Genomic DNA, 288,358 nt, shown 5'->3' with positions numbered 1-288,358 from the left:
TCAGGTTTCTAAACAAAATCAGAATTTTCATTGGATTACATTCGCTACTAACTGTTTTTTTTTTTGCTCTTTAATTAATAATACAATATGAAGAAACCTAGTTTGTCAATGAAAACTATTAATCCAGTACAAATGAAAAATATGCACTACCGTAGAATTTTTTCTAATATTAGTAATCGGCATATAGAGCAGGAAGCCAAATCGTCCAACATTCCCAATTCTTCTTCCCCTCGGGCCCTTTCTCATCACTTTACGTTAAATTATATTCTAACAACAAAACATTTCCCCTCACCAGGTAAGCGATAAGGTATGAGAGAATAGTAAGCAAAAGCAATAAAACAATACAACACGCATAGGACACGCTATCGAGGCGTTGTGCCTCTTGATCAATTGTAGGAATAACGGTACAGCAAACAATTATGTTATACAACGTAAAGATGCTGGAACAGCACGTGATATATATATTTTTCATATATAGACTAATACTGAATACAAGGAGGTGTGGCAATAATGTTCCCCGACTAGTGCTGTTGCGGTCATTAGGAGAACATTAAGAGAACAGTGTACCTACTGTATTAACAAATACTGTACAAAACAATTGACAGGAATTGCAATGGATGGAAGAAGGTCACTTTATGTACAAGTAATAGAATCGCATTATTTCTGTATGCAAATTAAACGAAACGAATCAGAGTACTTTTCCATTAGCAAAATGTTATTTATTCGAAGTATACTACATTAGGAGAACAGTGTACCTAATGTAAGGTTCGATGAGTTTAAAAATAAACGGAAGCGGTATGTTGTAGTTCAAACTTTCTCCAACAAATGATGGTACAGAGATTGTTCAGAAGGCTAACAAGTTGCAAGTACTAACCAGTTTCGTTAGTAACGTTAACGTTCTGTGTCACGACTTTGTAATGAAGCAAGAATGAATATCAAATTTTTATTTGATAATTTTGCAACGGAAACGTATGAAATGTGAAAAACTGTTTATGGTGTTGAAACGTTAAATCGTATCAGTGTATTTGAATGGTAGAAGCGGTTCAAAGACGGACATGAAGATGTTCGCGATGACCCAAGAAGTGTATGTCGGTCAACCTCTCGCAATGAGGACAGAGATTGTCGTTTGACACTCAGACTGATCCAACTGATCAGCTATCAGTCTGATATGAATAAGATGATTCGTTCCTCAAATTCTATCTGAAGGTTAAGAAAAAGGAAGCACTGTGCAAAATTTATGCTGCACAGCCTCACAGATGACCAGGAATAGCAAAATCATGCAAATACTCTAACCAGATTTGCCAAGACAATGCTAATTTTTCTCGACTGTACTGTCACTGGATACGAGTGTTGGGTGTTTCAGTACGACAAAGAAACGAAGAGTCTGAGCATGCAGTGGGCTTCAAAATCATCACCAAAGCTCAAATCTTTCGTTTACAGAAGTCGAGTATCAAGACAATGATGACTGCGTTTTTCAACAAACAGGGCGTGATTCACAAGGAATTTGTACCCGAATTGGGGGGGGGGGAAGAGAATGTCAATGCTGAGATTCAATGAGTTCTATGCACGGGTGAAGTCGCAATTTTTTCTAGAAAAAGGTAGCTGGGTCTTGTTGCATGAAAATGCCCCCAATATTCTGCACTTGTTGTTGTGAAGACATTTCTGACTAAACATGGCATTGAACGGATCAACCATCCACCCTACTCTCCCGATCTACACCATAGTGGAATAGTGTTTTGTGGAAGGCGCCAAAGGTGGTTTCCCACATCTGCGCCATGGTACTTTGTGAAGTACAGAATTTCTGTAAAAGCCAGAAAAAATGTAATGTCTGGTTTATGTCATGTAGTGCTATGTTCTGTTGTTATGTCACTGGCTTCTTGGCCGAGGGACCCCGCATTGCCCACCACTCGGAGGAGCCAGGCTGCCCATAATACTCTGGCTGAACTCTGCCAGGGTCGCCTGATCTACACCAGCGGACTTCCTCTTTCCCAAGATGAAAACTGCCCTCAAACGAAAGAAACTTCAGGATATTGAGGACATAAAGAAACAAGTAACCGCCGAACTGAACATCATCTCTTTGGACACCTTCGCTCACTCTTTTCAGAAACGTTTATAACGGTGTAATAAGTGCATTCAAAGTATTGAATAAAAATGAAACCGGTTTTGAGCTCTTTCACTTTGTGTTCCTTTTATTGCACAGTCGAAAGTTTATTACCACAACTCGTACATTAACTTTTTCCCCTTTTTAATATCATATTCGATATTAAAATTGAATGTCATATTGGCCATGTCATATTCGATTTCCGCCTCCTCTCCTCATCTCTAACCATATCTGTCCATTTCATCCACTTCACAAAATTTAATTCTTCTAATATTATTCTTCGGTGGTGCCAATGTTTCAGCATCCATTTTAACTCCGAACACCACTGTGATGAACTGGAATGCTGACTTCGCGCGAGACCAACACGCGAGAAAAAAAAGAAGCCGAATTAACCGCTGTATTGAAGGAGTGAAACAAAATACCGCTTTCTGTTACCAAAAAGTGATTTCGAGTCTATCTGAGATGATACAATGTGTAATCGTTGAAAAGTGCAGGTGCCCGATTACTATTGGCAATATAGTATATGCGTTACGGGAAAAGTGTGGAATCCAGGTATTGTATACAATTTCTAGGCAGAGAATGAAAAATGACTCCCGTAGATATGTATATTGGAAAACTACAATTCCTCTGTGATACTGTTATGTACGTGAATCACGGTTCCTACCTTTTATGCTGGAACATACACGGGGTATACTATCCCCACCAGTATGCTCTTGCATAAAAGTTAGGAAGTGTGATTTTATTACATAACAGTATCATTAGGGTGGCTAAAGAAAATGAAAGCGCCCTCGAAACTCTTCTAATCAAATCAGATTACTGCCAATTCCTGAAATCACTTCAGAGTCGAGATGAGAAGAAGAAACGAAAACCAAGCAACAAACGGCCACAGGAAGTAATCGGAGCCAACCACGTAGTGAACCACACTAACAAGTTGACTCAGTTTCACTAAAAGAAACGATGATGCTGTACCACACAACAACAGACATGACCAAGCTACTGAACCGAGGATCATCGACAAGGGATGCGACCGAGGATCGTCGACCAGAGATGTCATATTTCTCGCAGAGAAATATGACAACTCTGTCGCCTTGCCCAGGACCAAGGTTTTTGTCTCCCGGTTTGGACCCTCAACAAACCCCGAATCCATAAAGAGAATGTTTCTTGTGGAACACAATATCCCCACTAAAGTAAAACAGCTTAAAACTAGGCAAACAGACTATGCCGCATTTCTAGTAAGGTGTTCACCCTCTGCCTACGAAAAAGTTCTGGATCCCGACTTCTGGCGCCAGACATACTTATCAGACCTTTCTCTGAATAAAAAAGGCCATCCCCCAGCAATCCCTACTAACTTGTCTTCTACAATAGCAATCTCCTGTTCCAAAAAAACCTCCATCCACGCCCCACATTCAGGGTCTTCTCGCAAAATGTGCGGAGTATTGTCAACAAATTGGCCCCTCTGCAATCTCTCCTCCTGCTCGACGAATATGATTTCATCTGTATCCAGGAAACTTGGCTCAACCATGGAAGACAACTTACCCACATGGCCATTCCTCATCGATACGAAAATATTTGCAACGGGAGACTATAGACGTGGAGGTGGCGTCTCCAACATATACAAAGACATGCACCACCTTGTGTGGGCACAAATTAGCGACTCCCCTGCATTTGAAGCCATTTCTGCAATTTTTAAAGTAAAAAAAAGTGAGGATTAAAGTTGTGGCTGTATATTTACTTCCTGACCATAATCCCATACAAGGGATGAGCTAACTACCTGGATTATAACCCGCCTCAAGCTTCACACGCTCACCTTAGTTTTAGGAGATTTCAACATGCCCTCCCCAAGACATGAAGCTGCTATGAAGGACGTCGCACGCTCTTTCTCATCTCTTGGCCATAGACTAATCCATACGCAACCTACAAGACGACATCAAAACCTCGAACTCTTATTCCATAACCTCGACCATCTCACTCTCAACAACGTCGATTTTTAAGTTTGCATCAGATCACCTCCCAATTGCGTTTGATTGTGAAAGCCTATGCTCTCCCCGACAACTTAAACAATATGACCATAAAGAATCCCAACTCAAGATCATCTCATTAAAATATATGCAACCTCAAATCATCCTACAAAGACTAAGAGCTACAGGCTGGAAAAAAAATTGCTGCTAGCCATCCTGATCAAACGCTTCCCAATTTAGCTAACTTGTTAAAAGATATCGCCCATGAAGGGGCTTCCAAATCCGTCCGCCTGTCTTCCAGGACCAATAACTGGTTTAAGAGCGAAGAAAAACTCGCCTTCATCATGAAACAGAAACTATATAGGAAAGGCAAAGGACACCGGATCGAGCCCACTACCAGCTCTATAAAAAACATTGGGCACGCTTCCTACGCATTCGGAGGATGGCACAGAACGACTGGATTGCACACAGAATGAAACTTGGGAAAAGAATCTACACCAACAAGAACCAACAGTCCCCCATGACCACTGACATCTTCCTCGCGTGTGCCAACTCGCTCGGAACTAAGCCCCTGCCTGCCCCAAACCCCTTTATTCGGGTTAATCCACCAGCTAACCAAACATCACTGGATAAAATAGCCTCACAAAGGAACGCCTTACTGAAGTCATCAACAGTCTTTCCAACAAGTCTACCACTGGCCCGGATAGATTCCCTGTTTTCATGATTAAACTATGCAGTGTATATATATCATAGACATCCTGCTTGATGCATTCAACTCCATCCTCGAAACAGGAGTTTACCCTACCATCTGAACACATTATGTTTCTCCCATCCCAAAAAAGTCTAACCTAAAATCGCCTAATGACTACAGACCAATTTCCTCATGATGCACCTTTCTCAAAATCTTGGAAAAAGGCATACTTCGGGCTCTCACCCATCACATGTTCGGCCACAAACCTCCATAGTGTGCTACCTGGACTATCCATGATCACCAACCTCATGGACACACTGTTCAGAACTGAAGGTACCTTAAGCAACAAAGAACTGGATATTGAGTTCCCGAACATTAAGGCGGCTTTTGACAATCTGTCCACCCATGCATTATGTGCCATACTGGGCAACTACTTCAAAAATCTCTGGCCACATTCTAATTCTCCTTAGGAAACTTCTTCAGCCCAGGACCCTATGCATCAGAAATCAGAACCATAATCACCGCATTCTCTACTCTAGAGGGCTCTCCCAAGGGGGCGTTTTCTCTGCCACCCTCTTCGCCGCATCTTTAGAACCTTTCGTAGAAAATCATGCTAATTTTACCACTTACGCAAATGATATTAAGTTCTTCATCATCACAAAATGCCCCCAGTCTATTACTGTGAGCTCAAATCGACAGCTACATGAACTGGAAAATTACCTTCATGCTATTGGGCTCTCCATTAACAAAGAGAAAACTTCACAACTCTCTATCACCAAGAAGAAAAATATCAACGATGTGAACATCGTTATAGCGAACTCAGTTAAAAAAGTCACCCAGCATAAGGATTTGGGTGTCACCTGGGACAAAGACCTCACCTTAATGCCACTCGAAGGAAAACATATTCGGCTTTATGGGCAGTAAAACAGGAGATCTCCAATTTCCATAACCCGAACCTTATCATTAAATACATTCTTCGATGCATAATCCCAATTCCTCTATGCTTCGACTATATGGTCCTCAGAACCCTCATCATACCAAGCCAGGTTCCTTTCCCTGGAATACTGGATTTTGAAATGGCTAAATAGGGTTGCTGGGCTAACACCTACAATCTAAAAATCTGTTCTGGTCACCAATCGTAATACGCTTCCTCGGGGGTATCACATCTCTAGGAAACTTCTTATCCTCCTCAGCTTCTATCCGGAAAACTGAACTCGCCTGATATATGGGTTATCATCGACAGACCGTCAGACAGGAGATGTCAGACCAACACATCCCCATACAGATCGAAACTGCGTAGCCTGTCTTCCCTGGGCAACATGTTTCCACATAACTTCTTCCAAATATTGAATAGATTAGCCATAGACGTTGAGAAACTCTGCATGGACAGAACCTAGAGCTGGTCCATTCTTTCAGACACGTATGCTCTCGTCATGCTCTAGGGGGGAATCTCTGTGATGCCGCATTATCCACGTTCTGTTGTATTCGTATGTAATTTTATATGTTGTATCTTTATGTTTATGTACCTTAAACAGAGGCTGTTTAAGACTGTGTATTGTATCTGGGATGTATATTTGTCTATTTGTCTGTCACAATGTATATTTGTCTGTCATTTGTATTTAATCTCTATGTAACTCGTGTCCTCTAGCTGCATAGCTGTAAACGGACATTTCTTCGGAAATAAATTGATATTAATGATAATAATATTATTATTCCAAGATATGCATCTGTGAGGCGGAAAGAATTTCATATTTTCTCTAGGTATTGCAAGAATGACTAGGAAATCTAGTAATGAAAACCAGTTTATTTCATACTTCGTCAGTGTTATACACTTTGCGGGTAACATATACAATCATGAGTCAAAACAATATCACTACCTACCTAAAAGCGTATTGCACCGCCTTTCGCCGTGCTAACGGCATGTACCCGGCCCAGCATGGACTCCATGAGACCGTGGACGTTGTCCTCAAGTATCCTGAACCAGTTGGATAGAAGGGCGTCCAAGAGTTCGACAAAGGAAGAAAGAGCTGGCGGGGACCGGCGAATGCTGCGTTCCCCCGCATCTCAAATATGTTCGATGGGCTTGACGTCGGGGAATATCAATGTATTGCCGCTAGGAAAATATGCAAAAATGCTTGTACGTGTTCCTTAAACCGTTCCTACACAATGCGGGCCTCGTAACACAGGTCTTCTTGAAAGTCTAGTGCCATCAGGATACACAGTAACCATGTAGGGCAAAACCTGGTCTGAAACAATGCCGAGGTAGGATCTGGTGGTGAGGGTTTCTTTCATGGGGGATAAGCGAATCCAGGGGATGTCCACGAAAACATCCCTCAAACTATTACACTACTGCCGGCGGCCTGTTTTCATCCAATCGTGCAGTCGCCCGCTGTCAAATACCCAGCTTTATGCTGATTCGTTGAATACATAGAATCGGCATGGAGCTGGAACCTTGATTCATCAGCCCAGACGACATTTTTCAAGTCGTCCAATGTCCAGCATCTGTGTTCCCGTGCCCCCTGCAGGCAGAGGTGTCGATGACGGTCGGCCAACATTGTAACATGAAAAAGTCGCCAACTCCGTAGGCCTTTCCACAGGTGCGTTCATTGGAAGGTGTGCTCGGAAACGTTTCTCTGTGCGCCCTGGTTGTAGTCTGCAGTTAATTGAGTGAGCGTGAGCCGCTGTTGGCCCGGTCAGCACGTGCCAACTGCCGTTTATTTCGACTATCAACCAGTGATCGTATTCTGGCTGAAATTTTTGAATTTCATGTTAAAATTGGAGTACAAAATAACTTTTCTGTTTATACTCCGGGACGATTACACAGTCAGAGGAGTTCACAACGTAGAGAGGATACAAGAAACAGCACCATATTTAGTGACCGGGGTTCACGGGCTTGAACCCCGGTCACTCAAGACACGCGTACTTCGGACTCATGCCTGACTACTCGGCTACGGTATTAACGTTTGGATTTTACGATTTCTAAATTAAAATTTTGCTTAATAAACTACTTCTTTCTGAATGAGAAGTTGTTCACCGTCCTTTGTTTTGTTTAAAATCATCATCTGTGTACTTCTTAAACGAGTGCAAATCATTTTCTTTGAAAGGGGAAGGGAAATAAATAATGGACATGTGTTGTGTGATATGTACGGTAGCCGTACACATTAGTTAAGGTCTGCCTTGTTACACCGTAATGATATACAGTAGTCTGTAAAATGGCCAGAAAAGAGTAAACGCAAAAAATAAAAGATTAAAAATAATATTTTAACTAAATTAAAATTAAATAAATAATAATGATGAAATAAATAAATAATAACGGTCATAGCGTGTGGTGACACCACAAACTGCCAAAAGCATGTGTACTAAAGAGCGTACATCACATGGAACTGCTGCTTGTATTTTTGTTCCCTTTCAAATAAAATTTGTTAAAGTTCGTTTCAGTACACTGATGAAGTTTTTATATTAAACTGAAAACGTGAATAATTTTGCCATTGAGAAAAAAAGTAGTTGATTAAAATTTTAATGTAGAAATCATAAAAGCTATCTAAACGGTAATACTTATTCAAATTTTATCAAAAAACAAAAAAAAAAAAAAAGCCAAAAATACCAGAGCCTAAACCTAAAAATAAGCAATACAGACCCCGGTGGGTTTTCATTAAAACACCGTGTGTGTGTGTGTGTGTGTGTGTGTGTGTGTGTTGTGCGCACAGAGAAGCGCAAGTCATATCAGTGTTTCTTGTATTCTGTCTATCTTGTAAACTCCTCTGACCGTTTGGTCGTCCCGGAGTATAAACAGAAAAATTTATTTATTTATTAACAGTACTGTTCTATCTTCTAGACCCACAAAGCCCATTTACGCAGTTTGAGAATGCATCTCTTAAAAAAAGAAAAGAAAAAAAAAGTAACAATTCAATTTAAAAGGCTAATTTCAGCAATTAAGAAAAGTAATATACAAATCGGTAAATAATTACTACTTAATTACACCATTACTGCACGGCAAGGCTTCACATTGCAACGAGAAAACTGGATTTGCTAATAAATGCATTGCGTTAGCAAATGATGGAAGAAAGCAAGCTTATACAGCATTAGCAAAAAAAAAAAAAAAACACCGCCCATTTCACCCATTAATTACCTCCAATACTTCGTCTAGTTCTTCCTTGAATTTATTTAAGCGATCAATTTCTACAGCAACAGATGGAACTTTGTTCCAGAAATCAACCACCTGCAGACTAAACACAAAACTTCCGACATCTATTCCGCAACCTTCCTTCCACAATTTGAATTTGTGCCCTCATATGTGCGTAGTCTGAGCAAAACAGGAAGGACCCCATCAGTATTCAGCTTGCTCAACCTATTCAAAGCCTTATAAACCTCAATCAGATCACCTCGCAGGTGCCTAGTCTCCAGAAGCTGCAATTTGCAGAACTGAAGCCTTTCTTGGTAAGAGCAGCCCCTTTGTTCACCTCATCAATCTCGTTGCCCTTCCCTGCACTCCCTCCATCCAGCAGCTTTACATCCTTTCGAAAATGAGGACTCCACATGTATGCAGTACTTTAGATGTCACCGGAGCATTGCCTTAGGGTGCTTACACGTAGAACGCAGGTAGCCGCTTACCGGAAACTTCTCACTGGCTATGAACACATAGAAAGCAATTGGCCAGTGCAACTTTTCGGTATGCGATGGGGTAAAGTTTTGCACTTGTCAACTGCTTTCCATTGTGTTCACAGCCAGTGAGAAGCTTCACCTGCATGTCGCTGCTGTTTCCTAGTAAGCGGCTGCGTTCTACGTGTAAGCGCCCTAGGGTGCTCCAGAAGTTGCACTGGTCAACTGCTTTCTACGTATAAGCACCCTTGTATAAAGGGATAATCACCTCCCTATTCCTGCTAGCAAAATTCTTGTACATCAATGACAAAACGCCATGAGCTCTCTTGGCAACCTGTCTGCTTTGCTTGGAGAACTTCATATCCGACCCCCAAGTCATTTCCATTTTCCACTACCCTGAGTTAGTGTCATACTATTGGTATGTTTCTCTGAGATTACTGCTACCCATATGCAGTACTTTGCATTTATCAATGTTAAACTTCAAATGCCATTTCTTAGCCCATCTGCCTAACTTCTCTAGATTCTGTTGCAGTAGTATACTGTCATTAACCACCCTGCCAACCTTGGTATTATATGCAATCTTGGACCTTAAGCCTGATATACCCTCGTCCATATAATTAATAAATACAGAAAACAACAATGGGCTCAGTACCGAACCCTGTGGGACTCAACTAATAACATTAGTCTTCGAACAACAGTGTACAATGATAACCATTCTGTCTTCTTCCATTCGATCATCCCTTTAGCATTAGCAGCAACTTGCCCTTAATGCCACACTTCTCCAATTTGTACAGCAGTCTTTTATGTGCAACAGTATCAAAAGCTTTTTTGAAATTCAAGTATATGATATCAAAATTATTTTTGCATCCAGTTCCATTATGACTACATCGTACTAGTCAATCAAATTGGTCAGACAAGATTTCCCCTGTGTCTGTAGTATAATTGCAGCCTTCTCTAGATGATCCTGCAATACTTCTTTTACCAGTGACTCCATTATTTTCCCAGGAACAGAAGTTAAACTAACAGGTGTGTGATTATTTGTGTCAACCTTTGATCCCCCTTTTTGAATGGAGATACATTCGCACATCTACAGTCCGCGGGGACCTCCCGCGAACCCAAGAATGCTCTCATAATTATGGCTAAGGGTTTGCTTACTTCTTTTGCTGCCTCCCTTAATATAATTGGATAGATCCTATCCACACCAGGTGTCTTTCTTATGTTTAACTTCAACAATTTCTCTTCCACTTTCATCAAAGTTATTACAAAAGCATTGCTCTCCCTGTTATGGTTACAAATACTCGTTCAGTTTGTGAGCGGCCTGCGCAGGTTCATCAACCGTCGAACCATGGATATTGAGTGGACCAATTTGATTCATTCATTCCTTCCTAAGTAAAGAAGTCTTTGCTGTTTTTCTTTGCATCCTTCTCCAAAGATTTCTCGTAATCTGCCTTCGCTTGCCTAACCTCCCTTGTGACTTGGTTATAGACTACTTTATACCTACCATAGGCTTCTGTGTCGCCAAATAATTTATATGCATCCCAAGCAATTTTCTTCTCTGCCACGAGTATCATCAGTTCATCTGATATCCATTTAAGACTGTATCATTGTATATTATGGAGGTGCTCCAACAAAAGTGGCCCCGAGTGCCAAGCGAGTGATCTAGCGATTTCCAAAGCGATTTTCAAAGCGAATTTTCTATAAAGAAGTAGTTAAAATTTCTAGTCTTTTACTTTCAAAGTTATTTATTTTCTGGCTCTTTATAAATAAAGAAGGAAGCCTCCTACAAGAAAGGAAAATCACCTTTCTTTTGTATATATTTAACTAACTCTTGTAACACACTAACCACTAACTTTTTATCGCTTGGTCACTGGTGGCACCGCTCCTGCCTCCACGTGGCGGGGCCGGTAACCTGGGAGAAGGAAGCGCCTCTCCCGGGGCGAAAAGGAGCAACAATGGATTGCGACGAATTTCCACCAATAGAGCCAACAGACTCTCAACAAATTGACACCCGTAGAAGGGAACATGATCTTAGTCTCTCGAAAAGAATGAGAACAGATTCTAGCAAACCAGAACCACCAGCTTTTTTGATAATGCATTCATTATCGAATCAACCAGTAAGCAATTTGTCTCCCTTTGTCATTCAAAGGTGTCTTGAAAATTCAGCAGGAACACCAAAAATGGTAAAACGACTTCAGTCAGGAGATCTATTAATTGAAACCACGCAGGCAAGACACTCTGAACTGTTATTGAAACTGTCAACTATAAGCGGAATCCCAATTAAAGTCACGCCGCATAATACACTGAACTCCTCTAAAGGAGTAATAAGTGAGTGGGATCTACTAAACGTCACCGAAGAGGAAATAGTTACGGAATTACAAGAACAAAAAGTAACACAAGCAAGGCGAATCATGATCCGGAAAGACGATAAACTAGTTCCAACACGAAATATCATATTGACCTTCAGTACACCAAATTTACCAAACTCAGTAAAAGCAGGCTACCTCCACTGCCGAGTCCGGGCATACATTCCAAATCCCTTAAGGTGTTTTAAATGCCAAAAATTCGGTCATTCTCAAACAACATGCAGAGGAGAAAATACATGTCCTAATTGTGGTTCGAAAAATCATTCTCAAACAGATTGTACTGCAAAATCTCCAGAGTGCCCAAATTGTAAGAATGATCACCCAGCTTATTCAAAATCATGTGATCTGTGGAAAATGGAAAAAAATATACAGAAGTTTAAGATTGAACACAAAGTATCATATCAAGAAGACAAGTCAAGGTAACTATGCCAAAACGCAGCTATGCTACTGCTACCCAAAACTGTCAAGCTGTTGCTACCCAAACAGAAGTGTCAATCCCACCTAACACATCCATTGCAGAATGGGCACGATCTGTACTTTTGACAGATCAGCCCGCTAACAAACCTGTTTCAATAGACGAAGTAAACAATACCCCACTCTCAGTTCCATCTAAAATTACATCAATCGATAAATTACAAAGGAAACCACAAAGGCAACATGCCTCCGAATTGAAACAACCAAATTCAAGCAGTATGGACAGCGAAGCTGTAAAAGCACAAGAAGAAACAGTCCTTGATCTTCATGCAGAAGATGACATGGAGACTGGATGTTCATCTACTGGTATCGATGATGTAGAAGGGAGTACAGAATATGGACGCCCTTATTTTCCAAGAAAGGATAAGATAAAACATGATCGTCAAAAGCAAACTGCACCCTCTTACAAGAAACAGACAGAATCATCTTCCCTCTCTAAAACCAAATAATGATGCACATCGTACAATGGAATTGCAGAGGTTTACGCTGTAATACCGATGATATATACGATTTGATCTCACAATATAATCCGGTAGCCTTTTGCTTGCAAGAGACTTACTTAAATCCACAGGTAACTTATTCGATTAAACATTTTACAGCCCATAGAAAAGATAGAATTAGTTCAAGCCATGCACATGGTGGAGTTGCAATTCTAGTGAATTGTAAATTTCCAGCAAGAAACATTCCTCTTCAGACCCACTTAGAAGCCGTTGCAGTTCGTGTAGCAATGGGAAAAACAATAACTCTCGTCTCATTGTATCTTCCACCTAACAATATCTACACGTTGAAAGAATTAGAAGATCTTATAAAACAGATACCATCTCCTTTTTGTCTTCTTGGTGACCTAAATGCACATCATCCGCTATGGGGATCTGCTTACATGGATAATAGAGGGCACTTGCTAGAAAAACTCATAGACCAACTGAACCTAACTTTGCTGAACACTGGTCATAACACCTACACTCATCTCTCCACGGGATGTATGTCGGCAATTGACTTATCTATTTGTTCCCCTGAGTTACTTCCTACTATAGATTGGACGGTTTTAAATGATCTGCACAACAGTGATCATTTCCCAATAATATGCAGAATTCAAACAATGCAAACACCTTGCCCCGATCATCGGGTATTATGGAAATTTTCTAAAGCAGATTGGGAAAAGTTTTCTGTCTCCATCTCCTTTGATAGCCAATTGATACAACTAGGGTCCATTGATGATGCCACCGAGCACATTACCAAACAAATACTAGCAGCAGCTTCCAAAGCAATACCAAAATTTTCTACTTTCAAACACAGAAACCTTAAACACTGGTGGAATGACGCTTGTACCATAGCGAAAAAAGAAAAAAATAAAGCCTGGAATCAGTTCCGTAAGTTTCCGACCACCGAAAACCTAATCCAGTTTAAAAGGCTTAAGGCAAAAGCACGACAAATTAGAAGACAAGCCAAAAAAGAATCATGGATACAGTTTGCCTCTTCTATCACAAAAGACACTAGCAGTAAAACTATTTGGAAAAAAATTCGACAACTAAATGGCAAATTTTTCCCGATTTCTGCTCCAATTCTAATCAAGAACGGACAAGAAATATCCTCACCACAAGAAATAGCTAATGCACTTGCAGAGACTTTCTCCGAAACTTCTGCCGCCACTACAGCTTATGATACTTCCTTTCTACAAACTAAAGCCATAGCTGAAAAATATAAGATAAATTTCCAAACTACTCAGTCTCTAGCCTACAATCAACCTTTTGGTCTTTTTGAACTCCAAACAGCAATAAACAGATCACCAAATAGCGCTGCTGGAGCTGATGGAATCTATTATGTAATGCTAAAACATCTAAACAATATAGATTTGAATTTGCTAATAACTTTCTTTAATCGGATCTTCCTCGAAGGTACATATCCCTCTACCTGGCATCACTCCGTTATTCTAGCCTTTCCCAAACCAGGAAAGGATCAATCACTCACACAAAATTATCGACCAATCTCCCTCACCAGTTGTCTTGGCAAAACTCTAGAAAAGATGGTACACAGGCGACTTACCTGGATTCTTGAAACTCAAAAGTTGCTAAACAACAATCAATTTGGATTCCGACAAAACAGATCCACTTTAGATCTCATGGTGAAAGCAGAAACTAACATCCGTAATGCTTATGTAAAAAACGAACACCTTGTAATGGTAAGTTTGGACATTGAAAAGGCTTTTGACACAACCTGGAGGTATGGCATATTGCGAGAACTTTATTCCCTAGGACTGCGGGGACATTTACCGAAATTCATTAAAAACTTTCTCCAAAAGAGAACTTTTCAGGTTCGCTATCAATCAGTACTTTCTCGTATCTATACCCAAGAAGAAGGTGTCCCACAAGGGTCAATACTTAGCGCTACTCTTTTTTCACTTAGGCTAAACACTATAACCCACAATATTCCCAGTACTGTCGAATTATACATGTATGCTGATGATCTCACTCTATCTTGCAGTTCAAAAAATATTCCTACTATTGAAAGACAGCTGCAACTCTCCATAAATAAGCTGGAAATATGGACACAGCAGAATGGATATCGTATGTCAGAACAAAAAACAGTTGCAATCCACTTCTGCAAAAAACGCAAGCTGCATCCGGAACCGGAACTTCGGCTAAAGAACCACCTGATACCACTCACCAGTAATTTTCGTTTCCTAGGTTTAATGTTGGACACCAAACTTAACTTTGTTTCTCACATAACATATCTCCGAACAGTATGCTTAAAGAAACTAAATATTCTTCGGTCCATTTCTGCCATGAAATGGGGTGCTGATAGATACTCTCTCCTACATCTGTATCGTGCTCTTATCAGGTCCCGATTAGATTATGGAGCTGTTGTCTATGACTCTGCTAGGAAAAGTGCACTAACCAGACTGAACACCATCCAACACAGTGCCCTTCGTACATCGCTAGGAGCCTTTAGAACATCCCCTGTCCAGAGTCTGTATGTAGAGGCGTATGAACCTCCACTTCACCTTAGAAGGAAAATGCTGCTCCTTAATTATGCAGCCAAAATTCAAAGCCTTCCAGCCCATCCTCTTCGATCATTGATTCTCAACCCTGATTGGATCACGTTCTACAACAGCAAAGTTACAGAAAATAGACCCACTGGTATTCGATTAAAAGAATTGATACATGCCTGGGACATAAACTTTGACAATATGCTGCAAGAGAAAGATGTACCTGATCCACCCTGGTCTGTAACTCTCCCTCACTGTGATAAGTATTTTCAGCAATGGGGAAAAAAATCCCTGCCATATGAAAGTATTAAACAGCTACATAAAGACCATGCCCTCAACAATGCTCAACGCTGTATAATATATACAGACGGTTCGAAAACAGACTCTTCTGTTGGTGCTGTAGCTGTCTTTTCCACTTTTACGCTTTCAACATCATTACCAGTTGAGTGTAGCAGTTACACTGCAGAATTATACGCAATAAAATTAGCCCTAGAAAATATAAACACTTCCCACAATACTAGCAGTATAATATACACAGATTCCATGAGTGCAGTATCCGCTTTGGACAATAAACTTTCAATATCGCATCCCGTCATAAAACAAATTTTTTCCTGCTTAAACCAGCTACGAAGTAAGAATCATGCAGTGCTATTTTGCTGGATCCCAGGGCACTCTGGTATCATAGGTAACGAGAGAGCAGATCAGGCAGCCAAACAACCAAACAGTGCAATACCATCACATTACCATGTACCATACGTAGATTATTTGAAGCACATTAAAAAAATCAATACAATCCAGTGGTCTGAAATCTGGAGGTCACAAACGAACAACAAATTGCTTGAAATCAAAGAGAAATCAGCACTATGGAAATCTAGCTTAAGAAAAAACAGACAAGAAGAGGTTGTGCTAGCAAGATTACGCATAGGGCATACACATCCAACCCATATATATCTACTCAAGCAGGAGGTCCCACCTCAATGCACTCATTGTGCTTTACCACTTACCGTCAAGCATATACTCTTAGATTGTAAACAGTATTCCTATTTCCGAAAAAATAGTTTCCCTTCACTGTCACAACTGAAAGAGCCTCTATCACTTGCCCATATTATTGGAAACAATGCGAATTTAAAAGAACTATTTACCTTCCTTAAGCAGATACAAATATATGATTTTCTATGATTACAAACTGGAACCAAATTTTATATAAAAACAGGTCATAAGAACAGGCACATTTTGGCCCTAGTTGCCCTTGTGCCCAAAAATACCAATACCAATACCAATCCAACAAAAGTTATCTTTATATAGCATTACTTTTATATAAAAAAAAAAAAAAAAAAGGGCACTTCTCCGAGGTGGAAATACCTACATATCGCTATTTATTGAAAGTGTACGCCATACTTCCCTTTAGAGAAGTGCAATTCGAAGACGACTCGTGGTTGAGACCGCCACAGTATGAGATTGATCCATTTGGTAACAAACCCAATTTGCTCAATGGGGCGTACAAAGTGTGGTCTTGTCCTTTCTATAACGTTCTATATCTTTCATAGAATGAAACTTTTTTTTTAACGCTAAATTTTACTTACGCAATTAAATGTCTGCAGGGTAGCACAGTGGTATCGTCACCGTCCCCCTCCACACCGGGTGGAAAAGGCCCGGGTTAGAATCCCGTCGATGACGCGAGGAACTTTAATGGGCTTTTTTCACTCCGTGGCTGAGTTAGTCGGTCTCAGGCGTAGATAGCAAGGTCCCCCCCCCCCCCCCCAGAAACTGGAGTTTTTCGTCCAGCAAAGCAGGCAAATCGACCAGAGAACACACGCAATTTGCAGACATATTACATATACGGGCATATGAAAGAAATTCTGGGTGGCCCTAATATAATAATTTGAATTTTTGAATTTTACGCAATTAAATAAAAAGTTTGATTTATTAGTGCAATTTTTTGTTTATTAAACCAATACATAAAAAAAAATGCTGCAATGAGCGCCAAAATTAAAGTGCGTACATAACGTCAATTAAATTAATATTAAAATTTAATTAATATAATTATATTTATATTAACTAAATTAAAGAATGTCGAAGAAGGCACTGTCGTGAAAGAACGCTACAAGAAAACCCATATAAATTCTAGAACGCCTTGTCTGTATTCATGTTTTAAATAGATTTTAAATAAATTTTCTTTTTATACTCCAGGACGACCGCACACAAAGTCATATGTTAACAAGATAGAGAGAATATAAGAACAGCACCGCATTTATGATCTTTATTGTAAGGTTCCTAGGTACACGCAGGTACCCTACTTTTACAAACCCTTCACGGCACTAAGCCATTTAGCACTCACGCAGGAATGTAACCTAGGTTTTTTTCATATGACACGGAAGAACAGCATTCGTAACAACTGTGCTAGCAGCGACAGTTAAAACGATTGCAGGTGCTCTTCAGTTACAGCACTTGGAATTTGGCATAAGCAAACAGAACTATTCAAGGGAAACTATGATATCAATTAGATTAGACGCACTTTATATCATTAAACAAAGTAGTAAAATCGTAGGTTTGTTTCTGCTTCTTTACAGCGTGGAGTCCATGAGGTCAAATGGATGTGAAAAGCAACCTGCTAGCGTGCAGCAGTTGCAACGAACTTCCTCATTCCGCTTTGACAAAACCCACATGCGTACACTGCGATCAAGCAAGATGAGCTTTCTCTAGTGAGGCGCATGCACAAAAGATTATTATTATCGTTGTGTTTTTTTTTTTTTTTTCCCCATTCCGATAACGTCAGCACTTGCGTTATCGGAACACAATTCTTGTTATTTACCTAACGCCTTTTCTTTCTCTTATTACCTTCCATAGAATTAGGGCAGCGGAATTCAACAAGGCATTTGAAGACCACCTCTGTTGAAGAATTCCCTTTGATTTCACACGACGGTGTATTTTCGTGACAGCCAATAAATAATGTTTTTCTTTTCTGTCAGAATATTACCTACTATAGATCTTAACAGACCTTGGTAATTGTCGGTACACCACTGGATTCACCACAGTACCATTTATATTATAATTATAACATTCTTTTTCTGGATTTACAATCATAATACGCAAAGAATGTAAAATTGTTTGCTTTCTTTGTTCATTAAAGATGGCATTTAATTTTTCGTCACTGATTACTTAATTTGTTTTACTGGCTGAAAAAAGATGTTTCCTCCCTCCCCTTCTGGGAACGATAACAGAGACGGCATTTTGAATGCCAAACGAAGTCTTAAATTTTGGTTGACGGCAAAGTTAAGATCCTTACTTATTCCTTTATGAAATTATTAAAAAATAAAACAATGTTTTAATAAAACAAACAAATAAAATATATTTGTTTAAATAAAACAAATATTTTTCTATCAAGTACATTGTTTCCTGATATTATTAAAAGTATTTTTGTTATATATAATTATGATTTCCTGTTATTAAATTTCCTATCAAACAAAGTTTTTATATCTCGGTTAGATTTTTATATTTGAAAAAAGTAGCCATTAATTATTAAGTAACCCGACTCATATTTTTTTCGTTCTTAATCAAATATTATTTGTTTTTATGTAATCAGAAACTATCACCGTTTTCAATTAAACTAACTGAAGACACAAAAGATGAACTTAACTTCACAAAGAACCAGTTCTTTCATTTTTAATTCGATTTCTAAATACCATAAACGGAAGGGTAATAATCTGATTAAAACATTTTCAGATACTACTATTATAATAGTGTCAAATAATTTTCTAAAATAACTACTGTATTTCCCACTAGATTTTTTAAATAAGATGTATTGCTTAATGAAATAAGATAAGTGTAAACCCAGTAAATATCTTTAATTATGACTACTTTGGAGCTTTCGAGACAATCGTGTCTCTTCTTCAACAGGGTTTGAACTTAACTGGATACAATTATTACTGGATACAGTATACAGCTTTTGTATACCCTTCATATTATATATAATTGCAATTCTTGCATTTTGTACACCCTTCTAGCCGGTCGGCTGTGTATAAGGGGTGAAAGCAAACACTTGCTATTTTTAATAAACGGATTTAATAATAATAATTATGCGTGCAGTGAGGCGTGTGAAGGCACGTTTATTCAGTCATTAAACTGGCGTTCATTGTTGCTGCAGGGACATGCCCAGTTCTTCTCCAGCGCTTGTCGAGGTATAAAACGGTTGTCTCCAAGATGGGGTGCAGTCTCATGCCCTTGCAGCGGTTCATGGCTCTCGAATTGCTCAATATATTGAGCGACTCCAACCATAGGCGGTGGCGGAAGTGCCTGGAGTGGTCTATTATTCCGTAGTCTGGTTTGGGATTGAGGTCGTGGTGGGTAGCCCAGAAGTTCTGTGCGATTACGGACTGGTCGGTCTGAGCAAAGCGGATTGCTCTGTCGTTCCACAAGGCGGTTTTGAAAATATCTCGAAGTCTCTCCTACGTAGCAACTGCCACAGTCTCTACAGGTTATGCGATATATTACACTGCTGCGTAAGAGAGGGGTGACAGGAGTCTTTACACTGGAGAACGTAGGCTTTCACAGAGTAACTGTACGCATTTTATGCGGTATTCCCTGAGGATTTTAGAGATCCGGCCTGACAAGCCTGGATAGTACGGAACGTAGGGAGTAGGTATATTGTCCTGAGTTGGTGGTCTCGGGTGGACTGTGAGCTCTTGTGCTTGCAATAGGCACTTGTCTAGTACGTGCATTGGGTAGCCACAAATGATTAAGTCTGTAATCACACAAGAAATCTCGCTATGCCTAGCTACATCTGTGCTGGAATGACTCCAAGCTCTGGAGAATAGAGTGCGGGCAGTGCTGTTTAGATGACCGGGGGCATGGCTGGATCAGTAGTTTGTGAATTGCCTGCACCACATAGGCTTACCGTATACTGAGGTTTCCAGGTGTGGGCCCACACGTTTTATAGGACATTCAGGAACGGGAGTGATCCGTTAACCTCTAACTCTAGAGTGAACTGGATGAACCCAGACAGGGAATTGAGATATTCGAGTAGTGTTGTTTCAGAGCCACGTGGGATTGAAAATGTCATCAACATATCCGCACCATGTTGTAATAGGTACAGGTGGGTTCAGGAATATCTGTTCTTCTAATTCTTCCATGGCAATGTTGGCTACTACGGAACTAACAGGGGCGCCCATAGCAGTGTCATGTACTTGTTGGTATACGGAATCCTCGAAAGTGAAGCTGCTTGACAAGTACAGGTTGATGGTGGTACACACGTCGTCACTAGACAGTGATGTTCTGTTTGGAAGGTTTAAGTCATTATCAAGAAGCCTATTGGTGCAGTTTAAGGCCTGCTGGACAGGGATTGACGTCCTTCAGGTTGTCACAGGCATTCTTTCAGATATGCCAGACAAGATGCACTTGCTACCTGGGAGTCTAAAACACTGATGGAACTGATATTCGGGTCACACTCAAGTTAAATGTAACCAATTTCGGCGAAGTTCGGACGGTCTGTGACAGTCAAATCCTCTGCTGGCACCTTCACGATGGTGGGACTGTTAGTAATCCTGGGTATAACCTCCATGCACAAGTACATGGTGGGTGACCACACAGGTGTGAACCAACGTAAGCAATGGTCGAGGTGTGGCGCCCACACCACATGGAGGAATGCCGCCCCTCTATGTTACCAGGCAGTACTAGGTGGTAGATGACTCTCATCAACCGGTGCAATACCACCACTTTGCTTATTGGAGGCTTGAAGTGGTGGAACTCATGTTTAGTCTCTAGAGCTAAGTTGTTTGGAAATTTTTACCATCTTTTTGATTAATTAACATATTAAATTGTGTTTTAGAAATAGTTTAAATAGTCTTAGTCACGTTCGTTAGCTTATTTTGCAAATTAGCTAGAGATTTTGTAAGTTATGATTTACAATTCGTTCCGATATTGTATCGGTATTTTGGCGCGAATATCGTAGCAGTAACGAGTAATGCAGAGGAATAGTGAAAAATAAGTAGCTCGAAGGTTCTAATCAATTGTTAGATGTATATCTTTTTTTGTGTTTAGCTAAGGAATTTTTACTTTTTAGCAAGAATATACGGAGCAATATGGCCTTAGTTGCTAATGCTCCTAAAACCAAATAACAACAGCAAGAATATATCTAATTTAAGATTGCGATAATAATGGTATAGCATAACATATCTTGAACTGGATAGAATAAGGTATAACGTAAAACTTCATAGCGTAATACATATCGCCGCATTTAGGAATATACGTATTAGTTTAATGTAGTATTGTCAATTAAGTTCATTAATCACATTAATTTTCATTCTTAATCAATTAAATTGTATTTAAACAGAAATCATACCCCACACTAAAGCAACAAAGAAACGATCACAAAGCAGTGAAGTACTGTGGCTCGGGGAAAAAACTTGTGCAACTTGTGAAATGTTTGCAGTCCTTCTGGAACAGGAAATGATCCAGCCAAAGAGTGTATGTGTGCGTGCGTGCTAGGTGCAGAGTATGAAGAAACTAGGCAGCAACTCGGCGTTATGATGGGGTTTATATGAATTTGAAGAGTAAGGTCGATAGTCTCGAAGGAATTAAAGTGGGGGCGAATCAAGCTCTCAGCTGCCTAACTCACATCAGAGCTCACTCTTGTGCATTAGGCAACAAAGAGTAGCTAGTTATTGTTCGTGACTATTGTCAGGAAAAAAATACTGTGCAAAAAGGATAGACAGAATAGGACCAGGATATGTCTGCCAAGAGAAAAAATAGATGACGTTGTAGAACAGATCTCATCATTTTAGGGTACAAAAGGTGATATCGTTGTGCATGTTGTCACTAACAATATTAAGAGTAGATTATTAGCAGTAGCATTAGTACACTGAGTGGATAGAAATAATGGGATATGAATTCTGTCCTTTCAGTGCGTGTACACACACACACACTTCCCTACCATTACTATCCGTTAACAGTTGGTCACGTCCTACTCAAGCGCCATTAATCTACAACTATAAATATGCTTGTAGGGCTTCGAGGAGACGATTGTGAATGTAAGATGCCACGATCGACAAGAGTTAAAAGACTTCCAGTAGACTAATAATAGTGGACCACACAAGTCGCTTCGCTCATGACTAGTGGTGTGATCTGCTTCTGCAGATCACACCAGTCTGGTTCTGAAATCTTCGCGAAACAATCAAAAAACCTCCGAAACTGACGAACGTTATGGGAAAAGGCGTGCCAAGAATTGTCCAGGAATAAAGGTCGACGTTGTCGCAATACGCAGACGTTCTCTGAGAGATGATTTGACCACTTGTCAGCACCAGCCCAGTGCGCTGCATGATACTTGTTACCATGACCGTAAAACCATCCACAAGGATGGTTTTACGCTAATCATCACCCAGACTAATATTAAACGTTGTAGCTTGGGGTAAGGGCCGCCGCTTTTGGTCTACAGACAAATGGAAAGCTGTGCTTTGGAGTGACGAGTCACGGCTTTGAAGGCCGAATAATGGCTGAAAATATTTATAAAAAAAAAAAAAAAAAAACACACTAGAGGCTGTAGTAATGGCTAAAGATTTCAGCACGTTATTAGTTTTCGAGTAAATAAAGGCTATTTATAGTTATGCAGGTGTCAAAATATTAAGGGTAGGACAGTACGTGTATAATGCGCTATCATGACATATGCGAACGCGCCTAGAAACTCATTCTTTTTTATCATCAGAATGCCTCCTTCATATTATAATGAACGTATGAAGTCCTCAGTAGTCGAGTGGCCAACGGCGAAGGCACAAAAATGTACGCGCATTGAGCGACCGTGGTTCTAGCTCGCGTGACTACTAAATGAGGTATAATACTTGTATTCTCTCTATCTTGTGAGTTAGTAGGCGCTCAGGAAACTAAGTGTTGGCAAGATTCTGCCAACCTTATTCTAGACAAACTGTTTCCACCTGATGACATCTCTGAGGATCATCCAGAACACTCAGCAATTAGAGCTGCCAACAGCAATTACATAGCAAAAGAGCAAGCCAACCCATTCACACTAGAAGAACTGGGAGCAGTCCTTAAAAACATTAATGCCAAAAAGTGTCCAGGCCTTGACCTAATAGAATACATCTTCATCATCCGCTTTCACACACTGCGGCCGCACCATCTACTCCTTCTCTTCAATAAATGCTTGGAAGAAGGATGCTTCCCAAAAGAATGGAAATTTGCCCTCATTCGCCTCATCAAGAAGCCTCACAAACCACCAACAGACCCCCGCAGCTTCCGGCCTATTGCCCTGCTGGCTAACCTTGGTAAGGTCCTTGAGCGACTCATGGCTCTCAGGGTTGTCTCCATGCTACAAATGCACGATTTGGTCTCACCATGCCAGTATGGCTTCACCCGTGGAAGGTCGTGTGAAGAAGCTCTGTTCGATTTGGTTTTACATATTGAAAGTTCTGAAGAAAAATTCGAATTGGCCATCTTCATAGACTTCGAGGGAGCCTTCGATACCGTCTGGTGGGATAGTGCCTTGGCACGCCTTCGAACTGCCGCTTGCCCCCAGCAATTATACAGCCTCTTCCAGAACTATTTTTCCGACCGAGCAGTTATTCTCAAGTCAAAATTCCAGCAAGTCACAAGATCAGTAAATCGAGGTTGTCCCCAAGGGTCAGTCCTGGGACCCCTCATTTGGAACATAGTCCTCCAAGACTGGCTCTCCCGCACCTTCAGGAATACAAAAATTGTGGCCTTTGCCGATGATCTCACAGTTGTGGTGTCAGGGCATTCACGGAAGGCCATTGAAGAAAATGCAAACCAGGTCCTCGACGATCTCTCAACTTGGGCCGCACTTAATAAGTTGCATATCAACCCAACAAAAACTAAAATGATGCTATTCAAGAATAGACTGGATCTCAGGCGCCCACCGCAGGTAAAGATATGTAATGCTCAACTGCCAATCGTCACCGAAACCAAAGTACTTGGAGTGATTATTGACCACAAACTCAGCTTTCTTCCACATCTTGTTAATTTAAGGAACAAAGTTAAGAGATTCTCAGGAACCATCATACGCATCTCTAAGAATGATTGGGGACTCTCCAAAAGGTCCCTGCGGTTGTATTACAACGCAGTATTTTTACCAATTGTGACCTATGCAGCTGGAGCCTGGTTCCATCGGGTAACTCTTGTAAAGATGCGAGACAAGCTTGGAACCATCCAGAGGTCAATGTTAATGGCAATCTGCCGAGTGTGTAGAACGGTCTCCACTCCTGCCATTCAGGTCATTGCGGGAGCACTTCCGCTCGATCTACATGTCACCTTCCGAGGGCTGTGCTTCCGCATTACGAAAAATATCCCAACAAGGATCCTTGACATTGAGGTTAATCTGGATGCTGACCCCAAGGCTGAGATGACACGTTGCTACAACGAGCTCTTCAACATTTGGCAAACTCGATGGCATAATTCAACAAAGGGCATTGTCACAAAAAGATTCCTACCTGATGTAACCTACACTGCTACTAAATCTGTACAGTCTTGGTTCACCCCTTCACTAGAAACATCATACCTAATTACCGGACACGGATCCATGAATGAAAAATTACACCATCTGGGTCTCCACCCAACAGATCTCTGCCATTGTGGAGCCAAAGAGAACTGGTGGCATGTACTATTCGAGTGCATTGCGTATGCTGATCTGAGACACAACCTTGTCAGCTGTACACAGATCTCTGGCGAGCATCTAGAGCTCTTCCTACAGAACCCTAACAACCTCCCTGCACTGCAAACCTACTCAGCTGAAGTCTTTAGGCGCAGAAGAAGGATTAACAGACCACCAGTGGCAAACATCGATGACCCAGCAGTGGACTGAAACCGACCATGTATTTCCCCCCTTCCCCCCAGCCTGCTGCATGGGCTGTGGAGCTTGTTTCTGCGGCCTGTGTTCAGGAAGGAAAATATCTCTCTCTCTCTCTTTCTCTTCCCCCCCCCTTTTTTTTTTTTTTTTTTTTTATAAATATATATGTATATATGTTTTTTTTTTTTTTTTCCCTCGCATTCTACAATCAGTCCATGGCTGTTTTTTTTTTTTTTTTTTTTTTAAATTAATTTTATTTCTTTAATTATTATTATTATTATTTTATTTATTTAATTTATTTCTTTTATTCTTATTATTTTTTATTTATTTATTATTTATTTTTTTTTTCTCTCTTCGCGTTCTAAATCAGTCACATGGTTGGGTTTTTTTTTTTTTTTTTTTTTTTTTTTTTTTGCGTTCTTCAGGGTTGCTGTCACTTTTTTTTTGCGTTTTACAGTGATATTATTATTTTATTATTATTATTATTGTTATTTTTTTTTTTTTTTCTTTTGCACCACGGGAAAATCTAAATAAATATATATGTTTTTTTTTTTTTTTTTTTTTCTCTCCTCTGGAGTGGGCCCCTAGAGGAATCTGGCCCACCTTTTGGCAACATCAGGTGGATCAGAGTCTCATATTGAGACAGTACGTGATTAGCTGAGACTGGCCCACCTTCCCGTGGTGTGGACGAGTACCCAGAATCATCTGTCCAGGTGACTGATGCTTCTGGGTAGCCAAGTGGCCAGAACAGAACAACAGAACACACACATAATACACACAAACCGACGTCACACACATATCTGGCCCATTTGTAGTGATACTGTTCTTCACAGAGATACGAGGCGGAGTTGAACTAACGTTCTAGGAGCCGCCCATTACAAAAACACATGTCCACATGTCCATATCTTGTGAGTTAACACGGTGAGTACCTGTGCGCTGCAGGTCCTGGTGGGAACTCTCCCTCTGGACCTGGAGGTGGCGAGATGTGGGTTGATGTACTACCTGGCAAAGGGAACACCGACCACGTTTGACACTTTTACACTGGACCCTACAAACAACCACCGAATGGAAAAACAGAAAATCATGGAACACCTGAAAGAAACTTGGCAGAGGAGATGGCAAGAGACGACCAAGGGTGAAGTCACACGGAAATTTATACCCTACGTAGACAAGACCTATACAAAAGCCCCCAAATGGTTCTACCCAGGACTGAACACCACCTTCCTCCTGACGGGCCATGGGCCCTTTAACGCAAAACTGAATGCATTCGGACTGACCGAGGACCCAACTTGCACCTGTGGCAATATGGAGATGTGGCAACATATCATGCACAAATGTGAATGCTATGAGGAACAAAGATCAGTACTCATCACCAGTATAAAATTTGTACCAAAAGACAATGAGCATCACCTCCTGGATTCGGAAGACGAGTACACCGCGTTCAGCCGCTACGCCCAGGACATCTTTAACAGAAGGAGAACAGAAATCGCTATCCGCAACAATATGGAAACATCTGAATAGAAGAACTCCATTGAAACTAACCAAGGAGGAGACTACAGCATGAACATACCGCATGACTACAACCGATCAGAAGAAATTACCAACAAAGATAACTCTCCATTCATGACCTGGTGCAAATGGCCAGGATTGATGCTCTCAACGAATATGACTACCTGAATTGACATCAAAGCAGTACTACAAACTGACCAGAGTCATCACTCCTCTTCCTGATCCCATAAGATGAACACGAGACAATTGAGACTGAACCAAGACTGTGACCTACCTGAAGTGACACTGAACTGAACATCCAAAAACCATGACTGTGACCGCAGCTACGCTGTTGCCTCGCCTTTTGGCGATCTGGGTTGGACACCTAGTCTGGCCCATTTTCTCTCCATATCCTGGCGGTGGGAGGGGCCGGGACCGTCCCCTCCCCCATCTCCCCCGTTTACTTCTCCTGGTGCGGCATGGGCATGCCACACTGATATCTGGGGTCGTCTACCCTATTGGCCTCATACTTCTGTCTTTCCCCTCCAGTCTTCAGTCTTTCCCCCACTCTCTCTCTCTCTCTATACATCACAGTGTACGCCCCACACGACAAAAACTTAAAACTTCCAAATTATAACAGCCAAATCGTGCATCAATTCCAAAACTTAACCTCATTAGCGAACCACCCCTTAAAATCGGGTTATTATTATTATTTTTATTTATTTTATTTTATTTTATTTATTATTACTATTTTTTTTTTTTTTTAGGCCCTAGCCACTGAAATCTCAGGAAATTAGGTGGCAGGGCCTGCCAGAGTAAATAATTATGCTGGGTGTACCTGGTCTGCCTCCACGGGGCTGAGTGTGGGCAACGTTGGGCCCCAGCAGGGGTCTAGCGGCTAAATGGCCAGAGGAACAACGATACACAACACAATACTTCAAAATCCCATACACTTTTAAATCTCTGGCCTTAACAGTGATCTGTTACACCCACAAAGAAAACCACGCGGAGATGGGGGAAACCCCTGGTGCCGTTTGACACGAACACACTTTACACTTTATCTTGTGAATTCCTCTGACCTCCGTGATCATTCCGGAGTACAAACAGAAAAGTTAGTTAATAACTTGATTGTTTTATTTGTTTCAAAACCTGATAGACAAGTGTTAAGAAAAGTATCCAAGAAATAATAATAAGAATATGCAACAAACCGGATTGACTAATAGGTCTTCCTTTGTAACATGGCAAGGGCGGGACCTCTGTTTACAAAGTTAAAGAAAAGAGTTACATTTTGAATACAAAACTCCTCCCATTTTTGTGTTTATGCATATACTTAAGTAGTTTTGAACTTGAAAACTTGATGTTCTGGAAAAGCAACTTCAATTAACACTACAACCCGTCAAACACGCAAAGGTTTGTATGGCAACGCTATTGTAATCAGTCACCAATGCAACAACTTGTCAAGCGAAGAGGAATTTTAACAGGCTCTTCTGTATATAGGTGGCCTAAGTCGTAACGAAACGAATTGATGTTAGTCTTGTCAGAGATGATGTAGAATGATAATTTTCAACTGTTCTCACTTTGTGCCCACGATTACAAAAATAAGTCTCAGCAGCCAAAATGTGCTACCTGAAAGGCAGCACGGCTGACTGACTATGCACATAGTATCAGGCATGATAAATGCCCGTTATAAAAAAAAAAAAAAAAAAAAAAATGGTAAAACTTATTCTATCTATGACCAACTACGGGCTAGATTGAAAACAAAGGACTAGAGCTCTAAATCTCGTTCAATTGAATGCTCAAAGAGCAAGAGCTGCTGTAGATCAGATCAAACTCAAATTAGAAGAAAATAATATAGATATCTTGGTATTCCAAGAGCCCTACAAACATATGGGTAGGGTACAGGGATACCCAAGAGGCTATTAAATAATAGAATACACCTCAGGTGTCCTTCTACAGCAATAATAGTAAAAATACTGACCTTACAGTCACAAAGGTGGGTCACCTCTGCTCTCCAGTGGCAGTGTGTGCCCATATCACCAGTGCTGTAGGACAGTTTTAGATTTTTTTCACTAAATTCCAGACCAGGTGAAGATATAAATCCAACTATTGAATAGCTACAAGCAATCATAGACTTGCTACCTACTGCAAATATCATAGTGTGTGTGCTGATGTCAACTGCCGGTCAGCCTTATGGCATAGCCGTACGGAAGACAGTGCAGGCACACACAACGGCCAGATAAGTTCACACTATATAGCTACCTCAACCTTTCAAGTGCTAAACCAACCAAATAACCTCCCAACTTTTAGCAGTACCATGTGGGAGAGTGACATTGATGTTATTCTTGCCACCAATTCAATAGCTTATAAAATTACAGACTGGTATGTTCAGCCAGCCTAGACCACATCTGATCATAGAGCCATTACCTTCAAACTAAACAGGCAATTACAAACAACCCACCACTTCTTGTTGGATAACAAAAAGGTATAATCTTCCTTTCCTTGGTCGGACTACTGTTTCAAAACTTCTGATGTCAACGTTTGCTCAGATCGTGTCAGTGAAATTATTCTTGTAGGAATAAAATCCTTGATTCCACACTCCACTTTAAAATCTCGTCCTTTATCTAAACTTGGTTTTCCAACAATTGTGCTCAGACTGGTCAAGAGAAGAACGTTGCATATCGTAATTGGCTAGTTTCTAATTCTTCAGTGTCACTTTCTCCCTGCACCAAAGCTCGCAACAATTGTAAAGCAGTTATTAATCAGTCCAAACTAGAGTTTGAACAGGCTAAGAGCAGAAAACTTGCTTCTTACCCTAATGGTAGCCGAGCATTCTGGTCTCTTGCCAAAGCTATTGGCTGCAACTTTTGCCCATCTCTGCTCCCACCTCTGTACAAACCAGATGGTTCTGTTGTCCCTTCAGCCAAGGATAAAGCTGATCTGCTAGCATCCCATTTTTCTCCCAATTCATGTATTAATGATCTTGGTAAAACCCCTCCCACCATTCCCAACTCGCTCCATTCAATGCCTCCTGTGGTCTTCCGTCAAAAGGATGTCAGACGGATTTTTACGAATCTTGATGCTAAGAAAGCTCTAGGACCCGATGGTATTTCTCCACTTGTTCTCAAAACCTGTGCTCATGAACTTACTCCTGTTCTTTGCCGCCTTTTTTCACTTTCTTATTCCAAAGGGATTTTTCCTTCTTCTTGGAAATTTGCTCATATCCAGCCAGTTCCTAAAAAGGGTGACAAGTCCCTCCCATCCAATTATCGTCCCATTGCAATTACTTCTACTCCTTCTAAAGGAACGGAGAAATCAATTAACCGCCGATTTTAAACTACGTAGAAATCTTGCGTCTGATCAACGATCGCCAGCTTGGATTCCGTCAGTGTCGATCCACTGGTGATATTCTGGCTTATGTTACTCATTTATGGACTAATTCAGTGGAAAGGTTCGGTGAAACACAAGTAGTTGCTCTTGACATCTCAAAGGCTTTCGATCGTGTTTGGCATAAAGGTCTTCTAAACGAGCTTCCATCTTATGGTTTGCCAACTGTTTTTTTTTTAATTGGTTATTCAGTTTTCTCTCTTGTCGTTCACTCCGCCAGGCAAATGTCCCAACAAAACCTGTATAAGGCAATAAACAGTTATCTTACAGAAAGAAGTGTCTCTGTACGCACAAGGTTCCGGAAATTGGCAAGCCCTATGAATAAAAACTGCCCACAGGGTTCAGTCCTTGGCCCTTTCTTCCAGAACATTGTTCAGGACGAATTTCTGGCCTTGGATCTGGGCCTCGTGGAAAGCCTGGCCCCTGCAGATGGTATGATTTTCCTTGTAAAGGGAAAAACGAGAGTTTCTGTAGAGCAAAGATCGAATGCCACCCTCTTGCAGCTGCAGGAGTGGGCACAAATGCACATGCTCAAAATATCACCGGAAAAAAAAAAAAAAAAAAAATCAAACAAATACTTCTAAAAGGCAATTTGGACATAAGGAGTCCACAAATCATAATTAACACAACTACTATAAAAATGGTAACAGAACTAAAATATCCTGGAGTGGTCTTTGATTCAAAATTAACTTTTTACCCCCATTTGACCTACTTGGTGAAGAACGTGAGAAATTAATTATTGCCAGGATCAGTCGAGCAGACTGGGGGCTCAAAAGAAAGACCCTGGCAATCATATACAGTACCATGCAATGTTCCTACCTGTTATCACCTTTGGAATCGGGGGCGCCTCCGTAGCCAGGTGGGAAGGAGCAGCAGTGCATAGCACATGCTCCTTGATTAGACCGGGGTTCGAGCCCGTCACCACCAAATACGGAGGATGCGGAAAGGTCAGGGAATGACCACCGCATATCGCAGAGCAATATGGCCTTAGTTGCTAATGCTCCTAAAAACCAAATAACAAACTAAGGAATCGATGCGTGTTTCACCCGCTCGGCCATAGTAAGGAATAGGAATAAATTAGAATCGATACAAAGGACAATACTTCTCACTATTACCAGAGCATTTCGCACAGTAAGCACACCTGCGCTACAGTAGCTGCTGGCCGGAACTCTCTCACTTTATCTGGAAGTAGCCAAAAGAGGCTTGTATTATAGACATAAAGAGGGCATCCTACAGAATTTCTGGGGATACCCCTTGATACAGCCAAAATCTTCAATGCTGAAAGAAAAAGAATAGCAACAAAGCTTCATGAGTTATGGCAAACAAAGTGGGAGCAGGAAACTAGAGGTCTAGTTACCAAAAGGTTTCTGCCACGGGTAGCAATGGTTAGTCCAAAGCCAATTAAGTGGTATCACCCTGGACTTATTACATTTATATTGACAGGTCACGGCTCCCTAAAGGCGAAACTAACCTCTTTAGGGCTGACTGATGGCTCAAACTGCACCTATGGCGAGAGTGAAGACTGGGCACACATTCTATATGAGTGTATAATTTATGACATCCCCAGAACACAGCTAATAACACAGATTGCCCCCCTTCCCAGGGAAAAAGAACTCTGTTCGTCATAGAAGAGGAAAATTATAAAGCCTTTACAACCTTCACACAGAAAGTATTCGAAATGCACTGGACTATCTAAAGAACGGAAATTCAGCTGCCCAGCAATTAAACAACAATCAATAGTTAAAATTGCCCACATCTCCCACCACGCCCAGACAATGACTTAAATACTGTCAGGATAGCAGTATTCTGGGCCCCGACAGAAATCTGATATGACAAAACCGGATGATCTGGGTATCCCCAGGACTACTCTGCCATGTGCAGGAACCTGGGGCTCCACACCAATTAAGTAACCATGTAGGGGGAGGGGGAAATGTACAGCCAGCTAGGGAAGCAGATTAGCTGAAAAATATCAGTAAGCTAGTAGCAAGGGGATGCAATGAAGATTGAATGAATGAGAATGAAAGACAGAATGAATGAGTGAATTAGGAATTATGGTAAAAGGGAATAAATATCAGTTTTGGTAAAAGAAAGAGAGAGCGAATGAGTGGAAGAGCAAATGTACGGTAATTTGCCGAAAGAATACAAAGTCAATACAGTCAGTTCTGCTATAACGCGGTACATGTTTTTTTTTGGTAGTTGTTGGCACATCGACTTCTGTGGCCATAATGCACCTCCCAAGGGTTTTTTTTTTTTGCAGTACTTTGATCCAAGCCCGAGGCGGGATTCGAACCGGCGACCTTTGGGTTGCCAGGCAGGCACTTTACCCACCTGGCTAGCTGACTAGCCCGGTCAGCTCGGTACATGTATTCCTAAAAAATCTCCGCGTTATGGTAATTCGCGCATTAAAAACAACAGGGCTTATGGGAAAGATAGGAATAGCGGTAGAGCACTCAAAAAAAAAAAAAAAGTTAAAAACCCAATAATATTGCTAAAAGAGGTTTAAACATCTTAAATTTCTAATAAATAAATATTACAGTAAATATAGCACTTTACCTTGACAAGATATGAAGTTTGATTGATATTTCTGTTCACTGATTTTTTTATTGTAAAATTTAAAACAGTAAAAAAGATAAGCAGTCAATAATGACGAACACGACATGCACAAAAGAGAAGATTCTGAAAATTTATTTGTTTTTTATATGATTGAAGAGGAAGGAGAAACACATCTCATCATTACGTAAAAACCCACAGAATTCCAGCTATCAGTATTATTGCAAATGCTATAAGATAGTTTGCTACCCGTTTATAATTAAGACTGCACTAACAGAAAAGCCCAATAAACCGGGAACTGCAAACTCTTTTTATTGTTTTTATGGTAATGACCTCCAGAAATGTGCTCCTCCGCTTGCGCTATCCCGCCTCACGAAATTTCCGTTCGAACCGAAAATCTTGTGAATACTGTACAGCGTATGATATGTTTGATAAGTGTCTCCGACCAATATAATTACAGAAAATGGGAAATATAGTTCTCACACATTTGACGTTTGTCATTTTTTAAGCTTCGTAAACTTGAATGTATTGCTGCGCAGGTCGCTACGTTTAGCTTGGTGCTGGGTTTTACGTTCACCTGGTGTTACTCGCAGATGAGATCGCGAATGAGCCAAAACGAAAATCGCATTATACTCGCATTGTTCCCTAATATATCAATCGCATTGAAGAAAATTTCCGTTGCTAAAATGCGCGTTATAACAAAACTGACTGTAATAGCTTACATACTTTATACAGTATATACTAATAAACATTTACTAACTATACAAACACTATCACTGCATTCTCTCTTGGCCTGCAAAAAATTTGCGCAGCCTGCACTACAACTGAAGAACATTCAGGGGCCACCCCTGAATTACTAGAACATTCAGGGGCCACCTTCTCTATCGTTCCCTTTCTTCTTCTATCCCCCAGCCTTCCTTCTCCCCACCAAAATCTGTCTACCTTCACAGCACATAGCCCCACATGTCAAAACGGTAACTAAACCAAAATTGCTTGCCCGACCCTTTTGGGCCAAAAATAAAACGCATCCAGCGTACAATTCCTTCTCGTTCTTAAAGCAAATCTCTATGACCAAACAAAATCATCAACAGCGATTAAAGCAATTTCCTTTTTCTTTTAAGGTTCTAGCCACTGAAATCTGAGGAAAGTAGGTGGCAGGACCTGCCAGAGTACTGATTCCTTACTGGTAACGCCTGGCTAGCGACCTCGTGGAGCAGTATGGGCAACTTCGAGTCCCATCAGGGGCCCAATGGCCAATAAGCCAGATGAACAATGGGCACAACAGACCACACTATCCGTGATCCACAAACTTTAAATCTCTGACTTGACAGGGTACTGTCACTCGATACAGAGTACACCGCGGATATTGGAGAAATCTCAGGAGCCGCTAAATGCAAGATCGAGGTGTCGATCTTGCATTTAGCTAGTGTAGTCGCGTCATTCAGTGCACCGTGAATCGTGTAAAGTTCAGTTATTCGAATTGATATTTTTGGATTAAATTTAATTGCCCTAGATTCCCCAGGTGTTGGTGAGTTGATTGATGTATTTTTTGTCGTGATTCATAAGGATTTTGAAAAGATATGTTTTTACCTAAAATTCTGGACTGCTGAGTGCAAGCATTTCGCTGGCCACAGCATGCCTGCTATATATAGCCCTGGCCGGTGTGTAGTGCTGCGGTTTTATTTTGTCTATTTTTTGCTGTCTATCATGCTTGATTATTAGTTATAAACTATTGGAAATGAACTGAGTACTCGTTGTGTCTACATTATATATCTTGCTTTAAACCCAATGTCACTCCACTACAAGTAACAGCAAGTGGCAGTGACATCGACGGAAAATAACTTTAACAATAGTAGCCATTTCGTCTCCCCTAGTCGGAGGAATAAAGGCCTTTGTTTGAACTACTTCATCATATGAAATGAGATCTGATTGGCTACCCGTTGGGTGAAGTACGAACTTGCCTATCCAGACAAAATTAAATTAAATTAAATTTAAATTTTCTGTTTATACTCCGGTACGACAACCCAGTCAGCAGAGTTTACAATAAATCGTCAATACAAATATTTATCATATTTAGTAGTCACGGGCTTGAACCCCGGGCCACTCAAGGAACGCGTGCTATGCACTCTCGCTCCTGACCACTGGGCTACGTGACAACTGATTTCAATTAATTCAGTAATTACTATAAAAAATGAGTTATTGATGATGGCGTCACCAATAATATAAAATATAGAGTGATTACTTAATATTACTTTACTTGCCCCCAGGGGCTCATATCCGGTCAGTATGGGCTTGGCACACCCAGGATTCCGAGCTGGATATCGTCATTCTTCTCTTTCTTGGTGATTCCCTTCTACTCACTCACTCTCTCTCTCTCTCTCTCTCTGAGGTAATTCAGAATTTTTTTTTTTTTTTTTTTTTGGCTAGTGCAGCATAAGCCTCAGGCTTCCTTGCACCATATGGCTGATAATAATAATAAAAAAACTTTAGCGAATTTTATTAATGTGTGATATTCACATGGGGGCATAACTGTACCTTACATCTACACGTCACGTGACCCACTAGCATTTATTTCCTGCCCGGCCTACAGGGCCCCCTGCTGACAGTTCAGTGAAACTTGATTTTTAGGAGATTCAGTTTTTCTGAGTAGACGATTTCAGGAGACAGTCTAGAAATTCAGTAGACGATTTAGCTACCTTTCATCCCAACTAGACATACATGCTAATATGAGTTTTCGCGATAAATCGAGCTCCTCATCTGAGAAGCCCTACGATTCTGAGCTCCTACCCTCCCAAAATCTGGGAAAAAGACCAAGAAAAGGTCTCGGGCTTGTCCCCTATCCTCCTCTAACAATCCATCACCAAGTGATGATAACAGCAGAATCCTTTCAGCTGACCCAAATCTTCTTACACCAGCTAAACTTGACTTCAGCATCTCCACCCCAGTGGCAGCATCCATCCTGGAGTCTTTTGCAATGGCTCCTCCAGCTCTTCCTGTCCCAGCTTCTACACCTCTCAATCCAACTTTGCAGCTCCCATCTTCTAAACAACTAGGCTCAACCCCATCTGCTCCCAGTAGCCGTTCTCCTGTAACCTCACCTTCAGTCAAAACCAGGCTGCATTCTTTGGCCAAGTGTTCATACCCTGGATCAGCTCCCTCCCCATTGGTTCTAACCATCCCTTCTGCTTCAACAAGACTTACCATTCCTGATTCTTATCATCTTCTGTATCCGATGCCTCAAATGCAACCTCACCACATCAAGCTGTCACCATTTACCATAAGAGCCTCGCTGCATTCCTGAACCAGGAGTCCAACAGATTCACCAGATCAGCTGCAAACCATATCCAGGAGTTGTGGGACAGTTTGAAGACAATTACCACTGCTCTCATAATTGATAATGAAAGGCTGAAGACCGTCAATGAGGAGCTCAAATCTCGTACTAGCATCCTAGAAAAGGCCTCCAAATAGCCACCTGCTACAAGAGACCTCTAAAGCAGAGTATCAGCAAGCTGAGAGATCTCACAAATCAGTTCCGAGATCATATGCCAATGTCCTCAGTGGGGATGGTCCTCCCCTTCCTAACACCTCTCCATCTTCCCGTCCCCTGCCAGCTGAGCCTAGCCTCCAAGAAGGAACAGAACATCCTTTTATTGAGAGCAACGGATGAGTCCGATCTGAAAACCGGTCTTAAAAGTGATTTCAAGATGGTTAGAGTCAAATCATTAAGAGCAATCTGCAATAAGGGAGTTTTACTTGAAACGGCCTCCAAGGACAATCTGGAATCTATATCAATTGCCCCAACTCTCCAAAATGCAGGAGTAACAGCAAACCCACCAAAGCAGACTAACCCCTCTATCCTAATATACGATGTCCAAAAAAAAAAAACTACTAACGAGGATTACCTGGATGACATGTTCCACAAGAACAGGGATGGATTCTATTTTGGGACATGAATTCTATTTTGAAGAAGTTAAAAAGCAAATTACCATTAGATTTGCTACTGAATCAAACTCCATCCCTGCTTCGCATCAGGTAATCACACTCACCCCAAATCTCTTCAAGACGGTCATGTCTTTGGAACGGATCTATCTGGAGTGCAATGCACACCAGTTCAGACCATTTACAGTGTTGATCAAGTGCTTCCTCTGCCTAGGGTTGGACACACTGCTCAGTATCGCTCCCACAAATCTCCTACCTGTCGATACTGCGATCGCAGTGGCCATATTCATGCTGAATGCCCCAATAAGGATGATGCACCTAGTTGTGCTAACTGCAAAAGGAGGAAAAGGGAACACAGCCATTCTGTGAAGGACAGTGCATGTCTAGAATATCAACGAGCTTTAGACCAGGCAAGACTAAGGACCGCTGATGAATAAACATCAAAAAGCCTCCTTCCAGTTTCCAAATCCCACAGATGGAACCTCCAACAACCCTCAGCCTTCAACTTCCCTTGGGCCCTGCAGGCATTGCTATACCTCTACTAGTCATAACAATCATGCAGATCAATGGACACCGGTCTATGGCAGTAGCAGATGAAATTAGACGTGCAGCAGAGAAAAACTCCATAGACATCATCACTATACAGGAACGGTACGTTTCAAGACCTCAGACGGGAAACACTTCAAAGATTATGGGCGTCTTTATTCACCATCAGATCATCCAACCCACCATGGATGACCCAAAAACCTGCATTGTAGTAATGAATAAAGAGCTCGACATCCTAGTGATCTATGGCCTGTGCACGAAGTATGCAATTTGTAATCGGGTAACGTATGCCTCACTTTCATTTTATCTCTTCTCTTTTTACTGCCCGCCATCTCATGACATTGAGGCATCACTCAACTACTTAGATCTTGCACTGGACTCCTTAGAGTCCAATGCGGTTATTATCACCTCAGATGTAAATGCCAAATCTACCCTCTGGCAGTCGCCAGTTCCGGACTCCAGAGGACTTCTGCTTGAGGACCTGATCTCCATTCGGAACCTAACCATTCACAACGAACAAAGTCAATACACCACCTACTGCAGCGCTACAGGGAAATCCAACATCTACATCACAACCACCACCAATGACCTAAGAAACCTGATTTGCAGCTGGACCATTATTCCGGATTGAACACTAAGCGATCATAGAGTGATACGTTTCCAAACCAGCATGAACACACCTAACCGAGCGCTTCATATTTCCCCTACTGGGTTTCTCAGGTTCTCAACTAAGGCCGGTGACCGGGCAGTTTTTAACTCTTCCATACAGAGAGAGTTTTGAGATCTATCCTCGTTATCCGATAAGGGTGCAGCTGACCTGACGGACCTATACCAGAGCTCACTCCAATTAGCTGCATATCGCTCGGCGAAGAAAAAGACCATAAAGCCTAAAACTTGTGCCTGGTGGAACGCCGAGTTAACTGTACTAAGGATTACCTAAAGTTCTGTGAAATCGTGGAGACTTGAGTCTGCTATATCCACTGGAACTCCAGCTCCCTGTGCTGGCATTTCTGCTCTCGGCAGCTCCTTGTGCTGGAATTTCTCTTCTCGGCAGCTTCTAGGGCTGCTGGCTTTCCAACAGACTGTGAACAGATGCAGATCTTTCCAATGAAGTTTGGACTTTGTCTGAAATTTAATTATATGTATATTTTATTTTTTATGTATTTGATTATTTTTCAATTTGTTCATATCAATCTTTTTTGGTCATGGCAGGTTTTTTTCCTCCCTGTACTTGGGCAAACAGGAGAGGGAGTATATAAGAGTACTGCTAAATTATGTGTAACTGACAGAGGGGTTGCCATTGGTTGGCTGGGACCGCTTTAAGTAATAAATATCAATGTACTAAGGAAAAAGGCACACAGAGTGCGCAAGGAGTACCAGCGTCACAGAAATTGGCTGCCCCAAGACGTTGAACAACTGTATGCCATCTACTTCGCTAAAAAGAACCTTTACCAAAGCGGTTGCCAACAGGAAAAGACAAACCTGGATGGACTTCAAGGATTCAGGAAATTCTAACTTATTTGGACTCCTTTATAAAATCTCCAGGGGGGAAGACATACACCCCCGGATGCCTTTGGCAGAGTACAGCTTCGCGAACAGGAAACCATAACTTGGCACCACGATTCGATCAGTTCCATAATTGATGAACTTTTCCCCAGAGACGATCCAATGGAAGAAAAACCTGAACATGCAAATATCAGAAGAAGAAATTCACTCTACATATCAACCTCACCTGATGAACCTTTTACTTCCCAAGAACTGGAGACAGCAATGAACAGAATCAACCTGAATACATGCCCTGGCATTGATCTTATTGAGCATGCATTCGTACAAAGGGTGTTCAATCTGAAACGAAAGCACCTACTTCTCCTTTTTAACCTTTTTAAGATGTAAGGTACTCAGCTGAGAGTTGTTAGGCGGATTTGAACTTATGTTCTGGGCGCCGCCTTTTTTTTTTTTTTATTAAAAATAAAAAAAACAATAAATAAATACCTTACTTTTCGGAAACCCCTCGTGTGTGTGTATATATATATATATATATATACACACACACACACACACACACAAATATACAGTGGCAGACAAAAAAAACTGCATCACTTGTGAATTTTGCAAATAATGTGTTTTGCTCTGCATTGTGGGTTGCAGAAATGTTCGAAATGTATTTGTTAGATGGGATATATATATATATATATATATATATATATATATATATATATCTAAATGAAATCCAATAAAAAAAGACTGCCTAATATACCTAATTTCCATAAATATCTTCCCAAAGGGTAAAATGAGTAATTAATGGAAATATGAGAAATTATGCCAACCAAACATATATTTTATTGCATTTACGTATACAAACTGAAATGACAAGTTAACGTAATTAGTATTATTTACTGTAAATCAGAAAAATAAGTCCTCAATATTTGTTGTTCCTCCTCGAGCTGCAATTATAGCCTTGCAACGATCTGGCATACAGTTAATCAACTTCTGGATATACGGTTGCCCAATTTCGTGGTACCACACCCTTACAATGATCTCCTGCAGTGAATCTTACTTGTTGGCTTCTTCTGAGCAATTTTAGACGACATTATATACCAGCCAGCAATTTTCAATAGGGTTCAAATCTGTACTGTTGCCGGGCCAGTCCAGCACTGTAATGCCAGTATTTCTTAGGTATGACTGCACATTAAAGGAGAAAAACGAGGAGAAACATTTGTGTAAGTATGTTTTAAGCCTTGTGAGACAAGAAGACAAACTCATCATTAAATCTAAATAGCATAAAACTTACCAATTTTGCTGTGTGGCAAGGTGCTGAGTCCTGTTGATAAAATGCAGTTTTGGACGTATGTGTGGTGATCCCTAATAACAGGTTTCAGGCACTCCTGAAACCTGTTATTAGCAGTGTAGGTTTCTGCATTCACCGTTCAGTTAATGAACTTAATTCGACTCACCCTTTTGCTTGTTATGCATCCCCAGACCATCTAACCGGCGGTGTTATGCAGTCAGGATGGTATGCCTCCGATTTTCGTCTTTTGACATATCGATTCCCATCCGAGCCATGCAGATTGAATTTATGAGAGAGAGTGCAGATGTTATACAACGTGACCATCTGAATCGATTGGGTTGGTGCACTGTTGTATTGTATTTTACTGTTATTATCATTCGCCAGCATTTTCTGATTATTTGTTTCTGCCTCTAATTTGTTTATAATTACTAACTGCTGAGTTAAGTGATATTTAACAAGTTTTGGAATTACTTTTGGTAACCTTGATGTTTTGTAAGTTAACAATGCTATCGACGTCATCTTGAATTGCGGATAGTTCATGTTAGGCTCACCTTCTAGTCTAACATTCGCTTTTGACTAGAAAGTGAGCACTCTACTAGAAGATAAGTCTAATAGGAAGAATAATTGGAGTTGGTCTGCTTTGGGATAGTCTGCAGTGATAATAGTGCTATCCTTTCATTTCGGATTGATAAATATTTATTATAGTTCGCGGTTTTCCTAACCGTTTAAATGGATAGAAGAAAAGTGCAGAAAGGAGGGGGAAGGAAGAGGAGGTGGCTGCTTTCCCCCTTTCTTCTAGAGTTCCCCGGCTGAATACTGATAGCAGTAAAAGAAGTTCTGATAGTAAGCTATTGAAGGGAAAAAGTGTTAAGACTGGTGCGGCTGTTGCAGTGTGTAAAAATCTTCCACCGCCCGTTTCTGTAGTTAGCACTAGTAGTATGACAGATGTTAGCGAGCTCAGGAGTGATAATTTTCCCTCTAATCAGAGTCCGTCTGACGTGGCGGATCAGGGTATCGAGGAGATCAGGAAAGGAATACAAGAATTACAGATCTTTTCTGAACCCAGGTGTAGTGAGATTCCAGACATACACCCAGAATTTTTGTGTGTAAAAGAAGAGTTTTTTGGAGATGTTGGCAGGAGAAACATTGACACAAACGTCAGGAAAAATTGACATTATTGTGGCAAACATTCACGAACAGCGTTCTCGGAATGTGGACGTTAACTCTATTTATGAATTAGCGTCTAAACTGAGGAAGTTAGTTGTTGATTACACAACTAATGAAGCCAACAACAAAGTGACCAAGGCTGTGTCAAATTTCGTTCTGGACAAATGGGTGGATATGGAGACCACCAATGGCACTGTTGATAGACAACGAAAAGTTAAAGGAAAAGATTGATGAGCTACAAGTTAGGGCAGGTTTGTTTGAGCTTAAATCTGATGTCATCCAGGAGACGTTTGTCGATGATAAGCGAAATCTTTGTTATGGAAGACAGGTTAGAGCAATGTGAAACCAAAGGTTGTGAAGTATAAAATTAATAATACTTTGATATTGAGGGCTGAGGAAGGCTCATCATATGGTACTAGTCAGAAAGTTAAGGAAGTTGTGGTGGAGTCCCTGACACAGAATTTTAGGGAAGTTAAGGTTAGGAACCTACGTACTGTTAAGAATAAAGGGGTTTTGTTAGAGACAGAGAAATTGGAGGATTTAAATAGAATAGCCAATATGGAGCAATTTCAAGATAAAGGTATTAAAGCAGATAAAGTAAAGCTGACAAACCCAACTATATTAATTTTTGATGTACCCAAATAAATCAGTAAAGAGAAAATGCTCCAGAATCTGTATTATAAGAATTTAGTTGACTATGGTGTTAGTGAAATAAGGAATAATCTTTAGGTTTAGCACTGGGTTAAAATTGGGTCATTGAGTTAATATCAAATTCATATTAGTTTACCACCAAAAATGTATAAGTATATATCTTGCAATGATAGAATCTATCTTGGTTATAATTCTCATAAGTTACGGAAGTTCATAGTTGTTACAAAGTGCTTTAACTGTTTAGGTATGGACACTTCTGCATTTTGTTCTCATAAACCTGTGACTTGTGGGCATTGTACCCAATCAGGGCAAGAATTGCTAGAGTAAGGATCAGCCAACAAATTGCATTAATTGTAAAAGATGTGGAAGGAGAAGTGATCATTCTATTAGAGATCTCAAATGTCCTGAGTTTCTCAGAGCTATGGTGGTTGCAAGTACGCGTATCTGTAATGAATAATTTGAATTCAGTAAATGTTAGCTGTGATATTCCAGGGGTATATTTGAAATGTATACAAATAAATGGACAGAAAGCTCTAATTGTTAAGGATCAGGCCAGGGTAGTCATGATTGAAAACAGTTTAGATATATTGTGTTTGCAGGAGTCCTATGTGGGAGTATTTGCTGGCTCATATAGGGTGATAGGTTTTCCAATAACTGCCAATGTGATTCATACCAAGAGGGTCAAGCCAAAAACTACAATAGTGATATTAAATAAAAATTTAAATGTGACAATGATTTCTAATCTCTGTACTGAGTTTATTTCATGTATTCATATTAATACAGCGGTTGTCTTTTTATATAGTCTCACCTTATTGTCCTCCAGGTGTGAACATCGATTGTTCCATCCAACTATTGGAACGTGTTATGGATTTTATTTCTGGAGGGAATGTCCTTCTAGCTATGGATGTTATTGCTAAATCCCATATGTGATATAGTAACATTGCTGATACTAGGGGAGTTCAAATGGAGGAATTTATTCTAAGTCAGAATTTGAATATATTAAATTTAACTGACAAACCACTGGGATCTCTAATATTGATATAACTTTGGCTTCTTACCAATTAAGTAGGAGATTATTTCATTGGGATGTAATTACTGTACTAATTTTACAAGTAGTGATCACAGGCCAATTGTGTTTTATATTAATTTGATGAATGGACAGTTGGTTGAGACACATTTGCAGGAATGCTCAAGGTTTAATTTCAAGAAAATTAATTCGGATAGATTTGATAGTATAACTAGGAGTGATATTACAAATGAAGTTATACTTAGTTTCTATAAATGGAATGCATTTGAGTTAATTTTTTTCAATCAGTTACGCATAATGCCTTGCGCTTTGCTGCAAGAAGGAGACGAGATAGGGCATACAATTTACCATGGTGGTCTGATGAGTTATCTATATTAAGATCAGAGATGTTTAATCTGAGGAAAAGGTATCAGAGATTGAGAAGTCGGGGTATGGATGAGGCCCTGGTTAGTAGGGAACTTTTTAGAATTAAAAGGAAACAGTATCATAAGGCACTATTCTCATAAACTCAAGGCATGGCAAGATTTAGTGTTTGGGAATAATGACCCATGGGGTTTATTTAAAATATGCAGAAACAAGTTAAATATTAATAATCTGATAAGTACTGTCATAACTGATGATATGGAATCCTGTGATTGGTATACAACTATCAAGTATATAATTATACAATATTGGTGTATATACACCATAGTTTACCCATAAATTTGAGCTATATACGCAGTGTAAAGGCATCATTTTAATGAGATACAATTAATTACCTGCTCGAGGTCATAAACCAGCAAAATCCTTGTAATAAGTATCAATTTATGAATATTGGCGCATGAAATGTAAAAACAATGTTGAGAAAAGGGAAACTCGAAAATATGACGAGAGAAACGAAGAAAAATAGACTGAATATATTAGGTATAGCAGACTAGATGGAAAGATGAGGGAGATTTTATCAGCGAAGATAAAAGTATAATATACAAAGGAGGGAATGACGGCCAGCGAGGAGTAGCTATACTTATAGATAAAAACGCCCAAAAAAGCCTCAAGAAAGTGATGCAAGACAGCGACAGGATTATAGCTGTAAGATTAAAAGCCGAGCCAATAGATTTATTGATTATGCAAGTATATTTACGAACAAGCAGCCATACTGAGGATGAAATAGATGAGGTATGTGAACAGATGGAGGAAATAATGGAAGAAGAACTGGAGAGTGACAGATGCACGATTACTGTGATGGAAGATTGAAATTGCTGTCTTCGGTTAAGGAAGAGAAGGAGCTGAGGTTGGGGACTATGGACTTGGAACAAGGAATGAGAGGGGCAAGAAGCTTTTAGAATTTTGCAAAAGAAGAGAGATATTCGCATCAAACACATAGTTTAGACAGGAGAAAAGAAGGTACACTTCGAGAAGATGGGGATGTTGACAGGGCGACTATATTTAGTCAACGAAAGGTACAGGAATGTTTTGAAGAATTCGCATAACTATCCGGGTGCAGATTCCGACTCTGACCGTAATCTGGTAGCGATAAAAATGAAGATTACACTCAAGAGAATAAGGGCACAATAAAAAGAAGGAAATGGAATTTGAATATACTGAAGACTGCACTGGCTGGAGATTTCAGAGAGGCAATTGACAGGGAAATTGTGGAGGCGAGGAAATAGAAGAAGTGGAGAAGAGATGGAAAAGGTTTAAAAATATTGTAGTAGGAGTACCAGAAAGCAAATTAGGTAAGTACAGTAGATCAGAAAAGGATAAGGAAACCATGGATCACAGAAGAAATGATAGATAAAATGGAGAGGAGGAGAAATTGGAAGAACCAAGTTCAGAAGAGGAAAGGATTTAATATAGAAGTTCAAATAATGAACTTAGAAGGGCAACAGATGAAGCAAGAGAAAAATGGTGGGAAGAGCAGTGCATAGAACTAGAGGAAATGGCAAGAAGAGAAAGAAGTGATCTAATGTATGAAAAAGTCAAGAGCTTAACGAACAAGAAGAATAAGACTAGTGAAAAGAAAAAAGACAAGAAAGGAAAAATTCTATATGACAAAGAACACAAAGAGAGGGTGAAAGGAATATATAAAAGAACTCTTGATAAATAAACCACAAGTCTGGCCTGTGAGAGCAGAATATGAAGAAGAGACCTTAGGACCGAAATTATTAAGAGAAGAATTTGAAAAGGCAGTGGCCTCCTAAAAAAGAGTGAAGGCAGCTGGACTGGATGATATACCAGCAGAAATTATAAAAGGACTTGGAGAAGAGGCAAAGAAAGAATTTTTCATGATTTGTGGGGAAATCTATGAATGTGGAAGCTGGCCCAACGACTTTCTAAAATCCATAATTATCCCATTAGAAAAGAAGAAGATGGCAACAAATTGTAAAGACTATAGGACAATCAGTTTAATTTGTCATTCCTCAAAAATATTACTAAAAATTCTCTCAGAGGGCATTAAAGCAAAAACGAAGAAGTGAGAATTTATAGAAGATCAATTCGGGTTCAGAAAAGGATGTAGGACCAGAGAGGCAATAGGAATATTAAGAACACCAGCGGAAAGAAGCATGGAAATAGGAAAATATCTGCCAATCTGTTTTGTTGATCTCGAGAAAGCTTTTGACAGAGTGAATTGGGTTAAGCTAATGGAAGTACTAGGAAAAGTTGGACTAGATTAAAAGAGATATACAGAACTAATTTGGGAACTTTACATGGGACAGATAGCTGTGGTTCGGATTGATTGAGAGGATTCAGAAGTAGCAGACACTGGTAGGGGCGTAAGGCAAGGATGTTCCATGTCCCCCTTACTATTTAATATATATGCAGAAACACTGATGTAAGAGTACAAAGAAGAGCAGAAAGGAGGTGTAAAAGTAGGAGGGTAGAAGACAAAGACAATAAGATTTGCAGACGACCAGACTTTTATTGCTAATAATGAGGAAGAATTACCGAGCTCCTTGGATATCTTGAACAGCAAAGTAAAGGAGTATAGAGCGAACATTAACAGCAAGAAAACCAAGATAATGTTAATTTCAAAGTGGCCAGGAAAAAGAATCAATGTAACATTGGATGGAATAAGATTAGAACAGGTGGACAGATACAGATACTTGGGAAGCATAATGACAGAAAATGGGAAAAGCCTGGAGGAAATAAAAACAAGAATTGCAATGAGCAAAGAGGCATTTAGTAACAGAAAACTATTGCGAAGAAATTACAAGAAGGAATTAAGAAGGCAAATGGTGAAAACATTAATATGGACTGTTGTACTTAATGGCTCAGAGACATAGACACTGGGAAGAGAGATCAGACGGCTAGAAGCTTTCGAGATGTGGGTGTGTAGGAGAATGAAAAGGGCGAAACGGGTGGACAGAGTGAGTAATGAGGAAGTTTCGAGGAAAGTAGAAGAGAGAACAGTAGTAAAAGAACTAAGAAGACAAAATAACTTTATAGGACACGTTTTGAGAAGAGAAAGCATGCTGAGGAAAGTGACAGAGGGGAATATGTGTGGGTGAGCTGTTGGGAGAAGGAGAATTGGAATGATTGATTGGATGAGAAGAGGAAATTATGCAGGAATTAAAAGGAAAGAACAAGATAGAGAAAATTGGCGTAAATGAAGCCCTGAATCTGTCTGTGGGCAGAGAATTTGATGAAGAAGAAGAATATATTATGTCGGCGTCAAAAAGGTTTTGAAAGCACCGGGCTAGAGAGCTATTATATTTCTACGATAATAAAAGTACGGAAACTACGACAATGTCTGATATGACAATCAGGGAATTACAAAAGAAAGATTTACACTGACGTGGTGAATGAGAACTTATGTTGGTCTGTTCGTTTACTGTTATAAACTGTAATGCGCACTGCAAACTCGTGTCTATTGGAAACAGATGATAAACGAGAAATATTATTTTACCATGTTAAATGGTAAAAAAAAAAATATTTCTTTAAACACTTGTAATAAATCACAATACTTCTATTAAAATTTAAAAAGACCACTTATGAGCGTGTTTTCAATGTAAATACGTCAAAATAAGTAAAATAACATGTAAATAAGTAACCTAAATAAGTTAAAAAAGCTTGCCTGGGATTTGTTACAGAACCTGTCAAATTACGTACTCCAGACAGTTGTCTAGCTTGTTTAGGCATAAATTCGACCTGTGTATCTCTAGTCTTATTTGTCGCAGTAGTCTCCTTTTTAGCTAGAAGTTTTCGGCTCCAATAGGTAGGAGTGTAGAGGGTATAATCATTCTCACTCTCACTGTAGACGAATTGTTGAATAATGCAACTGTCATTTCAATTTGAATTTTAAAGCAGTTGTTCGAAGTTCAGGATAGCATAAATTTGTTTGCTTGTGCGTATCTTAGGTGCTTAGAGTTTAATAAGCTATCTCTTGAATCTACATGGATATTGTAGTCTGCTAGTTATGGTGAAATATGCTGGGGTAGTAAGTTACGTTAGATGGCCAGGTATGTATTAAGGGCAAGAGCAAACTGAGGTGTCTGTAGTTCCGCGTATTCTTTGGTAGGTTTGCTGAACGAAAAACCATGCACAGCGTTCAAACTCATGCCTTTTCCATCCGGTGTGGGAGGATGGTGATTATAATCACCGTGCTACCGCGAGGGCAAGAAAGCAAGTAATCGTCAAGTCATTTGCACTCACTGCTGTGTAGGATTCCTAGTTTAATGATCATTCTGTTTATGGATGGATAGTATCTCAGTTGTTGAGACATTAGAGAGGGATAATTTTGCTGCATTCGAAAGCAAGAATGGACGATGTTCCGACAGACAGTAACTTAATGTTAAACAAAGAATTCGGTTGGCACGCTTATTACGAAATTTGCAAGGTTTAGAGACTAATAGCTAACCTTTACCTTTTCGGTTGCAGTGACGTGGAGAGATTAAGGTATGACACGCTTTCTTATTTGTTCATTAAAGTGGCAACCTATATGCTTTTTTATGCAAAGACTTACTAATTTTCTTTTTGAAATGGATAAATGTAGTAATTCATCTACAGCATTTCCTTATTTTATATATATAGTATGCATATGTATTGTCTTATACTACTAATGCCATTTCAAAAATTGAATACTGCGCGATCGAAGCACATGTATATTATCTTTGTAGAAAAACTTAATTCCTAAATTTAATATTCTTATGTGTATATGTTACTAGCTCGTAACAAAGATATAATTGATACTACCGTGTCAGACTGTGATAAGTTTGTTTGTTTGTTTGGGGATTTATTAGGCGCATCGGCATCTGTGGCCATAGTGCGCCACTGTAATAAGTAATGACATGAATCTATAAGTCGGAATGGATTAATGAAATTTTATGTTTACATAAAAACTAAAAAAATATATAGATATAAAAATATATAAAACTAATTATCGTCTTTACACATTGATAAGTACTTCGACGAGGAACGACCCCTTTCAGTGCATAAATAAAAGATAATTAGGGAATCACTATCTGTTTCTGTGAATGTCATAACAGTCCTTGTACCAGCTTTGAGAACTAACAATGAAAACGTCAAAAAATGGCTTATAATGGAGTACCATTACATGTAATAAAGTTATAAAAAAAATTAACGCATTTTAATGAATATTAGGGAGGGATAATTTTGCTGAAATCTGGCAAGAAGACGTGATGATCCAACAGACAGTAACTTAATTTTAAACAAAGAAACTATATTTACAAAAGAACTCAGTATTACAGGCTCGTATTACCATAACAAGCTAGCTGTTATGGTAATAGATTTCTGCCTAAGTAAATGCTGCCCTCAGTCCAAGTGATCGACGGTGACCTCGAAGAAGTGGAAGACAATAACAAACAAAAATACAGAGAAGAAATCCTCACTACATTAAAAATTCAGAAAGTCACGTCCCAGCTAACTGTGCTTTTACCTGCCTAATAGCGATCCCCGTGAACACCCCAGACGTATTTACGAGACACCAATCGCTGTCTGTACTTGTGACCCGGGTCGACCAAGTTGGGTCACCACCAGGATTTAGAGCGCGTGTCCAGCTCTGTCCTTAGGTTCCCGATCCGGACTTCTACATCACGCAGCTCCAGCCGTGGACTGACGCTGTATACTAAGAGTATACAGCGTCATTGGTCTGTGACGCTGTATACTAAGAGTATACAGCGTCACAGTCATTCTATAAGAACTTATAGTAATGCCTGTAATAATATCTCAATGCCAGTTGTGTTTACTTATTAGTTTAATACTTAAATAAAATATAAATGCTGAAGGCATAATATATTATGAATTTAAAACACATTATAAAATATCGGTGTAACTTCACTGCAGTCAACTCGTAATGAAAAACTACATAAGTAGTGTAAAGGCATCGATTTAATTGTATCTCATATTGTGACTACCTTCGCAACGAGTTACCATGTATTGCACTACCTCGAATAAGTAATGCTTTACTCATAGAGAAGACTATTGTTACTTATTCTCAGTGGGCACCACTACCCCGACGGCACCGTTACAAGGCTTATTAGCCTATCCTCGGTGGTTGAGCAGCTACCCATGTGTTGCAATCATGCCAACTAAGTTGAAGTTATTTCCGCAATGAGAGATGCCAAAAAGGATAGGCCAATATGCCTTGAAACAGTGCCGTCTGGCTGGTGGTGCTCACTGAGAATAAGTAACAATAGTCTTCTCTATTAGTCAAGTGCTACTTATTCGAGGTAGTGCAATACATGGTAACTCGTTGTGAAGGTAGTCACAATATGAGATATAATCAAATCGATGCCTTTACACTACAATTGTAGTTTTTCATTATGAGTTCACTATGGTGTATTTACACCGGTATTTTATAGTATTATTAGTTTAATGTAATTATTTAATTATATATGTATTTGCTATGTGGGGGTTTCACGGTACTGAATTGGTCAAGTAATACTTCCTCCGATGTCTCTATCTCATACAGTACCTCTTTATGTAGCAAATGATTGGTCCTCTGCCCCTAACAACACATCTGGAACAAATTCCTCAGCCTGGAATAAGATGCCGATTAATAATAATAAACCTGCTCTTGAGGTCTCTAGTCGAAATGCTAAGGAATTATGACTACTTAGAATTTATCAAAAAAGAAACAAAAAAACTCCAGATTCCTTATTAAATGGTGAGAGACCCTCTCATCTAAATCGACCGAACCAGACTAAACACCAGTTACCAGCTCCACAAGGAGAAATAATGCATCATAACACCAGAAGACCAACTAAAGCGGCTGTCAGACGTTCAGAACTGAACTATAAAAAATCCAAACAACCCAAATCAAGCTATCTGCAGCAAAACACAACTGCAGTGAATATACAACAGCATTACTTCCAACTAACAACGAACAGTAATGGAACAAATACATTTGGTGGTCACCACATGTAGTTTGAAAGTAGTTTCAAGAAGACGGTTGAACCAAGAGCATGGGAGATGAAATCAGCACCTATCAGCAGTAAAGTGCCTCCCAAGCAAGGCAAGACCTGCCTTAGAAAAGAAACCTTCTTCACCCAAGCAGATCAGAATCGTGATGCAGTTATTGGTTCTAACCCTAACACACTACTTATTAAAATCGTGCAGCGTAGAGGAAGGAGGTCAAAGCCCTTCACAGCATTTTTATAAGTCGACTATGCCTAGAAACAACGGTGTAACAAATTGAAATCCTTCTGAAGCAGCTCGACATACCCAGAACCCCATCAAGGTCCACACCAGGCATCTACCCTATGCCTCATTCCGGATTAAGATCAAAGGTCCCAATATAGAACGGTATCTAAATACAGCTATCTGGCCATCAGGTTTCTTGGTGATGCCATCGTTTGGTGATCATAATGAGCAACCAGCAGTACAAGCGATTTCGAGACCAGAGATGGGCAGTGTACCTCTCTCTGCACAGCTAGGCAGCGAACCAGACTGTCCCTTCCAACTTACAAGCATGCAGATCAACGCAGAACATTCTAGATGCGTTGCTAATGAGATCAGGCTCATTGCAACGGAAAACGTATTTGATATTATATGCATCTAGGAACCTTATATCTCTTAGCACTTTTATGGACAATCTTCCAAAGTTATGGGATATCTCATGACCTCAAGAATCATCGAGTCCTCTGAAATAGATCCTAAATCTGCCATCATCATATTCAACAACAAGCTGGATATGACTGTTATCTCGGGCTTGTGTAATCAAAGTTCTACCTGTATTTTATTCTCTACATCAACTTTCTCATTCTATTTTTTTTATTTTTTTAAACCATGCAGTAAGTTGCATCAATCAGGTTCAATAGACATCGGATCTTTCTATAAATCCGCGGCTTTGCCTTGCCGCCAGCCACGAAAGTGCGATCGTTTTAAGATAGCAGTGCACGCCTACCTGTTAGAGAGAAAAGACAGCAGAGAAGTGACAGATACTTGCGCTTCCAGGAATACCAAATGGTTTTAGTTTCGCTTTTCTGGATTTGAGACCAAGTTTCTACGGCACTCAGCGTTGATTAACGCTGTGTTGTGCTGTCTTCTTGTTAGGACTTCATCATAAAGAAGTTTTTGAAAGGATATTAATAAAAGTATCCAAACTTACGCTTCTTAACTGTTATTTGTAACTACTGATCACAACCTTGATACTTAAAAGTTCTTTTTCATACATGTAGATAATGTATATTTCATATCTTTCAGAGTGCTTTGAACCCTTTTAAATGTTTTAGTTTATGTGGTATTCTATCGTTCCTTGCATTTGTCTTTCTCGTCCAGAGTCAACGCGTGTAGACATGCTACCTGCAACATCCCAGTCTATCGTTCTGACTTCTCGCTACGGCTCCATTATCGACAATGCATATCTAATCGATGGGCATGACACTGACATATTTTTGCCACTTCAGCATTTTAAGGAATATGCAATGGAAAGTGTTTTTCAACATCAGGTGACCGATGAGTCATCTATGATGGTGTTTCTCATTCTACTTACTGTCACTATATTGTCCACCATCAGCAGATATTAATTTATCACAAAGGACAGCTGTTTGTTACTTTAAATCGCACATATTTAATAATTACAACTGATTCTAACTCAAATCTTTATGGTTCAGCAGTATCTTGGATAACAAAGGTAGGATTTTCGAGGAATTTTTATTCACCTACAATTTAAATCTGCACAACTTACCCAACCAATCGTATACCTTCTCAAACGTCCATGGAGAACATCAAACATTGATTTAATCATTTCAACGCCTGCCATTTCCTCGAGGATTTATGATTGGACCATACATACTAACTACACAAACCGTGACCACCAAGCAACCACTTTTAAGGTATATCTCCCCCTCAAATACTACAGGTCCGCCTCTTTCTCCTCCTCCAAAAGATCTTAGAAGATCTTCTATCAAAACCATCAACTGGCCTTTATTTATGTCTTCAATTGACCAGGATTTTAACGTTGCCACTTGCCACTCGTTGAAGCAGTTCAATGTTCAGAATATGCATTCTACGTACAGGCTGCCTTAGTTCGTGCTACAGAACGCTCTGCTAAGAAGAAAATTAGTAAGCATACTACAGTTCCATAGTTTCCACTCTGCGCAGAAAAGTACATAAAGCACGCAGAGACTTTCAACAGAGAAGGCTCTGGTTTGAACCAGAAGTCACCAGAATAAAAAAAATATATAAAGACAAACGGAAAGAATATGCAAATACAATTGCAAAACAAAAACTTGCCTCTTGGCAATACTTAGTTCACTCCACAGGAGATTCTAATCCCTGGGGTCTATTATATAAAATTTGCAAAAACAAGTCTCACTCTCATGAAGTGTACAACACTAGTGAACAACGATACAAAAACCACAATCGGAATGACTCAGTTAATGCCATCCTGGATCGCTTGCTTTCCCTAGACGATCTTACTACAGAAACTCCAGATTTTTGATTTGATTTTATTGGCGCAAAAACGAGAAACTCCAGAACAATTATCTATTAGGAATAGCAACGCAACCTACCCCTCCTCATATGAAATGGATCACTTCACTCTTCCCGAGCTAAAGCTGGCTCTAAGCAAAATAAATATCCATAAATGTCAAAGTTTAGGACATTTAGGACTTGTGCAAAATGCTGTAATTCTCAAATTTGCTGAAATTTTTCCAGCAATACTTCTATGTACTGTACAACAAATGTTTTACTGAGGGGATTTTTCCTAATCTCCAGAAGGTAGCTTTGATCAAAATTATTTACAACCCTGACATAAATAAATCTGATCCCAAAGCATGCAGCCCCATCTCTCTTTTGACAAACCTTGGCAAACTATTTGAAAGATAGTCTGCACCCAGAGCAACAGATTTAACTGAAGGTCAAAACTTAATGTCTCCACCCCATGTGGCTTCAAGAAGGGAAAATCCTGTGAAGACGCCTTGGTCTCTTTAGTTAACCACACATCAGTTTCAAGGGCTAAATATTAACTGGCCATATTCATTGACTTCGAGGGAACTTTCGATTTCCTCTGGTGGGAGAGCGCTCTCAATTGTTTTACCAAAGCTATTTGGTTTTTTTTTTCAGGAGCATTAGCAACTAAGGCCATATTGCTCCGGGGATATGCGGTGGTTATTCGCTGACCTTTCCGCATCCTCTGTATTTGGTGGTAACGGGCTCGAACCCCGGTCTGATCGAGAAGTGTGTGTGCTACGCACTGCTGCTCCTGCCCACCTGGCTACAGAGGCGCCCTTACCAAAGGCCAAGTGCTCTCAGAAACTATTACAAGTTATTAGAAGCTACTTCAAAAATAGACTCATCCAACTAATCTCGAAAGAGCAGTCTCCCTCAAGAACCATCTCAAGAGGATGTCACCAGTTCTGGGACTCCTCTTCTGGAACATAGTTTTGGACAGCTGGCTCATGCAAAAACCTGACAATATCTCTGCCTTCTCCTGCGCCGATGATTTGGTTCTTCTAATTGCTGGTCGATCGCGTCTTCAACAAGAACAATCAGCCAATACAACTCTTTCTGAGCTAATCAAGTGGACTAGTATAAATAAATTACGAATATCTGCCATAAAAACGAAACTGATGGTTTTTAAGGGCAAGTTAGATTACAGAAGACCTCCTAATATAAAGACAGACGGTAAACAAATCCCTTTTACACCTGAATTAAAACATCTTGGCGTAAATTTAGATGACAGGTTAACCATCTCCTCTCATATTAATCACCGCGCCTCAAAGATTAAGAAGTTCACTGCAGAAATTATCCGCATTTCCAAATTGGACAGGGGACTAAATAGGAAGACTCTCTTACTATATTATACAGCAGTATTCGTACCAATAAAAACATATGCTTCGGGAGTTTGGTTCCATAGAGCCGTTAAACTTCGTTCCAAGCTCATCTCCATTCAACGGATTATGCTGCCTGCTCTGCAGGATAGTGTTCTCTACTGCTCTGCAGGTCCTTGCTGGAGTCTTACCACTAGCCCTGCATAACATCTTAAAAGGACTATGTTATCGTCCAAAGCATGAAGTTCCTGGCGAGATTCTCGGCATCTCATGCAACCTAACTGCTAACATCAAAGACGAGAAACGGAGAATTTGGAATGAACTTATCAATGTGCGGCAATCACGATGGGATTCCAGTACTACTGGTCAAGTCAAGTCCCGCTCTTTTGTTCCTGCAGTTACCTTCTCTCTCAACAAGAACGTTCGCCAATGGTTTTCTCCCAGCTTAACAACATCATATATACTTACTGGGCACGGCTCCATCAACTCCAAACTATTTAAATTTGGCTTGTCTGACACCAATCTCTGCTTGTGTGGTGCTGAAGAAACCTGGACGCACATTCTGTACCACGATGACAGATCTACACTATAAACTGCTGTCAGCAACTTTTCTGAAGGAAATGAAGTGGCACTGATTAAAAATTCTCAATCGTTCTCACCTCTACAACAATTCTGCTCTGCTGTTTTCACTAAAAGAAAGTACCTCTTCTCGAGTCTATCATCATCTCAATAACAAGGAACCAACCCAACACCTGCAATGTCTACCGATATCTCTAAAAACTGAAAAGACTGCTGTCTCGTGGTTCCTTGTGCCACAATTTATACTACTGATTAGTTGCGTGATGTGATTTGCTGTGTGGACACGTTACATGTTCATTTCACTTATGACATTGTAATTAACATCACTCTGACTATGTATATCATTGTATATAATATGTATGTATGTATGTATATAGCGGTTTTGCCAGTTTCTGGCAAAGGGCCGCCTGTTGTTTTGTTAATAAAGTAATAATATACTGTAGCTGAAACACTGAATATTATGTTTGTTACTGTGTGGGAATGTGTAGGCAACATGGCAAATGCACAAGGTAGAAATGTTCTCAGTTCTCGCATATGAAACTCGAGCACGTTTATTTTTTTATCAGTTTATTAAACATATAAATCATGAATTATTGCCATTTTCTTATTATATTAATTAATCAAAAACTAGAAATTCTTTCAACTGTTATTAAAATAAAGGATAAAACAAGTGAACAAACAAACAAAAAAATAAATAAATAAAAAATACGTTTTGTTCGACTGTATCTTACGATCCGAGGCTCGTCACTATTTAACTAAATCACAAAAGATCCGCAAATTCCAAATTCCAGAGTAATCATCATTATTATTATTATTTATTATTATTTTTTCATGTTTCTGTGTCAAGTTTCTTTTAAACCTCCTAACCCTCAACCAATCCATGCTGCTGGAACAGCGTATGTTTCAAAGGTTTTCCAAAGCAAAGTAACCATCTAACTTTCTTGTGGTGGTTTCTGCAATAAGCAGTTTCATCTGATTTTCCAGCCTCTAAACCAATTCGTATTACTAGTGCAGCACAGGCTTCGACAACTATCCAAAAGAAAGAAAAGAAAATAATAAAATAAATAAAACTGATCTTTATTTATTTTATTTTCTTCTAGTTTGTGGCAATTTCTTCTAGTCTGCCACACATTCAACCAATACATGCTACTAGAAAAACATGGGTTTTGAACAGATACCCCTTCTCAAAAAAAAAAAAAAAAAAAAAAAAATAGTATGATAACTATCTTTTCTTTCAATCTCATCAAGATGGAAGGAATTTTTATAGGTGGGTGTATAATTCCCCTCGGGTTTCTTTGTTGACAAATCAAGCAAGGCAAACCAACACCAAAACATATGCCATTTATAGCCATTATATACAGACGCCTCACCGCCTTAGTTGCTTAGGCGCGAATATAAATACCGTACTTTCAATTATAGGCCTCCCTTCATTGTTTGGAAAGCTGAATCGCCTTCTCCCATTTTGATGCTCTTTCCCTTATTCCAGTCATGGTACTAGTCTGCTACTAACTTTAACTGCTTTCAATGAAAGGTGTATATGTGAACCCCTGGCGCTCGTCGCCGTGATGGAATATTGTGCTGTAAATCTACTTCACAATAAAGATTTATTTATTTATTTATTTATAATGCGGGTGAAAAACGAACATTAGAAGACTGTCATTAACCAGGTAGTATGCATTAATTCTCCCTACTTTTGGTCTCCAGAGACCAAAATATCCTATAATTAAAAATACACAAGTATTTTTAGTTATAGGATATTTTATCCTATAACTAAAAATACGTGTTTCCTAATAATACAACCTACAGAGGTGAAAGTAAAGTGTAAACAAGTTTTTTTGTTTCCCAACCTTTATTTAATCTGTCCGTAGTATTTTTTTTTATAAAAAAAAAAATCAACCCAAAAAAAAAAAAAAAAGAATATGCATTAAAAAAAAAAAAAAAAGTGGATAGCGCTCTATCAAAAATATCAAGAACACATACCATAATAACTAAATTACCCAATCCAGTATGGCATGTTAAAAATTTTAATTTTCGATCTTGCTTTATCATACATCGAACTCACAAAAATTCGCAGAACATCGTGTATTCACTCAATTGCCGCACCCTCCAAATTATCACATAAGAGAACGCTGCCAAAAACAGAATTGATGTACATCCTTTTAATGCAGTAGCTGAAATAAAAACAAATTTTTACGTTACCTGCGCTCAATTTCGATCATGGAGAGATTTTCTGCTGTCATTTCGGTGCTGAGGTTTGGACGTATTATGTTCAACTTAGAGACAAAGACCGTTATTTTTATATGTATAGCAGATTTATTTTTTCAGGTGATGCTTTACAATTTAAAACAAGATATTTGCAACTTAGAAGTCTTTTTTGGATCTATAAAACTATGTACTTTGTGTTGAGGCAGATCCATTGCCAGTGATGTCCATCATTCTGACAACTCGATGTGCCGTACTCTTAATTTATCAAAAGTTTTATTTTGTTTCCATTGTAGTGGTGGTGTTTCTAAGGTGTGCATTGAACTCCATTTTTTATTATCTAAGTGAGTAATGCAAACAACTACTTGGAAATACAACTGTTTCTTATCCGACAGACTTGATATACAGTTATCTAATAGAGCAGAAGTAGAATTACATCTGATTCCTTGGATCTGCATCTTGGTACGGTTAAATTTAACTATTAGGCATATAAAGATTTCATTTGAATTTATAAGTGAAAGATTATGTAATTTACAGATTAATTACAGGAAGAAAAGCTGGCTTTAGTTTTATGGAAATTATTAGAGATATTAACATGTAGAATCTGCTAACTACATTCAGGGAATTAACGTTATATAAATATACCTAATTCATTTATGTTTCAAGAATTTGCTATTAATTCTTGAAACGCCAATGACATTAAATTTATTTATATACAATGTAGTGTATATCGTGTTAATTCTGTACACAATGGTCTTTGGTTTCTTTATTAGACACGTAATACTCTAGAGAAACGTGGTTGCGTTCAGAAGGGATATAAGAATGTAATTTGACTACAGTTGTAATTTTATGACATCTTGGTTCTGTCGTCAGTAATACAATACAGCTGGAATGGTTTGAGTTTATTACACAGTTAAAAACATTGTTTGGAAATAGACAGAGTGGTCCTTAAGCTACATAAATCAATTATCCCTATTTTTAAGATATGGAAACAGTAATATTTCCTTATCGTAAAAATACATTCTCCTATTGCAACCAGTTCAACCAAATATTATGAAGTATTTTTGTTTTGGAAACATTTAGAATTCCACTGGAGTGAATTGACAATATATTCAAACGTATACACCTAACGTCGAGAAAACTCCGAAACTCTGGTAGGTGAGCTCTACCAGGGTTTTGGAGGGAATGGTAGTTGGATGTCACGTGGGGAAAATCTCTGTTCTCACGAATTAAATATATCCAAGACAACAACTGGAGCCGTGGCGAAGAAATGGAAGTCCAGAAGTGACAATAAAAACAAGAAACGACAAAGACATACGTAAATGTTCACTGACAGAAACCGATGCGCCTTCGGACAACTGATGACGTCAACGCTCGCCATCACACCGCCCTAGAGCACAGTAACTCTAACTTCATCAGCCGTGGTCCCTTTTGATTCCTGGTGTTGCTCGAGGATTCCCAAATTAAAATATTTTATTTGATTGTGTGGTCGACAAAGAAAAATATTTATAATCCACGTTACAAAGTACTCATTCCATGCGATACATATAATCGCTTACATCATGATTTCCAGAAATTCTATATAGAGACATCTCTAAAAATTTACCGCTTAGAAATTGTGTGGGGGAAGACCTAATGTCTTCCCCCCCTCTATGTAACTCATTAATGTCGAACATAATGAGCGGAAAGTCCACATTCTTCTGGAAACGCGCCGACTTATATGCAGACCAAAGTTCGCATGTCGCTGGCTTAGAAAATCTGAGTTTGGAAGTGCTAGGGCGGAGCGAACCGGTAAGCGTTTCACGAGACGTACAAGCTCAATACCATGAATTTTCATGGAACAGATGCAGTCCACAGGACTTTTATAACCCATAGCCGTTGCCGTAAAGGGATTTTACCATACCTTTTGATTACTGGTATTAATCAAGATCATTTATTTATTCAAGAGCAAATGCACACTGTCTGTTAGCATTATGCAAAGCACACCGAACCAGAACACACCCTTACATTACTAATGTACATGTTTAGGTATTGAGGTTGCTTGTGTTGTCCCAACTGCGAACATGGGAGGAGTCATAGTCTGGGGATGCTTTTCGTGGTATGGACTAGGTCCACTGGTCACTGTGCAGAACCATGAATGTCGAGATCTGCATTTATGTTTTTTAAAAGTTCTGTGTGACCTACACTGTTGCAATTTTAGCGAACTGGAACGTACACCTTCCGACACGACGATGTTCCAATATCAAAAGCAATGACTGTGAAGGCGTGATTTCAGAAAATAACATGGGAACGCTGCATTGGCTACAATGAGAGCTCTATCTCAATCTATGTGAACATTTTTGGAATGAACTAGAAAGCAGAATTAAAGGGGAACCTATTACAGCATTATCAGACTGATTACGATGGTTTGCACACGGATCCACTGGATACATGAAAAACTTATTCATAATTATCTATAAATCTAGTACCATGTTATCAAACTATGTATACAATAAAATACTGTATTTCAGGTATTTTCTGCTATACTTTCATCACCACAAGTACAGAACATTGGAGTAACATTTAAACAGGAGTAGCAAGACTTTCCGGACACCCTGTATATAGGAGAAGAGTAATAAAAACCATACAGTTCTATTACGTGTTCAATAAAGTTATAATCTTACTAATTAATTGATAAGAAGATAACTATATTTACCTTTCACTTCTTTTAATCACAGAAAAAGATGAAAAATTCAATTAAAGATTTCCGAAAATTTTACTTCGGTACTATAATTATAAGTTTAGTATTGTTTTTAGGAAAAATCCCATATGACAGCAGTACTTTAAATTTTACTTTGTCGTATCCCCTGTTAGATAAACTTGTTTCCCAATCGTTTAGGTTTGCTGTGCCTAATTGTAACCATTAATGAGAAAGAAGGCAGGTGACTAGAGGCATATTAGCAGCCTTCTGGACCTCAAATACGTGCATAGTGCAGGTTGGATTCCAGACGGCAATTTCGGTATTTCCGTAAGTAGATGGCAATTAAAATATTTTGTCTGGTCCAGACATCATTAAATGTTTTCTAGTCAAAATATCAAAATTAAAATTCGTTAGCTAGTCCAATAGAAGTTGAGCCAAAAGACAAAACACACGCACAAAAAAAAAAAAAATAAAATAATAATAATAATAATAATAAACTTGAAAAAATTAAGTTAGATTTAAAAATATAATTTTTATATGCATCATGACTGCAATAACAAAAGATAGAATTCTCGTGGTGAAACTTTATTGCAAATATACCAGTGTGACGATTATATGAAAATAATGGCTTAAAGAATCTGACTTTTCATCCCCCACCCCAAAATATGCTCGCTATCTATCAAACAATTAAGCATTTTTAGGAGAACAGGAACTGTTGTTAATTTCCACAGCAGCGGGAGGCCATGTGTTCAGTTCGAACAGAAAATAATGCTACGCGTTAATATTATGCAAGCTCTGGATCGAACCCTTCTACCTCACAAAAAAAAAAGGGAAAAAAAAGATTTTGGCTGAGCTAAAATATCAATAAGAATTGCAAAATATTCAGAATGCAAGATTTACATTTCGAATTTGCATCATGCATTTAATGATGACGAATTAGACTAATGAGATTATTGTCCAAATTGAAAAGGAATTTAAAAAATGTTCAAAAGCTCTTTTTCGTGCAGGATCCTAATGCTGCACATATTTCCTTGATGTTAGGAAATTCCCAAATGAAAGATTATCAAGAAAAAAAAAAAAAAATCGAGTGTCCTGGCCTTAAAAATGTGCCAAAATATGCACTGCTGTTAAAGGACAGGACACTATTTTTGAACGATCACAGAGAATGGTATATTTTAAAATAAATTAACATCTTTTCTAAATGACCATAAAAATTCAGCGTTTGTTAAACAATAAACATTTTAGTTTTTATTATGAATGTTTCTATATTGAATGGAAAAGTGTCTATACTTTTCCATTCAATGACAGGTTATAATCGTTTATTCAATAAAGGCAGGTCCTTATAGGCCCCATAAAAGGGATTCATAAGCCATACGATATATAATTAATGAATATAATTAATATATAATTTAATGAATAAATTAAATGTAGCCATTTAAAATTAAATTATGATATTTCAAGTCTAAAGACTATATTAAAAGACAAAATAGATAAAGTATATCTAATAATAAGCAAAACTGATTTTAAAATGAGGTTAACGCTTTTTTTTTAAACGGCACTGACATAAAACGATAGTAGTACTATCCAAAACAGAAACACAGGATTTGCAACTCTTCCATGAAAAGAAGATGCTCGAAAATAATAGTTTATTGCTGATTCAAGACCTTTATCACTAAAATAACACAGAGATTTCATATTTCTAACAAGCAATAGAGCAAATAAAGAAAACATATGCTTAGGTATGTTTAACACAAATCTCCTCACGGTTGAACATGTATTACTAAGAAAACGACCACAGTTCAACTGAAGAACTGTCGCCTGCAGATACAATGTTTTTTCGAATAGCTTCATAGGAAGAAATAAGAATTACTGCATATAAGTTCCTCAACCCTCCCTTTTAAAATGCGAAACACGCAATGAAAAAAAAAAAAAAAAAAAGGTGGTTTCTTAGTGGAAAATGCTGTATAAAAATTGTTGCAATTACAACCAAGTTCAACGATCTGTAATCCACTTCCATCTATACAGTATGGAAAATGTAGATATATATCAAATCAAATAATAATAATTAAAAAAAACCAGAAATACTATTTTTAATATTTAAATTCGTACAATTTCTGTCTTATTTTATGTTTGTTATTTGGTTTTTAGGAGCATTAGCAACTAAGACCATATTGCTCCGGGATATGCGGTGGTCATTCCCTGACCTTTCCGCATCCTCCGTATTTGGTGGTGACGGGCTCGAACCCAAGGTCTAATCAAGAAGCGTGTGCTACGCACTGCTGCTCCTTCCCACCTGGCCTCGGAGGCGACGTCTTATTTTGTACGGTACATTGTAAATTAAATTGCTTTAATTATTCACTTTTAATATGCTGAATAACCTCTTACTTTTATCCTTAAATTCGTGTTAATATTCATTGCAACCTTCACTCAAAATACATACGACTTTATCAACAAATTGATAACTATCCATCACAGAGTGGAGATTTCTATATGAGCTATCTTGCTATAATTTTTCCCCCCCGTGTAAACCATCGGTTACTAGCCATGATGGGTGTTATTGTGTTGCAATAAAGATTCTAATAATAAAAATAATAATCCAAAACATCAACTCGGGATGCAGAGTTAACAGACGCAGTACACTAACAGGTACGACCAGGTCGCCAGCAAAATAAATCAGATGATTGTGAAGAAATACCAGTTGATCACAGAAAGTGCATCGTATTACAAGTATGAACCTCAGGTCGTACTAGCGATCAGCACCCATAAGTTGTACTGGGAACGCGCCATAATAACGGAAGAGATAATTCTGCACAACACACACCGGATATAACCCACAGCAGGAAGAAGGACATGACTACCTACCTGATCGACATAGTGGTGCCCAACACCAGCAACCTCCAGAAAGCCTACGAGGAAAAGATCAGTAAGTACACAGACTTAAGACAAAAAGCCAAAGGAATGCGGCATATGAAGTAACCAATGACCATCCCGATCAGCGTGTCAACCACAGGCATGGCGCCAAAGAGCCTCCATGAGCTAGCAGCAACAGCCCTCCCAGAGAGAATTTATATGGAACTCCAGAAAGCCGCGATCCTGAACGCTTGTAGGATAGTAAGCGAGTTCCTCGACCAATAATAGTAACTTTTTCTTACATCTTGCGACCTACACTTCGCGGGATGGAAAATACTGACCATACGGGCAGCCTGCGGGTAGCATGTGGATAAAGTCACTGATCTCACTCGCCAAGCCAGTGTCGAAAAGGCCAGATTTCTCTCCCGTATAAAATAAATAATCCTTATTACTAGTAATGAACATTTCAATAGTTACAATATAAGACTAGTTTCTCTCATCACCGAGAGTGGCCAGGAGCATTAAAATATTTATTAAATTATATTGGTATATCTTCATTGTACACTAAATAAAAATACATTCTATACAGCAGTGGTGGGAAAACTCCGGCCCACAGTAGTTTTCAAAAATATTTAGTAAACGGCCCGCCGAAAAATACATATTATGAAATATGTTTATTGTAATTTTTATTATATTTGCTGTTATTAAATTGTTTTTAACATTTTCAGTGCGCGACGTCTAATGAATCAATTTAATTTGTGCATTATGCATTGTGCAGTCGTGAATTTATCACGACTCAGACGGTCTTCGTATCCGAGTGGTCAGGAGCTGGAGTGCAGTAGTACCCGATCTTTGAGTAGACCGCGATTTAAGCCCCTAACTGCTAAATATAGTGAATCTGTTAAGCCGCATTGGACCAGCGTGGCAGATTATGGTCCATTTCCCTCAACATGAATAGTTGAGGGGGCCTCCATCCTGCAGTGGATTAATAATGGCCGCAGTTTCCCTTTATCACGACTCGAGTAAGCAGCAGGTTTGCCAAAGGGTAAGCAAGCATAGCTTCTTGTAACACATGGTGAGCAAGCATGCAGTCCATAGTGGCACTTGCATGCAGTCATTAGTGGTTCTCGGACTCTTGGCTATGCAGAATGTGATTTGCAATGCAAGTGTATTGTGTGTTTCAACGGCAAATACATTGGTGTTTAAAGAAAGTGCATCACCTAGGAATTTCACATTTCTGACCCTTTTTTTTTTGCGATGGTATGTTACATTAATGACTAGCGTCACAAATAGAAATATAAACAATAGATATTTATTAATAGTTAAGGCAAAGCTAGGTAATATTTGACAGGTGCTCTAAAAATATTCCAAAATGAGCATTTGCGACCTTTATACAAGGTGTCTCAAAAATACACGGCATAACTTCAGGAATGAGTTCCTCATATGTAGACAATAAAAATATTTAATATCAACATAGTTCCGGAAATGCTTGGTTTCCGAATTATTAACCGGAATGTCTTATCTCCCGCAGGTGATTTCCTTCGTCACAAGGTACTGACAGAACCTGGTGGTTTTCCATTCCGGCCATGTACTCAAATCAAGAGCAAGCGGATATGCACTTTATGTACGGTTTGGCGGACGGCAATGCTCTGGAGGCTCGTCGTTTGTACCACGAAAGGTTCCCATAACGAAGGTGTTCAGACAGGAAAAAGTTTGAAGGTATCCGACACCGCCTTTGTGAATATGGGACCTTTACACCTCGTGCTGCCAACAGAGGACGACCAAGATCTACGACTCCTGAAGTAGAGGGGTGGACCAACTGCCTGGCCTCCACCTCAACTGATTTAACCCCACTAAATTTCTTTTTGTGGGACCATTTAAAGTCATTGGTGTATTCGACTCCGGTAGCTGATGTGGAAACTCTCCGCAATCGAATTGTGGAAGGTTGTGAGACAATACGAAACATGCCAGGAATTTGGCATCGTCTTCGGGAGTCCATGAGACGTCGATGTGAGGCCTGTATTCAGGCAGAAGGTGGACATTTTGAACAATTACTACAAGGTGATGTGAACAGTTAAGTGTAATAGACAGACCTTCAAAACTCTGAAACCAAGCATTTCCAGAACTATGTTGATATAAAATATTTTTATTGTCTACATATGAGCAACTCATTCCAGAAGTTATGCCGTGTTTTTTTGAGACACCCTGTATAACAGTGTTGGTAAACACGACAGTTATGGCTGAAATGTTATCAGAAGCCCTCAATTTGCTTCAGTTTATCAAGTGAAATGGAAAACAAAATGAAAAGTCCACCAGGTGCAAACTAATATTTAGTTGAACCGCCTCTGGCCCGGATGACAGCAGCACACCGTCGAGGCATTGACAAGATCAATTTCTGAAGATAATCAACTGATAGTTCGCAGTTCCAAATACGAATTATGGCTTCCTAAAGTTCACGAAGGGTCTTTGGTTTCTCTCTGGTAATTGCAGATTCCATACGATGCCAACAGTTCTCTATAGGATTCAGGTCCGGGCTGTTTCCTGGCCAGCTATGAGTTGTAATGGACCGTTCTTCCAACCATTTTTTCACCTTTAACAAATGTAAACACATTACTGTAGAACCTCTAAGGCAGAAATGAAGCTAAAGTAACTACAGAAGTGCCTCCTTACACTTTTCGCCCGATGATAAGGAGCAGAGTCGTCCTGAAAGATGCAGTTACTTGGCAGATTGAAATGGTCTCTAATGGTTGGAAGCAATTTGCCTTCTAATATAGCTAGGTATCCATTGGCATTTACGGAACCTTTTAAAAACTGCAGGTGACCTACTCCGCGATACGAAATGAATCCCCATATCATTTAGCTGGTAGGGAATTTCAATGCAGAAACCATACAGTCTGGATAGTAATTCTTCACAACGTCTACGGTGATTCGTTTGTCTCCCGTCAGAGATATGCACGTTGAATTTCTTCTCATTCGAGAAAATAACTCACTTCCACTGGCTTGGGGGTCCATTTGACATGCTCCTTACAACAAATTAATCGGGCCTTTTTAATTTTTTTGTGTGAGGAGGGGCTTCTTCTTAGGACGACAGGCTTCAAGTTCATTTTTGAAGAGGCGTCTTCTGACTGTTACTGCATTTCCTACTTCTGTATGATCTTCCGATTCTCTTTTCAGCTCAGACGAAGCTTTACGGTTTTTAAGGCATAGGCGCTTCAAAACGCGGTCCTGTTTTGGCGTAGAGACTCGTTTGCGTCCGGTTCCTTTTTTCCTATCAGCAGAACCAGTATTCTTCAGTTTGGAAAGAAATCTACTCACTTCCTTTTTTCCTATCAGCAGAACCAGTATTCTTCAGTTTGGAAAGAAATCTACTCACTTCCTTTTTTCCTATCAGCAGAATCGGTATTCTTCAGTTTGGAAAGAAATCTACTCACTGTCTACTGATTACAAGACATTCTATAAGCAATATGAAGGGAAGAACATCCTTCCGCACATAAATCAACATTAGCACTCCTTCTTCGTGGCATCAACTGCACGTAACTTGCCATCCTGACACAAGCAAGGAATGACTTCAACTCTTGCCGAGCGTGCTTATATAGCTGAAAGTAATAGCTGATGCAATATTACGTCATAAACTACGCGTGTCAATCTTATCTGATGCAATCTGTAAGAAATATTGCCATATACTTACGTTATTCGGACGACAATTACAATTTTAAAGGGTGATGCACTTTCTTTGAACACCAGTGTATACTTGAAGGATAAATGTAAATACAGTTTGTTATTTTATTAATTATTTATTTATTTATTTTTTTAGGAGCATTAGCAACTAAGACCATATTGCTCCGGGATATGCGGTGGTCATTCCCTGACCTTTCCGCATCCTCCGTATTTGGTGGTGACTTGCTCGAACCCCCGTTTAATCAAGAAGCGTGTGCTACGCACTGCTGCTCCTTCCCACCTGGCTACGGAGGCGCCATAAATACAGTAATTTCGACGGAGGTATTTATGTAGGTATTTATTGAAACCTATCGCAATGCACAATTGAAAATCTAAGATTATTAAAGTTTTATAAAATCTCTGAAATTAGAATAATTTTCGATTTAATTTTGTTATAATTGTATACTATAATTGAATTTTTGTAATTTTATTTTTAAAATCGCATTTTATCTTATTAATAAAATTAATTATATTTACGAGTATGTATAAATATTACAATATATAACATAAAACCGTTTTTGACAATTTTTTCAATATATACCATTTTAACAATCCTAAAAATCGTAGAAGGCTATAAAAAAAAAAAAAAAAGTGCCCCGCGTGTACATTATAGACATTTTATTTGGCCCTTCATTTAAAAAGGCTGCCCACCCCTGATATCCAGTATACACAATAATCCCTTCCGGGCAAACAACAGTCAGGGGATTCACAGAAATGCTAACGATTAATTATATACAATACCCACGCACAACAAAGAACCAACTAAATACAATAAATTTTCAGAATATTAAAATTTTTCATAATAAGGAAGCCAAGGGTCTCATTGAATAATAGAAGCAGGGGTATCAGGCTGCTTTAGTGAAGATATAGGGAGATTTATTGTCCGCAGCACTCCATAGCGATATAACGTGTCCTCGTTGAATCTGTGGAGATCTGCATCCAGTGTTTGCATCAGAGGAAGCACTTCGGTAGGGAGGAATTGTCTGGTCAAATGTACCCTACGCACAGAATACGTGAGGTTGGATCGCAGCCCAGGCTGAGGAATCATCTAGCCAACTATTATCCATATAGATATAGATAATTTTCCGAGGAGTAGTTCTACTGTGCAAATAAACATTTCTGCGATCATATCAAGAAGTGTTTTTGGTCCGAGAGAATGGGCCATGGGTGTCGTTGATGGGGTGGGGTGGAAAACGAGGGCCAGATTTCTTCCCTCACAGAAATGATTTATTAATATATTGTGTTGTATGTAACTCTATTGTACGTTGAACTTTCTGCAATTCATTTTATGCTGCCACGTAAGTACAATGTACGCCGCTTATTGCAAACACGGATACTGTTATCAAATCCCCAATCGGACGTATAAGAATACATAAGGGGAAAAAAAAACGTTTATTGTAATCGGGAATCAATTTATTATTTTATTTTTTTTCTTTTTTGCTTTTTCGCATGTGCAGCAGAAGTAATTAAGTAACGTCCCATATGTTTTTGAAGGTAATTCTACCCAACTAGAAGATAATTCTGATGCCCGTTACTGTCACTTTTTATAGATTTTATGGGAGCTTTTGACACCATCTGGTGGCCGGTGGATGCTGCGGCGAGCAAGAATATCTGGCTGCTCTTTTAACGTCTTCAAATATCTTGCAGACTACTATACTCCAGCAGAAAGGTTGCGTCAAAACATAGTATCACCAGCTCCCTTGTGTGGTCCTATCTTTTCCACTCTCCCCCCAGTGGGGCGGTCTTTCCGTCCCCCTCCACGCCTCTCTTCGCCTGATGGGGCATGAGCCTACCCCACTGATTATCTGTGGTCGCCTTCTCTATCGTCCCCATATTTCTGTCTTTTTCTCCCCAACCTTCCGCCTCCTCCCCCACTCTACCTAATACGCTAACGTATACCCCACATAAGTTGCAAAATTTAATAACGACTAAATTTAATTGCGTTCACACTAACCTCGTTTGGCTTTTCGACTCAATGTTCTTAACTCCCACCGAGCGAGAATTTTTTTTTTTTTTTTTTTAGATCCTAGTCACTCAAATCTCAGGAAATTAGGTGGCAGGACCTGCCAGAGTAAATATCTAAATACTGGTGTACCTGGTCTGCCTCCACGAGGCATAGCGTGGACAACGTTGGCCCCAGAAAGGGTCTAGCGGCTAAATAGTCAGCAGAACAACGATACACAACACTACACTTACAAAATCCATACACTTTTAAATCTCTGGCCTTTACAGTGAACTATTACACCCAAAATGAGAGCAACGCGGAGATGGGGAAACCCCTGGTGCCGTTATACACGAACACACTATAACCCGCTAACTTACAAGAGGCTGCCCTTAGCGCTCTGTTCTGGGGACAGCTGTTTGGAATATGATTCTGGATGATTGGCTCTTTCGGGACTTCCCCCATACTACACAACTCTCGCATGCAGACCTGATTATCGTTGTATAGGATCCTGCTCATGCAGCTACAGACTAGAGCCAACACCATCCTGAATGTCCTGTCAGTTTGGGCTGAAGAGAATAAACTGCAAATCTCTACAGATAAAAGTAAAACCGTACTTCTCAAAAGACGTCGTCTTGACATCGACAGACCACCAGCTATTCATTATAAAGGGCAGGCACTCAAGAATCAAAGTTTATTTATATATTTAGGTATTATCCTAAATGATCGTAGAACTTTCATGCCACATCTGTAGTCTATGAAACAGAAGGCCAAAAATTACATCAGTATGCTTGCTGGCTTCACCCACAAAGGCTGGGGTCTTAAGGGATGTGCCCTACACCTTTATTCAGCTGCTTTTGTCCTGATCGTACCACACAGTGCTACAGTATGGTTCCATCGTTTGTCCATTATCAGCACTAGGAACCTAATCCTGCATATACAATCGTTGATGTTTTTAAAAGTGACTCGGGCATGCTGAATGACGTCAACAGCAGCACTACAAGTATTGACAGACTGTATCTCCCTTGACCTCCAAGCAGCCTTCACCAGGCTTTCTTATGCTATCAGAAAGAAGAGAGAAGCCGAATCCCTCTGGATAAAAACTCTTATCGATGCAAATCCAAAACAAGAACTCCGGCGTATTTGGCAGGAACTTAGTCTCCCTCTGGCAAATCCGTTGGTCTGATTCCACCAAAGGCAGTAATTACCAAGCTATTTCTACCTAGCGTCTCTCACCTCAACAAACAGCGATTCGAGTGGTCCTTCCCTAATGTACATACATCTTTCTTCTGACAGAAGATGGGTCATTTAAAGGGCAACTTTATGCTTATAAATGATGCCCGTTGTGAATACAGAGAACTGGCACCAAGTAATGCACTCGTGTAACACCTACCTGGACCTATGTAATCAACTCTTTCTTGATCTAAATTTAACTACACTCAGTCTGGAAGCAAACTGTTAGAATCAGAAGAAGCGTTTATAGCTTTTAGCATGTATGCCTACTGCAGTCTTTCAGAGTCGCTGATATCATCTCTCCAAGTCTGATTCTGCAAATGGACATCCAGACCAGACGTTTCTGAAACCACTCTGCCTCGCCTCGCACCTACTCTTCACTCAGTACCAGCCACCACTAGAACTGAATGAACACTCAATTAGACATCCTCCTTGTGGGTATGGCGGCACTGATCCGAAAGCACCATCATACTCGCTTCTTCCAGCTGACCAGAGAATAACACTGGTGGTATTTGACAAATCTCCATCATCAGTGAACCAACTCTTCCATAGTAAAGTTCAACCGATACCTCAACCTCCCAGATGACTCCTCGCAGCAGGTAGAACTTTACGCACGCTTATTAACTTTCTCTTTCCTTCAACACCCCATGCCCTTCTCTAGGGACATCCCTATCTTTCACTAAGCATTTTTCTTTCTGTTTTCGCCTTGGGGTGCCTTCCACTGTGCTGCCTCCATATTTTCTGTAAAATGCTCCTTTCACAGCTGGCTATCTTCACTCTCGTTATTGCAAGGGTGGAGGCAGCCCGACAGGCGTGTTTTTTTCAGGAGCGTTCGAATCTCATTGATGGCGCGAGGACCTGTTATGGGTTTTTTTCACTCCGTGGCTGAGTTAGTCAATCTCAGGCGTAAATAGCAAGATTTTTTCCCCACTCCAGAGCTAAGCCACAGCTAACGCATTGGCTGGTGCAGGATAAGCCATAGGCTTCCTTGCACCATGTGGCCATTACTAATATTAATACTAAAAAAAGCAAGCAAATCGACCAGAGAACACACGCAATTTACAGACACAATACACATGGGTAGTTGAAGTGACTTTCTAGGTGACCCTAATATAATAGCTTTTTTTTTTTTTTTTTTACTCACATAACTCACACCGATTGGTTTTGCAACGTTGTGCAGCATCAGAGTACTTAAAGCGGATTTGTAGGAAACCACAGTTAACGCTTAACCAGGGCCGGCCCGCTGACGATTTGAGAGCACATGGTATTGCGGGATGTCGAAGGTTTGAGAGAGTGCATATGCTTCATGGAAGGGGGGGAACGAAAGATTTCGGGAAAGATGTGGAGGCCCTTTCTTTCTCTATAGTGCATTTAACAGTCGAAAATGCATCGGCTACGTAGCATGCGTCCGATGCAAAGGCCCTCCGCCTTTCAAAGATTTTAGCGAAAATGGATAGAGAACCCGGGAATACCAGACTAACCAAAAATTCTCTCACACCCCTCAGAGATGGACTGTGTTTGCGAAACAATGGCAGCTCCCTTAAAAGGGGCGCTTTTATTGCCTTCTTCCAGGCTCTACCCTGGAAAACAGTATCAGTGTAGAGCCCAGTTAATATATGTCTTGAGAAAAACATATGTCCACCCTTCCATTTGTATCTCAACCTATTTGTAGCCACGAGAATTTTATTTTTCATGTATTCTTACTGCGGACTATAGTTTATTGCTTCCATTTGGTTCCTTCCTACATTTCCGTTTCCATTTTTGCTGAAATAGCGATCACTTCTTTCTTCCGTGCTTTCGTTCCAGAAGCTTCTAACTATAAGTGTGTTGGTTGTCAGCAAGAAGGAAGCGCTCTTTTTTGGTTAGTGTTTAGGAGTCTGCAGTGAAAACGTCGCATTCTTTCACCGCCAAGATTGTCAATATTAACACCTGATAAAGACTTAAATATTTTGAAATTTATAAATAACAATAAATTACAAGATAGGCTTACAAGACTGTAAAATTTATGGGTTGCATTGAGAGTTATGCTGACAATTCCACTAACTGTAGCAAGTGGGGAAAGGAGTTTTAGCAAATTAAAGAATATTTGCTATTATCAATGTCGCAGGCAAGATTAAATTCATTCATTAGCAATAAAATCAATTCAAAATGATGTGACTGCAAATTTGGATTTTACCGATGTCATTAAAAATTTTCTGATATAAAATGAAGGAAAGGAATGCATTAAAGAAATTTCGTTTGGCACTCGATAAAAATATGACATTTGGTGTTTATACAAAATAACAAAAAAATTCTAAAATTTTTGTTTTGTATTTTTAAATAGCTTTGATGTAACTTGTAATGTAAAATCTATATTTATTCTGTAAGCATCTACTGTTAAGTATTGTCAAGTGTCAGCCTGTCTCCAAATCCTTCCACTTCCAGATGGAATACCCATTTGAAATTTGATATAAATATAGGTGATAGGATTGTAGCCAATGGGCATTCCATTTCTTTCACATAAGCGGCTGAAATTTCATTATACAAACTATTATTATTATTCAGATCACAGAAATGTATACTAATAGTAGATAGGTACTCAAAACAGCATCCATGTGAAGATATAAAATTAACAAATGTTACGAAGAAAAATTATTTATCAACAGGTAAACTGAAACAAAACAGATAACATGTTAATACAAGAGGAAGTATCTTATACAACAAATGTAAATGTCTTTTCAAATAAGATAATACAAATGATAAACAATTCGAGGTTTAACACAGAGAGAAAAGTAAATCACTCAGCTTGCAACATAAATTCTAGGATTAGCAGGATTAAGCTTAAGAAACCTTGGATGAATAACGAAATAGAAGAATTAATGGTACAAAGGGATAAATACTTCAGGCAGTATAGAAATTGTCCATCAAAGATAGAACATTATCAAAATTATAAAACACTCAGAATGATTAGAAAACAAACAAAAAAAAACACTTATTACAATCAACTTTTTATTGATGAAAAAGGATAAATGTTCCATTTATCCTTTTATGAAAAAGGATAAATGGAACATTATAAATAACCTGTTAAGTACAAGGAAGAAATTATTAAGGGGAAATCAAATTAAAACACTATCAGAACAGATTTCTGGTACAAACAAACAATATGAGGCTGCAAATAGGTTTGTCAAAGCTGTATTAGATCTCAAAAGATATTCTATTCATTATTGCCAAAATTCCTTTAATCAACAAGATAGTCTTCCTCAGATAGTGAACTCTTGTGTAGTCTAAATTCCACAATATACTGAGATTCTTAAGATTATAGAACAGTTAAAGAACAAGTAATCTTATGGACTGGACTTATTAGGGTAACCGAAGTAAAGAGAGCGGTGGTCATTCCCTGACCTTTCCACATCCTCCGTATTTGGAGGTGACGGGCTCGAACCCCGGTCTAATCAAGAAGCGTGTGCTACGCACTGCTGCTCCTGCCCACCTGGCTACAGAGACGGCTGAATAAATTAGCACTCAGCTTTGAAAAGAAAAAAAAAATTTGGTAATTAGACCTCCTCATCAAACCTTGGACATGCATCCCTCTATTAAATTACATAAACATGAATGCCTACATGATCAGAATTTTCAGAATTGCAAATGTCTAACTGTGGAAGTAGTTTCAAATCATTGTTACCTTGGGTTATGTGGATTGACTACAGTCTAAGTTGGGAAATGCATATAACAAATTTGTACAAAAAAAAATGATATTTTGCGTACTTTTTTTTACTACATTAAGAATAAGTTAAATCTTAGAACAAAAGTTACCTTATATTATGCATTAATGGACTCCCAACTCAATTATTTAGTAAATGTATGGGCACGAGCAAATATAACTGAAATAAGGGTAATAAACAACTTAATTAACAGGATTTTGAGACTTTTAATGGGGAGAAACTTTTGGAATGACCTGAATAAGAGAAGGCAAATTTTTGTTGAAATATAAAATACTTTATCCAGTTCAAAAACTGAAGTTAAATTTAATCTTGAAAAATCTTAACATTATTTTTGAAGAGCCGAATCCGCAAAGAAATGTCACATAATTTAAGGAACCCAAAAGAAATTGTTTTGCCTCACCCTAGGGTACTAAATAGATTTGGAGATAGGCATACAATGAATATAATAAACAACTTGTTGGCTAGTATAGATTTCAGGCTCAGGAGAAGTTATTCTAACTCCAAATTAAAAATTTTAATAAGAAAATTTTTGATATTCAATGATAGAGTAGATTAGAATTGCTATGCAGATAAATTGCTATCTCTGTTTGCAGAATGGAATGTATTGTGTTGTGATTTCATTATCCTTTCTGTTAGATAACAAATTTGTATGCATAAATTTGCAAATGAAGAATTACAACTTGTTGTCAAGAAATTTACTTTTTTTAACAAGTTCATTGTAAACAAATTCTCTTCATAAAAATAAATTGTATTGTTATTATTATATAAATTAAAGGCAAGCGTAACTGCAACCCGCTGCTAGTATTTTGATAAATGTCCTTGTAAAAAAATTGACTCTTTTGTAAAATTTTTATTGTTAATATTTTAACATGACAATTAAAACATTATAAATATTCTGGTTGTCTTTTTTAGTGTTTACATTTGTCTTTTTAGCTTTTCTCTAGCAAAATTAAAATATTAACTCAATAAAAACACCTTAATTTTTTTCTATCTGGAAGTTGGTGCAGGAATGCCTGCCTGCCTGCCTGGAGTGCCAATATACCTCGGGCCGGCCCCGCGCCTAATAAACATACTGTGTCCACTGTTTAAATAAAACTGGCCAGAAACAACTAAACACACACACAATTATAAAATTATGCACATTTCTGGCAGTTCTACAAAGATCTGTATCACATCACAATGTACCACGGCGGAGTTAATGTCCTCGAGCCGCCCGCCATACATAAGATACTATCTATGTCTACATGTTTAAGTAAATATAATCTTCGCAAAATAAAGTCCGTTTACCAACTAAAGCCTGCAATGCGGTGAACAATTTACCCTCATGAAACTAGCAGAATCCCCTAAACCTAAACTTAATCCACAAATTTTGTATCCTAAAATCCTCCCTCTTATTTCTGGATAAAATGCAAACAAGCACATTTTGTCCTATCTCGGAACAATTTTTTTTCTTTTTAACATGACCTTCTTATTTTATTTTTCCATAAGTAATTATTCATCAGTTCGTTGGTGCTTTAAATCATTTGTTTCCGCATGTATTACCATGCAACCATTAGTCCCATTACAAGCTGATAAATTGTTCGTTGCATCGTCAATTTTTGCTCCAGGTAGACAATCTAATTTTCCCGCATCGGGTAGAAAAAGCCCGGGTTGGAACTTCGTCAATGACGCGAGGAATTTTTATTGGCTTTTTTCACTCGGTGGCTACCTTAGTCTATCTTAGGTGGGAAGGGAAGGTAGGGGGAGAGCAAGGTGTGGAGAGCTTGTGTTATCGTAAATAACTGAGTCGGTAATAACTTATCCCACAGGTGGATTCAGTTCTGTTTAAATGTGTGGGATATTTTTTCAAAGACTGATGAGGAATATATCACTCACATACATCCCAAAGATTTGGGAAGTTTATCATGTTTATTAACATTTTAGTGGTCATCACTATGCACCTTACTGTGATGAGCTTTGGCAACCTCCTGTTTTACTGTTAGGCTATGTCGGTAGTTCTGGTTTTCTGCAACATACACGATTGCAGGATTCGCCATGCTTCTAGTTTGCCTGTTTTACCGAACAAAAAAATCCGAGTTTCCCAAGGAAAACTTTTTTACTTTTTCTCAAGTAAAACGCCTCGAGTAATACTACAACTAACTGTGTGCCACCTAATAGTGGGACGAACAATTCCAAGGCAATTTCCCCCTCCCCGAAAGCCTTCGGAGCACGAAAGCATGTTTTAGAGTTGATGTATGTGAATCAACATTGTCCGTAATGAATACACACGAAGATATCGTTCTAATGAACGTATCTGAAAGGTCATTTAAGCTCACTAAAATGCAATAGACTTACAACAATTGTGCACATCTTTTTATTGCCCTTAAAGCAGTTTTTCCTTAGGATGAATTTGATGAAACTCGCACATAATGAGTTTAACGGTAAATGTGCAATTAATCATTAATTCCTTTTGAGTATCGTAATCCTCTCAAGTTTACTGAGATGCTCCATAGAATTTGCACTACGTAATGTTATTTTAACCACCAATCCGTTTTTGTCTGAAGAGCTCGAAGTCTAACTAATGCATCTTCTGTTCCACCTCCTTTGGTGAACCCATACTTGTCTCCAGAAGCAAGTCCTTTGCGGCATACGTTGCAATTAATCTACTGGCAACAACCTTCTCTAGCGCCTTTCCCAGAACTGGGAGAAGGGCTATAGGCCTATATGATGATGGATCCTCAAGCAAGATTTTGAGCAAAGCTCTTTTCCACACTCTAGGGAATTCACCACTTCGTAGGCATGAATTTAACAAAATTAATATTGAAGCTGGTACAATTTTCCAGACACTTTTAATAACATCTACTTCAATTCTATCATACCCGGGGGACTTACCTGAGCGCAAGGTTTTTATTGCGCATTCGACCTCTTCCAGGGAGAATGGAGGTCCTTCAATCAATCCTGTGTAATTAAAATTTAAATGTACAATGTCAATTTATTCCGGTGACATATTAGTATCAGAGTCTTGATGTATAATTACATCTAATATTCTATCTATAGTAGAAGACAAAGATAGAGTACTTTGGTCTTCCGCAGTTGTGACAGAAGAGAAAATCTCCACTGGTGGAATCTTTTTGGTCACAAGCATGTAAATAAGTCCTCAGGGGTTAATATTTCCCTGGGTGCTAATTAAACTCTCACAAGAAGCCCTTTTTTTGTTTGCGAATCTCATTATGATAATTTCGTCTTGCTTGTTTGTATCTACTTTGTAAAACCGTCAATTCAAGTACAGTAAGCGATGGATTTCTCTTCGTCCTCTGGAATTCACGTCTAGTCCATCTGGTAAGCTGTTTAAATCAGTTAATGTAGAAGACCACCAAGGAACGTGATATGGTTTGCGCTTTCTAAATTTCATTGACACTTCACAAGCCTATATAATAGTGTTCTGTATACGTTCAACGAAAGGGATTCCATAATACTATCTGTTCAGGAGTAAACGTTTTTTTAATACCTTGTCAAAGACCTGCCACTTTGCAGACCTAGTGTGAAAACGAGGCACATCAAAAGGATCCGATCTAGAACGAGAAACGAAATCTGTCATATTAAACTTGATAACGTTATGGTCACTTGTTACCCAATCAGTTTTATCCTGCCAATCAGAGATCCTTTGGGCCAAAGATAGTGTTGCCAAGGAGACATCTATAAATGATTGTCCACGTGTGGTAACAGAAGTTGGTGGATGTAGATGCGTGTTAAGAATTTTTAGACGATGTGACGTGATTACTTCCTCCAAAAATTTAATTTGTTTGCTGAGCATTCCACAATGTCGATTGGGCATTGACATCCTGGTTGATCCTGTAAAGCTCTCACGGCGGTATCAATATAGTTCACAAATGGTTGAATAGAATCATTATGTTGGGCACATTGACAGTAAATCGAGATAAGATAAAACTTCCCGAACCAGGCTTCAATGCAGAGCAAAGACTTGAATCCGAGTAACAGTTAAATTAGTGTCAGCGATGACAACAGCTTCCCAAATTCTCCTTCTTGCATTGCCGCCAGTACCCGTAATATCCGGGTCAGATTATAAGACTATATCGCATAAGTAAACCTGTTACTAATTCCTTATAGGAGGAAGGTTCCTGTGAGGCCATGATATGAATAGTGATCAAGAACAGTTGTGGTGAGGTCATTCATAACTGCAATCGCACGGTAACAGTTAAGTTGGAAAAAATTTAATTGTTTTAAATTTATACTGCTTGTGTTGGAACTGATTGGAGGCGTATTATTCATAACTCGTTTTAGATCTGATAATTTCCAGCGCCTTTAAACATTCTTGGCATTTAGCACCTTTATATGAATCAGCATAGTTCTTTTTACTCCGCTTACAGTTCGGACATTGAGGGTTTGTCTTTATTCTGGCATTCTGCAATATTATGACCTGAATAACCGCAGTGACCACACGCTTGAGCTTCTTGGGTACACACCAAGGCATTAAAAGCAATGCGGTACTATAGTATAGTCCTTGACCGCGTGCGATGTCTACCCTATGAAAACTGAGTTGAAAGCAAAGCTTTTCTAATATCACTGGAGACCTCGAATATCCAATTTACTGTTGATCGATTTGGTTTAGGACGTGTAGAAAACCTAGGTTTTACTTGCGCCTTTACCTTCTCTGAGGTAAATCGATAATCCTTTAGATTTTTGTGAAATAAATCATCTAACATATCTTTAATTTTAAACTCCTTGTGTGTGTCATACATAACAATTGTGGGACCTAGTTTCTACGATTTGAGACCACAATCTTGCAATTTTGAACACTATGTTATCAAGATCCTGGGAAGTTGCAGTCTCAATAAGTATCCCATTAGATATTAGATCGAATCTTTCTTATGTATTTGATTTTTACATCCTTGATGTCCGACGCCAATTTGGTTTTAACCTCCTGCCTAACCTCTTCGCTGGTAGAAAAGGCACTGCCTCCTGAGCCTTAATAAGTATAATGTGTTGCTCTGGCACAGGCTTCACTGATCCAGTCCTTGGAGTAGCAACGTGTGAGGGAGTGTAGATTTTTGCCGCTTGTGCGTATGATAAATTAGGAGCAGTCAAGGTAGTTGGCAAAGACACTGAAGGTCCACCTAGAGTTCCTTGTATCTTGCTAAGTTAGTATTCTCTTTCCTCAAGTTTAGCCTTTAGCCGCTCATTCTCCATGATAACTTTGGTCAATAATTGTTCCATTGCTGTCCAAGGTGTTTGAATGTCCGTAGTAACCGTCCTGGTCAATCTACTACCGTCAGAAGTAACTTCAAACAAATGTGAATGTAATGCACAAACCTGGTCTGTATATGATCAAAGGTATTGCGATGTCTGGGATTGGTCTAATATATCTACAGAGTCTCTGGCTGTTGTAGTATCCAGGGTTTCCTGATACATAGCTGAAATCATGTTCGATACCACTGGAATATCTTTGGGGTACAATTTGGGCAACTCCACCCTAGAAACACCCAGTTCTCAGGAACTATCTGTGTCCTCAACTCTATCTTCAATAACTTGTGAAGGTAATGGTGGAAAATTGTCCACCAAGTTGTCTAAATCATCTGAATCCATTTTATTCTTATTGTTCATCTAATTTTAATAAGATTTTTACTATTTTCTCTGGATTTTTATTTCTAAGCTGAAATAAAAAAATTACCTAAATCCTAGGCGGCGCTGTGTTCCAAACTGGGGATATTCAATTTTCCCTCCAACTCTTTTGGAGTGAAGAAGCTATGGCAGCCATAATACGCAGCCTAATAAGCATAATTAAAAATAATATTTACAACGTTCACTGATATCTTCTCAATGATTAAACCTAGTTTGGAACCCAGTATAAACAAGAAAGACAAAATTATTCTCTCTGTAGTCTTCTACATTTCTTTTTCTACTGAACAGTCATGGGTTTGTAACAATTCTAAGTTTGAAATAATATTAATCATATGCTGTCGGCCATTATAAACAGTCTATAGGAAATAATGATAACGTACCTAGTTTGGAACCCAGTATAAACAAGAAAGACAAAATTATTCTCTCTGTAGTCTTCTACATTTCTTTTTCTACTGAACAGTCATGGGTTTGTAACAATTCTAAGTTTGAAATAATATTAATCATATGCTGTCGGCCATTATAAACAGTCTATAGGAAATAATGATAACGTATATATCCAGTGAAATATCTAACTTTAATTATAAATACTTTGGAGCTTTCAAGGCTGAACGTGCCTCTTTATCAACAAACAGAATGGAAACTTTAGAGATAAAAATTATATTAACGGACACAGAGTTGTGCGTGCAGTGAGGCGTGCGAGGGCACGAGGTAGGCCATTCAACCATTAAACTGGTGCTCATTGTTGTTGCATGGACGTAGGGTAAACACACCATAACTAACTATGGAAAATAGGATGCTCAACCCCCCCCCCCTCTCCCAGACTTCGTATAGCTCAAATCAATGGCCAAAAATCCATCTCAGTGGCAACACAGCTTCATCCCCTAATGGACGAGTTGAATCTAAACATTCTTCTCCTTCAGGAACCATACTGCGTCCGTGGAAGGGTCTCTGGTTATCCCCGGCTTTCAGGAAAATCCAGACGACAAATCAATTGTGCCTCGCTGCTATCATCGTCCGCAATCCAGTCTTAGTAGTAACACAGATAGAATCACTCTGCACTCCCCATCTAGCGGGGGCTACAATAGAAGGCAGCTTCGGCCGTATTGCGGTCCTAACAGCATACTTCCAATTTGGTACAGATATCCTCCCGCACATAGCTCGACTAGAACAAGCTCTTGACCTCCTGGAGAACACTGATGTCATCATAGCCGCAGATTCGAATGCTCGGTCAACACAATGGTTCAACACCTCTACCGATGCAAGAGGAGATATGTTAGATGAATTCATTGCCTCACGCAGCCTTGAAATCATCAACAGACCAGGACAACCAACCACCTACTCTTCGGGAACTGGAGAGTAACCTGGATATCACACTAACTACTTCTTCTCTTCGCAATAGACTCCTCCATTGGCAGGTGCATGACACAGCCACTACTAGCGACCATCGCCTCATCACTTACAGTGTCACCGATTCTGCCCTCCCTCGTCAAGTGCCTATCCAGGATATTGTAAGATTCTCTACTAAAACAGCGAACTGGGACCAGTTCGACAATGTAATTCAAGATGCTTTTCATGACCCAGCTAGCAACTTCTACCAATCAATGAACAGTGCGCAGAAAACAGACTTTGTGCAGAGTCTGCTCCTCAAAGCTTCAGAGGCTTCCATGAAAAAAATGTTCCAGGAAACCAAGATCTGTTCCATGGTGGTCGCAGGAACTCACTAACCTGCGCAATTCTCTGAAGCGCGCTCGGAAAGAATACCAACGCAAGAGAAGGACTGAACCTGCTCACATTGTAGAACAGTATAGAGACCGATTCAAAGCAGTCCGCCGTGAATATACTAACAAAATTTACCATGCCAAGCAAAGCTCCTGGCGTTCCCTTGTCGAGACTGAGGGGAACCGGAATCCGTGGGGTTTAGTCCACAAACTCGTGAGGAATAAGCTGGGATCCACGGATGTCATACACTCTGTCCGCTCTGATGACTCGTCTGAGACTACACACTGGGAAGATACAATCAACCGGATTCTGGATGAACTAATATATCAGGACAACACCAACTCTGACACTGACATCCACAGGAAGATAGCAGTACAAAATTCCAGCTTCCAGCCAGACAATATGGAGGAACCATTCACAGAGGAAGAAGTCGATGCAGCAATTAAAAAAAATCAAAAAAGGTAAAGCTCCTCGTCTGGATTTTATTGAAGGCGAGACTGTGCAACGTCTCTGGGCCATAGCTCCAATGATACTTCTTCAGCTCTTCAACACCTGTCTGAATGAGGGTAACTTTCCATCATGTTGGAAGCACGCTAACCTGAGGCTCTTACCTAAGGATCCCACAGGTACCTCCAAGGCATATCGCCCGATTGCACTGCTTCCCATTCTCGGCAAGGTTTTTGAGAGACTGCTGCTCTCCCGCTTCCAACCCCGATATGAAGCCAGTGGTTTGGCATCCTCGCTTCAATTTGGATTCAAACAAGGGTGCTCCACAATTGATGCTCTATCTAAAACCCTCAAAGTTGCAGAACAGTCGGATGCAACTTATGTACTGGCAATCTTCATTGATTTCAAAGGAGCTTTTGACACAGTGTGGTGGCCGGGCGTTCTTCAGAGGGCCAGAGTCTCTAACTGTACTTGGAATTTCTACCACTGCCTCAAAAGCTACTTCTCTAACCGCAAGGTCAGCATCAAAACAAAATATCACTGCATCACCCGACATCTAACCCGAGGCTGTCCCCAGGGCTCCATTCTGGGGCCAGCTGTCTGGAATATGATACTCGACGACTGGCTCCTGAGGGACTACCCACACACTACTCGGCTTTCTTATGCCGACGACATGGTTATTATCATTGAGGGCCCCACCCGCGCCACCATAGAAACCCAGGCTACGGTTGTTCTCGCTGCTCTGTCCGTATGGGCCACGGAAAATAAACTCTCAGTCTCCACTGAGAAGAGCAAAACCCTCCTATTAAAAGGCAAACTGGACTTCTCCAGACCTCCTACCATACGTTTTAATGGCCGCCCACTGAAAAACTACCGATCGGTGAAGTACCTGGGAGTAATTTTGAACGACAGGAGAACTTTCATTCCTCATATCCAAGCTATCAAAGAAAAGATAAAAAATTACATCACTATGTTAGCACGCTTTACCCGCAAGGACTGGAGTCTTAAAGGACCAACTCAACGCCTTTTATACTCAGCAGTATTTATACCAATTGTCACATATGGAGCTGCAGTATGGTACCACCGAATGACCTAAGTGCATGTTCAACGTAAAATTCAGCAAATTCAACGACTTATGCTACTACAAATAACCCGCACATGTAGAACGAAATCAACTGCTGCCCTACAGCTACTAACAGGCCACCTCCCTTTGGACCTCCACGTCGCTTTTATCGGACTTTCTCATGCCATCAAGAAGAATAAGGAAGCTGAATTCCTCACTATTCAAACCAGTACCGATACCGACATCAAAAAGGAACATAAACGTGTGTGGCTACAATTCATAAACTTATGGCAAACCCGCTGGAATAACTCCACAACTGGTGCAACTACTAAACTTTTCCTTCCTGAGGTAACCTACATCAACAAGCAACGTTCCACTTGGTTCTTCCCTAACGTCTATGCTTCCTTCCTATTAACTGGCCACGGGTCCTTCAAGAGACGCCTTCTAGAGTTCGGCCTAGTCGAGGATGCCCTCTGTACCTGCGGAGAACCTGAAGACTGGGATCACGTGATGCACTCATGCAACGTATACTTAGATCTAAGAAACCAACTACTCCAACACCTCCACACTACATCACTTCGGCCAGAAACCAAGTTATTGGAATCTAATGATGCCTTCCGTGCACTGACCAGTTATGCCAACGAGGTCTTTCGTCGTCGCTGGCATCACCTGCAACTCCCGAACACTACTCCTGGATAACCTCCTCTAGACAGCAACTGATACCCAGCACCGGAAACTTCCAGACATGAAACTGCAAATGGCGGACAGCCCTGTCGACGCCGCTCCGTGATTCTCCATTGTGACGATCCTGGACTCTTTAATTTGAACTTGACCTATTCTCTTCTTCCTGCCCACAGTCTTTCTCCAGGACTCCGACAACTGCACCTAGCACTCCTCCTGCTCCGTTTCGCCTGGGAGGATGCCCACGCTCTGTCATCCTCGCTATCTTGTCTGTCTTCCACTTTCCTGTCTCTTCTCCGCTCTTTCCTTGGCCCTCCCCACTCACGCTCCTGCAAGAGTGTGGACGGCCCGTCAGATGTCTTTTACTCCCTGGTCCGGCTCCTCGTGCCAGTGGACGGATGCTGGGAGGCTCCTTCCTGGTGATCGCGCCTCCCAGTAACGAAGAGGCCAGTCAAACAACACACTACTCACACATAACCCACACTGACTGGCTTTGTTATGTTAGAGTATTTAACGCGGATTTGTGGGAAACCACGGGAACCGCATAACAAAAAACACTATGTCCACACCATAGACAACTCTTAAACAAAAAACTACGTTAGCAGTGTAAAGGGCATCATTTTATCTGTATCTCATATTGTGCTCTTCCTTCACAGCACTACTAACGCAGTTTTTTTTGTTTAATAGTTGGCTGTGGCGTGTTTATACCATTATTATATAGATTATTATACTCTTAAAGATATGATACCTTGTTGCATTTAATCTTACTTAAAAATGCATTAACACACCCTGGCTTTATACAGAGTACTGTATTATACAAAGAGTAAACACATGGAGTTGGGGGGGGGGAACACCTGGTGCCGCCAGACATAAAAAAAAAAAAAAGTCACTGTGTCCAAAACCAGCCGATTTTGTGCCGTGTCTTCTCCAAGCTTCCCGCCCTCGTTTGCCCCAGAACTGTTTAAGTAAACAATCGATCGTTTGGACAGCCTTCGCCGGTCAGAGATCCTTTAAAACGAAACTCCAGAGCTTAGGACCAACCGATGATCCATAGTGGACATAGTGTTTTTGTCAAGCGGTTCCTGTGGTTCCCCACAAACTCGCGTTGAGTACTCTGATGTATACAACGTTGCAAGGCCAGTCAGTGTGTTTTATGTGTGAGTAGTGTGTTGTTTGTCTGACCTCTAAGTTACTGGGAGGCACGATCACCATGGAAGGAGCCTTTCGGCATCCGTCCACCGACAGGAGGATCCGGGCCAGGAAGGTAGAAGGAACGCCTGACGGGCTCACTCCCCCCTTGCAAAGCTAGAGAGACGAGAGGCCAAGTTAGAGGAACGGAGTGAGTTGGACAGGAAAGGTAAGAAAAGAGGAAAGAAGCAAGGGTAGACAGAGCGGAAAGCAACACCCCAGCAGAGGGCCAATCGGCCATATGATCCCACGCCTGTCAGTTGACCAGCGTCAGCAGAGCCCCTTCGATGAGGATTCATCGAGGGTGGTTAAAATCCCGCCTGGGGAGAGTATCCCAGGCCAGCAAAAGAGCCCAAAAGCATCTAATCCCACGCCGATGGAGAGGCGGCGTCAGCAAAGGAGAAGAGGTGAAGGCAGGAATCCCATTGGTTTATTCGCTGCAGAGAGAAGTGTCGGCGTCGGCAAGAATCTCTGGTGGAAGGGCGTCTCCGTAGCCAGGTGGGAAGGAGCAGCAGTGCGTAGCACACGCTTCTTGATTAGACCGGGGTTCGAGCCCGTCACCACCAAATACGGAGGATGCGGAAAGGTCAGGGAATGACCACCGCATATCCCGGAGCAATATGGCCTTAGTTGCTAATGCTCCTAAAAAAAAAAAAAAAAAAAAAAAAAAAAAACACCTCTGGAGGAAGCTGTGTCAAGGAAAGTTGAGTCACCCGGCGAAGTCTTCTAGGAGCAGCAGAGAACGTGTTGGAACATTGCAGGGGAAGATGAAGTTATTGTGGATGGACAGGAATAAAAAAAAAAAAATAATAATAATAATAATTAAAAAAAAAATTAGGCAGCTCTCGAGTGGCCACATAATAGAAACATGGTGGCGTGATTGCAATGGTGCATCCTGTGAAGTAGAGAATCATTACTTGGTTTGGTATATCCTTATGGCTGACAAGTTATTTAATTTCTGGTGTGATTGGCAGTGGGGAAGCTAGTCGACAGAATGAGCTGCGGTAGTCATAGGTGTACCAGTTGGTGGTTGTGAGTGACAGCGGCGTCTGTTGAAGATCGCGGTGGCATAGGTCGAGAATGCTTTGTAGGCTTCTTCTGATTCCAATACCCTAGCCTCTGGATGGATTGTCGGTGCATTGGGTTGTCTGCGTGAATAGCACAGTGGTATCGTCACCGTCCTCCCCACACCGGGTGGAAAAGGCCCGGGTTCGAATCCCGTAGATGACACGAGGAACTTTAGTGGGCTTTTTTTCTCTCCGTGGCTGAGTTAGTTGGTCTCAGGCGTAGATAGCAAGGTTTTTTCCTCAGAAACTGGGGTTTTTTTCGTCCAGCAAAACAGGCAAATCGACCAGAGAACACACGCAATTTACAGACACGAATACGGGTTAATGTAATCATTTACGGGTAAACCTAATACAGTAATTTGCTTTTTTTTTTTTTGTCGGTGCACTGGGGGCCAGAAGAAGCTGGTTGCGGTGGTCAAGATAGATCGGACAGGAGTGCATCACGTGGTTCCCGTCCTCTGATTCTTCACAGATGGAAAAAGCATCCTCAGCGAGACCAAAGTCGAGAAGACGCCTTTTAAATGATCCATGACCAGTCAAAAGAAAGGACGTGTAGACGTTAGGGTAGAACCAGTTGCAACGTCGTTTGTTGAGGAAGGTGACATGCGGAATAAAGAGTTAAGTAATTTCACCTGTTGATGAGCTATTCCATCGTGTCTGCCATAGGGAAACCAGTTCAGTCCACACACGGGTCATCTCATGTTTGGTGTTAGTTTCTGTACGCGTTTTAATGGTAAGTATTTCAACCTCTTTATTCTTCTTGATGGCATGACAGAGGCCAAAGTATATGACATGGAGATCTAGGGGCAAGCATCCAGTAAGAACCTGTAGTGCAGCGGTTGACGTGGTCCGACATGCACGAGTCATTTGCAGCATCATAAGCCGCTGTACCTGAAGGATCAGACGTTGCATTCTTACTATCGTCATCCTGTTATACCAAACTGCGGCGCCATATGTGCCAATGGGAATAAATACAGCTGTGTAAACAAGACGTAAAACCCGGCCTTTGAGGCCCCAGTCTTTGCGGGTGAAGCGTGGCAATATGGGCTTTAATTTTCTCTTTGATGGAACATAGGTGGGGAATGAAAGTTCCTCGGTCATACAGTGTAATACCCAGATATTTGACAGCTCTTGGTTTTTGAGTGATTGCCCTTTATAACGGATGGCGGAGGCCTCCTCACAATCAACCTTCCTTTCAGTAGAAGGGTTCTGCTCTTTTCAGTAGAGACTGAAAGTTTGTTGTTCTCAGCCCATTCGGAAAGGGCAGACAGTACTGCACTGGCCCTAGTTTCTATTGTAGCTCTCGTAGGTCCTTCAACGACGATGACAAGGCCGTCGGCATAAGAAGTTTGTGTGACGTTGGAATATATGCTCAGAAGCCAGTCATCCAGGATCATATTCCACACTGCTGGACCGAGGATGGAGCCTTGGGGACAGCCTCTGGTAAGTTGCCGGGTGATGGAATGGAACTGTGTTTTGATGGTGAGACGTCGGTTAAAGAAGTAGCTCTTGGGGCAGTTGAACAGATTCTGAGAGCAATCAGTGGCCCTGATCCTCTGTAGGATCGCCGGCCACCAAACGGTGTCAAAGGCGCCTTTAAAATCTATAAAAATTGCAAAGACACAGGTGGCCTCAGAATCTTTTGCAAGTTTCAGAATCGTGGTCAGAGCATCAATTGTAGATCAACTCGGCCTGAACCCTAACTGGAGGGGAGCTGCAAGACCTTTAGCTTCGTATGCAGGCTGGAGGCGAAATAGCAGGTGTCTCTCAAACACTTTACCCAGTATCGGTAAAAGTGCTATAGGACGATACGCTGATGTCCTGCCAGTGGGATCCTTTGGTAGAAGTCTCAGGTTTGCAAGCTTCCAGTGTGATGGAAATATGCCATCTTTCAGGCAGGTGTTGAAAAGCTGGATGAGGATAGCAGGAGCGACAGTCCAAAGACGTTTGACAGATTCCCTCTCGATGAGGTCCGGACCTGGAGCCTTGCGATTCTTGATCTTGTTGATGGCCATGGCCACTTCCTCTTCAGTAAAAGGATCTTCAATAGCGGTAGGTTTGAAGTTTTGGTTGTCAATAGTGACTTGATTATGGAAGTTTGTGTTTAGGGTAGCATCATCTTGGTAAATCAAGTCATCTAGAATTTTGTTCATTGTGTCCAGTCAATTTGTTGTCTCAGGAGAGACAACAAATGCTTGAGATCATTCCGTAAGTTAGTAATATCCTGCGACCACCAGGGGACGGACCTTGGACTTTTTGAACATTGTTTCATCGATGCTTGTGAGGCTTTCAGGAGCAATGATTGAACAAAATCTGTTTTTTGGGTACTATTCATGGAGTGATACCTATTGAGGGCACAGTGTCTGCAGGTGGCTTCCCAAATGATCTCATCAAAAATATCCCAGTTAGCCGATCTTATAGAGAACCTGGAAGTATCATGCATGTAGATTTGGCGAGGGGTTACTTGATCAGTAATACAGTATGTGATAAGGCGGTGATCACTGGTGGTCGCATATTCATGCACCTGCCATTGTTGGAGACAATTGCTGAGGGAAGGAGTTATAAGGGTAACATCCAAGTTGGATTTCCCGGTTCCTGAGCAGTAGATGGTAGGTTGACCCGGTAGATTAGCGATCTCCAATCCGCGGGCAGCAATAAATTCATCAAGTAAATCACCTCTAGCTTCAGTGGTGGCATTGTACCAACTAGTAGAGTGTGTATTGGAGTCGGGTGCGATGATAACATGTGACTCATCAAGCAGGTCAAGGGCCCGTTCCAGGGTGGCAATATGCGGGTGGATGTCAGTGCCGAAATGAAAGTAGGATGTAAGGACTGAGATGCGGCCAAAGCAGCCTTCCCTAGTAGCAGCAGCCAAGTAGGAGGTGCATAAGGAATCGAGTCTGGTCACAACTAGGTCCGGGTTGCGGATTATGATGGCTGCAAGGCATAGCTGGTTTGTAGCCTGTACCTTCCGGTATGTAAGAGGATATCCAGAGACTCTACCGCAAACGCAGCAGGGTTCCTGGAGGAAGAGAAGGTCGAGATCACGATCCACCGTGCACTTACGGAGCACCTGAAGATTGGACACATCTTTTTTATGACTGCTCACTACATGATCACTTTGGGAGCATGCTTATCGCCAATTGTGCCCACTCCCGAGAAATAACGAACACTTATTTATAACTGAGGAAATTTACTACAAGCCATTTGCCGAATTTTCGGAAATATTATTCGAAAATAGAACAAGGCTGAGGCAGGCCCCACACGGAAATTCTGCAGCAATTAATCAACCATCCAGCCAAACAGATTAAAGCAGCACAAGGAGCTACCCAGTGGATATGGACAAACAGTATATCTGGATCTCCAGATAGAAATAGAAGGAAAGCGGAAACAACCAGTGCCTCCGTAGCCAGGTGGGCAGGAGCAGAAGTACGCAGCACACGCTTCTTGATTAGACCGGGGTTCGAGCCCGTGACCACCAAATACGGAGGATGCGGAAAGGTCAGGGAATGACTACCGCATATCCCCAGAGCAATATGGCCTTAGTTGCTAATGCTGCTAAAAACCAAATAACAACAACAGAAGAAACAACCCAGAGAAACTCCCCTGATTACCACCACCAGAGTGTTGTACTGTTAGCACACCAGCTCTACAAGTTCTGGTTGATGTCCTCCCGCTGGACCCTATGGGCCAGTGCAACTAATATGAGACGTGCCCTGTTGGGTCGTGGGGAGCACTACTGAGGTCCCACGATATAAGGCCTGCCTTACCCTGAACTGACCTAACATGAAAGTGACACTAGCCTTCTGAAAGCTGAGGGCCGCACCAAATTAAGAGACATCCTGGGCATTGCTTGGAGTTGCAGGGAACCATAAAGAACTAAATGAAACGCTTAGGATGGATTGAAGATATGAGAGAATGAATGACTGCATGAGAGAGAGCAAGCATAACGATGAGATGTTGGTAATTAATTGTGTCTGTGAAAGGTGTGAGCTGATGTTATACAAAAAAAAAAAAAAAAACAATGCGCATATTGTTTTACACCAGGAGCCGTGTTGAGAGAATGATAGAGTGAGAGAATGAAAATTACCGTTGCTGTGTGGGCCCTGGGTATGTGTGGAGAAAAAAAAAAAAAAAAAAAAAACCTTAAAATGTGCTTCGTGTAGGCATGAGTGAATGATGAGTATGTATGTGACTCTGTGGCACAGGAAGTGAAATTTGACATGTGAGTGGGAATGATGTGTACATGTGTGTGCGTGCATTATGAGTGTGGTCTGTGTGTGCTAACATCTGCATGGGAATGGTACTTCTGTGTACTGTGTGAGGGTAATTGTGTGGTTACCTCAACTTGTTCTGCAGCAGGGGATGCCTTATATCTGGGACCCTCTTGCTGCCTTCGGCTGTAACCAACTGTTGACGCCAAGCCGCCTTACCCTACCCAAATACTTCGCTTGGTGGCTGCTCCCACAACATATACTTTAATCTTCCCTTATCAGCCTTTCCGCAGGGTGTTCCACTATCCCCTATACTTCATCTTCTAGTAGAAGTCTGTCTATTATCTATCTTTGCTTTCCTGGGATTTCAGTGGCTAGGACCTAAGAGTGTCACCCCTGCGCTTCCTTTAAATAAAAATATTACTTTTTTTTTTTTTTTTGGGTCCTCCGAGGCAATGTCAAGGATCGCCCGACTAGAGCTTTCACTCCATGCTGACCTGGCCCACCTCGCGCAGCGATGGAAGGTAACTATGGAGCTGTGGCTGTTGTGTTCCACGGGCCCCTACTCAATGAATAACATAACGTAACACTAACCCCACACAAACGCTCACTAACTCTGCACTATCTGGCCTTTAACAGAGTTTGTATTGCTTCTCAATATTATGAAACAATATACAATGTATATTGTTTATGTTTTGGACATTGTCCAAAACATGAAACAATATACAATGTCCAAAACCAGCCGGTCTGACCGTCGGTAAATTTGGCACTATTAAGCACATTTTTCGAATTTACTCATGAACTGGAGTTTTTATTCAATCGAAAGAACAACCCTTTTCCGTTATAAAGATGGACACACACGGACACAATTTAAAAAAAAAAAAAAAAAAAAAAAAAAATCGGAGAAGAATGTTAAAATTTCGTACAGCAGTAAAGAAACATTACAAAATATAAACAAACACTTATAACGAATTACATGTATTTCTACTTAGAGTTTCCTGTGCCATACAGACTCCGGCTAATCCGTCCGCGGATAATCGAGGGGATAAGTCTACTGCATTTTAATTGCTTGACCGCAGGCAGAGCTAGCACCTTTTAATCATCACATTGCAGTAATCAGCAATCTTCATACGTGGTATAAAAGTGTTATATATCGTATGAAGTGTTGATTACACCACTTAATATTTAAAAGAATAAAAGATTTACTTCAGTCTGGTCCGTAGAATTAACTTCAGGATGACGCGCTTCAAATATAAGCGGATAAAATAATTTTAATGAATTCTTGCACTCACATGAATGAGTCGACACACCCTGGGATCGAAGGCCAAGGGACCCAAAACATCCCCACGAAACTGAGTGAGAGAAGACGGTCAAAATTAATTAAAATGAACTAAAACGAAAGAATTGATCGCGGCGATGATAATTTATTTCATCGCCGGGATCAGTTCTTTCGTTTTAGTTATTTCATGGCAATGAAATAAAGGTACGTTCGTGTCAGACGGCACCTCCTGGGATTTCTCCCATATCCGCGTGTGTTCGCTGTATACTGTCAAGCCAGAGACCTGAAAGTGTACGGGCCATGTCTGTGCAGTGTGATGTGTTGTGCACATTGTTTGTCCGGCTTATTGGCCGCCAGGCCCCTAGTGGAGCCCGACGTTGCCCATACCTCGCCACGTGGAGTTTAGCCGGGTATGTGTAGTATCACAACAAGTTGCTCTGGCAGGTCTTGCCACCTAGTTTCCTGGGATTTCAGTGGCTAGGACCTAAAAAAAAAAAAAAATTCACGCGTTTGACATTAATGCTTAATTGAATTGCTGTTAGGAAATCGCTGGTTGGGGTTTAACGCTAGAGAGATGTGTTAAAAATCCTAATAAGTCGGGCAAAATTTTGATGTTATTAAATTTAGATATTTGAGGCTATACGCTGGATAAAGGATAGTGTTAGTTGTCTTAGAGATTTACACGAAACCGGTAGAATTTAGACACTGATTAGAATTTGGCGGCTAAGTGGGGGTGTACGCGATTGGTTTAGTGAGAGGGGGGTGAGACAATACTGGGGGAAAAACAGAAAAGAATAGGGACGATAGAGTAGGCATCCCCCAAAGAGGTCAATAGAGACGAGTTCCACCAGGCGAAGTATGGGGGAGACAGGGAGGGGAGGAGAGGAGAGGAGAGGAGAGGGAGACCTGTCTCCTCCCTCCCTGCTTTGGGATGGGGTTTTAAAAGGGAACCGGGTTAGAGTACCCAGTTCAGATCGCAAATGGAGTGTCGGCAGCAAAGCCGCAGTATGTCTTTGTCGGTGATGGTTGTCATGTCCATGTAGTGTCGAATCCAGTAAGAATGTCAAGCAGCCCATCCAGCTCTGGGGGTGGGATATGTTAGCTGGCAGGGGGAACCCACCAGGCAAAGGAATGGGAGAGAGACATTTACTTTATTTATAATCTGCATTCTCACTCTACTTGCATTTTTTTTATTACTTTTGCTTATTTTATAATTTTTCCCCCAAGTTTTATATATATATATATATATATATTTCCCCCCCCCCACTCATACTCATTCATCTTTTTCTCACACACCGGGGGAGGGATGCATTGATGTGTAATGTAAATTTAAATACTAATTAAATCTAGGGTTAGTGTGTACTTAACTGTAGCATTTATGGTTTGTGTTCTTTTTCTTACACACACTTTCATTCATTCTTCTAGCTTTCATTTCATTTATTCTTGCTTTCTGCACTGCACAATCTCTGGGCACCTCAACTTACTGTTATTCTTCAGTTGTGGTGCAGGCCTAGTTTTTTGTGCCGCAAGTTTTTTGCAGGCCAGGGGAGAATACAGTGATAGTGTTTATGCGGTTAGTAAATATAAAGTAGTGCAAATTATTTTTAACTTTGTATTCTTTCGGCCAATTACATTTGCTCTTCCACTCATTCCCATTCACTCTCTCATGCTAGGTCACTCTTTCTTTCACCAAAACTGCCATTTATTCCCTTTTACCATAAATCCTGGTTCATTCAGTGCCCAACCCATTCATTCTATATTGCATCGCCTTGCTACCAGCTTACTGATATTTTTCAGCTAATCTGCTTCCCTGGCTGCCTGTACATCTCCCTCCCCTACATAGTTACTTATTTGGTGTGGGACCCCAGGTTCCTACACACAGCAGGGTAGTCCTGGGGAGTTTTGCCATGTCAGGTTTCTGTCAGGGCACAGAATACCGCTATCCCTACAGTTTTTAAGATATCGTCTGGGCGTGGTGGGAAACTTGGGAAATTTTAACTATTGATTATTGTTTAATTGCTGGGGGGCTGAATTGCCATTCTTTGGATTGTTCTGCGCATTTCGAATACTTTCTGTGTGAAAGGTGTGAAGGCTTTATAATTTTCCTCTTCTATGATGAACAGATGTTCTTCTCCACAGGGAAGGGGGCCAATCTGTGCTATTGGCTCTGTTCTCGGGATGTCATATATTATACATTCATATATGAATGTGTGCCCAGTCTTCACTCTCGCCACAGGTGCTGTTTGGGTCATCAGTCAGCCCTAAGGAGGTTAGTTTCGCCTTTAGGGAGCCGTGACCTGTCAATATAAATGTTGTAAAAAGTACAGGGGCATACCACTTAGGGGGCTTTGGGCTAACCATTGACACCCGTGGCAGAAACCGTTTAGTAACCAGACGTCTGGTTTCCTGCTCCCACTTTGTTTGGCATAGCTGTTGGTTGTATCAAGGGCTATCCCCAGAAATGGGGATAGGCAATGAAATAAATTGAGATTAAAACAATTTTAAAAACTTTCCTTCCTTAAGTCATTTCCTTTCTTAAAATTGTTTTAATCTCAATGTAGTTCATCGCCGTGATCAATCATTTCGTTTTGGTTCATTTTAATTAATTTTGTCGGTGTATTCTCTCACTCAGTTTCGTGGTTTGATGTATTTTGGGATTCCTTGGCCTTCGATGCCGGGGTGTGTCGAATCATTCATGGTGCTGTGAGTGCAAGAATTCTTAAAATTTATTTTATCCGTTTATATTCGAAGAGCGTCATCCTGAGGTTATTCTAAGGACCAGATTGAGGTAATCTCTTTTTATTCTTTTAAATATTGTTACACAGTAGAACGCATTGAGTCTTGTAGCTCTGTTTTATATTAACCACATTTAATGTATATACCCTTATTTCACCATATATGTTCTTTGAAATAATGTGGATGAAACAACTATCTCCTTACTTTTGACATCTTTTGTTTCCATACAGCATAATTTAAGTGAACTATAAGAAATGGCCAAGTCTTAAAATAAACAAAACATATGCAGGAACTTTTTTTGTGTGAAAGTTCATAATAAAAGTATCATGACTAATATTTAAAAATTGAGATGCTAGAGTAGAATCAGCTAATTAATAAAATCAAGATGTAGGAATTCAATCGAGTAATCTGCAGGATTTGCAGGGCTTTAATATTTTGTTGACTATCTTGCTCAAAATCCCTTACCAGCCTCGTGAAATTTTGCACAGATAATTTCAAATGAATAATTGGAGTACAAATAAATGTATCAGTATAGGGCTGTTCTCTGAGGAACAATGTATTAATAAAGAAAAAGAATCAAGGACTACTTTTTATAACGTTTAACTCAGAAATTCAACTTCGAGTTCTTCATTAATGAAGATATTTCATTAATTAATAAGAAATTATTATGAAACGCAGGGCATCTTTCGTAAGAAATTACTATGGAACGCAGAACAGGTCAAAAGATAATTTAACATTTTATTTCGATAAGAGCAAAAATAATTTATCAGAAATAAATAGCAATCTAGTATAATACACAGTCTAATCTCTTTCGCAGCCTGAGACTTAAGCCCTTAATGCATTAGAGTCTTAACTTATATCATACACCATCAGGCATCTCTCATATTGTGGAAATATACTTCACAACTGTTTTGTCATCATTACATCACTCGGGTACCTACCCACCCACCGAAGAAGGGCCAAATAGCCCTGAAACGGTGCCGCTAGGGGGAGCTTGATGATGTCCGGAGTTTCCAAGAATAGGTAACAACAGCCTTCTCCACTGGGGAAGAGTTGCCTATTCGAGGAGTTTGAGTTTTTTGAGCGGTGTGAGTTGGAGTTATTGTCCCTTTCATTCTTCTACACCGTTTCTTTTCCTCTTCCACTCCTACTATAACTTTCCCTCTACTTTTTGCTTTTCTAAGTCTAATAGGGACAAGTGGATATTCGAGTAGATATTCACATACATACATAAATAGCCCTGAAACGGTGCCGTCTGGGGGGGGGCCTGATGGCCACTGAGTTTCCTCGAATAGGTAACAACAATCTTCTCTACTGGGGAGGCGTTGCCTATTCGAGGAATATATGATCTTTGAGTGTGAGTTGAAGGAGCAACTGTCCCTTTCTTCATTCTACGGCATTTCCTTCCTCTACCTCTCCTACCACCACCTTCCTACATCTTTATCCCTTTTCTAAGTCTAATAGGGATAGTATGAGGATAACCGAGAACTTTATCCCATACCATATTTCCAAACGGTGCCGTCTGGGTGGTGGTATCCACTGAGAATAAGTAACAACAGTCTTCTTCTTCGGGTGAAGCGTTACTTATTCGAAGTAGTGTAATGTCATGGCAACTCGTCGTGAAAGTATTCACAATATGAGATGCAACTTAAACGATGCCGCTATTTCAAATTTGCTAATTATAATTAGCTGTGTATAAACGATGCAACTGCATTAAAATAAACAGTCTAATCTCTTTCGCAGCTTGAGGCTTAAGCCTTTAATGCATTAGAGAGACAATCTAGTATAATTAAGATATAAAATCAGCAGGCGAAAAGGAAATGAAGTGACTGTTTAAAGGGGTACTGAATTATGATTTATAGTTAATTAATGCCTTCATTTTTTGTTTTCCGGATTTAAAGGATTCTTAGTATTACTATTTTTTTTTTTCATCTCATCAATAACTATGTATTTAAAGAAAATATTTGTTTATGTTATTTTAAAATTACTGCTCGAAATATACGATTTATAAGAAATCATTCGGTTTATTTCTTACTTGTGTGAAAGATAAGGCTCACTGCACTGTAAATTAACATACATGAGCCTGAAAGTTTGATTTACGGATGGGTTTGCAGTTGAATTTAATCTCATGGGCAATAAGAGTTGGTGAATATTTTACAGACCACATTATAAGTGAAATTAGTTAAATCTGTGAAAATATAAGTATTAATAAGATTGGTAAATTATCGGATAAACCTACGTATATATGACTAACCTCTTAGCAAACACCAGCTCTATCCTCTCTGCGTTTGAATCTCATGCAGAGCTTGCAGTCATATGTGCAAACCTCGAAGCAGCTTTCGACTCAATAAACGTTCCTGCAATGCTCAAACTAATTTCAGACCATTATCAAATCAAGGGAGACACTCTACAGTTCTTCACTTCACTCCTTCAAAATAGAATAATCTAGCTGACGGTCCACTGCCAAACATACGAGCGATGTATCTCTTTAGGCGTGCCACAGGGTGGTGTCTTATCCGGGCTCTTGTTTACAGAGCTTATCTTACCGCTTATTGAGTTCAGGCATGATACTTTATGTTATGCTGATGATATGAAACTCATCGAACTGATTTCTCCACATGATGATCTTCTCGTAATAACAGCATCAATTAACAATGTACTCCTGGAATTTGCAAACTACCTCAACCAGTTCGGCCTAAAAATAAATCCAGAAATGCCTGAATTTATGATATTCTCATTAAAGAAAACGCCTTCTTATATTAAGCCAACGCTATGTAATTCTCCTACCCCCATCGTCAATAAGCATAGTGTGTTAGTTGTCTGATGGCACCAGGGGTTTCCTTCATCTCCGCTGTCAATAAGCATACTGATCTCGGGGTGTTTTTGATCCTAAGCTCTGCTTTAGTAGCCATGGAAAAGCTGCTCACCCAGGCAGCTCGACTCCGACGGCCAAACAGCATTTACATTATATTAATGAAATCATGAGAAGAAGATATATAAAAACCACAGTATACTCTCCGCTTTTATATGCTGCAGAGGTATGGGTATCTGCTGCCCCTAGCACAATTCAACCACTTTTTTATACTTAGTTTTGGCTCTTAAAATGGGCCATAAACAAACTTCCTCCACATTCAAGGACAACTGAAATGGTCAGTTTGATAAAAATTCACAGGCTCCCCACGACTGTAAAAATGATCACTGCAAAGATTTCGGAACCATCATTTTGGGACTTGTGCTCTCGGAGTCCCTCAGAGTGACTCCTACACTGTGCCCACATCTATCGATAGGTTTCTTCCATTTCAGCTAATTTCAGGTGCCCAGTCATTGGATGCTGACCTTAATAAGTTTTCTTGTGACAGGGAATACAGACGCCACATCTTTAAATTGTACTTTCCTGTTCTTTCTCCTCGAAGCTCGCCTTAATGCCGCAAGCCAGCATACCATATGACATGAAGCTGGCTTACTAACTTTTCAAGGCGCCTCCGTAGCCAGGTGGGAAGGAGCAGCAGTGCGTAGCACACGCTTCTTGATTAGACCGGGGTTCAAGCCCGTCACCACCAAATACAGAGGATGCGGAAAGGTCAGGGAATGACCACCGCATATCCCCGGAGCAATATGACCTTAGTTGCTAATGCTCCTAAAAACCAAATAACAACAACAACTAACTTTTCAGTTTTCCACCTATATATTCTTTGTATATTGTGGTGTATATAACTGTATCATACTTTGAGTTTTGAGCTGTATTTCCTTTATTCGTCCACATATGTATTTTCTTATGTTTAATTTATTAATGTTCTTTCGCTTACATATTGTATTATTACTATTAATCCGTGGCCGTGAAGGGCAATATTGCAATGAATCCATTTGTATTATTATTATTGCAATAAAGATTTCTAACTATATGGGAGATGCATTAAGCATGAAGGTCAAAATTGATAATATAGCAGCTCCAGTATTATAGATCTCCAGCTCTATTAAGTATGGGTTTTTATTCATGATTTTGTAAACTGAATTTTGGTGAATGATGAAGTGGATCTGTTGGTACTTTTACCGATAACTTTGACATTAATTTTTTTAGTGATCTTTGTAGTAGGAATATGCGAAATTATTGCATTGCATTAAATGGTAATAGATATAAGCAGACTTTTCATGGCATTACAAGAAAACAAACTAGCTTAGGTTCACAAAACAACTGTTGCTTGGCTCATAACCAACAAATATAAACTTCTGTCATTTTATCAGTGGCATTCTTGGATAATAATATCATAATTGCTAAAGGGAAGACTTTAAATAACTTAATTTTAGAAAATGAAAATTAATTACATTGCAATTGGTAATTTAAACTCGAAGGTTATTATTATTATCAGTTTATTTCTCTGTTGAAGAGACATCCCTGGGACAGCCATTGGCTAGAAGGGTGAGAGTTATATTCTAAGGTGTGAAGAGGACCCCATGAGCAAAAGGTTACAAAGTTCTTGGGACGTTCACCCTGAAAGGTTGAATACAGAATTTTGGAATACATGAGTAATTATGATTTTATAATACAATATTTACATTTTTGGCATCTTTGAACATCATATTTAAAATTTGACATCATCTTAGATTGGCATCTAGAATACAGAGAATATATAGTTTTTTCAGCAGAGTGGCTGTGCACTAGTTACAGGAGACGATAGGAGTCGGCAAAGACTTGCAATCTGTAGGCTTTTTCGTTACAGAGCTTTTCCGGTTCAGTTTAGTTGATTGAAGAATTTTATTGTGTTGGAAAAAAGCGACTTAGGCTGTCCAGGTTTTTTAAGTTGCTTTGAAGATTATGTCTTGTTTCAGCAATTCTGGTGGCTTCTCGAGGAGAGTGAAACAAGCCGTCAATACTGGGAGCGTCTAATCTTCCTGTTAGCAGTTGGGCTAATGTGAAAATGTTTCTTGTGTTGATTGTCTGTTTCCAGGGAAGAATGCTGAGATTGGAAAGTAGGATGGCTCTAGAGATAGTAAATGGGTGGTTTGAGATCCTGTTCAGCCATCTCAAGAGCCAGTATTCAATACTAAGGAACGCTTTCAGGTTGCTCGGTGGGGCAGAGGACCAAATCTGTGACGCATACAGTGGGATGGGAAGAATACATTTCAAGATATACTTTTTAACAAGATCTGGGTTTCTAATGCCAATTAACTCCTGTTTGGCAGCCCAGAGCGCTGCATATGTTTTAGCTTTGATGTAATCAAAGTGCTCGGAGAATGTTAGTCCCTCATCCCATTTTAGGCCAAGGTCTACGTGCGATTTAACCTTTGGAACTTCGCATCCGCTTACCAGCATAGAGATATTGTTCCTGCTCTTTTTCTTTGTAATTGTCATCTGGGCGAATTTGCTTGGGTTTAAATGTAATCGAATACAATCGAGGTAATACTCCAGTTCATTTATTGTGTTATTGGCTCGTTGATTTGTTTGCTTAACTTGTGGTAGATCTTTAGATTTGACGAAGAATTTCAGGTCATCAGCATATGTAATAAAGTCTGACGTAGCACAGTGGTCAGGAGTGAGAGTGCATAGCACGCGTTCCTTGAGTGGACCGGGGTTCAAGCCCGTGACTACTAAATACGATAAATATGTATTGACGATTTATTGTAAACGCTATTGACTTGGTTGTCGTGCCGGAGTATAAACAGAATTATTTTATTTTATTTATTTATTTATTTTTTGTCTTTACGGGATGCAAAAAATGGTTCCAGAGCTGCAGCAAATAACAGTGAGGAGAGAACACCTCCCTGTGGCACTCCCTGCGAAATGGAGTAATGGACAATAAAATCGTCATTACGGATTATGAGGCGTCTTTCCTTCAGAATGCTACATAAAATCTTCAGGAAATTGCCTTGTATTTTGAAGCAGAAAGATAAAATTTGTTCCAGAGCCGTTATCGAGATATTGTCAAAAGCTGCGGATATGTCTAGGAAGATAATATCGAGCTGTTCCTTATTGTTGAGAGCTTTCTGCATCCCGAAAAGGGTCTCAAGGGGATTTGTGATGGTTGATCTTCCAGATGAGACGGAGTGTAGGTGCAGAGGACGATGCCCGAAGCAGTGTTGGGCGAGGGCTGAGAGAAGGGTCTTCTCAAAAATTTAAGATGGTGCAACTTATGGCTATGGGTCTATAGTCTTTGGCGTTTTTTGGTTTCTTTATTTCGAGTTACGCATGAAATAAGGTATTATCACAGGATACTAAGCAGTTAGTGCAAGGCTGAAAGCTAAAAAGCTGAACGCCAAAATGCGGAACACAAATGTTATTAAAAATATTCCTTGAATGAATGATACATCAAAGAAATATGTCTGAACTGTCCGTCAATAAAGTCACATTATCTTAATTAAATACAATTAAATAATACAAGCATTTTTTATAAATGGTATATATTTATGTCCCATTATTACATCTCGATTTTTATAATGGGCATATAATCAATAAGATAATATACATGAAAAGATAGGTCATTCAACGAAATACGTTGCAATGGTCTATTAAGGGATCCTTCCAATAATGATGAATGCTATTTATTAGCCCATAATTTTATTACTATTTTTAATAACTGCGATGGATACAAATCTTTCAACTTCCAGGTGACTGTGAATAATCTCAATTTGTCTTTATAATTTAAGTATTAATACTGAGACATTATAAATTAGCAACATTAACTCAAAAGTCAACGTAACTTAATATCCTGAGTCCCATACTTGTCTATCCAAAACAATTAAGATATTCAGAAATAATCATAGTGTCATCGAAAATAAGCATAGACGCAGAAGAATCCTTTTTGCGAGATACAGGATAAGACTGAGTTTTAGAAGGATTGAAATCAACTAAGTTGTCTTTGCCCCACTGGAGATCAGCATTTAAGGAATTGGCATGGGATATTCTAGAAGTTGAAGCTGAGGGAAAGGTTTCTCAAACTGGAAGGTGGAATGCAATGTGCTTTCATCAGCGCAAAACTATGGATAGGATGTCCGCTGAATAGAAGGTCATTAATATACAAGAGAGAAAAAGAGTGGGAGAAAAGATTGAACCTTGAGGAACATCAGCATTAGTAGAGAAGTTAGAAGACAGATATTGATAAATACATTGATAAACAAAGAAATTACTACGTTCAGATCAATAGCAAGGATTCAGTTGATAAAAAAAAAAAAAAAATACGGTTCATATACCCCCATTCTGAAGCTCGTAAATTTTAGAAACTAGATGTAAGTTTTATAGAAGAATTATTACAGCCACTGGTCAAACGCAAGACTGCAGGAGCACATGCATTTCAGTGGACCGTGGTTAAAAGCGTCATAATCGCTAAATACGGTTAACGATTGAATTCATTATTGAAATCAAACTGGAAACTCCTATGATCTAGTATAAACAGAACATTTATTTTATTTTAATCTAAGCAACGCTGAATAGTAGGCGGCATAATTTGAGCTAAAATAACTGTTAACAACTGTAATCCAACCTTCCACCCACAGAATAAGAAATCACGGGGTACAGGTTGTCGCGTACTTTTCCTCCGGAGTGTCGCACGCAACTTCAAGGCAAGCCCACTTTATATTTGTAGCCATGGAATAGTACTCGTAAACTTAAAGCCAGCGAAAAGATTCATTCCGGCCCCACAACACTTGTTGCTGAATTTTTTCAAATAAACCAAGAAACCTATAAATTTTTCGCCAGCTCATAAACGCCTCAGTTAGCCTTGGATGAGAGAGAGAGAGTTTTAGCGTTCCGTGGTCTTATTGGCTGTTGATGATTCATGCCGAATGTCAGATAGTCGAATCAGTACGAACTGTCGCAACGCGTGACAAGCCTCTGAGAGCACTGAATTACCTACCCCTCCCAGTATCCACACCTCTGAACAATACTGCTGAGTTATTGCTCCGCCTGTAATGATCCAGCCCACTATAAGTAAGACTGCTGACTACTGTTAAGGGTTTTTCATCTGAAATGCCATGGCTACAAAGCCGGTACCAGACGTAACAGGGAAAATACCGGACCTACGTCATAGTTCTAATTATATTGAAATAAGGGGGGGGGGATGCAGACATGGCAAAGGAATAGGAAGTCGTAACAAAACGCAGAAGGCACCGAGGTCCACTTAAACACTAAGTCAATCGTGATAAAATTGAAAACGCTTTCAGCTTATGCAAAATTGCAGACAAACAGATATGAAAAAGGTAAATTTTGCTCAATGGAGCGATACATCGAAAAAAAAAATCAATAAATTGAGAAAAATCGACAAATTTTAGTATAAAAGATTAGTTTTCTTGAAACTTTTTGCACTAAAATTTTTAGTTCAAGATTTTCGTCGCCAAATAGCGATGATATAATTTTTACACATTATCTCACAATCACAGCAGTCTATACAAGAAATTGTGAAGATGTCCAACAAAAATTCAGTTTAGAGATTTATCCCATCGTATTTGGACTGTTATGTGATAAAGGCGATTCGTTACTCACTGCTCGTATGGGATTAGTATGATAGCTGTATATTGAGTGGAATAAATGGTTGGTATGTGTTTTCCTAGCAGAACCCCTTAAAATTGAACTACATTGGGGGCAACCCATGTGGAACTCCCCTGCACTGCTAACGTCATTACCTCTCATTTGTGACATGGCGTGGGATATGCTGACACTGGCTACAGCTGGTCTGGCTGGTGTGGGATTATTCATAGGGAACCACTATTCCCAGTGCGATTTCCGCCCAACATAGGGCACCCTAGCCCTATGCTTTATTCCCAACTTATACTCCCTTCCCCCATCTACTATCCCTTTTTTTTTTCACCTGGTGGACCCTACGACCACAAATCTTTTACTTTTCTTCTTGTCCCCCCCCTCCTGTGTGGATGATGGGCTTCTTCCTTCTTGCTCTGATGCCTTCAGTGACACCCCTTTCACGTCTTCCCCTTGTAGAGGTTGGATTTTTTTTTTTTTTTTTTTTTACACTGGCGGGTCTGCCCTGGCAAGCTCAGCGCAGTCCAGTTCGCCCGAGCCATTCTTCTACTGTACCCGGCTTTCTCCCCGAGGGGGTGGACGGAAACGTGGGGGCCCACTAGGGACCCTGGCGGCTAAATGCTGGAGAAACAACAGACCAACATAACATCACACTAAACTACGGAAGCTAACACAAATAAATTGGCATTTACAGAGTTGGTACTATGTCACAAAGCATGCTTCGCGGTTTGTAGGGGGGAACCACAGTGCCGCTAGACAAGAAACACTATACTCGTATGGGAGTCTGGGCTCAAATCTCATCGGTGACCCTTTTTAATGGAGTCTATAAACGTCTAGTTTACCGATCATAGAGAGAGAGAGAGAGAGAGAGAGAATGATTTTCCTCTGCCAATTATTCTGGACTTTTCAGTAAACACAACTCGAAAATCGACGGCAAATCCACGCAATCTACAAATTGTCATCCTGAACGCGTATTTCGGCAGAGAGTTCGATTAGGGAAACGAATGCAGATTAAAGATATAAATGAAAGTTCCTTTTATACTCCGGAACGACCAGATAAGGGCAGAGGAGTTCGCAATAAAGAGAGAATACAAGAACATTCTATCATACTTAGTACTCACACAGCTTGAACTAAGATCACTTAATACGCATGCACTTTTGTGTCCTCGCACTTCACTCGGTTCTGAGAAGATACAATTGGAAGCCGAGATCTCGATTTAAAAAAATAATAATTATTATTATTACTACTTGATGAGATCTCAACCACCTGGCGGATACTGGCACCAAGTGCACAGGGCGGTTGTTATGGCTGGTATTACTGTCGGTTAAGGAACTCTCGGACTATCCTACAGGTGTTCAGTATCGCACCCTTTTGGAGTTCCTTGTATGCATTCTATGGGAGACCTATTGCTGCTAGGCTGTTATGTAGAGTCTTTGGCACCATACCGGAGATTGACACGATGATCCGAATGATCGTTACTTGTTACATATGCCACATCTCTTTGATCTCATGTCTTAGGTCCGTGTACCTTCTGATCTCTTTCTCGCGGGTTTTCTGGAGGTTGCCAGTGTTGGGCACCGCTATGTCAGTCAGATAGGCAGCTTCTGAAGTATTATCCTGGCTACCTAGTCGCGTCGAGCGTACTCCGTCTGAGTGATCACCTTGCAGTGATCACTCCGACGGAGATATAATTGGAAGAAGATATGATTGGAAGCCGGGATCTCGATTAAAAAAAATAAATAATAATTATTATTTATTATTTTTTTTTTTTTTTGCAGGGCAGGTGGCATCGTTGCCATATGTCATTTGACACTCCAGGCTGCTTTGAGATGTATTTTCTATAGTTTCTGGTGTTGATTAACTGGTCTTGGATGGCGAGCACGAATGCTGCAGTCTTCGGGGAGGAGTGTCATGAGCCATGCATTGTAAGCCATTTTATCTGTGGTCTTGATGGTCATTGTAGTATCTTATTTGCCCATTTTAATAGCTTCGTTTGTTCCTTCTGGGCGGGAGGAGACTCTTCGCTTAGGATGAGTAGGGTATGCTGCTTGTCTATCTTTCTTAAAGCCTAGTAGAGTGCTGCTGTATTTTTCTGGAAATAATCCTTCAGGTTAGCTATCGCTGTCTTCTGTTGCTTGAAGGAGGAAGAGGCCTCTATTAGGTCTCTTCCTCCTCCTTTCTGAGCTATTATCATTAGTCTCTCCACGGCTAACTTCGAGTGGTGTTGGCAGGTCTTGGTCATCATTGTCCTTGTCTTTCTTATATCCTCCAGTTCGGTGTTAGTCCAATTTATGATCCCGAAGGAGTATGAAGCACTGGGACTGAATAGGTGTTTTATGGTTTTAACTGGGTTACCTCCGTTCAGCTTTGCTTTGAGCAGGGTTCTGGGTCTCACAGTATTTTTCGCTCAGGCAAGCCTAGATCTCCTTGTGCTCTAATTGTTGAGTCTGCATCATCCACTGGTATTTGTAGGTCTCTCCCCTGTCATGGCATTCATCTCTTTAACAGTCTGCAGCTGGTAGTTTCGGCCAACTAAGTTTCCCCTGATGTAATCCGTGGGTCTTGCATTTGTCTAGACCAAATTCCACCCTGATATTGCTGAAGTCTTCGGTGATATGGAGTAGTTGCTGGAGTCGCTACTCGGTTGCCGCCTTGAGTTTGATGTCATCCATGTATATCAGGTGGGAGAGGGTGTACAGGCTTTTCGTTCCTTCTTTGGGCATAGTGGCTGGCGGGTTGAGTGCTAGACAGAACCACAGTGGGCTCAGGGCATCTCCCTGAAAGATCCCTCTCCTGATCGGGATCGGTCTGGTTGTGATATTCTCGATCTTGGTAGTACTCCATTTCGCCATGTTGCTTCTAGGAAGTTTGTCACTGTAGGGTTGACTTTGTAGATCTTCTGTGTCTCTATTAGCCAGCTATGAGGCACGAAGTCAAAGGACTTGCAATAATCGAAGTAGGCCATGTACAGGTTGTGACGCTTCGTGTAGGCTTGTTCTATAGCTGTGACAACAATGGTTAACTGCTCCTTGCATGCTTTGCTCATCCGCTTGCATCCTTTGTACCGTTTGGCAATTATCTTCTGGCTCTCCAAGTGGTCTAATACATCATCTTGATTATGCAGCTGGCCAGGAACTTGTACATCGTTAGGAGAGAGGTGATTGGCCTATATTTCGCCGAGTTTCATGTATCTTGGTCTTCAGCCTTCAGATATGTGTTTCATTGAGTAAAAAAACTCTGGGACTGTCTCTCGGGTGAATTGCTCTGCCAGGCGCTTGTATGTACAGGTGAGCTTCTTGTACCAGTAGTCGGGGACGTTATCTATTCCTAGAGTTCGCCAGTTGTGGGACCACCTGATTCACTGTTGTACTACCTCTTCCCGAATCTCCCATCTCTTGTACGTCCTTGGTTTTCTTCCGTTCCAGTTCTATCCAGGGGGCTCGGCTGTTAAGTCTTACTTTACTACTCCATATGTTGCCCAGACCTCCTCGATCATCTTCTGCTCAGGTGGTCCGTTTCCGTCTTTCTCGATATTCCTGTAGAAGGATGTTTGGTTTTCATCGAGGATTCTGTTTATTTCTTCTGGGAGCTTTTTGTATCGGTGGTCTTTTGCTATATCACATGGTAGTATCAGGCGATGTGCTAACGCTGGGCCTGTACTTAATTCTTGTCTATTTAAATCTGGCTTATGTTCACCTTGTCATAGCGTGGTTTTTTTCCAATTGAGTGCTAGTATCAATCCTATTTTATATTTTTCACAATATAAGGACCACCGCTATTCAAAGTCATTTGCACTAGCGGTTCGATCTACTGATCGGAAGTGGGGCTGATTTTTCGATCGACTCGCCGCTGCAGCGATTTGCCTAGTGTTCGAAATGCTGCGATTCCCTGACCATTATTGGCCCTGTGGTCCTCCGAAGAGATGGGGCAGAATGGTGTTTATTTAATGTTATTTTGTATTGTAGTTAGTCTGTCTCAGTTAATAGTGATAATTCACGCTACTCGGACCTGGTGCTACAGGAGAGCGCGGCTAAATTTGTCGAATTCAATTTCTTTATTCTGAAATTTCTGGAGCGTTGCTTCTACAATACCTTCAGTCTTGTTACCTTCCCCCCCCCCCCTTACCATCGTTTGATTTTACGTTTAGTTTTAATCTATTTTTCACTCTATTAGATTGCCATACGCTGGCTTAAGTTTTATTTCTTGTCTTATACAAGAAGCAACATGCAGAGGATTATGCTATGCTATTATGCTGCCTCTGATGCTTGCTTTACCTATTTTATTTTTACTTAATTTTTGTTTAGAGAATAAATGGGGCATTAAAAAATATGGTTGTTCACATTGTTGATAATTTTTCCTCCCCTCCAAAAAAAAAAAAAAAATTCTCTGCTGTCTTAACATTTAGTAATTCAGAACTTTTAGTATTTTATGTTTGTAAATCTAGTCTCTTTTCGCCTCTTATTTCGAGGGTTTAATGTCACACAACGTTAACTAAAAAATCATTTTTGTAATTAACCAATAAAAAGGCATTTTAAATTTTCTTGGTTTACCCAAAATGTACTTACAGCCTAAGCTAACTTGTAAACTACCAGAGAGATACAGTTCTATAACATATGCATATTTGTATAAAGTAAAACTAAAGTTATTGCAAAAGAAAATGCAATTTTGTAGTTAACGTTGTCTGACTAAACCCTTCGATTTTTGAACCTTTCTTTAACCTCATATTTCACAATAAATTTGTAAAACCCAATGATTTAACATTTTCTTTTGGATTCCAGTTTATTTCTTCACTTCCGGGATACGACGTGGACGCCCTTAACCGGTCTGTACTTTATGCAAGATTTTCCCCCAAAATTTTCAATTATTAGTTTAATTAAATAAAAATGAAGTAATAACGTTCATATCATTTCAGATTTATTGTTTTCATAAGTTCTGTATATCTTAATTGCAAGCAATAGTCTAACAAACAATTACCTCTTCTTTTTCTGACAATTCAAATAAACTACGCAGTTACTAACAGTCGTCTCCACAATCTTTACAGTATGTCTCCGAAATCATTTTATTACGGTAACGTTTGATATGCTTAATTATCAGAGCTTCCAATCCACACAAGTTGTTTTAATTAAATAAATATATAACGTATAGTTTTGTTGCTTAATGTTCTTTCCTAATGCATTTGATTTCTTCAGTTCTTTTAAAAAAGTGCACTGGTTGTTTTAACTAGCCTTTATTCAAATTTATTTTCTTCACTTGAAATTGAAAATTTCATAATTACCGCATAACTGATTAAAAATGGCACTACGTATCTTTACAATTAGTGTTTTTCTCATAATTTGCACAATTTATTTAATTTAAAAATTGTGCACCGTTTTATATAACAAATTTTTATAATCACTTCATTTTTACTTCCTCTAGACTTGACAACGATATACAGAAAGATTTTGAAACCTCGTAAACTGGCTTCTAAATAGCAGGCTTTTGGTTAAATCTTAACCCTTCTAAATCTATAATAAGCATTTATTCATTCAAACAGCGACCAACATTGCTTCTACCATAAAGTTTGTTACCAGCCACAAAGACCTCAGAATTTATTTCAATTGGAAGCTGAGATTTGATGCTCACGCAGAATACCTCCATAAGCGATTTCTTATCTTACGCTGGAAAGCGAAACACTTACTGCATATCAACGATGCTGCAACCACTAACAGATATCTATAAACCACCGGTTATCCGGTTATTTTTCATGCTGCTGAAATTTGGGCATCTGCTTTCCCCCCTCTACAAAATCCGGTGTTCGTATGTGAATACTGGGATATGGTCCACTAATAAGCATCGCTGACCTCCTCAACTGAAAACAACTGACATGGCTGAACAGCTAAATTAAATGTACCCGGGCTCCCAAAGTTAATTGGTATCAGACGTTTAATTACTACTGTAAAAATTTTCAGAGCAATGATAAATGCCCCGAACATCTGGGATTTCGGTCAGTGGCACAACAACTCCGCCATTCTTGACGTCAAACCCCACACTAATCCTCAAATACAATCGTCTGAAACTTTGTAAAACGTTTCGTATCTGCCCAGGTACTTCCAAAAGTACAGGCACTCCTGTGTCTCGAGATTAACCTGAAGAAGATGGCTGCCGGTAAGAAATGCCGTCACATTCTCCTAGAGTGGATCGCATCTATTCAACTGGAATGTGCCAGATTACGAAATAATGAAACCAGCCAGCCACAACGCCTTTTTGCGCCGGGCTATGACTTTTAGCTGCAGCAAAAATTGTTTTTTAATCTTTTTAGTTTGTTAGATCAAAATCCTTGGTTTGATTCTGACTAACCTTCCCTGCCATTGTTTTCAGTTGTAATGTGCAACGATGTTCATACTTAATACAGTATTTAATTTAATACTATTGAATTGTAATTAAAAAAGTAAGAGATTACCTCAATCTTTTTCGTGGAATGCTTTCAGTCAATTCTCTCCAAATGTAACGAATAAAATAAGATGGGAAAAAAAAAAAAAAAAAAACGAATTAATGAATTCCCTCACTCAGAGATACGACCAAATTCAACGTGCAACGGAATCGAAAGCCGAGAGCTCCAACCCGACCCCGAAACACATCAAACCACCGCCGCAAGACAATGAGTGTGAGAAGACATTGTGTCAGAATAAATAATTAAAACCGCTTCCGATAATAAATAATTAAAATCACGATTAAAATTTGGATGAGCACTCAAATTAAACGAAATGCACAGCTGTTTCCCTTCCTTAAGCAGACCACGCTTTTCGGCTGATCGCCGTGTTCAGAGAATGGGAATATCGCGAAGTGTTTGTGTGGGTATTTGGCTCTTAAAATAGAGAGATTATTTGTATTGACGCATGCGTAATAAAGACGAGAAATCCGAAATTAGGTAAGGACTCGCATATTGACAGAATTTTCGTGTACTTGCCTTTCAGCGATCAATAATTTTATGTAATTGTGTTTTATGTTTAAAATTTCCGCTTCAATGGATAGCAATACGTGACCATCATTGACCGCATTAAAGGCCAACTCCGAGGCGTTTGCGCACGATGTGCGGACGGAAGTAGCATGTTGCTTGACACGTAAATCTAAAGTACACCAGTGGACCCCTGGTACGATGAATCACACTGACTACACGAAATCTTGTATACAAGATCATTTACCTGTGCCGAGCAAGAAGGAAGAACTGTTTGATTTTTTAATATATTATGGAGCTTCTGCATGAGCCTGGCTATAATTTTGAATTCAGTATTTCTAAAGATTTTATTGAGCTCCCTGTACCATTGTTGGACGTACGGTATGGAAATAGTGTTTTTTATTGGTTTTATTAATGGGTATCGTATTCACTGTTTTATTTTTAACCTGTAATCTGATTTGATTTATAATGGAGTGACGACAGCCTCTATTTAAAAACCTGTCGGTTAGTGTAACAATTTCTAAGTGTAAGGAGGATTCAAAAGTGGAATATTTGTAAGCGTTGAAAAACTGTTTAAATATAATGGATCTCTTATACGTGAATGGATGATAACTCCGGTAAACGCAGGTACATCCCCGAATTGGTGAGTTTTCGGTAAATGCTAAATTGGATTTTTTGCATGTCACGTGTGAGAGCGAAATTTAAGAAATTCAGGGCTTTTGTTTCCATCTGTTCTTCCTTCAATGTAAAATGTAGTCTCCTGTGAATATTGTTGAATACCAGTAGAATGTCCTGAGTGGTGTTATGATCTGTTATTACAAGTATATTGTCAATATATCTCCCATAGTAAGTAATGCGGGAGAGAAACGGTGTTAAATGAATGTCCTGGACATTGGCAAGATTGATTTCTGCTATAAGACCGCTCAGGTTCAACCCTTCGGTAAACTGAAAACCTGTTTGTATATAGCGTCTTTAAACGCGAAATAGTTAGCTTCAAGAAGAAGCTTGATTAATTTAAAAATTTCTTTTTTTGGGTAATTTAGTGCGATTTATCGCGATAGTATCGTTATTTAACAGTTCCCAAACTACATCGAGAGCGTAGTCCACATTTACATTGGTGTGCAAGAAGGTAACATCTAACGAAAATAATTTATCATGAACGCCAAGCTTAATATCTTTAATACTATTAAATAAAGTGTCATAATTTTTTATGCCAAACTTTGTCAACTGTCTAAATGGTTTTATGATGATGTACAAGTGTGCAGCTAAGTGTGAAAACATTGAATTTCTATATGATACAATAGGGCATATGGGAAAACCGAATTTGAGAAAGTTTAACCTGTCCAGAAAGTACAGGAATATTATATGTCCTCACTTTCAGCTCTTTTAATTGGACCATGGAAATAAAATCACTCTTACGGTAAGCAGTTAGGGTTTTTTTTATATTGGTTTACTAAATTTGTGAATACAGATCAGTCTATGTCCCTGTAAGTGGAACTGTTCGATATAATAGAGTCCAATTTTCTAAAATAGTCCGTTTTATTCATAAAAACTACAGTGTCCCCTTTATCTGTTCTTTGGATAACAATATCTTTGTTCCCTCTAAGACTACGCAGTGCTATAATTTTAGCATTGCATAGTTTTCCTGGCTATAATTTTGAATAAAAATTATAGCCAGGCCCATGCATAATATATTTAAAAAAAAAAAAAAAAAAAACAGTTCTTCCTATTACTGAACACATACTGAACATAAGTTCAGTATGTGTTCGGCACAGGTAAATGATCTTGTATACAAGAATTCGTGTAGTCAGTGTGATTCATCGTACTAGGGGTCCACTCGGTGTACTTTAGATTTACGTGTCAAGCAACATACTGTTTCCGTCCGCACATCGCGCACAAACGCGTCGAAGTTGGCCTTTCATGCGGTCAATGATTGTCACGTATTCCTATTCAATGAAGCGGAAATTAACATACAACACAATTACATAAAATTATTGATCGCTAAAACGCTTGAAATGAAACCACACGAAATTTCTATCAATGTGCGACGTTCTTACCTAATTTCGGATTTCTGGTAAATTTTACGCATGCGTCAATACAAATAATTTCTATTTTAAGAACCAAATATACACAAGCACTTCGCGATATTCCCATTCTGTGAATACTGTGATCAGCCGAAAAGCGTGATCTACTTAAAAATATTTAATTAAGAAAGGTCTAATTAAGAAAGGGAAACAGCGGTGCATTTCGTTTAATTTGAGTGTTCATCCAAATTTTAATCTTTTTAATCGTGATTTTAATTCTTTATTCTGACACAATGTCTTTTCTCACACTCATGGTCTTGCGGCGGTGGTTTGATGTGTTTCGGGGTCGGGTTGGGGCTCTCTGCTTTCGATTCCGTTGAGCGTCGAATTTGGTCGTATCTCTATGAGTGAGGGAATTCATTAATTCGGTTTTTTTTTTTTTTTTTTAAATCTTATTTTATTCGTTACATTTGGAGAGAATTGACTGGAAGCATTCCACGAAAGAGATTGAGGTAATCTCTTACTTTTTTTAATACATTGAAAAATCGTGGAAGTTAGAGCCTTGCAGCTCTGAATTTTTTACTATTGATTTGTAAATACTAGTTCCCTGCATTGTAACATGTATTAAGCCATCCTTGCTTTCAGGCCATGTAGGAGTAAAACCTAGTGTTTAAATAAATGGATAATAATAACTTGTTCTCGTTATGGTTTCCTATTTATTTTTTTTCTGCATTTTCAATTGTGTAATTAATAATTTATGTAATTTTCACAATTTTATTTAAGTCACATTTATCATTTTCTACCTAAATATAAAACCGCTGGCCAATTTGCTGTGATGAGTATTATTGTTTCTGGTACTGTGACTCTACTAACTCTTACCATAGGTGGCGCCTCCGTAGCCAGGTGAGCAGGAGCTGCAGTGCGTAGCACACGCTTCTTGATTAGACCGGGGTTCGAGCCCGTGACCACCAAATACGGAGGATACGGAACGGTCAGGGAATGACCATCGCATATCCCCGGAGCAATATGGACTTAGTTGCTAATGCTCCTAAAAACCAAATAATAACAACCATAGGTGTTTCCATTATTTTGTCCACCCTCTGTAAATAGTATGCTTTTTGAGATTAAAGGGTTTTCTGAGTGTCCCGTTTAGCCACTGAAGGATCCAGAATTCGATACTGAGAAAACGTTCGAGACGAATAGAAGATGCAGAAGACAAAACTAACGTGCAAAAGGGGAGGTACATCTCAGGGCATACTGGGTTTGGATAATAAACATCAGCAAGTTATTGCTCTGCTTTCCAGAGGGGTGCAAGGGTCTTCTTCTTGGTGTTTGCGAAGTGCCGCAAGAAAGCGAGTTGTTCATCCCGGGTGACTCCTAAATCCGTGCAGTGCATGACTGTGTTGACAGAAAGACTGTCTAGTAGGATTGTGATATTTTTATTTTTGTTTGAAAAAGTGATCTGGTGGAATTTTCCAAGATTTAACTCTAAGCGAATAACATAAAAATGTTATTGACGTCTAGCCTGTGTCAGCGTGCGAAGTGTGTACAGCGTATAGGCCCTCTTGTGGGGCGGGACTTCTTGAGATCATGCATACAAGCAATATATTTAAAAATAATTAAGTTAATATCAGTAAAAGACTGTAAATATGATTATATTATTATATACATACTATGCGTTGTAAATTAATAAAATGTACAATATATCCATATAAGTTAAACATATTCCCTCAATAAATTATTAAAACTACTCTATTCTATATAAAGGCTATCGTTAGTTATATTTGTTCTCGTTATATTTTCACAAATTAACTCTCTTCAAGTTTTTACACTAAGCATTAAAATTATTAATAAATTTGAAACATTGTATAATTAGGTTATAATATAATGGGGTAAGAATAAGGCCCTTTGCCAGTGACAATGAGGATCCTATCGGTCATTAACATATGATCAATTCCCCTCCACTTCGATCTGTTTTTAATACAGGGAGGAAAATAACTTTATGAAATTTTTAATGGTATCATATAAAAAGTTGTGAATTTGATAAACAGTTAATGTTCTAAATACTGAACTTTAAACAACTTTTATGTGATTATTATTGCAAACGATATTAATGTTCGTATTGTTAAACATTTAAGTAATAATGATCCAAGCGGTTTGTTCTGTCCCCTCTTAAAGCGAATAATTTATGAGATCTCAATGGTCTAATTCAGAGGCTCTCAAACTTTCTCGGTTCACGGCACCCTCAGTGTCCCAGTAATTTTTTAACGTCGCCCCTAGGCCAAAAGAAATACCTAACACAGTACAGTAGTTTTCGATCTTTTAATAGTGTTTGTGTATGTAATATTAAAAAATATACAGTAAACCCCAGCATTCGCGGTCGCTGATTTAATATAAAATGAACCCTAAAAAGCGGCCATAAAAAAAACATGGGCGTGGCTAAAATTATCTTTCCCGGTCAAAACAGCGCTCAGTGGGTGGGGGGAGGGGTGACAAAATCGCGAGCGTGGATGTTTCTCGCTAATCCTTGTTCAGTATGTGTTATGCGCTTGTCATGGAAGGTTTCGTCGTGTGCTTTTAGATTTATATGCTTACAAAAGTGATAAATCTACCGTTTTGCAGTGTAAAACAGACTTTTTCGAGTGTATTAACGGAAGAAAGTGACTATTGCGGACAAGTTCTTTCTAACCCGTACAAAAATATGGCTACGAATAACAAGGGAAATGTGAAAATATCAAAGAAGGTGATGACATTAGCGAATAAAACTGAGCTATTAGACAAAATTTCTAATGGTGAAAGTGTCTCCTCAGTGGTAACTCGTGATGTCAAATTAGAAAAAATGGAGAAAGCTTTAAATCTGTGGATAGAACACCGAACTCAAAATAAAATTCCGTTAAGTTCACTCATCATTCGTGAAAAGGCAAAAATCCTTTATCAACACTTTAGCGAAACTGGTGATAGCACTGGCGGGATAAGTTTTTTTTGCTAGCAAAGGCGCTGGTTTGAAAGATTTGTTTGAAATTTCTAATAAATATTACATTTAATATTAAATTGTTTCTTATTTTCATTTCGATGCCATATGCTTGCATTTCACTATGTACTGTCTATGTACATAGTCATATTATGAAGGTACATATAATACATATATAGACAATTTTAGACTAATTTTTCTTATATATTTCATGCTTTGGAACGGATCCTCTTTATTACTATGGGAGCCATAACTCAGTATTTGTGTTTTCGGTATTCGCGGCATTTCTCAGGAACGTAACCTGATACTGTATATGTTATATGATAGTTGTAATAATATAATTATAAACAAAATTACAATTCACAATACAAATTATATAAACTTATATAATAATTTTATTCTTTATATGGAGGTACTAAATACATCAATTATAGATCACCACAAAATTAAAAAAAAAAAAAAAGATACGGTACAATGGATAACCGTACACCTTTTTATAATGAAATAAATATATAAATTTAAAATAATAATAATAAGTTTAAGTTGTTGTTTTTGGGAGCATTAGCAACTAAGGCCATATTGCTCCGGGAATATGCGGTGGTCATTCCCTGACCTTTCCGCATCCTACATATTTGGTGGTGACGGGCTCGAACCCCAGTCTAATCAAGAAGCGTGTGCTACGCACTGTTGCTCCTTCCCACCTGGCTACGGAGGCGCCATAAGTTTAAGTAACTTAAACCCAAATTACATGGCACCCCTGGAATGTTGTTGCGACACCCCGGTTGAAAACCACTGGTCTAGCTGGACAATCGGAAGTTGATATGGTTTAATAGATCTGAGGGCATCTATTTTGCTGTTATCTTTTCCTGATAATGACACGGTCTTGGAATATTTTTGCTTTTATACGTTAAACTCCACTGATTTATCAGAACGGCCATCGTCACAATCAACATAGTAGTATAAAAGTCCATTATTAAGCAGGTTTCCTCCTTCCCCCCACTAAGCCCCACAATAATGCCAGGTAGGGACGAAGTTATAACTGTATCTTTATGGACAAATTCTATCGCTTGCAACACTTGAATTCGTATTTTCTCTAACTTCTGTCAATCTCCATTGAAGTCTGCCTTTCACTACAATATTGCCTACCTTTATATCTGCCTTTCAGCAGACAAAATACCTGTAAGTACTTGTAATGCGTCATTGGAGGTGGTTTTACAAACTGTTGTCAGTGACAATAATACAAATCTTTTTGCTGTGATAACATATCTCTTTATCAAAAGTATGCGTGGCTCTCCAGAAGCATATGCTAGCAGAGGTATGAATACACAGGAGTAGAGTAACAAAAGAGCATTCCCCTCAAACCCCAATCAGATCTTGTCACTCTTTGTCTTGGCAAGCAGTCCAGTGGTCAGGAGCGAGAGTGCATAGCACGCGTTCCTTGAGTGGACCGGGGTTCAAGCCCGTGACTACTAAATACGATAAATATTTGTATTGACGATTTATTGTAAACTCTACTGACTTGGTTGTCGTGCCGGAGTATAAACAGAAAATTTATTTATTTATTTATTTATTTATTAATTCTAAGTACCTACCGATAACTTATCATTAATGTACACACCCAAGTACTCAATCCTAGAGGCATAAGATATGGAAGCGGCATTACACCGTATAGTTAGATGGCGATTAACACTTGAAGGTACCTTTTAACAGAAGCGTTTTTATTTTTGGGCGATTGATATTATGAGCATGTTTACTTCATAGCATTCGCCAATTTGAGCCATTAATCCATAAGCCTTCTCTCCAGTTCGTTCGGCTTTTAATTGTAGACAGCATATATGATCAAAAAGAGATACATATTACAACTCTATACACCACCACCTTTAAAATTCAGCTTTGATAAATCAACGACCAGTCGCTGTTCATCGTGATTACATTCGCAACGAAAGGACACTTGTAGGAAGAAGGAATGTTTTGTAGAGACGGGATACATTTAAACAAAGGTGGTGCAAACGTTTTTGCCAGTATTACTGAGGATACCCTTAAAGGTTCAGGGAAACTGCTAGTTTGGGGGAACAAGGATAATATAGATACGCGTTTTTGTATGATAACATTGGTCAAATTAACTCTTACACATACCTCACGGGAGTATTTGTTTGCTACCGCAACAGAACATAGTAGCAAGATGTTCTTTGGGCAAAAACATTTCAAATGAGCAGGTAGCAAATGCCAGGGAAGCGAGCATAAATAACTTTAAGGGGGTGTGTCAGGATAGTTAGCTATACAAGAACACTAAGTCTTAATTGTTTATGCAGTAATGTCAGACGTGACGTCAATAAAATGAGTGAATTCGAAATGCTGGTTAGGACAAGTAACGCTGACATAATAGGGCTTAAAGAAACATGGTGCCACCTGGAGATAGAGGATGATGAGTTTCAGTACGGTATGTATAATATATTTAGGAAGGACAGGGAAGATAGAAGGGGCGATGGGGTCATGCTTCTTATCAAAAGTAGCCTGAGCGCGACGAAAGCTTTCCCGGATTCAGACGTTTCGCATGTTAGTATAGAATCTGTATGTTGTGAAATAGTTGGAAGCAAACGTATAATGAGAGTGGGAACAGGCCAGGTTATTGTGAAGATTATGATGAGAGCCTCTGCATGCAAATGGAATGGGCAAGTAAGAGTGAATTTCTTATTATGGGTGATTTCAATTTGCCTCTAACTGAATGGAGCAAATGGGAATCCTCCACATGACGGAGAAAATATTTAAATCAACTAGATGACTGTCATTTGTATTGAACCATGTCTGGGAAAGTACTAGGGAAAAGAATAATCTAGACCTCATCATCACTCATGAAACGGATGACATAATAGGGCTCACAGGTAGGAACCAGTAGCAGGAAGTGATCACGAGTTCAACGGTGGACGACGAAGAGAGAGGTAGCAAGGAATGGAATATAATTTCAGGAAAGGAAATTAAGGTTCTACATGCCTCTAACTGGATGGATATTTTACAGAGAGCGAATACAATTGAATTATGGTATACCTTCAATACCATATGAATAATGAAGTTGCCAAATTACTTGAGCAGAAAAAGACGGCATAGAAAAGTTACAGAGAAATAAAGTACTGAAGCCTATGACAGCTACAAATTGATTTGTAATAATGCCACAAAAGATTAGGCTGGCAAATGCAGATTATGAGAAATCGCTAGCAAAGAGGGGGGGGGGATAAGAAATTTTTTCATATATAAAGGCAAATAAGAGAATGACAAACCACATCGGACCCTCATGTAATGGACGTGGGATAGTACTAGATACCCCAGCTGAAGTTGCAGATGAACTCAACAGTTACTTTGCATCGATACTTACAGAAGAAAAACCCTTCAGGTCAATGAGAAATTCTGGGAGTGTAGTTGGGGAAAAAAAAAAAAAATTTGTAATTAATGACGTTGAAATTTAACACGTTTATTAATGAAAAAACTTTCGAACCTACAGGCCACTAAGGTTCCTGGGGTCGATAGCATTTACCCTATAATCTTAAGGGAGGCGGCAAGTCAGTGCATTGAACCATGGAGGCTAATTATGAGAGCATCACTGGACTTGGCAGTGATTCCGTTGGATTTGAAAAGTGCCAATGTATCTCCAATACATAAGGGCGGTTCTAAGAGTGAAGTGGGAAATTACTGGCCTGTTAGACTAATTTAAGCAGTAGGGAAAAAAATCACAGAGACGATGATAATTCAGGATCACTTAGATAGAAATGGAATTCTGAAGGATACTCAGCATGGTTTTGTAAAGGGAAAATCATGTTTAACTAATCTGGTTGGCTGTTTTGACAGCGTCATTCACGAGCTGGACTTATGGAATAATTTCTACGTTGTTTATTTGGATTTCAGCAAAGCATTCGAGTCAGTCCCACATGAGCGGTTACTTTATAAGCTGGAACAGGTTGGAAACAGGGAAAATTCTTAGATGGATAGCAGGGTGGCTTCAAAGTAGGAGGCAGAGGGTTGTGATAAATGGTTATTCCTCAGATTGGGTTGATTTAAGAGGTGGGGGCCCCAAGGATCTGTATCAGGACCATCGTTGTTTTTGATTTTCATAAATGACATCGATGAAGGATAGAGGGCGTGATGTCTAAGTTTGCTGATGATGTAAAGATTGGTAGAGTAGTTAATGACTGTCGCCAAGCATAGCTTCTTCAGAATGACCTAGAGAGACTTCAGAGATAGTCAGAAAAAAAAATGGCAACTATGCTTTAATCCAGCAAAGTAAGGTATTGCACCTGGGGAATAGTAACCCCAAACTTACACAGTTGGCGGAGTTGAACTAAAGACAGTAGTGGAGGAAAGGACCTTTGGTATTACGATACGGTCAGATATGAAGTTCTTCGAGCATTGTTGACTGGTTGCAAGGAGGGCCCACGGTGTCCTATCAATGATTTATCGAACAATCGCTAGTAGAGATAAGGACGTCATAATCCCATTATATAAGGCTATTGTTAGACCACACTTGGAATACTGTGTTCAAGTATGGAGACCGCACCTAACGACAGACATTGTTCTTCTTGAAAGGTTCCAAAGACGGGTAACTCGCCTGATGAAATCGGCAAAAGGGCGTCCATATGAGGAAAGACTTCGAATATGTGGGGTGCAGAGCTTGGAAACTAGGCACCTTAGAGAAGACTTGACTGTGGTGTTTAAGGCTCTGAGAGGCACAAGCAAAAGGAATAACGACGAAATTTTCATGGTTATAAATGATTCTAGAACTAGGGGCCGTAAATTCAAGTTACGGGGGTGGAGTTGTTTAGATGGATTACGTGGTTTCATTTTAGCCAGCGAGTAATAAATTACTGGAATAAGTTACCTACAGTGGTGGTAGAGGCTGACATTCTGGGGAAATTCAAAGGTCAGCTAGATAATTACCTAAGGGAGGAGGAAAATGCATAGGTTGTCCATTTCCTTTTCTCTTATTAATTATTATTAACTTGTTTTTATTCTTATTATTTTATTTTATGTATTTCTTGTTAATGTATTTTATTATTATTATTTTATTTTATTGCTTTAGGCTGGTGCGTCATAAGCTATAGGTTTCCTTGCACCGTGTGGCCCTTACTAATACTGATAATCCATTTAATCGATGCAAAGTAGCAAACTAGCATTCATAAAAATATAAAAAAAGAAAACAATTGTATTGACGTTTCAAAACAATGCAAGTAATTTTTTTTTTTTTTTTTTTTTAAGATTTTACACTTTCAGCCTAGACTTCGGCCTGATTTTTTCTATCAGGTCTCTAAGAAATCATTCAATTACGCTTGAAGCTGATGTGTTTTGATATCTGAATCCATAAGTTTTTGCAAAACTAGCAGTTCTTTGTGAGACAAAACATAACATTCAAACGTAAGACTCCTTAAAGGAAATCCAAATATCTTTGTTTAACAGAAATAAAGTCGGAGAAATTATGTTACCACCACAACTAATTTCCTACTTTGTATTACAAATATAGTAAAAACTCGTAAGCCTTCCAGATGCTTACAGGTAAGTTTAAATAAACTCAATTGCTAATTTATTTAGCAAATGGAAGGAGCAACGTTTTCCTGCAAGTTTTTCCCACTTTTTTTCTGACAGCGCAACATGCAAGTCATCCCCGAGAACGCTGGTAAAATACAGCCTAAGATGTACCACTGATTGGTGCTCTAATGACACGGATGCCAGCCATCCCCCAATGAACACTGATGGCACCCACAGGGCTTGCACTACTACTACCACCTATGTTTTGGAATGTAGTCCACTATTTGTTATTTTTTTGGTTTTTTGAAGCATTAGCAACTAAGGCCATATTGCTCCGGGATATGCGGTGGTCATTCCCGGACCTTTCCGCATCCTCCGTATTTGGTGGTGACGAGCTCGAACCCCGGTCTAATCAAGAAGCGTGTGCTACGCACTGCTGCTCCTTTCCACCTGGCTACGGAGGCGGTATGTATGACGGTACGTGAAGGAAAGTTCAACTCCGTCTTTGTACCCTGTAATGAATACACAGCTCTGTAAAAGGCCGGAAATGTGTGCAGTGTGTGTGTGTGTTGTTTTGTTGGAATACAAAACTGCAGAAACATAGCACACTAGACTCATTTCCAGACATTTTACAGAATTCTGTATCTATATATATATATATAATCTTTATTGTATACAAACATGGTATATACAATAGACCCTTCACAGCAGCAATGCCAGGGGTTTTACATTGGATGGTGGACAATAATAGCCTTGGGGAGACGGGGCCCACATCGAAGTTCGGGCTCATTCCCCAGAGCCAACAATAAAATAGAATCAGTGTCAGATTATTTACAGGACATTTTATGGTTTTGACAGTATTTACAATGAAATAAAGATATTCATATTTACATTATGTTATATTAATATTTATATTCATAACGATATTCTTCACTTTATTTACAACACATTCATAAAGACATCGTGCTTTCAACATTATTTACAATATATTGGACATTATTATGCTGCTCTTATTAATGTGCACTTTGCCTGGCCAAGGTCAGGCTCTTAAGGATCTGTCTTCGGTACCCCCGATCCTTCACAAACCTACAGAGGTCGCCGTCAATTGAAACGATTGTGGGGAGCATCTCCTTGGGGAGAAAGCGGTCACTGAGCGATAGTCTGTTATAGTGAGCTGTGAGCATGGGAGCTGACCTCAGTCCGGGTAGAGGGATCCTCCAGCCACACAGTTCCCAGATGCTTGGCTCCGAGACCATTCCGGTTGTCATCTTGACAGTGAGAACAAGGCGTTTTTCAAATACAAGATCTGGAAGTCGGGCAAAATGAAGTGACGTCGCCATCGCAGTTGTCCTTTGCTGGGGTGGACGACGATGTTTTTGCGTGATCCAACGCAAGTATCATCACAGAACTTCGTAAAAGAGCATTAGTTCAACGCAGCAGTGTACCGCGGCGGAGTTAAACTAAAGTTCAAGAGCCGCCCTACATAAAACACAACACACACATTCACGGGGTAAGATGCTGATGCCCTGTAATAACCAACCAAGCACACTAAACCAAAACATAAAAATATTGTTCTTTCACCACATAAATTAAATAAACAAATTTCAGTCAATTGTTACAGTAAAGTAAAGTGTGTTTAGGGTCAAGCGGCACCAGGGGTTTCCCCCATCTCCGCGTAGGTTACATTGTATGTGAACCAGTTGACTGGAAAAGCCAGAGATTTAAAAGTGTATGGACTTTGTATATGTGTGATGCCTTGTACCGTTGTTCATCTGGTCATTTAGCCGCCAGACCTCTACTGAGGCCCGACGTTGCCCCACTTTCGCCCCGTGGAGGCAGACCAGGTATCCACTTGAATATAGTTCACTCTGGCAGGTCCTGCCACCCAATTTCCTGAGATTTCAGTGGCTAGGACCTAAAAAAAAAAAAAATAAAATAAAAAAATAAAATAAAATAAAATAAAAAAAAATGTGATCACGTTGAGGAGGAAGTGCTAGGAGGTCAAAAGAAATGGTGGGCGAAATTGATTTTCACTTGTGGAATTTAGATTGTGTGGGGCGTTCACCAGCGTGCAGGTAGAGTGGGGAGGGAGACTGAAGACTGGGGGGGAGATAGATAGAAGTATGGAGCCGATAGGGAAGACAACTCCAGTTTACAGTGGGGCATGCCCATGCCCCACCAGAAGGAAAAGAAGGGGTGGTGAGAAGGGGAGGTGACAGCAGGGCTGTCCCCTCATCCCCCGCCAGGGAAGGGTAGAAAGTAGGCCAGGCAAGGGAGCTGGCCTATTCGCCAACAGGGCATACATGTGGGGTGGCTTCAGTCGGGCGCCAAGGCTGCCCCATTTGGTATTCCCAGGAGTGGAGTGAAGATATCTCTGTCCAGGTCTGTATGACATTTGTGCAGATCACGCTTGGTCTTTTATTAAGTAGTTACTCGTGGGATCCAGGTCCATCCACTGGTGGATATTCAGTAGGATAGGCTTCAGTCACAGTCAGGGTGGACTCCCGAAGGTCCGATTGTAGTCGATGCGTTTGGTTAACAGTTCTCAAATGGAATCTGTGTCCTCCATCGGTCGGTATTTGGGAGAGTGCAGTTCAGGCACAGTCCAGTTTTATCTTGGTTCATCATTTGTTGTGATTGTTGTTGTATTTATCCTAGTTGTCCTAGATTTTCCGGCAAAGGAAGAGTCTGGCGTCTTACAAAGAGGCACTGAGCAAAGTTGGTTAGGGCATTGTAGGTTCCCTCGTCCTCCAGTAGGTAGTGCTCCTGATTTTTAGGGTTGAACTGGACTCGTGTGATGAGGTGTACACGCAGATCTTCGTACAGTTCACACTCGTGTAGCAGGTGGTCCCAGGTCTCGAGGGAACCACATGCGCAGGCTGGGTTATCTGTCAGTCCAAAGAGGTTTAGCTTGTGGCGGATAGCTCCATGTCCTGTGAGAAGGTAGGTGACGTGGAGACCAGGGCAGAGCCATGTCGGATATTTTAGGTACACCTTTTGCAAGTTCGGAAAGAACCTTCGCGTGATGTCTCCTTTGTCAGAAATCGTCCAGCGTTGTTGCCATATCGATGTCAAGTACGTTTGCAGCCTGTATTTCTCAACTTTAAAGTTATTAGCCGGGTCCGTAGTGTGATCCTGGAAGGTTGTGACTTTGCCACGTCTGAGTTGCTGAAGCATGCCATTGCGAATCACCTCAAGATCAAGAGGGAGAGCGCCCGTGATCACTTGTAGTGCATGAGTAGAGACTGTCTTGCATGCTCGGGTGAGGGTCAATAGGATGGGTCTATGTATGATATCCAGTCGTCTGCGGTTTACCGCTGTTGAGGCTTTGTGGAACCAGACACCGGAGGCGTATGCGATTGCCGGGATAATGGCTGCTTTATAAAGGATCGTAAGTGTGCGCCTTTTCAGGCCCCATTCGCAACGTGTGACTCTGGCAAGCATGCCAGCGTATTTTTTCATCTTAGCCTGTATATATTTTAGGTGTGGGGTGAAAGACCGATTACGGTCCAGGATAACTCCCAGGTACTTTAGTTCTGTGACTAGCTTAATTGTCCTATTGTTGATTCTTATTTGCGGCGGTCTAGTTGGGGTTAAGTAGCCCTTAAGTAAGATGGATTTAGTCTTGGTGGCCGAAATGGCTCACCATTTCGGCCACCGAAATGGCTTTGTTACAGTAGCGCGTAAAAGTAATTAAAACAAATTACTAGTTGGACCATGATATGCCCGTGATAACTGTCTGAGATGGTGTCCTCCACAAATCGCCAATGACCAATTGCTACGCATCAGCATCATTGTGCCCGGCTACTGGTCAATGACCGAATGCTTCGCACTTCTTGGCAGACGAGTTGAACAACCGTCATTTTCAAAGAAATTAAAAATTCTTTCAAAAAAGCACATACAAAATGTTAAACGGAAAAAAATGGTTTTCAGTGTTATAAATTCCTTGAATAAACAAATTTTCATGAAACGCACTTGTATCCAGATACTTTTGAAAGCATAGTGTACGTAATCTTGGCATTTACGAACATTATAGCAAGGAAGTCTGGCGAATGCATTTTAAGAAAGTAGCTAGCATATGCAGTAATTGCGTACATCTCAAAATCTATCACGAGATGTCAGTTCCTATGGCTAAAATATTCGTCCTTGCACATTATATAACTTTCCTAGCACTTAAAGACGTCTTACAAATTTAACAGTTTTACTGACTAAGGTCAACGCCTGAACTTTAAATATACCCAATTTAGACGTTACTTCAATTAACAATGCAGCCATGAAAAGGATCACGTAAATCGATTCGATTTCGACGAAGAAATTTCCGTGAGTTTAATCTTCTTAATTCACTTTCTCAATCTACATTACGGAACCTCATTGGTATCCTAAATGGTGTTCTTTAAATAGGTTTCAGATATGTTAAACGTACGACTCTCATAATACGACAAATAAAATAGAAATTTATCCTACGTGAGGAAAGAAGTAACACAGTTCTTGGAAAGTTAAATAAATAGAATAAAATTACCAATAAAGACCGAAGTTTTTTAAAAAAAAAATGAAAAAAAATGTAAACGTTTGACACCAGTAGTAACACACAATATGTAATTACTATACTTCTTCTCCCTAACTCTGCAAAATTTAACAGAAAAAATAAAACAATGAAAACTGGACAATTCCACCAATGACAATATGGAGAGTAGAAATTAGCTGAAAAATCATCTAAGATTGAGAACAAACAGGATGCAAGAAAAATTTGTCAAAAACTATCACAAACCGGAATAAACAAATTTCAATTAGTAAAATTACGACTTACAGCAAAATAAAGATAATGGATTATAATCATAACAGCTAAAATGTATATAAAATATTGAACTGGCTATGCACAAAGTAGGTAAAATAAAAGTGCGCATAAATAAAAGTATAAAACATAAATGATACATTTCAACGGTTACGTACAGTCTTTATCGGTCAAAAAAAAAAAAATATCTTAAGCCTCCTGATATCCCAAAACTAAAAATAAAAACCCCATAAAGGAGAAGTATGTAATTCCCTAAAAAGGTACAACGGAAAATGGCGTTTTGCAATGCGCTCATATGGACATCCTAGAATCGCGATTGTATCCATACTTTTTCTGTCAAAATTCCGCACTATAACGATTTCAAAGACTATATTCATTTCAGCCATCTCCCCATTTTGTTAAATGAATACTACGGATGTGGATAGACAATGGTCATATTGTTTCTCCCTAGAATTTCCCATGATTTCGAAGCGTTCAAGGATGATGAACTAAAATCAGAAGACATCTCACGAAGTCTTTGAAAGTGCACAGAAATATTGGAAAATCGCGTACTGACAATTTCTCAATGAAATTGTACTGATAACGCTGAATTACAATTTAAAATTCGGAGTGGCTCGTACAATGTATTTTCTCCTGAAATTAATTCCTCCAATTAAACTCTTACTACTATATTTAAAGTTTCAAGTGTCATGCCATTTATTTTTCTACGTATTCACGCCTTCTCCCACTTTGTATGCATTTTCTCCACCGCTAAAACGCGCCTGCTTTCCCCCCTCCCCTCGTAAAAGTTGCTCTCAATTTCTAAGATGTCATCCTTCGCACTAGGTAAGGCAAAACAAGTGAGAGTCTGAAGATTTAAGGTCGGGACATAACTAGATATGTGGCAAAATAGTCCACCCGAATTCCACACTGGTCTGCCTTATCAGAATGCTGATATTGGTAACCTCCATCATTGTTGTGCTGAAGGAGAAATTTTCCCTTCTTCTCTAGCCTCACCCTTGGAATTCATGTATTCAGATTCTTCGATGTCTCCATATAGCGAACAGACCTGATCGTGCTTCACCGTTCCAGGAAATTCATAAGGAAATCCACAATGATTTTTCCAGCGGATAGCTGACCATTGAATTTCTTCTTCATTGGTGAATTCTTGTTTTGCTGCTCCACAAACTGCTGCTTTCACTCCGGTTCAGAGTGGTGTACCTGAGTCTCATTTTCGGTGACGATGCTGTCAAGAAAACCATACTGCTTCAGAAGATCGGCACAAGCCCCCTGTACTCTCTGCTCTTACGATCTGGTGTTAGCAGTCCTGGAATAAACTTGGTACAAAGTTTACTGTATCTAAGATTATCCAGAATTGTTTTTAATGCATTAAATTCCCATTCTCGCACATATTTTCCGAGGCCTTATTCAGTAGGTCTTGAGGAATCGGTTATCCACTCCCATTTCATTTTCCGCCATTGCAACGGTGCTAGGATTACCTGGCCTTGGCACGTCCTTCAAACCACTACCATCGTCACTGACAGGCCTATCACACTGCCTAACTGTGCTTAACTACCTAAATGGGCAATATGTTCTGTGCATTCAGGAACTGAATAATGCAGAACAACACTGCTTCATACGCCCATGAATAACATGCTGGCGTTTCATGCAGTATGAAACAAGGATATTAGCTGTAATGTTTAAATTTTCAGGTGGCACCATTACATTTTGTATGCAACTTCACCCAACTGGAGAAAACTGAGTCATTAGTTTCCGACCGGCCCTTGTATTGCACCACCTAGAATAAGTAACGCTTCACCAATGGAGAAGACTAATGTTACTTATTCTCGGTGCAGTGGAACTAACCCGTTCACTAGTGAATCTTACGCGTAGGCTCATGCTTTTTGCATAAAAACCTTAGTTTATACTATTGCACACCACCAGGCATCTCTCATATTGTAGAGTTAAACTTCATAACTGGATTGTCACGTTTGCAACATCATATTGTGGTGTTGGATCCACCCAACGAGGAGAGGCCAACAAGTCTTAAAACGGTGCTGTCTGGGGGAAGTCTGATGCTGCCCGAGTTACCGAGAATAGGTAACAACAGTCTTCCCTAATGGGGAAGCGTTGCCTATTCGAGGGATTTATGAGTCTACCTCTTTCGACGGCATTTTTTTTCTTTTCCTACTATCACTTTCTTCTACCCTTTTGCTTTCCTAAGTCTAATAGGGACAGATATGTGAATAATACAGTTTTTATCTCATACCCCTTTTGGAAACGGTGCTGTCTGGATGGTGGTATCCGCCGAAAATAAGTAACATTAGTCTTCTCCATTGGTGAAGCGTTACTTATTCGAGGTAGTGCGATGCCATGGCAGTCGTTGTGAAGGTATTAACAATATGAGAAACAATTAAAACGATGCCAATTATCTACTTCGGTAGTTCACTACGAACAAAACATGGCGAGAGGGCACTAACCATTTCAATAGTGAATCTTATGCGTAGTCTCATGCTTTATGCAAAATACTATTTTTTTTTTTTTTTATGCAAGAAATAGTCCTAGTGAAATCGTTTCTGACATCACCAAATTTAGGGAGAGAATTAAAATGTGAATGCAAAAAAATATTTTTTTAAGCTCATATACTTGCAGGTATTATTTAACCAGCTCCGCAGTTTTCTGATATTTGATTTACTAATATATTTTGGGAGAGTGCCCTGAAAGCTTACTTTTAAACTTATACTGCTTCATATATATACATACATACACACACACACACACACACACACACACACACACACACACACACACACACACACACACAGTGTCTCAAAAATATTGGTACAAACGTTTAGGGGTGGTAGGTAACATCTAAAGGAATGTGAATCGCATAAGAACCCATAACCGCAATCGTCACCGTAACGTTGGTACACGGCGCTGTTCATCAGTTCGTGGGAGAGAAAATTTCTGGTTTACTCATTCAAGCAGTAGTCGCTGCACGAAGAGCATGCATCGATATACAAACTGTGAGCTGGCAAACATGCACCTAGTATGTGGATTAGCAGAGGGCAATGGACAAGCAGCTCGACGAATTTATGGAGAACGCGTCCCAGACAGACATGTACCGGACCACCGTTTGTTTATGCGTGTGCATCAAAATGTGGGCGATTATGGGTCATTTAGAGGTAACAGGAGTAGTGCGGGCAGACCACGTTCAACGCGAACTCTCGCCATCGAAGAAAGTGTACTGAATGCCATCCAGAATAATCCTACTACCAGCACACGTGCCGATGCCTCTGCCTTAGAAGTGTCTCGTTGCAGTGTACAGCGTGTCTGGCACGACGATTCCTTACACCCCTTTCATCTCCAAAGGGGTTCAGTTCCTGCTCCCCCAAGATCATCCTGAACGTGGGACTTTTGCGCAGTGGTTTCTCCAAGAAAGTGTTGAAGACTTGAATTTTCCAGCCTATGTTTTGGTCACAGATGAGGCTTATTTCACTCGGGAAGGCTTATTCAATCAGTACAATGCTCGTGTGTGGGCTCACGACAACCCACACGGTGTGCGCCCCCATGCTGCACAACATCGCTTCGCAATAAACGTGTGGGCAGGCATGGTCGGTGACCGCTTAGTCGGCCCATACCTGTTACCATCCCGCATGAACTCCGCTAAATATCGAATCTTTCTTGAACAAATTCTACCAGGGTTACTTGACGATGTTCCAGCAAATGTGAGACGCAACATTTGGTTTCAACATGACGGGGCGCCTGCCCATTATGGAAGGCGTGTTCGTGACCATTTGAACAGGCGTTTTGGGCGTCGATGGATTGGACGTGGTGGATCTGTTGCCTGGCCCCCACGCTCACCTGATTTATCGAGCCTTGATTTCTTTCTGTGGGGGGGGCCCTTAAATCTATCGTGTATGAATCGCCTGTGGAGACAGAAATAGATCTCGTGGCGATACTCCTCTGCGCTGCTGCTACTGTCAAAGAAACCCTAGGTGTGTTCGACCGTGTCCGCCAATCCATGCTGCATCGGTGTCACGCATGCATCGCGTCTCATGGTGGAACCTTCGAGCATCTGTTGTCACATCGTGAAATGCATTCATCTCGTACTCAATTGTTAATATTATGTCAAATAAATGTTTGCCACTAATTACTGTCTTGTGTCATATCTGCTTCTTGTGCCTCTGATACTACTTTCCCGTGACGTTTCCGGTTATGGGTTCCTATGCGATTCACATTCCTTTAGACGTTACCTATCTCCCCTAAACGTTTGTACCAATATTTTTGTGTGTGTGTGTGTGTGAAGCAGTATAAGTTTAAAAGTAAATTATCCAATTTAGATATGTGCGTATATATTATTAGCTTGTAAAAACTTAAATTGCTGACACATGGTCGTTGACTGATAATCTGACTGAGTGTATAAGGCCCAGTCGGATCAGTAAAAGCGGTAAAATATATATTGCGAACATGGGTAAAATTAACACACATCTATTAAAATATGATTTATTGATAAAATAGACTCGCATATAGGAGGGTCATCTGCCCTCAGCAGAAACGAATGTGTCAGATTTATTTTTTTATTATTCAATTTTTGAGACACATGACTGTGTCCTATGTGGAGTCGGGCAAGAACAACTTCCTCGCTACGATTCCTGCGCAGACGGACTGCCATGTCTCTATTACAGGCTTTATTTGGTATAATTTATTTGTTCTCTCTATGCCATAGTTCTTGCCATTGGGAATATATCTTGTATATTATTTGCCTGTAGTCTGTACAGAGGACTGACAGGCAAAGATTATCAGTGGGAGCTGCTGATTTGGCTGCAGTGTCAGCCAAATCATTATACGTCATCGACGTATAAGATCTGGACAGGAGATGTTCGAAATCCTCCAGTAGCGATACCGATGGCCTGATGGTGGACAGTGTCCAGCCATCGAAGGACACTGTCTCTGGCTGAGGAGTAATACCTTGGACCCGTAATCTAGTCCAGATCGTACAAGTGCACGATAAATAAGTAGTAATGTACACCTGTCTGCTCCCCAACGCCTAGAGGAGAAAGAGCGAAGAATATTTAGTCCCCTCGTGCACTTTGTACGAAGTTGAAGGTCAACTTTTTATCAAAAAAGTCCCAAGAATTTTGTGTCTGCACTACTGGAATAGCATTTTGTCCGAGCCTTAATTCAGGTTCAGGATGTGAATTACGCTTACGACAAAAGTGTACGCAAACGGTCTTCTGTGGCGAGAACCTGAAGCCATTAGCAAGTACCCACGAATTAAGGCGATTGATGGCTTGTTGCAGTTGTCTTTCAATAACCCTCATGTTACATGACTGATAAATTATGCTAAAGTCATCAACGTAGCGGGCACTGTTTACAGTTGGAGGAGCTGTTCTGTGATAGATTTTACTTTGATGGCGAAAGCGTGACACTTAATACTGATCCTCGTGGTACTCTCTCCTCTTGGCAGAAGACGAGAGAGTGAGGATCCCACACGAGCTTGGAAAGATCGATTGGCTAAAAAGTTTTTAATAAAAATAGGGAGATGCCCTCTAAAAGCAAGGCTATGCGAATCTTTTAAGATGCCAAATCTCCAAGTTGTGTCATATGCTTTCTCCATGTCAAAGAACATTGACACGAAATGTTCGCGTTTTAGGAAAGCATCCCGGATGGATGTTTCAGTCTAATTAAGTGACCAAGAGTTGATCTGTTTTTTCGGAAGCCGCACTGGATGCTGGAGAGAAGATCATTCGATTCTAAGTACCACATTAACCGAAAATTAACCATTCTCTCCAGGATTTTGCACAGACAGCTGGTCAGAGCTATAGGACGGTAAAAAAGGCAAGCACAAATGCCACGTGCCAGGAATCCGGAAATTGCTGTTTTATATAGATTCTGTTATACAGAACAAGCAGGCGATCCATAGATGTTGGTGAGGGATGTTTAAGCATTTCATAATGGATGCCATCTGGTCCAACAGCACTTGCCTTGGAAAGATAGAGCTCTTTTTAGTTCCTGCAGAGTGAAAGGCATGTTGTAGGGACAAAGGCCTTTCTTTCGGTGTGAAATTTAGTGCCTGTTTCTCTTTTATGTTTCAGGACCAGGAACTTTGGGGAATAGGATGATATCCCAGAGATGTTTGAAAATGTTTCCCCAAGAGCATTGGCTATTGCAGTGGACTCTGCAATAGTGCATTCATTATAGTCTAGGATCGATGAGGGGTGGGATGTATATTTTCTCTTCATTTTTCGGATTTTATCCCAGACTACCTTAGTGTTGGCAGACTGGTTAATAGATGATGTAAAACGGATCCATGAGTCCTTTTGACTCCGACGGCGAATGTAGCGTGCTTTGGCTCGTGCACGTTTGAAGGCTATTAGATTAACAGTGGTAGGATGTCGGCGGAATATCCCCCAAGCTTTGTTTTAAGCCTTTTTTGCTGCTGTGCATTGTGAATTCCAGCATGGCTTGGGAAAAGGTGGAAACCGGGCAGATGTTTTCGGTATGATATTGGCAGTTGCATGACGATATTTTGTGTGATGTACGTGACTGCATCATTGATAGGCTTCTGACTGACTGTCTTAAGGTCAAAATTTGCCTGATGTTGGAAGGCATTCTAGTCAGCCTGACCAGTCTTCCACCGTGGTAACCTGAAAGGAAGACACTATTTCCCGCTGTGTAAGCAGGTTATCACAGTTGTTGATTAATGGTTTTAAGACAAGGGCATCAATGGCCAAGATGTGTCTTTCCAAGTTTTTAATGTAAATCAAACAATTTTTTCAGATTTGTTTATCAAATCTGATTTGCCGAATAAAATTAAACATTCATGTATATTCGCATTATTGTCTAAGATCTGTTGAAGGGTAACTGGATTCTGGTTATTGTATGAACTCTGAAAACAAAGGAATCTGGAATTTCTGAATCGAGGGCATACCAAAAGAATGTGTTTTACTGAAAGCTGGACTTGACATTGAACACAGAGTGGGGGATTTTTGTTTGTCAATAGATGAAAATGAGTAAGATGAGTATGGCAAATTCTCAGTCTGGCAAGCATTACTTCTTCTCTGCGACTCTCTCTCTCATGCTGGAGTTCCATATTTCTGGATTAGGTTTTATTTCCTGTAGTTTATTGTTGACTTCATTTTTCCATATTTTGGCCCATTCATTTTAACTTTCTGTAATAATGATTGGACTAAAATCAATGTGTGGAACTATCCTTGTTATGTTTGGCAGTTCTGATGCTGACTTAGCTGCAATGTCTGCTTTTTCATTGCCTTCTATTCCGCAGTGTCCTGGGATCCAGCAAAGAGTTATTTCAGAGTGTTTCTTTTGAAAGAGGTTGATTAGAAAGTCAATTTCCTGTAGAAGAGGATGACGAGAATGTCGTTTACTCTGTATGGCTGAAATAGCACTGAGTGAATCCGAGTATATTAAAACAGAGAGGGACGACTGTTGACATATTTCACTTAATGCAAGCTGTATAGCATACAGTTCTGCAGATAGAATGCTGCACTCAACTGGAAGAGATTTTGAAATTACATGCGAAGGGAACACGGCTGCTGCACCTACATGTGACTGGGTCTTAGATCCATCCGTATAGATTATGAGTTTCCCAGTGTGTTGGGAAATATAGTTGGTATGCAACTGTCGGATATTAACATAGTGGAATGGTATTTTTTGGCCACTGAGCGAAGTAAAGATCAATGTTTATATGATGTCTATTCCATGGAGGTAAAGGCATATTTGCACTTTCCGCAATTTTGTTGAGATCGAGTTTCCACTTTTTTATTACTTCTAGAAGACGAATCCCAGCAGGTCTGGATTCATTAGGCTTGGATTCATAAAGTGTTGGCCATAATGGTTGGTTGAGGTATACCCAACAGGGGTGAGTTGGAAAGCTTATTTTGGCAGCGTATTGGCAGAGTAGGAGTTGTCTTCTAAGATAAAGGGGAGGATCGTGTGCTTCTATATACAAGCTTTGTACTGGCGAGGTTCTGTAGGCGCCTAGTGCTGATTGAAGGGCACTATGTTGAATGGTGTTCATAGACCGTAAGATGCTGTTTTTAGCTGATGCATATACTATAGCTCCATAGTCTAACCGTGACCGGATTAGAGAACGATATAAATTCAGCAATGACTGTCTGTCAGCACCCCAAGATGTTGAGGATACTGCACGAAGGATGTTTAGTTTCTGGAGGCACGTAGTTCGTAGATAGGTTACATGTTTACGGAAATTTAATTTGGTGTCTAAGTTCAGACCCAATAATCTTATGGAATCTGTGATCGTTATTTTTCTGCCTTTCAGTTTTAATACAGGTTCCAGATGAAGCGATCGTAATTTACAGAAGTGTATTGCTGTTTTCCCCTCGGTTAATTGATAACCGTTGCTTTCTGTCCAAGTTTCAATTTTGTTTATTGCTATCTGTAGTGGTCTTTCAATGGTAGCCATGTTCGATGATTGACAGGAAATAGCAAGATCGTCTGCATACATATAAACTTCTACCGCTGGGATGTCTCTTATAATGCTACTGGTACGTAATGCAGAGTGTGGCACTTAAAATCGATCCCTGAGGTACTCCTTGTGTATGAATTTTGGACAGCTCATTCTGGAATCTTACTTGAAAGGTCCTGAGGTCGAGAAAATTCTGAATGAATCTAGGCAGGTTACCTCTCAGTCCAAGTTTGTATAAGTCTTGGAGGATTCCATATCTCCAGGTTGTATCGAATGCTTTGGTAATATCGAAAGTTATCATTACCATGTGCTGTTTTTTAAGAAAAGCATTTCGAATGTAAGCTTCAACCTTGATGTGGACATCAGTTGTACTCCTGTTACGGCGGAAACCAAATTGATGGCATGATATAGCATCTTGATCTTCAACAATCCAGACAAGTCTCTTGTGAACCATCTTTTCTATTATCTTTCCTAAACAGCTGGTCAAAGATATAGGACGATAACTATTGGGGGAGGAAGCATCTTTACCGGGTTTTGCTATGGCTACCACAACTGACTGATGCCATGTATCAGGGTAAACATTCTCCTCAAAGATTCTATTGTAAAATTTCAGTAGTATAGATTTTGAGTTGAGGTGGCGAAGCATTATGTAGAAAATGCCATCTGGTCCAGCAGAACTATTTCTAGAATTCTGGAGAGCTTCGTTGAGTTCATTCATAGTGAACGGAAGGTTATAAGAATAAGATTGTTTTGTAACAAAGTTAATTTTATATTTTTCCACGGACATTTTTTTGCGTCAAAATGAGTCTTCATAAGATTGAGATGATGAAGTGACTGCAAATGTTTCTGCTAAAGCCTCTGCACTATCAGTTGGAGAAGAAATATCTATTCCTTTCCAGGACAGGATTGGGGCTTTGGTTTGTTGACACTTTCCACTGAGAATGCGGATCTTTCTCCAAATTATTCTGGGGTCAGTGTTTCTGCAGATAGTAGAACTGAATCGAATCCACGCATCCTGTTTGGCTTTTCTACAAATTCGGCATGCTTTAGGTTTCAGCCGTTTATAGTTTATAAGGTTCTCCATTGTAGCATTTCGGCGACAAAAAAAAAAAAAAAAAGTTCCAAGCTTTGTTTTGTTTCCTTTTAGCAAGATAGCAATCCCTTGTCCACCAACTATTATACCTTTGTTTCGTAAGGTTAACTTTTGGTATTGCGCTCACAGCAGCTCCAAGTAGTTCTACTATATGTCTAGTGGCATTATTAATAGGTGCAGTAAGAATCAAATGGTTATCAAATTGCACTGTTTTCGAAAACTTCTCACAGTTTGCTCGGTGAAAATTCCACGTAATTCTTTGGTTAGATGTATAGTTTGTATCCGTCTGTATTTTGCAAATTATAGGAAAGTGATCACTGTTGTGAAGATCAGTTAATACTGTCCAATCAAAGCTAGGATAAATGGACGAGGAACATATGGACAGATCCAGAGCAGAGTTAGAACCTGTAGGCAAGTGGATATAAGTATGCACACCGGTATTCAGTAGTGTTAAGTGATGGTTATCAAGTACAGTTTCGATCATCTTCCCTCTACCATCTATGTTCGGAGAACCCTACAAAGGGTGATGAGCATTTAGATCACCTAGAAAGCATACAGGTTGGGGCAGTTGATTAAGTAAGTTGTCAAGTTTTGCAATGGAACATGAAACGTTTGTTGGAATATAAATGGAGATAAGAGTGCGATTAATTCCAAGAACAATACGAACGGCTACTGCTTATAGATTAGTGGAAAGCTGAACGGGTTTCGATGGTACATTACTACGAACTAATATTGCTACTCCTCCTCTTGCTGGAGACTCAGAACGACTGTCACATCTATATGGAGTATACCGTGAGAAGTACGGGGTATAATTTGATCATAAGTTTCCTGTAGACAAATACATGGAGGATCATGCTGGTGCATTAAGTATTTTAATTCGTTAAGATTGCTTCTTAGTCCTCTACAATTCCATTGAATAATTTTCTGCATTACTTGGGTTTAGGTTAGGTGGATTGATCTGATCGTTTGTTTTTCCCTCGATCCTGTTTATATTTCTTTCGTTTTGAAAAGACTGGGCGAGTAATATCCATCTCATCTTCAGGATGAAGCAGGACAACAGCATCTTCATTATTTAACTTCTCATCGATTTCCACAGTTCGTTCAGTTGGTTTATTTTGTGTACGATGAGCATCTTTCTCCTTTGATAATGTGCCTGAGTTGGGAACGTCTTGTGGCTTGGATGGCTTTGTATTAGTAACATTTTATGGACTCTTTGTTGCTGTCTGTGTCTCACCATCCGCAAGGATGGATCTATCCCATTGAGTAAGAGATAATTTAGGAGGAATAGTAATATAAGTCTGTGTAGAAAATTCTTTAGTGTTTTTGACTGCATTGGAATATGTTTTGGCAGGCATCACATTTGATATCTGTTTACGTGCCTCTTGGTAAGATACATTTTTCTCTACCTTTTAATTCATTATTTTCTTTCCCATTTTCCATAATTCGCAAGTTCTAGAATATGCGGGGTGAGTACCCTGGCGTTGCTGCTGTACATTTAGTTTGGGAATGGTCTGATGAGCCACACAGGGGACAGATTGTCTTACCTTGGCATGCTGTTTGAGAATGACCATACTTCTGGCATTTAAAGCATCTAAGTGGATTTGGTATATAAGGTCGGATCTTATAAGGAAAGGTAGCCAGCTTTCACTGATTCTGGGAGTTTCGGACTGCTGAAGGTAAGGATAACATTTCTTGTGGGTGTAAGGACACCATCTTGTTTGGTCATAATTCTCTTAGCACCGACAACACGTTGTGCTGTAAGTTCTTCGGCAATTTCTTCCTCAGAAACATTAAGGAGGTCCCATTCCGAGATGACTCCCTTTGAGGTGTTTAAACTTCTGTGCGGGGTCACCGAAATGGAAAGGCCTCCGAAGGTCGTTTGCTTCAGGAGTTGTCTAGAATGACTGGGATTGGAAGTTTCTATAAAAAGACCTCCTGAGCGAAGGCGTTTGACAATTTTGGGAGTACCTGCTACAGCCTCTATGCTTTTCTGCACAAGAAATGGCGATAAGTTACTAAGAGGTTTCGTTGATAAAGAGTGTAAAATTAGAAAAGCAGGTAAGTCATGTGAAGAATCATCTTTTTGCTTGAGATGACTCAAGTTCATGTGAGCACGTAAGCTCTACAGTCGGTGATATTAATGGGTCCATAATTGCTCCTTTTCGCCCTGAGTATTGGATTTATACTCAGACTACCAGCCCCGCCACGTGGAAGCAGGAGCGGTGCCACCAGTAACCAAGCGATACGAGATTAGTGGTTAGTTTGTTAGAGAAATTGGTTTTATATATATATATATATATATATATATATATATATATATATAAATAAATAAATAAATAAACGAAAGGTATCTTTCCTTCCTTGATACGAAGCTTAGTTCTTTATTTAGAAAAAGCCAAAATTAAATAACTTTAAATAAAGAGGGTTTTAACAATCTCTAGAGAAAAAGACGCTTTCAAATCACTTTGGAAATATCGCTATGATCACTCGCTTGGCACTCGGGGCCGGTTATCACAGAGAAGTGATCACTTCCATATGGGTTCTCCTCCACTTCCTAAGTCAATCAAGGGAGTACAGAGGGGGAGCAGATAGAAAGATCAGTGGCAGAAAACGTACGGGTAGGCATGTGAAAGAAGGTGTTCGTTCCCACATTTAGAAGTGAGAGGTCATTGTCATTTAGCATATGCTCTATGACCCGTTCCCTTCCATTACTGCCAGCACTACCCCACAGGGTGTCATGTCCATTAAAATACCCTAGAAGTAAGAAAAGGGGGAAGAAACTGCGTTACAAGATCATCAAGGTCTTCCTGGGAGATGTCAGTCCCAGGTGGCAAATAAATTGAATAGACGGTTAATTGAAATCCCAATGTAAGGCGAATTGCAACAGCCTCTATGCTGGTTGTAAGTAACAAGGCCTGAACTGGGGTCTGGTTGCCTACAATGACAGCCACTCCTCCATGAGCAGGACCATCCGCAATTCTGTTCTTACAAGAAATGTGATGTTATGCATGGTGGGGTCATCATTTGCCTTTAGATAAGTCTCCTGCAAGCAAAAGCAAACTGGTTCGTGCTTTTGCAGGATAAAGATGTCATCCTTCTTTATCCTTTCTGGATAAAGAAGGGTGACATCTTTCCGACTGACTGCTCTCCGGTGGAATGGAGAATGAGGAAGAGTGGCGTCACTGATGGGTGGTGGGTCCTCAGTTCTGGCTCTTTTTACGGAGGTGTTTTCCGTGCTATCATTTCGGTTAGCTAGGGGGGCGTGTTAGGGGCCCCAGAAGAAAGGGGATTTAAGTTACTCATACGAGTAAAATAAATTTCAGATGCCCTACGTACCTCACCCACCACGGAGCCCTACGAGGGGACGTCCACTCGTGAACTAGCAGGTACTGCGAGTTCACGAGTGGGACGCCAAGTTCGCTCAGGCGCATCATACCCACGTTTCCAATAAGTCTTGATCCCGTCCCAGGACCAAAGGGAGGGAGACTTATTAGAACGCAGTTGACCCTAGCAGTAAGAACCACCCGCCGATTGATCCCAGTCGGGCCAGTCCGGGATCTCCCGTCTTGTCGAAGCATGGGCCAAAATGGTGTATTAAGGCTGGCCCACTCAATCACCAGAATCACCCCCTTCCGAATTTCCACGGATCGCGGCGCACGGCTGCACGTCGGATTCAAAGATGTAACCATGGAACCAAGGTATGGGCGTTAGATCCCAGTGATGCTAATCTGGAAGACCAGCAACATAACTAGGAGGTCCCCTCACCATACAGGTGCCCATGTCGAGGGGAGAAAGGGCGGGCAACCTTCCTTAAATGTAAACGAAATGCAATCCGCAGCTGGTACTCAACAGAATAAACCACTCCAAACTTATTACATTCAAATGCAATAGAAGATATTCCAGGAATGGGTATCTCGAACTATCAACGAGGTACCATCAGACCCAAGACACCAAACCTAAGTGATTTCTTCATACTATATAGCCTTTCAACTATATAGCTATAACAAAGGAACACCTTATAAATGCCATCAACAGATTTCTCAATAGATCTACAATTGGTCCTTACAGCTTTCCTCTATTCATACCTCCGGGTAAAGTAGAATAACTATTTTGCATACGTTTTAGAAATGTGTATTCATAGTATGAACTTTTAACATTTAAACTCATTCTCAAATATCTTTGAATACAGTCAACGTTTAAAAAACATTAATGACCTTAAATCATCACAGGACAGTACTTTAAATCTTACCCTAACTTAACTTTTAACTCTCACGTCGATTTTCACTACTGTATTTTTTCTAACTGTTGTGTTTAGCTTTCGCCCCCCCCCCCCACTGCGATTTCATTTAAGAATATAGCGGAAATTTTGATCATTTCCATTTAACAATAAAATTATACGAGCAAAAAAATGTATTAACCTAAGTATTCATATGTCAGTGGTTCAAAGAAAACATTAACATTTTTCAGCATAGTACAAGGCGTATGTAGTTGTTAAACAACAAGAAAGAAGTAAACCTATCGGAAATTTCAAAATAGAATTTAAGGGCTCCTCTGTTCAGGCATACCATTATCCCATGTTCTTACAAATTATAGGTTTATACATTTCCCACACGCAGACAGCTTTTTGCTAAAGGACTCAACACATTTAATGGTGTAATATTCTACATTTTTAGTAGTCCATTCAGTTCGTTTCCTTCTCCCCCCTCCCAAACACCGAAATTATTCTTTGACATGGTATTGAATGAATTTCATGGTCATCCAATCCATCATCGTCACTGAGAATGAATGCAGATTCCGTAGTTATAAGCAGCCAATTTCTCGGTAATCAGAGGTTTGCTTTTCTGTATCGACTGATCAGTCCATTTTTTTTTTTTTTTTTGCTTTTTTCTCCCCTCTGTTCCTAGTTATTATTAAACAACAAATCAAAATTAAAAGCTGAATTTTAAGAGATCAGATCGGAAAGAACCCACTAACTACAAAAATTCGATATTCACTTGTCCTAGAAAAGTTACACCATCTTTAAGCGCTGTGTTTGGTCAAACTTTGAATTAAATATTTGTTACAGGCGGTCAAGATTTCGAAAACATACGTTATTACCTTAAAAAAAACAAAAAAAAACCTGACAGCTGAAGTTATAAACGCAGCAGTATTATTCCAAGGAAAATAAGGTAATGGTTCACCAAAAGGTACGATGCTAATATATACATATATATATACACATATATACACACACACACACACAACCACACATATACACACTTTTAGAGACGATTTTTAATTAATAAATAAATAGATTTTTGTATTAAGTAAATTTATGTAATGGTATAAGCTTAAATGAATTACAACTAATTGCATAGAAAATACAGAAGGAAAGCATATATAAATAAATAATCAAACCAAGGTACACATTCTTATCAAGAAGCCACAACATGATCAAGGTTTATGGAAGCACAATGTATTTCCATTAGCTAGAGAGTTTAAAGCAAGTTCGGCAAAATTATTTTAAATTTTGTACGTCTAAACTGAATGACTGCCATTCAAGTTTAGATGCAGAAAATTTTAAAAATAGAAAAAAAAAAAGTTACCAAATTTAAAAGAATTTTGCAAAAAAATTTTCGGAACTTGCATTGAACTCTGACAAATCGAAATATTTTGTGCTTCCATAATTACTTCCCAGTTGCCTCCGTAGCCGAATTGTCAGGAGCGGGAGTGCAGTAGCACACGCTCTTTGAGTAGACCGGCGTTCAAGCCCCTGACTGCTAAATACGGTCGACCTGCCAACCCGCACTGGACCAGCGTAGCAGATTATGGTCCATTTCCCTCAGTATCAATTGTTGAGAAGGCTTCCATCCTGCAGTGGGTTGATAATGGCTGCACTTTACCTTTTTTTTTTAATTACTTCCTTCCTTCTATCTTTTCTATGTTATTAGTTGTAATTCATTTAACCTTATACTATTACATAAATTTTTACTTAATAAGCCATTCATTTATGAATTAAATAATTGTTTATTTTTTAAGTGTATTTTATGTTATTTTACTATCCCTTTCGACTAGAGCTGCTTAGCGCTGGTTGGAGTGCGAGTTCCATATGTTCTAGGTATTCGCCACATTTTCAAAAGCGCCCAACATTCTAGCCGTAATTTTGTTAGCCGAATTTCGTAAAAAAAAAAAAAAAAAAAAAAAAAAGTCCTACCCACAGCACCCCATTCTTTACACGGAAACAGGTGTCCCTATACTGAAACCGTAACTTTTCACCACCCTTAAACCACAAGTTCTAATAATTCTTATACCACTATAACGGCTAAAAGAGTAATTTCTATAATACATACACCCACTGTTTGATTAGACCACAGTTCAAGACCCTGACTGCTAAATACCGTCGATATACCAACACGCACTGAACCAGCTTGGCAGATAATGGTCCATTTCCCTCAACGTGGCTTGTTGAGGAGGCCTTCTTCCTGCAGTGGCTTCACAATGGTTGCAGTTACAGATATTTGAAGCGAGACAAACCTTTTCTACTTTCTTGTTATTCTATTCGACATATACTGTATGTATAAAAATAGTGTCACAAAAAAAAAAAAAAGGAATACTATCGTATGTCAAATACTTCGGAAAATCTATACCATATTCTGTGTAAAAAGACAGGTCTAGAAAATTCAAAAATAAGTTTAAATGAAAAACTGATATTAATGCACTTCGTTCCACATTTGAGGTGAAGTTCAAATGAACAATGTAAAAAATATCATAAACACAAAATGTTTAGTGAAAACTCTCATCAGCTGATGAAGTTTTTCCATAAGACATTAGAAAAAAATTACTTTTCAAATACACAGCTCAGAGATACCGACAAAATTGCGACAACGGTTCCATCGCGTCACCAAGCTAGATAACACAACCCGCGCGCACAACTTCTGTGGGATTGGTTTTGTAGTAACCAAATACACCGATGAGCCAAAACATTATGACCACCTACCTAATATGATGTTGGTCTTCCACGTGCAGCCAAAACAACTCGTACCCAGCGAGGCATGGACGCTACAAGATTTCTAAATGTGTCTTGTGGTATCTGGTACAAACACGTAACCAGCAGTTCCTTTAACTCCTGTAAGCTCCGTGGTCGAGACGCCGCAGATCGGAGTTGCTGTTCCAAAACAAACCACAGATGCTCGAGGGAATTGATGTCCAGAGAACTTGGAGGCCAGGGTAATACCTGGAAGTCTTCCTCATGTTCCGCGAACCAGTCTCGAACAATCCAGAAGATATGGCATGGCGCATTATCCTTCTGAAGGACGGCACTGCCAGAGAGAAAGACCGTTGCCATGAAAGGGTGCATTTATTTTTATTAAATCTGTTGCTTTGCTCAAGAGCCACCCACCCTGGATAGCAGTAAGCTAGAAGGAGGGGTGATATACACATTCAGAGGTTAAGGCAGGGAAATGTAATCGACAGTTACATGGACCATATATATGCTTAACCTGAAAGGTACAGGATTTATTTTTTTACATATTTAAAGTTATGGAATACCGAAGTGTACCAAATTAAAGGATATTATTTTATCCAAAGTGCCGTAAATTACAAAACATGGGAAATCTTTATAAAAATATAAAAGGATTGAAGCAGTCCATCACCTGTTGTTGCGCGTGGTATCTCTTCAATGTTCACTGTCTTAGTGCTCATAGTCAGTCATCTTTGGAGTAAAAGATGCCAAGAGAGGGGACCAGTGACGTCTCCACTTTATTTTAAATTGATCGTGTTTTGGGAAGAATTGTCGTGGAAATTTTCCTAGTTGTTGTTGTTATTTTTGTTATTTTGTTTTTAGGAGCATTAGCAACTAAGGCCATATTGCTCCGGGGATATGCAGTGGTCATTCCCTGACCTTTCCGCATCCTCCGTATTTGATGGTCACGGGCTCGAACCCCGGTCTAATCAAGAAGCCTGTGCTACACACTGCTGCTCCTGCCCACCTGGCTACGGAGGCACCCTGAAATTTTCCTTCTGGTAGCATCTCACAAGTATAAGTTTGTATATGTGTCCATTAGCTTCAGCAATGATCTTTAGGTAGAGTGGACCCATGGTATCCCAGCAGAACATCGCCCAAAGCATCAACCCGGCTTGTTTTCGTCCCACGGTGCATCCAGGCGCCATCGCTTCCCCAGGTAAACGATGCACACGTACCCGGTCGTCCATATGGTGCAACCGGAAACGTGATTCATCGGACCAGATGACCTTCTTCCTATCACTCAAGGTCCAGTTTCGATGCTCGTGTGTCCATTTTAGACGCTGTCGTCGGTGAACCGTGGGTAGCATGGGCACTCGGAGCAGCCTGCAGCTATGCAGCCCCATTTTCAGCAGGGTTCAATGTAATGGGTGTTGTAATATTACTGCCGTCACCAACATGCCAATTATCGGCGAGTTTTCGAGCATCGATGAGCTGTGGTCGTCCAACACCTCTCCGGCGGTTCGTGGATTTCCCCTCCTTAAACCACTTTCCGTAGGTACTAACCACGGCTGACCGTGAGCATCCCACCAGCCCTGCCGTTTCGGATATGCTCTAGTCAAGTCGTCTGGCCATTACAATTTGGCCTTTGTCAAACTCGCTTAAGTCCACTGCCTTTCCCATCTGGAAAACAAGAGTAACACTGATTAACAGAGCTCTGTGTCAGGTGTTTTTATACAGTGTCCCGACCCGCACAAGCGCCATACTGCTGAATACGGTACTGTTTCTTGTATTCTGTCTATCTTGTGAACTCCTCTGACCGTTTGGTCGTCCCGGAGTATAAACAGAAAATTTAATTTCACCTGCAGTTGCTTCGATTTGCATAACGACTCGCTGGTCATAATGGTTTGGCTCATCGGCGTATGTGACAGGTGTCTCTTTTAGTTCGAACGAAAAAACGATCTTTGAGAACTTTCTACATGGGCAGAAGTCGGAGTAACGAAAAGCAACAGGATGGCCTTGTAGGCTGAGTATTGAAAAACTTCCAAAATGCAGTCATGCAACTCCACCTCCAATCAATAACTGACCACACAATTTACAGAAAGATACAGCACGTATGACCTAAGTTGCTGATGCACGTGCACTAAACCCTACAAGAACCAACCAATCAATCAAGCACAGCTTTTCATTGGTCTAGGGTTCAAGAACAGCAGATATTACACCACGTTTGACGGGGTTCGGTATTAATGGGGTGTTATTGGATTGTGGACGGCTGAATGACTGTGGTAGCCCATATCATACAGCATCCTGTGCACTGTACTAGTGTTGACATGTTTTTTTTTATGATGGTTTCAGCAGCAATCCGCTTTCATTTGCAGATCACGAATCGTGAACCTGGGATCTTCACTGGCGTTGAAATGTCGCGTACAGACCGTTTGCTTATGTGGAACGCTATTCACGTTGGAAGTCTTAACTCCGTCGATCGCGCAGGGTAATATATTCTCACAATGATGCATGCAGTCATTCTTTATACAGCAAAATCTACCTTTCCGATCCCCATATTTCTTCTCTATAAGTAATTATTCTTTTCAAAAGTTACTTTGCTGAACCTACTGTCTACATCCAAACCAAACATCAGTGGGTATCCAAAGCTGTTTCTCGAGGGTGTCTCCAGGGTTCCTTTCTTGGCCCTCTTGTGTGGAACCTCGTCCTTGATGACTGGCTGTCTTCTGCCTGCAACACGGCCGATGTGCAAATGATTGCCTTTGCCGACGATCTCTCCATCTTAGGACATGGTAACTCCAGGTCCCAATTGGAACAACGGGCTAACTCTGTACTCGATAACTTGCTGGATTGGACTCTGAAAAATGATATTTCATTTTTCCAAGATGATATTTCACGGTAAAATAGACCAGATTAGACCTCCGGTTGTCAAGTTTAATGGAGCATCTCTGTCACTTGTTACCAATCATAAGCATCTTGGTATTATTTTTGATGAAAAATTATCACTCTTACCACAGATCCAGAATCTTTCTAAAAAAGTGAAAACTTTTACGGCCATGTTATTCAAATCTCTTGGCAGGACTGGGGTTTAAAAAAAGGAAACCATCAGATTTCTATGCTACACAGTGTTTATTCCAATCGTTATACAGGGTGATTCACTACCAGTGTGACAAACTTGCAGGAGGTGTAGGGGGCACAAAGACGAATCGGAATCACATAGCATTGCAGGGTCCGAAATGCCTTCGTCATGCAGTAGAGGACGTTGAACGGGAGGTCGCGTGAACAGCGATCCCGCTGGAAGTCAGCATTTGTGAACAGTTTCTGTTGAAGAAACCAAGTAGCAAAGTCCTCCGGAGTGGATAATCCGCAGGCTCCAATGATTGGACGTGTTGCAGATGGTATGAACTCATTTGGTTTGTTGACAGTATCCTCCATACAGTGGATTGGGAAATACCCAATCGTTGGCCTATCGCTCGAGTATTCGTACTCTGATTGCCTTCTGCAAGACGTAGGACTTTCTCCTCATTGTCTGGCGTCCTCGTCGTTTGCTCTCGCTTCATGGTACCTCTCGTGAAACAACCAGTCTCACGTAACCTTCTGTGCACACGTGCGAAAATCGTATGATGAGGAGCACGCCTGTGCGGGAAACATTCCTGGTACAAGCGCAGAGCGGCGAGCCCGTTACAGTCCGCGGCTCCATACGCGAGGTGCAAGTCGGCCAGTTCAACGTTTGAATACTCGTCCATTCTACTGCCTCAGGAACCGGTTCGCAAATGCTGACTTCCAGCGGGATCGCTGTTCACATGACCTCCCGTTCAACGTCCTCTACCGCATGACGAAGGCATTTCGGACCCTGCAATGCTAGGTGATTCCGATTCGTCTTTGTGCCCCCTACACCTCCTGCAAGTTTGTCGCACTGGCAGTGAATCACGCTGTGTATGCAGCCAGCATATTGTTTCACAGAACCAAACTTATTATACTTCAAACTAGACAGTGTCCAATGAACCTTTTTGCTAGCTCTCCTGAGAACTTGTAGAACAGTTTCAACTGCATCTTTACCAGCCATCACAGGCTCGTTACCTCTGGATCTGTATCTTATGTACAAAGGCTTTATTTACTATATTCGTAAAGGATATCCTCTAACTTTTTCAGAATTCACCATTGATCCCACTACAGATCCAAAGAATGGAAAAGCGAAATGTTGGACTGAGCTTCATAAAAGATGGCAAGTGAGATGGAATTCCTCGACCAAAGGAGCAGTGGCAGATGTTTTATACCTGATATAACATTCACTACCTCAAAAAGTAACCAGTTTTGGTTCTACCCAAGCCGTGTTACATCGTACATTCTAACTGGTCACGGTTCTTTGAACGCTCGTCTTCTTCACTTCAATCTATCCACGCCAGATACCTGTTTCTGCGGCGCCTCCGAAGACTGGAGTGTTGTCTTATTCTTCTGTCCAGTTTACCAAGATTAAGACAAACATTATCTAGTACAGTGCATAATTTCTCTCCTGGAAATGAAAGATATCTTATTGAAAATCAAAATACCGTCTCAGCTCTACAGGAATTTGCCACACAGGTTTTCTTATTTTAGCATTTCATCTAATTAATTTATCATTATTATTATTTTTATTGTCATTTATTTATTTCTATTTTTAGAAACGTAATAATATTTTGTCCATTAATTTTTTTTTGCTAGCCCCTTAGGGGGGCAGGATTCGCTGGTCTCCAGTTTATTAGAGACGGGATTTTAGACTGCTTGTACCCAGATTTGGGCTTCCTGGATACAGGAACTGCTGCCATTCACTTTCTGCAGTGGATGCGGGATTACACTTTCTGCAGTGGATGCGGGATTCTTTGTGGTATTCACCACCGTACGTGATTACAGGAGATTGCTGCACCTATATGACTTGCGCTTATTCCTATGGGTGCTTGAAATATTACATTTAGTTTAGTACGTGGATAGTTGGACCCGCCTCCTCGTGGCGTCGACGGGTACTGGGCAGCAGCCTTAATGGTGATCGCTGATTCCAGGTAGCAAAGCGGCCAGAAACAGCTAAACCACACACACAACACTACATTCGTTTCTGGCCATTGTATAGGGTCTTGTATATCATCACAGAGAATCATGGCAGAGATAAACTAACGTTTAGGGGCCGCCTTGCGAAAGAAAAACACGTGTCCACATAAGTAATTATTCTTCATAGTGTAGGATGCTTAGATCCAGATATGCAGGTCAGAACCCCACCCCCTGGAAAAGAGAATATTTGCAACTGAAAGTATGTATTTCTTAAAGTAGTCAAGTTATGAACATTAGTTTCTTCGACAGCTCACACCACTGATACCAGTTAACATTATTCCAGTACAAAAATTGCTCAGGCATATCTTCGTTACGACTTTTGTAGTGGCGGCTGTAAGGATCCACGTGGGCTTAAGTTGTTCTGAGGATTCTTGCCGATTTGTTAGATGGGGCCGGTCATAGATGTGTACAGCCACAAGTATGAAGTTCGCAGTTCAACCTCGTACGATGTCGCAAAAAAAAAAAAAAAAAAAAAAGCGGATTATTGTGAACAGTGCCAATGAAAATTCGGCTGTTTTTAATAATTCTGTATATATAGATATGCAGCGAATGAATATGTACACAATTATGGCCTCTGCTGTCTAGAGAATAAACGGAAATTTATTTATTGTTGTAGGGATATGTGGTCTGTAAATTGTATGTTCTGTGATCGAGTTTTTGTTTGCTAGACAGTAAAAAAAAATAATAAATATGCCACCCTCCCCAGAAATCGAATAACTCAGCTACTTTGTGAGCTGAATTATTCGGTCATAAAAATTACTCGCTTCATCGACGGGATTCGAACTCGGGTCTTTTCCAGTCGATTTTCGGAGAAGGGCGATCCTTCCAGCTGGGCTGCCCAAGAAGGCATTTATTTGAACTCGCTTTTCAACAGATTGACCAATCACATTTACAACTCCGTTACACAAACCTCCAGGCGCCTCCGTAGCGAGGTGGGAAGGAGCAGCAGTGCGTGGCCCACGCTTCTTGATTAGACCGGGGTCAAGCCCATCACCACCAAATACGGAGGATGCGGAAAAGACCACCGCATATCCCGGAGCAATATGGCCTTAGTTGCTAATGCTCCTAAAAAAAAAAAAAAAAAAAAACAGCAAACCTCCAACATCACTCCTAACTATAACCCGAAGCCATCTGATCACTGAAAGCTTTAGTAAGCCCCGACAGGTTTCCTCTAATTCTAATAAAAATGAGTAGTACATATATTATAGATCTCCTAGTCGATATTTTCAATAAAATTCTAGGAAATGGAAAGATCCAAAAGAACTGAAACACGTAATTTGTCCGTCCAGTCTCTAAATGCAGAGACCGACCCCAAGCGGCCACAAGATTTCAGGCCTAATGTTTGAAATCGTGTAATTGTGGATTCCTTAAGATATTTAAAAAAGCAATTCAGCCCTCCACTGCAGACCGCTGTTTCAAACACCGGCTCCCGTACCTCAGTACTGTGATTAAGGGGAGATATACTAATACCAACTCCATGGACACCATTATTAGAAATCAGAAAGCCCTAAACGACAATTTTTTTTTTTTTTTTTGATATTAAAACGGCCTATGACAAAACAGATATATAAAAGATCTTGTCACCATTCAAGACCCAAGGAAATACTCTCAGCATAATTAAATCAATCCTGGAGCATAGACATCTCATATCGCAGCTCTCGAACGACATGCATTACTAATACGGAGTGTCCCACAGGGGGTGTTCCTTTCATTAACCCTATTTGCCGCAGCACTAAGCCCTTCCTGGCATTCCAAACTGACTTCCAGTCATACGCAGATGACCTAAATCTTTACGTCACATCTGACGAACATCAGGTTCTTAGCATTACTCAGTAGGCAAATAAAGAGATTTATAACTTGAACAATTTCTAGCCTCAATCGATTTACAGATTAACCAAGCAAAGACAGCTCAAATATCTTTCAAGTGAAAGAAGTCCCAAAATGACATCAATGTTACAATCAATAGATCATTTATTCAAAATGTTAAAACGTACAAGGAACATAGGGTTAGTATGGGACGAGGGGCCGCCCTTCCAGGCTCGCCTCCTGAACACAAAAACAAAAATGTATTCTGCTATGTGAGCGATCCGCCAGGATACACAATGCTGAACTGGTAAAGAAATAAGTTTGTTTGTGATTTGGTTTTTAGGAGCATTAGCAACTAAGGCCATATTGCTCCGGGATATGCGGGGGTCATTCCCAGACCTTTTCCGCATCCTCCGTATTTGGTGGTGACGGGCTCGAACCCCGGTTTAATCAAGAAGCGTGTGCTACGCACTGCTGCTCCTTCCCACCTGGCTACGGAGGCGCCTAAAGAAATAAGTCCTCCGATGTCTATCCCATTCCCAGTTATGCAGCAACTATCTGGTTCTTTGCCCCTACAACACACTTCAAGTTCCTCAGCCTGGAATACTGGCTCCTGAAATGGTTCAACCGGCGGAGTGGCAACCAACACACTATTTCTAGGGCCGAACTCTACATCAATCACGAAGTCACCCCATGGAAACAACAGATTGTGGCAGCTGACCGTCAGCCAGACTAATCACAGGACGACTCGATGTCCATGATATCACTGACATGATTAAAACTCCTAATTGCTCCAAGTCAAGTGGACCCAAGGTTCCCACTCAGAATCAGTTTCAACAACCTCAAAAGATCACTGACGCATGTTCCCAGGAAAAAGAACAGATTTGATTAACAATCTAGCCATCAATCTGGATAAATTCTGCCAGCAGCATACCTACAGACGCCAGAAGCTAATGGACACATACAAATATCTACCCACCAGAAGAAACAGGGACTCCCACAACCAAAGAAATGCTTTATATTTTTGTACATATACATATTTAATATCATTGTACATATTTCATATTATTGTACAGCACTTTTTGATAAAATATGTTTTTTTTTTAATTTGGGATACCTCAATATTCCACAAATTTCAGGTATGTAAATAAATATAAAAAAAACTCTGTAAATACAGTGTACCTTTCAGGTTAAGCATACATTTGCTCCATGTAAGTCTAGACACATGTCCCTGCCTTAACCTTTGAATGTATACATCCCTCCCCTAGCTTACTGCTGTCCAGGTAGTGGCTTTTGAGCAGAGAAAACAATTTATTAAATTACTTTAATTAAATTGTTTCCCTTATGACATAGGTTCCCAAAGTGTGGAGGGTTTCTCTCGGAGATCGCTTGGTTCTTTTGGGGGTGGGGGAGTTCATCTAGCACTTTAACGAAATATGAATCCCCCTTTTAAAATTATTTGCTTAGTTTGCGTAGTTTAGTTATCATGCAGTACCATCAAATTCAAACACTCGACCTCAGTGCGGTAGTTCAAAACTCCGATCTCTATATGAGTTGACGCGCTGAACTCCACCGACATTAGATCTGTGGTCCAGAGATTCGGCCTGCAGTGGAGAAAAGCGCAAATTCATATTCACGTGCCGTCAACATTCTTGCAACTGTCAGCGGAACTAGTCATAACTCCCAGTGAAAGATTAAGATTGTCTCAACAGGGTTATTTGTCAGAGCTCTGCGTTTTTATCTAAATCCTTTGTCAATAGATCACCATGTCGCTATTGACAGGAAGCTAGAGAGCGCAGTCAGAAACTTTCCGAGGCTGCCACGTTTAAATCTGATATCCTTGACTTGGGAGGGGAGTCCTCCCTGTGTATTTTCTACGAGGAATACGCTGGTACTGTTTATTTTCGTGTGCAACCATTATTTATTAGGTATGTTCGGGGTCTGACGGCACCTGGGATTTCTCCCATTTTCCGCGTATGTTCTCTGTATCGGACAAGCCAGAGATTTAAAAGTGTGTGGGATATGCACTAGTTTGTTGTGCCCATTGTTTGTCCGGCCTGTTAGCCGCCGGGCCCCTAGTGAGACGCGACGTTATCAATACCCGCCACAGGGAGGCCGGCCGGGTGTTACCAATATTTGTACTCTGGCTGTCTTGCCACTTACTTTCCTGGGATTTCAGTAGCTAGGACCAAAAAAAAAAAAAAAAAAAAATTTGAGGTTGATATTAGTGATACTTAACAAGTTAGTATTAATAGTATGCGACGTGGGGCTGTGCGGTGAAAGTGAGTTTTAAAAACCAAATAGGTTCGGGCAGGAATTTTGATGTTCTCTTTTGATATGTAGGGCTAAACGCTGTGCAAGACAAAAGTTTAGGGGGAGGTGAAGACTGGGGGGAAGAAATTGGAAATATGGGGCCAACAGAGTAGATGGCCCCTGCAGGTAGTGAGGCATGCCCGTGCAACCATTATTTAGCGAGATGGAAGTTGGTGCTCAATATTTACATTGACTTAACATGGAGACTAGTCACTTCCGTTGCCCTTTGAAGAAATAAATGCCGCCATTGTTTTTAGCAGCCCCGAAAACCCCCGGGAAAAGTAGTCCCGTGTTTCTAGGGTTATTCAGCATCTTGGGCTTCTCTTCCCACGTGACCTGTGGGGGTTAGCCCAAAACTTTGCCAACTTACTGAGTTGTCCCTAATTTAGCTACGGACTTATGGCAAACTTCATTTCGATTCATTTTTGCAGTCCTTCATACGGGCACATTTCTTATCGCGATTATCCGAGTTTTAGGTATTTTGCTCAAAAATGGATCAGATGGAAGGAACCTTGATTGGAATCAATGCCAACCAGACGGAGAAACAACAGTGCTGTAACTACCACGGCAAAAACCAAAGATGACCCACCATTCATCAAGCCCTGGTTGGTGATGAAACTGAAGACTCCAGACAAGCAGGTCCCGCATCTACAAAGAAATAAGTGGACCCGAAATCAGAGCGGTAGACTAGATTGGTTTTCGCCGCCCTATTTTTCTCCAGAACTTCTAACAACTTACCTCTTAACAGGACACAGCGCCATCCGGAGTAAACTCACCCTGATTGGAATCCCTGTGTGTTTGTGGTTCCCAAGAAACGTGGGACCACTTCATGCACGGCTGCCAACTATATTAAGATCTCCGTGCTATTCTAATCACCCAGCACTGTTTTATTCCCAAAAACCAGGAGGACTACCTTCTGGAAGATGACTCAAATCGTATGAAACGTTCTCCAAATTTGCTCAGGATCTTCTCACCAGGTGCAGAACACTTCCACAGCCAAAAAAATCCCTCTGTTGAAATGAACCATACCACTAAACCAATCGGGCATTACCACTCCCTGCTGAAGAAACGAAGTTAAACTCCGACAGAGGAAATAACCAAAAATGACCTACACAACCACCGCCTGACCGTCTCTTGACATGAGTGCCATCTACTGGATAAGATCACTTGCTAAATACCGGACAAGACTACCCAGCTATTCATCACTAGACTTGACCTCTATTTGCTGCTGTACAGCCAAGTACTGACTACGAACGGCGACTTCAAAACATGTCATCAAAATGGCGATCACACCCATACCCCCTCGCATAGTTGCTTTTTATCCCACTCTCCCCCTGTTTCGCCTGATGGAATTTTTACCATTGTTCTTGGGATGCCTTCTCCGTTGTCTCCCATATTTCTGTCTTTTCCCTTTCTCTCATACCCTTACACCCGCTTTTTTTTTTTTTGTTTTTTTTAGGACCTGGCACTAAAATATTAGGAAATTGGTGCCAGGCCCTGTCAGAGCATGCCGATCCCTCTGTACTGCCTGGCCTGCCTCCTCGTGGCGCTGGATGGGCAACGGGGTTCCACTAGGGGCCCAACGGCTAAACAGCCAGAGAAACAACACACCACACAAACATACATATAATACTTTTTAAAACTGCTGGCCTTCACAGAATCTGTGATACACAAACAGTGACATAAACGCGGAGATGGGGAGGGGAACCCCTGGAGCCGCTAAACCCTCAACGGTATATTGTGAACTCCTCTGACCGTGCGGTCACCCCGGAGTATAAACAGAAAATATTTTTTATACACTATATTTTTAGTCTAAAATAAAGATTTATTTATTATAAATGTAGTAACAATAACAGTAGGGTTGTTTGTGGTCCTACTGTAACGTGCGCGGACTCAACTTCACGCACTGTGAGATAAAGCCCTTGTGCTGTTATTATCGTCTGCAACAAAAACAGTTACAGCGAAGTTGTGAAACTTTTGTCCCCCGGCCAGTCCAGAGTATGAATGGACATTTTATTTATTAAAACTCAGACGTACGAAGAATGCGGATAAGGTAAAAGGAAGGAACTACGAACGACACGGCTTAACACCACATGACAGAAAAATAAGCGAGTGTATGCTTTCGTAGTTATTTTGCAGGCCAGATCACAGATTTTAATCGCCAAATTTCGAAGAAAAATTAGTCCAGTGATATATTCGAAATTCTATGCGATTCGGAAGAACCGCTTGTGTAGACTATATATGCATTTCAGCCCACTCCACCTCCAGATCCCTAGGAAATTAAAAATTTAAATGATATTGTCACCGATGGACTTTTTTTTTTTTTTTGCATGTTTGTAAGTCTGCTGTTATAATTTCTTCTTTCTTCATGCAGGGCACCTAGGAATAAGCTGCATACCCTTGCCGAAGGGATACATACTGATATCATATTCTGTAGAATCCCGATTCAGACAAAGTAAGCCTGTAAGAACTTTAGGGATACAATATGTCCCATTCACGTTCAAGGGTTTTTCAGGAAGCAAATGCTATAAATTTCTAATATAAACAATAAATTTTAATGTGCTGCGTTTCTTTTGAACACAGTAATTTACATATCAGAAAATCACTGATTTATTATCATGCACCTTTAGGTATAGAAAGACCCGAAAAAGGAACGTTTTTCCAAATAGTCTTATCGATTGGTTTTGAAGAACGCTGGATTATTACTTATCAGTTTTATATAAATTTGTAAAATCACAGTGGGGAAAATATCCATGAAACAGGAATCTTACATGAACTGTTTCGTGAATTATGGGGGGGGGGAATAAGTTATTACGACTTTTTATACAGTGATTTTTTTTTTTTTTTTTTTTTTAAGGAAGGATAAAAATTGTCAGGGCATGTCATCAACTCAGGAACTGCAATCGGGGTTGGGATCATTCATGAAACAATGTTTGCATTTACGATTAAATATATAATAAGAAAAGTTTCGATGTTCAGTTGTACTTTGCGTTCAGGCACGTACGGAAGTGGGAAAAGTTTTAAAGTGGGAAAAGTTTTAAAGGGAGAACAGGAGATTGCGTACGCCACAGCAGACACTCTACGGAGTGTCTTGTTTTCGTTGAGTCAAAGTTTGTGATTCACTGGAGAAAGAAATAAAATAACAGGATTCTTTCACAAAGAAATAAACCATATTTAAATACCTAGCTCCGTAGCAAAGCGCAAGCTTAATAACGTGTCTATGCACTGTCTAGACGTTGTCATCGATCACTTATTTAAGGGTTTAACCGTAGTTGCAAACGTCGCTCTCTAGCTTTGCCGAAGACCGTGCTTTCTACATGGTCATTACAAAATAGCTTCTCGGACTGGCAAGCGTCTGCCGAAAACGATTAGCACCGGTTCGGCATTATCAATAGGCCACTTGGTACTTCAGAAGTGTGCTTTGGTTGTTGCGGTACTTGTGTTTCGGTACTTAATCATAAACATGCTAGTTAAGTAAAAATTGAATGAATTTAACTTTTGTTTTTTTAATAAATAAAATCTAAAGCGGGAAATCAGCACTAACGCCCACTGATGCAGCATAGCCTAAAGTGCTTAAATCCTAATGTCAGGAGAGGGTGGGGAAGGCACAAGGTATGTCACAAATAACGGTGCTCACCTCAGGATGTAATACATTCTGAACATCCCGTCAGTGTATTGTATAAATTACTTAACTGTACCATTCTAACCTTATGTCAGGAATTGCAGAAAAGCCTTTATTATTTGATTTTATTGAAAGGTTATATAATATCTTTGAAATTAATGTAATTTCATAGTGGACAATAAAATATAACTCAGGGGCGTGACCATAATTTAATGAGTTTTTGAAGGAGCAGGAAGAACACAAATGATTAATGTTGAAACCCTTGCTGTCCCCCTAGGAGTCGAGTTCAACACTGTTCAAAATACCACAATAAAAATTATCGCATGGGCTGTCCACAGGTTGCAATGCACAGTACAGATATTCTGATCACCCTCCATTCTGAAAATTTTATGGAAGCGGCTCTTACTTCTACCAGGACAACGCTAATAAAACAAGGATTGTGGAGCAACTACCATAGAATGGCTCTACCTCACTTCCAGCTGAACGCGTTTGTCATCAATTGGAACGCAGAATTAGTGGAATTGACATGACAGCTCCCATCGGTAATGGAACTGTAATGTAATGGAGGAGTGGAGCATTATATTCTTGTTTAGGAAAAAATCTGTGCTGCATAAATAGATACAAAAATGAAGATAGTCTGTAAATGGTGAGATATCACTATTATGTGATGGCATTGTACAATAATCGGGCAAAGGTATAGAATTCGCACCTTGGAGTATACCTACTAATGCAGTTTCGGCACTACCAGGAGCAGCAGGCTTACATAGAACTGATGGCCCACACATCTGAACAGATAACGGCAATATCGCTCTGTCGTGATCTTCCTGCGCTGACCTTTCCCTCATCATTAATTCTCGCACTTGGTATTCTAAACTCTAGGACCGGTCCTGTCAAGTGGTACAGTGAAGAACTGAAAAACAGAGTGAAAATCTTGCAAACGTTAAGAACTGAATTTCTTTATGCTTATTTAAGTAAGGTTTTCGGTTATCAGTGGATTAAACGTTTGCAAAAGAGCTGAGAATCTGTCGATACCTTTCAAGTCAACCTTAAACTTCAAACAGTGACGAAATGGTTCATTCAGACAGACAATTAACTATCAGAGAAATTGCTAATGAACTGGTAATCTCCTTTGGAAATTTGTTCTAAGATCCCTGAATCGTGATTAAAAGGTTCCCCATCGAGAACTATTCGAAGAGTTAAAAAGGAGGGTATAAACAGTTCCTAATTTCATCAGTTGCATTATGTACTGATGATAACACATGGGTGTGTATGATTACTGCTCCGAAAGGAAATTCCATTCGTTTCGGGACCATAACCCGAACGATGCTCTGAACGTCAAAGCTCATAGTTTTATTTAATTAATTAATTTATTTTTAACATTCAAAGTATCGTTCATTTTGAATTTGTTCAGAATGGTCAGACGGTAAATCAGGCATCTTATGAAGAAGGTTAAGTTGCATCGAGGGAAAAAGTTAGGAGAAAACGCCACCAACTATTTGAAAAGGCTGGATGATTTCTCCGCCACGACAGTACTCTCGCGTATACAATATTCTACATTCAAGAAAACTTGAAAGGATGCCAAAAGAGTACGCTTTGCAGATTAGACGTTAACCTTCTTTTCTAATCGATGCTGATTACTACTAATTTCAATATAAGGACTACAAGGTGTACATAAAGGCCAGAGTGTACAGTGTTACAGGTCAAGCGGCGCCGGTGGATTCCTTCAATTATGCATGCACAGAAAGGATAGGAGGGGGTTATGGTCTTAGTTAGGCAGGGCAGGGCATCCAGTTGACATGGGCGGCCAGTACAATGTTCAGTCAGTTTGGTGCGAAACTGACTGTAACTACGATTATAATAACTACGATACCAATAACTACGATTGGTATTACTAATGGCCACATGATTCAAGGAAGCCTATGGCTTATGCTGCACCAGCAAAAAAAAAAAAAAATAAAAAAATAAATAAAATAAAAAATAAGAATAAAATAATAAGAAGAAAAATAAAATAATAATAAATAAATAATAAGAGAAAAGGAAATAGAAAACCTATGCGTTTCCCTCCTCCAGTAGGTAATTATCCAGTTGACCTTTGAATTTCCCCAAACTGTCAGTCTACCACCCATGTAGGTAACTTATTCCAGTAATTTATAACTCGCCTGGCTAAAATAAAACTTCCTGCAATCCAGTCTAAAAATCTCCCCACGGAACTTGAAATTATGGCACCTAGTTCTACAATCATTTATAACTGTGAAATTTTCACCTTCATTCATTTCACTTATGCCTCTCAGAGCCTTAAACATCTCAAACAAATGGCCACTAAGGTGCCTAGTTTCTAAGCTCTGCAACCCACATATTCGAAATATTTCCTCATATGGACGGCTTTTGCCGATCTCACCGGGCGAGTTCCCCGTCTTTGGATCCTTTCAAGAAGTGCACTGTCTCTGAACACAGTATTCAAAGTGTGGTCAAAGAATAGACTTATATAATGGGATAACGACGATTATACTAGCAATTGTTCGATAAATCATCTATAACCAGTCTACAATACTCGGAGAACTTCATGTCTGACCGTATCGTAGTACCAAAGTCCCTTTCCTCCACTACCGGCTTCAGTTCAGCTCCAAAGCGTATAAGTTATTTTGGGGTTACTGTTCTCCCCAGGTGCAATCCTTGACACTTTGCTGGATTAAAGCACAGCTGTCATTTTTCTGACCATCCCTGAAGTCTATCTAGGTCACTCTGATGAAGATCTGCTTGGCGGTGATCATTAACTACTCCACCCATCTTTACATCATCTGCAAATTTAAACATCACGCCCTCTATCGCTTCATAGATGTCATTTATGAAAATCAAAAACAACAGTGGGCCTAATACTGATCCTTGGGGGAACCCCACTTCTTACATCAACCCAATCTGAGAAAGAACCATTTATCACAACCCTCTGCCTACTGCCCCGAAGCCATCCATCTAAGGATTTTCCCTGTGATTCCAACCTGTTCCAACTTATAAAGTAACTGCTAATGTGGGACTGAGTCAAATACTTTACTGAAATCCAAATATACAATGTCGAAACTATTCCTTAAGTCCAGCTCCTGAGTGACACTGTCAAAATAGCTAACCAGATTAGCTAAACATGACCTTCCCTTCGCAAAACCATGCCTGAGTATCCTTCAGAATTCCATTTCTTTCTGAATAATCCTAAATTCCCTTGATCATTGTCTTCATGATTTTCCCCACTAGTGAAGTTAGACTAAACGGCCGGTAATTTCCCACTTCACCCTTAGAACCGCCCTTGTGTTGGAGATACATTTGCACTTTTCCAATAAAACGGAATCACTCCCGAGTCCAATGATGCCTCCATAATTAGACGCAATGGTTCAATGCACCCACTTGCCACCTCCCTTAAGGTTATAAGGTATATGCCATTAACCACAGGATCCTTACTGGCCTGTAGGCTCGAAAGTTTTTGACTTGAATACGTCTTTAAATTCGGTCCGGAATAGAGGTCTCTACGAAAACTCTAGTGACCAAAAAAATGGCAAGATTTGTCGCGCTTATATCTCGTAAGCTGTAAATGATATCTAATGATTTAAAATTTGTTGGATAGAGGGTTTATATCCGTATCTAAAATGGTGGGTAGTGGGGGTGTTTCAGCGGTGAGGAGGGAGGGTAGCGCTTGCGAGTGAACACAAAGTGGCAACGACGCGCGGCGTTTCGGCAGTGTAACTTTGGATTGCGAAGAGATAAGACGTTGAAATTGGAGTCGATTTGTAGAGAATAACAGGATCTACAAATATTGTTTAGCAATAATAAACGATAAAATAAAATTTGTAAAGTTATAAGCCGATAAGTGTGCCGAGTTGAAGAAAATTTTCATAATGTCGAAAAAATTGCAAAGGCAATATGTACAGAAATGTTACAAACGTATGTCATTGGAAAGAAAAATTCAAAAGTTCAAAGTGAGTTCAACTTGAAGTACATTTCTACATCATCCACTACTCTGGGCAACACTTGTATAGCTTTCACTTTTATAAGAAACATCGATGTAAATACTATGCCATATTTATCTTGCTTCTCCTATCATCGGCCTTGGATAAATAAAATTATACTTCACTTATAACCACCAAGACGTCATTCAATTACATCTTACCCTTCCTCTAATAACACAAAGACGAATTTACGCCTTAAACGAACGGTTGAGTCCCCGTACACAACCCACCACAATTTTTTTCATTGAATAAACATGTGAAATTTCAACATCATAATTACATCTTTTTAACTTCACTCCCATAATATCTCATTGACTGTTGAGTTCATCTACCACTTGAGCTGGGGTATCTAATACTATCCCACGTCCATTACATAAGGGTCCGATCTGGTTTGTCCTTCTCATCTTTGCATGTATATATGTGAAAAATTCCTTATCCCCACCCCTCTTTGCTAGCGATTTCTCATAATCTGCATTTGCCAGCCTAATCTTTTCTGTGCAACTATTACACATCAATTTGTAGCTGTTATAGGCTTCAGTACTTTTTATTGCTCTATAACCTTTCCATGCTGTCTTTTTCTGCTCAAGAAATTTGGAAACTTCGTTATTGATCCAACTTGGAATCCTCCTCGTGGAATATTTTTTTTATAATGGTATATAAACATTCAAGGTTTCTGTGATTAATGTTTTAAAAGGTATACCATAATTCAATTGTATTCGCTCTCTGTCCGATATCTACCCAGTTAATATAGAAGCCATCTTAAGCCGCCGTAATTTCCTTTCCTGAAATTACAACCCATTTCTATGCCTTTAAGCGCCTCCGTAGCCAGGTGGGAAGGAGCAGCAGTGCGTAGCACACGCTTCTTGATTAGACAGGGGTTCGAGCCCGTCATCACCAAATACGGAGGATGCGGAAAGGTCAGGGAATGACCACCGCATATCCCGGAGCAATATGGCCTTAGTTGCTAATGCTCCTAAAAAAAAAAAAAAAAACCAAATAACAAAATGCCTTTAACTACTGCTACCTCTCTCTTCACCGTCCACCGTAGAAGTCCGTGATCACTTCCTGCTACTGGTTCTTGTACTGTCAGCCCTCGTATGCAATCTGGTTCATGCGTGATTATGAGATCTAGAGTATTCTTTTTATCTAGTCCTTTCCCTGGCATGCTGATACACATAGCAATCATCTAGTGGATTTAAAAAAAAAATTTTCCCCCATGTGGAGTTTCCTTCCCATTTGCTCCAGTCAATTACAGGCAAATTAAAATTACTCATAAGACATTGATGCTTACTTGTCCATTCCATTTGTATGTACAGACTCTCATCATAAATCTTCACAATCACCTGTCCTGTACATTACTCCCATTCTCATTATAACTTTCTTCCAACTATCTCACACCATATGGATCCTATACTAGCATGCGAAACATCTGAATACGGGAAAGCTTTCATCGTGCTCAGGCTGCTTTTGATAAGCATGACCCCACCACCCCTTCTATCTTCCCTATCCTTCATCCTCTATCTCCAGGCCATCCACTCTCTCCAGGTGGCACCACGTTTCCGTAAGCCCTATTATGTCAGCGTTACTTGTCCTAACCATCAGTTAGAATTCACTCATTTTATTGACGACACTTCTGACATTACTTATAAACAATTAAGACTTAGTGTTCTTGTATAGTTAACTACCCTGACACAACCCTTAAAGTTATTTAAGCTCGCTTCCCTGCCATCTGCTACCCGCTCATTTGAAACGTTTCTGCCCTCAGAATATCTTGCTAATATGTTATGTTGTGGTAACAAACAAGAACTCTTTTGGTATGTGCAAGTGTTACTTTGAACAATGTTATCAGATAAACGCAAATATTATCCTTGACCACCCAAACTAGCAGTTTCTCTGAACCTTTAAGGTATCCTTAATAACACTGGCAAAAACTCTTGCACAACATATGTTTAAATGTAACCCGTCTCTACGAAACAGACGGGTTACATTTAAATATACCCCCAAAAGCCTTGCAGAGACAAAGTCTTGAGTTAATCCACAAGACTTTCAGCATATAATCCCTCCTATCGTGCTTGGGCAGTATTGCAGACACAGACATTGTGACTTAACTCGCGCCATTTCTTCAGCATGGTCCTATATTTGTCTAACAAATCGTCAGATCGTGTATGCTTAATGTCATTATAGTCCCCACATGAATAATATTCTCTTAACCCGCCCCCCAACAAAATCTGACAGTCTGTTGGTAACAACATTAATAGTTGTTCCCGCAGACATACCCTAGTTCTAGTCCAGCTATCTTTATTACAAAAAATATTACCTGTTTCCCTGACAATGGAGTCTCCTAATAATACACTGTATAATATATTATATAATAAGTATAACAAACAACTGTACAGAGCGGGTCAGTAAATCAAAATGTCTTAGAATGGGAGATATTAACTTTCCAGCAACTTGCGATTTGGCCACTCAGACTAGTAAGTCTCTTGTGTATTTAATGGACGACTGTTTTCTACAGCAGCCTGTTAGAGCAGCAAGAGGAAGCAATACCGTTGATCTGATTATCAGATCAGATCAGATCAGATCAGATCAGATCCTTCAGGTATTAAGAAGCTGTAGGTAAAAACCCTCTAGGTGACAGTGATCACAGTGTGGGATTTACTTAAAGACATAACTACTGTTAAGAGTAAAGGGAAAGGCTTTTGCTTTCCTAAGGGTGATTAAGTGGTTTCAGACAGTTAAGTTCTGTACAGTTGGACCGTCTGATGATGTTATCAACAGGATATTCTACATTGGAAGCATTCAGGGAAGTAATAGTAGGAATTACTGGGTTTTTCATATCAACTAAGAAATGCCGTTCCAGGCTTAAACCTAAATGGATGTCAGGTGAACTGACGAGACTTGTAGCATAGAATAAAAAGGCATAGGCATATAAATTATCAGGTGATGCAGAAGCCTATGGCAGATATAAACTAGTCTGTAATCAAGTCACAAAGGAGGTTAGGCAAGCTAAGGCAGATTACGCGCAGTCTCTCGAAAAGAATGCCAAGAAAATCTGCAAATACTTCTTTACTAAATCAACAGCGGAAGGATGAGGTTGAGAAACATTGGTCCACTTGATGTCGATGGTTAAACAGTTGATGATCCTGCACAGGCTGCTCACAAACAATAGGTATTTTGTATCTACATTCACACTTTGGGAAAGGGAATTCCACAGGTACATAAAAATCTAACACGGAGCTAAATGACTGTGATAATTGAGAGAAAGTGAAGGAAAAACGGTTGAAGCGTAATATAACAAAAAAAAGACACCTGAGTGAATGGGATCAATCCAATTATATTAATGAAGGCCGCAAAGGAGTTAAGGAAACGCTTAGCAATAATTATGAGAGCATTTTTCGATTCAAGAAAGGTCACTATGGACTGGACATGTGCAAATTTTATCCTAAATTCACGAAAGAAGATCAAAGGGGATTACACGAATAATTAGACTTTTAGCCTAACCTCTGTCCCGGCCAAAAATAATTGAATCTCTCTTTAAAGAAGTAATGAAGAATCGTCTAGACAGGAATGAACTTATACTGCCGTCACAGCATGGAATTTAAGGTGCGATCTTGTCTGACCAATTAGATATTACGATGAAGTAACAAAGGAATTTCTTGAAAAAAAATGAATTTTATTACATACAGTACTTATATCAAAAGCTTTCAAGAAAGCTTTTGATATTGTCGCACATAAAAAATAAAAAAAAACTGCGTTACAAATTTGGAGCAGTGTAGTATTAAGGGCAAGTTACTGCTCTGGATAAAGGGACGGTTGAGTGGAGAAGACTGGTGTTTTTTTTTTTTTTTTTTTTTTAATGAAAACACCAAACACGAGAGGTATTAGAACCAATAGTACTTAGTGCCGAGCATGGGTTGGAGGTCGAGAAGACGAAAGAAGGTATTTGTTGACATTAGACGAACTTCTGTAGACTGCAATTTCCAGGAAATACCTATGAAGGAATGTTGTTCCAGAAACCGGCTGTTGAATGAATAAACGAGGAAGATTAAAAGTTGGTACTGTGAGTTTGAAGTTGGACAGTACATGGATGTTGGCAGCACGTTTTCGGACACCTTTGAAAGAGAGCGGGAATTACAAATGCCAATTCAGAAGAACAGTGCCCATGGAAGTATCTGTAAACAATGACAAGCAGCAGAAACAGGGCGTCTGAGAGAGACTGTTAGAGATGTCATTAATTAACCTAACTGCCCTCTTCTGAATGGAATCTAGAAGCCTGAGAGAGGTTTTGAGGGCACCGCCGCAGATGTGGGAACTATATTCCATAGTAGGGCGGATTTGCGATTTGCACAGAGTGAACAGCTATTTGGAAGAAATAGTAACACCAAGAGCGAAAGAGAAAAACCTTGTTATTCAGATACAGAGAAAGCAATATTTGTAACATGTTGTGCCAAGAGAGATTAGAAGTCAGGGTAATCCGCAAAAGAGATATATCGTATTGCCTAGAAATCGGAGTGTCACCAAAGATAAGCATAGGAGCAGAACAATCCTTTTTGCGAGATATAAAACAAAACTTAGTTTTAGAAGGATTGAAATCAACTAAGCGGTCTTTGCCCCACGGAAGAATTACCTGGAGATCGGCATTTAAGGAATTGGTAGTGGATATTCGAGAAGTTGAAGACGATTGAAACACGGCGAGGTTTCTCGAACTGGTAAGTGGAATTGCAATGTGCTCTCCTCAGCAAAACTATGGACAGTATTTCCAGTCAATGGAAGGTGATTAATATTCAAGAGGAAAAGAGTGGCAGAAAGAATTGAACCTTGGTAGAATCAGTATTAGTGGAGAAATTAGATGACAGAGAGCGATCTACCATCACCCTCAGGGAGCGTTAAGAGAGAAAACTAGATAACCAATTACATAAAACAGTTGGCAAACCATGAGACGAAAGTTTGTTTAGAAGACCTTTATGCCAAACACGATCGAAAGCCTTTGAGATGTCAAGATGAGCAACTGCTTTGTTTCATCGAACTTTTACATTCAATTTGTCCATAAATGGGTAACACTACCCAGAATACGGATTAAATCAGGTAACACCTGATTGAATCCATACTGGCGACCGTTGATCAGAGAGAAGGGTTCTAAATAGTTTAAGAGTTGGCGTTTAATTGATTTCTCCCTTACTTTAGAAAGAGTAGAAGTAATTGCAATAGGACGATAATTGGATGGAAGGGATTTGTCACCCTTTTTAGGAAATGGCTCGATATGAGCAAATTTCCAAGCAGAAGGAAAAACACTTTTGTAATAAGAAAGTGAAAAAAGGTGGCAAAGAACAGTATTAAGTTCGGGAGCACACGTTTTGAGAACAAGTGGAGAAATACCATCAGGACCTCGGGCTTTCTTAGTAACAAGATTCATCAAAATCCTTCTGACGTTCTATTTGACGGAAGACTACAGAAGGCACTAAATGGAGCGTGCTGGGAATGGTGGACGCTGATTTACCAAGATCATTAATACACGAGTTGGAAGGAAAATGTTATGCAAGTAGTTCAGTTTTATCCTTGGCTGAAGTCACAATGGAATTATGAGGTTTTGACAGAGATGGGCAAAAGTTCCGGCCAATAGCTTTGGCGAGAGACCAGAATGCTCGGCTACCATTAGGGCAAGAAGTAAGTTTTCTACTCTTAGCCGGTTCAAAATCTAGATTTTTTTGAACTGATTAATAACTGCTTTACAATTGTTGCGAGCTCTCGTGTATGCAGAAAATGAAACAAGCCAATTACGATATGCAACATTCTTCTCTTGAACAGCCTTAGCACATTTATTGGAAAACGAAGGACGAGATTTTAAAGTGGAGTGTGGAATAAAATATCCCATACCTACAAGAATTATTTCACTGATACGACCTGAGTAAACGTTGACATCAGAAGTTTTGAAACAATAATCCGACCAAGGAAAAGAAATCTCGCAAGTCATCCCATTTGTCTTGTAATGGGAAACACGAGGTTAGGAATAGCCATGAGATAAAGGCTCCATTGGAGAAAAGACAATCACCAAGTTGTGATATGAGTTGCCTAAAGGACCACACACTTCGACCGTGTACTTAGTGGGATTGTTTGTGAGAAAAAGATCGAGCGTGTTGGCTGAATGGTTAGGACTGTACGGTATTGTGGTAGGGAAATTAACAATCTGTGCGAGGACAGTAACTGTGAAAGATTCAGCATCTCGACCACCTGGATCTATGTGACTAGAAAACGGAAGCCAACTGGAGTTGTGAACATTAAAATCACCAAGGAAAATTACCTAACTGTTAGAAAAGTTGGACTGGAGAACGTCAAAGTGCTCCAAGTGATTAGTGAAGTTGGGAGAACGGTAGAGACAACAGATGAATTTGTCAGAATGGGGTAGAGGTTTTAAGCCAGAGAAGATCGAAAAGAGGAGATTCCAAATTACAAAGTCTCTGACAGGGAATATCGGAACGGACATACGCACAAGTACCACCTTTGAGGCGAAAGGAATCATACGGCGAATGATTTGGGCACCTGAGATGAGCAGTCGTTGAATCAACGGATAATTGAGATTCTGTCAGAAAATGTATATGGGGTCTGGCAGACTGAATGTGGAAATGGACATTATTGAGATTAGAACCGAGACCACGTATATTTTTGAAATAAACTAGGAAGTGTTTGCGAGGTTTAGATCTTTTCGCAGATAAGATAAGTTTGCTCTATTACTTTGACAATTCATGGTGTATTCAAAAGTAAGAAAAAGTGGGGTGGGGCAGACATGCTGTATGAAGTTATGAAATTTTGCGTATGGCATATACGTGGTGAAAATAAACCCAGATACTTGACATGACGTGGCCTCGACAATTCCCCCGCATATCCACTACTCGGATTCCCTCCAGCCAACATCTGGCAAAGTAGAGACAGCAAGATTATACACTAGCTGATCCGGAAGCCTCCCAGAGAGTTACTAACAGGTTCGGTCCGGTGTACTAACTTGCGGCCCACCTGCAAACACCGTTTTAGAGCTGTACCCTTGGAATGTAAGGAAGTTTGGATCTCGCCATGGTATTCATCATATCCGCAAAAAACAATCATACTACATGATGGAAGAGATAGGGAAGGGCTGACCAGAACTTTGCTCAGGAAACTAAACATGGGTTCCACCACTTCATGCCTCCAATAAGCAAAGTAGTGGTATTGCACCGGTTGATGACAGTCATCTAGCACTTAGTATTTTAAAGTGACTTCTTCAGTGCTGCGTCCATTCTTCATTTCTATAATGGTATTCATAGAAAGTACATAACCTCTGAAAATTGTAATTGTCGTCCGAATAACGCAAGTATATGGCAATATTTCTTACAGATTGCATCAGATAAGATTGACAGGCGTAGGTGATGACGTAATATTGCATCAGCTGTTACTTTCAGCTATATAAGCACGCTCTGCAAGAGTTGCAGTCATTCCTTGCTTGTGTCAGGATGGCAAGTTACGTGCAGTTGATGCCACGAAGAAAGAGTGCTATTGTTGCTTTATGTGAGGAAGGATGTTGTTCCCGTCAGATTGCTTATAGAGTGTCTTGTAATCAGTCGACAGTGAATAGATAGATTTCTTTCAAAACTCAAGAATACTGGTTCTGCTGATAGGAAAAAAGGAATCGGACCGCGTTTTGAAACGCTTATGCCCTAAAATTCGTAAAGCTTCTTCGTCTGAGCTGAAAAGAGCATGGGAAGAACATATAGTAGTGGTAGCAAGTGCTGTAACAGTCAAAAGACGCCGCTTCATGAATGCACCCTCCTCATCACACAAAAAATGAAAAATGTCCGATTAATTTGGTGTAAGGAGCATGTCAAATGGACCTCCGAGCAGTGGTAGTCAGTTTTTTTCTCGGATGAGAAGAAATTCAACCTGCATGGCTCTGATGGGAAACAAACGATTCGCCGTAGTCGTGGTGAAGAATACCATTCAGACTGTATATGTCTACAGTGAAATTCCGTACCAGCCAAATTATATGGGGTGGATTTCGTATCACGGAGTAGGTCACCTGCAGTTTATAAAAGGCTCCATAAATGCCAATGGATACCTGGCTATATTGGAAGGCAAATTGCTGCCAACCATTAGAGACCATTTCAACCTGCCAAGTAACTGAATCTTTCAGGACGACTCTGCAATTCTTGTAATCGGCGAAAAGTGTAAGTAGGCACTTTAGTGGTTACTTTAACTTCATTTCTGCATTAGTAATGTGTTTACATTTGTTAAAGGTGAAAAAATGGTTGGAAGAACGGTCCATTACAACTCTTAGCTGGCCAGGAAACAGCCCGGACCTGAATCCTATAGAAAACTGTTGGCATCGTATGGAATCTGCAATTACCAGAAAGAAACCAAAGACCTTTGTGAACTTCAAGAAGCCATAATTGGTGTTTGTAACCACGAACCGTCAGTTATTTGTCTTCGGAAATTGTTCTTGTCAATGCCTCGACGGTGTGCTGCTGTCATCAGGGCCAGAGGCGATTCAACTAAATATTAGTTTGCATGTAGTGAACTTTTCATTTTGTTTTCCATTTAAAATGATAAAACTTGAGCAAATTGAGGGTTTCTAGTAACGTTTCAGCCCTAATTGTGTTTACCAAAACCGTTGTATAAAGGTTGCAAATACTCATTTTGGAATATTTTGAGAGCACCAGATATTACTTAGCTTTGCCTTAACTATTAATAAATATCTTTTGTTTAAATTTCTATTTGTGATGCTAGTTATTAATGTAACATACCGTCGCGAAAAACGGTTAGAAATGTGAAATTCCTAGGTGATGCACTTCCTTTGAACACCAGTGTATATTTATTAATGATTTTGATGAGGTATGTCAGTCTAGTCATAGCTACGTCTATGAAGCAAAGGTTGGTAGGGCAGCTAATGACAGTAATCAAGATAAGCTACTGCAATAATATCAACTCATATGCCTAAAAAAAAAAAAAAAAAGTCAGATGGGTATAGAGATGGCAGTTGAAGTTTAACACTGACAAATGCAAAGTACTTCATATGGGTAGCAATAATTCCAGATTACCGCACCAACTGTGACATAGCCGAGCGGCCAGGCACGAGATTGCAGTAGCACTTGCTCTTTGAGTAGACCAGGATTCAAGCCCGTGTATGTTAAATACGATTAACACACGCATTCCTGATTTATTGTAAACGTCTCCGAAATAGTGGTAGTACCGAAGTATAAAGAAGAACATAATTACAATCAAGGAAGAGAAGAATGAAAAGGACCTAGGGATAATTTTACAGTCTGATATGAAGTTCTCTGAGCCGTGCAGACAGGGTGGCATAACAACTCATGGCGTTTTGTCATTCATATACAAGAATTGTGCTAGCAGGGATAAGATCATTATCCCATTGTACAAGAGAATGATTAGGCCATATCTTGACTACTGGAAACGGGTATGGAGAGCTCATTTTAGGAAGAATGTAGAACTGCTGAAACTGGTATGGAAAAGGGCAACGAGTTGGGGGACAAAGGGATGGCTCAAACCAAGAAAGTACTCAGTTCTGGAAATTGCAGCGTCTGCAGACTAGACACTTTCGAGGTAATCTGAATGAGTATTTTATTTTATTTCGAATGCACTGTGTAAAAGGATGTGTGCACAAATAATATGTAAAGCACACATCTTTGTTCTAGTCAGGATCACTTAGATTTGACTTGCTAATAGCAGCTTCAGTTTCACCAAAAAAAGAAGGTTACTCATGGGATGCAGGACAGAACCTAGCTGCTGTGCATCCCTGACAGCGACTAGCCAGAGAATAATGAGCAGCCTGGCTACCTCCTAGTGGTGTGTGCAGGCAAATGGGGTTCTACCAGGTACCCTGCGGAAACATAGTTTTGGACATCTGGCTCACGCAAAAATCTGACAATATCTCTGGCTTCGCCTACGCCGATGATTTGGTTCTTCTAATTCCAGGTCGATCGCGTCTTCAACTAGAACAATCAGCCAATATAACTCTTTCTGAGCTAATAAAGTGGTCAAGTATACATAAACTGCGAATATCTGCCAACAAAACTGATGGTTTTTAAGGGCAAGTTAGATTATAGAAGATCTCCAAATATAAAGATAGACGGAAAGCAAAAATCCCTTTTGTTCAAAGAACAAAATCCCTTTTGTTCCTGAATTAAAATATTTTGGCGTAATTTTAGATGACAGGTTAACCTTCTCCCTTCATATAAATCACCTCGCCTCGAAGATTAAGTTCACTGCAGCAGTTATCCGAATTTCCAAATCGGACTGGGGACTAAATAGGACTCTCTTACTATATTATACAGCAGTATTCGTACCAATAACAACATATGCTTCGGGAGTCTGGTTTCATAGAGCCGTTAATGTTAAACTCCGTTCCAAGCTCATCTCCATTCAACGGATTATGCTGCTTGCCATGCTCCAAGCCTGCAGGACAGTGTCCTCTGCTGGTCCTTGCTGGAGTCTTACCACTAGACCTGCATGTCATCTTCAAAGGACTATGCTATCGTCTAAAGCACGGAGTTCCCGGCGAGATTCTCGGCATCTCATGCAACTTAACTGCTAACATCAAAGACGAGAAACGGAGAATCTGGAATGAGCTTATCAGTGTGTGGCAATCACGATGGGATTCCAGTACTACTGGTCAAGTTACCCACTCTTTTGTTCCTGCAGTTACCTTCCCTCTCAACAAGAACGTCCGCCAATGGTTTTCTCCCAGCCAAACAACATCGTATATACTTACTGGGCACGGCTCCATCAACTCCAAACTATTTCAGTTTGGCTTGTCTGACGTCACCCATCTCTGCTTGGGTGGTGTTGAGGAAACCTGGACGCACATAAGTGTTTTGTGAAAGGTGCCACCTGTGGTTTCCCACATCTGCACCATGGTACTTTGCGAAGAAGTACAGAATCTCTGTAAAAGCCAGAAAAAGTGTAATGTCTGGTTTCTGTCAGAGTAGTGTTATGTTTTGTTGTTGTCTCTGGCTGCTTGGCCGCAGAGCCCCTAGTGGGACCCCACGTTGCCCGCCACCACCACTGGGAGGTGGGCCAGGCTGCCCAATATACTCTGGCTGGCCTTTGCCAGGGTTGTCTGAGCTTCCTGACAAAGGTCAAGTGAAAAAAAATGGGGGGGGAGGAAACATGGAGCAGGAGTACAAGTTAGAAGGAACAGAAAGAGGGAAAAGGACGGACTGAAGTTGAGGAGCAGTCCGCTCTTTGTGAGGTGAAAATAAGGGTCTGGGAGTGGGAGTTAAAGTAGCAGGGGACAGGTGCCCCTGCATGATCATCATTGGACCACTGAAAACTGGACAAAGTTGTTTTTTGAGATGAATCACTTTCCTGCTATGCCTTGTGAATGGTAGATGGAAGTACGGCGACGAATCACTCTGATGTCCTGGTCCAATAGAAATAGGCAGGTGGTGGTGGCAGTGTTTTGATGTGGGAGATGTTTTCCAGGGAATCTCTTGGAGCCTTCCTATGCATTATAGCTGATGAAGTACACTTCTTCATGGCGAGTGACTATCTTGACGGATGGCACAGGTGCGTTCCAGCAGGGTAACTGGCCCTGCCACGTTGCCGTCATTGTTCGGAAGTGGTTTGCCAAGTGACTTCCAGGCGCTACCTTGGCCGCCGAATTCCTAATGAATCTGCGATTATGTACATCGACGGATTCGGCGTTTCGATCCTCCGCCACGAACTACTGCAGATCTACTGGTAACAATCCTGGCGATACGGTAACCATACCACCGGCAATGTTCAGAGGCGTTATACTCTCCATGCCTCGCGTGTGGCGGCAAGACGAGGATATACTCACTATTAGGTAGTAGGTGATAACGTTTTGATTGGACAGTGTATAAAATATGACGTATTTTATTTTATACATTCATAAAAGTATATTTTATACAAAATACATGACGGAGATCTAATAGTACAAAATCTCCATCATCTTAGTATTATGTAAATAATATTCGCTTATTGATAAAATTTAGTCTCACCCATTAACAGCCATTTGGCTATGAAATATCTGCGGGGGCAAGGGTTGGTGACGTTGTAGAGCGCATATCATCTTTTAAGGGCACAAAAGGTGATATAGTTGTACACGTTGGCACTAATGATATTAAGAGTAGGAGACCGGCGGAATTACTTAACAAGTACAGGTCACTGTTGAAAAAAAGCCGTGAATTAGGGTTGAATTTGAAAGTGTCTGCAATTCTGCCCAGACACGATAGGAGGGAGTATATCATGAGAGCCCTGTCGATCAATTCGGCTCTGGAAAGTTTGTGCAAGGCTCAAGGGGTAGAATTTGTTTCAGCCTGGTCTGTACTTGTGAACAGGATAGACTGCTTCTACAGGGATGGGATACACTTAAATAGAAAGGGTGCAAGAATGTTTGCTGATGTTATCGAGGCAGTGTTAGGTGGGTCAGAAAACTGCTAGATTGGGGGGATACAAGGACTAATAGATTAACAGTAGCCACTGGCAGAGGTGAAAGTGATTCTTGCACTGCTTCTATTGGAATGAGCCGCAGCCTGGAAAATAAGATTCAGGATATTTCAGAGACTGCTGGGAATCATTGGGGTACAAATAAACGCATGGGTTGTGTTAGGGTAGCTAAGAAAAAGAATAGGTGCATGTATACTTGCGTGTACACCAATGCTAGGAGTTTAGTAAATAAATTTGATGAATTTGAGGTATTGCTCAAAACATCAAAGGCAGATATTGTGGAGATTTCAGAGACGTGGTGTCACACAGATATAAGGAATGCAGAACTGGAATTTGGGGCTTACAATGTCTACAGAAAGGATAGACAGGATAGGAAGGGAGGAGGGGTTATGCTATTAGTTAAGAAATACATAAAATCCAAGGAAGCGAAGCCAGTCGACGTTGCTGGACAGTGCAGTGACGAGTCAGTTTGGTGTGACATAAGCATTGGGAGATCAAAATTGAGAGTAGGAGTGTGCTATAGGCCTAATGACTCTGACGAGTACAATAATAAAACTGTACAGGGAAATAGAGTGGGCCAGTAAATCAGAGAGTCTTATAATGGGGGATTTTAATTTCCCAGATATTGACTGGAATTTGGGGGCTGGTCACTCACACACCAGCAAGGCTTTTGTGGATTTATTGGATGATTGTTTTCTACATCAGCATGTTCGGGAGGCAATTAGAGGGAGTAATACTCTTGATTTGATTATCAGTAGTGATTCTTCATGCATTAAGAATCTGCAGGTAAATGAACCACTAGGTAGCAGTGATCACAGTGTGCTGAAGTGGGATTTACTCAAAGAGGTAACTACCATCAGGGGTAAAGGGAAGGCTTATTGCTTTCGTAAAGGCGACTACGATGGACTGAGACAGTATTTAAATTCTATACAGTGGGACCAACTGATGATGTTACCAACAGCAAATTCAAAATGGGAAGCATTCAAAGAACTTATCTTGGAAGCTACTAGGCTTTACATACCAACTAAGAAATATTGTTCAAGGTTTAGGCCTAAGTGGATGTCAGATGAACTAATGAGACATATGGCAGAGAAGAAATATGCATGGGATACATATAAATTAACACGTGACACAGAAGCCTATGATAGATACAAGTTGATCTGTAACCAAGTTACAAAGGAGGTTAGGCAGGCGAAGGCAGATTACGAGAAATCTTTGGCAAGGGATGGAAAGAAAAACAGCAAGGAGTTCTTTACTTATGTAAACTCTAGAAGGAAGGGGATGAATCAGATTGGTCCACTTGATATCGATGGGTCAACTGTTGATGATCCTGCTCAGGTAGCTAACAAACTAGATTAATATTTTGCATCGACATTCACACACGAGGAGTTATTCAGCGAGGGGAATGCCAGAGGTGTATCCAACTCTGGCAGTAAACTAGAGAATCTTGTAATAACAGAGTAAAGTGGAAGAGAAACTGTTGAAGATAAATACACGAAAGGCACCTGGGGTGGATGGGATTTATCCAGTTATATTAAAGGAGGGTGCAAAGGAAGTAAGCAAACATTTAGCCATAATTATGAGAGCTTCCTTGGACTCAGGGGGAAGTACCCATGGACTGGAGATGTGCAAATGTGACCTCAATTCAAAAAGGAGGATCAAAGGGCGACACAAGTAATTATAGACCTGTTAGTTTAACTTCTGTTCCCGGAAAATTAATGGAGGCACTGCAGGATCATCTAGACAAGACTTCAGTTATAGCTCAGACATAGCATGGTTTTGTTAAGGGGAAGTCTTGCCTGACCAATTTGATTGGATACTATGATGCAGTCACAAAAGAACTGGATGCAGGGAATAACTTTGATATTATATACTTGGATCTTAGAAAGGCTTTTGATACTGTTGCACATGGAAGACTGCTGCACAAATTGGAGCAGTGTGGCATTGGAGGCAAATTACTGCTACGGATAAAGGGGTGGTTGAGGGGGAGAAGACAGAGTGGTAATTAATGAGACACTGCTCATCGTGGACTAATGTTATTAGTGGAGTCCCTCAGGGTTCAGTATTGGGTCCATTATTGTTTTCTGTATTTATAAATGATATTGATGATGGTATATCAAGCTTAATGTCCAAGTTTGCAGACGATACGAAGGTTGGCAGGGTTGTCAAGGACACTACGCTACTGCAACAGGATCTGGAAAGGTTGAGCAGATGGGCTGAGAGGTGGCAAATGAAGTTTAACATTAACAAATGTAAAGTACAACATATGGAAACAGCAAACCCAGAGAAACGTATCAACTCTGTGGTACTACACTGATAGTGGTAGAGAATGAAAGGGACCTGGGAGTAGTTGTGCAGACAGATATGAAGTTTTCTGACGGTGTAGACGGGCTGCAAGAGTAGCTCATGGTGTATTGTCGATGATATATAGGAATTTTTCTAGCAGGAATAAGGAGGTGATTATTCCCTTGTATAAGGCAATGATCAGGCCACACCTAGAGTACTGTATACAGGTCTGGAGGCCTCATTTCAAGAAGGATGTAGAGATGCTGGAACGAGTACAGAGAAGGGCAACAAGATTAGTGAATTGAACAAAGCGGTGCTCTTCGAAAAAAGGATTAAGTTTTGCAAATTACAGTGTCTGGAGACTAGGCACCAGCAAGGTGATCTGATAGAGGTGTATAAAGCCTTGAATGATTTGAGCATACTCAATGCTGATGGGATTCTTCTTCTTGCTCAGAATAATCACCTGAGAGGGCACAAATTCAAATCGAGTTAGGACAGATGTAGGATAGACGTGAGGAAATTTGCCTTTAGCCAGCGGGTGGTTGGTTGGTTGGTGGAACAGACTTCCATTCCTTGTCGTGGAAATTGATAGCCTAAATTCGTTTAAGGCTCAGCTGAACAGGTGTTTCGAACGAACAGAGGGGTGAAGTGGAAGTGGTTATTTTTTTATTTATTTTTATTATTTTTTTTTATTTTTTGGCTGATGCTGCATAAGCTTGCTTTCTTGCATCAAATGCCTCTACTAATGCTGAAGGAGTGCACAGAATAGCATTAAAAGTGACAGGATTATCTTACAGAAGGTTATAATTATGTACATAGCCATACCTGATAATAAATATAGGGGTCGCTTGAGTAGACAAACAATGTATAAAAGCACAGAAAACAAAGTACACAAAATAACATGGTGAAAGAAAATATGTACGAAGAAAACAGTAGACCACAAATATTTCAGCATTTAAATGTTCTGTATTCTAAACGGATCTTTGGAAATAACAGTCGGTCTAAGATCAGAGTCCTGGTTAATTCTCTTTAAACAGAAGATTTTTTGTTCTTTACCTTTTGTCGGCTTCCTTCCAGACAAAGTTCTCACAATGAGAGGGACAAATCTATTTACTGGCGACCATCTGTCAAAATTGGATCACTGGGTATGTTTCATCTCTAAGGATATGTGTTCTGTATCATTTCTTGTCATACATCTCCTGGATCTATGCCCAAAACATTAAAGAACTGTGTTTGCAATGAACATTTTCCCTAGACAGCCAGACTGTTGAGAGCACAGCGAAGGTGTGGGGTGATTTGATTTCTCCCAGCTATTCTTGGACTAGCGACGACGTTCACAAGACGAAGTATCAAATCGCCCAGTGAGGGATTGCGCAAGTGCATGGATGTCCCTTGATACGATTTGCTACTTGAAGAGGTTGTCTCCCGAAGTTCATCCAGAACTACCTGCGAAACAAAGTTTACCGGACATGATTAGTGCTGTCCACAATTTATTTTCAAGAGAAAAGAATTTCTCACGAATCAATAGTGAGGGCCACACTACTTTCGATTCGAATCAATTACAAAAAAAAAAAAAATATATATATATATATATATATATATATATATATATTCGACACTGCACACATTTTTATGCTGACAAACTAATTGTTTCGTTACATTCACAAAACATGCGCATGACTGTGTGTGTGTGAGAGAGAGAGAGAGAGAGAGAGAAATAAAATGCAATGGTGAAATAGATAATGATTATCGAAATCTCAATACACAAAAACAGGTGTAATATTTCTGGAGAAAATGTAATTTGCATCCTGAACTAGACTTGGAACCATCCGTCTAATTTTTTTTGCTCTCAGGATCCCATTTCTTGGAATAATCATTAAAAGCAAACTTAATTTCTTAAAAGATGAAAAAAAATCTACGACTGAATTGTCAAAAATAACTTAAAGATCCTCTAAGCTATCGGCTATGACGTGTGGGTGCTGACTGCTATACATTGCCACGCTTGTGCATTTACATCATTACTACCTAGTTTAATTCTTTAAACAAACAGTGAAATTCTTCACAATCTCATATTGTGCATTCCTTCACGAGTGCCCTCCTTATACATCAAATAAGTAATACATCCCCATTAGAGAGATTTTCAGTTTTGTACCACTACCCCTGATAGCAGTGTTTCGAAAACATTTTTATTCTGATGAGAAGAAAAATAGCTTTATGGTTTTAGGCTTTCTGCCATAAAAGATTATTAGTCTGACTCCAAAATGAATATGCTTCTGCAATGTATGATTTTGCCCAACCAAGTGCGCCAGGATACCTTGATCCCATCCATCACGTTGCTCTTAACACCATTAAGTCCCTTTCGCACATCACAGATTCAGAGCACATGTGCGTAAGCAAATGAAGTTCCATTTCATCTTTGCTGATAAGTCCTTATTAATTATGCCACTAAAATTAATCCAATTATATGCGAAATAACCCACAGAAATGGAAAACGTTGCACAGCAACAATTCACAAAAACAAACCAACTACTGGCAGCTAAATTTAATAAGACTGATTCCAACCTGACTCCTATAAATCCTTGCAAGATCAGTCATACGTTGAGATGTGATCAGTATTTCTTTAATTGGGGGAGTTTGAGTTAGCGATTTTTTGGCGCATTACCAGCAAAGGCTATTATGCGCCAAAACAAGTTTAAAGAGAGTTAAAAATAAATTCTGGTAACCTCTTTCAGAGGTTACCAGAATTTAACCTTCTGACGAGGTAACCTTTTTCAGAGGTTACCTCATCAGAAGATTATATAAGTTAAAGGATAAAAGGCAGTATTTGTAATAAAAATATATATTCAGTATTTTAAATACATTAAACATGTTTCTGCAAGCAAAAGCAAACAGACTCCTGGTTTGTGCAGGAGGGCCTTGATGCCATTAGTATGTTGACGGAATCTACATATTATTACAAATATATTTAAAAATTTTGTTTAATAGATAGGATTAATTATGGAAATCAGCACTTCAAAAACATTACACACAAAATATCAGAATTATGGAAATCAGCACTTTTAAAAATATTACACAAAACTATATAAATTGTTTGGATGATTAATAGCTGCACGTATCAGAGACTTCTCGGAACACAACAGTTGTATGTTACGAACCAGTAAGGGTTTAAAAGAGAATGTTCTGCGGAAGATGCAATTTCTGACTTGATTAATTATTGTAATACCTCTTCAGTATATGAGTTGGCAGTGTTCAATGATATGATGCGAGAGTGCACTTTGATGTCTCATAACGCTTAAATAGTCAACTACTGTACAATATAATATGAAGTTACTTCTGCAATCGAACAAGACACAAAGGCACAGCGGTTATCATACAGTAAAGTAGTTTCTGGAGGTTGTCTCCAAGAATCAGTTCTGGGACCGATGTGTTGGATTAATCTCTCTCTCGAATTTGAATGCTATCATAAAATTGCATATGCAGATCTCGATCTCTGTTTCAGAAATATAACGGAGGACATTAGACGATCGAGCTGAACCAATTATTACGGATTTAGCATCTGTATTTATTCACTTTTTTAGCATCGCTTATTTTAGCATGGGCTGAAATAAATCGAAAATATAAACGAGTAAAACATCCATTACTAGGGAAGCCCGCCTAAAATTCTCATAAATGGAAAGCAGATCTCGTATATTACAAAAATCGAGGGTTTAGGGGTAATTCTTGAAGATGGATTACATTGTAATTGCATATTGAAAATTTAGCCAAGAAAATTAAGTTTTACTGCAGTTATACTGAGAATAACAAGATCAGATTGATTTAAATAAGAAAAACATTTTCTATTATAAAGTGGTATTCCAACCTATTGTGTCATATGGGGGGGGGGGGGTTGTACGGTTTAGCAAGGCTAGTGGATGTTAAAATGAAGGGTAAGCGCTTGTCTCTACATATTGATACTAGCTAAGTATAGGGTTTTGTAGAACTGTTTTTACTAATTCACTCCAAGTAAGAGCACGTGTACTACTCTTGGATTTATATATAATTTACAGATATTATTTATATACCTAAGAAAAAGATTGGTATCATCTGTTTCAGGAATTTAAAGTAAACCGGAGAATTATATCAAATTAGAAAAAATGCAAGAATAGAATAATGCAAGAATTATCTAGGGATGGGTACCACCAGCAGTCTCCAAAGTGTTTTCTGTTCCCTGGTAGCTAAGTGGCCTGAAACAACACACCTACATTTGCTATATATTACACTCATATCAGGCCTATCATATAGTTACTGTATTTCGCACAGGTACACAAGGTAGAGTTAGACGTCTAAGAGCCACCCAAAAACAAATAACACATACATGCATATACTTCAATGAACATATTACTCACACTTCTGGGCTTTATAGGGAATTGTATCTCAACACAACAGAACTTATAGCGGAGTTGTAGGAACCACCACAGCCTGACCCTCAAAAACACTACGCACTTCAAAGATGCCGTAGTTCAGCTAACGTTCCGGAGATGCCTTACATAAGATATTGTACTTCAAAGAATAACACAATACCATGGCGCAATTGAACTTAAGTTCTGGAGCTGCCCTACATAAAATACTACACGTGTCTAAATATACGTCAAGGAAGTACTCTCGCGGTAGCACAGTAGTTATAATCGCCGTCCTCTCCACATCGCGTGTAAAAAACCCAGGATTCGACCCCCCACTCCCGACTCAGTGGCTAAGTTAGTCGGTCTCGGGCTAAGATAGCAAGTTTTTTTTACCCAACAAAATAGGCATACCGAATGGAGAAAACATGCAATCCAGACATAACACATATGGGTGGACGAAGTTGCTCTCGGGTAATCCTAATACGACTTTCCCCCCAACATGAAGAAAGTGAAAAGATTTTAAAAAATCTTATTTGTCAGAACTTGTATAACATATAGCTCAGAGGAAAGCTCTACAGTGTATAATACACTGCATTCTATTGGAAGCTGATGTGATATGGTAAAGTTAGGAAAAGTTCTGCTGCTACACCGACTTTGGAGTCGGTCAGTGTTGACACCTCAACAATGACCTTGGCTGCGCCGTGAGTGCGCGTAGAATGGCTCCTACGCGCACCACCTCAGTTAGATGGCGACCGTGCAACAAAAATCGCAGTGTGTGTTGTGGCACGCTGAATTTAAATCTGTCTTAACAGATCTTTAAATCTGTGCAACGTGAATGCCGACGTACTTACAGACAAGACTATAATATGTTGGTTTAATCAGTTAAGGAAACTGGCAGTGGCCATCTTACCTACAATGACTGAGGCGGTGCGCGTAGGAGTCATTCTGCGCATATGCCATGAGGCACAGATTCATTTTTGAGGTGTCAAATAAAACTTAGTGAGTTACCTCACTGTTTGCTGCTACGATCACAGCAATCGATCAAATATTTCCGAAGGTAATTAAAAGGGAAATCACAGACACCTTTTTCGATGATCCTGTATTTTCACGCTGTGTAGTTTTCATCCAAACGTGCAACACAGAACCTCCAATTTTGGAAGACTATTTCCCCCAAGCTAAGTCCGCCTCGACGTGGGTATCTGTACGAAGTGAGGGGGACTTCCAGATTAGCATCACTGGGATCCACTCACATCCTAAGTTCCAGCCTAACATCATAGGAATCCAGCGAGTTTGGCATGCGATGCGACCCTTAAATTCGGAAAGAGGGATCCTGGTGGTTGAGTTATCAGTTGAAACACCACTTTGTCCCTGCTTCGACAAGACGGGTGGTCCTGGATGGCTCGGGCAGGATCAATCGCCTACGAGGTCCAACCATGTCAATGCCATGCCTCTACTCTCACCGTCCGAGGTGACAGGGTTCAGGCTGGCAGCGATGTGGGTATAGTGTCTGGGTAGTCCTGGCTTCCCACTCCTGAACGCATTAATGCTTGATGGGTAGTGGGCATCCCATTTGGACTCCGTGGTGGATGGGGAGCCCGGGCGCTTAACAAAAACAAAACTATGAATCCTGATGATAAAAATGATTATTCTTCTTTGGTCCTAACACGGACCCTACCTGAAGTTATTTATTTATTTGATTTTTTTTTTAGGAGCATTGGCAACTAAGGCCATACTGCTCCGGGAATATGCGGTGGTCATTCCCTGACGTTTCCGCATCCTCCGTATTTGGTGGTGACGGGCGGACCCTACCTGAAAAATTGGATGTTGACCCTGATAATGTAACTTCAACAAAAGGCAGAAAACAAGTTATATCAGGTCTAACATCCTGTTACCTGATAATGCAAGTGAGAAAACTTTATGGAAAATGCCCTTTTTTTTTTTATCCAGAAGGGTTTGAAACGATTGGCAGGCTCTCCTAAATCAGTGAAAAGGCTTCTCTCCGGCGACATCCTTGTAGTAGTAGTGCAAGAAAGCAAATGTATGAGCTTATGCAGCATCAGCCAAAAAAAAAAAAAAAAAAAAAAAAACACACCATTCCCTCCAAATGCTTGTCCAGTTCCTCAAATTTATTCAACCTATCAACTTCCACAACGACAGATGGAAGTTTGTTCCAGCAATTAACCACCCACTGGCTAAAGGCAAATTTCCGCACATCTATTCTACATCTGTCTTTTCTTAATTTGAATTTATGCCCCCTTAGGTTCGTAATCTGAACAAGTGGAAGGATCCCATCAGAATTCAGCGTGCTCAACCCATTCAAGGCCTTATATACCTCAATCAGATCACCGCGCAGGTGCCTAGTCTCCAGCCACTGCAATTTACAGAACTTAAGCCTCTCTTGGTAAGAGGATCCCTTCATTCCCCTCACCAATCTTGTTGCCCTTCTCTGTACACGTTCAAATAAATCGAAATCCTTCCTAAAATGAGGCCTCCAGACCTGTACGCAGTACTCAAGGCGTGGCCTGACCATTGCCTTATACAGAGGGATAATCACCTCCTTTTCCCTGCTAGCAAAATTCCTATATATCATTGACAAAACCCCATGGCCTGCCCTGGCAGCCTGTCTGCATTGCTCAGAGAACTTCATATCTGACTGCACAATTACTCCCAGGTCTTTTTCATTTTCTACCACCTTAAGTGTAGTACCACACAGTTGGTACGTTTCTCTGGGGTTACTTCTACCCATATGCAGTACTTTGCATTTGTCAAGGTTAAACTTCAGTTGCCACTTAGCCCATCTGCCCAAATTATCTAGATCCTGTTGCAGTAGCACACTGCCATTACTGTCATTAACAACCCTGCCAACCTTTGTATCATCTGCAAACTTCGACATTAAGCCTGATACACCTTCATCAATATCATTGATAAATATACAAAACAACAGTGGACCTAACACCGAACTCTGTGGGACTCCACTAATAACATTAGTCCAAGAAGAGCAGCACCCATTGATTACCACCCTCTGTCTTCTCGCACTTAACCATCCTTTTATCCATTGTAGCAACTTACCCTTAATACCATTCTGCTCCAATTTGTACAATAGTCTTCCATGCGCAACAGTGTCAAAAGCTTTCCTGAAATCCAAATATATGATATCAAAATTATTTTTTGCATCCAGTTCCTTTGTAACCGCATCATAATATCCTATCAAATTTGTCAGACAAGACTTTCCCTTAACAAACCCATGCTGTGTCTGAATTATTGCTGCAGTCTTGTCTAGATGATCCTGCAATGCATCTTTAACCAGCGACTCCATTATTTTACCCGGAACAGAAGTTAAACTAACTGGTCTGTAATTACTCGTGTCACCCTTCGATCCCCCTTTGTGAATTGGGGATACATTTGCACATCTCCAGTCCGTGGGAACCTGCCCTGAGTCCAAGGATGCTCTCATAATTATGGCTAAGGGTTTGCTTAGTTGCTTTGCCGCCTCCTTTAATATAACTGGATAGATCCCATCCACCCCAGGTGCTTTTCTTACGTTTAACTTCAACAATTTCTCTTCCACTTTGCTCTCAGTTCTTACAAGATCATTGAGCACCCTGCTACAATTTGATAACCTTCTGCCATTTTCAAACCTTAATAATTCCTCACGTGTGAATGTAGATGCACACGTGAGGAATTCCACTCACAGTTAACCCCACAAGCCAATAAATTCATCCCATGGTGTCATCGCCAAATGGGATCTCATGGAATTGTCTGAAGAGAAAATCTGTTCTAAATTAAAACTCGAAAGAGTGTTAACTGCGAAACGAATATTCATGCGTAGGGATGAGTAACTTGTTCCCAAAAGAAACATCATCCTAACATTCAATTCACCAACGTCTCCTAATGAAATAAAAGTTGGCTATAATAACTGTCCATATATCCCATAATCCTCTAAGGTGCTTTCCGTGCTAGAAATATGGACACACAAATAACCCATCGTGGAGCCCTTGTATGCGCTCTAAAGGACCACGAAATTATATAATGTTCAGCTACAAAACCCACCTGCATTAACTGCTAAGGAGAACATTCTGCTTACTCATGAACATGTCAGAGGTGGAAGGAGGAAAAATAAATTCAACTACATAGAGCTCAACATATCAGGAGTCAATAAAAGTGGCGAAACCTATGAATACAAACAACCCTACCTATATTCAGAAGGCAGCAGGGAGATGTTGCATTGGAACTCTGACTAAAATGATCATTCCACCAACATAGTCATTCACTCCCATCACACGCTACATTTTCAGTTTAATTAAATCCACAAAGAAGGATCAGTCAACTGCTATTCCCATATCTGTACCTCCTAATGCCTCACAATTTATATTCAACAAATGAATGGAAAAATGGGATGCACTTAAATAGAAAGGGTGCAAGAATATTTGCTGATGCTATCGAGGCAGTGTTAGGTGGGTCGGAAAACTGCTAGCTTGGGGGGAGACAAAGACGAATAGATTAACAGTAGACACTGGCAGAGGTGAAAGAGATTCTTGCACTGCTTCTATTGGAATGAGCAGAAGCCTGAAAAACAAGATGCAGGATATTTCAGAGACTGCTGGGAGTCATTGCGGTACAAGTAAACACATGGGTTCTGTTAGGGTAGCTAAGAATGAATGAGCAGAAGCCTGAAAAAAAGAAAAGCCTGAAACACCTTAGTTCTCAAGAAAAAATACATTTCGATCTAATTTCAGAAGTAACTTTTAGAATTGACAAAATATTTGCACCAAAATTTCCATCCCATTACGTGATTTAACTTCAATCTATACTAAACATCACGAATGAAAGTAATAAACGATTTACTAAGAAAAGATAACCGAACGACCTGATAATTTCCTTTGTTTATCATTAAAATATCCTGTCTTCATTACGGATGATCTTTTACACATCTTTAATGAAATTTCGAACCTCGTCGGTGCTCCACATTTAGACACTGCGTCAAACCCATTCCAAAGAATTTTCTCAGGGCATGTATACAAGTAAAATTTCTATTAACGGGGCACAGTCCGTTTAATCAGAAGTTGACAACTCTTGGAATACAGCAAAACCCGCTCTGCACTTGTAGAGACCGTGAAAATTGGGACCACGTTATGTTTACATGCCCTGGATATGAAGAATATAGCAACAGAGTAAAATACAGCAAAACTCACGAAACCAAGAGTATCTCCTGTTGCAAGAAGAACACCTCTATACGCTTACTGAGTTTGCGCAATCAGTATTCCAACACAGGCACTCAATTCAGCGTCTAATTTGACATCCACTGAAAATTCTCGAAGTCAAAGCACACTATCTCCTCTATCTACCGAACTCAACGGTGGCAGAAATTGCTGAAATGGATTTCCGGACAAATGGACTAACCTCCTACAAGAAATTGCAAAACCTGGATACTCCAGGGTAGGAGAAAGTGAACACCTGAGATACACCAGATGTATCATTCTGGCGCTCCACTTTGCAGGACACCCTTGGCCTTCCATTATTTTCTTATTTATTAATAAATACAGTTTACAAACATTCATATACAGGGTGTCTCAAAAATATTGATACAAACATTTAGGGGAGGTAAGTAACATCTAAAAGGAATGTGAATCGCACAGGAACCCATAACCGGAAACGTGACCGTAAGTCGGTACACAGCGCTGTTCATCAGTTCGCGAGAGGAAAAATTTCTGGTTTACTCATTCAAGCAGTAGTCGCCGCACGAAGAGCATGCATCGATATACAAACTGTGAGCTGGCAGACGTACACCTAGTGTATGGATTAGCAGAGGGGCCACACGGTGTGTGCCCCCATGCGGCACAACATCGCTTCGCAATAAATGTGTGGGCAGGTATGGTCGGTGACTGCTTAGTCGACCCATACCTGTTACCATCCCGCATGAACTCCGCTATATCAGATCTTTCTTGAACAAGTTCTACCAAGCTTACTTGACGATGTTCCAGCAAATGTGACAACATTTCGTTTGAACATGACTGGGCGCCTGCCCATTATAGGTGTGTTCGTGACCATTTTTGAACAGGGGTTTTGGGCGTCGATGGAGTGGCCGTGGTGGACCCGTTGCTTGGCCCCCACGCTCACCTGATTTATCGAGCCTTAATTTCTTTCTGTGGGGAGCCCTCAAATCTATCGTGTATGAATCGCCTGTGGAGACGGAAATGGATCTCGTCTGCGCTGCTGCTACTGTCAAAGAAACTCCAGGTGTGTTCGACCGTGTCCGCCAAACCATTATGCGTCGGTGTCACGCATGCATCGCGTCTCATGATGGAACCTTCGAGCATCTGTTGTCACATCGTGAAATGCATTCATCTCGTACTCAATTGTTAATATTATGTCAAATAAATGTTTGCCACTAATTACTGTCTTGTGTCATATCTGCTTCTTTTTCCTCTGCTACTACTTTCCCGTGACGTTTCCGGTTATGGGTTCCTATGCGATTCACATTCCTTTTAGATGTTACCTACCTCCCCTAAACGTTTGTACCAATATTTGAGACATCCTGTATATACAAAACTTACAATTATATATACTGTATACATTTCCATTCAATCGTTCAGGGCATGCGAGCTGTGTGTGTACGTGTATCGTCGTGGCTCCAAGGCAATAGCCGATCTCCACCTTTGTTCTCTGTAATAGTGCAGAAACCCTAAGCAAATTCGCCACCAGGGAGAAGCCAACACCTCGGCAACTGGCGCCTGACGCCCAGGCATGATGAAACTGGCCTGAGTCTACTATATCCTATGTGCTTATGTGCACAAAATAGCGCACCCACAGGAGGTCTCTGTGTTAAATTCACCCACGAACTTGTGATCAATGTCTTTCGCCATCTCCCGAAGTCTGCTAATCACACAACTGCTATCATCCCGCTCGTCCGAATATTTCCGTTTATCCGGATCTGTCATAATGGAAAGCAACTGACATTTCTGATACTGTATCCCAAATGGCATTGAAAGCCAAACGAAAGACATCCTGGCTTGTACCGGGCCGGAACCCCAAGAGCAAGATGGTGGAACCTGGAGACCAGCAACCAGGACATACCACAAAGAGGAAAAATAAGAAAGCAGAAGTCTAAATCAAACAGAGAAACGCACAGCACCAGCCAGACGAAAGAAACACATGAGCAATCCCGAGTGATGGAAGATCAAAAACAAGCGGATAAGACACCTCTCTTGATCCCACCATCCCAGAAGGCACAGTGCCACAACAAAGCATGATTATTAGAGCTAAAAATTGGAGACCATGCTGAGGGACAACAGCAGTAGGACATCAATGCTTCGGGCAGAAATCCTCCAGTGGACGAAGCTAGAGACCATATTGAATGATGCGCATGTACAGCACCAGAGGGCGATTGCGACCTTCGAAGCCCTCCAGGCAGATGGCAGCAATCAAATGCCACAGCGCGCCCCATCTTATTCACAAGCGCTGAAAAATACTAATAACACCACAAATGCCCAAATCACCGCCGCACCTTGGAAAACGCTTTCACCAAAACCACATCTAGTGGTGCTTAAGCCAACAAACCCGAAGCACACAAAACCAGTGAAGAGATAAAGAAGACAGTCATTGACTCCCTTACTGGAGACTTCAATAACGCAAGAATAAAACTAATATGGAAAACGCGTAACACCGGAGTCATTATCGAAACTGAAACCAAAACACGACGTCAACTTAATATTACACAACACTAAGATCCCTACGCTTGGGATCACTGCTGAGCCACCAAGTAAAAAGAGACCCCTATCGTTGTTTTTGATTTCGACAAAGAATTGATTCCCTCTACCCTCTCCGAGGATATCTATAGAAGAAATGTACAGCAAGTGTTCGCCGACAGACATGTTAAAACTGATCACACCAAAATATCAAACCAAGAGTAAAAATGGAAGCTCCACAAACTGGGTCATCGAACTGGAACCTGAGGCTTGGCAAGTCATTATCAGACAAACAAAGGTGTACACAAAACTGGGGATCCCACCGGTTCAAACAGTATGTAGCGGTTCTTAAGTGCTTCACGTGTTGCCGCTTTGAGAACACCACTCAGCCATGCGTCCCAGGTCGTAACTTGCACAGAAGGGGTACAATTTCAAAAACTGCCCGAACAAAGGCAAAGATCCAGCTTGTGCTAACTGCAAGTGGCACAAACTTTCTCACTCAGAGACAATAAGTGTCTCGTATATCTGAAGGTAAAGCATGCCCAACAACAAAAAATTGAAGATGGGGGACACTGCCTAAAAACATAATACCACCTGTATCAAATTCTTGCAACTAAATACTCAGCGAGCTAAAGATGTTGCTGCCCAGACAAGGCAAAGGGGGGAGGAAAACAACTATGATATACTGCTCCTCCAGGAGCGATGAGATAATATGCGCACAGGTGGACCATGTAGAACACTGATGAGATATCTTCGAAATGGTCAGGTTGGAATTGCGCACGACCACGGCCGTCCAGGGTACGAATAGAAAATGCCACGTACGAGGGTCCAGATGTGACATGTCTTTTTTCCTTACCAGAGCTTGGAGCCGCTATAGAAAAGTTAAGTATTAAGAAATGTCCGGGTTTAGATTTGATTGATAATAAAATGTTGGTTAAGTTTTTTGATCTCTGTCCTCAAATATTATTGAATATGTACAATAAATGTTTTCTTGAAATGGTCTTTCCGAGACCCTGGAAGATAGCGTTGCTCAAGATCCTTCACAAGCCTGGGAAGTCTAAGGCTGATCCTAGGGCTTACAGACCCATTTCCTTGTTGGCGAATCTTGGGAAATTATTTGAGAGATTGTTACTCCCTCGCATTATTGGTAGTTTAGTGGATGGAAACATGGTGTCAAATTCCCAGCTTGGATTTAAAAAGGGACATTCTACTGAGGAAGCTATCTTGGAGTTAATGAACTATATCAAATCTTCTACTGAAAAATACGTGTTGGTTGTTTTTATAGATTTTGAAGGGGCTTTTGATTCCGTATGGTGGGAGAGTGTGTTGATGTCTTTGAGAAAATCTGGTTGTAATAGGTATATTTTTGGAGTTATTCGTTCCTACTTCAGTGACCGGCTTGTCAGAGTCTGTGCGAAGCACCTTATGTTTGGCAAGTATATCAATAGGGGATGCCCACAGGGATCTGTTTTGGGGCCGATATTCTGGAACTCAGTTCTAGACCAATGGTTGAATAGATCGATGGTTTCACAGTGTTTGCAAGTGGCTTATGCGGATGACTTGGTTTTGGGAGTATCTGGTGGCTCAAGAACTGTGATAGAGTCGAAAATTCAAGAAGTTTTGAGTAGTCTCTCTGAGTGGGCTGTGCTAAATAAACTGAAGATTTCATCTAAGAAAACCAAGATGATGGTATTCAAAAACCATTTTGACTACAAGCGTCCACCTAGGGTTTTGGTGAATGGAATCCAAGTTCTCTAGTAAGTAGTATCAAGTATTTAGGTATTATTTTGGATGACCGGCTGGGATTTCACCAGCATGTTTCACATTTGAGAGAAAAGCTGAAGAATTTTACTTCATTTGTCATACGGATTTCTCGGAGGGAGTGGGGTCTTAATAAAAGAACAATGGCATTATATTACAAGGCTATTTTCTTGCCCATAGTCGCATATGCCGCTGGTGTATGGATGGAGGCTGTGACCAAGGTTAGAATCAGTAGGCAGCTAATGTCGTTGCAGAGATCCATATTGTTGGCTTTTCTGCATGCTCCTAGGACTGTTTCAACGGTTGCACTGCAGGTGCTTGCAGGGACTATACCTGTAGATTTGTACATTCTATATCGTGGCATGTTGTATGCTCTAAGAAAAGGTATCTCAGCTCAATGTTTGGGTATCTCTGTTGATTTGACTGCTAATGCTGAGGAGGAGAAAGTTAAAATTTGGAACTCCCTGATTGCTATGTGGAGGGCTCGTTGGAGCTCTTCTAGTTTTGGCGAGATCACAAGGAAAATTATTCCACTTGCGGATTTCGCTACATCGAAGACAGTGTCGTCCTGGTTTTGTCCTTCGATGTTTACAAGCTATATTTTGACTGGCCACGGATCATTTCGTGATAAATTGTATTCAAGAGGATTGGAGCCAGACCCGTGGTGCTCGTGTGGTGAGACGGAAACCTGGACACATGTGTTGTTTGATTGCCCCTGTTACGGGTCGGAACGTCGTCGTCTCTTTGATGAGGTTTCTCCCTTTGCCGAGGACAACGTAGGAATCCTCTTGAAAGATGTATCTAGTTTCCAGGCTTTACAAAGGTTTGCTGCTGCGGTGTTCGCCAGAAGAACTATAATCAGAAACTTTTCAGATCTAGAGTTGGCAGCGTATTTGCATCATGCATGATTGCATCTGGGTTCGGGAGCTTCAGTCCGGGAGGCTTTTTGTTCGGTCTGGGGCTCCTGAACATGTACCACTACGGTGGTTTTTTTTTTTTTTTTTTCCCTGGTTCTTGGGTTTGGGCGGCCTGAGACCAGGGATGTTGGCACCCAACAGTATTGCACTTCTTCTGTTGGGTGCACGTTTGTGCTTAGCAGCACTCTTGAGTATAATAGTAGAAGCAGGTCCGGCTCCACGTGCCGGGGACGGGCATCAGGTTGCAGCTGAAGTTGTCAGCTGCTTCCTGATGGCAGAGTGACCTGACATAAACAACACATTAAGCTCACAAACATTCCTTCAATACTATTGTAATCTTTCCTATTCAAATTTTGGTCATTATTATTGGATATATTAGTGTAAATTAATTTACACATTAAAAATTTTTGTTCTGGAATTTCAATTTCTTAGCTATATTTCAGGCCCACTTTACAGTTTTCTGTAAAATAAAGAATTAGGTGGAGATGGGCATTTGCCTGGGAACCACCCCGACACAGTTTACACACACACACACACACACACACACGCACGCCAATGCCGTACGTGCATACCCACTGAACTACAAGATCGTCCAAGTGGAAAGTGAAACGCCCTGGACGGCCGTGGTCGTGCGCAATTCCAACCTGACCATTTCGAAGATATCTCAGTGTTCTACATGGTCCACCTGTGCGCATATTATCTCATCGCTGGAGGACTTTTATGTAATATCCATGTACTGTCGTTCAGGACAAGACATTCTGCCAGTTGTCCAATACCTGCACTATGTTCAAACAGAACTGCCAGGATCCAGAATCCTCATTTGCATGGACCTAAATTGCCACTCACCCATCTGGCATAGCGAAACCTTAGAATGCGCAGGCTCCAGAAATGGCCAGCGCATGGAGGAGTTTCTCACGAACAGCAGCATTGTAGTCTTAAACCGTCCTAACAACCTGCCTACATTTTCCTCAACTCTGGGAGGCCACTCTGGATGGCACCATGTCAACGAGATCTTTCGCCAACTACATAACTGACTGGACCATCTCAGACCACCGAGCCATCACTTTCGAAATGCGGAGATCCATACACCGAATACCAATCAACAACCAAATGTTGCACCGTTGTGCAATCCACAAGGCCAACTTGGACAGCTTCAAACAAGCCATTACAAATACACAGTCTGCTGACCAATAATTTAGAAAATCAGAACCCAGATCTGCATCAGCAAGCTGTTTCTCAAGCAATCAACGCAGCCAACCAAACAATCCCAAAAAAATTTCACGACCGGGTGCGGTCCCGTGGTGGTCCCAAGAGATGGAAGTCCTCAGAAGACAGACTAACCAGAAGAGACGTGCTTTTCAAAGAGCCAGGCGGTCCTGATTCCTACCAGAGGTTGAGTGCCATCAGCAACAGTACTGGGAAGCCAGGAATGCCTACACTGCAATGATCAGGCAGTGGAAAAGCTGTCCTGGGAGCACTTGGTTTCCACAGTGGGAAACACTGATCCATGGGGTATCATATACAGGATTACAACCAACAAACTACCCAGAGGAAAACTGACAACGTTTACAAAATGCCCCCTGGGAAATATGACCAAAACCTGGCAGGAATCCATACAATATCCTTAACGCCACCTTCCAAACCTTAGATGGCCAAGACACCCTGGAACAACAGCTGCTTATCAATGCGAATGACACCTATCAATCTGACCAGACAGATGAACAATTCACTCTCCTAGAACTACAAAGTGCATTCAACAAAATCAGAAACAGAAGAACACTGGGGATAGACGTGACAGAGCCAGAAATGTTCGATAAAGTGGCAGAGTACTCCTCAAACCTGCTTCTGAATTTATATAATCACTACCTCCGCTCTGGTTGCTTCCCAACGAACTGGAAGGTGGCAAGCATTAAGCTCATATTCAAAAATCCATCCAAGACGCAACACATGCCTGACTCCTATCGTCCGATTGCGCTCCTCTCTGTCCAGAGCAAAGTGATGGAACAGATGCTTAGAGAAGGAATTGAGGCACACTACACCCGGGCGCAACTCCACGCAACAAACCAATTCAGTTTCAAGCCAGAGAAATCCACCGTCCACTCATTGGAGAATATCCTGGGTCTGGTAGAAAACTACGATCAGAAATACCTTTTGGTCATCTCGGTTGATTTCGCGGGGACACCTTATGGTGGCCGAGAGACCTGACTGAGAAGGGAACCTGCCAGGTAACCTCTTAGCCTGTGTCAGAAGCTATCTGAATAACCGAAAATCATAATCCAGGCCCCCCCCCTACTGCAAGGTGGAACGACAAATTTATCGTGGATGTCCTCAGGGCTCTGTGCTTGGTCCACTTTTGTGGAATTACATCCTCGACGAGTTTCTTCGCTTGGACCTTGATAACGTCCATTCGCAGGCCTATGCAGATGATCTCACTTTGATCCTTGCCAACTCCTGGGCTCAGATAGAGAACCTCGCTAACAGAGCTCTAGGAACCCTCCTGATGTGGGCTGTGAGAAGCACAAATTAACCATCTCTCCGACCGAAACCCAATCCATATTATTAAAAGGTGAACTCCGATAAGACCACCACAAATAAAAATTTATGACAGAACGATCAGGTTGAAAAAAAAGTTAAAATACCTAGGTGTCATCCTGGATAGAAATCCATCATTTGTCCCTCATCTCAACAACATGCATTCAAAAATAAAAAAAGTACACAGCAATGGTCGCCAGGGTCACTCCTCGAGACTGGGGACTGAGAAGGCGCACCCTTGCACTCTTCTACAAGGCAATCTTCATTCCGGTCGTCCGATATATGCCTCAGGTGCCTGGTACCGTAAACAGCAGTGAACCGGAGAAGACTGGACATAATCCAAAGAATGATACTTTTGAACATAACACGGTGTCAACTCAGGCGCTTCAGATTATTGCGGAGGGTTTTACCTCTAGACCTAGAATTTACCCGTGTGGGTATGCTCTACCATCTGAACCGTGGAACCAGCACAACGTTCATGAACTTTACCACAGATCCTGCCAATAACCGATCCATGGAGAAAAGGAGATTAAAAACCCATCTGATGACCATCTGGCAACAACGCTGGAAAGGCTCCACAAACGGAGAAATTACACGAAAGTTCCTGCCACGTGTACAAACTACATATACACAATATAGGTGGAACAGGACCAGGGTATGTCTGCCAGGGGCAAAGGCTGATGACGTTGTAGAGCGGATATCATCTTTTAAGGCCACAAAAGGTGATATAGTTGTACACGTGGGCACTAATGATATTAAGAGTAGGAGACCGGCAGAATTACTTAACAAATATAGGTCACTGTTGAAAAAAAGCCGTGAATTAGGATTGAATTTGAAAGTGTCTGCAATTCTGCCCAGACACGATAGGGAGGGAGTATATGTTGAGCCCTGTCGATCAATTCGGCCCTGGAAAGATTGTGCAAGGCTCAAGGGTTAGAATTTTTTTCCGGCCTGGTCTGTACTTGTGAACAGAAGGGAGTGCTTCTACAGTGATGGGATACACTTAAATAGAAAGGGTGCAAGAATATTTGCTGATGCTATCAAGGCATTGTTAGGTGGGTCGGAAAACTGCTAGCTTGGGGAGGGGATACAAGGACTAATAGATTAACAGTAGCCACTGGCAGAGGTGAAAGTGATTCTTGTACTGCTTCTATTGGAATGAGCAGAAGCCTGGAAAACAAGGTGCAGGATATTTCAGAGACTGCTGGGAGTCATTGCGGTACAAGTAAACACATGGGTTGTGTTAGGGTAGCTAATAAAAAGAACAGGTGCATGTATACTTGCGTGTACACCAATGCTAGGAGTTTGGCAAATACATTTGATGAATTTGAGGTATTACTCAAAGCATCAAAGGCGGATATTGTTGGGATATCAGAGACGTGGTGTCACACAGATATAAGGAATGCAGAACTGGAATTTGGGGAGTACAATGTCTACAGAAAGGATAAACAGGATAGGAAGGGAGGAGCGGTTATGCTATTAGTTAAGAAACAAAATCCAAAGAAGTGAAGCCAGTCGACATCGCTGGACAGTGCAGTGTCGAGTCAGTATGTTGTGACATAAGCACTGGGAGATCAAAATTGAGAGTAGGAGTGTGCTATAGGCTTAATGACTCCGATGAGTATAATAAGAAACTGTACAGGGAAATAGAGTGGGGCAGTAAATCAGAGTCTTATAATGGAAGATTTTAATTTCACAGATATAGACAGGAATTTGTGGGTTGGTCACTCACACACTAGCAAGGCTTTTGTGGATTTATTGGATGATTGTTTTCTACATCAGCATGTTCGGGAGGCAATTAGAGGGAGTAATACAATTCTTCATGCATTAAGAATCTGCAGATAGAGGAACCACTAGGTGGCAGTGATCACGTTGTGTTGAAGTGGGATTTACTCAAAGAGGTAACTACCATCAGGGGTAAAGGGAAGGGTTATTCCTTTCGTAAAGGCGACTACGATGGCCTGAGACAATATTTAAAAATTCTATACAGTGGGACCAACTGATAATGTTACCAACAGCAAATTCGAAATGGGAAGCATTCAAAGAATTTATCTTGGAAGGCTACTAGGCTTTACATACCAACTAAGAAATATTGTTCAAGGTTTAGGCCTAAATGGATGTCAGATGACTTAATGAGACATATGGCAGAGAAGAAAAATGCATGGGATACATATAAATTAACACGTGACACAGAATCCTATGATAGGTATAAGTTGTTCTGTAACCAAGTTACAAAGTAGGTTAGGCAGGCGAAGGCAGATTTCGAGAAATCTTTGGCAAGGGATGCAAAAAAAGAAAAAAAAAAAAAACCAGCAAAGAATTCTTTACTTATGTAAACTCTAAAAGGAAGGGGATGAATCAGATTGGTTCACTTGATATTGATGGTTAAACTGTTGATGATCCTGCTCAGGTAGCTAAGAAACAAAATTAATATTTTGCTTCGACATTCACACAAGGAGTTATTTAGCGAGGGGAATGCGAGAGGTGTATTCAACTCTGGCAGTAAGCTAGATAATCTTGTTATAACTGAGAGTAAAGTGGAAGAGAAATTGTTGAAGATAAACATAAGAAAGGCACCTTGGGTGGATGGAATCTATTCAGTAATATTACAGGAGGTGGCAAAGGAAGTAAGCAAACCTTTAGCCATAATTATGAGAGCTACCCTGGACTCAGGGGGTGGGGTACCCATTGTCTGTAGATGTGCAAATGTAACCCCAATCCACAAAAGAGGATCAAAGGGAGACACAGGTAATTACAGACCTGTTAGTTTAACTTCTGTTCCAGGAAAATTAATGGAGGCACTGGTCAAAGAAGCACTGCAGGATCATTTAGACAAGACTTCAGTTATAGCTCAGACACAGCATGGTTTTGTTAAGGGGAAGTCTTGCCTGACAAACTTGATTGGATACTATGATGCAGTCACAAAAGAACTGGATGCAGGGAATAACTTTGATATTATATACTTGGATCTTAGAAAGGCTTTTGATACTGTTGCACATGGAAGACTGCTACACAAATTGGAGCAGTGTGACATTGGAGGCAAATTGCTGCTATGGATAAAGGGGTGGTTGAGGGGGAGAAGACAGAGAGTGGTAATCAATGGACACTGCTCATCGTGGACTAATGTTATTAGTGGAGTCCCTCAGGGCTCAGTGTTGGGTCCATTATTGTTTTCTGTATTTATAAATGATATTGATGATGGTATATCAAGCTTAATGTCCAAGTTTGCAGACGATACAAAGGTTGGCAGGGTTGTTAAGGACACTACTGACAGTACGCTAGTGCAACAGGATCTAGAAAAGTTGAACAGATGGGCTGAGAGGTGGCAAATGAAGTTTAACATTGACAAATGTAAAGTACTACATATGGGAAACGGCAACCACAGAGCAATGTATCAACTCTGTGGTACTACACTGACAGTGGTAGAGAATGAAAAGGACCTGGAGGTAATTGTGCAGGTAGATATGAAGTTATCTGAGCAGTGCAGACGAGCTGCAAGAGTAGCTCATGGTGTCTTGTCAATGATATAGAGGAATTTTTCTAGCAGGGATAAGGAGGTGATTATTCCTTGTATAAGGAATGGTCAGGCTACACCTTGAGTACTGTATACAGGTCTGGAGGCCTCATTTAAAGAAGGATGTAGAGCTGCTGGAACGAGTACAGAAGGGCAACAAGATTAGTAAATGGAACAAAGGGTTGCTGTTACACTCTGGAAGAAAGGCTTAAGTGTTGCAAATTAGTGTGTGGAGACTAGCCACCGGCGAGGTGATCTGATAGAGGTGTAGAAAGCCTTGAATGGTTTGAGGATGCTCAATGCCGATAGGATTCTGCCTCTTGCTCAGAATAATTACCTGAGAGGGCATAAATTCAAATTGAGGAAAGACAGATGTAGGACAGATGTGCGGAAATTTGCCTTTAGCCAGCGGGTAGTTGGTTGGTGGAACAGACTTCCATCCCTTGTTGTGGAAGTTGATAGCCTAAATAAATTTAAGGCTCAGCTGGACAGGTATTTCGAACGAACGGAGGGGTGTGAAGTGGAATTTTTTTTTTGGCTGATGCTGCATAAGCTTGCTTTCTTGCATCGTATGCTTCTACTAATGCTAATATCCGTCCTGGTTCTCCGCAGGCTTATATACGACATACCTCCTCACAGGGCACGGAGCAATCTTCTGCAAACTAAATCTGCTGGGAATTATTTATAAGCTTGATTTGATTTGATTTAAGAGTTCTTGGCGCAAGAGCTACTGTGGCTAAAATGCGCCTTTAAGATTTAATTTATCGGTTTTGTTCTAATTGGTATATTGCTGCTAATAATTTCCAAGAGTAATAGATAATACTTAGTTTTATATTTGATTATAGTAATTTATTTTCTTGAGGAACTGAAAAACATCTGCTATATTTTTTCTATCTTCCAGTATGGTTTTGAGAGTGAGAGGGTGATGTTTGTTTAGCTCTTTGAAGGAGTTTCGGCGATCATCTGCAAAAGCTGGACAAGTAATCAGTACGTGTTCTACTGTTTGTTGTGTGTGACAGATAGGGCATAGGGGGGGATCTTCTCCTAGCAAAAGATAAGAGTGACTGAAATACGTGTGTCCTATCCTTAACCTAGCAAGTATCACTTCATCGCGCCTATTTTTCTGAATGCTGGATTTCCATGGCTGGAGTAATGTTTTAATCTGATGCAATTTGTTAGTGGTAAGTACTTGCCATTGCTGCTGCCAGTGATGTTTCCCACTGCGATCAATAACGTGTTTGTAGTCAGAGAAAGAGATATATTCTGATGCAGAAATATTGTTCTTGGTTTCTTTAGCAGCTCTGTCTGCTTGTTCGTTACCATGTATTCCGACATGGCTTGGGATCTAGCAAAATCTAATGTTACGATGTTGTTCAAGGAGTTTTGATATTTTGTATTGAATCTGCTGTTGTAGTGGATGTTTGTTAGAACTGATATTTTGTATTGCCATCATGGAACTACGGGAGACAGTAAAAATTATGCTGTTTTGAAAACTTGAATGGTCGATTTCGTTTAATGCTAGCATAATGGCTTGCAGTTCTGCAGTATAAATGCTACAGTCTTTTGGGAGTTTTTGAGCCAATGTGATGTCAGTAAAGTAAACTGCCGCTCCCACATGAGAATCAGTTTTGGATCCATCTGTATATAGAAAGCAATGATCTGAAAATTGTGCCTTATAAGCAGCGTGCAGTTGTTGATGGTTTATATGAGAAAGGGTTTGTTTTCCCCAAATGTGGAAGGAAAAGTCGCATAAAGGTTGTCGGATTATCCATGGTGGGGTAGACTGCTTCGTCAGTGGAATTATGTTATCCAGGTTAAGCTCTCTACTGAGAAGGTTTTTTAATCTCACATTCGCAGGTTTATTGATTCTTTGTTGTTGCTGATAATGTTGTTCCCATTCAGAAGTAAAAAGAGTTTTCTGTAGAGGGTGGTCTGGTAAGGATTTTATTTTAGCTGCGTAAGAGAGTAATTGATTTTGTCTTCTGATTTGCAGAGAAGGTTCTTGAGCTTCAGTGTACAGGCTCTGCACGGGTGAGGTGCGGAAAGCTCCAAGGGCTAAACGGAGTGCGCAGTGATGTACCGGGTCGAGCCATCTCAGGGCACTAGGTCTTGCCGAGTCATAGACTGGGGCACCATAGTCTAGCTTAGACCGAATGAGAAGGCGATATAAACGTAGTAGGATTGTCCTGTCTGCTCCCCAGGATAAAGCGGATAGGACCTTCAAGATGTTCATTTTCTTCAAACAGTGGACTCTTATGTGACTGATATGCTCTAGGAAAGTCAGTTTTTTGTCAAAAACTAATCCTAAGAAACGGACACTATTTTTAACTGGGATGATCTGTTCTTTCAGCCTGAGTTCTGGGTCAGGATGGAGATTCCTTTTTCTGCAGAAATGTATACATGCAGTCTTTTGTACCGATATTCTATATCCATTTCTTTCTGTCCATTTTATGACTCTGTTAATGGCTACTTGCAATTGCCGTTCTATTGTCCTCATATGCTGCGCTTGATAAGAAATGCTGAAATCATCAGCATAAACAGTTGTAAAAATATTGTTTGGGATTTGTTCTATTATTGTGCTGAAGTGGATTGCAAAAAGTGTGGCACTAAGTACAGATCCTTGAGGGACCCCTTCTTCTTGATAATATATATTAGAAAGTGTATTGTTCATTCGAACTTGGAAGGTCCGATTCTTAAGGAAGTTATGTATGTAGAGGGGTAGATGTCCTCTAAGGCCAAGTTGATGTAACCTTAAATTTTAAGTATACCATATCACCACGTGGTATCATATGCCTTTTGGATATCAAAATTAACCATGACTTGGTGTTGTTTCCTGAGAAAAGCATTTCTTACTTGATTTTCCAGTTGTATAAGTACATCCAAGGTACAGCGATTTTTTCTAAAGCCAAATTGTTCTGAGTTGAGAAGACCATTATTTTCTAGATACCATGTTAGTCTATTGTTGACCATTTTCTCTAAGATCTTGCCTAAGCAGCTAGTCAAAGCTATGGGACGATAGTTCTGTGGGTCTGATAGATCTTTTCCCTGTTTTGGGAGAGCTAGTATTATTGCGTGGTGCCATTTGTTTGGGAAAGAATTTAAGGTATATTTTGTTGTATAGGTCTAACAGGGCTAACTGGGACTGTTCATCTAATTGCTGTATCATTGCATTGTGGATTTCGTCAGGACCGACGGCACTGTGTTTCACCTGTAACAAAGTTTGTTTTAGTTCTGCTACAGTGAGCGGCAAGTTGTATTGTTCACACTGATTGCTAGAAAAGTTTAGTTTTATTTTTTCGGCCTCTTTCTTGTACGTTTTGAAAGCTGTGGGGTATGCACAATTAGCAGATGTATTCGAAAAATTTTCACCAAGCACATTGACTATATCTAAGGTATTTGTAACCAACTGTCCCTTCCAACTTAGCAATGGTGAGGGGTTTAATTGAGAACTGTTTGACATCCTTCTGATCTTTTTCCAGATAAGTGTAGCTGGTGTGGAAATAGTTATAGTGGATGCAAATTTCATCCAAGCAGCTTTTTTGATTATTTTTTGTACTTTCCTGACCTTAGCTCTGGCTCTCTTGAATTGTATCAGATTGTCTGTTGTTGGATTTCTGCGAAAGAGGTTCCAGGCTCTATTTCTCTCTTTTTTAGCTTCCCAGCACTCTTTGTTCCACCATGGTTTTGGATATATTCTAATGTTAGAAGATGTTTTAGGTATTGTCTTTTCCGCAGCTTGAAGCATACTATCAGTAACATAGGCTACTGATGTTTGTACTGATTCTCGTTTAATAATGTTGCAGTCTAACTTGGCTAGTAACCTGAATGTTTCCCAATCTGCATCATATATTTTCCATCTGGGGTGCCTACTGGCTTGACATGGCGTTTTCTTCATGATTTTCAAAATGGGGTAGTGGTCACTGCTCAATGGAGTCTCGTGCACGCTCCATTTAGTCATAGGGAAACAGTGTTGGAGAACAGATTGATAAGTCTATTGCAGAACTGCTTTTTGATGGAAGGTGGAAATATGTGTGTGTGCCGTCATTTAAAATCATTAAGTTGTTATCGACAACTAATTTTTCTATTTGCTTACCCTTTTGGTCTATTTTGGGATCGCCCCATAGTGGGTGATGTCCATTTAGGTCACCTAAGATACAGAATGGAGATGGTAGTTGAGTGATCAGCTCTTCGAAATCCTTAAATTGGAATTCTTGATTAGGGGGTAGGTATATTGAGGCTATGGTAATGTTGAAGCCTATTGCTAGACGGACTGCAACTGCTTCTAATGGTGTGTTCAATGGTATTGTTTGGGAAGGTACATGTCTGTTAACTAATATTGCAACTCCTCCTCTCGTTGTTCCATTCGTTATGCGATCCTTTCTCTATATGATATAATTTTTGATTATACTATTGTCGTGTGGTTTTAAATAGGTTTCTTGTAGGCAGATACTTAGTGGGTGGTACGGGGTGATGAGGTCTATAACATCATTAGTGTTTGAGCGAAAACCTCGACAGTTCCATTGGATAATTGTACCTGTCATTTGAGGTTAGATGTTCCCTCGGATTGCTTCCTTTGGGCTGATTTAACTTTGTCTACCTTGGTTTTGTCTTTCTTTGAAAAATATGGTCTACCCGTATCCATTTCTTCTTCAGTGAAGATTTCGAGAATTGGTTCCTCTCCTTGGTTTCTTGCATCTGTATCCATTTGTTCTGCAATCTTTTTTCCTGTATTACCTATCTTTTCTTTGTTTCCTTTTCGCCTTACATTTTCTGAATTATCTGGTGGGAAAGATAACGGAGTATTGATAATCTTTTCTTGTTTTTGTGATGGAGATGGTTTGTAAAACTCACGAACCCATTCTGAGATGGATTCTCCTGGGGGGATTGTGACATCCGTTTGTGTGCCACAACATTTTGAAATGGGTAATTTAATTTCCGGAGCCTTTTTGGTTGTGGTAATCTGCGCATAAGAAGGTTTGTTTGCTATATTTATTGTAATCGCCTTTTTAGCTTCCTGATATGAAACTCCATTTACTGCTTTGTATTTTTGTATCATTTTTTCCTTCTTCCAAATTTCACACTCCCTTGAATATGCAGTATGTTCCCCTTTACAATTTACACATTTATGGTTTCCAGCTGTGCAAGTAGAAGTGGCATGTTCTTGCGAACCACAGTTTGTACATGTTAATTTTCCTCTACATACTGTCTGCGAGTGACCAAACTTCTGACAGTTGAAACAACGGAGAGGGTTCGGGATGTACGGTCTTATATTGCAGTGTAGATATCCAGCTTTTACTGATCTGGGTGCTTTAGGCGTGTTGAAAGTGAGTATCAGATTCCTGGTGGGGGTGATTATCCCTTCTTTTTTAATTGTAATTCTTTTAACACTAATGACTCCTTGTTCCTGAAGCTCGGTTTGAATTTCCTCTTCGGGCACATTTAGTAGGTCCCATTCCGTAATGACACCTTTTGAGGTATTTAATGTATTGTGTGGGGATACCATTACTGGTATTCCTGCAAAGGTTGTCATTTGTAATAATTTTTCGGAGTATTTAGCATTGGCTGTTTCTACCAATATGTCGCCTGATTTTAGTCTTTGAACTTGTTTTGGTGGGCCAACATAACTCTCAAGAGTCTTTTGTATGAGAAAGGGTGACAATTGCCGTACCGCTTTCTCAGTATTTGAATGTATAATAATGTATGTTGGGGAAATTAAAACTTTAACGTCTGTTTTTAATCTCTTTGTGGAGACAGTCATTTGTATCGCCTTTTCTGATTGCCTTAGAGGTGTCTCCGAAAGAACTAGATTTCTCATATCTTGGGTCAGTTCTATTCGGGTCTGTTGACCCAGTGGATTCCTGGATATTGGAGTCAGTTCGCTCCATTTCGCCCTGGAAGGGAGAGCTTTTCCCTTCCAGGTTACCGGCCCCGCCACGTGGAGGCAGGAGCAGTGCCACCCTGTGACCAAGCACTAGGAGGTTAGTGATTAATATATAACAAAAATAAAAGGGAGAGAGAAGGTTGCTTTCCTTCCTAATCTAGTAAAGTTGCTTTCTTTACTATGGATTATTTAATTGTGTGTTAATAAATCTTTAAATAAGGAAACGATTTCTACTTCAAGAAAGAGCGCTAATTCAGAGCAAAGTCACTTGATCACAGAATAGCTTGGCACTTGGGGCCTTATTTATAAGCCAAGGTGTGCCTGCAGCTCCCTGGAGTCCTGGCACCATCTTATATACGACTGCGAGTTGTATCAGGATCTCCCTTGTCTATGTGTCACCCAACTTCATTTTATACCTACAAATCAGGAGCATTACCTACTGGAGGTTGAAATCACCTACAGAGCCTTTTCTGACTTTGCTTAAAAGATGTTTGCCAGACACTTCTGTCCCCTGCCGATTCTAAATTACTGGATCCGCCTTAGATATAACCTCAAGCCCTGGTCAATCTACCACAAAGAAATCATACACCCTGGGGCGTCTCCGTAGCCAGGTGGGAAGGAGCAGCAGTGCGTACCACACGCTTCTTGATTAGACCGGGGTTCGAGCCCGTCACCACCAAATATGGAGGATGCGGAAAGGTCAGGGAATGACCACCGCATATTCCAGAGCAATATGGCCTTAGTTGCTAATGCTCCTAAAAACCAAAACAACAAAAACAACATACACCCTGGAAGAACAGGGGTGTAACAACAACGTGCAAACCAACCAATCACTACTCATCGTCACCACAAATAACAGGACATCAGGCCAAGAGTAACCGCCAAAACCGTACCAGACTCACTGAATGGACCCTCCACATTTTAAGTGTCAATGTCACAAAGTGTGCAGGGTCCGTTCCCACTTTCTCACCATAGTGAGTCGAAAGCGCCTTCGAAGTCAATGAACACAGTTATTACGTATTTTGAATGTAATTTGTTAGGGATGGCATCTTCGGTTGAAGATGCTTTTTTGAAGCTAAATTGACAATTACATGTGAGCTGTTTTTCCTCTAGATTAATCTAGACGATTCTGAATTCTCGGTGCGAGAAGCCTCTCGAACAATTTACCCATATTTGCTAATAAAGCTATTGGCCGGATTTAGATTTCCCTGGTTTATGAATAATTTTTAACAAAGCCAAATCCCACTGTCTGGAAAAAAAAAAAAAAAAAAAAACTCTTCTAGTAAACATTTGTTCATAAGATTCAATAAAATTTGAGGAAAAAGTTCGAGAAACTTGACCAAAACTAATTTTCCAACAAGTCCAAGCCGGGACATTTTTAGCGTTTAATTCTACAATAGCCAATCCTAGATCAACAAGTGTGAAAGGCACAATATCCGAACACCCAACATTATCATGGTGGATTAGTTCTTGTTCGAAGGCGTCACTCTCAGGAGAATCCCTGGGGAAAAGTTTAGAAACAATGGTCTCAACCGTCTCTCATCTCCACGGTTGGAAATATTGATCCATGGGGGATAGTATATAGAATTACAACAAATAAACTCCCAAGAGGAGAGGTAGTGTAATCAACTACAACTCCCCAAGGAAATATGATCACCACCTGGCACAGCTCAGTCAATAACATCCTAGACACCATCTTCAAAACTCAGGTAATACCAGGTAGATCCCAAAAGCAGATGCAACTACAAACAGAAAATGAGACATAACAACCAACAACTGAACCATCCTTCACTTTGGAGGAACTCAACACTGCTGCCTCTAAAATCAGAACAAGGAAATCCCCAGGCCTAGACCTTTTTGAACCTGAAATCATCAAGAAGACAATAGAATATAACCCACAACCTTCTGCGCCTCTTTATCCACTGTCAACAAACAGGCCAATTCCCGATGGACTGGAAAAAACAGAAAACGTCAGACTGATCCTCAAAAATCCGACCAAACCACAAGACCAGCCAAAAACTCTTATAGGCCTATCTGCCCTCCTTACTGTGCTTAGCAAGCAATTGGAACACCTCATCCATCAAAGTATTGAAAACCATTATAACTCAGCTGAACTTCAATCTCCAAACCGATATGGATTCCGCAAAGGCTTGTCCGCAGTGGACGCTCTGCAAGCGATCATCACAGCCGCACAAAACTCGGATAAAATATACTTTTTAGTCATCTCCATTGACTTTGCTGGGGCGTTTGACTCACTTTGGTGGTCAAGCGTCCTCGACAGACTCGGCACCGCCAACCTTCCAAAGAAACTTTGACTGCATCCGAAGCTACCTTTCTCAGAGGAAAATCTGAGTAAGAACTACAGCCAGGTCTCGCGACAGGTCCACAGGACTGTCCTGGGCCCCCTCCTGTGGAATATTGTCCTAGATGAATTCCTGAACTACGATGTTCAAAACGTACATTCACAGGCATATGCGGATGATTTGATACTCTCCCTCGCAGCGGACTCTCGACAACTAGAAGCAATGCCCAACAGAGCCCTCACTACCCTGCAGGAATGGGCAAATCATAACTTCCTTCACATTTCATTAACAAAAACGAGCTCCTTACTGCTCAAAGGGAACCTAAATATTAGGAGGCCCTCACAAATAAAAATACAGGGAACAACAATCCGCCTAACAGGGCACATGAAGCACCTGGGGATTGTCCTGGACAGGAACCTGACATTCACTCCCTACTTAAAATACACCCAAACAAAGATCAGAAATTAATGGCCATGGTCAATAGAATCACCCGAAGAGGCTGTGGCCTTAAACGTCGCACGCTGTCCTTGCTCTATAAGGCTGCCTTTATGCCAATCATCAGGTATGCCTCCAGCATAGTTGATGCTTTGTACCACAAAGCAATAACGGCGACGAATAGAAAGAAACTTGACACGATACAGCGCTCCATACTGCTGACTATATCTAGGGGTACTGCACAGTCAGCACACACACGCCCTACTAGTGCTGGCCGGTGCCCTCCTCCTTGACCTGGAGATTGTCCGGACAGGCCTAATGTATAACCTCACAAAAGGCAGAACAGTAACCTGCTTTGCCTATACCACGGACCCAACAAACACCCTCACAATGGAGAAAAGACGACTTGATACTCACTTAATGTAGATATGGCAGGACTGCTGGACCAATTCCACCAAGGGAAACATCACCAATACCCAATGTCGAAAGGACCTACCCAAAGTCGCTGCATTCGTTTTTCCCAGGTCTATATGCTACATTCCTGCTAACAGGACACAGACCCATTAGGGAGAAACTCTCCATCCTAGGTTTGTTTGTTGTTTGGTTTTTAGGAGCATTTGCAACTAAGGCCACATTGCTCCGTCCATCCTAGGCATCACTAACAATCCACTATGTCACTGTCGACTCCCTGAAAGTTGGGAGCACCTAATGTACAGATGTGAACTATATTAAGATCTCAGATGCCAACTAATAACTAAACTATATTACCTGCCGATAGACCAGAAATATCACATCCTGAGTGATGAAAGGCACTACAATGCCTTCAAGATATTTGCCCACGATCTCTTCGAGAGGCGAAAAACCTTCCCGCTCAACTAAGACATAATTCTGACATCGAATGTCCCTCCAGTAGCAACCGAGGTATACATCCACTCACGACCAAACCAAACCGAACCAAAAATGGCAACAAAACTGATAGTACAAAGGGTACTAGGAAAGTTTTGCAATATGACGCAACAATGAATCACAGGAAGCTGCTTGTTGCTGCATGTTGAGACATGTTCATACGTGTATAGTAGCCGCCGCGCCAAGTCGATGGGCTCAGTTATTCATTAGTAGTGAGAGTGTAAAGTGCTTGCGATGGCATCGTGGTCACGAAATGAGATAAGGACAGTTTTGCGGTATAATTTCGTGCGTGGTTTAACCATAGACCAGTGGTTAGAAGAAATGACTCTTGCACTAGATGATGATTGTCCACATCGTACAACGATATTCAGGTGGTATAGAGAATTCCAAAGGGGAAATTTCACTCTGGAGGATTCTGAGAGGCCGGGAAGGCCACGAACGTCAGTTACGGAGGAAAACGTTACTGCTGTGAGGAAAATGCTTGACGAAAACAGGCGAGTGACCTACCAACAGATAGAGGATACTTTGGGCCTAAATGCACCAGCAATTCGTTCGATTCTGCAAGATCATTTGCACGTGAAGAAACTTTGTTCTCTCTGGGTGCCGCATCAACTGACTGAAGAGCAGATGACACGACGTGTGACTTGGTGCCGGGAGATGTTAAAAAAGTTTGATAAGGGACAATCTCGGTATGTGAACAACATCGTGACAGGTGACGAGACTTGGCTGTACTATTACGATCTGCCGACCAAGGCTCAAAACAAAGTTTGGGTCTTTGATGATGACGACACACCCGTAATTGTCAGAAAATCCCGATCTGTAAAGAAGAAAATGATAGCTGTATTTTTCAAATCGAGTGGAATTGTGGAACGTGTCGTTTTGGACACGCAGAAGACAGTCACAGCTAAGTGGTATACTGAACAATGCCTGCCTAAAGTCATTGGATCTATGAAGAACCTGCGGCCAAAGTCAAGAATGGACACCTGGTACCTCCATCACGAAAATGCTCCAGCTCACTGCGCCAAAGCCTGCACCGAATATTTGACCAGAACAGGACTGAAACTTCTCGAGCACCCTCCCTACAGTCCAGACCTTGCTCCCTGCGACTTTGCACTGTTCCCGCATGTGAAAATGAAGCTAAAAGGGAGGCGGTTTTCCAGTGATGAGGACCTTCTACGGGCTTGAGACAACGAGTGTGCTTTACTCCCTAGTGAAACTTGGCAGAACTGGTTTAAAGATTGGTTTCGGAGGATGGAGAGGTGTGTTGAATGTAGAGGAAATTACTTTGAAAAAATTAAATAAACAAAGCTGTATTGCAAAACTTTCCTAGTACCCTTTGTACAACCTGGACGTGACCTGTGTGCCAGGAAAGATGTGTCACCGGATACATTATGTGATCTGGACTCTGCACCGACCTTAACAACCTGCAGCTCTGCTGCCAGCGCCATCTGGCGATTTGTATCACGCTCCCTCGCGCGGAGCCTGTAACCTCTCACCCCTGGCGGAGGCAGGAGAGATGTCTCCTCTCCCCCCACTTCTTCTGGTGAGGCATGGGCCTGCCTCACTGACTGATTGGGGTTGCCTTCCCTAACGTCACCATACTTCTGTCTTTTTCCCACAAATCTTCAGTCTACCTCCCCGCTCTATATATGCAAGCGAATGCCCCTTACGTCTAAATCTGACATGTTTAAATGTCAAATTAACCGCGATTTCCAGTTTTTGGCTTTTCCAACAACTTCAGCGTTACCCTACGTTTTTTTTTTTTTTTTTTTTAGGTCCTTGCCACTAAAATCTCAGGAAGTTAGGTGGCAGGATCTGTCAGAGTAAATAACTATAATAATGGTGTACCTGTTCTTCCTTCACGGGTCGGAGTGGGGCAACGTTGGGTCCCATTAGGGGCCCAGCGGCTAAATGACCAGAGGAACAACGGTACACGACACTACACATATACAAAATCCACACACCTTTAAAACTCTGGCATTGACAGTGTTCTGTTTCACACTCACAAAGTATACTACGCGGAGACGGGAGGGGGAGAAACCCTGGTACCGTTTGACACTAAACACACTCCTGTGTGGACACCCTTGGCTTGCAAACCTACTTTCGCGGGGGTCTGAGTGGGCCTCGCAACCCAGGGAGATCCAACCCTTTACTTCCGCCCTCATCAGAAGGATGCCTAATTTCCCCGTCCTCCCTACTTCCTTCCCCTCTGAAACCATCTCCCTTACTGGATTTTTTTTTTTTTTTTTTTTTTTTTAACTTGGCAGGAACTAGCCAGAGACAGTTGGACTGCCTGGCAATGCGATGTCCCACTAAGGGCCCTGTGACCGAGTAGCCAAAAGAACAAGATAACATACTATACCACACACACTTCTGGCATTTACAGTTTTGTTTACCTCACAAGAGTACGCAGTTGTGGGAAACCAACGGTGGCACCTTACCACGAACACTATCATTTGCATATTGGCGCAACTGAGGGAAACCAACGATACAAGAGAGAGAAAGAGGGAGAGGGGGGGGGGGGAGTCCAAATTAAACTAAACGATAGAAAAGTTTTATTTCATAATTAATTTTAATTATTTAAATAAAATAAACATTAAATAAAATTAAACATTAGGGTTTTCTTTAGGACTCATTTTATGACTGATCGCAACACAATGACAATCACTAATTCTCAAGTAATATAGCAGCATTACACCGTTCGTACTAACACACAAAACTACATACACGCGTAGTTCAGTGAACAGGTGATAACACCCGTTTACTCCTATTGGTAGCCGAACATCCGTACTATCTTTGAAATCACTAAAATTACCTAATTCTAAAGCAATAATAATAATATTAAAAACAATATTGTTTTAATGATTATTACTATAAAAAATATCCAGTTCGTACTTATTGACCAGCTTCGGTGAATAAAATAAAGAGCTAGAATTTACATCAATAATTTCTCTAATTTTCTGCATTTCCGCAATTACAATTCTTCCGTACGCCGACGACGGAGAGTTGTATACAATCGCTAAAAGACACGTTTATTGTCTTTCATTATAATATGTACTTGATATAATCTTTTAACTGGGCAACTAGCAATAATTTGCAAACGAATGTTTTTAAATGATCTGTTACGACTTCTACCAAGTCCAAGTATCAAAATAATCCTATTATCATGATTTTAACTTAAAACAAATTGTAATTTCGAGAATATCTCGTTAAGATTTACGCATTAGTGCAAAATTTTTGTAATGGGATATTGTGTATTAGCAATATCCAATTAATTAGCAATAATTGTCCGTTACCTTTTGCTTTAATAGTATCCCCACTATATTAATAATATTATTAGCCAAGGATATCGAATCTTAAGAATTTTATCCAAATTTAACTAGAAAGCGACCCTTAATCTTCAGCTCAATGCTTTTATTGCATCTTAAATTTTTTTTTTTTTTGCATTATTGAACAATTTCACATGTACTCATATTTCATTTATACAATGAAACAACACAATTCAGTTTTGTTTTTTGTTTTTTTCCCAGTAATTGGAGATTTGACATATATTTTACTGAAATAAATAAATAAATAAACCTAAATATCTCCGATCCACTACGCTGTGGTCTGCCGAGAAATAATTCCACTTGAACACAAGGAGCACAAAGTAGACGCGATCATAACGAGGATCAAAGGATTAATGTTCGATAAATCACAACGTTGGTCGGCATGGGATATCATGCTGTACAGGAAACATATGAACCTCGGGATTTCCAAAACTTGTTCTCCTTGGTTCTCCGCTTGCTTATAGATAAACTGAAAGATACACATGGATTTATCATCACGAAAAAGTGCCGGTTGCCGTGAAGGGAGTGTCGCTTGCGGTAATGCCCGAAAAGTGATGGGGCGAGATTAATTCCTGCGATCACATAATGATAAGGGCTACAAGCGCTTCCATGATTTACTTTATTAGAGGTTAATCAAATCGAAACCTGACTGACTTCTTGAAAAACGTGAGAGCCAGTAAACATCTGAACAATTCACGCTTATTTTTAAATGGATCTTATCTTTAACTAAAGCAGAAATTTCGATACTAAAAGTACGACCTTTGGTTGCACAGCGTATTTTGTTAAGTTTGGAAATATAGTACATGAAACAACCTTCCTTCACAATTTTTCCTAGGCTTCGACTGGCACAAACTAAATACGTACAACGGTGCGGTACTACACTCTGGGCAGTCGATAATGAAAAAGACCTGGGCGTAATTGTGCAGTCAGATATGAAGTTTCCTGAGCAATACATACAGGCCGCCAGAGCAGCTCACAGGGTCTTGTCAATGATATACAGGAACTTTGCTAGCAGGTATAAGGAGGTGATTATCCCTTTGTATAAGGCAATGGTCAGGCCACACTGAGTACTGCATACAAGTCTGTAGGCTTAATTTTAGAACGAATGTACAGCTGCTGGAATGAGTACAGAGAAGGGCAACGAGACAGGTGAGGGGAACAAAGGGGTCTTCTTACCAATAAAGGCTTAAGTATTGCAAATTGCAGAGTCTGGAGACGAGGCGCCTGCGAGGTGATCTAATTGAGGTGTATAAGACTATGAATGGTTTCAGCAATTCAATGCTGATGGGATTCTTCCTCTTGCTCAGATTACGCACTTGACGGGGCATCAATTAAAATTGAGGAAGGACAGTTCCAGAATAGATGTGCAGAAATTTGCCTTCAGCCAGCGAATGAGCTATTCCTGGAACTTTTTTTTTTAGGATCCGTAGTCTAACGAAGGACCCCTATGTCACTCTGTTGTCTGTCCGTCCGTCACAGCAGTGTATCTTTGGTACCACTCAACCTATTGACTTGAAATTTTGCATGGGTTTGTACATCATGTGGGCCATCATAACGCCATATTGATCGTTGTTGACAAAAATTTGTCTGAGAAATGAGGGGGGAGTAAAATGTTGTCAACAACCTATAGCTTATTATGCACCGCTGGAAAGAGCTTAACGAGTAGGTTTAAAATATAATTTTAAAATTAAAAATTGCGGCGTCAGACAGGAAAATGTGAGTAATTTTCGTGTACCCCCCTCTATTCCTCGCTAATGGAGCTAAAAATTTAAAAATCACATCAGCTATGCGTTATTCGATGCTTATCAAGGGAAAACTATTCCGATTGAAATCTATCATTTGCTTTTTGTGTTAAAATTAAAAAAAAACAATTTTTTTGTTGCACTTCGATAGCGCGCTTCTTTGTACTAAGTAACTCTCCTTTTGGTGACAAAAAGGTTGCTAAATAGTTAGTTAATAATTCTATAAAGGTCATTGATATATTTTGCGACAAGAAGTATTTTTTTTTAACAATTTTCAAAGCTGGAGTTGTCCCGACAAGGAGGCACTCACAGAGCCAGTGTTGAGGCGGCGGCGGTGGTGAGGAAGCGCCTGCGCGGAGTCTTGCACGGCCCTCACCTGCCAGTCGCTCTCCCCCAAGACTTTAATCGCTTCTCCCACCATTGTCATTCGCATCAACTGGTGTAAGACTCAAATAGACAACGTTTTCGTTAGTCCCTCAGTTTTAGGCCAAGCCGGGATACTAGAAACATTTTTCAGTTACCATAAGCTCTCTATTTGAGATACTACACTAACGACCATTATTAGCATTAGTAGAGGCATTTAATGCAAGAAAGCAAGCTTATGCAGCATCAGCAAAAAAAAAAATAAATAAAATAAATAAAGTAAAATAAAAATAAATAAATAAATAAAAAATAACCACTTCCACTTCACCCCTCTGTTCTTTCGAAATACCTGTCCAGCTGAGCCTTAAACTTATTTAGGTTATCAACTTCCACGACAAGGGATGGAAGTCTGTTCCACCAACCAACCAACCACCCACCCGCTGGCTAAAGGCAAATTTCCTCACGTCTATCCTACATCTGTCCTTCCTCAATTTGAATTTATGCCCTCTCAGGTGATTTTTCTGAGTAAGAGGAAGAATCCCATCAGCATTGAGCATGCTCAAACCATTCAAGGCTTTATACACCTCTATCAGATCACCTCGCTGGTGCTTAGTCTCCAGACACTGTAATTTGCAAAACTTAAGCCTTTCTTCCTAAGAGCACCCCTTTCTTCCATTCAATCTTGTTGCCCTTCTCTGTACTCGTTCCAGCATCCCTACATCCTTCTTGAAATGAGGCCTCCAGACCTGTATACAGTACTCTAGGTGTGGCCTAACCATTGCCTTATACAAGGGAATAATCACCTCCTTATCCCTGCTAGAAAAATTCCCGTATATCATTGACAAGACACCATGAGCTACTCTTGCACCCCGTCTGCACTACTCAGAAAACTTCATATCTGCCTGCACAATTACTCCTACGTCCTTTTCATTCTCTACTACTGTCAGTGTAGTACCACATAATTGATACGTTGCTCTGGGGTTGCTGTTTCCCATATGTAGTACTTTACATTTGTCAATGTTAAACTTCATTTGCCACCTCTCAGCCCATCTGCTCAACCTTTCCAGATCCTGTTGCAGTAGCATAGTGTCAGTAGTGTCCTTGACAACCCTCGTATCGTCTGCAAACTTGGACATTAAATAAATAAAAATAAATTTTCTGTTTATACTCCTGGACGACCAAACAGTCAGAGGAGTTAACAAGATAGACAGAATACAAGAAACAGCACCGTATTCAGCAGTCACGGGCTTGAACCCCGGTCACTCAAGGCACGTGTACTTATGCACCCGCGCGCCTGACCACTAGGCTACGGCGGCCTATATATTAAGCTTGATATACCATCATCAATATCATTTATAAATACAGAAAACAATAATGGACCCAATACTGAACCATGAGGGACTCCACTAATAACATTAGTCCACGATGAGCAGTGTCCATTGATTACCACTCTCTGGCTTCTCCCCCTCAACAACCCCTTTATCCATAGCAGCAATTTGCCTCCAATGCCACACTGCTCCAATTTGTGCAGCAGTCTTCCATGTGCAACAGTATCAAAAGCCTTTCTAAGATCTAAGTATATAATATCAACGTTATTATTCCCTGCATCCAGTTCTTTTGTGACTGCATCATAGTATCCAATCAAATTGGTCAGGCAAGACTTCCCCTTAACAAAACCATGCTGTGTCTGAGCTATAACTGAAGTCTTGTCTAGATGATCCTGCAGTGCTTCTTTAACCAGTGCCTCCATTAATTTTCCGGGAACAGAAGTTAAACTAACAGGTCTATAATTACTTGTGTCGCCTTTTGATCCTCCTTTGTGAATTGGGGTCACATTTGCACATCTCCAGTCCATGGGTACTTCCCCTGAGTCCAAGGAAGCTCTCATAACTCATGACTACGGACCCTTCATCCTGTGTGTCCGGCACTCAGTAGTTGACCGATTTATTTATTTGTTTGTTTGTTTTGGTTGATACTGTATAAACTTGTTTTCCTGCATTATATGCACTACTAGTGTTACAAAGATTGTAAAAAAAAAAAAAAAAAAAAAACAAGTACATTACACTATTCATCCCAATTGAGATTAAAAATTGAAATTCGAAAACGCCTCTTCATAAAAAAAAAAAAGCTACGCAAAAAATAAACTATTTTCAATTTCCCTACTCTAAGGGTCATCATCAGCCATTTTCAATCCACTGCAGGATGAAGGCCTCTCCAGCAACTTTCCAGTTCCTTCTGTTTTGAGCACTGGCCATCCATTTACTACTCAAAAACTCATGAATTTCATCTATCCATCTCCGCCTTTGTCTTCCAGGTTTTCTTCTTGCTCCTCTTGGGTACCATTCTGTTATCTTCTTAGTCCATCTGTCACATCATGTCTTCGAGCTATGTGTCCTGCACAAGACCATTTTAGTTCTTTAGTTTTGATAAGAATGTCCTTTACTTGAGTTTGCTGTCTAATCCATGTGTTTCTCTTCTTATCTAACAGTCTGATTCCCAATATAATTCGTTCCATTCTTCGCTGTGTAGTTCTCAGCTTCTCTTCCATTCTTTTGGCGAGTGCCCAAGTTTCACTTCCATAAGTCATAGTGGGGAGTATACATTGATTCATTATTTTACGTTTCAGACAAACTGGGATATTGCTCTTCAGTATGTGACTATATTTCCTGAATGCTATCCATCCAAAATTTATTCTTCTCTTGACTTCCAGCCATTTATCATTATTAGAGCTAATAACTTGTCCCAGATAAGTATATGACTCCACCTTTTCAATTACTGCTCCTTCAATCATTATATCCCTTTCTGTGGCATACTTGTTAATCATTACTTTTGTTTTAGCCATATTCATCTTTAGTCCAAATTCCTTACTAACTGTGCATAACTGATTAAGATTTTCCTCTAATTCTTTGGGATCGTGGCTTATGACCACAATATCATCTGCAAATCGTAAATAGTTTAGGCACTCTCCGTTCACATTAGACTGGTCGCAGAAAGGAGTCAATCTTCTGAAAGCTTCAAGGGCAGCAGTAAACAGCTTCGGATATGTCTCCTTGTCGAACTCCTTTCTCAATTTTAAATTTGCTACTGTCTTTGTCTAGTCTAATAAAGGAGGTAGCACTCTCATATATTTTCTTCAAAATCATAATATGTGGGGTATCTATGCCTTGTCTTTCCAGTGCCCGAAACATTGCCCTATGCTGTATGGAGTCAAATGCCTTTTCATAATCCACAAATGCCAGGCATAATGGTGTTGTATGTTCATTTGCTTTGTCCATTAGCTGTGACATTATGTGAAGGTGATTCATAGTTGAGAATCCTGCCCTAAAGCCAGCTTGCTCTTTCGGTTGATTCTCATCAAGTATTCTTTCTAATCTGTTAGTAATGACCCTTGTGAACAACTTGTAGATGTGGAATAACAAGCTAATTGGTCTATAATTTCCAATTTCTGATTTATCTCCTTTCTTATGCAGCAAAACTATGATTGCATTATTCCACTGCTTAGGCCTCTCACCTTTTCTAATGCACTTTGTGAAGAGCCTTGCCAGTTTTTGTGTTATGTCTCTTCCTTCCAAGTTTAACAACTCTACAGTAACTTCATCTTCCCCTTCCTCCTTTTGTCCTAAAGGTTTATATAAAAGTCATGTATGGTATCTTATGTAAAACGCCACTTGAACGTCAGTTCAACTCCTCCGTCTTTGTACATATTTCTTCAATACAGATCTCTGTAAAAAGCCGGAAGTGTGTGTGTGTGTGTGTGTGTGTGTGTGTGTGTGTGTTTAATTTCTGGGCTCTCTCACCAGGAAGGCGATCACCCGGAAAGCCTGCCTAATATCGGTCTCCACCATGGGGAGGTATGCCACAACTGCGCATTTATTGTGGCGGACCTCGACTAGCTCGTATTGAATGTCCAAAACGAGTTTGGGATCATTCAAAGAGGGAAAATATATATATCATCATCATGAACTTGGTCCGGCTTAGGTCTTTTAAGACCTGTTCCGTTGTAGCTCTTGAAGGTGGTTTTGATCTCGCCATCGTTGTCTTGGTGGACCCACATCTCTCTTGCCTGTAGGTTTGTAGTTAAAGGCTAATTTTGTGATCGGATCTGGGTTCATTCTTTCTATGTGGCTGATCCATTATTTTTCCTGATACCGTTTTATGTCATTTACAATGTTATTTACTTTTAATTTCTCGAGGATATCTATATTTCTTTGGTGGTCTAGTCTTGTAAAGCCTAATAATGGTCTTAAAAATTTCATTTGTGCTGCTTCTAGTTTGTGTGCATCTTTCCTATTTATGACCCAAGTCTCACAGCTGTAGAAGAGGGCATCCAAAGTCCACTGGTGAAGTGCAAGACTAGTGGATGCCATGATCCCGTACCTAGGGAGCCCAAACCCAGGCATCAGCAAAATCCTGCCGAGAGAGAGAGAGAGAGAGAGAGAGAGAGAGAGAGAGAGAGAGAGAGAGATCCTGTTATATAAAAAAAAATGCACTGCTTTATTTTTAGGAGCAATATCATCTGTCTGTCTGTCAGTCCGCCTTCCTACCCCATGTAATAACTCGACTTCAGTGTGGAAATTTTATATTTGACATTTTAGAAGGATTCGTACAGCCATTCCAAATTTCATTAAAATCTGACAAACAGAAATAACGACAATTATTTCTATGTCCATCCGCCCACACGCAATAACTCGATTCTCAACGAACGGATTTTCATTAAATTTTATATCTGGCTGTTCTACAACGCTTTGTCAGGCGCTCGCAAATTTCATTAAAATCGAACCAACGGAAAATCAGGCAATTTACACTTTCATATACATCTCATAAGCTATTCGCATATCGTAGCTGAACCACTGGATATTATTTGTTGCGGATCTGATTACAGAAAGGAATAGGCAATGTGGTGGATATGCAGAAACAAAATGTTCTCGCCTTTAGTTTTAAATCATGAATTATTATTTGTTAACGCGACTGAAATGTAACACACTGCGCACATTAACTAACTTCTGGAAACTGTCACCACACACACAACAACAACTTGGAAGTGACAGTTCTTACGAAGTCTGAATAGCAAAGCGTTAATTTATAATTCCATCCTACCACTGCATTGTTAGTCCTGCAAAGGCAGTTCTACATAGTAACAGTGGGGTCTGGCCCAAAATCCCGACAGCATCTACTATATTGTAAAAATATATGAATATAATTCTATATATTTATAGTTTTTTAGTAAGCAAAAATTTACCTTAGATTAATTTTGTAGAAAGATTATAAAAAAAATATAACGACAAATACCTCTCAATTTGAAGACGTTTTCTGTCACAGAAACATACAGTTTTAAAATATCAGCAAATAACGACTTAATTTTATTATATTGCATTTAACTGGTAATTTTTCAAGTCGAATTTTGGTATTTCTACAGCGCGTTTGATTTTTTGCAAAGTTTAATCTGTGATTTTGATATCATTAAACTGTGATTATTGTTAGTAATGTGGTTTTTGTGAACTGATTGTATACTATAAGTGTGTTGTATATTCATTAATATGACATAAAACATTAACATATTCTGTTTGCATAACTGCAAAATTCATGTTCCATGTGTTCAAATAAAATTTGTTTTTTGTGCCGTCTTGATTACATGAAAAACATTTTTTATTGCAAAAACAGTTTGAGATATAGACTGTTTTTTAAATACAATCGGTACGTCGGGTGGCACCGGTAACAGAGGCATTTGGTGCAAGAAAGCAAGCGTATGAGCTTCTGTAGCATTAGCCAAAAAGGGGGAAAAATTCACAACCATTCCCTCATTGAATTTATTTAAGCTATCAACTTCCACAAAGACAGATGGAAATTTGTTCTAGCAATTAAACACCCGCTGGCTAAAGGCAAATTTCCGCACATCTATTCTACAACTGTCTTTCCTCAATTTAAATTTATGCTCCTCTAAGTTCGTAATCTGAGGAAGTGAAAGAATCCCATCAGAATTCAGCGAGCTCAACCCATTCAAGACCTTATACACCTCGATCAAATCACCTCGCAGGTGCCTAGTCTCCAGCGGCTGCAATTTTCAGAACTTAAGCCTCTCTTGGTAAGAGGATCCCTTCATTCCCCTCACCAATCTTGTTTCCCTTCTCTGTACACGCTCAAGCAAATCTACATCCTTCCTAAAATGAGGCCTCCAGACCTGTATACAGTACTCAAGATATGGCCTGACCTTTGCCTTATACAGAGGGACAATCACCTCCTTTTCCCTGCTAGCAAAATTCCTGTATATCATCGACAAATCCCCTGCTCTGGCAGCCTGTCCGCATTGCCCAGAAAACTTCATATCTGACTGCACAATTACTCCCAGGTCTTTTTCATTTTCTACCACTCTAAGTGTAATACCACACAGTTGGTACGTTCCCCTGGGATTATTTCTACCTATACGCAGAATTTTGCATTTGTCAACGTAAACTTCAGTTGCCACTTCTCAGCCCATCTGCCCAAAATTTCTAGATCCTGTTGCAGTAGCACACTGCAATTACTGTCATTAACAACCCTGCCAACCTTTGTATCATCTGCAAGCTTCGACATTAAGCATGATATACCTTCATCAATATCATTGATAAATATATAAAACAACAGTGGGCCCAACGCCGAACCCTGTGGGACTCCACTAATAATAACATTAGTCCACGAAGCGTTCATTGATTACCATTGTCTTCTCCCACTCAACCACCCTTTTATCCATTGTAGCAACTTACCCTTAATACCATTCTGCTCCAATTTGTACGGGAGTCTTCCATGTGCAACAGTAGCAAAAACTTTCCTGAAATCCAAGTATATGATATCAAAATTATTTTTTTGCATCCAGTTACTTTGTAACCACATATTCAGAAAAGGAAATTTTAGTTTGTTAAGGGAAAGTCAGACAAGAGACTTTCCCTTAACAAACCAATGCTGTGTCTGACTTATTGCTGCAGTCTTGTCCTGCAATGCATCTTTAACTAGTGACTCCATTATTTTACCCGGAACAGAAGTTACACTAAGTGGTCTGTAATTACTCGTCTCACCCAATTCACAAAGGGGAAACCCTTTGTGAATTGGGGGATACATTTCCACATTTCCATAAAAACCGTTGTGTTGCCTTGTGAACACTTCATTGCTTAATGAAGTGTTCAGAGAATTCCTGTAGTCTAGGGTGCATAGATTATCCTGAATGAAGAGCCAACCATCATATAAATCTATTTTTAAAAATGCAATAGCAGCACGCAGGCAAACATGTAGATTGACGTCTTCATTTTCTTGGTATTCATTTAGCAACCACAACTCGAGTATCTTCCAACATAAGCACGGATTAAACTGAAAATCGCAGCCTTCAACTATAAACAGATGCAAACACTTTTCAAAGCCAGAATTTAACTCTTTGAAACCTGTTTTAATTCTAAAAAAATAAATCAAGTCAACTTATAAATGCAGCATAACACTACTCGTCCCTATAGATATATTTAACTCGGCAATACACCCTGAATTCTGTTGTTGCAATTGAATCCATGTTGATTGAATTGCAGGAAGCAACCGAATCAACATGGACTAACATCCCTAGAGCACGCTTTCGATACCTCGGGGAATACATGCCTCAACGAATCCAGGCTATGATGGGGGCTAAAGAGGGGTTTGCAGATGCTCGGGAAAAATATCACTGTCTCCTTTTTCGGAGCCCTACTTAACAATCCTGTGGGGATTGTTAAGTAGGACTTCGAAAAAGGAATGTCCCGGCCATTCCCTTTTTTAAAAATCGAAAAACTTAAAGAACGATTAATGTGGAACATTTTGAAATTATTGCATTGATTCATGTTCAGATTGTTGACAAACAGAGGTTATATATCCCCCCCCAACAACCTTGTGGGGTAGAACATATCCTGCCCCGTTAATGTTGAACATTTTTCAAATTATCGTCACTTACCTTTTCGCAAACTAACAGCAATATTATCTAATCAATTAATTCTTACTGATATTTAAACTTTTTAATAATTTAAAAAGTTTATTGAATACAGCAGTGCAATGTTCCACGAAACGATATAACATTAAACTGACGAATATTGAAAAAGTGTAATTGTTTTATATTTGGGATATCAATACCTTGCGAAATAGTGTTTGTGTCCTTCAGTTTTGTTTGAATTTTTTAATTAACTGAATTTGCATTTGATCTGTTGAACAACCACGTCCCCTTACCAGGAAAAATTAGAATAGCATGCGTTGAGCTTATGTACGTTAACACAGATGGTAAATATGAATTTTATTCTCAAAATTCATATTTTATATTTCACACAGTATTTCTGACACTTGCTTCCTTGCGCTTTATTTTATAAAAAAAAAAAAGGTACGTATTGCGATACGTGCTTTTTATAAAAAAAAATCGCAATGCACTATATATTTAATTAAGTATTTTCTTATATATAGTTGGTAAAGACTTATTTCCCGTTTCATTCCTTAATTTTCAAACGCTAATATTATTTGCATGCAAATAAGTAATAATCATCGTTTTTAATGCAATGTAATACCTTACATAAATTTGCGTAAAGAATAAGTTATGCCATTTAATTGAAAATAAGAAATATGCTGGTACTGCAAAATATGGTTATATCTGTAGAATGCAAAAATTAAGACTATAATTTGTTTCTTTGTATCGGTTGCTTTCTTCACTTTCTTATGAACTACCGTATATCCAAATTAAAATTCATCTGCAATTACATACTTAATTCGTATTATATTCATCTACTAATTATTATTATAAATAAAATAACTTACTTTAATTTCTGCAATCGCTCCTCTAATGCATTTGGATAAGAGTTTGGGATTAAAGATTACAATTTTCTTTATTCAAAAATTCAAAGTACACTATCTCGGAAAGTCCACTATGTAACTGCGACTGGAAAGAGAAAGAATGCAAGCGAACGCGAGCCCTAAGAAGTTACCATGGCAACAAGTCCTGAAGGATTTAATTGGCCTGTTTTTTTTTATTATTATTGAATATTGCAGATTGATAGAGGCTATTTACTTCGAATGGGGAGAGACTATTTGCGATTTATTTATTTATTTCAGTTTACAGCACATTTGCTTCATCGGTGATGGGTTTTTTTTTTTTGCTTTTTTCTCTTTATCATGATTGGCGTGTAACATCTTTTCACTTAAGAACAATTCTTGCAATTAAATTCATTTATAACGTTTAAAAAATATTAAAATAAAATCTAACAAATAAAGCCAGAAAAATAATGAAATAATTTCAAACGTGTTGTCCCAAAGGAGTAATTCTGCATTTTGTAAACTATTTAGAAGTACTGCGATGCCAATCCATTTTCAAAATGAGGAATTAGGCCCTATTTCAAATGAGGATGAATTCTCCCTGAAATAGAAATACAGTTTCTCATTAAACATTAGTTCCAGGATGTGTGTGCTATTGGTTTTATTTATTTATAAAATCAGCCAGGCTGTTGGTATCATCCTAGCTTTGACCGACATGACTAATTGATAGGAAGGGCTGGAAGTACGGTAAGGTATGAAATTTTTTCGTAATTCGAACTAGGAACATTAATTTAGCGTAATTTCCATATCGTACCTAAAATTATCGAACGGATACCAAAAATAAAATATCGTACCAGATAAAATCAGATTAAAAAACATGAAAGAATGGAATGCGTGGTCTTAATTTATTTTTTGCTCGTCTTGTGATTATCCTTTATTAATTCATTTGTAAAGATTCGCAATTTAAAGTAAGATTTAATTTTTTTAAAACCACACACGAAATGTGTAGTTCTAAATAATATTCAAAACCACTTCAAGTAGTTTGTGTAGTTCGAAAATTGCTTAATCTTTTTGGCTCACAAAATTCATTAAAAATTTGGGCAGCCAGTATCAAAATTTGTTTCCACTTCTTTCGGAGATTTTTTTTGATTAAACTTAGAGACGCTGCATACAGTTCATAAGAACATCAAAAGCACTGTTTTTACACTTTTTTTTAAAAAAATCATATCCCTTTTGATTAAAAAAAAAAAATTACCCAGCTCTTCATGCATGCCCCAACTAAAATTTCAAATAATTTTATTTGAAACAATAAAGAAATCAAAGAATGCGGTTAAAAATTCCGAAAAAAAGAATTTACAAATTTTTATATTAAAATAATAATTAGGTATTGATTTATTAGTTCAGTTATTGTTACTGAATTTATTTTTTCCTTGTTCTGGCTTCCGCCTCGAAATTCACCTAGTGGGACTTGTCCAACTGGCTGAACCCCTTAATTTAAAGGAGTAACAAAACTGTAACAATAAATTGAAGTAGTTCACAAACTACCATGCACACTTTTTTATATAACTAGAAAAACGTGCCTTCCTATCGAGACGACAAAAAAAAAAAAAAAAAAGTTGACGAAATTTGCTTGTAACAGTTTTTTAGAGTTATATCAGTATGCGTTACACTAACAGATGGACTGAATAACGTTCACTAATTATGGATTAGAAGAAATTTCCTTTGCCAAAAATCGGCAAAGGAAGCGTACTTGACATTGTGGGTGATTTTGGATTGGGTTTACGAAATGAGCTAAGAGATCGTCTCATACATTTCTATCAAAAGAAGAGCATGATAATAGCAAATTCATGGTTTAAACTTCCCATCAGATGACCCTAAACTTGGAACCCCCCCCGCCACCCCACCAACACAAACCAGGGACTATAGTCAGAAATCAGATTGACTTCATACTGATAAATAAGCATTTTATGAATAGTCTCAAAGGCGCCAAAACCTACCCTGGTGCGGATAGTAGTGCAGCTACTATCAAAACAAGGTTGCAATCCATTAGGAAAGGAAATAAGACAAGCAGATTAAATTGTGAAAAACTCAAGGTCTCAACTGTGAAAGAAAAACTGAGTAAAGATCTGAACATAAAATTAAACAGAGTAAGAGCTGCACGTGTAAATGACGAATGGAAGGAGTTTGGCAAGATCGTTATCAGTACTGAAAAGAAATTAAGTGATGAAAAACAATCGGCAAAAAAGCAGTGAATGACAGAAGAGATCCTAAACCTATTGGATGAAAGAAGGAAGTTAAAAAAAAAAAAGGTGCTCCAACTAAATACCAGCAGATCAAAAAATATTAGAGGAAAATTAAGCAAGCAAAAGAAGAGTGGATGCTAGAAAAATCAACGGAGATAGCAGAATTAGAACGAAGGCATGATAATTTCCATTTACATAAGAAACTAAAAGAATTAATAGGAAAGACAAACAGAAGGATCCATACACATTAAAGAATGCCCAGAATCAGTTTTAAGAGGTGATGACAGAAAGAAGATGTGGGAAACTTGCATCAAGATGCTAGACAGGATGTAAATATTGAAATACATATGGAGGAAGGCCTTGAAATTCTACAGTCTGAAGTAAAATATGCTCTAGGAGTGGCAAAGACTGGCAAGGAAGTTGTCTCAGATCAAAGCCAAATAGTGAAACTTCTAGATTACAAAAAAATCTGAAAGATCTAACCAAAATGTTCAATAAAATATATCTAAATGGAACACTACCTAATGAGTGGTTGAGGTCCTCGTTCATCCCTCTTCTAAAGAAGAACAACATTACCTCATTCAACGATTTTTGTCTTATTAGTCTGATGAGCCACATCTCTGCTACGGATAATCCAAAACAGGATTTACAAAAAACATGTGAATCAGTAATCTCTGACACACAATTTGGATTCCGAAGTGGATTAGGCACAAGAGAAGTTCTCCTACGTATAAACATGTTGTTACAAAAATGTAGAGAACACCAGAAGACAGCATTCATCTACATCAGACTCAAAGAAATCTACTGGAATCAAATAGCCATTGTCGAAGGGCAATGTAAAATTCAGAGATCAATATAAAAAGAGGGGTAAGGCAGGGTTGTATTCTCTCGCCCATGCTATTTAACATTATTCTGAAGTTATTTTCCAAAATGCATTGTGGAAAAGGAAAGAAGGAATAAAATAAATTGTCAGCTGATAAATAACATACGATACGCTGACGATAGTGCTATATTCACAGAAAATATAGAAGACCTTCAATTGCTTTTGGACTGTATTAACAACAAATGAAATGATATGGGTTTAAGAATCAATGTCAACAAGACCAAAAACATGATTGTGAGTAAATCTCCATTAAGCCAAGCCAAGCCAAGCCCAGCTATTATCGAATGGAGCTCCAATAGACAGAGTGGCTCATTTTAAATACCTTGGTAGTTGGCTAAATGCTGATCTAGATTCGAAAGAAGAAATTAAAGGAAGAATAGAGGTTGCGAGAAATGCCTCCACAAAATACATAATACTATGTCACAAAGCTCTAAATCTGCCAATCAGACTGAAATTCGTTAGGGGCTATGTGTGGTCCATACTATTATACGGAGTTGAAACTTGGACGCTGAATACATCAAGCATGAACAAAATAGAGGCCTTCGAAATAGATCTACAGAAGCATGCTAAAAATATCTTGGTTAGACAGAATCACCAACATTGAAGTCTTGAAAAGAACAGGAAGAAAACGCAAATTGCTAAGCTTAGTGCAGAGAAGGAAATCTGCTTCCTGGGACACATCCTTAGAAACGTGAAATATAAATTGCTTCATGTAGTAATAGAGGAAAAGAGAGGAATGGGAAGGAGGAAACTTTCTTGGATGAAAAACATCTGCAACTGGACTGGCAAATCAGCTGAGATCTTTTTCATCTCGCCCAAGACAGAAGTACAGCGTGGTGATCGCCAACCTCCAATAGGAGACGGCATCAAAAGAAGAATTATGGATGTTAATGACAATGTCATTCTTCTAACAAATCCCTTTTCCACTGCAGGCCTGTAAAAACTTTGTAAGGCTCGAGTTTAAATCTTGATGCCAAACACTATACCAGATTTCTTTCATGTGTTGACGATTTACAATGGCACAGTTGCTCCAGAACCCCCGAATAGTGCAATTACTATTAAGCTCGGGCCCACGTGACCCTAATTGTAGGGACTCAAATAGGTGCTCCAGGGGCACAGGCTACCTAAATCAGCGTTAACTTTCAAATATTTTTCAGTATGCAAATTTATAACACCAGTAATTTCTGGAATGCCATAAATTCAACCACTTCCTGTATTAGCGGGGATGGGGAAAGGAATGAAGCTTTGCTTTCTAAAGGCAGGGTACACACTCCGCCTTCAATTTAAATTAAAATTGAATTAAAAATCCAATTAGATGGATGAAGCTGCAAAGGAAAAGTAAAAATAAATGACTAATATTGATGATTGCAATAAAATAGCATGCAACAGAATGAGGGGGATTTGATGAAAAAGTGAATATAAAGATGTGAGAAACTAATAGAAAGTAAGGAAATAAAATCTGATGAGTGCTGTAAATAATTGATAGATAAACCAGGTATTTCTTCGGGGGACTACACCTAGTTATGTATCAATATACTGCGTTTCTACGCCTACGTAACGTTATGGATGAAACGTATTAAATATAGGTATGTAAAAAGAAAGTAACAAATGTTTTGTAATAGGGAGGCTAAAATTTATAAATTCATCCAAAAAGATATGGAGGGTAGTTCCAGCACAATATTCATGATAGAATTAGGGTAAAATTAAGTAAGTAGTATAATAAAATTAACTTTAATAAAATTAAAATAATAAGTTAATGTATGGGAGATAAATGGATTTGAGGGGATATTGAGGATAAGGCGAATGTGAAGGAAAGATAAGTTGGTCAATTAGAACAGGTTTTATGTGATATGACAAACAAGTTGAAAAGAAGTATAAGTAAGCTTTCTATGAATATTTTAGACTAAGACTAGAACAAGGAAAAATAGTTAAACTATAAAGAAAAACGGATATATACATAATAACAAGTAAAGGCAAATGGTATTGGACGAGGAAACTAAAGTGTGGTAAAGTAATGCATAAAAAGGAGGCGAAGATAACAGAGAAAAAGGATAGTAACAGTATCCACATCAGTATTGGATCCAGGGTGTTTGCGCTTGGGAGGGGGGGATACATGTAGTATATATATTTTATTTAACATTAACAACATATGTAAATATTACAAAGAAATCTGTATATTTAAAATATGCATAAATATAAATATTATGCATATTTATGAATTAGAGATTATAATAAGAGAATATGAGAAAACAAATTAGGATACAAAAGGAAATATTTATTATTTAACATCTAAATACAGTATTAATAGTCAGTTCACAAAACTACTTTACTGACAATAATCACAGTTTAATATGAAAATCACCGATTAAAATTTGCGAAAAAAAAATTATACAAATTATAATCAAGCATGCAAGTACTGTACTGTAATAATGTCATTCTTCTTTGCATGTGTATCAATCATTTATTAATTTTTCCGTTAACTCATTCAGGCCCTCAGCTTATCTTCATGCAATCTTACAGTACAGATGCATATATAATAAAAAGGTTATAAAATGTATTGTTTATAGGCCACGACCAAACCGTCTCATTTACGGTATACAAAGGAAGAATCAGAAACAAGTAGACTCTTGGTGAGAAAAAAAAAAAAAAAAAGTATGTGAAAACCATAAGGCAAAACTGCTGACGATTAAATTAGTGGCTGCAGACTCCCTAAAAGCAGGGGGACACTTTATAATTACAATAGCATCTGTTAGGAACCAATTCAGGCGAACCTAATCGCGGCCTGTAATCTTGTTTGCGATATACAAACAAAGAATTAGTCACAAGTAGACCGTTTGGGTTAAACACTATCAAGAGATGATTTTTGTGAAAATAAAAGGAACATGAAAACCATAAAACGAAAATGCGGACACTCGAAATAATGGCGTTCAGTTAAAATTTGTGCAGCCAGAATTATTTTGAAAATTTCGTGTCTTGAATTTAAGTGATTTCTTTTCGCCGTCTACGACCTAACGGGCACCGCACTTAGTTGATGTGATTTTTCGTGTTGTTTATTTGACATAAATTTATTGAATTCGTGTTTTATAAAATAAAAATTACTATTTTTCGACGAGGGGAAATTTTATTCCAATGGGGATGAAAGTCGGCCCCGGTCACCCCCCCCTGGATTTAACACTGATCCACATTGCCCTCGTGTTACACTAATAGCTCAGTGGACAGAAAATGAATTATAAGAAAACAAAAAGAAAAGAATGAAAACATAAAATACTCGGGCAAGCTAAGAAGTGTAAACTTCCAACCTCTTAAGACAAGGCCATGGCTAAGAAAGCATTAATAGAAAAAGATATTAATACCACATACCTATAAGAAAGCACCGTAAAGGTTGTTATGAGGGATAAATAAAATGAGTACAAATTACATCGGTAAAAGGTAGAAATATTTAGTGTTGGAACTATAGATTATGATAGCCAACTGAATAAATAAAGAAATATATAGGATACGTAAAGCAAGTTAAACCCAGGTAAAATATAAAAAGTAAACATTAGTACAAATACATAAAAAGTAAACATTCGTAGAAAGAGATAAAAAAACATGAAAGGAAGTTGTAAGCGGATTAAAGTATGAGAGTGAAGTGAATATTTTTATTTTTTTTATGAAATCCCCAAACGAGAGGTTGATAACCTATAGTACTTAGTACCCAGCATGGGTTGGAGGTTGAGAAGACGAAAGAAGGTATTTATTGACATTAGACTTGAACTTCTGTAGACTGCAATTTTCAGGATATACGTATGAAGGAAGGTTGTTCCAGAAAACGGCAGTTAAATGAATAAACGAGGAAGATGAAAAGTTGGTTCTGTGAGTTTCAAGTTGGACAGTAAATGGATGTTGGCTGGTGCCGGCACGTGTTTGGACTCTTGAAAGAGAGAGCGGGAATTATAGAAGCCAGTTCAGAAGAACAGTGCCAATGGAAGCATCTGTAGAAAAGGCATGCAGCAGAAACAGAACGTCTATGAGAGAGAGTGAAGAGACTGTTAGAGATGAGTCAATTAACTTAATTGCCTTCTTCTGAATAGAATCCAGAAGCCTGAGAGAAGTTGAGGGCACCGCCCCAGATGTGGGAACAATACAGTGTTCCATGGTAGGGCTGATTTGCGATTTGTACAGAGTGAACAGCTGTTTGGAAGAAAACTAACGTCGAGAGTGAAAGAGAAAAAGTTTTTTTAGATGAAGAGGAAGCAATATTTGTAATGTGCTCGTGCCAAGAGAGATTAGAAGTAAGGGTAATCCCCAAAAAAGATCATCTTGCCTAGAAATCGGAGTGTCACCAAAGTTAAGCATAGGACTCAGTTTTACAAAGATTGACATGAACTAATAGTCTTTGCCCCACTGGAGAATTACCTGGAGATCGGCTATTTAAGGAATTGGTAGAGGATATTCGAGAAGTTGAAGCTGATTGAACAGGCGAGGTTTCTCAAACTGGAGAGCAATGTGCTATCATCAGCAAAACTATGGATAGGATTTCCGGTCAATCGAAGAAGGTCATTAATATAAAAGAGGAAAAGAACTAAACCTTCGAGGGACACCAGCATAGTGGAGAAATTAAAGACAGTGCTATCTACCATCACCCTCAGTGAGCGGTCAGAGAGAAAACTGGATAACCAATTACATAAAAACGTTGGCAAACCATAAGATGGAAGCTTGTTTGGAAGACCTTTATGCTAAACACGATCGAAAGCCTTTGAGATGTCAAGAGCAGCTGCTTGTGTTTCACCGAACTTTTCCATTGCATTTATCCATACGTGGGTAACAAAACCAGAATATCACCAGTGGATCGACACAGTCTGAATCCATGCTGGCGATCGTTGATCAGACGGAAGGTTTCTAGTTAGTTTAAGAGTTGGCGGTTAATCGATTTCTCCATTACTTTAGAAAGAATAGAAGTAATTGCAATTGGATGATAACTGGATTTAAGGAATTTATCTCCTTTTTAGGAACTGGCTGGATATGAGCAAATTTCCAAGCAGAATGAAAAATACCTTTGGAATAAGAAAGTGAAAAAGGCAGCAAAGAATAGGCGCACAGGTTGAGAAAAAGTGGAGAAATGCCATCAGGACCTGGAGCTTTCTTAGCATCACGATTCGTCAAATTCCTTCTGACATTCTTTTAACGAAAGACCACAAGAGGCATTGAATGGATCGTGTTGGGAATGGTGGGAGGAGTTTTTCGAAGATTATTAATATGAATTGGAAGGAAAATGGGATGCTAGCAGGTCGGCTTTGTCCTTGGCTGAATTGACAATAGAACCATCTGGTTTTGAGAGAAGTGGGAGCAGAGATGGGCAAAGTTGCGGCCAAATAGCTTTGGCGAGAAAGAGCAGAATGCTCGGCAACCATTAGGGCAAGAAGCAAGTTTTCTACTGTAAGCCTGTTCAAAATCTAGTTTGGACTGATTAATAACTGCTTTACAATTGGTGGGAGCTTTGGTGTAGGCAGAAAATGAAACTGAAGAATTCGAAGCAAGCCAATTACGTTATGCAACATTCTTCTCTTGAACACCCTTAGCACATTTATTGGAAAACCAATGTTTAGATAAAGGACGAGATTTTAAAGTGGAGTGTAGAATAAAGGATTCTTTTCTAACAAGAATATGCCAAAGCTATAATAAACTAAAGGATGATAGGGAAACAGAAGTATATTTAAATATTTCTATGTTCTTATCATCTTTTAAGAAAAACGAAAGTATCGTAGCTACATGAATATCTGATTGCGAAAACCAAAGTAAAGTAGAGTAAATACCTTATAATTCCAAGAATTAAATGTCCGTGTATTCCATGTAAAATTCGTTTGAAGGCGGGAAACCTTCACTTGGAACCTCTTATTCAGAAGAGTTGAAAAATAACGGCATATAACATTAGAAGTAAAGTAGCAGCATATAAACTGACGAATTTGACAAGCTGTTTGATATTGAAAATTAAATTAAATTGGATTTGTATATGTAACGTATATACATATACAAATCACGTTAAATTCGGAGAGCTCTACGATACGTACAGCTCTCCGAATTTAACGTGAAAGTGTAGTCCGAATTACGGAGCCTTGGGAGAAAACAGTTTTCGATTGACAAGTAAGAAGATTAGACACAAAGTATAAATGGTTGCAGCACATTCCAGATGGTAAATTCTAAAAAAAATCCAAGAGAAAAGTATGAAAGGTATAGTCCTGGAAATATTGATCGGTAACAGAACTGTAAAACCTATTGAAGATTATAATCCGTAGTATTTGCAACTTGACTACCGAATCAGATATACGAGGAAAATAATTGCTGACTGTATAAAATATATGAAATGAGTCTGTGGAAATAAGAAGTCTATGGCAATAAGAAATCAAAGTAACTATAATTTCCTGAAGAAGTGAAATGCATATATAACTCCAAATGGATCACAATATACTGTAATTGTAAATAATTGAATAATGTTGTAATATAAGAGGTTCCTAGAGTAAAGGAACTGGAAGGAACAATCCAAACTATCACTGTGGTCTAAAAATCTGACAAGACCTTTTCTAAGAATACAAGATGTGATAAGACCTTTTCCAAAATCTTTTAGACTACATTTATGGGAGTAGTTTGGATTGTTCCTTCACTTCGAACCTCTTATATTACAAGATTTTTATGTAATACTCTAAACTTCCTTTTACTACACCTTTGTGTCCTCGTCCAATACCATTTGCCTTTACTTCTGTTCCTCCGTACGTATCCGTTTTTCTTTTATAGTTTAACCATTTTTCCTTGTTCTGTACTTAGTCTATAATACTCATAGAATGCTTACTTATACGTCAACTTCTTTTCGACTCGTTCTTCATATCACTTTTTTTTTTTTTTTTCATTTATTTTCACACACGAACTCCACGACTTACGTAACACTCCATTTACGGAAATTCGACTTTACGTAGGTTTTTGCCGGCCGGTGCAAACTTAAAACAAAATCGTTAAAACATATTTTGCATCCCGTCGGAATAAATGGAGGTATCGTGAAAATATCGTAATATGAACCCAGTAACACTTTTTTTTTTTTTTTTTTAATTTCGTTCCATGTCGTTGGAAGTTGAAAATTTCGCTATATTACTAAGCTGTTTCTCTCTCTAAAAGGTCATTTATAATGAAAATTGCACTACCCTTTCATCGTTATCATATGTTCCCGTTATAAGAATCAATCTTAAACGCCTTTGTGATATTTTTTATCAAGCACGTTTCTGGAGGTTACGACCATAAAACAATTTGTACTTTTCGGTTTATTGGGCTTTTCTGTTAGTACATCTAATTATAAACGGGTAGTAAACTCGATCTTATTGCATTCGCGATAATACTGATAACTGCATTTGTGTGGTTTATACGCCATTATGGTGAAATGTGTTCCCCTTCACCGAAATCTTCAATCATATAAAAAACAAATTTTCAGAAACTTCTCTTCATTCCTATTTACGTATTACAATGATGAAGGGAAAGCAACCAAAGAAAAGTGCAAGTGGTGGTAGCGCCAGGAAACGAAACAAAGTTGATTTAGAAATTAAGATGAAAATGATTAAGTACGAACCAGGACAAAGTTTGTCCTCTGTTTGTTATTTGGTTTTTAGGAGTATTAGCAACTAAGACCATATTGCTCCGGTGATATGCGGTGGTCATTCCCTGACCTTTCCACATCTTCCGTATTTGGTGGTCACGGGCAGTTTGTCATCTATTGCAAGGGAATTAGGTCTCGCTGCTTCAACAGTGAATACTATTTTAGAGGACAGTGTGCGTATAAAAGAACATGTCAAACGGTCAACGCATTTAAGATCAACAGTGGTCACAAAACAGCGTTCAGGTGCTATATCGAAAATGGAACAGCTGTTAATAATACAGATGGAAAATCAGATTCAGAAGCGAGTGCCCCTGAGTCTAATGACCATTCAAGAAAAAGCAACAAGTATTTATAAAGCTATTAAGGATAAGTACGACGAACCCCAACCAAAGTCGTGGCAAGAAACGGGTGGTTTAATAGGTTCAAGCATCGCGCTGGTTTCCACAACGTTAAAGTATGCGGTGAAGTCGCCATGCAGATTTTGCAGCTGCAAAGAAATTGTGATGTGTTGGAAAAAAATATTGATGATGGCAGCTATTCAACCCAGCAAATTTTTAACGTTAACGAGACTGTTCTGTATTGGAAAAAAATACCAGATCGAACATACATTGCAAAAGAGGAAAATACAATGCCAGGTTTCAAGGCGTCAAAAGATAGGGCCACGCTCTTGCTTGCGGTTAATGCAGCGGAAGATTACAGATTAAAACCACTGCTTGTGTACCATTCTGGAGATCTTCATGCATTTAAGGACATCGATAAAGCAACCTTACCCGTGCATTTCCGATCGAACCAGAGAGCATGGATAACAATATCTCTTTGAGGATTCGTTTAAATTCTGCTTCACTACCGAGGTTGAAAAATATTGTAAAGACAACGACGTTCCTTTCAAGATTTTGCTTCTATTAGATATGCTCCTGTACATCCTACGCATCTAGATGATTTCAATTCGAACGCGAGTCCTTTTTCTACCGCCAAACACACGACTTCACTCATCCAACCTAAGGATTAGGGTGTTATTTCGAATTTAAAAGCATACTATTTACGCACATTTGCTCAGGCATTATCTGCAGTAGACGATGAGAAAAATTTTACGTTAGACCTTTGGAAATCTTACAATATTTACCACGCCATCTTAAACATTAAATAAGCACAAATAAATATGTGCAGTCGCTGGAGACTAGGTACCTGCGCGGTGATCTGATTGAAGTGTATAAGGTCTTGAATGGGTTGAGCACGCCGAATTCTAATGGGATCCTTCCACTTGTTCAGATTACGAACCTAAGGCGGCATAAATTCAAATTAAGAAGACAGGTGTAGAATAGATGTGCGGAAATTTGCCTTTAGCCAGCGGGTGGTTAATTGCTAGAACAAACTTCCATCTGTCGTTCTGGAAGTTGATAGGTTGAATAAATTTAAGGAGGAACTGGACAGGCATTTGGAGGGAATGGTGTGATTTTTTTTTTTTTTTTTTTTGGCTGATGCTGCATAAGCTCATACATTTGCTTTCTTGCATCACTTGCCACTACTACTACTACCTGGGTGGAAATTACTAAGAGTTGTTTAAATGGCGCATGGAAGAAAATATGCCCACGGCACGTAAAAGGCTTCGAAGGATTTGAAAAAGACGAATCATATGAAGAGGTTACAGATATGATTGTAAAGGTTGCAGAGCTACTTCAGTTGGAGGTTGATATCAAAGACGTGGAGGAGTTAATAGAGGAAGAAGAGAAGGAATTATCTAAAGAAGAACTTATTGACTTGCAGGCAGCGACGGTGAAAGAAGAAAATGCTAAGCTCAAAATGAACCAAATGAGGAGCCGAGACGTTTCATCACCAGAGAGATGGCAATGGCGAGGTTTGAGGAGATGGATCCTGACAGCGAACGATTCTTAAAAGTTAAACAGAGGGGTGAATGATATGCTTGCTAGCTACAAAGAAATCTACGATGAAAAGAAAAAAGCCACCGTCCAATTATCCATTAATATGTTCTTTCGTAAAGGTTAAGCAACCGACCCCATATAAATCTCCGCAGCCCTCAACCTTCGGAGCGGCGTACTTATCAGCGGAAGACGTCGATTCTGGCAACGATGCTCGAGTGGTAAAACTTACTGATGTTATGCTGTCTTCTCTCTTTTTTTGTAATTTTATAATTTTGAATTTTTTAAATTGCACGCTTTTGTAATTTTTCCTGCGCATGAGATAAAAAAATTGGATAAATACAATAAATAATTCTATTTACATGTTCGTCGAATATTTATTTTTTGATTCAATCAATTCAGCGAGCACAGTTGCGAGTTCTGCACAAGCATGGGGGTAATTCACCGACTTACGTAGCTTTCTGCGGAATGCAACTCTTACGTAAGCCGGGGGAGTTCCTATATATAACACACACACACACACACACACGGTGTCTCAAAAATATTGGTATAAACGTTTAAGGGAGGTAGGTAACATCTAAAGGAATGTGAATCGCATAGGAACCCATAACCGGAAACGTCACGGGAAAGTAGTAGCAGACCCGACCGTGTGGGTAAAGAGCCTACCTAGCAACCCAAAGGTCGCAGGTTCGAATCCCGCCTCGGGCTAGGATCAAAGTACAGCAAAAACCTTGGGAGATGCATTATGGCCACAGAAGCCGATGCGCCAACAAATACAAAATAAAAAAAAATAAAAAAACAAGAAGCAGAAATGACACAAGACAGTAATTAATGGCAAACATTTATTTGAAATAATATTAACAATGGAGTACGAGATGGATGCATTTCATGATCCATCAGATGCTCGAAGATGCTCATGATCCATCAGATGCTCGAAGATGCTCATGATCCATCAGATGCTCGAAGATGCTCATGATCCATCAGATGCTCGAAGATGCTCATGATCCATCAGATGCTCGAAGATGCTCATGATCCATCAGATGCTCGAAGATGCTCATGATCCATCAGATGCTCGAAGGTTCCACCATGAGACGCGATGCATGCGTGACACCGACGCAGCATGGATTGGAGGACATGGTCGAACACGGAGTTTTTGACAGTAGCAGCAGCACAGACGAGTCTCGCCACGAGATCCATTTCCGTCTCCACAGGCGATTCATACACGACAGATTTGAAGGCCCCCCCCCATAGAAAGAAATCAAGGCTCGATAAATCAGGTGAGCGTGGAGGCCAGGCAACGGGTCTACGTGCTGGTAGTAGGATTATTCTGGACGGCATTCAACACACTTTCTTCCATGGCGGGAGTTCGCGTCGAACGTGGTCTGCCCGTTACCTCTAAATGACCCATAATCGCACAACTTTTGATGCATACGCGCAAATAAACGGTGGTCCGGTACATGTGTCTGGGAACCGTTCTCCATAAATTCGTTGAGCGGCTCGTACATTGCCCTCTGCTAATCCATACACTAGGTACATGTCTGCCAGCTCACAGTTCGTATATCGATGCATGTTCTTCGTGCGGCGACTACTGCTTGAATGAGTAAACCAGAAATTTTTCCCTCTAGCGAACTGATGAACAGCGCCGTGTACCGACTTAGGGTGACGTTTCCGGTTATGGGTTCCTATGCGATTCACATTCCTTTAGATGTTACCTACCTCCCCTAAACGTTTGACCAATATTTTTGAGACACTCCGTATACACACAAACACACTGTATGTGTGTGTCCTGGTATCAAGGGTGGTTCCTGGGCATAAGCCCATCTCCACCTACTACTCCTGTGATAACGCAGAACTTCTGCGAAACGGACCTGAAAAAGTATTGTCAGGCCACTTCGGTACCAGGGAGCAGCCATTCTCTGTATGTGCTATAATTGCACAAATCCTGCACCCTCTGGATGACGTGCTATACGTCATCCAGTGGGTGCAGGATTTGTGGTGGGTATCAGAAATCCCATCCCGAAAAAGGTGTCCAGACCTGGGGAAAGGGCCAGCAAAAAAAACAAAACTCCATCTAGGAACAACGCACACTTGTTTTGAAAAAAGGTTCAAACTAAAGCAATATTATACAGTTATTTACGTGTAGAGAGCAAATACATATAAACACTTGAAATAGCATTAACACTAATCAGTGTCATATCACATAAAAGAAACCTCTTCTAATTTACTAACTTAACTTTCCTTCAGATTCACCTTATTCATATTTAATATCCCTTCAAATCCACTTCACGCCACATACTTTAACTTATTTTAATTTTATTATACTACTTATTTAATTTTACCCTAATTTTGCATGCGAATACCGCTTTGGACTACCCTTCCTATATTTATGGATGATAACTTTTACCCTCCCGATTATAAAAAAAAAAATTCATATTTACATTCCATTAGGATATACCTATATTTAATATACTTTTCATCCATTTCGTTACGTAGGCGTATAAATGCAATATATTGATACATAACCAGGTGTAATCCCGACGAAATACCTGGTTTATGTATTAATTAAATATAGCACGCATCATACTTTTTTGCATTACTTTTCATTAATTCATCACTCCTTTGGATTCACTTTTTCAAACTATCCCGTTCTTTTTAATTTCTTATAATTTAATATCTTAGGTTTTTCACCTTGTTTCCCTGTCATCCATCCCTAATACTTCTTTCTTTCACTTAATTTTGCTAACTTTGCTTATATACTTGTGTCCTTTGAAAAAAGGATAACGTATAAATCCAGTAAAATATCTTTAATTATAAATACTTTCTGGCTTTCGAGACAATAGTGTCTCTTTTTCAACAGAATTTGAACTTAACGGATACAGTTATGCGTGCAGTGAGGCGTGTGAAGGCACGTTATTCAATCATTAAATTGGCGTTCATTGTTTCTGCACGGACATGCGCAGTTTTCTCCAGCGCTTGTCGAGGCAAAGAACGGTTGACTCTAAGATGGGGTGCAGTCTCATACCTTTGCAGCGGTCCATGGCTCTCGAATTGCTCAATATATTGAGTGACTAACCATAGGCGGTGGCGAAAGTTTCATAGTCCTGCTTGGGATTGAGGTCGTAGTGGGTAGCCCAGAAGTGCTCTGCGATTGCGGACTGGTCGTGCTCAGCAAGGCGGATTGCTCTGTCGTGTTCTGTAAGGCAGTCTTGAAGACGTCTCGAAGTCTCTCCTATGTAGCAGCTGTCACAGTCTCTGCAGGTTATGCGGTATATGACACTGCTGCGTACGAGAGGGGTGACAGGGATCTTTACACTGCAGACCAGAGAACGTAGGCTTCTACCAGGCAACTGTACGCATTTTATGCGGTATTCCCTGAGGATTTTGGAGATCCGGCATGACACGCCTGTATAGTAGGGAACGTAGGCGGTAAGCATATTGTCCTGGATTGGTGGTCTCGGGTGGACTGTGAGCTCTTGTGCTTGCAATAGGCACTTGTCTAGTACGTGCGTTGGGTAGCCACAATTGATTAAGTCCGTCCTCACACGAGAAATCTCGCTGCGCCTAGCTGCATCTGTGCTGGAATGGCTCCAAGCTCTGGAGAATAGAGTGCGATCAGTGCTGTTGAGAGGACTGGGGACATGGCCGGATCTGTAGTTTGAGTTGTCCGCACCACATAGGCTTACGGTATACTGAGGTTTTCAGATGTGGGCCCACATCATTATTCAATCCTTTGTTGCTGCTTCGCGCATTTAGGTACATTTGCCTTATACCTTTTATACCATAACAAATACTTGCTTTCATGCTGTTTCCATATTATATTGTGCTACTTTAAACTTAAAAATCTAAACTACGCACACGGTATCAAAAATGTTCGTACCCTGACGTAGATAAAACATCAGTAGGAAGATGCTTGACAAATTGGAGTATCGAGCAGTGATCAAGTACCTGTATGAAGGCTCAGGAAATTGACGAAGAAATGAGAGCTGTGTAGGGACAGAAGTGTCCAGCCTATGACACTGCAAAAAAGTGGAAACGGGCGTTCCAGCGCGGTCGTACAAGTGTCTGACGAGCCAAGAGAAGGAAGGCCATCAATATCCACAGACAGTGAGACGGTTGCAAAGGTTGAGCAGCTGGTGCTGGGTGGAAAATGTGTAACAATTCATTTCATCGAATATGCAGTGGAAATTAGTTATGGGTCTGCCACAGCATTTTACATGACCATCTGTACATGTCTAAGGTGTCCGCACGATGAGTTCCAAGATTGCTGACGCCTCTGCAGAAGCAATGTCCTCGCCAACTGTTGGAATTGTGCAATGCGGACGTTGAGAACTTTTTTGATCGGCTGGTGACAAATGACGAATGCTGGATGTACAATGAAGAAACCATTGCGTGGACGCCGCTATGATTGGTCTCAGGAAGTAATCATTTAAGTGGAATAATGATTTCAGGCAAACAGTGCGGATTCTATGATCAAGGCATTAAACAACTGATCCACAGATGGGGGAAATGTATTACTATACATGGAGAGTACATAGAAAAAGGATTAAAGTTTCTGTGACCTTTCTAGGGCTATTTATTTATAGGTAAGGGCAGGAACTTTTTGATACCCCCTCGTGTGTGTGTATCTATATATAAATAAATTTGGGGAGAGAGAGAGAGAGAGAGAGAGAGAGCGCACTCACACACATGCCTCCGCCATTGGGACCTTAGTTTCGAAAGCGTTTGACCCTCAGGTAGCAAACTCCAAGTACCATAACTGTACGAAGTCTGTGGCAAATCTCAGGGAACATGTTTTTTAACCACTGTCAATTATGAAAATACTTTGCACGATAAATCTGCAATCCATATTTTAGAAGTTGTATTTACAGACAAACTTTTGGCTTCTTTGTAAGTATAAATATAATTACCAAAAAGTACTTATCCATTAATTGTATCATAAGGAATAAACAAGTTCAGATATATATATATTAATAGTTATATTAGTGATAAAAGGAAAGCAAGAAATAAAGCAAAGCAAGGAAGTTAAAAGACAATACCTAATATTTATGGGTTAATGCAGTTGCAAGCAATCATGCAATACACCCACAATGTCTGCAGAATATCAATAGAAAAAGTAAATCAATCCAATAATAAGAATACCATCAAGGACTTAAGAAAACGCAAAAAAAAAAAAAAAAAAATTATTATTATTATCGCTTTTTATCGACAATCTAGATGACTTCAACTGGGGCCAACCACCCAGAATGAAGGCAAAAAACGACAAGAAGTTCTCTGTTTCTGTGATGATCAATATATGCTAAGTAATTTAAATCTAAACCAAATATAAACCAGTATAGGCCGAACATAAATCGAATATAAATAAATCGAATGAAGATAATTAATTAAGAAAAATTTTGAAATATTAGAATCAAAGGTAAGAAATATAAGTAAAATATAAATGTAAGCATATATTAATCATCGTTGACCCGACAGAGAACGTAATTTAAGGATTAAAACAAGATTAAATATATAATACATACTACATTTGACCGTATCTAGGACATAATGTAATAGTCGTCAAAATAATATGTGGTGCCCCCTATGTGATGGATACGGTAAAAATAAATAATTAAATTAAATTAAATTAACGCAAAGAGAAACATGCAGATAGTAAGAAGAAAAACTAAAGGAGTAGGAAAAATAGAACCTGAACTCCACAAAGGCGAAAAATAGTGGTATAGATAAGAAATAGTTTCTCCTACGTCCTCGGATTGCCCTAATAATTTCGGAGAAATAAAAATAAAGAGTGTAGGACAGCTTAAAGGCATTACAAGATATAAGTTGTGGCTCGGGTATGCCCGGGATCGCAAACCCGTTCCTATAGTAGGACCCTGAGCTGAATTTGCATGTTATCTCAGCGTGAATTTAAGTAAATTAAATGAATTTAACTATATGTATTAAAAAAAAAAAAAATGATACACTGTAATTTGCAAGCCGGTGGGTACAAGTTTTCTACGCCGTAAGACACCAAGAATGCAAAGTGTATCCTATTTACATATATACATGGCACTAAATATAACGATTTTATTGAAAATTATATTGAAACGATAGGTTCAGAAAACAAATTTTTGAAATTAATTATGCTAATTGCTTTCCTGAAGTGATATTTCAGGTAAGCGATAGGGAAATTATTATTGATCAACCTGCCGTACAACGCTGTTAAGCCCGCTGAACAATTTTTATTACTATTGCAGATATAAGCAATCCTTAAACATTGCGATAAAATTATATTAGCATGCACTGATTTTGATACATTTGATTTCCAGTTTGTAAGGCTGACTACGTTAAAATTAAATGCATCTCTTTTATTATATACGTTTACGTCTATTTTATTATTATGTAATATTTCTATATGAAGATCCAAGTAATTTGCTATAGTATCGGAACTATTAGTTTTTTCCAACACAAGCTCCCCTGGATATAATCCACTGTAATCCTGGACAAAATGTGGACAATTAAAAACACATATATCATCTACGTATCTGTATATAAGTAGGTTATCTTGAAATTCTCTTTCTGTATAATACAGATAAAGGTTTGCGATTATGCTTGATGCTGGACTTCCCATAGGGGTGCAAGTGACTTGCAAATATAACGATGGTCCGTCATATACATAGTTATTAAAGATGCATAATTTTATTAGAGAATTCCAATAGGTTAAATCAACCTTTATAGCATTTTTATTTTCTAAATATAGTTTCTGGAGGACGACTTCTAAGTTATTAAGGTTAATGCTCGTAAATAGACTGTTAAAGTCAAAAGTTTGTATTTGATGAATATTATTATTTTTTAGACCATTTATAATAGGTAAGTTATTATTTATTATAATAGTTTTATTTAAGTTATTTAATATACTTTTAAGTAACTTTTTCTAACGTTTTTCCGGGAAATTTCGCATAACTATCTCTACATGATGTTATCAATCTAAAAGCAATTGGTGTTTTTGTGAAATTTGGGTATGCAATATATAAATGGATATTTTAGGTTATTATACTTTAACTTTAATTTTTTATGCAATGCAATTAATTTTTTGATTATTATATTAGAAGAAGATGTTATCTGTTTATATGTACGGCTAGACTGTAGTTCATTTTTTATAATATCTATATAATATGATTTACATATGATTGCATAATTGCAAGCAGCTTTGTCAACGGGAGTTATTATAAAATGTTCTTGTATATCTTTGAGCTGCCTATTTATTAACTTGGTATTATATAGATTATCCTGTACGAATTTCAATTGATTATATTTATTAGATATGATATTAAGCATTGTAAATAACCACATGTGATAAGCTTCAACCGGTATATTATGTTTGTATGCTGATCTTATGCAGTATTTTAGTAAATCTAGATATAACAATTTTTTAAAATTAGATTTATTAATAGGTGGATTAGGTCGAAATTTAAAACCCAGTGATAAAATATCTCTAAGTTCGGGATATGGGATTATATCTAAATTGCCGGTTATAATGTGATTATGGTTAGGATCCACGTATCTATGAAATGAAGGTTTGTGATAAACACATGTATCCTGTCCGATGTTAATATTGTGAAGGTTTGTAGCTATTGTTTTATAGTTACACGCTTTAAGACCAAATGGTTTAGAATATCTAAATCTGATATTAATATGTAAGTTATTAATAGGCAGCAAGTCATTACGTAAATTAATAGTTTTATGTATATCTAAATCATCCATCATTTTATTTTGAAAGTAAAAGATGAGGACAGAGTTTTCAGGCTGCTTGCTAACATTCAAAATATTAATTCTGAATTTAAAAATATCCAATATAATGTGCATAAGGTGGGATACGGATCCTATAAATATTAGCAAAATTCACAACACACTTTTCAGTATTAAACTTAGTGTACTCAAAGCACTATATAGAAAAACCAATGATTACGTCTTTGCATCCTCCCACCTTATGCACATTATATTGGATATTTTTAAATTCAGAATTAATATTTTGAATGTTAGCAAGCAGCCTGAAAACTCTGTCCTCATCTTTTACTTTCAAAATAAAATGATGGATGATTTAGATATACATAAAACTATTAATTTACGTAATGACTTGCTGCCTATTAATAACTTACATATTAATATCAGATTTAGATATTCTAAACCATTTGGTCTTAAAGCGTGTAACTATAAAACAATAGCTACAAACCTTAACAATATTAACATCGGACAGGATACATGTGTTTGTCACAAACCTTCATTTCATAGATACGTGGATCCTAACCATAATCACATTATAACCGGCAATTTAGATATAATCCCATATCCCGAACTTAGAGATATTTTATCACTGGGTTTTAAATTTCGACCTAATCCACCTATTAATAAATCTAATTTTAAAAAATTGTTATATCTAGATTTACTAAAATACTGCATAAGATCAGCATACAAACATAATATACCGGTTGAAGCTTATCACATGTGGTTATTTACAATGCTTAATATCATATCTAATAAATATAATCAATTGAAATTCGTACAGGATAATCTATATAATACCAAGTTAATAAATAGGCAGCTCAAAGATATACATGAACATTTTATAATAACTCCCGTTGACAAAGCTGCTTGCAATTATGCAATCATATGTAAATCATATTATATAGATATTATAAAAAATGAACTACAGTCTAGCCGTACATATAAACAGATAACATCTTCTTCTAATATAATAATCAAAAAATTAATTGCATTGCATAAAAAATTAAAGTTAAAGTATAATAACCTAAAATATCCATTTATATATTGCATACCCAAATTTCACAAAACACCAATTGCTTTTAGATTGATAACATCATATAGAGATAGTTATGCGAAATTTCCCGGAAAAAAACGTTAGAAAAGTTACTTAAAAGTATATTAAATAACTTAAATAAAACTATTATAATAAATAATAACTTACCTATTATAAATGCTCTAAAAAATAATAATATTCATCAAATACAAACGTTTGACTTTAACAGTTTATTTACGAGCATTAACCTTAATAACTTAGAAGTCGTCCTCCAGAAACTATATTTAGAAAATAAAAATGCTATAAAGGTTGATTTAACCTATTGGAATTCTCTAATAAAATTATGCATCTTTAATAACTATGTATATGACGGAACATCGTTATATTTGCAAGTCACTGGCACCCCTATGGGAAGTCCAGCATCAAGCATAATCGCAAACCTTTATCTGTATTATACAGAAAGAGAATTTCAAGATAACCTACTTATATACAGATACGTAGATGATATATGTGTTTTTAATTGTCCACATTTTGTCCAGGATTACAGTGGATTATATCCAGGGGAGCTTGTGTTGGAAAAAACTAATAGTTCCGATACTATAGCAAATTACTTGGATCTTCATATAGAAATATTACATAATAATAAAATAGACGTAAACGTATATAATAAAAGAGATGCATTTAATTTTAACGTAGTCAGCCTTACAAACTGGAAATCAAATGTATCAAAATCAGTGCATGCTAATATAATTTTATCGCAATGTTTAAGGATTGCTTATATCTGCAATAGTAATAAAAATTGTTCAGCGGGCTTAACAGCGTTGTACGGCAGGTTGATCAATAATAATTTCCCTATCGCTTACCTGAAATATCACTTCAGGAAAGCAATTAGCATAATTAATTTCAAAAATTTGTTTTCTGAACCTATCGTTTCAATATAATTTTCAATAAAATCGTTATATTTAGTGCCATGTATATATGTAAATAGGATACACTTTGCATTCTTGGTGTCTTACGGCGTAGAAAACTTGTACCCACCGGCTTGCAAATTACAGTGTATCATTTTTTTTTTTTTTAATACATATAGTTAAATTCATTTAATTTACTTAAATTCACGCTGAGATAACATGCAAATTCAGCTCAGGGTCCTACTATAGGAACGGGTTTGCGATCCCGGGCATACCCGAGCCACAACTTATATCTTGTAATGCCTTTAAGCTGTCCTACACTCTTTATTTTTATTTCTCCGAAATTATTAGGGCAATCCGAGGACGTAGGAGAAACTATTTCTTATCTATACCACTATTTTTCGCCTTTGTGGAGTTCAGGTTCTATTTTTCCTACTCCTTTAGTTTTTCTTCTTACTATCTGCATGTTTCTCTTTGCGTTAATTTAATTTAATTTAATTATTTATTTTTACCGTATCCATCACATAGGGGGCACCACATATTATTTTGACGACTATTACATTATGTCCTAGATACGGTCAAATGTAGTATGTATTATATATTTAATCTTGTTTTAATCCTTAAATTACGTTCTCTGTCGGGTCAACGATGATTAATATATGCTTACATTTATATTTTACTTATATTTCTTACCTTTGATTCTAATATTTCAAAATTTTTCTTAATTAATTATCTTCATTCGATTTATTTATATTCGATTTATGTTCGGCCTATACTGGTTTATATTTGGTTTAGATTTAAATTACTTAGCATATATTGATCATCACAGAAACAGAGAACTTCTTGTCGTTTTTTGCCTTCATTCTGGGTGGTTGGCCCCAGTTGAAGTCATCTAGATTGTCGGTAAAAAGCGATAATAATAATAAATTTTTTTTTTTTTTTTTTTTTTTGCGTTTTCTTAAGTCCTTGATGGTATTCTTATTATTGGATTGATTTACTTTTTCTATTGATATTCTATATATATATATATCATCAAAAACTTCGCGCTCCACCGGTGGGTCATGGCCCATAGACTATTATTTCGCATAACGAAACAAACTACGGATCTCTCATAAACATGACGATGACTTTATAAAGTTGGAGTGGACAATAACAAAACGCCAATTGCAAACAATGGGGAGTAAAACTGTTTGCCCTTTGAACAATTGGTTTTAAACTGAACAAGTTTCAAATAAGAAAACCATTATGAAAATTCTGGAAAACGTAGATTGCACTCAGAAAAACAGTACCGTAATATTGTCTCCATAACTTAAAAAAAAAATTGAAGTGTCTGGACTACTAGATGCCTTTCATTGTTACTTAAAGTGGTGAATTAAAGTAACATTTCATTCACATCCCCTGAAAAGTAACCCATGTTACCTTCTATTAAGTCTGAAATCAGGAAAGAAGTTTTAGTATTATTATTTATTTTTATTATTTTTTACTTTTAAAAAGTTTAATAAACTTTTCAGACACGTTTGTTTTCTTAAATGGCGCTTCTATAAGTAACAAAGACGAGCGTCAGTAATTCACTATCAAAAATGCGCCTGCGTAGGTCAAAATCGGTGCGTACACATTTTCAAGGTAGACCAAAATTGCATAATATTATTACACATTAATAGATATTTACCTTTGTGAAACAGGCGGAAGTGACAAACGTTTAACAACGCCTGTTTACAAAAGTACTTGCCAGCAATAAAATACTTCTACATGGATGGGATACACTTAAAGAGAAGAGGCGAAAGTGCGTTTGCTGATGCTATCGAGGCAGCGTTAGGTGGATCGAAAAATTGCTAGCTTGTGGGGGGATCGCAGACTGAAAGGTTAATAGTAGCAGGGAACGGTGAAAGTGATACTTGCACTGCTATTAGAATGAGCAGCGATCTGGAGGGCAAGGTGCTGGGGTGTCAGAGCCTGGTGAGTCATCATGAAACAAAAAATACATGGGCTATGTTAGGATAACTAAGAATAACAATAGGTGCATGTATTACTTGCATGAACAGCAATGCTAGAAGTATAGTATATAAATTTGATGAATTTGAAGTGCTGGTCAAGACATCAAATACAGATATTTTGGGATATCAGAGACATGGTGTCACATAGATATAAGCAGTGCAGCATTGGAATTTAGGGAGTAAGATGTGTACAGAAAGGATAGATAGGGAGGAGGGGTTATGCTGTTAATTAAGAAAAACAAAATCTAAGAATGTATATTCAGTTTACACAGATGGACAGTGCAATGTTGAGTCAGTCTGGTGAGATAAGCACTGGGAAAGCAAAAATGAGAGTAGAAGTGTGTTATAAGCTTAATGACTAGAGTACAATGAACAATTGTTCAGAGAAATAGAATGGGCCAGTTGTTGTATTTGAGGTTTTTGGCACAAGGGCCTCTTGGGCCATATTGCGCCTGTTCATGGTTTGAGTATCACTGATTTCACGTTATGATTAGATTCTGTTATATAAATTTATGCGTTTTAAAAACGCAAACAGATCCTCGAAATTTGCTTCCTTACCAAGAATATGTGATAAGGTTAAGGGTTCCTGCAAGTTGGAGAGGGAGCTGAAGCTGGAATTTCGAACAGATGAAAGGTGGGGGACATTCAATTAGAATATGTTTTATTGTTAGGTGCGACTGGCAAAAAAAGCACTGAGGAGGAGTCTCTCCCAAAAGCAAATGCAGATGAGTTGGATGTGAATGACCGATGCGAAGCCTTGCCAGGATTACTTCTTGTCGCCTGTTTCTTCTAAAACTAGATGTCCACAGTTGAGGCTTTTTTTTTTATCTGGAAAAGTTTATTATTGGTTTGAGATTGCCAGAGGTGAGGCCATTGTTTCCAACATGTTTTTTTAATAATGGATTTGTAGTCTGTGTATGGAACTTTCAGTTGACTGTAAGATCCAGAGTCGGGATGTTTAGCAGCCTCATCCGCACGATCATTACCTTGGATGCCGACATGACCAGGAATCCAGCAGAAGATAACTTTGTAGTTGGCTGTTTGATGGTAAAATAATTTAGACCGGATCTCTTTAAGAACGGTATGAGAGGGAGAAAAGGTAGATTGAAAGGCACTTATTGCACTTAAAGAGTCTGTATATATCAGAGATTGTTTGATATGATATTTGTTTATGTTATCTAGAGCCAGTTTTATTGCAAATAATTCTGCAGTATAGATACTGCATTCAGTGGGAAGAGAGGCAGCTGTTAAGAAAGTGGCGGAAACTGCTGCTACACCAACAGTCGTATCTGTTTTGGAGCCGTCGGTATAGATATGAACTTTCTGAGTTTTCCAAAGAATGCAGTTTATGTAGCTGGTGAAAGTTGGTATTTGCCAGGGAGGATTTTCCCCATCTTGAAAAGAAATTGTCACAGAGAGGTATGAATTCAGTCCAGGGAGGTTCAGGAGTAGCAAGATCTTGGAATGTATTCTTAAAGTTAATTTTCCAACTGATCATCAGTTCTTGCAGTCGAATCCCCGTGGGGCGGTTTTCATTAGGTTTATTGTGATAGAGGAGGGTGTTTTGAGGATCAAGCAGATACTGCCAGCTGGGGTGGGCTGGAATACTTCCAATCTTTGCAGCATAATTTAACAATAACATTTTTCTCCTGAGATGCAGAGGGGATTCGTTTGCCTCAATATACAGGCTGTGAACTGGAGATGTTCTGAAGGCTCCAACAGCTATTCTAAGGGCACTATGCTGGATGGTGTTCAGACGTAATAGAGAACTTTTCCTGGCAGAGTCGTAGACAGGTGCTCCATAATCCAAGCGCGATCTTATTAAAGCTCTATAAAGATGTAGGAGAGAGCTTCTGTCAGCACCCCAGGACATAGCGGAGACAGCTCTTAGGATATTCAGTTTTTTAAGACAAGTATTCCGGAGGTGCGCCATATGGGAAGCAAAATTAAGTTTATTATCTAGATTTAACCCCAACAGACGGAAATTGTTAGTGACAGGAATCAGGCTATTTAAAAATATTTCTGGATCCGGATGTAGTTTCCGTTTTTTACAGAAATGAATAGTAGTAGACTTCTTTTCTGCTAGGGAATAACCATTCCGCAATGCCCATGATTCTATTCTAACTATAGCAATTTGAAGTTGCCTTTCGATGGTGTTCATAGTCTGGGATCGAGTAGAGATAATGAGGTCATCGGCAAACATGTACGATTGTACGGCATTTGGTACATCCCTTGTCATGTTGGTGATTCTTATTGCAAATAATGTTGAACTTAGAATGGAACCCTGTGGTACATCTTCCTCTTGTTCAAATGTTTTGGATAAATTATTCATGTATCTGACCTGAAAAGTTCTATGGCATAGGAAGCTTTGTATAAATTGGGGTAGATGACCTCTTAAGCCGAAAGTGTAGATCTTTAAGAACACCATACCGCCAGGTGGTATCAAAGGCTTTCTGAATATCTAGATTAATCATCACCAGATGCTGTCCCCTTATGAAGGCATTACGTATATTTGACTCTGCTTTTATCATTACGTCTAAGGTGGAACGGTTTTTTCAAAACCCGTACTGATTACTATTTAGCAAGTTGTTAGTTTCCAGGAACCAGATTAACCGCCTGTGAACCATTTTTTCCAGAACTTTGCCTAAACAATTGGTCAGTGAAATTGGCCTATAGTTATGTGGAAAGGTACGATCCTTTCCGGGCTTTGGGAAGGCTAGAACTATTGAGTGACACCAGGAAATTGGGTAAGCATTTTCTAAGAATATTCGGTTGTAGTAGTTTAACAATGATCTTTTTGCTCTGTCGTTCAGTTGTTTTAACATTATATAGTAGATCCCATCTGGACCAGCAGCGCTATTTGATGTTTTATTGAGCGCTCCAAAAAGTTCTGTTAATGTGAATGGCTGGTTATATGGATGTGAAATTCTGGTGGAAAAATTAATCTTATGCTGCTCTGCAGTTTTTTTAATTCGCTGAAAGGTTGGTTTGTAGGAGGCTATTGCTGATATTCTGGCGAATGATTCCGCTAAGGCATTTGCTATTTCTCCCGGGGATGACAACTCTTTCCCTTCCCAGTTTAGTATTGTAGCTGGGGACTGAATGTATTTGCCATTTAGCATTTGTATTTTTCTCCAGATAATTCTGCTGTCTGTATCCTTGTTTATGCTCGAGGAAAAGCTAATCCAGGCATCTTTCTTTGCTTTTCGTCTTATTTGGCGGAACTGAGCTTTCAGTCTTTTGAAGTTAATTAGATTGGTAGTTGTGGGAAATTTACGAAATAAATTCCAAGCTCTATTTTTGTACTGTTTGGCGTGTGTGCAATCTTGATTCCACCAGTAATTACTATGTTTCCGTTTCCCCGGGAAAGATTTTGGTATTGCAGAGGTAGCAGCTTGTAATATTTGATTAGTTACATGTTCTGTGACATTGTCTATGGGTTGAGATTGGATTATTTTATTGTCTAACTGCACGTGAGTTGCATATTCATACCAGCGTGCCCTACGAAATTTCCAAGTGGAGCGACGTAGTGAAGGAGAGTTTGCCCGTGTTTGCAGCTTGCAGAGAATCGGAAGGTGATCACTGTTTAGTGGATTTTCAAGAACCGACCACTCCATAATAGTATATACGGGAGGAGAACAGATTGACAGGTCTATTGCACTCATGGATCCTGTCGAAAAATGAATATAGGTAGGTTCACCAGTGTTCAGAAGAGTAAGTTGATAAGAGTCCAGAAGGGATTCTATTAACTTGCCTCTTGTCAATTGTTGGAGATCCCCACATCGGATGATGAGCATTAAAGTCTCCAAGTAAGCAGAAAGGAGACGGTAACTGTTCTATTAGTTTTTCTAGGTCATCTGAAGAAAATGAGAAATTAGGAGGAATATATATAGATGCTATTGTAAGAGTGATGCCAATTTCAATGCGCACTGCCTGTACTTCAAAAGGAGTCTGAAGAGCAATATGTTTGGAGGGTACGTTGTTTCTTATAAGAACAGCCAGTCCTCCACGGGCTGGAGAGTCGATATTTCTATCTCTTCTAAAGATAGAGTAATCTTTTATAGTAGGACACACTTGTGAATTTAAATAGGTTTCCTGCAGGCATACGCCTGCTGGATCATAACGGTGGATGAGATCACATATCATCTTTTGTACTGCGAAACCCTCTACAATTCCATTGAAGAATTCTTTCCATTAGGCGGTTTTGTTGGTTGTTTTTGTTTCTGACTGCTTTTCTTTTTAGCTGTAACTTGTTTGCATCGATCCGATTTTCCTTTGTCTTTCTTTGGAAAGTAGGGACGTGTTACGTCCATCTCATCAGTCGCATGAAGTTCCAATATGGCATCTTCTGGGTCATTGTGCTGGTCAATATCCATTCTGGTTGAATTTGGTGGTTTCAATACCATGGTTTCTGTCACTTTTTGTTTTGCTGTTGGGTTTACATTAGCTGGAATGGTAATTGGGGTATTACTGGCTTGTTCAGTTTTTTGTTGCGAAGGACACTGTTTGGGGGCAGAGAGTATGGAGCGTGCCCAATTAGCGATAGACATATTTGGGGGAACGCCAACATCTGTTTGTGTACCTGTTGACTGAAATTGTTTAGCAGCCGTTGCATATGTACGTTTTGGATCTGTTTTTAGTATTTGCCTTCTCGCCTCTGGATATGTCACTTTATTCTCAATTTTATATTTCTGGATTTTTTTTTCCTTGCTTCCAAAGTTCGCAACTTTTGGAAAAAGCTGGGTGATCACCCTTACAGTTTGGGCAAACAGAAGTCGTAGCAGCGCATTCAGTTTGCTTGTGCTCCTTCGATCCACAAATTGGACATACTGACTCACCTCGACATGCAGTTTGGGAGTGTCCATATTTTTGGCACTTGTAACACCTGAATGGGTTTGGGATGTAAGGACGGACACGGCAATGGAGATAGTCTGCTTTAACAGATGATGGTAGGATGGGAGAGCTGAAAGTAAGAATTATGCTCCTAGTGGGAACAAGAACACCATCTTTCCGAGTCATAATTCTCCTTGCTTGTATGACTTTTTGTTTACTTAGCTCTTGAACTATCTCCTCCTCTGATACAGCTAACAAATCTCATTCTGCGATTACTCCCTTCGAGGAGTTTAAGGTGGCGTGGGGAGTAACGTTTATTGGTTGTCCGCCAAAAGTAATCATGTTTAATAATTTTTCGGAATGCTGGGATTTGATGGTCTCTACAAGAAGATCCCCTGACTGGAGCCGCTTTACTGTTTTTGGTGAACCTGCAGCAGACTCGATGCATTTTTGGACAAGGAATGGGGACAGTTTACTCAGAGGCAACTCTGATAGAGAGTGTAGTATGAGGAATGCTGGTATTTCCTCTTGTGGGGTTGTTTTCAACCTCTTTGGTTGAGAGTAGTCATTTTCGGATTCATTTTCTAGTCTTGAGCTGGATGGCTCTAAAGGTGGAAAAGAACTGTTTTCCATCTTTGCTCCTTTCAGCCCCGGGAGAGTGGATTTCTTCTCCCAGATTACCGGCCCCGCCACGGGGAGGCAGGAACAGTGCCGCTAGAGTGACCAAGCGGTATAAGGGTTAATGCGTTAGTTTAAAGAGAAAAAAAAGAAAGGTATATTTCCTTCCTGTAACTTAGTTACAATTCGTAATACTAAGTTAACAAATAATTAATGGGAACGTAAGAAAACTTTCACAAATGAATATAACTGTAGCTTTGACAAAAACGCTCTAGAAATCACTCAGGGAATCGCTTGATCACTATAACGCTTGGCACCCTGGGCCGAATGGGCCAGTAAATCATTGTCTTATAATGGGGATTTTAACTTCCAAGGACTGGAATTTGTGGGTTGGTCACTCGCACACTAGCAAGACTTTTGTGAATTCTTTGGATCATTGTTTTCTGCAGCAACAAGTTCGAGAGGCAACCAGAGAAGGTAATAAATACTCTTGATCTGGTTATCAGCAGTGATTATTCGTGTATAAAGAATTTTCAGATAAAGGAACCAACTAGGTGGCAGTGATCACAGTGTACTGATGTGGAATTACTTAAACATAATTATCATCGGGGGTAAAGGGAAGGGTTTTCCTTCCATAAAGGTGGCTACAGTGGTCTCAGAAAATTTTTAAATTCTGTACAGTGGGACCAACTGATGATGTTACCAACAACTACAAATTCTAAATGGGAAGCATTCAAGGAAGTAATCTTGGAAGCCACTAGGCTTTTTGTTCCATCTAAGAAATGCTGTTCTAGGTTTAGGCTCAAATGGATGTCAGATGAACTAATGAGACTCGTAGCAGAGGGAAAAAAATGCATGGGATGCATATAAATTATCAGGTGACACAGAAGCCTATGTCAGATATAAGCTAGTCTGTAAAGTCACAAAGGAGGTTAAGCAAGCGAAGGCAGATTACTAGAAATCTTTGGCAAAGGATGCTAAGAAAAACAAGGACTTCTTTAATTATATAAACTCTAGAAAGAAGGGGATGAATCAGATTGGTCCATTTGTGCACGTCACATCTAGCAACTCCTTATTTTATGTAGCAATACTTGTGACTGAAGTTTAATGCCTGTTTAATCGGTTTAGTGGCAATCTATATACCCCTATCTCCAGATATCGCAACAATTGACGATGCTACCGGCTGGATAATGAGTAAGTTACACCCTTCTGCTACTCATATTCTCTGCGGCGATTTTAACCTTCCACCACATCGAGTCATTCAGCGACTAATGAACAATCTCTGTCCATTAAAGTTTACGATTATCAATAAGAAGCCAACAAGAGGCAATAATCGTCTCGACTTGATTCTGTGTTCTGGAATTTGTCGAGTCGACATTCCACCAGAAACGTGCTTCAAATCAGATCACGACCCAATTGCATTACTTCTGGTTCTGCCTATGCCCAGCTTCAATTGCCATAATACTATGGAAAATAAAATCATTTTCTCTGACTTTTCTTGATCCCAAAATGTGCCTCGAGGCAGCACAGTCTATTCCATGGCATGGGCTTGATGGATGTGACCCAATCCTCGCAGTTGATCTAATCAAAAGATGGATAAATACAGTCACCCTCTATGCGTCAGCCAAAACCGTACGCATTAATCCAAGTACTAGAGCTTGGTGGACCAAAGATCTAGTGCGCAGTTTCCACAACAAGCAATACCTTCACAGACGGTGGAAAATCTCTGGCACAACCCAAGATCGAATCCTATACTCCAGAGCAAGAGCTATTTTCAACAGACTCAAGGCATCAGATAAAGAGATACACCGATGCTACCTTGTCTAAAGGAAAAGCGCCATACTCATCTAGACAGTCTCATTAATTCAAATCTTGATCTAGATAACTGGATGGACTACATTTAAAGATTCAAAGCCAATTCCGCTTCTGCTGAAATTCCTCTCCAAAACTCTCAATTTGCTCCTACTGATGACCTTTCCATAATTTCCATCACAAGACAGCAACTGATATATGCTATCAACTCCCTGCGTCCATCTAGTACCGCAGGGCAAGATGAGATGCCTCATTTCATAATTACGTGCATTAGCCCCGACATCCTAGATGCATTGCTCTCAATCTACAACTCTGTTCTTTCCACATGAGTTTTCCCTGATCAATGGAATGAATACTCTGAGTCCACTACCTAAGGTTAAAGCGCCAACAAGCCTAAAAGATTTCAAACCAATCTCAACTTCTTCCACCCTCCTCAAACTTCTTGAAAAGGTGCTCCCTTCCAGCATTAAACAAACAGCTGATGCCATAGAAACCGAAACAGTTCCATTTCGCAGTCGCAAATAGATCCACCATAACAAGCCTCATGGCCGCACAGATATCAATTCTTCAGGCCTTCGAAACTAAATCCAAATTAGCTATTGTGTACGCTGATATTGAAGCTGCTTTTGACAGTCTAGACGACACAGCCCTTCTCGTATAGATCTATGGTCTATGACGATCTAGATCGTCATAGAACCTCGGTGTCTATTTTGATCAGAAGCTGAAATTTAATGTTCACACAGAATACCTCCGGAAGCGATTTAACATACTACGAAGGAGAGCGAAGCAACACTTACTTCATTCCAAAGTTGCCGCAACCACTACCAGATATCTTCAAACCACTGTTTATCCGGTTATTTTATACGCTGCTGAAATTTTAACATCTGCGTCGCCCTCACTTCAAAAACCCAGTGTTCTCGTGTGAGTATTGGACCCTGAAATGGGCCACAAATAAGCATCGCCGGCCCCCTCAATTGTGAAAAACTGACATGGCACCTGCGAGGTGACTCGATTGAGGTGTATAAGGCCTTGAATGGGTTGAGCACGCTGAATTCTGATAGGATTCTTCCGCTTGCTCAGATTACGAACTTGAGGAAGCATAAATTCAAATTGAGGAAAGACAGTTGTAGAATAGATGTGCAAGAATTTGCCTTTAGCCAGCGGGTGGTTAATTGCTGGAACAAACTTCCATCTGTCGCTGTGGAAGTTGATAGCTTAAATAAATTTAATGACAAACATTTAGAAAGAATGGATGCTTGAAATTGTTTTATTTATTTTTTTGGCTGATGCTACATAAGCTCATACGCTTGCTTTCTTGCATACCATGCCTCCATTACTACTACTTAGAAATAAGATCAAACTATTTCGCGTTGAGTACAAAAAGAAAAACGTCTTGTAGCCACAGCAAGAAGAGTGCTAGAACAACGTTTCAAGACTATTGTTCGCGCGTCTAGCATATCAGCACAGTAGGCCGTTATCCTTCCAAATCCGTGGATTCTCCCTGACACTCGGGTTTTTTCGCCCAACAAAACAGGCAAACCGACTATAAATACAAACCCCAACTGCAGTACACTGACGACGCATGGTTTCAGTTGCTTTGGCGCAAAATCAAGACACCAAAATAAAACAAACTTTCTATAGGTAACTTAAGCGTGGTGAAATGATTTAGAAAAGTAAACACTATGCACTACATTATGCAGAGTTCGGGGAACCCAAGTGCTGCCAGACAAAAATACTGACTATTGTACTACTTAAACGAATTGTAGTTCATAATAATTCGTTTAACATTGTGCATGTTTCATTTTGTAAATCAAGACAGTTACTGATTCAGTGTAAAAAAAAAAAAAAAAAAAAAACACTATGGAAATCCTAAATGTCTCGAAACTTTATTAGACATGTTGGGCAGACAACTTGTGTAGTCGAGACCCGCAATTAGCGGGTCTCGACTACACAAGTTGTCTGCCCAATATGACAGTTACTGATTCCTGAAAAGATTTATAGTTCTACCCCCCCCCCCCCAAATTGTCTTGTTAACATTCACACTTCATATTACACAGATACCACTAATCTAACTACTAAACCTAAAGCGGCTTTATGCTTCTCCCACTTAGAAAGAGTAGTTAAATGGAGTAAAAAAACCTTACTTAATGGACTAGTCTTACGAACAATTAATCTGTTACTTAAATGGCGCGCGTGCACGAAAGCACATACACAGAATAAATGCATGACTGAAAGATCTTGTCAGACCGAATAAGCGACCGCTCCACTAGCCGTCCCTCTGCTTTCTGTCCCTCCAAACCCCCTTCCCCCACGTGGTCGGAACGCTCAAAGTGACGACGCTCTCGTTGCTACTAAAAACACTTAAGTCACAGACAAAAATCAATAAACGTCACTAAAAGATAATTTTTTTTTTTTGTCATATGCAATATTCAGAACAGTAACCACCCTAAAATGAAGGATAAAGCAAAAAAAGATTCGGCAAAAAAAAATTAACATTAAACTTGGTGACCACGGCCAGCCTTGTGTAGGCGTGGGGTTAAAACAGCCATTGCCCGAATGTGGCACAGGCCTAATGGCGAAGCCGGGTTTGACTTCAGCGTTTCAGGAACGTAAAATACACTCGCATAGAATTAGTATTATTATTAAAGCCAAATAATGCAAGGAAGCAGACATTTACTGAAAACTGAATCAAATAATAAAACATAACATTCATGCAACTCGCATCCTACAAAGTAACCATCCAATTCTACTTTCAACTTAACCGGACTCATTGTCTCTTTCACTTGGAAGGCAATTTATTCCGGTGTCGACAACCCGCTGGCCATAGGTGCACTTCAAGAGATTCAGTCTTCTGTTATTTCCTGAAAATTTTCTATTTCTGCTTCTTTACTTTTGTTACACCTACGAGATATCTTCGTCATTCATTTCACTCAGCGCTTTATACGCTTCATTCACATCTGTCCTTGGATGTTTGGGTAACATTCCAATGTTCGAAAATCTGCTGCCCATAAGTTAATTTCGTGAGATCCAATCTTCTGTTAGTCACTAAAATTTTGTAATTGTACGCTACCCAGTTCTTCGCTCACCTACGAAGGAGAATAGATCCTCCTCATTCACTTTACGTAATCCCCTTCAGAGCTTTATATGGATCATTTAGTTCTTCCCTTAGAAGTTTTGAAGCTTTCTAAGCAGTTCTCCATCTGTACATCGATTTGAAATTAGGGTTGGTTTCCAAACCTAAATACAATATGAAAGTCTGGAATGACCATAATCTTGTACAGAACGATAATGACGTACTTCTTCCTCCCTCCTAGCAAAGGTCCAATAAATTATGAACAGGACATTAACGCACCTTCCCAGGCGCCTGTTTAAACTACACGGAAAATTTTCAGATCTGACTGAATAATAAACTTAGTTTCTTCCTGAATCATTTTAGCTGCTCTTTCCCTTGCTTATACAAGCATCCAGGATTTCGCTTCCCCAAATTCATAAGCGTAACTTTTAAAATCATGTTACCATTTTGATCTAATCTCACCTATTTTTTTTTTTTTAAGAAAAAATGGGCCAAATCAAACTTTGGCAGCTTCCCTTCGATACCCTCGTCACTGTAATTTATGAAAATTAGAAAGAAGGGAATGAACAATGCTCCCTGAAGAACCACATTTTGTACTCTGTCCACTCTGAAGTGTCAACATTTGTTACACCCCTGACTCCTATCTTTCAGGCTGCTCGCAATTCAGAGTGAACCATTGTACCAAGTGGGGTTAATCAGAAATATACGAGTATAATGCCAAAATTGTTTCCTACATCCAACTGTTTAATGACTTCATCATAGAAATTTACCAGATTGATCAGCCATAACCTTCCCTTCACGAATCTAAGCTGAGATCTATTTAAGGTAGCCTTCTTGTAAACATACGGATTAAAAAACAAAAATAAAGTTGCACCTAAGATTTTGTGACGTAAAAGCTTAAAGACTTGAGTTTTATCGGGAGTTCTAGCTTGTTTTAGCTTGAGTTTTATCGGGAGTTCATCTGTTTAATTAATAAAGAACATAACAAATCTTTGAAGGCATCCAAGAAAAAAAAAAAAAAAAAAAAAAACTTTAAATAGGGAAGTAATCACACTTTAATGTTATTCACTAATAAACATTCTTGGAATTCCGAAATTAGAATTTGCATTGGGCTGGTCTTGAAAATGTAAAGTTGAATCAGCAGTGACGTTAACCGAGACCTGAATGTAATTCTCGCAGGAAATAACTTAAAAACATCAAGTACAGTAATGATTTTCAGTACATCAAGTACTGAAAATCCTTTGATTCAGATTTGAAGCAGATGAATGATTAACTTTCCACTAGAATTTTATGAAAAATAAAATTATTTAAGGAAGAATTCCAAATACTGTACTTCGATTTGAAAAGGAATCAGATGTTTCACTAGAAATGAGAAGGAAAAACAGTGTTTCATTTATATATGTAAACATTTGAAATCGCAGCAGGAAATAGTTGGAATTTTATATTTACATAAACCAAGGCAGAAACGAAAACTTCAAGTTGCATGAAGCGAAAGAATTTATGGCTCATTTAAACCTGGAAACAGCTATAAATTTTACAAATGCTGCAATACATATTAGGAAAACGTTTAATATTAGTATGGCAAAATGATGTAAGAAGCGAACTTCTTATGCATCAGCCAAAAATTAAATAAAATAAATGAAACAGAATACTCATATCATTCACGCAAGGTAGCCATCCAATTCTGTTTTAAACTCTGAAAAACTCAAAACGTTTAAATGCAGCCTCAGTGCTTTCACTGCAGTTAAACCCCGGGCAATTTTGCTGAGAGTTTTCAGAAGTTTTTATTTTGATATTTTTCTTACGTTAACTTTTATTCTTCTGAAGCATTTGTATTCCTAAAATATTAACTTAATGAGATAAACCAGTATTCTGCAAAGGAGAACACTGAGTTCGGTACGCATCTTTAAAAGGTTTCTGCAAAATTCTCTAAATAAAAAATAACCGTACAATCTTGAATCAATACAGTACAGAATGATTATAGTTCCCTTATAATCAGCTCCTAAAAGTTATGTATCTCAACAAAAGGAATTTTTATTCTCAGAATTTTCAGGCATGTCGCAAATGCGCAACACCTATTAGCTTCATTATGCATTGACTATTAAAAGCACTTGAAAAGTCATCCCAAAATCCACTAAAAACCGGTCAAATAGAAGTTAAGTTAATTATTCCTCATAACACATCTCGAATTATATACATACTGTATAGCAGGGTATAAATGAATTTTTCAGATGGTCGGGCAATACTCCGTATAGGAAAGTCAAATAACACCAAAAATACCATCCCCCATTCATACCAACTCTCTAGTTGGTCTGTCTTTATTTTTTTTACCTAAATACATAAACACTCCATTTATAATCATTCAAACCTGTGTTTTCTTAAACTCCAGCAGAAAATGGAGCTTCTCTTACAAAATTTAAAAAGCTACAAAACTCTAAAAGACTCAAAAGTAAAAGAAAAACATGTATGTCACTCAATAACATTTGTGTGTGTGTGTGTGTGTGTGTGTTGGACTCACTAAAAGATGAGCACTAGGGGCTTGTATGAACGAAGATTAGACCAAGAATTAGACGAAACCTATGGGGAGAGTGCAAAAGATATACTGTATATGAATACTTAACGGAAACAGAAGAAAATTGCTGGAGAGGCAAGAGGAAAATCTCAAAAGATGAAACAAAATGATTGGCTGGACAAGGGAATTAAGGAATTAATAAAGGAGAAAAAGGAAGCATACCAAAGATGGCTAAGCTGAAAAAGTGAAGTTCATAGAAAAATATATAAAGGGAAAAAAATAAGGAAGTGAAAGCGGAAGTCATCAAGGCAAAGAACGAGTCCTGGGATAGAATGTGCCGAGGTGAACAGCAAACTAGGATGTACAAGATCTGCAAAGGCGTGGAGAGTATTGAAGAGTTTAAGGAAACCTCATAAGCAAAATGCTAGACTGGAAATGATAGATCTGGAGGAATGGGTCAATTATTATGAACATCTATTTTTTTTTTTTTTTTTATGAAAACCCCAGACACGAAAGGTATCAAAACCTATAGTACTTAGTACCGTGCATGGGTTGAAACAGAAGTATGGGGGGGGGATGCCGGAAACTTTGCTCTAGAGACTAAACATGGTTTTCACCACTTCAGGCCTCCAAGCAAAGTGGTGGTATTTCACCGGTATTTGAATGAAGAAAGAAAGGAAGGAATTTAGAGAAACTGAAACAAAGGCAGTTAGTTGTCATGGAAAAAGGACTGAGCATCCAAATTAAGGAAGTGGAAATAAAATTGGCAAAAAAATGGAAAAGCACCAGGCCCAAGTGGAATTAACACGGAGTTGCTTAAATATAGAGGTCGAAAAGTTATAAATCTACTAACTCGATTGTTCAACAAATTATGCTATGGCGAAGAAATACCAGATGAGATGATAATCAGATACATGACATCAATTTCAAGAAAAGTGACAGAAGATGCTCCAACTATAGAGGAATCTGTGTTACGAGTTCTATTGCTGAACTATTTCGAAAAGTGATAAAATCAAAACTGGAACAAGAGATTGCAGTAGGAACAGTGTGGATTTTCGACTGAACGCTCATGTATAGACTATTTATTCACTGTTAAGCAAATTCTGGAAAAAAGTCAGGCTACAAAAAAATGGGCATGCTGTTCATAGACTTAGAGAAAGCGTATGATAATGTGCCAAGAAATCTTCTGTGGAAGGCTATAGAAAAAATGTCAATAAGCCAGCCATTAATTGAAATAATTAGAATTTACAAGAATAATACATGCTGTATAAAAATTGGTTCAAAAATATCAAGAAAATTTAGACTTCCAAAGGACTACTTCAAGGATGCTGTTTGTCACCTACTTTGTTTAAGCTGTACCTGGAAGTTGTTATAAGACCATGGTCACAAGTGCATTTCAATGGGTTCTGCTCCTATGCTTATCTTTGGTGACACTCCGATTTCGAGGCTAGACGATATCTCTTTTGGGGATTACCCTGACTTCTAATTTCTCCTGGCATAGGCACATTACAAATATTGCTTCCTCTGCATCTAAAAAAAAAAAAAAAAAAAAAAAAACTTTTCTCCTTCGCTCTCGGCGTTACTTTTCTTCCGAACAGCTGTTCACTCTGTACAAATCGCAAACCCGCCGTACCATGGAATATTGTTCCCACATCTGGGGCGGTTCCCCCAAAACCTCTCTCAAGCTTCTAGATTCAATTCAGAAGAGGGCAGTTAGGTTAATGAATGACTCATCTCAAACAGAGTCTTTCCACTCTGTCTCAGACTTCCTGTTTCTGTTGCATACCTTTTCTACAGATACTTCTATTAGCACTGTTCTTCTGCATTGGCTTCTATAATTCCGACTCTCTTTAAAAACAGTTCGAACGTGTCGCCAACATCTATTTACTGTCCAACTTCAAATTCACAGAACCAACTTTTCATCTTCCTCGTTTATTCATTCAACTGCCGTTTTCTGGAACAGCCTTCCTTCCTACGTATTTACTGAAAATTAGTCTACAGAAGTTCAAGTGTAATATCAACAAATATCTTATTTCGTCTCCTCAACTTTCAACCCAAGCACGGTACTAAGTACTATAGGTTCTAATACCTCTCGTGTTTGAGGTTTTCATTAAAAAAAAAAAAATCTTGCCGATGCTGCTGACAGACTCCTCTTGTCGATGCTCCCTGAAACACATCAGCGTATGCATATCAGGTGTCTGGGACCATCGGCAAGAGGAGTCTGTCAAAAGCATGGTCTGATGATGGGTATCGGTAAGATGCCTGAAACGTCACCTTAATGTATAGTACTTCAGGCGGATAGCTTAAGAAACTATTATTAATTTCACGTGGTGTATGAGTGGTATTAAACAGTAATAATACTACAGGAAGACAACCACGTACCGTCCTTCCAACTATATTACATCACGAATTATTGTTTGCTAAAGCCCGAAATGTAACGCACATTAAATATATCCGTGAAATGTTTCGGTGAACAAATCACACCTAGCAAATGAATATCTAGGCACAGTCGTGAGCGATCGGTTTCCCGCAGGTAGCGTCGAGGCTATAAGGCTAGACTAGTGGGGGAATTTTAAATAACGGAACAGACTAATCAGCGACTATAGCAACGTTTTCTTGGGAAAGGTCGAAACTGCGTCTCTAGAGGGCAGAGTGCCTAGCAGTTGATACATACGTTCTTATTCTGTTAACTGTGTTGGTAAATTTAAGAAGTGACTGTTCCTTATTCATTTCATTCCTTTCCGCACAATAAACGTTCGTTGTGTTTCTTCCCAAATTAACTTTAGTTACTTATTCAAGCAAATATTACGGTATACAAGAATCGCGTATAAAACTTCTGAAACGTGATACTGTTGGAATACTCTACATATCATATTCCAGACAGTTCGGTTTAAAAATTGCCACTCTATTCGTAATCGCTTCCTGTGACAGCCGCTTAAATATCAAATCCTATTTCAGGAGTCCCACTTGCAACAAGTCTTGAGATGCTACATACTGATAACTGCGTAATAACCTGTGAAAAAATTAAAATTTCTTTTAAATGAATGCCACTGCGGTTTGCGTGTGTGTGGTATACTTTGCCTGCAGCCACTATAAGGATTTTTTTGGGGCTAAACCAATCGCGATGCTCCTAACGGCGGCCACGTAAGTTACCCAAGGACAGTGAGATCCTATTACAAAAAATTGGTTCCTGTTCCTTAAATCATTCATTTCGTTTGTTCTTTCTTGCTTGCTTCTAGGAAAACAAAATACAATTTCCTCATAGCTAATTGTGAGCAAAAATGAGAAGTTCTGAAATCAGTAAGAAATAACTTCGGAGACTGAAATGGATGGGTAAACCTGTGTCAAAACTATGTAGTTCACCTATTAAAAAAACTTCGAGAATGTGGTTTGATGAAAGCTCCGAACGCGAAGGGTATTAGAACCCTTAGTACTCGAGAGCCGTGCATGGTTTGAAGACAGAAGATATTCATTAACATTATACCAAGATATGTAGATTATAACTTTCGGGAAGTACAGATGAATGAAGGTTATTCCAGAAATAGAAGAGATAAATTAGGAAGAAGAGAAGTTGGTACTGTGAGTTTTCAGTTGGATGGATGATAACTAGTTGCTGTACGTGTTCGAGCTGTTTGGAAGAGAACACCTACACTTTAACATATTTGAGGCGACATTGCGAGATTTGGAAAGCAAGGTGGATGTACTAATACTGTTGTTCCATGTCAGGTACTTAAACATAAACAGCCCTGTGTAAAGATTCACAGCAGAGGCCAAAGCCCTGAAGACCACTTACGTTTTCCTTCTGATTAAATAGAATAGAACGAAGTCCGAATTCTGGCATGAATTCGAAGTCGATGACTATTAGCATTTTCACAACACTTTACGGAAACATTTATGCCTGTCGTGCACTTCGCTGTGTTCCAGGGAGCACTTGCTGTAACAATGTAGGCGTTTGAGAGGGACATTTTTCAGGCTCTTTCGTAGACATGTGTAGTACCTACAGGACGAGCTCAGATTTACTGCAAGTAAATCAACTCACCCTGTCTGTCCCTCCGCATGTAACAATTCAACTCCTAGTGGTTTGATTTCCATGGAATTTTATACTTGACACTAAAAAAAAAAAGACATTTTCGATCAATACAAATTCGGATGTGGAGTTATTTATTTCAAGTTCTGTATGTAAATGAAAATACGTTTCATATTTTGACCGTTACTCGACTTTGCCTCTGCCACGGGCAAAGGTTGATGACGTTGTAGAGCGAATATCATCTTTTAAGGGCACAAAAGGTGATATAGTTGTACACGTTGGCACTAATAATATTAAGAGTAGGAGACCGGCAGAATTACTTAGCAAGTACAGGTCACTGTTGAACAAAAGCCGAGAATTAGGGTTGAATTTGAAAGTGTCTGCAATTCTGCCCAGACACGATAGGAGGGAGTATATGATGAGAGCCTTGTCGATCAATTCGGCCCTGGAAAGATTGTGCAAGGCTCAAGGGGTAGAATTTTTTTCAGCCTGGACTGTACTTGTTAACAGGAGAGATTGCTTCTACAGGGATGGGATACACTTAAATAGAAAGGGTGCAAGAATATTTGCTGATGCTATCGAGGCAGTGTTAGGTGGGTCGGAAAACTGCTAGCTTGGGGGGAGACAAAAATCAATAGATTGACAGTAGCCACTGGCAGAGGTGAAAGAGATTCTTGCACTGCTTCTATTAGAATGAGCAGAAGCCTGAAAAACAAGATGCATGGTATTTCAGAGACTGCTGGGAGCCATTGCGGTACAAGTAAACACATGGGTTGTGTTAGGGTAGCTAAGAATAGAAACAGGTGCAGGTATACTTACGTGTACACCAATGCTAGGAGTTTAGTAAATAGATTTGATGAATTTGAGGTATTGCTCAAAACATCAAAGGCAGATTATTGTTGGGATATCAGAGACGTGGTGTCACACAGATATAAGGGATGCAGAACTGCAATTTGGGGAGTACAACGTCTACAGAAAGGATAGACAGGATAGGAAGGGGGGAGGGGTTATGCTATTAGTTAAGAAACACATAAAAACCAAGGAAGTGAAGCCAGTCGACATCGCTGGACAGTGCAGTGTTGAGTCAGTTTGGTGTGACATAAGCATTGGGAGATCAAAATTGAGAGTGGGAGTGTGCTATAGGCCTAGTGACTCTGATGAGTATAATAAGGAACTGTACAGGGAAATAGAGTGGGCCGGTAAATCAGAGAGTCTTATAATGGGAGATTTTAATTTCCCAGATATTGACTGGAATTTGGGGGCTGGTTACTCACACACTAGCAGGGCTTTTGTGGACTTATTGGATGATTGTTTTCTACATCAGCATGTTCGGGAGGCAACTAGAGGGAGTAATACTCTTGATTTGATTATCAGCAGTGATTCTTCATGCATTAAGAATCTGCAGATAAATGAACCACTAGGTGGCAGTGATCACAGTGTGCTGAAGTGGGATTTACTGAAAGAGGTAACTACCATTAGGGGTAAAGGGAAGGGTTATTGCTTCCGTAAAGGCGACTACGATGGACTGAGACAGTATTTAAATTCTATACAGTGGGACCAACTGATGATGTTACCAACAGCAAATTCAAAATGGGAAGCATTCAGAGAACTTATCTTGGAAGCTACTAGGCTTTACATACCAACTAAGAAATATTGTTCAAGGTTTAGGCCAAAATGGATGTCAGATGAACTAATGAGGCATATGGCAGAGAAGAAAAATGCATGGGATACTTACAAAATAACACATGACACAGAAGCCTATGATAGATACAAGTTGATATGCAACCAGGTTACAAAGGAGGTTAGGCAGGCGAAGGAAGATTACGAGAAATCCTTGGCAAGGGATGCAAAGAAAAACAGCAAAGAGTTCTTTACTTATGTAAACTCTAGAAGGAAGGGGATGAATCAGATTGGTCCACTTGATATTGATGGGTCAACTGTTGATGATCCTGCTCAGGTAGCTAACAAACTAAATGAATATTTTGCATCGACATTCACACATGAGGAGTTATTCAGCGAGGGGAATGCCAGAGGTGTATTCAACTCTAGCAGTAAGCTACAGAATCTTGAAATAACTGGGAGTAAAGTGGAGGAGAAACTGTTTAAGATAAACACAAGAAAGGCACCCGGAGTGGATGGGATCTATCCAGTTATATTAAAGGAGGCAGCAAAGGAGGTAAGCAGACCCTTAGCCATAATTATGAGAGCTTCCTTGGACTCAGGGGAGGTACCCATAGACTGGAAATGTGCAAATGTGACCCCAATTCACAAAGGAGGATCAAAGGCTGACACAAGTAATTATAGACCTGTGAGCTTAACTTCTGTTCCAGGAAAATTAATGGAGGCACTGGTCAAAGAAGCACTGCAGGATCATTTAGACAAGACTTCAGTTATAGCTCAGACACAGCATGGTTTTGTTAAGGGGAAGTCTTGCCTGACAAACTTGATTGGATACTATGATGCAGTCACAAAAGAACTGGATGCAGGGAATAACTTTGATATTATATACTTGGATCTTAGAAAGGCTTTTGATACTGTTGCACATGGAAGACTGCTACACAAATTGGAGCAGTGTGACATTGGAGGCAAATTGTTGCTATGGATAAAGGGGTGGTTGAGGGGGAGAAGACAGAGAGTGGTAATCAATGGACACTGCTCATCGTGGACTAATGTTATTAGTGGAGTCCCTCAGGGCTCAGTGTTGGGTCCATTATTGTTTTCTGTATTTATAAATGATATTGATGATGGTATATCAAGCTTAATGTCCAAGTTTGCAGATGATACAAAGGTTGGCAGGGTTGTCAAGGACACTACTGACACTATGCTGCTGCAACAGGATCTGGAAAGGTTGAGCAGATGGGCTGAGAGGTGGCAAATGAAGTTTAACATTGACAAATGTAAAGTACTACACATGGGAAACAGCAACCCCAGAGCAACGTATCAACTCTGTGGTACTACACTGACAGTGGTAGAGAATGAAAGGGACTTGGGGGTGATTGTGCAGGCAGATATGAAGTTCTCTGAGCAGTGCAGACGGGCTGCAAGAGTAGCTCATGGAGTATTGTCAATGATATACAGGAATTTTTCCAGCAGGGATAAGGAGGTGATTATTCCCTTGTATAAGGCAATGGTCAGGCCACACCTAGAGTACTGTATACAGGTCTGGAGGCCTCATTTCAAGAAGGACGTAGAGCTGCTGGAACGAGTACAGAGAAGGGCAACAAGATTAGTGAATGGAACAAAGGGGTGCTCTTACGAAGAAAGGCTTAAGTTTTGCAAATTACAGTGTCTGGAGACTAGGCACCAGCGAGGTGATCTGATAGAGGTGTATAAAGCCTTGAATGGTTTAAGCATGCTCAATGCTGATGGGATTCTTCCTCTAGCTCAGAAAAATCACCTGAGAGGGCATAAATTCAAATTGAGGAAAGACAGATGTAGGATAGACGTGCGGAAATTTGCCTTTAGCCAGCGGGTGGTTGGTTGGTGGAACAGACTGCCATCCCTTGTGGTGGAGGTTGATAGCCTAAATAAGTTTAAGACTCAGCTGGACAGGTATTTTGAACGAACAGAGGGGTGAAGTGGAAGTGGGGTTTTTTTTTTTTTTTTTTTGGCTGATGCTGCATAAGCTTGCTTTCTTGAATCAAATGCCTCTACTAATGCTAATGCTAAGAAAATGTCAAACTGACACCAACATTTTAGGGATATGGGTTTGTTCTATTAGTCCCTGGCAAGGTTTTAGGGCCAACAGCCCTCCCTTATACCCTTAAACACAGAAATGTATATTAGTTTTGGACGTTTGAGCATTACTCGGGAAAGAAAATGTCGATTCGACACGAAAAAACTTTTACCGTGTTCCGTTGGTCCCTGGAAAGTTTTGAGAACTAATTAAGATTCCATAGATTTTCCCCTCCCTTCCATACATACAATTATATAAAAATGTTTGAGGCATTACTCGAGAAGGAAATTAAATTTTCATCCCATGTTTCATTGGCCCCTATGGAGGTTTTAGGTTAAATTGCAATTTCACAGCCCCTAGAATATAAAAATGCTTCAATAAATCGAAGAAATAGCTCTGATCCTCTCAAAACGTTCGGCAATTATGCTAAAATATTCTTTTGCATTTTTGTATTAAACATCATCCCAATAGGTACTCCATGTCTCCTGTCCACCCAATCCTCCACTCTTAAACAGAACTGCTACAAAGTCTCAACTCACAGCCGACCATCAAGTGAACATGACGTGGTGAGGTTTTGATAAACACTTCTTGAGTACAGAATAGGGGTGTTTTTTTTTTTTCCCTCCTTTCACCTCCAAGGAACGTTATTTTATAATCGAACGCCCCTGAAAGGCAAGGCAACATTACCTAACTTGTAACGCGGTGTATAATTGTCTTTTTTGACAGCACAAAAGATCAGACCCATTCAAAAGATATTACCAGTTTACCATTTCGATTGGAGTTTAACGCGTCATCTTGAACATTCGTACATCGACTCTGGGTGCCGGCAAAAAACAAGTATTGAACATCATGTGATGACGTTTTTTGCTATTCCATCTTCCGAAGATTTATTATAACATATTTTCGAAAAATTTAATGCGAATTTAATTCTGTAGTTTCTAAAAAATTAAAAACTACAGAATACCATAATTCTGTAGTTTTGAAGACTACAGAATTATGGTACCATGAGACTACCATAACAGCATGTACTCAATAATATAAATTATTTAGAAAGTTAAAAGCACAAAAAGAAAAGGCTTTAAGGACACGATGTCACACTTAGGCTGTAAAATATAAAAATTTGGATAACACGTGAACCAACAATCAGAGGGATAACAGATTTTGTGAAAATATCAAAGGTGGCTAAAAAATTTTAAAGACTGCGATAACGGACAATTCTACTTAATGCAAGTAAATCTTTAAAGACCACTGTACGGACGATGGCTTCAGAGCAATCACTGAAAGATTAATCTCCCATACTAATTCAGACAGCGACAAAAAAAAAAAAGGTACGGTTTCAAAACAGTCTTGAAAGAGAGAAGAATGAGCTTTTAATATAAATGACTATTGAAAGGCAGAGCACAATCAAATACAGCAAAGCAGGTGAATTTTGCAGACAGAAACAAAGGATATTTGGCGGTAAAAAAACAAAGAAAGCGCACTACAAGGAGACAATTTATGAACAGCTTATGAGGACAAAGACTGTCTACGAACGAATGCTACTCCAGAGAAAAACAAAAGGAAGTTTTGGAGCTACAAACTTGTTTAGAGACAGGAAAGAACAATCCAAATCCAGCAGCAAAACACATTTTAAGTTAAGGAAAGATCGATTAAAAAGACGTCATGGAAATCTAATATTGGTGACTGTAACAAAACTTTTTGAGAACAATGTTCATTGAAACAGTAAAAACGATTTACATTGTACAATCGTTTCTTAAGCTAGCAGTGTTATGAAGTAGACTGACAGACCCAGCAGAAAAATATTTCTTGTTCCTAAGTAGTTGTTGCAGTTATTAGTACCTTCTTAATTGGGTCTTTAGTCTTAAGATGTTCTGCTTTTTTCCTTTTTTTTTTGTTAATTTAAGTTGTTCAATCTGTGTAAACTGAGGAAGTCAGAGAGTTAGCTATATCATTTACATTACTGTGACAGTAAAGTACTGTTCGTCATCAATTTTTTTTTTTTTTTTTTCCATTATATTTGCAGACCTGGTAAAATATTATTATATTTTATTTAATGTACCAGGTGTTGCCTGCCAAAGTATGGCAAGGAACACCTTTCATCCAACTCGCTCGAATATGGCTTTAAGAAAGGATCCTCCGCGGAAGATGCCATTGAAGAACACTGTACACATTCCAAAGCAGTCTATGAGATGGCCATCTCTGTGGATTTTGAGGGTGCCTTTGATACCCTTTGGTGGGAGTGACCTCAGGTCCCTTAGACTGGAAAACTGCAATCAATATCTTAACAATCATAAGTTCCTACCCGGTAACGGATCAATTCAGGTCACTGCCCAACGTATGTCATATTCAAAATTCAAAAACAGAGGTTGCCCACAAGGGTCAGTGTTAGGACCACGCCTTTGGAACTTCGTACTTGACCAATGGTCACCAGAAGTTTTGATAACTGCGTCAAGTTCGGCTATGCAGACGACTTGGTTATCTGAATTGCAGAAAGATCCACGAGGACCCTTGAGGATGGAGAAAAATGCCCTAGATGACCTGGTAAGCTGGACCCTCACAAATAAATTAAAAATATCAAACAAAAACAAAGCTTTTTGTTTGATATTCATGATCTTCAAAAACAGGCTGGATATTCCATATGTTTGTTTGTTATTTGGTTTTTAGGAGCATTAGCAACTAAGGCCATATTGCTCCGGGATATGCGGTGGTCATTCCCTGAATGACCTTTCCGCATCCTCCGTATTTGGTGGTGACGGGCTCGAACCCCGGTCTAATCAAGAAGCGTGTGCTACGCACTGCTGCTCCTTCCCACCTGGCTACGGAGGCGCCTGGATATTCCATATGTGGCACAAACTAAATACTTTGGCACCATACTGGACGACAGGCTCAGTTTCCAACCACGAGTTTGGCACGAATTTTGCTTAACAGCAAAATTCGAGCCAAACTCCATTTCATGCAAAAAACAATGCTGCTTGCGACACACCGAGTACCAAGAACAACCTTACCTAATGCACAGTAGGTTGTATCATGGGCCCTTCCGCTGGACCTCTATATAGCTTATACAAGTCTACAAATTTAAAAAAGGCCTACTAACCTCATTCATTGGAATAGACTGCAATCCTGCTACAAATATAAAAGAGGAAAAAATAAACCTATGGAATAAACTCTTCACCCTTTGGCACGTTAGATGGGATGAAAGTCCCACTGGAGAGGTCACCAGACTTTCAATCCCGGATGTCACCTTTTCCATGAATAAGCCGCACTGCAAATGGTTCTGCCATCCATGAGCACACTACATCCCAACGGGACACGGTGAAAGCAAAACTGTTCCAATTTGGACTGGCGAAGAAACCCTCATTGCTCCTGTGGGGAAGAGGAATCCTGGAACCACATTCTATTTTCCTGCCCTAACTAAGAAGAACAGACAATTTTAAAATAAGGTTCAGAACATATCAGAAGACAATCTTAAAGCCATAATTGAAAATGAGACTAACTTCGAAGCCCTTCAAATCTTCACTAACGACGTCTTCAGCAGAAGAATGCAAATGCTTCACCACACTGGATAATTCTACAAACCCCTGCTGAACTGTTCCCTGTGTCACCACCAGCCAGCCTACTTGTTGTTATTTGGTTTTTAGGAGCATTAGCAACTAAGGCCATATTGCTCCGGGGATATGCGGTAGTCATTCCCTGACCTTTCCACGTCCTCCGTATTTGGTGGTCACGGGCTTGAACCCCGGTCTAATCAAGAAGCGTGTGTTACGCACTGCTACTCGTGGCTACGGAGGCGCCTAGCCATTGTAGACTTGAATTCTTTTGATATGAGGTTGTTCAGAGATGCCAACCACTGGTGTCTTTTTTTTTTTTAAGTAATTTATTTTTACTATTGTTTTTATTATTATCATTTTTATTTATTGTTTTCCTTTTCTCTTCTAGTACTCAGGACTGAGCATCCTGAATACGGGATTGCTAACATCCATTAGTATTGCACTACCTCCAGTGGATGCGGGGGAGTTAGAGGACCGAGGTGCAGATAGTAGAATACGTCCGGATCCACGTGCTTTGGGACGGGCGTCAGGAGCAGTTGTTCAGGTGTTGGCTGCCCGCTATGTAGCGTTTCTTTCTACACCACCACAGGTTATTAAGGTGGAGATTGGCTTATGCCTGGGCGCCACCCCGTTTCAAGCACATATACAACAGAACTCGGATAAGAAGTTTTCCAAGGGACTGGAGGTTCAGAACTTATTACGCGGGAAAACTTCTTAGAAGGGAAAGTAACCTAAGAGTATGAAATATTAACTACACAAATGAAAAGATACACATAAGTTAGATGATTTTTAAGTACTATTTAAGAATATTACGTTCTGCCTATGGGAAACATTTTTAAACTGAGGATTTATAATTGCTTAACATTATGTTTATTAAACTCATTATCAAATAATTATTACCAAGTTGGAAGGATGAGCTCCTTTGGAGTTTCAACGTACCTTGAAGGTCACTCCTTTGGATTCTCGAATAGGCAACACTTCGCTAGTGGATTCTGGTCGGATACCACCACCCAGGGGTGGTGGTATCTGCCGAGAATAAATAAAATTAATCTTCTCAGTGATGAAGCGTTGCTTATTGGAGGTAGTGCAATATCAGAACAACTCATTGTGAAGGCAATCACAATACGGGATGTATTAAAGCGATGCCATTTCACTTTACTTCAGTGGCTTACTACGAACTAAAATTAAGCAACTCACTAACTTGTTCGATTATCAAATATTTATATTGTTTAATACATTTTAATATTAAAAATAAAGTATTTCTATATTTAAAAAAAACGTATTAAGCGGGAAAACGTCATTATAATAACACACCGCGTATTCTTTATCACGAACTTTTTATGCGGGAAAAGTTTTTACCCGGGGAAATAATACATTACAACATACAGAGTTGAAATTGGGACTTAAGAAACCAAACCTAGTACAGGGGAAAACTTCTTATGCGGGAATTTCTTATCTGGGTTCTACTGTATATACACACTAACACACACGTTAAATGTATGTTCAAAGAGCATATGTATATATGTAAATAACTGTTGTATAAAAATCTTGTATATTAATTAATTGATGTAAAAAAAAATGAAATGCTCCTGGCAAAGAGGCCTGATACAACACACACACTACACCCACAAACATGCATATTCATCAGTAACTCGCATTTCAGGCCTTGTTTACAGAGATTGTAGTCAACACCGAGACAATTGGAGGAGATGGACCCAGGTCCTGGAGCCGCTACAAACAGGCCACATACGTGTCATTGAGGGTGCATGCATTTATTTCTTTTACTTTTGAGAGTGTTGTTGTGTTATATAATTTTGTAAGAGAAGTTCCATTTTCTGCTGGAGTTTCTTATACAGGACTGTATGCTTGTAAATAGGAGGAACAAAAAAATACAACAGTACAAAAGTCCACGATTTAATTCTAACTTATAAAAATAATCTTTCAGTAATTCACCAATGAGGAATAAGTACTTTGGAAACTTTACATACTAGATGACATTTGCCGATTTGGCGCATATTTGAGAAAGCTGTGAAACTCCACAGCATGCGAGGTTGATGTAGGCTTCTCAGTTGCGGAAACGGAAAGAGGCGAGATTGTTTTTGTCGCGAAATTTTCTTGAATATGTCCCACAAAAAGGATTGCTTCATAAACTGGACCTCTCCTGCGTAAGTTTATTTTTAATTTTTTAAGTGAGCCATGTGGATAACACAAATTAGCTCATTATTAATTGGTTTGACCAAATTCCTAAACTTATTACAAAGGTGAAGTTAAGGATCCCATCAACAGCTCCTCACCTTGGCTTGTCTGAGTAGAGCTGTCCTTAAATTTAATTCATGACCCGCTTCACCGGCTGCAAGCGAAAATTTTAACAAACTCCTCAGTAGCATCCTGAGTCAGCGCTAAGTTTGTTTTTCTTTAGATGCAGTTAATTTTCGTATACCATGACCGAAGCTTGAAGCCAAAATTGGGAGAAAGACAAGATTTTTAGGCGAATTCGCATATACCTGCGAATATTGTTTTCACCATGTTCGTCTGGCTGTCCATCCACATGTAACACAGGATATTCCAGTGGATGGATAATGATATTTTATATTTGGGCCTTTAAAAATATTTGACGAGCCATTCCAAATTTAACTGAAATCGGACAAACATAGGTAAAGGTAAATTGCAGCCATCATAAACCCACTGCAGGATGGAAGCCTCCTCAACGATTCATATTGAGGGAAATGGACCATAATTTGTCACGCTAGTCCAGTGCGGGTTGGCAAATCGACTGTATTTAGCAGTCAGGGGCTTGAATCTCCAGTCTACTCAAAGAGTGTGTGCTAACTGCACTCCCGGTCCTGACCACTCAGCTACGGAACGCCTTGGGCGGACAAACATATCTAGCAATTATTTTTTCCATACAAATTTATGGAAGAAGAGAATTTCATATATTAAATGTAGTTTTAATATAGTATTATTAGCTTTACACAGTCTGTGCACTTTTTACGTGTATTATTATACAAAACTCATGAACGTGGCGTCGCTTGAACAGATACATATCCACTAATGAGATAAAATATTTGTTGTTATTGTTGTAGGGTTTTAGGAGCATCAGCGACTAAGACCATATTTCTCCGTGTTTTTCCTGAGTTCGTGTGTTTTGAAGTTGATTTTGTTTGCTGGGCGAAAAACACGAGTTTCCGGGAGAAACCAAAACATCTAAATCACCCAACTAACAGTGTGTTGGGCCGCCTTTCGCCATGATAATCGCTTGCGCCCAGCGTGGCATCGACTCCACGAGAGTGTAGAAGGCGTCCCCAGGTATCCTGTACCACCTGAATAAAAGGATGTCCCGGAGTTTGACAAAGGAGTGAGGAACTGGCGGGTACTGGCAAATGCTGCGTTCCACAGCATTTCACAAGTGTTCAAAGGGAATGATGTCGGAAGAATTTGGCAACCAGACGAACACACGAAATATTTGGGCATGATCCTCGAACCATTACTGCACAATGCAGGATGTTGTATTTTTGAGAACGTCTAATTCCAGCTGTATCAAGGTCAGCATGTACAGAAAAACTTGGTCTGAAACAATGCCGAGGTTGTATCTTGCGGTGAGAGTCTTAAATGGGATAAGTGGATCCAGGGATATCCACGAAAACATCCCTAAACCATGATACTACCGCCTGTATTCGTCCAATCGTCCAGTCTGGTCCGGTCCGGTCGCAACTGTTCACCTGCTTGCCGTCGAATACGCACCCTTCCATCAGCACGATGGAGCTGGAACCTTGATTCATCAGACCAGCCATCTCTTTACCAGTAGTCCAATATTCAGCAACTGTGCTCCCGTGCCCACTGCAAGCAGAGGTATTGATGACGGTCGGTCTACACTGGCACATGATTAAGTCGCCTACTTCATAAGGCTGTTCACAAGAGCATCCACTGGATGGAGTGCTTGGAAACGTTCCTCTGTGCGCTCTGGTTGTAGTATGCCTTTAATGAAGGCATCATGAGCCGTCTGTTGTCCCCAACAGCACGTGCAAACTGCTGTTCACTCGACTGTCAACCCGTGGTGGTCTCCCCATGCCGGCACGTTGGGTGGCTGTACAGCTCTCTTCGTACTGTCAACTCCACACATTCACTACGACAGCCTTCGAACAGCGGACAATACCTGCGGTTACTAGAATACTGGCTCCCGTCTTCCTAGGATCGCAAACCCTTTTTCACGTCCTTTCCTTTTTCCCTACACAGGGTTCATACTGACAGACACTACCCGTGCCATCACTATATATGTTGTTTCGGTCGGTGACGTCACTCCTGTGACTTGGGATGCCTCCACTCGTGCAGACAAGTTTGGTCAATGTTTTGGCTAATGGGTGTATAAAGAGAGAAAAGGGGATTAAAAGTATACAGAGGAGAAGAATAAATATTATACAGCTGTAATTAAACTGCGGCTAAGTTTAGAGAACGTAAAACTACAGAGGTTTGTGAAGTTATAAACCTAGTAATTAAATGATAAAGAGATAAGTATATTTCCTTTTCGCTTTAATTAATCACAGAAAAAACAATTCAATTTAAGAAAAAAAAACTTCAACGTGCCTGAAATGTAACTCTGCTACCATTAACTAACTTGTTTAAGACATCATGGAATTTTTATTTTGATTCCTTGCCAAAGCACTCGCACAGTACTATGTCTACATCAATGGTCCTGGACGTACATAATGGTTGGGCTGCTCATGACTTAGGAGTATCATTTCACATAATTTTATCAACTCGCTTTTTTGTGTCTTCAAGTCATGACACAAAACTAATTATATTATATTCCTTACCGAACAGCCCTAATGGGTACCACAGTTGGCATAATCAGTCCACCCCCCCCCCACATCGGGTGAGAACACCTGATTTCAAATCCCATCAGCGATGGAAGTTATGGACCTTTTTCACAACACTGTCTCAGGCGAAGGCAGAAACTCTGGTTTTTCGACCTGCAAACGTCAAATCGACCACAGAACAATTTATAGACAATATATACAGGACAATATGGCCTTAGTTGCTGATGCACCTAAAACCCAACAGCAATTTTACCAAATATCTTAACTGAAGCACCCTTGTAAAGTTTCCTTAAGTCTATTTTTGTTCACTCGAAAGTGTTTTATGTTTAGCCTTCATAATGCTACTTAAAGGGTTAACGGTTTTGAAGCTATTAGTGCTGTCACTCTACTGACAGAACAACCACGCTTATAATTGAAATACTGCCACTCGAAATATGTAATTGAATATCCAAAGTAATTGAATATCAGTGTGATCCATCCCAGTTCCTTGAACGCCTATCAGCTCAAACTACATAATAGCGTGTTTGCAGTTTTGTAATAAAATGAACCGAGTTTCTTAGGGAATGAGACGAGTCCTAATGAAAGGAGGAGATAAATTGTTTACTCGAAACGACACCATACATGAGTATGGTGTCGTTTCGAGTAAACAATAAGGGGAAAATATAAAATAACAGGGAAGAATTGCTTTAAATTAATTCATAACGATTTAAATAGAGTACGTTCATTGCAATACACAGTTTGGAGTAACGGAAAGAAAATGAGAACATATTGCGTTTATCGTGTTGTTGACCCAGACGCCTTCATTTCTTGACGCTCCATCCACCAACTTCTGTACTTCGGAATATAAAATTATTCGGTCTTAGGGCATGGAAAGATAGAAAATATCTTATGTGTCATCTCCAAAATAGCCACTTCGCTTCACTTAACCACCAAGTGTTCAATTTTCACATGTGGCGCATTGGAAACTTTGCGGTTTCAGGTAGTGTTTCCCCTCAAAAATATCAATGCATCTGTCTAATGCAAGAATTCTACGGTTGGGTTTTAAAAGGGCAATATCGATCTTTATGCATACTATGTTTGCAGTATAACTGAATTATTATTTTAGCATAAGAAACAAAATAGTTCAATCACACCATAAATACAAAGTGCATAAAAAGTGGCATTTTTTGAACCACAGAATCCAAAATAAGTTTATATCAAATAATTCAAAGTTCAATAAGTATAACGAAAACCATCACTTGATTTTCAAAAGTAAGCAACATAACGCATTTTATCACAAAACGAATTAAAAATGAAGATCATCATGGAACAAGGAAAACTGAATCTATGTAATAATTTGTTTATGACCCGAACGCTCTTTTTAATTTGAAAAACTCAGACTAAACAAGATTTTGACCGAATTTCTTTTGCCATTGATTTTATTTAGGAGTAAAATTGAGAAAAAAAAATCCTAATGATTTTCATATCCCGAGAATTGATTTATCTCCTATTGAAACTAACTGGTTGTTTACTCTGAAGAGAAGATAATTTCTCAGCTTCGGTACCACAATCAACAAATCTTAGGTTTAGGCTTTCAACAAAATTAGCGTTTTTGCCCATAGACCACTTTACGTAGAAGGGTCCAGGGTCCACATGCTAACTTGTGCAATAACTAACTTTTTTTTTTAAAAAAAAAGGACGATATATTGATACATGCAAAAAATTATCAAGTTGCATTTTTTCCCGAGTTCGTCCGACTGACACATTAGCTAGCAGCAAAGACAGCCGACGGAAAGATTTTTCGTAATTACTTCGATATTAATCTTTACTTCTCTGAAACAGTTTTTCAAATATTCGCTACGGTAATCTAGTATATCAATTAAGCCAAAAAAGCCCAACTAACCTGCACAAACTTCTTTCAAACGTATGTATAAGACACTTCGAAACATCTCCAAAACTAATCAACTTGATCATAGCTCATCGGTATAGTAATGGTTTATTACAAGCACAAAAAAAAAAAAAAAAAAAACTGGCTTATTAGGGTCATCCAAATCTCAACTTATAAGCCCATATACATTATACCCATCAATTGGGTGTTTTCCATGACCGATTTGTTGAACGGAACACCAGAGTTTCCGGAGGGGGGGAACCTCGCTATCGACGACTGAGACCGACTAACTAAGCCACGGAGGGGGGGTAAAAAGAAACTACCATAAAAGTGCCTCGCATCATTAACGGGATTTGAACCCGGGCTTTTCCATCCGATGATTATAACCACTGTGCTACATGCACAGACTAAGTACAAGTATATAGAATACCATAAAGGTTCTTCCCATCATTAAAGGAATTTAACTTAGGCCTTGTCTATAAGGAAGGAAAGAACAGCCAGCCATTGTGTTAACAGCGATCGGCTGTGTCAACAGTTATTTCTAGCTTGCAGTGAGACAAAATGTTTAGGGTCATGAGATTATTCTATAGCCTGTTTCTAGGTTTTCTTGGATGAAAAATGCTACAATCCCTAAGGATCAAAATAACAATAATAAAAAATATAAACGGTAAAGTTCTTTCCATTCAAAGTAGTATTTCTCAATTTGACTAACAACGGGAATTGACACCAGGCCTTTTTGCACACAATGCGAAGGTGCAGTAAAGCAAGCTGGAAGGTTTGCAATGTACCAAGCGCGGCAGTGAGGAGGTTATTGTATTAATACATACCGTATATTTCAGGGTATAAGTAGCTCTTTGAATCACTAAAAAATCGTCTAATACTTTAAGGTCGACTTATAAGTCGAGGATACGGTGTTTAGTATCAGACATTTATTACATTTAATTGAGATTCAATTAATTTATTAGAGATTTATTAATTTATTATTTTTATGCAAATATATATTGCTGCTCACTTTTAAGACTATCAAGCTTCCTGCTTTCAAGACTCCTAATGACCTCCATGGCAAGGCGCAGCTTTTCAAATAAAGGTCAACAAGAGAAATACGGCATGGATGAGAACAGCAATAACCCCAAAGCTATTATCAAGTAATCAACCTTAATTTTGTAGGTGAAATCACACGTCCCACCTTTGGGTTTTTTGCTTCAACGATAGCCCCCTCAAATTATGCAAAACCTGCTTGCTGATGTTCTCCTCGAACAACAAAGCCTCTGACTGACTGTACAAAAGCTTCGTAATGTACCATAACAGTTTTATGATACATTCGTAAATTAAACTAATGTGTAATCTTCTTAAAACGTTTGTTCTTTTATTTCCCTTGCATTAATTACAATGCATGAAAAAAAATTAAATTAAAAAAAAAATTGAAAATCACCAGAATTTCCACTTACTGGTGACTCGAGGACTACAAATATTATTTGTAATCAAATTATAAGCACTTTTTGAATATCACCTAGTTTAACCTATGGATTAACCCAATAAAATCAGCACAAATCTTATTTTCATGGAAGTGCAACCAGTTCAAATCGAGAGCTGGAGATTAACACCTACAGTCCTCTCTCAAAACGACCTTCTTTGGAATTTGGTTTGACACTCCTAGTTTCCAGCACTGGACCAGCTGTTTAATATATTTCTACACGTTCTCCGTTGGATGGCAAAATATCAGTTACTTCATGGTTCAAATATGGCTGAAATATGGGCTCAAGCGCGCACTGACAGTGAAGCGTGTTCATAGTAGAATACTGGCTCCTTAAGTGGATGATCATCAAATTTCGCCTTCCACAAGAGCAAAGAAACCGCATAGCCCAATTCCTTAGTGTTTGTAGATCATATAAGAGACAGATTGCATTCTCAGTGAAGATGATAATAAGCCTAACCTACAAACCAAACTTTTGGGATACTCGACCCTGGAGGATTCTCCTCCTTCCTCAATCGAAGCCTACCCTAATACCGATCTCAAGTAATCGAGTTCATTCGGAGAGATTCCTTCCGACTTAAATGCTCTCAACCATTCAAGCCTTTGACTGCGGCTTAAAGATTGCAAGGAATAAAAATTACTGTTGTAAAATATTTTACATCAAGAGATCCTTCCAACCACACCTATGCAAGATTCCTGAACAGTCTGATTAGTGAGCATACCTCGTCGTTAGGATCCTTCTTCAATAGGATCCTGGGTGGCAGTGAAGGAATCACTGCCATCCAGTGGTTCCTTTATTTGCAAAATTCTTCAAATACACGAATAATGACTGCTGATAACCAGATCAAGAGTATTACCCTCTCTGCTTGCCTCTCGAACATGCTGCTGCAGAAAACAATCATCCAATAAATCCATAAGTCTTGCTAGTGTGTGTGTGTGTGTGACCCATCCACAAGTTCCAGTCAATACCTGGGAAGTTAAAATCCTCCATTATAAGAAATTTGATTTACTAGCCCACTGTTTCTCTGTACAATTGTTCGTTGTACTCATTAGTCACATAACACATTCCTACTCTTATTTATGCTTTCCCGGTGCTTATGTCACACCAAACTGACTCAACATTGCACTGGCCATCTTGATCGTAGAAGTCAGCACTCTTTGCCTGGAACCACGATTCCACTTCATTGACGACTTCTTGAGACGAATCAGAGCAGCGTCTACCCAATGCTTTCTTCATTTCTCGAAACAAGAAGTCTGACTGTTCTAGATCAGGAGAATAGGTGAGTGCTGCAGTGGTTCGAAGCTGCACTGGGCAACAAAGTTGGTGGTGGGAACGGCCATGTGAGCCGATGCACTGTCTGACAGAAGACACACCTTTGGTTAACATTCCACGCATTTTCACCTTCAAAACCTCGCATAACGTTTTCAAAAGATGTCTGTAGTATTCTCCGATATGTGTGGAACCACGAGATAGGTAATCTGTCAGGATAACCCCTTTTCTTTCCCAAAACACGGACAACATCACCTTCTTCGCAGATGGAGTGGTCTTCACCTTTTTGAGAGGTGGGGGAGGAGTTGTGCTTCCACTGCTTTGACATGTATTTAGTATCTAGATCATACTGATACACCGAGCATTCGTCATTTGTCACCAACCGATCAAAAAAGTTCAACATCCGCATTACACAAATCCAATAGTTGGCGAGAACATTGCACTCGTCATTCCTTCTGCAAAGGGGTCACCAATCTTGTAACATCGTGCAGACACCTTAGACATGTGCAGATGATCTTGTAAGATGCTATGGGCAGACTCATAACTAATTACCACTGCATTTGCGATGAAATGAGTTGTTACGTCTGCCACCCGGCACCAGCTACTCAACCTTTGCAACCGTCTCACTGTCTGTGGATGTTGATGGCCTTCCTTCTCTTGGCTCGTCAAAGAAACTTGTTTGTACGACCGCACTGGAACTCCCATTTCCAGTTTTATACAGTGCTATAGAATAGAAAATTCTGCCCATACACAGCTTCTATTTCTTCGTAAATTTCCTGAGCTTTCTTGCCCTGCAAAGGCAGGAACTTAATCAGTGCTCGATACTCAATTTTGTCCACCATAGCATCCTTCCTCAGATTCCTGGTTCCACCTTTGCTGTACGATCACCTACGGGAATGAAATTTCACACGTTAGTTATTGAATATGTAGACACTTATACACTGGTGCGCAAAACTTATGGACCCGGCAGGTTTCACTTTTAACTTCTCATAGGAGTGGCCTGGATTTGGGGAAAGCATGCCAAAGGAAACTCGTGAAGTACAGAAATGATGAAGGAAACAAAACGGTACAGAGGGACTTTATTCAAAAATGGCAACATAGCACTGGCTGGCTGCCATGATACAAATGCATCACTGCCAAAGATGGAACAAAGGGAAGAGGTGGTCTTCAGTAGGAGATATGCTTCCCCCATAATGTCGATGCAGGCTTTGCACCGTCTGTCCATACTTAGAACAATGTTAAGTTCTTGCGGACATCCTCAATTCCTCTGTTAGCGCCATCTTCAGCTGGTGAACATTTACTGGTGGATGTGGACGTGCCGCTGGCGTCTCCCCATATGCGTTGGATGGGATTTAGATCGCTGGAATGGCAGGCCAATCCATACGAACAATGTAATTTACGAAAGTGGTTGATGTGGAAAAACACCCCAAACCATTTCGCCATATTTATTCCATTCCATGATAAGAATCGTGTCAAATATTAAAAAAAATAATAATAGACGAACATAAAATAAGCACTGTTTGATCTCTCCCCCCCCCCATTTATTCCATTCCATGACAAGAACACCTCGACCGCCATATCGATCCCTTTCAATGATGTTTGCGGAGTGATACCGGGTGCCAACCTCTCGCCAGATTAGCTGACGTCCAGAATTGCTGCTGAGACAATCTACTCTCATCAGTAACGAGTACCTTAAGTAAAGATTTGTGGTTGTAACCTTTAGAAATAGTGCTGCTGTCCAGTCCTTGTGTTCAATGCACCACTGTAAACGGTGTCTCCGATGGGTAGGTGTTATAGGGACACAGCGTACTGGCCGTCGGGCCAAGAGTCCACCTTTGTAGAGTCGCCTGGCCACAGTGAACCGCGATATCCTGCGTCCTGTGCAGCTGGTTTGCAATGGATCCCGCTGTCTGGTGTCGGTCCCTCTTGGCCTGTAGGAGTATATAGCAGTCATCATTGGGCGTTGTTTTTCTTGGACGACCACCACTGGTCTTTCGAACAGCTGTACCTGTCATTCTGAAGGCTGACCACGCACGTGAGACGATGCTATGGGCGATACCGAACTCTCCAGCCACACTCCTCGCACTTTCTTGTCTGCCCACAGCATTTTACATGATCATCTGCACATGTCTAAGGTGTCTGCACGATAGGTTCCAAGATACCTTCCCAATTATTCTACCCCTGGTAAAGTCTTCCAGATGTTGTCTACTGGCCATTTCGTTGTCTGTAGCACTATATGAAACCAATCGAACGTCTAACAATCGTGCTCATCATTCGGTAATTTGCACATAACTGCTGCATTTATCTGTTTATGTGAGCCCTCTCACCACGATTCAAATTTTTGCATGTGTGTACCAGCTTTCTACTGAACGGCCACAGTTATGCAAATCGCCACAGGCTGTTTCGTTTGATTTTGTTGTTGTAACCTTTAGAAATAGTGTTGGCCCTTAAGTTTTGCACACCAGTGTATTAAAAACGGCATCTTCCTACTGATATTTTATCTAGGTCAGGGTACGAACTTTTTGATACTCCCTCGTATATTCAGCGAATTACGAGAGAACAGCAATCTCCAAAGTCTTCTTAAAATTTGCTGTCATTCTTTAGTGGTTAGTATCATAATGAGCGTGCAATATCTATAGAGGTCTACTCTCCTTCATATTAATTACTCGTTCAGTTGGAACATGTAGTTTCTCACTTCACGATGTAATTAATAACTGTAAATTTCTTTTTGTAAGAACACATCAAATAAGAATATATTTTTCCCTCTGTACAAATTTTTATTTATATACGTGACCAGAGTAAAAATGTTTTTCTAGTTTGTGTTGCTACCCTATTTTTTCTCTACGGATGTAGTTCCCTTCTATGAACTGTAGTGAATTGAACTTTCAACCGCAATTTTCTTAGTATTTCATATTTCAATTTTATTTTTAGTTTTTTGAAGCAAAATATATAGGCAATAAAACATACAAAATATAGTGTATTTTAAGAATTCCTACCTAGGTATGTCCTCCGTTTCTTGAACACTAAGCCGGTTTCTGTGGGGGGGGGGGGGAAGAGATCAAACAGTGCTTATTTTATGTTCGACTATTATTATTTTTTTTAATATTTGACACGATTCTTATCATGGAATGGAATAAATATGGCGAAATGGTTTGGGGTGTTTTCCCGCATCAACCACTTTTGTAAATTACTTCGCAGTGGTCTTTATTGTATGCTGTTTTTAAAGAAGGGCACTCCCTTCTTTAAAGTTAGTGGTTCAGAGGCCGATTAGCACTTTTCGAACTAAAAAAGAAACGCATTATTTTAATTTTGTAAGAATTAAAAACTCATCATATTGTGGTACGATGGCGATCCTTTGTAGAGAGAAAGGTTCGATGACCAGGATTTGAGATGTTCTCAGAGTACGAGTTATTCCGGCTTACGATAAAGTTCAATAATAAATATGGTTATTTCACGTTTATATCACTGCAGTTTTTTCATTACCCTGATGTATTACATATCTTTACTATCACATGAATTAATCGACAACTAAAGGCTACTTTTCGTTGAAAATAATTTTTATTGCCAGTTCATTTCGTGCATTGGTTATGGAAGACTCACGAACCAATGCGCGTGAATATAAATATTTTACATTTGTAATTCAACTAAATGGTTCAGTTTACAGAACGTAAACCTACAGTTTTATTAAGTGGGCTATCAAGTTATAATCTTAGTAATAATGAATTGATAAGGAGATAACTATATTTACTTTACATTTATATTAATCACAGAAAAAAAAATCGTTTAATTTGAAGGAAAAATCGAACGTCCCTGGAATGTAACGCACTGCGTACAGTAACTAACGTTTTTTTTTTTTTTTATATTGCGTTGAGTGTTCCATTCATTTAAATTATTATATTAAAAAAATACTTGACAAAACTAATCTTGTTAAAGTGGTTTCTAAACTTTATATCCCAATTTGCAACATAATTGCTCAAATCCCGGTAGTCTTAATACAGTATATAAATGTCTTGGTTGATTTACCTTTTAACTCTTTATGGTTAATCTCACCTACAGTTTTCGTAATAAAACAAATTGCACTGCTTTTAATGTCGCGATGTTTTCTAACTTATCATAAAATCAGATATTAACTTTTGCTCGATATATACTAACATGCCAAAGTACCAGGCTCAGGGAAACTGCTAGTTAGGGGGGGGGGGGGATGTGGGTAATACTGACACGCGTTTATCTGATAATATTGGTCAATGTAACTCTTGCACATACCTTAAGAGTTCTTATCTGTTACCCCAACTGGACGTATTATCTAGATGTTCTGGGGGCAAAGACGTTTCACGTAAGCAGGTAGCTAATATCAGGGAAGAGAGCCTAAATAACTTCAAGGGTTGTGTTAGGGTTGTTAAATATACAAGAACAGTAAATCTTAATTGTTTATACAGTAACGTTAGAAGTGTCGTCAATAAAATGAGCGAATTCGAACTGCTGGTTAAAACAAGTAACGCGGACATAATAGGGCTTACGGAGACGTGGTGCCACCCGGAAATTGGGGATGATGAGTTTCAGTACGGCTTGTATAATGTATTTAGGAAGGATAGAGTAGATAGAAGGGGTGGTGGGGTAATGCTTCTTATCAGAAGCAGCCTGAGTGCGACGATAGCTTTCCCAGATTCAGACATTTCACATGCTAGTATAGAGTCTGTATGGTGTGAGATAGTTGGAAACAAAAGGTACAATGCGAGTAGGCGTAATCTACAGACCAGGTGATTGTGAAGACTATGACAAAAGCCTCTACATGCAAATGGAATGGGCAAGTAAGCGTCAATGCCTTATTATGGGTGATTTCAATTTGCCTCTAATTGATTGGAGTAAATGGGAAGGAAACTCGACATGGGGAACAAAATTTTTAAATCAACTAGATGACTGTTATTTGTATCAACATGTCAGGGAAAGTACTAGAGAAAAGAATATCCTAGACCTCATCATCACCCATGAATCAGATGACATAACAGGGCTGACAGTAGAGGAACCAGTAGCAGGAAGTGATCACGGAGTTCTACGGTGGATGATGACGAGAGAGGTAGCAGAAGTAAAAGGCAAAGGAATGGGTTTTAATTTCAGAAAAGGAAATTACGATGCCTTAAGGTACTACATGGCCTCTATTAACTGGGTAGATATCGCGCAGAGAATGAATACAATTGAACTGTGGTACGCTTTTAAAACATTAATCACAGATGCCTTGAATGCGTATATACCATTAAAAAAATACTCCACGAGAAGGGTTCCAAGTTGGATGAATAGTGAAGTTGCCACATTACTTGAGCAGAAAAAGGTGGCATGGAAACGTTACAGAGCAATAAAAAGTACTGAAGCCTATAACAGCTACAAGGTGGTGTGTAATAGAGCCACAGAAAAGGTTCGACAGGCAAAGGCAGTTTATGAGAAATCACTAGCAAACAGAGCAAAGAGGGGGGATAAAGAATTCTTCACATATATAAATGCCAAGAAGAGCAGGACAAACCAGATCGGACCTTTACGTAAGGGAAAGTGGATAGTAATAAATACACCAGCTGCCATTGCAGATGAACTCAACAGTTATTTTGCATCGATATTTACAAATGAAAAGCCTTTTGTGGCAATGGGAAATTGTGGGAGCAAAGTTAAAAAATATGTAATTAATGATATTGAAATTTCGCAAGATTATTTAATGAAAAAACTTTCAAGCCTACAGACTAGTAAGGCTCCTGGAGTTGATGGAATATACCCTATAATCTTGAGAGAGGCGGCAAGCGAGTGCATTGAACCACTGAGGCTGGTTATGCGAGCATCACTAGACTCTGGGGAGATTCCCTTGGATTGGAAAAGTGCAAATGTATCTCCCATACATAAGGGTGGCTCTAAAAGTGAAGTGGGAAATTATCGACCTGTCAGTCTGACTTCAGTAGTAGGGAAAATCATGGAGGCATTGATCAAGGGTGGAATTCAGGATCATTTGGATAGAATTGAAATTCTCAAGGATACTCAGCATGGTTTTGTAAAGGGAAAATCATGTTTAACAAATCTGGTTCGCTATTTCGAAAGGGTCACTCACGAGCTGGATTTAGGGAATAATTTCGACATTGTTTATTTAGATTTCAGCAAAGCTTTTGACTCAGTCCCACATGAGCGGTTGCTTTATAAGCTGGAACAGGTTGGAATCACTGGGAAAATCCTTAGATGGATAGAAGGATGGCTTCAGGGCAGGAGGCAGAGGGTTGTGATAAATGGCTATTCCTCAGATTGGGTTGATGTAAGAAGTGGGGTTCCCAAGGATCAGTATTAGGACCACTGTTGTTTTTAATTTTCATAAACGACATTGATGAAGGGATAGAGGGCGTGATGTCTAAATTTGCAGATGATGTTAAAATTGGTAGAGTAGTTAATGATCACTGTCAAGCTGAGCTTCTTCAGAGAGACCTAGACAGACTTCAAGAATGGTCAGAAAAATGGCAGCTGTGCTTTAATCCAACAAAGTGTAAGGTATTACACCTGGGAAACAGTAATCCCAAAATAACTTATTCACTTGGTGGAGTTCAACTAAACCCAGTACTGGAGGAAAGGGACTTGGGTGTTACGATACGGTCAGACATGAAATTCTCTGAGCATTGTAAACAGGTTGCAAGGAAGGCCCATGGTGTCCTATCGATGATCTATCGAACTTTTGCAAGTAGAGATAGGGACGTGATAATCCCATTATATAAGGCTTATGTTAGACCACACTTGGAATACTGTGTTCAAGTATGGAGACCGCACCTAAAGAAAGACATCGAGCTTCTTGAAAGGGTGCAAAGAAGGGTAACTCGCCTGGTGAGATCGGCAAAAGGGCGTCCTTATGAAGAAAGACTTCGAATATGTGGGTTGCAGAGTTTGGAAACTAGACACCTTAGAGGAGATTTGATTGAGGTGTTTAAGGCTCTGAGAGGCATCAGTAAACTGAATGAGGGCAAAATTTTCAAGATTATAAATGATGCTAGAACTAGGGGACATAAATTCAAGTTACGCGGGGAAATGTTTAGATTGGACTGCAGGAAGTTTTATTTTAGCCAGCGAGTTATAAATTGCTGGAATAAGTTGCCTTCATGGGTGGTAGAGGCCGACAGTTTGGGGAAATTCAAAGGTCATCTGGATAGTACTTTCGGGTAAGGGAAGCGCATAGGATGATAGGATTAATTTCCTTTTTATTTAATTTTTAATTTCATTTTATTATTTTTATTTCTTTATTAATTATTATTATTTATTTATTTAATTTTTGTTTTTATCATTGTTTTGTTCGGATTTTTTTTTTTTTTTTGGCTGGTGCAGCATAAGCCATAGGCTTTCTTGCACCATACGGCCGTTACTAATACTAATACCAGGGCTCTGTATGAAGAAACAGACGTTTTAATGAGGAAATTAATTTTTGTTCATTAATTCTATTATGATAGATGCCGTAATTGGGCCCACCTCTGGCTCCAGTGATGGTATCGATCCGTCGCAGACCATTTTTATCCAATTATTTGTTGCATGCAGCTAGAATTTGTGTGGATTCCTCCCTCAATACAGTCGTCAGTTAATTTGTTAAATAAATGCGTATTGGCCGCTCACTGATTTCGCCGTTGCAGTTCATCCCAAAAGGCATGTAGGCGGTTGAAAGGCATTCGATCGCATTCAGATGAGGACTGTGCCAGCCAGACGAGTTCTTGGACTTCGTTTGCAAAAATGTGGTTTATAAGCTGCTCGCCGTAAGGAATGGAGCTGCACAACTGTTGAGCCATTGCTGCAGTTGAATCTGGCTGCGTGGTTAAGAAATAGAAGAGTACAGTTTGACTTTTGTCATATGCAGACTCGGCAGTTTGAACTGATGATCCGGAGACTATCATGAAGGATGTGCTAAGCGATCAAACCAGAGGTACAATAGTGCGCGAGTTCTGACTGTGGTTAAAGTTGACGGAAGAGCTAAACATGGTAATGCCCTTGTGTTCTGTCTTATCTTGTAAGCTCTGACTATTTGTGGTTATCTTGGAGTATAAAGGGAATTTATTTCTGTTAGCGAACCACGCTCCTCCGATATGAAAGTTATGTAATGCGACTCGGTACTCCATACGATCTGTTTTTCACTGTTTAGTTGGTCTAATAACGCTTGGACGCCGCGGCTGGTGGCTTCTGTGTGTAGCATCTTTCCACGAAACAGGGTAGCGTTGGTACATGTTCAGACAATCCGGTGGACATCTGGAGTTCCAACAAACGTTTTCCAATTAGGTTGTTAGTTTCGAGTTCAACACTTTCTTTGGGTACTGATAATTTCTAATCGTGAGGTTTTTTTTTGTGCACATTACCTTTTTCATACATCTACATTGCCCTCGTTCTTCTTTCTTTTCTGTACATTGGCTACGGTTAAGTTTGCGAGGTTCAAAGATGACTGATATGTCATCGAAGATTGAGAGCATTTGATGCGTCGTAAGAGCCTCGCTCTGGCTCATTTTGCTCGTTTGTGATATCTCCAATTTTCTGAATGTGTTTCAACCTGCAACTACTTTATATACATCTCGTTTGTACTGCTATCACTAGTAGTCCACAGATTTATTATATTTTGTTTTTCCCGTAGGATATCTGTGGTAACAGTAACACTTATGTTTCATTTGGAATGCTCCCTTAGTTCGGCATGTTCATAAAATTAGTTATTTATTCTGAAAGACATGAATAAAATCAGTTAGGCTTTTTCACGAAACTACTGCAAATTCTCTTATAATGATAAAATAAACCTTCAAGTTAGTCGCACGGAATTGATAAACTGTTTCTATTGACCAGTTAAAGAGATTTTAATCTCTCTCAGAATAATCTTATGGATAAGAACCAGAAGTTGACTGTCGGCGTAATTTAAAAATTAAATCATTCAGCTGTAAGTGAAACTAAACGAATGTATCAGTTAATATTCGTTTCAGCGAACGTAAAATGAAACTTATCTGATGCGCTATTATTTTGCTGTTATCTTTGCTTTTCTCAAACATGCAAGTTTTTCAAGTATCAGATCAGAACAAAAATTGAATTAATTTGAAATGATTTTTTTTTCTTTTTTTAAATACTAGTTTCAAGTCTTTTTCTCTAGATCAGCTACGGCGAACCCATTTTCGGCCGACGTGCCGGAAAATAAATTGAAACGAAACTATCAATTTTCGCGTGCCATTTGATAATTAAAAAAATTAAAATTAGTAAATAGCCTTTTATTGATAAAGGTAACCAATATTTGAAAGTTTTGACGAAATGGTTCAGTTCAAGAGGCATTTGATAAAGAAAATATGTATGAGCGAGAATTGTATGGAGGTGAAGGGTTCATTAAGCGTGTTATTGTAATAGCCATGTAGTGCAAGGAAGAAACAGTGCTTTAGCTGCACTGGCCGATAAAAATAAATAAATAAATAAATATAAATTATACGCTTCCCTTTTCATACAGGTAACTATCCAGTTGAGCTTTGAATATGGTTCTTCAAATGGGCTTTTCAGAAGCTAACGTCCGCTTCAACTCCCGCCCACAGTCGTGGCCAACGCTGTCAACTTTCCGAGGCACCCAGAGCTTTCTGTAGACAAGCGACACCTATTAACAATTCAACTTTAACTGGGCCCATCTACTCTCCCTCCTTCTGGGAGGACTCTGCCGGCAGAATCGCGGGTATCTCATCTCCGTTCAATTTTGAGATTCCCTCTTCATGCAAGCCTTCACCTGTCCGACCATTTTCTACCACAGCAGATACTATAACACGTCCACGATCTGGACGTCGATCTAAAGGGATATGATCAGGTTTGTGAACAGGGAAGAAGAATATCTGAGTGTCGGCCAAGACCACAATAGTCATCCCCAGGCAATTTGTTTGAAAGGTCCATGCAGTAACTGTTTCTTCATGCAGTGGTGAAGGAACTTGACCACACATTGACCTCGATCTCTATGGCATAACACTGCTCCTCAGATCTGAGTTTGACTGGACCAGTCCTCGAGGCCCGACAAAATCAGGTACCTCTTATTTAGTGCTCCCCTCTCAATATCTGGACCCGTCAGCTTTGACAGTTTTATTGGAACCATTCTTTCATATTTATTGTATTTTTAATTTTCAGCAGTGAGTTTTTTTTCTTTAGTTAAATGATATTGCCATGTTTTATCGTTAACCCATAGCCAAAGGGCCGTTACGGCTATTACATGCAATGTGCATTCATATTTCTATTTACTTTGCAGTAAAGATTCTCTCATGCTTTGAAAATGCCAAATCATTGTCATTTTATTACAGTATTTGCAAAAATACCCTTATTTTTTAACAACTTATGCGTTCGTCTCCGGAAAATAGGAAGCGATTAGAAAACTTTAAACGTTCTCTCCAACACTGAGCTAAAAAAAAAAAAAAAAAAAAAAAGTCTTAATATTTGCTTCAAATGGTATCCCAAATCATCTCCTCACATTATGAAGTAGATCGACAGAAACCAACCCCATAATAACAGTAAGCTACTTGTAATGAGCCCTCTGTCAGTATGATTGCTTTGCTACTTGCCACTGGTTTGTAAAGACTGGTTCAAGTCGTGTTGGAGAAATTCTGAAAGGTCACTTAAATCGATGCCGTAGTTTGACGAACTCACGCAGAGAGAGAGAGAGAGAGAGAGAGAAATATTTTCCCTCGAATCGAATTATTCCACGTTTTTAAGACTGCACAATATGCAAAAGAAGCCATGAACACAAATTAATGGCTTGTTAAATTTAAGTTAAGCCCCTTCCTACTAAAATTTGAGAATAACTCCAGGGATTTTTAAACTATCTTTATTCATTAATTTATGAATTAATTAAATTATAAGCAAAACTATAATAATTATACGACAATTGTACAAGTAAAGGACTACAGCATAAATAGAATACATTGTATTGGAAGTAATCAAATATCATTATCAAATTGATAACTTGTAGGACCACTCCTCAATGTCCTGGCTTACACAGGCCTGAAGACGGGAAACAGTGGGTTCCCAAAAGTAGCAATAAATAATGATTGTTTGGCATTGAGGTGGCTGAATTCCTTTAAAATTGTATCATTTGTATCATATAATAAATTACTTCATCTACCACGTGATATAATAGCGTAGTGTCTATCAATTCATTAACATAATGGACAATCACGTATCACCCTCTTCCAATTAATTAAGCTTGCAGACATTATCGGTGTCCCGCCAAAGGTGTATACATACACTCAACTACTTCTCCATATTTCCTACACCTTCGCCTACTCTTCGTATCTCCACATCCACCATCCACTGTTTTCCAAAATCCCTGTTTCGATCTCTTCCTGTTCAACTTTTCCCTCCACCTACTTCATCAATCCTTCACATTGCAACACATGTCCAAACCAATTTCTCTTCCGCCTTCTGATTATTTCAATCAAACATCTCGTCTCACTTACCTACTCAAACCTCATTTCTAACTTTATCAACCCATCTTATCTTTTCCATCCTCCTCCACTCTAAACTTTGCAGTCTTCTAATAGCTTCCATTCTCAATGTCCATCTCTCTTCGCTCGCCTGTTCTACTCTTTCGCCTCCTATTTCAATATCTAATTGACACCTTTTGGCGTTTCAACATTTATTGTCATCGCAATCCTATCAACTTTTCTTCGGCCCATTAACCAATTTCTGCAAATCTTCAGAACACAACAGTTCGGTGAAACTAACCGTTATTCTTAATTCCTAGTGCATCATATACGAACCAGGAATTAAGAATAACGGTGAAGTACACATTTAAGAAACGCTTTGGGGGGGGGGGGGGGACACTTCTGCGTCACGGCCCGGGTGCGTTGCATCGAATCTCATTATGATGGGAGGAATTATTATGGATGGGTGCATACTAACCCCCCCGCACTGAGTTACTCAGTTTTATTTATTTTTATCAAGCAAAAAAGGATAAATTGACAATACAATATGAAATTTACAGCGTTATATACAGACACCTCACAGCCTTAGTTGCTTGGTGAAAAAATAAACACCGTTTTAACTACCCTCCTCTAAATATCGCCTGGCTTACTAAGCCTTAATCAGCAGCGTCGAGAGCCGCAAAGGACTCTGGGAAAAGCGCTTCACTGGACCAGATTGACTTTCCCTGCAGATCTCTAATTCTGATCCCCCCCCCCCTCCACAATGCTCACGGAAGCTTACTCGTCAACCCCAGTTCGATGCTCCTTCCTTTAACCCATTAACGGAACTAGCCTGCCATTAACTTTAATCGCTTTGAATAAAAAAAGTAACGCAGGTTGTTTTACACCCGCAACGCGATTGCAAAACGAACGTCGAAAAACGCTCGTTAATGTATCCCAGCCAGGATCCTTTAACGACCTCTGTTTTGGGACTTAAAAAAAAAAAAACCCAACAACTTACCTCCACATGTATATCTTCTTATTTCTCAATTTTTAAACAAGGTCATGGTACTTTTTTTTTTTTTTTTTTTTTTAATAAGATCTCCCTACAAAAGAGATGTGCATTAAAAAACCAAGATGGTTAGTGCGTTCTCTCAAAAATATGAACCATACCGTATTCACTAAATCAACCATTTACAGCAAGGCATGTTGAAAGTTTGCATTTCAGTCAGGTGCGAGGTACACAAGTACACGTGCCTTGAGTAACCGGAGTCAAAGCCCGTGACTGCTAAATACGGTGCTGTTCTTATATTCTTGTAAACTCCTGACCATGTGGTCGTCCGAGAGTACAAACAGAAAATTTATTTATATATTTGTACGATAGTCGCAATTTGTATATTTATTTGTACGTACAATTCTGCACAGAATTCACCGAATCGTGAATTACTCACGAAATTGTAACCAATCGTCTTTCGCCAAATTGCCTCGTACTGCGAATTGCATTCACAAACTGAACGTGGCCACCGGTGCAACATCATACACAGATATAATCTGAAAAAGATAGCTTCTTGTAAAGGTCCAAGGACGGGCAATTCGCATGGTAAGATCGGAAAAAGGGCGATCATATGAGGAAAGATTCCGTATATGTGGACTAGAGCTTGTGAAAAAACAAGGCACCTCAGCGGTTACCTGATTGAGGTTTTATAAGGCTCTGAGGGAGGTTAGTAAAATGAAGGAAGGCGGAATTTTCACAGCTTTAGAGAATTCCATAATTCGGTGGCATAAATTCAAATTACAGAAAAAAAAAAAAAACACCATTCCCTCCAAATGTCTGTCCAGTTCCTCCTTAAATTTATTCAACCTATCAACTTCTACAACGACAGACGGAAGTTTGTTCCAGCAATTAACCACCCGCCGGCTAAAGGCAAATTTCCGCACATCTATTCTACATTCTCTTTTCTTAATTTGAAGTTATGCCCCCTTAGGTTCGTAATTTGAACAAGTGGAAGGATCCCATCAGAATTCAGCATGCTCAACCCATTCAAGGCCTTATACACCTCAATCAGATGACCGCGCAGGTGCCTAGTCTCCAGCCACTGCAATTTGCAGAATTTAAGCCTCTCTTGGTAAGATGATCCCTTCATTCCCCTCACCAATCTTGTTGCCCTTCTCTGTACACGCTCAAGTAAATCTACATCCTTAGTAAAATGAGGCCTCCAGACCTGTGCACAGTACTCAAGGCGTGGCCTGTCCATTTCCTTATACAAAGGGGATAATCACCTTTTTCCTGCTAGCAAAATTCCTGTATATCATTGATAAAACCCCATGAATTGTTCTGGCAGCTTATCTTCATTGCTCAAAAAACTTCATATCTGACTGCACAATTACTCTCAAGTCTTTCATTTTCTACCACCCTAAGTGTAGTACCATAAAGTTGGTACGTTCCTCTGTGGTTGCTTCTACCTATACGCAGTACTTTGCATTTGTTAATGTTAAACTTCAGTTGCCACTTCTCAGCCCATCTGCCCAAATTTTCTAGATCCTATTGCAGTAGCACACTGCCATTAACAACTCTGCCAACCTTTGCATCATCTGCAAACTTCCACACTAAGCCTGATATACCTTCATCAATATCATTGATAAATATACAAAACAACAGTGGGCCCAACACCGTACCCTGTGGTACTCACTAAGAACATTAGTCCAAGGAGAGCAGCTTCCATTGATTACCACTCTGTCTTCTCCCACTCAACCACCCTTTTATCTATTGTAGCAACTTACACTTAATACCATTCTGCTCCAATTTGTACAGGAGTCTTCCATGTGCAACAGTGTCAAAAGCTCTCATGAAATCCAATTATATGATATCAAAATTATTTTTTGCATCCAGCTCATTTGTAACCACATCATTGTACCAATCAAATTTGTCAGACAGAACTTTCCCTTAACAACCCCATGCTTTGTCTGAATTATTGCTGCAGTCTTGTCTAGATGATGCTGTAATGCATCTTTAACCAGTGACTCCATTATTTTACCCGGAACAGAAGTTAAACTAACTGGTCTGTAATTACTCGTGTCACTCTTCGACCCCCAACCCCTCTTTGTGAATTGGGGATACATTTGCACATCTCCAGTCCGTGGGAACCTGCCCTGAGTCCAAGGATGCTCTTATAATTATGACTAAGGGTTTGCTTAGTTGCTTTGCCGCCTCCTTTAATATAACTGGATAGA

The sequence above is a fragment of the Mastigoproctus giganteus genome, unplaced genomic scaffold (genome assembly GCF_048544385.1).
Source record: "Mastigoproctus giganteus isolate SK-2022 unplaced genomic scaffold, ASM4854438v1 scaffold_15, whole genome shotgun sequence".
NCBI lineage: Eukaryota > Metazoa > Arthropoda > Arachnida > Uropygi > Thelyphonidae > Mastigoproctus > Mastigoproctus giganteus.
This window is presented reverse-complemented; position numbering follows the sequence as displayed.